The sequence below is a fragment of the Antechinus flavipes genome, chromosome 6 (genome assembly GCF_016432865.1).
Source record: "Antechinus flavipes isolate AdamAnt ecotype Samford, QLD, Australia chromosome 6, AdamAnt_v2, whole genome shotgun sequence".
NCBI classification, from domain to species: domain Eukaryota; kingdom Metazoa; phylum Chordata; class Mammalia; order Dasyuromorphia; family Dasyuridae; genus Antechinus; species Antechinus flavipes.
The window spans coordinates 142,065,612-142,353,969 of NC_067403.1; the positions used below are offsets into that span (position 1 = coordinate 142,065,612).

A 288,358-nucleotide genomic window follows, 5' to 3' on the forward strand; every position below is an offset into this window, starting at 1 on the left:
TTCACATAGATTTAATTATCTCATCTGTTTGTAAATAATTCGCAGATCTATATATAAATGAATGATATATATATATAAAGTATTTATTAATGCTTAAAATGTGGAAAGTATTTTGTTAAGTAATAAGGATTTGGAAAATAGAAAAGTAAGACAGTCCCTGTTCTTGGGAAGTTTGTATTCTTATGAGAGAAACAACAATATAGAAGATTTCAAATATGTCATATTGAAAAGTCCTTTGGTTCCTGGAGTTCTGAAACAAAACAGGTGGAACTACATCTATCTACATCATTTTTGTCTTCCTGTAAAGTATCTTTCTATATTATTATTAAGTAAATGTCCTTTTTTAAAAAATTAACAATTGGATTGACTACAATTGTCTTATTTTGTTCCAATGCTCAACTTGAACCACCAGAACATTCTGTGTTAGGCCTGACCCACAACAGAGATCAACAGGAAAGAACAATCCCTTTTGGTTTTAATATGTGATCCTATGAAACTGGAACAATTGACACTACAACAAGAAAAATAACTCTCAATTGTCAGAAGGCTTTTCATAAGACACATTGGTCAAGACATTTTCCCTTTCAGATCACTTCTGTGTAACTAGACAGTGTAGACATAGATCCAACATTCACTGAGTCTTCTATAGATTTAGAATATTCCTTAATGAGTAAAATGTGTGTGAAAGGCAATAAGAGGAAATCTATGTTAATGTACCAGGAGGGAGAAAGAGCAAGGAAATATTCACAATACACATACCAATTGAGTGCCATATACAAACTTTATCTGATTTGAATATAGCTGAACAATTCGCATATTTCAATAATTAAAAAAATTTAAATGAGAATAATACCAAGTTAGTTGAAAAAAGAAGGTATAAAATTGGAAGACTGATAAGATTATACAATGCTAGGATAGTCAGTGAAGCTCAGATACTGTATCAGTCAGTAAATATTTATTAAATACCTACTATGTGCTAGTCCCTGTGCTAAGCTTTGGGGAAATATAAGGAAAATAGTTCTTTTCCTCAAGGATCTCAAGAATATGGGACAGATAACATGCAAACCATTATGTACAAATGAGCTCTATACAACATAAATTGGAGGTATCAATAGAGGAATGTGCTGGAATAGAAAGTAGGTTTGGAATTGAAAAGGACCTTAAATGACAACTAGGCTGAAATATTTTTATTCTATCCTAGAAACAATAGAGGACCACTAGAGTAGGGAAGTGACATAGTCAAACACATGATTTAGGAAGATCATTCTGGCAGCTACAGGGAAGATAAATTGGAGTTTCAAGAGGCAGAGAGATCAATTAGAAGGCTACTGAAATAATCCAAGAAATTTATAAGGATAGTACCTGAGTGGTGAGAGAAAAAAAAGCCAGATATCAGAGGTATTATAAAGGTAGAAATGACAAGACATGACAACTGGCAACTGCTTAGAGATGGAAATGGGGATAATGATCAATTATATGTGGGAGAGCCCTCAGGACTTAAAGGAAAGTAGATTTATCACATGTCAGGACAGGGCATTGTGGCAGTCCTTCAGATAACTTTAAGTTAGCATATTGGGGATTTTTTGTGCGAAGTTTGAATTTAATAACTTGAAATAATCACATAATTGTTTTTGTCTCAGAAGAGTCTGTAAATGAAGGAAAATACAAAAATTTCTACTCCCATTTTACAGAATGAGCTTCAAAGAGATGCAGAGTGCCTTTCCATTCATTCAACAACTAAGAAAATCATAGAAACAGAATTTGAACTCTGAGCTTCCAATATCAAAATCAGAGTTCTTTCTACTCTACCACACTGTCTGTCAGGGTAGTATAGTCCAAAGCAGGCTGGATCACAGAACCTTTGTCCACTTCCTGCCCTACACAACCTTGTGATATCACTGAATTTAGCTGTAAGTGGTTGGACTTAACAGCATCCAAACCCCCTTTCAGCTCTAAATCTAAGACTACCTAATTCTATGATCATATGTGCCTCTGATGCAAGTTTTATTGAAAAAGAAAATATGGAAAAAAGGGAAATTCTTGTAATCATTCTCTTCGTGAACAAGTTAAGCAAATACTCAAAAAATGAAAGAGGTTACAAGATACCTAAAGAGAATGATACTATAGTAAAAGTGTCAATCTAAAAAAAAAATTTTAAATTTTATTTTTTTAACAATGACAATTCTTGAGTAGAATTTAACAGATCTTAAGAATTTTATCCATTTAATACAACAAAACCTGAGGAAATTGTACTGAATTGAGCATGAGGGTGGAGAAGGAGGACATGGAAGCTAGTGTACCTTCCATGCTATTATTAAGTAAATTTATTTTGTATTAAGAGGTTGGATGGACTATAATTGTCTCAATTTGTTCTAATCCTGGAATACATCACAGGGTTGCTGGGAGAAGAGTCCTTTATGAGGTCAGTGTGATTCTCACACATAAGTAAGAGTGAGGAGAGTAGGAGATTCTGGACGAGAAGACAGAGGGATCAGGAGAAAAGCACAGCTGAGGGAACTTCAGCAAAGCATAACTCAGCACAGGGAGGCACAGCATGCTCTGCATGGTCACATCCTTACCACTACAGGTGGTTGGGTAGTGCTGGTCCCCAGGAAGGTGGTTGATACTTTCCATTCTACATGATGTTCTTCTGTCACCCCAGCTTCTGTTTCTATTTCCTATTCTTCTTCCTGAGGATCTCTTTTGAGAAGAACCAGGACTTCTCAGAGTCACAAGTTCCACTGATAGGCCCACTTCCCCATGTGCAACAGTATGAAGTGGTTGAACCCCTCCAGTTACCCATTTTAGGGATTCTGAGAAAACTGTCTTCAGATACAGCTATGTATCCTGAGACCATCCGCTACTACTTAGGCAATAGAGATAATAACATCACCCTCCACCTCTTTAGAAACAGGTACCAGGTGGGGTCAGACTACACAGAAACCTACACCTTGGCTAATGGCACAGAGGTGACTGAGCAGCCAAAGGAAGAGAATCACTGTTTCTATCAGGGCTATGTGGAGGGGCAACAGGATTCCTCTGTCAGCATCAGCACTTGTAATGGTATCCGGGGCTTTTTCCAGATTGGGCCTACCTTCCATCTGATTGCGCCACTAGTCCAGGGTAGATATGGCAGCATTCAGGAAAGACATGGCAATGCCCAAGGGAAACACGCTGTCTATAGGGAAAAGTATTTCAAGAAGAAACAAAGATCTTGTGGTGTCTGTAGGGCCTCCCTACGAGGAGAACTGGAGACAAAGATGGCTACAATCTATATACCCCAGAGCTGGGTACCTGGATCCATTTCAAAAGAAACCCACTATGTAGAGCTCTATGTGGTGGTGGAGTACACAGAGTTCAAGAAATATGGAAATCTATGGAATATACGCAATAGGGTGAAGGAGGTCGTGAACCAAATAGATAAGTTTTATCAACTGCTTAATTTCCGTGTGGTTCTAATTGGCCTGGAAATATGGGACAAAGGTAATAAGGCTGCAATTACCAATGACATACAGTCTTCCCTGAACAACTTCCTTAAATGGAGGGAAAATAATATAATCAAGAAGAAACAACATGATAATGCCCAGCTGATCACAGCATTGGATTTTGGAGAAGGTGTTGTGGGACTAGCCAGATTGGGTTCCATGGCACATTAGGTTCTGGGGGTGTGAACCAGGACTATGAATCACATCCATTTGGACTAGCAACCACCATAATTCATGAAATGGGCCACAACCTTGGCATGGACCATGATGAAAATATCAAGGGCTTCCACTGTGAGGTCAGCAAGATGCAAGGTGGGTGTATCATGCAATCCATGGGGGTTGATAATGTCTATCCCAAGCAGTTTAGCAGCTGTAGCAAGGACAATCTGCAGAAGTTTTTTAGGGGGACTATCTTCCAGGTGAAGTGCCTGACCAACTTCCCAGACCTGAAGCAGATTGAGGGAGGGCCTGTATGTGGGAACAGGTTTGTGGAACAAGGGGAGGAGTGTGATTGTGGCCCTCCAGAGGAAAATGTGAACCAGTGCTATAACCCTGTGAACTGCAGGAGGGCCCCAGGAGCTGATTGTGTAGAAGGGGAATGCTGCCAGGCATGTCGTCTTACAGCAGCTGGAGAACTATGTCGGAATTCTCAGGACATTTGTGATCTGGCTGAGTACTGCAATGGCCGACAGGCTAAATGTCCAGAAAATGTATACAAAGAGAATGGCACACCATGCTGGGAGGGCTATTGTTATAATGGGGCCTGCCCCACTTATAAGCAGCAGTGTGAGGCACTTTGGGGCACAGGATCACAAGTGTCCAATGACAAATGCTTCTGGCTTGGGCTACCTAGAAGATGTTCACTATCCAGTTATCTTGCCAAAAGGGGTTTCAACAAGTGTGGAAACTTGTACTGCTCCAGGGCAAGCACAGGTCCCATCTCCAGAGCTCTGTGCACCTTCATTTTGAAAGGTGAAAGATGTGATCTTGCTATAACCCATAGCAAAAGTCATAATCCTTTTGAAATTGTGGCCACTGGCACAAAATGTGGTAAGCAGATGGTATGCTACCACAAGGGTTGTCAGGGCCTCGACATCTATGGTTCTGAGAACTATTCCAATCAGTGCCATAATCATGGGGTCTGTAATCACAAAAGAGAATGCCACTGTGAACCAGACTGGGCTCTGTCATACTGTCAATCAAAGCTCTCTGACCTCAACTCAGAAATATTAAGCCCTAGATGACTAATATGGGAGAGAGTTTTGGAATATTCTGGAAAAGCAAAAGGCAAAAGATTAAGAAATAATTGGTTACAACAAGTGTTCTAGGTGCTTTTTGTTGTTCTGCTTAGGAACAAAGATGTTTTCCCCATAAAAATGAAATTTCTCATGGTCCCTAATGGATAGCCTGCCCCTGATGTTTGGTAATAATGTGAAGCTATCTCAAAGAACAACAAAATACAACTATCTGAAAGCCCTGATTTTGCATCTAGGATCTTTCTTTATGTCACTGACATCTTTGGAGCATATGCCCAACATTATAATACTGGTTCAAAGAATCTGAATTAAGTAATCTTTTTCATATAGTAACATACTGTTTTCCAGAATTGTTGAAACAACTCACAACTCTACTAAGGATGAAAAAGTGTGCTTATCTTCCCATAATTCCTCCAAAATTGATTACTTCAATTTTTCATCATTTTCATCACCTATTTTAAGGGTATTAGTTGAAACTGAATTATATTAATGTCATTAATGATTTAGAATGCTTTTTCATAGTCATTGATGATTTGTCATTCTGTGGCAAAACCATATCCATTTTCTTTTCTTTTAAGAAAATTTAAATGCTATTTTTGTGTTTTCACAAATATACACAAATTTTATCTTATTTCCATTTTATTATAGGAAACAGACCCAGAGAAGTTAAATGACTTTCCCACAATCTATTAGTGAGGTTAGTTGAGGTAGTTCAAAACCTTCTCTACTTCTTTATGCTAAAAAAAAAATTAAAACTCTCCCTTAAGAACCAAAAGGGCAGGAAAGAAACATCAGGAAAGGTTCTGAAAAAGAGTCCAGGGAGATTCCTAGAGGTGAGAATGTCATTGGTAGCATGGCCCCATCCATGGACAATGTGTAGTTGTAACAAGATTGGGAAATAGCATAGGGCTCAGTCCTTACTAGCCTAGGGCCACATTAGTATTGGAAAATGTCCACTTTACCTGTGGTGATCTAGTTCAGATGGATCTGAATCAGTCCCTGTTCGGGCGCCAAAATGTGGTGAGCTTTTTCTTCTCAAAACGCAGCCAGGTGATGAAAGTTCAGATCTTTTATTATCTCCAATATAGCCCGGTTAGCTTAGAGGCCTATCTCTCTGCTTGGTTCCAAGAGCTCTTGCCGCTTTGTCCTTTGCTTCTGCCTCTGCTTTCTTCAGCCTCCAGAGCCAGCACCAAGATGAATCTGTCTTGCCTTGAAGAGAGGGCTTCTGGTGTAATTCTGCTGAAATCCCAACTTGTAGCGTCTTCACTCTGAAGAACTTCCTTGACTGGCCCATTGAAGCTCTATTTATGCTCCCAAAGAGCTTCAAGGGAGGTGTGAACTCATTGAACTCCAATGAGTAAAGGTGTGAACACAAGCCTTGTATTAATTAGTTCTACTTAGTACCTTGTTTCAGATTCTGCCCAAAACATCTTCTTGTAAGATTAGATCAACTCTAATTAGTTAGCAGTTAGTAAGGATTCCAACATTTACCTATTCCACAGAGGGCAGGAGCAAGACGGGAAGGATGAGAGGGAAGAAGCATCAGTCCCTGGGGTAGATTCAGTTGTTGATATTTCAAGTACAGGGAAGATGATCTGATTGAGAGAAGTTTTAGAATACAAATTGCATGTAAGGATGGTAGACCATTTGCCTTTAGTCATGTTAGCCTGCTATTTTGAGCCAGTGAAAATCAGTTCTTGGCATTTGAACTGTGTAAGAGTAGGGCTGCTCTCCTTTATGGATCATAAAATAGGCCTTGAGTTTGGAGCTCTGGCTTTATGATTCCCACCAATTGAGACCTCCTTCTCAAGTTTGGTCTAGCAACTACACTTATGTCTCTTGTCCAACAATCAAACCACTCTGAGTCATTATTTCACCTAAGATCATCAGAAAATGGAGTACTGCTAGCTCCTTTGAAAACTTTATCTGCATTCTCTTCAGGAAAAGGTGTCCAGAATATATGTCCAGGTGAGCAAGTGAAAATTAATTAAATAGAATCATTACAAATGATAGTTGACATGATCATACTCTATAATAGTAACCTCCAAACTTTTAAAATAATCCATCCTTCACAGTGAGACATTTTTGAACTCTCAATATATTTACTGTGTATTAACTTATTTCTAAATTATGTTTGTTCATTAATAGTTATGTATATTATAAAACTTTTAAAATTGAAATTTACAAGAGTGAGCTAAAGATGAACTATTTGTTTCTAGAACCAAAAAGGAGTTTACTGAGTAAAAGAGAAACAGAGTAAGTAACCTTCATTTTAGGACAATCACTTTGATAGCTGTATGGAGGACAAATTGGAGAAGAAAAAACTTAGGGGTATCAATTAGAAAGACAGTGCAAGAGGCCAAGTGAGCAGTGATTGATAAAGACCTAACCTAGGGTGGTGCTTGATATGTGATAGAAGGGAACAGATACAAAAAATATTTTGGATGTAAAAACAAGAGCTGGCATATACATCCATGATTGGATATGGGGAGTGAATGGGAATAAGGAGTTGAAGATTCCACCAAGGTTGTCAACTCAACTGGATACTCCCAGCTCATAATAGTGTAGTTTGCATAGTGGAGAGAAAGGGCAGGATGAGAGAATGTAATTAGAGTAGGCGAGTTTGCATTAGATATGACCTCACTTCTGATTAGTTGATCACAATCCCTTGGAATTGGACTATAAAATGATAGCATTTTAGAAAGGACTGCTTTATAAGGGGAAATATATATAACTGACTGTAAAGAACTTAATACCCTGTTATACTTAGAATTGAGTGGCACATACTAAGTACTTATTAACTTAAAATCCTTAGTTTGACATTTAAAACTCTCCACAATTTGGATCCCACCTACCTTTTTTTCCTTATTTAGTATTACCCTTCCAATTAAACAGATTCACAATTCTACATACACAACCCAAATCAATTATTTTGCACAGCTGAGTCCCATAGTATCTGGAGTATATTCTCTCTATACTTTTATCTCCTAGAATTCCTAGCCTCCTGCAAAGCACCTCCTAAAGAAAGCCTTTCCTGAATTAAAATCAACCCCAGGATACTTATTAGCTGTGTGACTCTGGGCAAATTACTTAAATGCTATCTACCTCAGTTTCCTTAACAGCAAAATTGGAATAATACCAACACAACTCTCAGAATGATTGTGAGGATCAAGTGAAATAAAATTTGGAAAGTGCTTGGAAGTTCTGGTATATAGTAGGCAGTTAAGAAATGTTTCCTTCCTGATCTCCTTAGTTAATATTTCTTCCTTTTTTCCTTTATATTCCCTTGCATATATTTTATGTTTACTTATTATGCAGATATAAAAGAATGCAAGGTTTATCTTTGGTCTGAAAATCACTTTTGAATTATATTCAACTATATAGAATCTTCAACTGTAAGACATTGCCACTTACTGTATTACTTGTGATGACATATTGGCATCTTATGCTTAACATATCTAAAGTTGTGCTTATCATCTTTCTCCAATACTTGATTCTCCTTTTGACTTTACTGTTTCTGTTTTCATATATTCATTGTTTTGGAGTTGTTTTTGAAATACTCATCTCTTTCTATTACCAAGTCCTTTCATTATTTGATTATTGATTCATTTTTTCATATCTCCTTCTCTAGTCCTGGTAATACCATTGTATTTGAGTACCTCATTATCACCTTCCTGGACTTCTACAATAAATTTTGTATAGTTATTCCTATCTCTATTCTCTGTTCTAAACCAACTAATTCTTACAGAATCATTTTTCTTATGCCATCTGGAATAAGTGTGTCCATCTAAGATAAATAGCATAGATAGATATCTCTAAAATCTAACCTATCCCTTGTCTAAAAAAAGGATAGACATGTTTCTGCTTTGAGAAGAGCAAGAAAAAGACTATGACGGGGCTTCTTCCCTAACTTATCTCCAAGAAGGGTACAGGCTAGAGGTATATCTTTATGCCCTGTCAAACATCTCTTATCTAGAGGCATGAAGTGTTGAGTCACTCAGGCTCAACTCCACTTTATGTAACCATTTGTAAAATGAAGAATGACCCTTAGTTTATACTTATCAATTTAGATTCTTAGATTAGAATATGCCAAAGAATGTTCAAGAATGAGCTTGCTCTTTAACTGGAAGAGACTTGAGCTCCCAGATCAAAACAAAAGAGCGAGCCTAATCTCACCCAAAAGATCCATTCCGAGCATCTAATAAGGCAAGCTAGACATAGGGACATGTGCAGGAGGAGCTGGCTTTTCCTCTAGGTCTGCAGCATCTTTGTCAATGAATGTCTCAACTGAAGAATCTTTAGAACCACCCATGTCTCTCCCAGAAAAAAGTTATAGATCCAGTTCCACAAATCTGTCAAGAACTTAGTGTAGGGATCAGTATCCTTTCTATCATTTAGAGCAAAATACTCCAGACTGAGCTAGAAGGGAAGCATTTATTAAGTTCTTACTATGAGTTACCTAGGCAGTTAGGATAGGCACAGATCTGGGAGTCAGGAATACCTGAATTCAAATCCCTTTCCAGGAAGCCTTCCCTAATTATTCTTGTTTTTTATTTAACTCTCTAATATACAATTTACATGAAAAGTTGTCAGTGTTAGGCTGTCTCTCTAAGATCTATGATTTGGTAGATAAATCCTAGGAAGTTCCTTAAGGTTCAGTGAAGTTAAAGTGACAATCACAGAGTCATGGATTTAATAAGTGTCAGAAAATTAATTGAACCCAGTTCTTGCTAGCATCTAAATTGAGTTGCCTCTACCTAATATATTTATTTTACAACAAGTATATTTAGTTCTCTGCCTCATTAAACTCCTTAACTTGGGGCTGCTTTATTAATGTTCACATTTTCTTCATTGTCTAGTGATTTGTTATGCATATTTTGTTGGCTTGTTTTTTTTTTTTTGATCAATTAACCAATTAGGATTTATTGTTTACTTTGTATCAGATACTGCTAAGCACTGAGAATACAAAGAAAAACAAAAACATAGTCCCTGTGCTCAAAAAAAAAAAAAAAAAAACAATTCATCCAAATGAGGGAAACAACATGCAAACCACCAAATACATACAAGATCTATACAATATACATAAGAGGGAATTTCAGAGGGAAGACACTAGCGGTGGGAGAAGAAGGTAGGAATGGATCACCTTTCGCAGAAGGTCAGATTTGAACTGAATTTGAAGAAAGTCTTCAGAAGACAGAGATAAGGAGGGAGAACATTCTGCATCTTCCTGACTCTAGGACTAGCACACCATCTATTCAGCACCATCCAGCTGCTCCAAGAGTATTCCAGACATGGGGGATAATCAGTAAAAAGATATCCACTCATCAAGTCAGAAGATGAACAATCTGTCAAGTGAAAAGAATATTAAGGAGGCTAGTGTTGCTGGAATATGGAGTATACCAAAGGAAATAAAAGTATAAAAGACTGGAAAGGCAGGAAAGGGACTAGGATATAAAAGGCTTTAAAAGCTAAACTGTGATTTTCATTTTTAATACTGAAGATAATAGGAAGCCACTGGAGTTTACTGAGTAGGGGAGTGACCTGGTCAGATCTGCTCTTTAGGAAGATCAGTTCAGTAGCTGAGTGGAAGATGAATTGGAATGGGGAAAGATAGAGATACCAACCACAAGGCTACTACAATAATCTACACAGGAGGACCTGAACCAGGATGGGATCTGTGAGATACATATGAGATATGTTATGAAGTTAGAAACAACAGAACTTGACTATAGATTGGATATGTGTAGTGAGTGCAAATAAAATGTCTGGAATGACATGAAAGTTGTGAGACCATAAGGCTGGGAGGATGGTGGTGCCCTTGACAACAGTAACAGAGAAGTTGGTAAAAGGGGAGGGATTGTATGTGGGAGATGAGATAATAAGTTTTGTTTGGGATGTTGAGATGTCTATGAGGCATTAGAGATGGAAGGCTAAAGGACAGAAGAGAGACTAAGACTGGATAGATAATAAGAATCATCTGAAGAGAGATAATCAAACCCATGGGAACAGATGGCATAACCAAGGAAAATTATGTAAATGGAGCAAGGGAAGAAGGTCCAGAACAGACCCATGGGGAAAATCATGGTTAGTGGAAATGAACTGGTGGATGAAAATCCAGCAAAAGAAATGGAGGCATGGTAAGAAAAGTTAAGAAGAGTACCAGGAGAGAATAGTGCTACTAAAACCTAAAACAGTATTAAGAAGAAAAATGTAATCAAAATTGACAAAGACTGCAGGAAAGTAAAGAAAGATGAGGACTGAGAAAAAACCATTAGGTTGGGAAATTAACAGATTAGTCTGAAGAAAATAGTTTCAATTGAATGATGAGTTTGGAAGACAAAAAGAAGAGAGTTAAAAGGGAGCAATAGGAAAGGAAATGTAAGCATTGATTGTGTATTTTTTTTCCCCTGAGGCAATTGGGGTTAAGTGACTTGCCCAGGGTCACACAGCTAGGAAGTATTAAGTGTGAGGTCAAATTTGAATTCAGTTCTTCCTGACTTGAGGGCTGAGTACTTTATCCACTTACACCACTCAGCTGCCCTATGTATATAGCTTTCTCAAAGCTACAAAAAAGTAACAGGGCTGTGAAGAGAGCTAGTAAAAAGTTCAGATCAAGTGAGAATTTTTTAAAATAGAAGATTTAGATGTTCTTACAAGCACTTGGGAAGGAAACAGTAATTAGGGAAATGATTAAAAAGTAGGGAAAACAGAGGACTTGATATGCTGGAGAAGATGGGATGGAATGGGAATATGTAGAAAGGTTTGCTTTCTGTTGTGGGCTCTGCTCCAACCTTAGCACCCTCTTAGTTCAGGTTGAATGCTGGGATAAAATGAGGCACTTATGAGTCATTGAACTTAAGAGGTTTCTTTTGCCCAAACAGAACAAGATCTACAACAAGGTTACAGGAGCATTAGCTTCTCTGCACTTTGTCTCCCTTATCTCCATCTGATGCATCTGATTAGTATGTCATCAGAGTTCTGTGACTTGGTTGGATTCAGACACTCATCTTTTTTGTCCTCAGTCTAGGAAGCTATGTCAGAGAAGTTTTCTTCTGAAAACTGCTTGTTCATATCCTTTGACTGGAAGCAACTTATTAAATCTAGACCAGACATTCCAGAGAACACAGTAGGAGTAGGTAGATCTTGCATGGGACATATATCTGAAATAGGAAGATAAGGTAATGGATATAAGAATAAGAAAGTGGGCACAGGGTTTGGGGAACTAGTGGCTTAGAATCACTGAGATGGGGAAAATAAAATAGAATGGGAGCATACAAATCATTGAGAACTAAATTCAAACTGAGTATAAGTCTAATCTATTAGAATCCAGAATCCTTTAGGGCAGAGACATGTTTTTGTCTTTCTTTTAGCGTTTAGCTGAATAACACAGCACAGTGCTTTGAACATTGTAAGTACATAATAAATAATTCACTGACTGCCTGGCCAAAAAGAGATTCATTGAAGAAAAAAAAACATGATTAAATTATTCGTGGTCAGTCCTCAAAATCCAGTTTCAGATATTAAATCATCTTTCAAGAAATTATTTGGGAAAATTGTCCCAATGCCCTAGAACCAGAGGATAAAATAGAAATTGAAAGAATTCACCAATCACTTCATAAAAGAAATTCCAAAATAAAACCTACCAGTAATATTATAGCCAAATTCCAGAGCTTCCAGGTCAAGAAGAAAAAAATGTATATAGCCAGAAAGAAACAACCCAAATATTGTGGAGTCACAATCAGGATAACATAATATTTAGCAGCATCTACATCAAATGATTGGAGGGAGAATAATATGAAATTCTGGAAGGTAAAGAAGGTAGGATTATAACCAAGAATCACCTATCCAGCAAAGCTGAATATAATCCTTTGGGGGAAAGGGAAAGTGAGGGAATAGATATTTAATGAAACAGAAGATTTTCAAGTATTCCTGTTGAAAAGATCAGAATTGAACAAAAAATATGACTTTCAAATACAAGAAAGGGAAATGCAAAAAAGTAAATCTGAAAGAAAAATTATAAGGGAATCGGCAATAAATGATACATTATTATTATTATTAGGGCAGTTAGACATAAAGGGCACAGATATAAGTTGACTATAACAGGATGATTTAAAAAACTTAAGGAGTGAGAAAGAGGGATGCACTGGGAGAAGGAGAGAGAGAGAGAAAGAATGGAAAAAAATTATCTCACATAAAAGTACAAAAGGAAGCGCTTTTACAATAAGGACTATGGGAGTATGTGGATAATGGACAATGCTTGAATTTCATTCTCTTCAGAATTGTCTCAAAGAAGGAACAGTATATACATTCAGTTCAATATAAAAATATATCTTAATCTTCATGGAAGTAAAAGGAAAAGAAGATGACAGAAAGGGGCGGGGAGCTGAAAATGGAAGGCAGATTAAAAGTTGTGGTCTGATACAAAACAAACTTTTGAGGAGACACAGGGTAAAGAGAGAGGAGGATAGTGTGTTTGAGGAAATAAGATGCAGAGAAATATACAATAATCATAACTGTGAATGTGAATGGCTTAAATTCATCCATAAAACAGAAATGGATAGCAGAGTGGATTAAAAACCATAATCTGCCAGTATGTTGTTTACCACAAACACATTTGAAACATAAATACACACACACACACACACACACACACACACACACACACACACAGAGTAAAAACAAAGGGCTCAAAAATAGTTTTTTTAATAGTATGTTATTTTTTCAAATATATGTAAAGACAATTTTTAACATCTTTAATTTTTTTATTAAATTTTCATTTTATTTATTGAAAATTTCATTTTCAAAATATATGCATGGATAATTTTTCAATAATGACCTTTGCAAAACTTTGTGTTCCAAATTTTCCTCTCCTTCCCCCAACTCCTCCCCTAGATCTCAAGTATTCAAACATATGTTAAACATGTTAAAAATATATGTTAAATCCAATATATGTATATATATTTATACAGTTATCTTGCAGCACAAGAAAAATTAGATCAAAAAGGAAAAAATAAGAAACAAAAAAAGCAAACAACAGAAAGTGAAAATGCTATGTTGTGATACACATCAGTTCCCATAGCCCTCTGAGTGTAGATGGCTCTTGTCATTACAAGATCATTGGACTTGGCCTCTATCATCTCATTGTTGAAAAGAGCCACATCCATCAGAATTGATCATCATATAATTTTGTTGTCTTATACAATGATCTCCTGTTCATTTCACTCAGCATCAGTTCATAAAAGTCTCTTCATATCTCTTTGAAATCATCCTGCTAATCATTTCTTATAGAACAATAATATTCCATAATATTCATATATCATAACATTCAGCCATTCTCCAACTGATGAACATCCACTCACTTTCCCATTGTTTGCCACTACAAAGAGGGCTGCCACAAACATTTTTGCACATATGGATCCCTTTCCCTTCTTTAATATTTCCTTGGGATATAAGCCCCATAGTAACACGCTGGATCAAAGGGTATGCACAATTTGATAACTTTTTGAGCATAGTTCCAAATTGCTCTCCAGAATGATTGGATCAGTTCACAGCTCCACCAATAATATATTAGTATCTCAGTTTTCCCACCTCCCCGCTAACATTCATCATCTTTTCCTGTCATCTTAGCCAATCTGAGAAGTGTGTAGTGGTACCTCAGAGTAGTCTTAATTTGCATTTCTCTAGTCAATAGTGATTTACAGCCCTTTTCATATGGTTAGAAATGGTTTCAATTTCTTCATCTGAAAACTGTTCATATCATATGACCATTTATTAATTTGGAAATGAGACCTTATCAGAACTCTTGAAACATTTATTTTTAAATAAAATTTTGAGTTCCAAATTTTCTTCTTTCTCTCCTTCCTTCTTAAGATGGTATGCAATTTGATATAGGTTATAGAGGTGCAAAAATGTAAACATTTTTCCATATTAGTCATGTTATGAAAGAAGAAACAGCCTGCAAAATAATTAATTTGCAAAAGAAAAAACCATGAAAAAATAAAATGAAAATAGTATGCTTCAATCTGCATTCAGACTCCATCAGTTTTTTCCCCCCCTCTGGATGTGGATAGCATTTTCTATCATAAGTGGAAGTGTCTTGGATCACTGTATTGCTGAGAAGAACGAGATTCAGCTGATCATCACACAGTGTTTCTGTTATTGTGTACAATGTTCTCCTGGGCTTGCTCATGTCAGTTTGCATCAATTTATGTTAAATCTTTCCAGGTTATTCTAAAATCTGTCTGCTCATTTCTTATAGCACAATAGTATTTCATTACATTCATATACTAAAATTTGTTTAGTCATTCCCCAATAGATAAGAACCCCCTCAATTTCCAATTTTTTGCCACCACAAAAAGATGCAAATATTTTTGTATGTCTTTTAAAAAAATCTTTTTTTAAATGATATTTTAATGATCTCTTTGGCATACAGAGCTAGTGATGGTATTGCTAGAGCAAATGTATGCAGAGTTTGGTTTCTCTTTGGGCATAGTTCCAAATTGTTCTTCAGAATGATTGGATCAGTTCACAGCTCCACCAACAATGCATTAGTGTGCTAATTTTCCCATATCTCTCCAACATTTATCATTCTTTTTTGTAATATTGGTGTGAAGTGGTACCTGAAGATTGTTTTAATTTGTATTTTCTCTAATCAAAAGTGATTCAGAGTTACATCAAGTTTTCTGCCTAGTTTCCTACCTTAAGGGAATGGTAGTAACACTATTCCTTCGGATCCAAACACTCATCTCCTTTGCCTGAACTACCAAAGATCCTGTTCTAACTACAGTTCATTTCCTTCCCCATCTTTGCCCTTTCATAAACCAGTCCAACTCTACAATGTCCTCTTGAATCTTTGGCTCTCATCCTATTCTGATCTTCCTATGGCATGTCTCAGCTGTAGACCATTCCCATAATCTGCAGGCTTCACTCCTACACATATGCTACTGAAAGAACCTATAAAAAATCGCACTCTTTTCTGAACTGGGTACACTATAAATTAATGTATAAAATCAGTTGGACTCTCATTATAGCAAGGCAATTCTTTACCACCTTAACTCACTATCCTACATAATACAGCAGCTCTTCCAAACCTTTTCATCCTTTTGTAAATCTCCCATGGCTTCATCTGTCCCCATTCCCTAATCTGAGATCTTTGTCACATATTTTACAGAAGAAACTGAAGTGGTCCTTCTCTCTTCATCTCTTATCAACAATGTGTCTTTTATAGCTCTCAACTTTTGTCTCACATAATGTGGTGGCTTTTTCCCATACTAATTAAACTCCCTTCATGCACAAGTGATTCTATGCCATACCATCTTCTCCAACAGATCGCCCCCTCTATTGTTCATACTCCCTCACTTGTCTTCAATCTTTCCCGGACTACTAGTTGCTTGCCTACAATCATGCCTGTTTTGCAAAACCTAAAAAAAAAAAAAAAACCAAACAAAAAAACAAACCCACCCAAAAAATTCATTTGACCATTTATCCTCATTATTGTCCTGCACCTTTCCTCTCTTTTATGGCTAAACTGAAAAGGCTGTGTGTAACAGGTGATTGCTTCCTTTTCTCTTCTTAATTCTTTACAATCTGACTTGAGTAGGGGATGACTACATGTTGGATAGAAAAGCTTATAATTCTCTTGCCAATTCTTGCATGTAAGTTCTCATGATAATATGATTCATCCATTTTGGGCATATCATGTCTCTCCTTGACCTTTAGAAATTATTGTCCTATGATTTGCAGATATAAAGTTTTACAGGAAAACCATCAATGATAAAAAGATGCATTTGTTTTTTTTAGGGAGAATCTTGGGGGTTTTGAAAGCAATGTGTTATTTCTCAAATACAATCTTTTTCTTTTCTTCTGTTTAATTTTGGGCCTAGCTCATTGTTCAGTATCTGTCCAAATACTTGTATGACAGCTCAATAGGCCAGCCATCAAACAATATGATTGCCTTATTTATCAGCATTCTTCATCCACTGGGTTTTTCCCATGTGGATAGTTAGGCCATTTTTAAAAATGGTATTTTATTTTTCCAAATACATACAAAGATAGCTTTCATTCATTCATTCATTCATTTATTTATTTATTTATTTATTTAATTTAATAATAACTTTATATTGACAGAATCCATGCCAGGGTAATTTTTTTTTTACAACATTATTCCTTGCACTCGTTTCTGTTCCGCTTTTTCCCCTCCCTCCACCCCCTCCCCTAGATGGCAAGCAGTCCTATATATGTTAGATATGCTGCAGTATATCCTAGATACAATATATGTTTGCAGAACCAAACAGTTCTCTTGTTGCACAAGGTGAATTGGATTCAGAAGGTAAAAATAACCCGGGAAGAAAAACAAAGATACAGATAGTTCACATTCGTTTCCCAGTGTTCTTTCTTTGGGTGTAGCTGCTTCTGTCCATCATTTATCAATTGAAACTCAGATCTCTTTGTCAAAGAAGTCCACTTCCATCAGAATACATCCTCATACAATAACGTTGTCGAAGTGTATAATGATCTCCTGGTTCTGCTCATTTCACTTAGCATCAGTTCATGTAAGTCTCGCCAAGCCTCTCTGTATTCATCCTGCTGGTCATTTCTTACAGAACAATAATATTCCATAACATTCATATACCACCATTTACTGAACCATTCTCCAATTGATGGGCATCCATTCAATTTCCAGTTTCTAGCCACTACAAACAGGGCTGCCACAAACATTTTGGCACATACAGGTCCTTTTCCCTTCTTTAGTATTTCTTTGGGATATAAGCCCAATAGAAACACTGCTGGATCAAAGGGTATGCACAATTTGATAACTTTTTGGGCATAATTCCAGATTGCTCTCCAGAATGGTTGGATTCGTTCACAACTCCACCAACAATGCATCAGTGTCCCAGTTTTCCTGCATCCCCTCCAACACTCATCATTATTTTTTCCTGTCATCTTAGCCAATCTGACAGGTGTGTAGTGGTATCTCAGAATTGTCTTAATTTGCATTTCTCTGATCAATAATGATTTGGAACACTCAAAGATAGCTTTCAATATCTACACTTACAAACCTTGTGTTCCAGATTTTTCTTCTTTTCCTCCTTCCCTCTTATTCCCCAAGACAGCAAGCAATCTGATATAGGTTAAACGTGTGTAATTCTTCTAAACATTTACATATCCATCATGCTGAGTGGGAAAAAAAGGAAAAAAAAAACCCACAGGGAATGTAATGTTCTGACTAGCTCTCTGGAAGCCCTTTGAATGGGCCTTGATTTCAACAGAATATCACAACGAGAATAATCAGGAATAAAGTCCAAAGTCTTTATCATCTCCTTCACAGTTTGTCTCCTTTGTCTGGGGCTGGGCTAGCTTCTTTCTGGGGGACCTTCAGATAGATTTAGTCTCAGTGGAGAAGTGAAGGAGGACAGGCTAGTCACCATGAGGGTCTCTGTCTTCAAGTCTCTTCAAGTCCTCCTCTAGATCTGACTCTGACTTCTTAAATACTCTATTACAATTAAATCCATTCATCATACTGAGTATAAGCCAATCATATCACTAGGAAACCATTATTTGTTGTAAGATTAAATCAATCATACTGAACTAGAGAACTATTAATCACCATGCTAAACTAGATAACCATTGTCTTATCAATTCTACTGAGTTAACACCTTATTGTAAGAATCCTTGCCTCAAGTATATTTTTCCAGAGTTCTGGCCCATTACAAAAAAAGGAAAAAAAAAAAAAAGGCAAACAAATGACAATAAAAATAAAGGTGAAACTACTATTCCTCTACCCACATTCAGTTTTCACAGTTCTCTTTCTGGATGCGGATACAGGCCAATGTTTTTTAAATGGATATGTATTTTCTTTAGAAAGTTTAGTTTATCTTTAGGCAAAGGATAGTTTATATAATCTGCTTAAGATATGATAATATAACAGATTTTGGCATTTATATGTTGACATATATTCTTAAATTTCTAAAGCTAAAAGTTTGAGGGGAAGGGGAGTAGATGGGAGGTTGGAAGAATGAAGAAGAGCTGCTGTAGACAATTTTTATATGGCATAGTGAGGGAGTTGTAGAAAGATTGCATGGTAGCAATGAAGGTCCAGTTGAGGTTGCATAATATGCATAACTACATAAAAACATGTAGGGGACCCAGTCAGAATAGTTACATAATTTTTCTCTTCTTTCATTCAGAGGCATGTGAGAAAACTGTATGTTGAAATAGTATGAATGCAAGAGTAGGATGGAAGAAGAAGAGTGTAAGCCAGATATTTAACACACTGAAGAGGAAAAGTGGGTGGCTTGGTGGTCTTTAGACAACAGCTATGGGAATTTTAATTGAATGGAAGAGTTGGATTGTACAGACTTTATCAGATGAGACAGCTCCTTAGAGATGAAGGTAGAGGGGAACTTGGAATATTCTAACTTCCCTGACACCACAATTCAGCTAGCGGAAAGAGTGAAAGTGCAGCCTGTACTGGAAAGTGTGCCCAGAGATACTATGTCATCCCTAAGGAGTCAGTTCTTAGCAACTGACAGAAGATGGAGGTAGGAGGAAGGAAAAAGATATAAGAGGAAGGCAAGTTTGTTGCCTATGGAACAGGCATTCCAGAGAGCACAGTAAAAGGGGGGAGTAAATTGTTGGAGAAGAAGGGTTAAAGGGGGTTATAATAAGGAATATGGTAGAAAGGAATGGGGAATGTCATTTGGATGATGATCAGTAGAGGGTAAGAATCACAGTGAAATGAAAAATATGGCCAGGTGTGAGTATGTCAGTCTTTAAGTGGAAGGTGCCTCTCTTCTTCCAGATGACTCTGGAGATAAGTTTGGAGATGAGCAACACAAAATGGAATTATAGAGAACATAAAAAACTGAACTGATAAAAAGTAATGTAAGCAGAGCCAGGAAAAGAATATAAACAGGGATCATCACCATGTAAATAGAAAGAACATCAACTACAGAACAAATGAAAATGAATGTTGTAAAATTATAACAAATTTGGCTTTAAAGAAGATAGGAGAAAACATTCTCCCCCACTACTTTGTAGGTGTTGTGGGTACAGGTGTGAAAAATTTGTGTCAGGTTTTAACCTTTCTGAATTTTATATATATGTATGTGTGTGTATATATATATATATGTTTATAAGAAATAGTTTGGAGGGCAGGGTAGAAGGGAGTATTAAATGAAGAAAGAAAAGATATTGATAAATATTAAAATATTAACACAGAAAATCTTAATTATAATGAACAATATCCATCCTAGAGAATTGCTGAGGAAAAACACATTTTGACACAAAATTATAAAGTGAAGATAAAAATAACTCTGGATTTATAATATAAATGATAAGGAAAATTATTCTTTGCATGAAAATTCAATTTATACACAGTTTTTCAGATACATCTCTATTTCATAAAATGAAATATCTTCACTTCAAAGAATCTTAGGCAGAGGAATTTAAAATCACATGGTTTTTCCCTCTTTATTTCCCAGACAGGTTTACTCAGTTTCTTAGTGACAAGTTTTTACTTATTCCACTCTTCTTTATCTCCTTGGGATCTCTTAGACTTCCTAGAGAATATTACTTGTTCATTTTAAGATAATTCACATTGTGACAAAAGAGTTTTCTATCTCTAAAGAGTATACTTATACTATTTTTGTCTATTCAAGTATCTGGAGTGATGCGGTGGCACTATGGCTGCAATGCTGGGGAAAGCAGACTGACTCATTTTCATGAGTTCAAATCTGGCCTCAGATACTTACTAGCTGTCACTTAACCTATTTGCCTCATTTTTATCATCTGTCAAATGAGCTGAAGAAGAAAATGGCAAACCACTCTAGTATCTTTGCCAAGAAAGACCCAAATGGGGTTACAAGGAGTTGGACACAAGTGAACAACAAAAATTCAAACATCATCGCTCCTGGAACCAAGCCAATGCAAAAAACCTTCTGTGTCACTGCTTCTGAATTACCTGGCTTAGACCTGAAAGATCCCTAGCTTACTTAGCATAGTCACTTCTAAAAAAACCTTAAATGATAACTTGAATGACATTCACATTATTTTGTTATTAAATTTTTTTTGGTAAGATAAAGTACAAAATATACTCCTGAAAACAGTTAAAACAGAAGAAAAAAGAGTAATTAGAATTTATGAATGGGTGTTCATGCAATTTTGTTTTCATTGTTTAAATAAAGCACAACAGATCTAACCTCTTTTGTTGTTTCATTTTTTTGTATAGTTGCAGTTAGTTTCTTTGGTTCTGCTTTTTTCACTCAGCATCATACCATACAAGTCTCTATTTCTTTGAATTCTTCATACTGAACATACGTTTCTAGCTCAATATTCCATTAGCTTTATATATCAAAAAACTCCTAGTAAATCAGTCAACAAATGTTTATTAAAAATTTTTAATAAAATTGTGGTTAATCAATGAAGATAGAAAGAAAAGAAAATCCTAAGGAATGGCCTAAGATACATATTCAGTGATTTGCTCACGTCATACAATTATTAAAAGTCATAGAAAGAATTTGGTATAAACCCTGTACATAGCAGGATTACTGGGTCAGAAGATAAAACTTACAAAATTGTTGGCCGTTTTTAAATTCCATATTGCTTTCCCAAATGATCAATCCACTTTATAGCTTTACCTAAAGTACCATTTTTCCCTCAGTTTCAATAACACTGAGTTTTCCCACATTTAAGAGTATATAAGGAATATGGCTTCCTCAAGAAGCTTCTGAGATTTAAGGAGTCATCAAGTTTGTTTTTAGCAAAGGAAAGCTCTGAGTGATTCATTGTACCAGATGAGTTCTTTTCAGGAAAGAGAAATAAGGCAGAAGGAGCAATGAAAGAGAGGATGCTGTGATCTGAGTAATTTCAGAATTCTGGACCATGGAGGTAGAACACTTGTGAGTGATTATGAGATCAAGGGTATGACCAGTCCTGTGTGTTAGCTGAAGGAGAGTGAAGGTACAGGTCAGGTTGAGGAGGTTAACCTGAGATTATGGGGTATTGATTTTATGTTGAAGTTTCAAGTATGAGGGCACAGATTAGGGTGAAGAAGACGACAACAGGCCAGGTACCAAACTAAGAAGGGAGGGAAAATTACCTGGGGCTAGGTAAGATGACTGTATAAATGATGGAAAAAGGGTATTGGATATACAATGAATAAACTTTGAAAGAGAAGTTGCTTAATGATGATGGCATAGAGGTTCTGGAAACAGCAGGGAGGGTTAAGAATCTGACTACTTTTTCAGGTCTTATCAGGGGACATGAGAGAAGGTACTACTCATCCAATTTTGGAAAGGATGACTAGCAATGATGTCTCCTAGAAGAAAGGAAGTTTATTAACAATAGAGTAGCATTCAAGAAGTCACACTGAAATCTGGGGATACGGTAAGATTTGAGGAGAGTAGGACTGATATGGATGAGAAAGAGATGGGAGTGATAGTAAGTAAAGGTGATTTTTGTCTAGGGAGCTACCAACTCAAGGATTAGGAGAGTGCTATTTGGGAGTCTGCTAGCCATTGAGCAGTATCATTTACTTGGGGATCCTACTCTTAAAAATCCAGTAATCCTGAAGGGATCTATAAGTGTTCTCTTTCAAACACCAGAAAAGAAATCAAATTGAATACTTAAGTTAATACCTCGATTGTATCCTCAGAGGTCTGATTAAACTTACAATCAACACCAGTTCCTTTGCCTTTTTCCAAGACAGCAGGAGATGATGCAAAATCAGAAAATAACCCACATCTGGGGAAATCTCTTGGCTTCTGGATAAATTTGGTGTCTGAGGCCTGACTCCTGGATGAGAATCTGGCTTGGTGACCTGGTGTCCGAGGTTCTGGTTCCACACCAAGTTGAAAGTGGTAAGCAAAACAATCCTGGACCTAGAGAGTAACATAATACCTGCCTTTCAGTTTACAATCTGGAAAGATAAAGGATAGTTCCTGCTCTTGAGGAGCTCACAATCATTTAATGTAGAAGACAAAATGCAAATAACTGTAGAAACAAGATAAACTGGAATAATCAATAGAGGAAAGGCATTAGAATTAAGAGGGATTAGAAAAAGACTGCAAAATTTGATTTTTAGCTGGGACTTGAAGAAAACTAGAGAAGTCAGAAAGCTTACAAAGGCTTTCCCCAACCTAAAAATAAAAAAAGAAAAAGAAAACTAGCATTCCTATCTTAGAAGAAGACAATAATTTAGGTCAACTTTAAAGTTTAAAAAAATATATTTATGAGCTATCAGTGAATTCTAGGTGAATTACTTAAGCAATGGAATTTCAGGGATGCAAAATCATACTGCTAATATTAACTACAATGTGTGACTAAGTAGTTGGGTAAAGTTTGAACAAATTAGTATACATACTTCAGATAATTAAGAGTTATCATAGAGAAACTGCTCTGGTTTATCAGAAAATACAATAGAAAACAGGCTAACTGCAGTATATATATATTTTTTTAAGTTTTTTTTTTTTTTTTTTAAAACTAGATCCCTGGGAAAACAGGATATCTAAGAATGAGATTCTCAGATGAAGTCTCTCCAGAGAGTACTTGAAAATGTGAAAAGCTCCCCCAAATTATTCTAACTCCCACAGTGCAGTACCCACTCTGAGATGACTCTCCCAATTCCTATGCAAACAGGATAGGTCCTCAAAAGGAGGGAATACTATTACTGATATTCTCATTGTTCTAGCAATAGGTAATACTTAAGCACTACATGGGACATTCAGGAAAGACTTCTGGTGTGAAGGCTTACTAGCCATTTTCAAAACTGCTTGTCTACCTTTGTTGTCCATCTCAATCTCATGATGACTTCAAGAAGCACATGCAGAGGTTACAACCTGGTAAAATTATATAGGCAGACTAATCAGGCGTAAGGAAACTGACAGGCCTCAAACCCCTCCATAAGTTAGGAGGAATGTCTAGCCCAAGCAACTAAAGATTTCTCCCAGTGCAATGGGTAAATGAGAACAATTTGTTCTATTAGCCATGAAGGCCATCAAAGCAGTTAGATCTTAGTCAGGCAGCAAGGTTCATACACTGTATCCTAGGCCATCTCCGAGCCTTCCCCTGATTTTTGTCTTACCATTGAATTTGGATAACTCTGGGAGAGTGAAGCTGATTTTGTGCAACTCTGCCTCATTTAAATCCACCCCATGATGTCATTAGTCCGCTTCAAAAATGAAGTATGAACCCAACCACAAAAATAACAGAAAAAGAAATTAAGATTAGTCACTCAGGAGAGTAGAAAAAGAAAGTATCCAGAGGAAGTGTAGTCTATAGATCATGCAACACTGAACTCCCAACATTTCCAACTGATAATTAGCCCAGATCTTTAAAAACTACCTTTTTATTTAAGAATTTGCTAAAATGGTATATCAAGTGCAGATAGTATATACAATATCTACAGTTTAGAATATTAAATAAATACAAGGTAATTAGGAAGGGGGAGAGAGCAGTTGTAAGGATCAGGAGGGGCTCTGTCTAGAAGAGTGGTTGAGATCCATCTTTCAGGAGGTTGAGATGCTGAGGGAGGCAGAGCTAAAGAGCAAATACATTCGTGTAACATTGGTGGGCATTGCTATGTTGGGTAGAGTTGCAGACTGGTTATTGGATCCCTTGTGCTCCCTTTTCTCATCCAGAAAGGGGCAGAACTGAATCTTTTCCAGGGTTCTCAGGAAAGATGGTTTCAAGTATGACCTTTTCATTGTCTTCTCCCTGTACTCTGCCTCTCTAGAGATTTAATCAGCTACAGTCTATAAAACAATTACCTTGCTTTTAGGCTATGGACAATATATAATGACCTTCTGGTTCATATGCTTGATTGTCACTGTTCCCCCCATATTTTACAAGGCAAAGTTTTAATTATAGCTTTAATAATAAGTTTAGTCTCAAGTTAAGAAAACTATATTCATATATAAATTATCATTTTAAAATTTTGTGTATTTTCAGATAATTCTTGATTTCTTTAAAGGACTAGCATTGCCTTCCTTAAAGGACTAGAAACCATTTATTAAGTCCTTCCTTAGTCCCTTTCTGGAATAACAGCATAGTGTTCAAGTTTAGTTTCTGACACCTATGATTTTGTCTCACTGAACAAACTAAATTACTTTTGCTGTTGACAACTCTCAGACTAAGTTATAGAACTACATTAGTAGAAAGTTTCTTCATCCAGGAATTACTTATATATATGAAAATATAGTTGCACTCTCTATTACTATTCCAATAAACTTGGAATATTCACACTTAGTGGTATGAATACAAGCAAGACTCTCAAGGAGCTAACATTTCAATAGGGAATTCATAAAGGGGAGCCAAAACTGGAAATCAAAGGAGAGGAGAAAGAGGAGACATGAGTATGCTTCCATGGTTTGGAAATTATCCAGTAGTGTGGTTGTCAAGTAAGCCAATAAAAGCTCATCAAGCAGAGTTCAGGGTACCAGGAGCAGAGTCTGAATTTGCAAGAGAACCAGAGTATAGGTGGCATGATAGTTGGGCAAGATTAAGATGAAAGCTCAGATAAGAGTCTAGAGTCCCAGGAGCAAAATCAGGATAGAGGTAATGTTTAGGTAAAAGAATACATCTAGTACATTCCAGTGCCAGTTATTGGATAGACAGGATATGGAGAATATCTGGGAAATAAAAGCCTTTTTCTAATCTCAGCCTGTGAAGTAGGGATTACAACTAATAGATCAGTCTTAAGTTCTTTTCAAGATGCCTGCAGGAACATTCAGGACTAATTCAATCTCTCCCTTCAGTTTCTTCTTTCATCTATTGCCTTCATGTTAGATTCTTTATAGTCTCAGGGAGGACTGAAGATGCCATCTCCTCCACTGTTCCTGCTACTCTTTTTGTAGTACCCTCTCCCTTCCTCTCAAAAGACTATATATTTTAAAACTTCTAGTTATGACTCAATTTACCTTCTGGCTTAAGATTTTAAGAATCCAAATTGTTTCCAGAACTGAAAAGGAATGCTTGTTCCTCTGGACTACATTCAAATTTCAGAGACTCATCAGTTCTCAAACTCTTATTTCATGGTTGCCAGGCAGCTAGTGGAAAAGCTTGGGAGCTGGTGGGTTATATGTGAGGAAGAGTCAGTTTCTATGAACCACAGAGTTCATGGGGCCACATTGTAAAGGACTTTAAAAGTCTCATGGAAGTGTTTAAACACAACAGGAAGGAATCAAAGTTGACTGAATAGGTGAGTGACATGGCACGATCTTTGCTTAAGAAAAATCACTTTGGCATCTTTGTAAAGGATAGATCAGAGTGGATGAAAAGTTAGGCAGAAAAATGAGACCATGGAATTATTCCAGCAAGAAGTAGAATCATGATATATTAGTAGGAGATAGGTTTAGAATTCAAGAGTGTAGTAGAGATAAAAATGGCAATTTTGAGGAATTTATTAAATAGATGGCTCAATAGGAATTAATGAAGAAAAACATTACTAACCTAGGAGAGCTGAAGGATGGTGGTACTCTTAACAGAAACAAGGAAGTCAGTACTCTGGTTGTTTTGGAAGGATGAATCATGAGTTTTGATTTGGACTTGTTGAAAGTTGGCGATGATTGGAACCAGAAAATTTATATTTAGCTATATATCTATGTATCTATATTTAAGACCTCGTGCAAGCTGATTAGATTATCAAGCCAGGATAGAGCCTTAGAGTATACCCACAGCTGGAGCCATCATATAATTAAGTCTTCTAAGGATTTCAAAGAGAAACTGAACAAGTAGGAAAAGAATCAAGTAAGTATGATGTCACAAAAACATAATATTCAGAAGAGAATGGTTAGTTTGTTTTTTTTTTTTTAGATGCAGCAGAGAAATCAAAGATGAGAAAAAAACTTGTATTTAGTAGTTGAAGGAACTTTGGAGAGAACTTGGAGAATATAGGAGATAATGTTAGAAAATAAGATTTCACCGTGTTATACATAGCTTAAGAGTTCATATTTGTACAATGGCAAGGAGGCACCAGTTTTGTTTTGTTTTTTGGCGGAAAGTGATATCCTTATAAATGAGTAAGTTTATTGTAGTAATGGCATGAATATGGTCATAGTAGGTGTTCAGTGAGAAATAATAGGAGCCTGAACTGGGGTGGCAACATTGGAAATAAAAAGGGGTGTAAAAATAAATTCACCCAGTAGTATAAACTGTTCCAAGCATCTAAGCATATTACCTTGGAAATGGTAGGATCTTGTTAAATGGAATTATAGAAAAAAAGTTTTGTTATAAGGAATTTTTAATGGATGCTATCCATATATTCAAGGGAACGATGCTATCAATAGAAATGTTAGGAAAGAGTGATTGAGTTAGAATATTGCTCTGGTATAGAAAATGATTCTGAAAAATATGGAAAGACTTGCACTTATGAAGATGCTATCTGCTTTCAGAGAACAGATGGCAAGTGGAAATAAACATAGTATGGCCTTACCTATATGTGTATTAAGTGTATATGTGGGCATATTTATAAATATCTATGTCTATGTATGTGTTTATATATGTATATATGATATATATGTATGTATATCTCCACATTTATCTGTAACCTTGGGGTGAAGCAGAGGAAGGAGAAAAAAAGTAAAAAGTACACAGCAGTTCTCTGCTGTATATGTGAGGAGGCAAAGACACACAGCTTTGAAAACAATATGTAGTACTAAGTAGATTTTCTTGAAATGTAAATTTATTCCTTTATATTGAATCCTCTTTATTTGCTGCTGTATACAAAGTTTTTTCTCTTATTTTTATTTCAGTTTAAAACAAATTAGGAACCTTAAAAAAGTAATAAAGTCAGTACAGATGAGTTCTAATGTAGCTCTCACATTTAGCTCATATTTAGAAACAAAAAGTAGAATTAGAAGGAAATTGGAAAAAACATGTTGTTTTGAATTTATAGAACTTGAGGGATTGTAAGACAAGAGAAAGAAAATCAAGAGGAAATGTTCCACAAGTAGTTGAAAATACAAGATGAAATTCAGGAAAGTGCATGGTCTAATGATATATATTTAGGAATCATCTGCATAGAGCTAATAATAGGAGTATATGGAACTTGCTGAGAGTATATATATATATATATATATATATATATCAAGAGTATTTTTTTTTTTTTGAACCGTCAATCTGGTGAAACTAATTAACCCTTTCTCAGAATAATGTTTTTAAATAATTGAGGAAATATTAAATTTCAAGTAGAAGTTAGTGAAAGTTAAAAAATAATCTTTCTACATCTAAGTTCAAGGATTCTGTAAAATTTATCAGCACACTCTTTTGTCATCCATAAATCCTAATTAAGCAGCCTTGGAGAAAGGGGAAATAGAACAGAACCTAGTGATACCCACATTTTAGGGAAAAACAAAATACAAGAAATTCATAGCAATCCATGAATGAGACCCTTTTATCATGCAGAGGCAGTTTTTGAAAAAGGAAGTCTATTAAATATACAAATTATTAGTCAGATTTCAGAAAGCATACAAAAATGAAGTGCAAAAAGTTGGCAACTCCTAAAAATTTTGGAGCAAAGATAGTCAAACTAAGATGTATTCCCCTCTTTCCAATAACTCATGCCATAGCTATGAAAATTAGTTTCAAAGAAACAAAAATATGAAATTAAAAAAATTTTATTCAAGAATTTCCATTGTATAGAATAATAAGAACTGATGAAAATATCGTCAATGCGTCAATACTTCATAATAAGTAGTCATAATAAATTGCTTATGTCAGTCTCAAATTATAATTTTGTCTATATATTTTTAATGTAAATTTTGACAATCTTAGCAGTTTTCAACATTTCTGGTATCAGATGATTTTTATCATATGCATTTGAAATTTTTTACTATAAACTTCTAGTCTGATTTTTATCAAATCTTCAATTTTTCTCCAGGCTGTTACTTCACTTAATGTTTATTTTTAAGTAATAGTTTTTTATTTTCAAAATATATACAAAAATAGTTTTCAACACTGACCCTTGTAAAACCTTGTTTAAAATTTTTCTCCCTTTCTTACCTATCCCCTTTTCCTACACAGCAAGTGATCTATCATTTAAAGTTTAAACTCATGTTCTAAACACAAAGTTTGCCTTCAGTTTAATCGTCATAATTTGTCCTCCAGTCCACGTTCATCAAGATTTGCTATAGGAACAGTTTTGTTTTCTTGTATGCATTTAAAATTGGCAAAAAAAAAAATTCTAGGTTATTTTAAATGCATATGTTTTTACACATAATATTCCAAAGAATAATGTGTGAATAAGCAGCACACACACACACACACACACACACACATATTGTTTATTTAAAAGTTATAAAAATTATGTCCTTTGTATTATTTTCAATGTTGCCCAAAGCTAAAAAACAAATGACAAAGTTATAAGGTCTAAAATAAAAATTGTCAAGTATATATACTGATCCATGTTAACTGTTTGTTCACATGTGGATACCCACAAGGAAATTAAAAAGGTTTCCCGTTAGTCTCCATAGTCACATCATTAGCAAATACAATTCTTTTTTTTTTTTTTTTTTTTTTTGGGGGGGGGGGGAAGTGCCGTAAATGTAAACAAACTATAACTCACACTTCATAGTTTGGTTTAGGTGCGGAGTGTCCTGGATTTAGAATCAGAAAGACTTTTTAACTCAGAAACTTTAATTTCACTTGGCTCTAAGTTGTTCATTGGTCAAGTTTAGACGATGTTCTGAGAGCCTACCAACTCTAAATATAGGATTATGTGATTTTGAGGAATGGCTTAAGGCAGAGAGATTTAATAACAGGATAAGATTAAAACCCGTGTAAAGTGGTTGTGCTTCCATTACCTATTAGATGGGTACTGATTGCCTCAAACTAAGGCCTAGCAAAAACCTTGATTTAGAAAGGCCAAGGTCATCTACTGCATTCTAAGCCATTATCAGCTGCCTTGACTTTTGTCTTGTCACTAGACTTTGATGACCGAAGAAGAGTGATGCCGATGACTTTGTAAAACTCTGCCTTACTTAAATCCAATTCAGGCACAAGTCAATCATCCTCATAATGCTATTGATCTTCTCTAATTACAAAGGACAAACAAGATCAAGACTAATAGATTTCAGAGGTGTCAAGCACCCGAGTTCGTGTTTGGCTAAACCAGGTTAAAATGTAATTGAGAAATGTTAAACAAAATGGAATACAACATATTAATTTGAGGTTTTCTAAGTCAATATTGTGTCCTGCAGAGATTTGTATCTATTTGAATTTGACACTACTGTAACAGACAACCACTTTCAGTATAATAATTTGTGTCTTAAGGAATTAATAAGTTTTTTTTGGGAAAAAATGCTGTTCAGTCTCCAGCAAATGATATTGTGAAAAAAGCACTACCCTGGAACTGGAAGACATAGATTTGAGTCTCACTCCAAAATTCAATACTTATTAACCATATCAATCAGTTTCTTTCTGTAAGAGGAATAATATGTATACCTATTTCACAGAGTTGTTGTAAGGAAGGTACTCAGTTATTATTAGAGCAGCCATAGCTTTTGAGCCATCTGTAACATCCTTGCTATGTAAACATAAGCAAGTCATTTACCTCCAGAGCAGGTATCTCCTTATACTTGTAGTGGGAGTTCTTTAAGAGTTACCTCAAACGATGACATCACAGATCCAGCCCCTATTGATATTTATTGAGTCATTCTGAATAGCAGAGTTTTATGGATAGTTTTATGGATATAAACAACAAAACTTTTTAAAAAATTAGCCATTTTTGAAGTGAAACCTTTTTAAATTCTTCTTTTTTAAGGTATCCCAATTTTGAGTCTTTTTTTTTTTTTTTCTGAGACAACTGGGGTTAAACGACTTGCCCAGGATCACACATCTAGGAAGTGAAGTGTTTGAGGCGAGATTTAAACTCAGGTTCTCCTGACTTCAGGGCTGTGCTCTATTCTGCACCATCTAGCTACCCCCAATTCTTTTGACTCTTTAAATAGAACATAATTTAATTTTTCCATGATGATCAGCCATCATATGAACATCATTTACTGTAATTTAAGAGTATTGCCATCAGGGCCTAATGAAATGTATGGTGTATTTGCTCCATTCTAAATGGCCCAGAGTGGTTTTTTGTTTGTTTGTTTGTTTTAATTTCTTGTTTATAATTTAGTTTTTCTCATTTCTTGATACTTGTCAGCAGCTTTCCTATGCAGTATGCCTTCAGAAGCCTGTAGCTAGCTTCTTCTAGTCTGACAGTACATTAGAAACTAGTTTATTAAACTCATTAGGCTGCAAAATAAGAGTTATTAGGTTCTGAGTGAAATCCCCACAGCCTTTCCTTTAAGTAAGGTTAGTGAAAGAATTTTAAGCTTGGATTTTATGACATCTATTCTGGCTACTCAGATATTTTTTGTCAGTGTCCCAGATAGATGAGATTGCTGGATAGGTAACAGATAAGTAAAGTTATTATTATAATATCATCTCTGTGTTATGTAAGTGAAGGTTTTGTGAAACATTTTTGAAAAATGTCTGTTTTTTAAGGTTAGGTGTCATGACTTAAAAGTGCTAATGTACCTGAAAAGTGAATTCTTATCATAATATAGTTTACTCATATGACACAATCTTATTCAGTGTATTGAATTTTATACACTTCTCATTCTGATTTTGTCAAACTATTAGGTTATAATTAACATGTCATTGCCTCTCAATTCCTATTTTTAAGTTAGAACAATGAAACAGCGATATCTACTTACATCAGAATTGAGCTATGAGAAGTGCAAAGTTCTTTGGGGACAAAAATGCCCATATTTCTAATAATAGTAATGCTGTTACTTTAAAGCTAAGATGCCCCAGTAGTAACAATGCCCCAGTGATCTCACAATTAAAACTGAGTGTGGTTCATTCAGAAAAATTCAACTTGCTAATATGTAACAAGCCATTGCAATATGAAAAAATATTTTGGACCAAATATAGCCTATGTTAGGAATAAAGAACCGCTGTCGCTGGTTCTAGTTTTTACAGGCTACTGCCAGGAAAAAAAAAAAAAATTATCAGTTAAAAATTATCTCATTTACCAAATTAACAGGAAATATAAAATTAAACTGAATAATCCTCAAAATTTTAATTATTAGTTGAGACAAAAATAGGTTTACGAAGAATAGAGGAAGAGGCAAAGGGAAGAATGAAGAGTAGTTCTGTAGTCTTAGAGATGAGTAAATGTGCTAAAAGCTATTGTGTTACCCTGTTTATCTAGGTTTTACCCTAAAAGAGAATATTACAACATTTTCAGGATCTGTCTTTTGAAATTGTTTAAAAATACCTCCTGCATTGAAGAATTTGTCCAACTTTCTTTTGCAATCTTTATAAATATATCCTTTTAATATTTCATTAAGAGCAAGGGACTATTTTGCTTACTTTAAAGCTCAATTCAAAATACCAAGTACAAAACCTTAAAAATTAGGGATGGAGAGAAAACTTTATTCAAAAATATACTTACATAACCATGGTATCAATCAACTTGACCATCAATTTTGAGTTCCTCTGACATTCAAAAGCTTGTAAGGTTGCTTTCTCCCAGAGCTGGGAGATGGGGTTGCCTATGTCTTTATAATACAGTTTACAACAAAATTATTACTGCCTGCTTTACGTGGGCAGGAAACCACTGGGAAATAAATGATTCTTCAACTCAATTTACATCATACTTTAGGAGCAGCACTAGTATTTTCATCAACACGATTACCAAAATGCCTACTTCTGGGTTTCGCTTTGTCCGACTCCGTGCATTTAAATAGAAAAACGAGGAACAGACCGTTTCAGGGTTGTCGAATCCTACTTTTAACCCTGGCCGGGCCTCAATCAATATTCAGGCGCCCTGCTCCGAGATCACCCGGGAATCCCGGAACAACCGATCCAAGAGCTCCTCCAGGACGATCCTAATGGGATCTCTCAAGCGCACCTCGCTACCGGCTAATAACTGGAGGGTCCATAGCACTACCTTCCCGAATAGTGAAAGGCAACACCCAACAGTCTAAGTATTGACGAGGAAGGTGCCGTCTAATTGCGCAACGTCCTAAAACATCCCCACCCCTCCCTCCGACTCTCTCCGATTGGACGCAAGGGAAGAGCTCTCAACATCTCCCAGAGATGGGCACGCGCCCCGGGGAATTCCACTTCCTTTCTAGGCCCTCCGCGTAATCCTTCCGGCTACTTCCCGGCACGGGCTTCATCTCGGTTACCCCACTAAACTCTCGCGAGAGTTAGGGTACGGGGCAGTGGAGGGGTTGAGAAGGAACCAAGAGTATCCATCACGAAAACGATCCCTAATCTCCCCCCACCCCGTAAATGCCAAGCCTCCAGTCAGCAACAAGATTCTCGCGAGATTCGGTTCTCCCACAACCAAACGAGAAGGGGCGTGGGGACCCTGTCGCTGCCGCCTTCACTACCTCCCCCCCATGGTCTCCTTCCGGTTCTCGATGCTTCTCTCCGCCTGAGTTTCCCCGCCTCCAGCTTGCTCTCCTCCCACCTCAGCTCATGACCCGCCTCCGGCCCCCGCCCTGTCTGCCCGACCTCCGATCCGTTTAGTAAGAATTCCGCCTTTTGGGGTAGAGGAAGGGAGAGCACCCCCAACTGCGGCCCCCAGCCTAGGAAGAGTAGGAAGTGAACCATTCCCCTCCGTCCTTCTCGTCCTCGTCCTGTCCTCGCGACGGCGGCGTTGGCGGACTGATACGCGGCGGCGGTGAAGGGGCACGGCGGGGGAGGGGCGGAGCGTGGCAGCTGGCAGTAGTTCCGTCAGAGCGGACATCTTGTGGCTGTGTCGTGCGCGTGAGCCCCGTAGGGCCGGGGAGGCACCAGCTGCCGCGCGGGGAGGAGGCCGAGGCCGCAGCTTGAGGGAGGCCCCGGCCCCTCTGTACGCGTGGGTGTGGATGACTAGGGGAAGGGGAGGCCGGCCGACTTGGGCTGGCCGGGTAAGCGGGGAGGTCGGGTGGGTCTGAGCGGCCAGCTAGTTGGGTGGGGTGAGAAAAAGAGGGGAGGGGAGGCCGGGGGAGCTGGGTCCGTTCGCGCGGGAGGCTGGGGGGCGGGGGCGGGGGGGTGCTGCGCGCGCCGGGGTCTTGGCCGGCGCGGGCGCGTAGTGCTGATGGTGATGGTGATGGTGGTGGAGGTGACGGTGGTGGCCGCGGCGGAGGCAGCAGCCGGGAGGGAGCGCGCGTGCACGCGCCTGGAAGGCGGAGAGTGCGGCGGTGTCTGGGGCGGCACGGATAGCCACGGCCAGCCACTGCCTTATCTCCTCCAGATCCCACTCGAACCCCCTGGCTTCTCGCCTTCCCCTGCCAACTCTCCTGGGAGCGGAGACGAGCGGCTCTGGGTCCCCCGGGCCGTCCGTCTGTCCCCTCCCCCACTCGCCTCCCTCGGCACCGGTGACGCCGGCGCGGCGCGGCCTAGGCCCCGGCTCCTCCCCGGAGCCGACCCCGACCCCCACCCCTATCCCCACCCAGCCCTCTCTCGGCTCCTGGGAGGTCGGACTCGTGGCCTCCCCTGGCGAGGCACCCCTCGGGGCTGGAGGACGGCTTCGTGGCCTCCCCCGGACCCCGGATCGCGTCAGTTTGGGCGGGGGGGGCGTCCCTGGGTCCGGGCGAGTGCTGATCTGGTCCGTTTTTGCACAAGGCGCCTGTGTCGGGCGGAGCCGGTGTGAGAAGAGAGATCCCCTCCCCCCAACCCCTCCCCGCCGCCCGGGATAATCAGAGTTTTTGGCCGGACCCTTCTGCCCACCGAGAGAGTGCGGAGTCAGGCGGAAAGAAGCACACACCATGGCGCTGAAACGGATTAATAAGGTAATTAACAGCCGCGGCTGGAGGGCGGGGGCCGTGCTGGCGGCGGGCCGGGAGAACCTGGGTTCTTAGGGGCCTCCTAGAACCCCCCGGACTGGGTGCCAGCTCCCGCATGGGAATCATTTCTTGGAAGGGGGGACCTGATTTTCCTAGGGATATCCTTTGCCCCCCTAAATTGAGCAGCCCAAGAAGCGCCATACGGAGCTGTGTCGTAGTGTGGAAGCCTAGACCCGGCCCTCTGAGGGCAGAAAGATGCGCCTGTATGACCTTGGGGGGCGCCCGACTGCTCCAGACCATATTTATGCCCCAGTAATCGAGGCCTCCCCTTCCTCCATTGAGGGAGGGGACGTGCCAAGTGAGTAATTCTGGTCGTCTTTTGGGCTCTGGAAGGTGGCCGCCAGTGCGCTCCACTGAGGGGGCAGTATTCCCTCGACCCTTGTTCAGGGACCCGGGAAGACACTGACACAATGGGGTCGATTTCCGAGGGAGTGCGATCTGAGCTTTGCCGGGAGTGGGGGTGGGGGTGAGGGTGGGGGTGGGGTAATCCCAGCCTTCCTCAGCCGCATTTTTTCCGGGGAGAGTGTGGTTTTACCAGTTGATGCGGGAATGATAGTAAATAACTAATCCAAGTTGCCGAAAATCTCTGATTTTCCAAAGCGGGACGGATGGCGGAAGCCTCAAATGGGATGGTTGAGGATTTTTCTTGCTCTAACTTCTATCCTGCATTTAAGATGGCGGCTGCTTTGCCTAGTTCTCTGTTATCAATCTCTGGGCTCTTATGTGACAGACCTGCATTCGTTGATGATTTGTTTCAAGTTGCCTTGGGCATAGGAGGCTGCAAGGTTAGGCTACCGGTTTAAAAATTTAATAAGGCCAAGGGAAATGACATACTGATTTTTTTTAAGTTTTTGGCTCTTTCGTGTATTTAGGGTTTGGCTCTTACACCATCCAGGCGGGTGGAGTATTTACAACAAACTTGAAAGAAAAAAAAAGTCGGGCTGTGAATTCAGCCTTCTCAGAAACTAGGAATGGAAAGAAGTTATTGTGAAAAATTTAAAACTGAAAAGAAGCTTTGTTTGGAGACCTATATGAAACAAAAAACTAAAAGTAGTTGTTTAAATCTATATCAGATGTCCACTTATTAGCAAGAATATATTTTTAAAAACCTGAATTGGATGTGCTAGTATTTTAATATTGCTTTGTTTGGTAAGACCCAAATTATTTTTAAAATGGAGGATATATATATATGTATTCATATATATGGATTAATAAATGTACGTTTCTTTAGTGCAAAGGAGAATACTTCTTTCCCATTAAAATCTTGATATTTGTTTTTAGATCTTGATCCTGCTACTTAACTAGTTGTCTTGAAACTTAAGGCAAATTACTTGACCTTAGTTTTCTCATTTGCAAATTCAGGGAGTTGACCTAGATGATTTCTAGGTTAAGTTCTAGCTCTAACAATCTATAAATCTTAGAAGATTTTATTTTAAATAATTACTACTCTAAAATCCTTAAAAGTTTTATGGATCTGCAGGACTCATTAAACAAGTAGGACTCAGGTGGTTGACTAAGGGAAAAGAATTGATTCACAATTCCCCACCTTCTACCTGAAAACTTTCTTGATTTCCTTGATCTTTTGCTCTTAGCTTGTATTTGCATTTTGTTTTGTTTTTATGCATATATATAACGTTTTCCCCCCAGTGAAAGGTAAGATTGGAATTAGAGTAAAAATGTTTGATTTTAGTACATCCTTAGCACATATGGCACAGAGGAAATGCATGTCAATTGATGTAGTTTAGCTATTTCTGAATATTCATTAAACCTAGAGTTTCACATATAGTTCTATTCACAAGGAGTTGAACTTGGAATTGATGGGACTTTACATGTCATCTACTCCAGGTGTCAAAACTGTGACCCAAGTGAAACCCAAAGGAGATTAAAATGTTATTGGGAAATATTTAACAAACAAAAAAAATCTTTAAAGGCAATAAAACACAGTAATGTCTTCTGAGTTCACTTGTAAACCTTAGGGAATCTGTTTCTATTTGAGCGAGTACACACACACACACACACACACACACACACACATATATATATATATATATATATATATCCCCAATTTAACCCCATGAATCTTGATTTATGACAAAGGAAATTCTAAAACCTTAAGATATCCAAGTCTACACTGTATGAACAATTTTATTTAGGAAATTTAAATATATCTTAACATGTATAATATATGTATATATATTACATGTATAATATGAAAGAACTAAAGTCAAGACATCCAGTTACTTACCTAGTAATAGCTTTGCAGAGATTGAGCATAAATATATAGTGAAAAAGGACTGGATTTAAAGTTAGAATTGTCTTGATTCAATATCTGGCTTTGCCACTTAATCTTTACTTTTTACTAATACTTCTTGTCTTCTTACACAAGTAACTTTTTTGTGGCCTGTTTGTTTATGTGTAAAATGAAGCTAGTTCTTTCCAACTCTGATGTCTCAGTCTGTAAACATCTTTGGAACAAATTACAAAGGAACATTTAAAGAACATGTAGCAATTTACAAGTCAGGAAATGGAAACTCAAAGGGCGTTAGATGACTTACCCAAGATGACACAACTAGTCATTAGCAGAGATAGGACTTGGTATTCTAAGTGTTCTTTACAGACATATTACACATTGCCTTAGTCTGGTAGTTTTTCATGGACTTATACTTTAGATTGGTAGTGTATACTACTACAAAATTTGACTATTGATGAAATTTGTTCTGTTAGAGGAATACAATTTTAAATGAATTCTGTTTTTAAAGTCAACAAGCATTTAATTGCCTGCTATCTACCAGATATTATGCTTATGTTTTTATTTACACTGTCCAAATAAAGATTTGAGCCAGAGAACCAACTCCAAAGCTAGGAAGAGTTCTAGTTCCTTCTCTTACAAATATTTAGTTGTATCAAATCTATATAGTGATTACCTTGTAGTACTTCAGGCAGCTATCTCCAAACTTCATTTTATTTTCTATCTAGTGGTCCAATTCATCTTCTAAAAGCAAAAGTCTGACCCATATTACTCCCCCTGAATTTCATAATAAACTAAAGGCTCCCTGTTACTTTCTGAATCAAATAGAAGAGAATGGGAAAGAAATGAATATTTAGTGCCTAATATTTTCTAGATACACTTAAACACTTTTATCTGATCTTCACTGCCACCCCTGTGGTAAGTGCTTGTTATTATTCCTATTTACTATGGAAACTGAGGCCAGGGCCTTAATTGCAAGGGTCACATAGTAAGTAAGTGTTTAAAGGCTGAATTTGAATTCTGATATTGATTCCATGTTGACTCTTAGGGACTGGGCCTTCCTCATCCCCAAATCTCTTTCTCCCTCTATCAGCCATTTTTGAAAAAAATCCCAATTATACCTAGTAAACTCATTACTTAACTGTTGCTTGAGACTATGGAGTGCTAAAACTTATATGTGAGTTATTAGAAGCAACCATAGCATAGTTTGTAGATCTCAGAGCCCTTAAGAATTGGTTTTTAGTCATACAGTAACATTGGCCTTCTTACCCCCACAATTCCGTAATATTAGTAATCATTTCTACTATAAAGATAAAAGGCTTACAATGTAAATAACTTTGGCTCTTTGTGGCCTACAAAATTATTTTAGTTTTGCATTCAGATCACTAGCAGATAACTCCAACCAAATGGATTACTATTACATTCCAGAAGGACTACTTCCTCAAATAATTCCTCGTTCTTTTATGTTTTAACTCATGCTGTCTGGACTGACCCTTACCCTTTTTTCTGTCTGTGGACATCTTATTCATTAAATGCTATAAAATGTATTAAATGATAGACCTGCTTCTATCTCAGATGTAAATTTCTTTCTCTTTTGAATTCTTGTTTTCTTAAATGTCTGTCTCTAAAAGAGTCTTTCCATTATAACATTCAGTTCAATACATTTAATTGCCCACTATGTACTAGACTAAGCACTGGGGATACAAAAAGGGGCAATAGACAACATGAAATATATATACAAAGCAAGCTATATACAGGATAAAGAGGAAATAATTAGAAGAGGGAAAGCATTTGGAATTGAGTTAGGAAGGTATAATTTCAGTTGAGATTTAAAGGAAGCCAGATTTCAGTAAGGAAAGAAGAGGGGAGAGTATTAGAATGCCTAGAGCTGAGATAGATTGTCTTGTTCAGGAAACAGGAAGGAGGCTAGTGTCCCTAGATCAAAGTCTTTTAAGTGTCAGGCAATAAGGTGTAAGAAAATTGGGGACATCAAGGCTGGAAGAGGAGAATGATACTAGATTATAAAAGCCTTTGAATGTCAAACAGAACATCCTGTATTTGCTTCTGGAGTTGAGAAGTTACTGGAGAGTTTATTGTGGGATTAGAGGTGACATGATCAAATCTCTGTGTTAGGAAAATCACTTTAGGGGCTGAGTAAGAAAGACATTATGCAGGACTAAATTCCAACACTCTACCTTCCTGATATAGTAATTACAGTGGGAAGTGATGAGGACCTGAACCTAAGTAATGACAGAATCAGGTATAGCATTAGAGATGTTGCAAAGATGAAATAGTCTTGGCAACAGCTTGAAATGGGGAATTGGGGCAGTATATGCCACTTCAAGACTATAAATTCGCTGAAAGGCAGTGATTAATATTCTTTGAATTTAGCAAGAAGAATTAACTAAGAATGAATTGGACTTTCTTTGTACAGGTTACTATAATAGTGTAAATGAGTTTTAGTTAAGGGGGTTGGCTAGTCTAGGCTCAAAACCAACCTTGAAGAAAGTGATATTTTAGTGTCACTGTGACTGAACTGAGCATAAATTGTTTTTTCAAACTCTCTTCTAGCAGTTCTGGAAACTACACTACCCATGTATAAATTGGGTGGATAAACTGGATAGAGAATGGCATTTCTTAAATTTACAAATGAATGTTATTTTCCTTCACTGCATTTTAAATTTGATAACTTCTTTATCTTTGTCCAGATAATGTTGTAATGTACGAATTCAATAAGCTTTTTGTCTGTCACTTAAACTATTATTGTATTAAAAATTCATGGAGCTTCCTTAAAGTGTTCATATGAATTTGTTTTGGCTATAACTCTTCTAAGGCTCACTTTTTTCACCTTCTGATGAATACAGAACTTTTCCTTTTTCAGTGATCTTGATGCAAATTAAATTTTTCTCTCATTTTTTTACTTCTCCAAATTTACCTTTTGTTCAGTTGTTTTTCATTCCATTTGTACTGGTGCTCTTAAAAAAAAAAAAAAAAACAAAACCCTTCATTTAAATTAAGCAATATGGTTTTTGGTATGTGATTTCCTTGGAATGAAAATGTTAAATTGAAGTTTTTGAGTTTAACCTTGGCTGTCAAATTTAGAACCTATATATCAAGTTTCTTACTTTAATACTCGGTTTTTCTATACTTGAAAGTTGATTGCTAGTAAAAAATGTAAAAGAAATGAATCAGATATCTACATATAAAATAAATGCTTCACAACTTCTCTGCTAATCTTTAAGACCGTCATAAAGTTGTTTTCCCTTTTGTGTTTTGGATTTTCTTTTGTAGGTCAGTTACTGAGTACTTTAAATAGTAGCTTTCTAAGAATAACTAGTAGATATAATTAAGTATAAAATACAATTTTAATTCTTCACTTTATTAATGTTTGTATCCTCCAACTGAATTTGAACTTCACTCAAAGTATTCCTGTATACCTATGGCTTTCTTCTGTTTTTATTTGGGGGAGTGGATAATTTCTTTTTTCTTTTTTTTTTTTTTTTTTTTCAAAACTGTCAACAAGATTTGAGGTTAGTTGAATTTGAAGGTGAATTTGATTTTTAGATTGGTGGTATTCTGGTTATCACTGAAAACAGTGGGCTTAGGGCCATAAACTATGTAATTTAGAGCTGAAAGAAATTTAGTCCAATCCCCTTGTTTTAAGGAAGAAGTGAACTGTGACTTGTAATCTCAAATCACCCAGGTAGCAGAACCTGGATATAATCCCAGGTACACTGACTCCAAAGGTAACCTGCTTTTTTTCATTCACTTTGATAATTTTCAGCTCTTATTATTGTCTCTGTGATCTTGAAACTATACTAGCCTGTATTCCTCTAGCTCTTCTTCCCTTGAAGGTAGCATTTCCCTTCTAGGTTTTTTGCCCTATCCCAGTTTTTTTTTTTTTTTTTTAAACATGAGTGAAAAATCTCAATGTTTAGTTGTCATATCCTACCAAACCAGGGAAAGTTTTAGATGTCTTACCTATAATTATAATTTATGTTTCCGTTTGTCTTTTTAGCCATATGAAATAAAGAAATATGTGTTTCTTTGAGTCTTGAAAATAAATATTTTCAAGCTTGAGTTAAAAAAATTTATTAATAAATTTCTTTGTATAATGACCAAAGAATAAATATAAACCTTAGTACTTAAGGTTCTTGATTTTCTCGATGTTTTGAAGTACTGATTTATCAGTTTATCAATTAGTACTTCAAACTAGAGTTTAAAAAGGGAATTAATTAAAACTTCAGAACTAGATAGTGTCATTTCAAATTATAATGGAGCTCTACAATTTTTTATTATAATTTTTTAAATTAAGGACTTTGTCTTCTCTTTAAAGATTTAATTATGTAGATCACAGGGATTTGTTTCTATTTGAATTTGACTCCAGTGATTTAGAAAAAGGCCCACAGATTGGAGACAAAACTTGACAGTGGAAGTTACCTGGTTTATCTAGGAATCAAATCAGTTTCATTAGCAGTCTTACCAGTTTGTGGGGAAGTGTTATGATTTTTGAAATGCTAAGCCAGAAGCTTTTAATGGTCTGACAACTCCAGAAATCATTTTTGATATTTATCTTGAAATCAGCTTTATCAGTTTATGTCTGACTTTCTAATTTTTCTTGCCCCTAAAGTCTGTCTCTTTTTTTAAAAACTGTTAATTCTTTAGAATTAATAGAAATTTAGCTGAAACTAATTACTTTTTATGATGTTGGTCATATTGGATTTTTATAATGATCAGTGAAGAGATATTTAAATGTTTTTTCCTAATCTTGTAGGTGTTGTTTCCATATTTAATTATTTACAAAATGACTTGAGTTTTTTATTTAACATTCTATTTTCCCTCAGTTCGTGTAAAAGCAATTTTTAACATTTGTTTTTTAAGTTTTGAGTTCCAATTTTTTTCCAAACTTCTTCCTTACCTCCTCTTACCTCAACTTAAGATTTTACATGTGTAGTCATGAAAAACATTTCCATATTAGTCATATTGTAAAATAAAATACTCTCTTCCCAACTCCCACCCTTAGCTCCCCCCCAAAAAATAAAGCCTTGAGAAAAAAGTTTTTAAAAAAAAAAATATGCTTCATTCAGTAATCAGATACCATCAATTCTTTGTCTAGGGATGTGTCTAGCATTTTTTATCTGTAGGTTCTTTAGACTTGTCTTGGATCATTGTATTGCTGAGAATAGCTGTCATTGTTGTTACTTTGTACCCAATACATTTTACTTTGCATCAAAGTCTTTTCAGGTTTTTCTTAAGAGTATCCTGTTTATCATTTCTTTCTTTCTTTCTTTCTTTTTAAATAGCCTTTTATTTTTCTCAAATACATGCAAAGATAGTTTCCAGCATTCATCTTTGCAAAATCTTATGTTTCAGTTTTTTCTCCCCCTTTCCCTAAACAGTAAGCAATCCAGTATAGCTTAAACATGTGCAATTCTAAACATATTTCCATATTTGTTGTACTGTGAAAGAAGTTAGATCAAAAGAAAAAAACAAAAAAGAAAAAAAACCCCAGCAAACCTCACCACCACCCAAAAAAGTGAAAATATTATGTTTTGATCCACATTTAGTCTCCATAGTTCTCCTGGATGCCTTTGGTTCTTTCAATCACGAATCTATTGGAACTGCCTTGAATCACCTGCTGATCATCATTTTTTATAACACAATAGTATTATTCCATCATAATCACATACCCCAATTTGTTCAGCCATTCCCCATTTGATGGACATCCCCTCAATGATCAATTCTTTTGCAGGAGAAAAAAAAATCTGCTTATAAAATATATAGGCTGTTTTTTGTTGTTGTTGTTGTTTGTTTGTTTTTTGATCTCTTTGGGGGATACAGATCTAATAGTGATTTTTCTAGGTTAAAAGTTATGCACGGTTTCATAGCCCTTTCACAACTCCATCAATAGTGTATTAATGTCTCATTTTTCTTTTTCTGTTCTATTGGCCAACGTAGTAGGTATTAGGTAGTTCAGAATTGTTTTAATTTGCATTTCTTCAATCAATACTAAGTGTATTTTCCATGTGGCTGTAGATGGTAGATGAAAACAGCTCATATTTTTTGATCTATCATTGGACTTTCATTTTTCAAATTTAAATGTTTTCTTTGTGTTTGAGAAATGAAACCTTTATCAGAGATACTTAATTAAATTTTTTTCTCAGTTACTATGCCATATCCTTCCATTCCCCTTCCCCCAGTCCTGTTTATTCTATTCTCTCTCCTTTCACCCATTGCTTCTGATCCCTTTTCCTCAACCCTCTCCCTTCTTTCACCTCCTCCTCACTCCCCATATGTCTCACTTCTTTTTATCCCTTCCCCTCCTTCTTTTCCTGTGGAGTAAGATAAATTTATCCAGTTGAGTGTGTATGTTATTCCTTTTGAGCCAATTCTGATGAGAACAAAGTTCATTAATTGTCCTTTACCTCCCCTGCCTCTCTTCCCCCTCCACTCTAAAAGCTATTTCTTGTTTCTTATGTGAGATATTTACTCAATTCTTTCCTTTCCCTTTTTCCCTGTACATTCCTCTAACCTTTATTTTTTTAGGTATCATTCCTTTATATTCAAGTCATCTGTGCCCTTTATATATATTCCTATTAACTATCCTAATGAGAGAGTTTCTGTGAATTAAAAGTATCATCTTTCCATGTTGGAATGTAAACAGTTTTAACATTAAGTTCCCTATGATTTTCTTTCCTATTAACATTTTTATGCTTTTCTTGAATTACATATTACTTATGTGTAAGTCAGATTTTTTTATTTAGCTCTGGATCAAGAATGTTTGAAAATCCTTCATTTGAATTAACATTTTTCTCCTGAAGGATTATACTCAGAGCTCTTTTACTCTGATTCTTTAATGTAGAAGCTCCTAAATCTTGTGTTATTATGATGATGGCTCCCAGATAATTAAATTGTTTCTTTCTGATTGCTTGCAATATGTTCTCTTCACCTGGGAACTCTTTATTTGGCAATAATATTACTGGGAGTTTTCATATCGGTGAATTTTTTTCAATTTCTATTTTACCCCCTTGGTTACCCTCAGGGCAGTTTCTCTTGATAATTTCTTGAAATATAATGTCTAGGCTCTGATTGATATTGGCTTTCCCATAGTCCACTAATTTTTAAATTATTCCTCCTGGATCATTTAATTTCCAGGTCATTTGTTTTTTCAATAAGATATTTCACATTGTGTAGAAGTTTTTTTCATTCTTTTATTCTTGATTTCTCATTAAGCTATTAGCTTCCATTTGCTTAGATCTAATTTTTAAGGAATTTTCTTCAGAGTGAGCTTTTTAACCTTTTCCACTTGTCTAATTTCTACTTTTAAGTGAGTTTTCTTCAGTGGATTGTTTTTTCCAGTTTGGCCAATTCTGCATTTTAAAGGAAGTATTCTCCTCATTGGCTTTTTGAATTTCCTTTACTATTTGACCTGGGCTGTTTTTTAAAGTGTTATTTTCTTCAGGTACAGTGAGAGAGAGGAGAGAGAAAATGTGTGTGTGTGTCTGTCTTTTACCAAGTCATTGACTCATTTTTCATGATTTTCTTGTATTCTCATTTCTCTTCCCAATATTCCTCTCCCTTTCTTTCTTGATTTTCAAAACCCTTCCTATTTGAGCTCTCTCTCCCATGGTCTGTCACCAATTCATATTTTTCTTGCAAGCCTTGGATGTAGGAGCTTTGGCTTCGTTATATTTTCTGAGTGTTTTCATCTTCCTTTTACAATAGTAGCTTTCAGTAGTCAAACTTTTTTTTCTGTTTTCCCATTTTCCCAGGTGGTTTCTTGACTTTTAACTCATAAAGAAGAGTTTTGCTTCCAGGTTGGATGGCACAGATACTTTTAGGGACTTGTGAGTGACCAGAAGCATCCTTTTTTGCCTTGGAACTATGATAAGGGTCCCCACTCCAATGAAGCTTACAAGCCCTGGTAGCAGTAGTGTTTAGTGTTCTTCCTCACCCTGGGATTGCCACCCAGGACTGTGACTTGGATCTGAGTATGGGCAAAGCAAAAGAATTCTGGACTGCAAATTCTAGAAGTAGTGGTTGCTTTTGCTGATTTTAATGGGGGCTCCCAGGATCTGTTTCTGATTTGCTGGAGCTGAGTGAGGTTGTGTTGCCTAGGCTTAAACTGGACTGTGCCTGCCAGAAAATTATTTCATTTCTTTCTTTTGTGGGTTCTGCTGCTGCAGGAATGATTTTATGGCATTATTTAAATCTATAGGGAGTGATTTGGGAAGAGCTCAGGCAAGTTGTTGCAAAGAAATTTGCTATTTTGGCTGTGGCCCCCCCCCCCCATTTTTTTTTTTAACTTTTAACATAAACTTTAAACAATTTTGTAATCCCCCTTTACATTATTTTTGTATGTGGTTAGCTCTGCTCTATCACCTGTATCTTTCCTGTCCATGTCTGTTTTAATGAACCCACCTCATTAATTGAGGAGGGGAAAGAGCATAGGAAAATAAAACATCAACAAAAATTAGTTATTCTTTCAAGTGGCACATGTACCTAAAATATAAAAATAAGTTTTTCATCGACATTTTATATTTAATTCATAATTATCCTGTTTTTTTCATTGTGATTTTTAATTTTTGGTTGTCCTTTGCTATTCCTCAATAGAAATATGAGCCTCTTTTTTTCTTCTCCATTTTTCTATATGCCCTTATCACAGTGTTAAACTTTATTATTGTTATTGATAGGCAAAAGGAAACATGTAGGCATTAACATCTTGGTGGTCTTCAGAAGTAGAAAAAATTACTGATGTAGGTAAATAGGGTGATCATAAAACGGAAGGAAAAAGGTGAATTTATAATATTAGAAATATGAGAAATTGTCAACAGGCATTGACGTTATATTATAATTTTGTTTAGAATGTTTTAGCATTGCTCTTTGGATTTAAGATATCCTTTCAAAAATAGAAATTTATGTAAAGCTAATTTTAAATTTGGGGCAGTCATGTGGTCTGGTAATAAAGTGGATCAAGAGCTGGTTTTGTGAGTGAGAAAAATCTGACTTCCTTGTCTTTTTTATATAGGCACATCTTTCTTTCCTATGTAATGCTACACAAAATCATCATTTAGTGTCTACCTCTGACAATTCTTTAATAGTATGTTTTAGAGAAAGTGAAATTGCTTTGTTGATGATTGTATTTTTTTTTTAATGATGTGATATACTTATAAGGTCTTTTAAAATTTAAGTTTTATTTTATTTTTGAGGGAAGATCAGTTTGCTTGCAAAATTTCAAATCACTTTCTCTCCCCTTTTCTCTCTTCTCGCTGTGCATTGAGAAATCAAGAAAAATGAAACCCCTATTACAAACGTACAATCAAGCAAAACATTTTTACATTGATCATGTCTAAAAAAATTGGGAGGGTAGGGAGGGAGAAAGCAATATGTGAGAGCCAGGTGAATTGAGTAGTTGAATTAACGTGTATCTAGCCTTCCTTTTAGGGGAAAATGTTAATTAAAGGGTTCCTTGTTTGGACCATTTTTATAAATCAAAACAAATGTCATTTTTAAAAGTAAATTATATTCTTCATTGCTAAGTAATTAAAATCCTTAAGTTTGACCTCAAAGAAGAGATAAGACTTAGATTTTTTCCCTTGGGAAGATGGGGTCCTGCAAGTAATCCGTGTGCTGTCAAACTTGGTATCTTATTTTTGCTGAACTTTTTTAGTTACAGTAGGAGATAGCTTTCTAAAGAGAGGCAGGAGGAATATATATGGAAATAAAGCATAATATGAACACTAAATATAACAATAAAAAATTAACATATTTTAATTCTCTTGTTTTTACATCATCTATATTTCTTTTGAATTTATTCCTCTATAATTCAAAAAATTAGAGTCTGGCTTAATATGTTGCTTTTTTTTAATACTCATTATTCCTGCCTTTGTAAAACTAGGGAGGGAAAGGATAATAGGTTTCATTTTTAGCTGTTACATATGTAGCTTTTAAAAGTAGTGACAAGTTAACTATAGATTCTTCAGAGAATTAAATTATTTTAAAATTTTGTTTAATAGTAATAATCAGTATAGGTATATGACTATCAAGCGGTAATGCATTTAAATGCTTTGTGTTTGGGGCAGAATATAGGTTTTTAAATTTTTAGTAATTTTTGTTAATATATGATTTCTAAATTTAGGCCTACTTAAGCTAGTCACTGATGTCTTAAAATGTAACTACAAAACATGCCTTTGGATGATTGGCTTTTATTTGTGTTGGTATTATGGAATAATGACTATATTTGGAAGTTGAACTTTGTACTAAATTTTATGGATTTTGGGAAGAAAAATATTCAATTTACTTAATGACCTTTTTATTATATGGTATATTTATAATAGCAGTTCACATATCTTAAAGTTATCCCAATTCTATAACAAGTTTTTACTTTCTTTTAAATAGTCAAGGATATATTTCATATTTTTTAAACTATAGAATTTTTTGAAAAATCATTAAAATTTTCCCCTTAAATCCAATTTCTATGTTATAGAAAGTGGATCATAGGTCATAATATAAAGTTGATATAAAAGTCAAATTTATTGTTTTAACATTTTATTTCTATCTTTGTTTTTACATCCTTTGTATTTCCCATTCAATCTATCTCTCCAAACACATCTTCCAAGAGAGTTGGTTTGAGACTTGGAGGTCAATCTAGTCCAATCCCTTTTATTGTATTTTTCTAAGGTTACACTGAGAAGCTTTTAAATGTCAGGTAGGTTGTGAAGAAAGTTACCTTTTGCATTTAACCAGTCCTTTAAAAACTAATATTTTGTACTTTAGCATTGTTATATGTAGCTTTTTGAGAGTATTTTGATATCATTTTAAAAGTGAAATTGCCTGAAATCCCTCTGCCACTTAACTATTTTGCTTTAGCCCAGAACTTTAGACATTGCCTTTCTTGTTTTGCACATCTGAAGGTTGGGACAGAATATAAATTAATGATATATAATTCAGTAGTTTTGTATGAGTTTTGTTGCTATAAAAGAATTGAGAAATCCTGGGGTGTTTTTCTGTTAGCTACAATAATTATGTTAATGCTGAACTTTTGATTTTCTAGTGATTTTTCTTCACTGGCTTCAGGCATCGATAGAAAATAGAAAATAACTTGGTTACATCTTCATTAGAAAAAAGCTTCATCACTTTTTGGTGTTTAGAATTTGTAAAATCTAGGCTAACACTTTCTAATGTGTAAATTGCTAGTGTTACCTGACTCTTTTAATTTTAATTTCAATATCCCTTCTCCTTACCATTTAAAAAAAATGGACAAATCTCTTTCAAGAAATAGTATACAATTTTCATAAAGTCAGTCATTTAATAAATCTACCCTTCCTACAACACTTAAAATAGGAATCCTGATTCTACTAGTTGCTTTCTCAAGTACCTATCCATATTTATTCATTATATGCAGCTCATATCCATGCCCTATAATCAGGAACTTATGTTCCTCTTGATATAAGGATAACAGTGGAATACAGGCTCTTCATTTATTTTCTCTTAACTTTTATGAGCTCATTTTTTGTGATTCTATATTTCTCTTACACTTGTGTACAGTTCTTCATTGGTTGTATGTTACACCCAATTTATGCCTATTGTGGCTAATCTACAAATTTGAATTCTAATGGCATAGCATTGATTAGCAAAAGGATATTGGTGTTTAAAAAGATGGGTCTTTGTTTTAGGGAGAAGCTTGGAGATGTAAAGATGTAGGGAGAAGCACTGAACCAAGGACAATCATGTGTGGTCAACTTAATCTACACCCCTTCCCTCCCCTCTCCCCCAATAGGTAGGTGTTCCAGCTGATTGTGTATATCAAAGTCTGAATGTTGGGTACACCTTTGGGAATATTTAGGCTTGATTTTGGAGTGATTATGGATCTAATTTAGTAGACTATGATGTTTCAGGACTTGATAGATTGATAGAATTAGTACTATGTTATCTAGACTCAAGAGCACATGAGGGATATGATAAGATAATCCCCTTCACTCCTTGGCAGAGTTGACAAGTCCTGGGGTGGTGTGGAACACTGCTTGTATATATTGGTTGGTTCTTTTCACCTCCTCTCCCCCCCACCCCCCCTTTTTTTTAATCTTTGTCATACTGGTTGTCTGCAAAGAGGATTGGAAGGAGGATACTGAGGCAAGTTTTGATAAGAACTCAAAAACTAAAATATTTTTAAAGAATGTCTCAAAGCCCACACCACATAAAGGGAATCCTTCCAGTAGAATTCAAAGTTATTTTTTGGTACTATATTTTTGTGCTTTGGTACAAAATCCTTAGGATTTTGACATTTAAAATCCTCGTTTTAGTCTTTCTAAAGTTCTAAATTTACTATCCCAAATGTGTGCAAGAGATAATATCCAAAATCATATTGGAAAAAAATGAAAAATAACATGGCAATTTCAACTTAACCTGATTAAAAAAAAAATGCTGCCAAATAACGGGAAGAAGATAAAAGAACAAAGACTACAACTATTTTCTAAGTAAATTAAATCAATATTAATCATTCATCCCCAAAAGCAGTCTCAGGTAGCTCCTTTTACAAGCTGAGAGATGTGGCAGCCTAGATCTAGTTCGTTTATAAAATCTTACCAGTCTTCAGCTGGCTTATGGGGCAGCTAGATGGAGAAGTGCATGGAGCACCAGCCATGGAGTCAGGCGGGACCTGAGTACTCAACACTTATTAGCTTTGTAACTCTAGGCAAGACAGCTCTTCTTACTTTTCTTATATCCTATAGCACACATATATATATATATATATAGCACACATTTCTTATACACACACACCTGTTTTATTTTACCTTTATTATTATTAGTCCTTGTGTGAACATGAATTTATTTTTCAATGTCTGGAGAGTTTATTTTATAAGTCTTCATAGATATTTCCCATTTTTTAATCATCTTTTGTTTTATCCTTGAAGTGTGATGAAGATGATCTCTTGCCAAACTTATGGAAAATTATTTCATCTTCTCACTGTTTTATGAGGCAGTGCCACTTAAAATTTTTCATTATCTTACCTTGTAAGATTTTATAAACGAACTAGATCTAGGCTGCCACATCTCTCAGCTTGTAAAAGGAGCTACCTGAGACTGCTTTTGGGGATGAATGATTAATATTGATTTAATTTACTTAGAAAATAGTTGTAGTCTTTGTTCTTTTATCTTCTTCCCGTTATTTGGCAGCATTTTTTTTTAAAACAGGTTAAGTTGAAATTGCCATGTTATTTTTCATTTTTTCCAATATGATTTTGGATATTATCTCTTGCACACATTTGGGATAGTCAATTTAGAAATGACAATTTACTTCACACCAAAATTTTTCTTAATGTTCTCATACTTCATATCTAGTAACCAGTTATAATAAATAAATCTCTCACTATAAACAAAAGGAGAAACATAGAATTTTCAACTATAATAATGTTTCATGATACCCCAATATGGTTTTTATTCCCAGGCAGTAGGGATTACTACATTAGCAATGTATGAGATTATTAAATTGTAAGTAGCACCTTCTTGATGACCATAATCCTACCTGGGAAGAAAGGAAAATTTGTTCTGACATTGGGTATTGGATTTTTTTCAGATCATTAGAGAGATTTAATTCTTTTAAAAAGTAATTATTTCCTCATTTTAATTTACAAGATATTTTTAGGTTCCTGTCATTGATATGGTCCTATCAGAATAGGGACATTTTGAGTACAATTGAGCCTAATAGATTGCACTTGTCTGTCTCAGAACCAAAAGTAGCCAAAATATTAACAGGTTTGGCCCTTACATCAGATGATCCCAGGGGAAGTAAAAGAAAAGAGTGTGATTTTCATTAGCTGAGATAATACCTGTCCTAAATGAAGTAACAAGTCTTTAAAAGTATTTGAAGTAAGGAGTCAAAAGAAAGTCATATATTTAGATTTGTATCTAGATTTTATATATGTGTGCATAGATATACACATTTAAATTATTTTATAATTTCTCTTATTTGCCTATTTTGAGAGTGCCTAGATAGTGTTAGACTTTTGACCCACTTGTCCAGGATCCTGGAATGAAGCTTTAAAAAAAATTCCCTTGACTAACGTTAGAATCATTGTAACTTATTTGCATAAGAAACAACCCATTTAAAGTATTTGTATATTTTTTTAAATATAGTCTTTGAAAAACTGTTAACTTACATGGTAGGCTACTGTTTTTATGAAAGTCTAGTCCCCAATGTTTCAAGGAAAGGTGGAATTTGAGAGAAGCACCGAAAATTTTCTTTTGTGTAATAACCTTCACTGATAGCTCTCAGTGCATGTGGGATTTCCCCCCTACTTTAACCTCTCCTTTGGTAAACTTCTGATAACAAGGTGCTCTAGTGAGGGTGATGTATTTGAAATCCAAATTTCAAGTTTAACACTCTCGGGCCCATTAGAGTTATTCTAGTCCACCTAGCTGCCCCATCAATATTTAGACACATAGTTTATACACTATTTGGACTTAGTTTTAGATATCTATGATTACTTACAGGTCTCTAAATCCCATGATTTCAGCTACTACTTTTGAAATAAGATAACCTTATATTCCAATATGTCTTGCATATAAGTGGGAACCCAGTAAATATGTATTGATTGATAATAACTCGATGATAAACTGGTATTTATTTTCTAACTGTCATGAGAGTAATCAATAGCTTTTATTTTCTCTTAATTTTTCTTTTTTCTTTTGCTTTCTTTCTCTCTTCCTTTTTTTTTTTTTTTTTTTTCCTGAGGCATTTGGAGTTAAGTGACTTGCCCAGGGTCACACAGCTAGGACGTGTTAGGTGTCTGAGGCCAGATTTCCACTCAGGTCCTTCTGATTTCAGGGCTGGTGCTAAACACTGTACCACCTAGCTGCCCCATCAATATCTTTTAAATATGAGAAGTATATTTCTCAAACAGCTTTATTTAAATTTAAAAAAAAAAACATTTAATTGAATTGAATTTAAAAAATGTGGAAATCTCAAATAATAAACTTTTTTTTAAAAGTAATCTTAGCAGCATTTTATTTGATCTAGATCACCTAATATAGCATTTGTGAGCTTATTAAAAAATCTTTTCTCTTTTAAAAGTAGTTGTAATCAAAATCAGTGTGCTAATAATAAGTCTCTAATTCCTGGTTTGGGGATTTCTTAATTACTTGGTATAAATTTTTCCAAATCACAAATTCTTCATAACATTTTATTACATTCATTTGATAGATTAGTTTATTTAGGCTGTTCCTCAATAATTGTAAAATCAATATATTTATATGTACAGGTCCTAGGTCAAAAAGTATTGGCAGTTTTGTTGCTCCTCCTACAGTATGTTGCCATGTTGTCCAAAAGTGGATATTCACCTGCATCTCAAGAATGAGTTCATATAAAGTAAATCATTTCTTCTTATCCTGTGATATATAGGAGGTAAGGATTAGCTGACCATTCAGGGTCTTGATTTTTCTTGAAACTACAGACAGAATCCAATGGACACTTTTAGGCATTTTTGCCTGTTATTGTATTACAGTTATTGGGAAAGGCATTTGTCTATACTTCATTTCTGGTGAAATGTAAGTTGCTCGGTAACTTTTTTGTATGTTTTTAAAAATAAAGATTTTGTTACTATTCTGAAAGCAAATCCATTTTAATTTGTTATTGCTTAGTATTTTCTTTTAGCTAGCTTGTCACTAAGTAGTCATTTTGATAATTAAAGCAAATAAATTTATGTAATCTCTATCTTTCAGGCACAAATTTAAGTTAAAAAAATTTTGAGAGGAGGTTTTAGTTGTCACCTCTTAAGTAGTAGCAGCAGGTGTCTCCAAATTTATTTCAACTTTGAGAACCTACATTGAGAAGTCACATCAGTGGCTACTCACTTAATCTAAATCTTTTGTTTGGAAAGTCTTCATTCATATCTTGTTTTTTTCTAGTATGTGAAGTAATTTATTTTTGTTGAATTAAAAGGATGTTTGTAATTAGCCTTGGAGAATAAACAAGACAATGTAGCTTTCTGGGGTTCTGAAAGATTGTAATGCCAGCAAGAGTGGTCAAATGTTAGAAGAGGCAGAGGCAACAAGGAAATTTTGATGTGAGAGAGAGAATTTAAGCTTGAGGAAAGATTAAAAAAAAATAAAAAAAGATGTGTAGGCAAAATGGGCTTGAGAATTAATGGGAGACAGAAGAGTTCATTTCAGGTATGGTATGAGCAAACTCATAGAAGATAGGAAAAGGAAATTGTATAAAATAAGTGAAAGGAATTTGAAATACTTTAATTCACTAATTTTCTTGGAAGTTTATACCCATTGCCTTTGTTCCCTGACCACTTATATTGTCTTTGACACTTTACAATCTGATTTCTGCTGCTTACCATTTTCCTCCAGTTTATCTCTAAAAAAGTCTCCATGTGATCTTATTGCCAGTTCAAATGTATTTTTAGTTCTTGCTGTAAAATTTGATACTTATGAGTAGTCCCTATTGGCTGTTCATTCCCTTCTATCTGTATGTGCTTATTTTTGATTTCATCGTTGGTCTTTTTTCATCATTCCTTGTCCTTTTTCTAACCAAGTATGGTGACTTTTGCCTAAAATTTTTTTTCCTTTAATTCCTCTTTGGAGCTTAGGATCATAGCTGATGCAAGAAACCACAGAGAATAATAAGAAAATCATAGGAATAAACTGATTTGGGTCTTTGAATCTGAGCTCATTCTTACTAAAAAAAATCTCATGACCTATTTTTAACATCTCTTCTCTTGATAATGTCATGTCACTCCCTTATTTTTCAACTCTGCCCATTATGTAGACCCTTAGACAAACATCTTCAACTGTGTTTGTCTAGGTGTTATTCCTGTTTAGCATCCTCAATCATGTGTTAATAAAAATCAAACCTTTAAATATCTCTTACTCTCATAATTTTCCTGACTGATTTTCAGTCAGAGGCATCACTATTTCACTGTTCATATGCAAAATCATAGTGTTGGCTTGCATTCTTCTCTCTCACACATGTCATTCTTAGAGAAATTTTTTTTTTTTAAAGAGAGTATTTTTTTACATCCTATTTTCCCAGTACCATCATTGAATTTTCATTATCAGCTGTCTCTACTTCTTTATTTTACTTAGCTAATTTTCATTATAGGTAGAATTGGTCGTGCTAGTGTACTACACAAAAATTACTAAAGGATTTCCCATGCTTATCTCAAATAACACTCTTTAAGCATTTGATACTTCAATGAAATTGAATTCCTGTGTCAAATGTTGAATACATTCCCTGCAGATACTTGAACCACTTTTCCTTAAATGCTTTTCATCTTTTGTTTGGTTTTCTATCCTTTTGTAGATTTAGAGATTCTAAAGCCAATAAACTCTTTCCACACCATCTTTTTATAACTTTCTGATATAGTGATGTTATTCTTATATATTAATTGTGTATGTATTATCTTAATTTCCTCCTTCTCTCAACTAAATTTAGTCCTTAATTGTTTTTTAAGATCATTGCTTTGAAGGTTGATGACTACCTCACACAATGAAGACTCATCTTCCCCTGTTCAAGTCTAGCCCCTGACATTTACTTGCTATGTGATCCCTGGGCAAGTCACTTAAGTTTTTGATTGTATTGATCTCAGTTTTCTCTATTATAAAACAAACTGAAGGTGGAAGTGGCAAACCATTCTAGTATCTCTGCCTAGAAAACCCCAAATGGGGTTCTGAAGAGTTGTACACAACTGAACACCACCACCACTTAAAATTTTTAGTAGTTTGAGGTAGTAGAAAGTTTAGAGCTTTCTTGTGTGGTGTGCATTGGAATGTCAAATTTTTCCTAGGTATCATCTGTTTGATATATTGTGGAAGAAATTCTTAAATGTGGTAGATAAAATATTTGACTTCATGATCTCTTCTAATTCCTTTTAATTTTTTTTTTTTTTTTTTTGCAGGGTGAAGGGTTAGGTGGATGGGGGGGCGGGGTGGGGAAGGGAGGGGACCTTGAGGTGGTTGGATTAAGAAATTTGTCCAATATCACACAGCTAGGAAGCATTAAGTGTCTGAGTTGGATTGTATCAAGTTAGGTCCTTGAAACTTTTTAAAGGTTTAAGGATTTTTAAGGGTTGGTGCTCTAGTCATTGTGCTGCTCCCTAATCTTCTAATTTTTAAGGTTCTGGAAGAAAGAAGCTTATCTTTGCCTTAAATTGGTTTGTTTGGTATAAAAATTCTGTGCTACAAACTTTGTTCATAAAGGATGGAGTTTGAATTAAACTGTTTAACATCTAATTAGACAGGCTATAACAGTTATATTCCCTAATCACTGATTTGGGGTTGATTATTCTCTTAACAAAATCGCTCTTAATTTAGTATCTCACTTTTTCTCTTCTTTAAAAACTTTTTTTAAAGACTGATGAGTGAACATGATGATCTTTTATAAACATGTTTTTGGAAAAGTGAATTCTACTTTTGTTTATGAATGGTTTTTAAATAACGTAACAGTCTTTTTATTGATTCTGGATATAAATGATCTATAGAGAATTGGCCTGAAAGTCAGGATGCCTGAGCAAGTCATTTAAACTTTTGAAACTAAAAATTCTGGAGACGGTTCCCATTTTTTTGGTAGAGAATGTTAAGAACTCCTATACTGATGAAAACACAGAGCTTGTCCCCCCAAAATTTTGTTTCCTTGTGAATTCTAGACATTTGATTCCATTGTATTTCTTCAAGAGCACAAGGAATTCTTTTCCACATAACTTTAAGTCATCTAAGTATACATGTCTGTAATTAAAAAAAAAAAAAAAACCGGAAAAGTAAGCTAAGATCCAGAAACTTAAAATTATTTTTCTGTTGATTTGGTGGAAACTAGGATAACAGAGTTAAGAAAATGATCATATGACAGAAGAAAAATGGGGTTTATACTCTGATAAAGATTATTGGAAGAGAATTACCATTTTGGAAATTGAGTTTATAAGAGCACAAAAATGTAAAATTATTTAGTTGTGTTAAAGCTGCTTTATGTCCTAGTAGTTAAGTTTTGTAAAAGTAACTTGTGGGAAATTATTTGTGTCATTCATGAAAGGACATGGAAGTGAATGTTTCTATGTAACTTAATATATTATATATCAACCATAGAAAGTTGAGCAGTCTGCCTCAACACAAGATTTTTTTTTGTATTTTGTTTTCCATAGATCTATTTATTCTCAGTGTCACAGATGTAAAATCAGCTTCCTAATAAGATCCTGACCATAACTTATTATTATTACTACTACATACAGAAGGCACTTAACTTTTCACAAGTTAAGTTTTCACAAGCATTACTTTTTGTGTGCCTTCTGGTAAATAAAAAGTTATTGTTTAATGAAAGTATTTCATACTCTTTATTTTAGAGAATTTCCAAAATTATAAGTTAGACATTGGCATTTTATTTTCTGAACGTGTAATCCGTACCTGGAAAAGTTTGACCTTTAGCCAAATTGACATACAAGAGCATTCCTTCAATAAGGAGAGGTACATGTAGGATTAAGCCTAATGACATATTATAGGACCCTTTCAAAAGTATTGTATTAATAACTCAAGTTTGAGAACTTTAGTTATATAAGGAAGCAGTAATGGCAAGCTGACTTTGAAATATGGTGGATAGAAAAGGGCAGCTACTGCCCAAGGTTCAGATATTTCTATAGAGTCTATCATTATGAAAAATCTGTAGTAGCCACTCATCTCCTTGTATGTAGTACAACTATTGGGAAAGTTAAAATTGCCCTCATTTAAACCTGCTATTTCTGTAGGTATTCTGTACTGTCTCTTCATTTTCACCTGTAAAATTATTGTAATAGATGGTATTTTTATTTTTATGTCTACATATTGTCTTGACCTATAATTTTCTTTCTATATAGGAACTTAGCGATTTGGCCCGTGACCCTCCAGCACAGTGTTCTGCAGGTCCAGTTGGGGATGATAGTAAGTGTTTTCCAAAACTTTGCCATTTAATTTGAAAATAGCATATACAATTTTTTAGATGATAACAAGAGTTTTTCTTTTTCTAGTGTTTCATTGGCAAGCCACAATTATGGGACCTGTGAGTATTGTGAAACTTTTTAAATGATGATTTTAATTGAAAATTCAGTATTAATCTGGTTAGAATTTTAAATTACCTCTTTGCTTAATGAGGGTAGTAGTCATAAAAGTTTGTTTTTAAACAATAGCAATATTGCCTCTGAAGGAAATATCAGGTAATTTAAAAGACTTAATTCACAAGTTTTAAATTCCATATTTGTGACCCATCTTCTTCTTAAGGTGTGGCACCTGTATGAAATGTCAAAACTTCTTTGACCTCAATACAGATGACCTTTATAGATACAAAGCACTCTCATAGGCTTTCCTGGTATTTCTATGACAAATTATTTAAATAATTCTGACTTAGCAATGAGTCAGGCATTATTCAAAGGTGTTAATGCTAATTAAAATTTATGATAATTAAATTTAAGTGTAGTGGTGGACATTTAACTACATAATTCTGTTTAATAGTGTTACAGAAATGCAAAAAAAAATTAGTCAACTGCTTTTTTAATCTAGCTAAAATAAAGATATATAATACAGATTAAACACTTGAAAGGAGTGTCAGTGTACATTATACTAAAATATGTTGTAGATAGCAATCTTTTGAATCAAGGTATTTCAGGATTTTATAGTGTCTTTATATTTGAACAGTGATTTTTCTATATTAAAGAATTAGTGTTACAGTAATTCTGGATTTTGAATGTCACTTCCATTGATACTGTTCTTTATTATATTGATAGCTATTTTAAATAAATAGATTTCCAGTCAGAAGTATCAGGAACTCGTTATAGTTATGTAGTCCTTTCCAAGTGAAACATACTGAATATCTGTAAGATATGTCAGAATCTTTATTTGGAGGATTTGAGCTACATGTCATGTTAGCCAAAAGTTATTTCTATTCCCCTTATCAGAAAAGATTCTTGTACAGTGTTGACATTCTGGGGTGACAGAAAAAAAAAATTAGCTTTTTATGTTGGGTACATATTTGATTATTCTAAACAGTTTTTAGAAATGTAAATGTAAGCCTAAATTTGTTACCTTCAGCTTCTTCTTCCCCCCCTTAAATAGGATAGTGGGATTTTGGAGTATTGCATAAAACTTAAATGGTAATTTTCAATAGTATTTTACTTTTCCAAATACATGAAAATATGTTTTCAATATTCACTTTCTAAAATTTTCTCCCTGCTTCCCTTATCTCTTACTTCCCCAAGACAACAAGCAATCTTATATAAGTTAAATATGGCAATTCTTTTAAACATTTTCATATTTGTCATGTTGGGTAAGAAAAATCAGACCAAAAGGAAAAAGGAAAAAACCATGAGAGGGGAAAAAAGTCCCCCCAAAAGGGTGAAAATACAATATTGATCCACATTCCGTCTCCATAGTTTTCTCTCTGGATGTAGATAGTATTTTACCTCCCAAGTCTAATGGAATTGCCTTGAATCACTGCATTGTTGAGAAGATGGACTTGAGTTCGTCACCATTGATTGTCACATAGTTTTGTTGTTACTGTGTACAATGTTCTGGTTCTGCTCACTTTCACTCAGCATCAGTTCATTGTAAATCTTTTCAGGCTTTTCTGAAATCAGTCTGATTATTATAATTTTTATAGAATAATAATATTCCATTAGATTTATATATCTTAACTTATCCATCCATTCCCTAACAGATGAATTTCCACTTCTTTGCCACTACACAATGAGATGTTACAATATTTTTGCACATGTGGGTCCTTTTTCCTCTTTTATTGTCTTTTTTGGATAGAGACCCAGTAGTGACACTGCTGGATCAGATCAAAGGATATGCACAATTAAATGTAATTTTAAAAAAATATTTTGGGGATACTAAATGTTAAATATACTATTATTTAAAATATATAAACATGCACCCTCTATATAATAGCTTCCTGGCAGTTTTTTTCATGTAAGAAGAATTTTGTGAAAAGCTAAAATTAAAAGTAAAATTAATTTAAAATATGCTCAGTAAATATATTCATTAATGTGGTAAAGAGATGGTTTAAATAATTCTTAATGTTTTATATTAGCTTTCAAAAAATTGGAATTTTGTAAAAACATAACATCTTGAAACAAGTCAGGTCATAGAAATTTTACTCTGTAAAATACAAACTTTTGATTGATCTTTACAGTATCCAAAAGTTTAAATTCCAACTTGAAGTCAGTTCCCAGTTCCCTTAGAGACATAATAATTGTGTGTGTGTGTGTGTGTGTGTAACAAAATGCAGCTTGTATTCTCTGATTTTGAGAAATGGAGACATTGCCTTGAAGCATTATGGATGGTTGAAATGGATAACTCAAGATGAATTCTATGTACTGAAGAGTGGACTTGTATGTATGTCTGTCTGCTTCTGTACTGAAATATTTATCAAATATATAGTGACATTAATACTAGGCTATTAATTTGATTTTTTTGTAGTAGTATAAGTGGATAATTGATGAAATAGTATTAGAAGTAAAGTCAGCTTTTATTAGGATAACTATATTTACTTGGCCATTATTTTTGTGTGGTCTAACCAATTCAACAAGTACATATTACTAGCTATGTGTAGGTGCTAAATAATACAAAGTTGTTATTTTTAAACATTCTAGCCTGCTGTTTACTTCCTATTTGAGGAAGAGATACACTTAGGGAACAAAGGTGTGTTTATAGAGAAGTCCATACAAAATACCGACATGATCAATTTAAATCATTTATGAGGTTTGGGGAAGACTTCTGGGTGAAATCAGGAAAAGCCTCATAAAGAAAGATTGGTATTTAAACTGAAGTTTGAAGGGAGATAGATGTTTTAAGAGGTAGAAATGAGAAAATGCTGCATTCTAGATGTGAAAGGTAGTCTAAGGCAAAGTCTAAAATAGGAAATTGAGTTGTTGAAATGTAGACTGGGAGTAGAGAAGAGTAATTATAACAAAGATGGAGAAAATTGGAGCCAGATTATGAAGAATTATATATATCAAATACAGGCACTTTTATATTTTACCCTGAAAACAGTAAAGAATCATTGAAGCTTCTTCCAACACAATAGTGTAACATTAAAACTTAAACTTTAAGGAATATCAGTTTAACTGTTGAGTGGAAGATGAGATTATTGAGAAACTATGCAGAGCAATCAATTAATAGACTACTATAGTGGTAATCTAGGCCAAAATTATTGAGGGGCCTAGTCTAGGGTAGTTGTGGTATATTAGAAATGGGGCTGGTTATAAAGTAGATTGTAGTAGTAGAATTGGCAAGATTTTGTAACTGATGAAAGAAAAGGAGTAAATGATACGAAGGGTTTGATTGTGAACCTGGAGGACTGGGAAAAAACAAAACTCAACACAAAAGGGAAGATGAGAAAGCAAAGAGGTAGGTTTATGGAGAAAGAAAATGAGTTTTCATTTGTCCATCTAGATTTTCAGATATCTGTGGAACATGGAGCAGGAACTTTGTGTGACTTCTCAGATCAGTTGATTGGAATAAAAGGATTTAAAATTAAATAATACTTAAAAAGGCATGGTGCAAGTATATAGTAGAAAACTTTTTAAGTGCTAGATTGAGAAGTTTGTATTTTGTCCTAGATGCAGTAGTAAAAGGCTATGAAAGATTTGTGAGTGTGGGTGTGTAAAAAATAGATTGAAGAAGAGACTCTGTTGGAAATATGAGGCAAGGGATGATGATGAGGGCATGAACTTAGTCTCTGTATTAGTTGAGAGTGGAATGAATATTGTGGTTTGTTGTTAATCTTGAGTTCTTTGGAATTATTATGCACCATTAATAAAGTTGCTAGGATTTTCACAGTTGATTATTACTGTGTTTTTTTAATTGTATACATAGCTCTCCTGTTTTTGCTCATTTTACTTTGTATTAATTCATATGTTTTCCCACGTTTTCTTAAACTCAGGCTAGATATCATTAGAGTAGTAATGCCAAAAGATTCAAAAATACTTAAAAAAACAATTTTTAACATTATTTTAAATTGTTTTTGAGTTCCAAATATCCTTTTCTCCTTTACTTCCTCCCTAGGACTGTAAGCATTTTAATGAGTTATATGTGCAGTCGTGTGTACATTTACATGTTAAATCATGTTTTGAAAGAGGAAATGGACCAAAAGGAAAATACATGAAAAAAATGTGACAAATAGTACTTTGATCTGCATTCAGAGTCTATAAGTTTTTTTTCTGGATGTATGGATAGCATTACAGAGAATAGCTACAATACTGCTATAACTGTACAGTATTTTTCTAGTTCTGCTCACTTTGCATTAGTTCCTGTAAGTTTCTAGGTTTTTCTGAAATCATCCTGCTTGTCATTTCTTTACAGCACAGTAGGATTCATTACAATCACATACTACAACTTGTTTGGATATTTCCCGATTTTCAATTTCAGAAGTTGGTTTACTCTTTATGAATATAAGGATTCAAGGAACCAACAAGAGTAACTTTTTAAAATTAGACATCTTGGTACCCCAAAGATGGTGGTGCCGTCAAATGGGTATTTTGGAAGAGTGATGTGTTTTGTACTTATTGAATTTGTCAGCTCTCCAGATGGTAGTTGGGACTCATCATGGATCTCATCAAAGGTATCTACAAAGGTGATGATCATTGAACTCCCTGAGAACTTATTAACCAAGGGAAAAAGTGTAGAGTGAAAAGAGGGCCAGGGATAATATTTTAGAAGATGTTCAGTGAGCTGGGAAAGTTTTTTTTAAGGATTGTTCAAGGGTAAAAGGATTAAATTTAATCTGTTCAGTTCCAGAGGCAACATGTTGAACAAATAGAAGAAATTTTAAAGTACAAGTTAAACTTCCTGACAACTAGAAAAAGAGATCTTAGTGGAGCATTAGAACCAGAAGAGACTCATCTTGCCTCATACTTAAAAAACATTAACATTTTTGAATTTAAAAGCATTGACAAAGTTAACTTCTCAAAAGTTCCTGTTCCCTCCTCTTCAAAATGGGACAATAACCATTGCACTATATAATTCTTGGGGCTGTTGGGAAGGGACACTTTACAAACCTAAAATTCTAAACATGAGTTGTTACTTTTGACATTAACGAAAGAGAAATGGCTACATGACTCAAGGTCTCTTCCACTCTGAAAATCTATAGTTTTATAAGTAGAGTGCACAACTATTAAAACTTGCAACAAATCACATCTTGATAGGCCTAAGTTTTTCCCATCCATGAAATATAGTTAGTTAAGTAATGTTAGGCAAGATGGCCTCCAAAGTCCCTGCTACCTCTGCAGAGTAAGGATTCTAAACCTTTTTCTTTTTTAAAAATATGCATGGAGGAACTTTTTTGTTAGTCTAGTGAAGCCTATAAATCTTACCTTTAATTGCACAAAATACATAAGATTACTTCTCCCCACCAAAAAAAATACACGATGTCCTCTTGGTGTTCTGCTCATTTCGCTTTATATTTCACAAAAGTATTTCCATGTGTTTTTAAGATCATTGTCTTCATCATTTCTCTATAACATAGTATATAACATATACCATGACTTATTTGGTCTTTACCCAATTGATAAGCATCCCTGCGATTTTCAATTCTTTACTACCATAAGGAGAGCTGCTATGAATATCTTAAAACATACAGGTGATTTCCCTTTTTCATTAATCATCTTTGGAAATAGATCTAGGAATGGTATTGTTGGGCCAAAGGGTATGTAAATAGTTTAATAACTGTGGTCATAATTTCAGATTGTTCTCCAAAATGGCTGGATCATTTTTACACCTCCACCAACAATAAGTGTCCAATTTTCTGCGTCCCCTCCAACATTTGTTGCTTTCCCCTTCAGTCATTTTAGCCAGTCTGGTAGGTATAAAATTGTGTCTCATTATTATATAACTTGCAAGCATAGCCCAATATCAATACAGATAAAGTAAAAAATGGATAAAGGACTTGGATAATAAAAAGAAATATTAAAAGAACATGGAATGTATTACGAAACTTGTGGACTAGGTGAACAATTTATAAATAATAATAAAGCAAATTTAGGTGTAAAATTGAAAACTTTAATAATAAAATTGAAAAGATTTTGTACAAATACAGCAAATTTAGCCAAGATTAGAAGGAAAGCAGAAAATTGAGGGGAGGATTTATAGATAGTTATCAGAAAACTCTCAAAAAATAGCTTTGTCAAATCTATAAGAATATGAGACATTCTCCAATTGATAAATGGTCAAAATATATAAAGTTTTCCATGAAGAAATCAAAACAATTTTTATAGTCATGAAAAAAGTTATAAATCAATATCAATTAGAAAAATTCCTATTGAAACAACCTTGAATATTCCAGCTTTTTAAGATCTTATTGTAGCAAAGGAGAGCCCATTTCTTTAGGTACACCTGTTCCATCTTTGAATAGTTGAGAAAGTGCTCTATAAAGAGACTATATCCTGACCTTTTGTTTTCTAAAACATTTTTACTCTTTGATTCATGGATTTTACCATTCTTTTAAAAAAAATTTTTTTGAATTCCAAGTTTTTTCCTCCCTTTCAACTATTCCCCTATTTATTGAGAAGGCAACTGTTAACGATATCAAGTGTGTGCATGTAAATGCAAAATATTTTATTAGCTTTTTCTCTCTGGAATTATAGCACTTTTTCAGGAAGTTTGGACTCATCAAAGTTTTTGAAGTGAATGTGGTATTACTAGGAAGTTTTTCATCAAACCTGTCTTAGCAAAACTTGTAACTTCCGTCCATTGATGGATCAGAACAATTCTAATCCTCATTTGTGATAGATGTTTTAATTATACAGGCAGTTTTATTTTCCTTCAATTAATTAACTTTTCTAAGCTAAATATTCCCTATTAAAGTAATTCTAATATGGAATGACTTGGGTTCCATGTTTGAATGTCCTTTTCTCCAAATGTTCTTCAGGGCAGAATCCTGGGGCTACATAACTTTATTCCTTTCTTACTGAAGCCTAACATGTGCTTTTTGGGGACTATTCCTCTGAACTTTTCTCTCTTTGTAGTTATGGTTGACCAAAACTTACAGGGTTTTTGTGTGTATGTGTGTGTTTTTTTTTTTTTTTTAATAAGTATTTTTTGACATCTAGACTATGAAAAAATAAGGCAGTCCCTGCATTCAAGGAATTTATATTCTCCTAAAGGAATGCACATATCTATTCATATAAACAAATAGCTACTATACAAAATCCAGTTTTGATTTGTGGGGTAGGGATAGCACTAATAGTTGTACATATTATGAAAAGCCCATTCAAATACTTGGCACTTAATCTGAGCCTTCAAAGGATACAGGGTTTCCAACGAATAAAGGAGAGGAGGAAAATGTATTCCCAGCATGGTAGACAGCTTGTGCAAAGGCCTGGAAGTGGGAGATGCTACTACAGCTTGATTTGGCTTCAATGTAGAGGGAATAGAATGGGAGAGAGGGGTGTACAAATATTCAGCATACAATAAGTAGAAAATATGCTGAACCTAGATTTTGAAGGTCTTGAAATACCAAGTGGTGAAGTTGGCATTTAATCTTAAATAGGGAGAAATTTCTTGCAGTAGAATTATACATGTAGGATCTTTATTTTTAGGGATATTATTTTGGCTTCTGTTGTAGATCAGAGAGGTGAGACAGTAGATCATCAACTTGTGTCATTCACTACATGCATTCAATTCTGTCATTCACTATATGTACTCAATTTCCAAATCTTAAATTTTTCTGCTTTTACCACAGGTTTTCCATCTAATTTCTTCCCTTTGTTCTCACAATTAGCAGCATTAGTTCGGGCCCTCATCTTTCATCTAGACTGTTGGTTTTCTTGTCTAGTCTGTCACTTTTCCTATGTGATCAACTGCAGTGACTCTTGGATCTCTAGGATCAAATATAAACTCTTAAGATTAACTTTTAAAACCTTTCATATCTTCCCCCCAGTGTAGCTTTCCAACCTCTCTATATAAATTGTTTTTTATGTAAGGATTTTTTTGTATATATACCTCCCACATTTTTGCAGTCTTGCCAAAGTGGCTCCATTCTACTCCTAATGCAGAAGCTCCAAAGCTTTGCTTTGGTTATCCCAAGTGGAGGAAGTGTTCTTTTGCTCCTTAGGAGAAAAAAAAAAAATTAATGAAAAGTCCAGTTTAGACTCAGACCTTTACATGAAACTTTTTCTGTTTTCCCTCTGGCCAATGTCTGTGTTAGCTCTATGTGCTTATTGCTTGTTTCTTCCATTAGAATGTAATACGAATAAAACAATGTTTGTAATACAAATAACAGTGAAATTATTCCTATTCCCAAAGAGCATTTGGGAATAGGAATTATTTATTTCATTGTTATTTGTATACCAAAGGATCAGAGTGCCTAGTATATGTAGTATGTCTTTAATTATACCAATTTGAAAGCTATTGAAATCGTTCATAGGAGAGACCTTGAACTAAAGTAGTTGTGATGGGTAGAGCGAAGGTAGAATTAGAAGGTGTGTTGTGGGAATAGAACACCACAAGACATTGGGTGAGTGAGAATGATGAGATGAGTATAATTCCTAGGTTTGAACTTTTGTGACTAGAAAAAAAAAATGGTAATTAACAAAGTAAAGGCAAGCTTTAAGAGAAAGAAAATTATTTATTTTTGTAAATAAAGAATTTGAAGTGCATGTGTGACTTGTAGGTAGTGATTACAGAATTATTGATGTATAACTGGAAAGAGTCTTGAAGCCATCTATTACAAACCTCATTTGACAGATGGGGCCCATCAAGGTGATGTGAATTTCCCCCAGGTTGTAAAAGAAGTTAGACTGAGGTGAGACATGAGTCCAGGTCTTTGAGCTTCAGGTAGTTCTATTTCCATTGTGCCAATATGTCTCAAAGGCAGTTGATGTGGGGTTTGAGCTGTTGCCTGATTTTGAGGGGGGGAAAGGGAGAATGCACTTGTTAAATTTTAGGAACCTAATATTTGTTGGTGGTAGTGATGGTGTTTATTCATTCATGGCCTACTCTGTGTGACCCTGTGGACTTTTTGTCTGCTGGATTTTCTTGGCAAAGATACTGGAGTGGTATGCCTTTTTTCTTCTCCTGTTCCTGCTTTATGGATGAAAAGTGAGACAAGTAAGGGTTTAAGACTTGCCCAAGGCCACACAGTAATGTGTTTGAGGCCAGATTTAAACTCCAGTCATATTAATTCTAAGTCCAGTGCTCTATCCCTTATACCACCTAGCTGCTCTAGGAGTTTAAATATAGCATTTTACATTTATACATGTTATATTTTTCTTGGATTCTGCCTATTGTGGATTTTTTGGGGTCCTAATTCTTTGAGCACAGTTAGCTATCTCTTTTTGTCTTTGAACAAACATTTAGTGCTTTTTCACTGTTGAAGATGGAAATTTTAGATAAAAGTTGGATTTCGTTTTTAAGGGTTTTTTTTTTGTTTGTTTGTTTGTTTTGTTTTGTCTGTGTTGTCTATTCATTAGTTTGTAAGGTCCTAAGACTTAGTCAGGAATTGTTATTTTACTTTTGTATCCCTAGGTCTTAACATAGAGTGCTTTGGATTTGGTAAATGGCTACCAAATTAAAGTTTAAGAAAGAACTCTACAATTAAACACATAACTTTTCTCTATCAAAAAAGAAAAAAATTATTTCCGTGAATGATCAGATTAAGACTCTTATGAAAAGACTTTGTGATAGATATATGCTTTTTATTTCTGTAGCTTGTGTTGGGGACAAAAAAAATTTAATAGCTTTGGAATTTTACTTTCTAGTTATTATAGCTAAAGGCAGATCCTGATGCATTAATAATTAGTTCATAGATTTCCCCTAATTTATCTGTATTCAAATTTTCAAAGAATATTTTACTTTTCATATTTTTTTCCTCAGTATTTTCTTATCTACTCCCTACTTTTTTCCTTGGTTATTGATGTATGTGTAAGTTTTTTTTAAAAAGTGACAGCAATTTGTTTCTCTTATAGTAAAGAACAGGGGAAATGTTAGAACAACTAATGGGGCACATTAGAGATAATTTTGTTCTTTAGCAGCAAAACAACAAAAACCTATGTTTTAGATGTTAATATTTATCTCAGATAATCAAGTTGGTATTTTAAAAATACATCCTTTTGAGGTTGCTATTTATTGTTCATTGACTGAAAACATTCTTTTGACTTAAACGTTAGACATTTTAAAGTAATTTCAATCTTAAATCTTAGCAACTGGTTTGTAGTTTAGTTAACTACAGATTTGTCTTAGCTGCCTTCTAGTATATAGCTTTAGTATGTTTAGCATGAAAACTGCTTAACTAGTCTGTCTTATTTTTTAATACTGTCTAGCAGAGATGTCAAACTCCCAACTATTCTCATTTTGAAGGCATCAAAATAAAATATAATTGGAAAATGTTTAATAAAATAAATAAAATACAGATAATATTAATTTGTGATTTTCTAAGTCAATATGCAGCTGTAGGAATTTTTGAAAGTGATATCTCTTGTAGGGCATGGAATATTCCAAATTCTTGGAATAGATAATTTTAGATTGATATTTAGTTGGACATTTCACAAAAATTAACTTTGACTTAATAGTGTACTGTTTTCTGATTTTGCTTCATGAACAAAAATGCTGAAAATAAAATTGTGCATTTTAATTCAATATTTAAGTGATGCCATGGACTTAAAATTAAATAGTTTTTTTTTTGACAGAATGACAGCCCATATCAAGGCGGTGTATTCTTTTTGACAATTCATTTCCCTACAGACTACCCCTTCAAACCACCTAAGGCAAGTATTTCTCAAAATAATTGATATACGGTGATATATTACTTAAGAAATATATTTGCACAAGTGTCCTAATTCTTACCTCCTCTGTTAACTTTTAATGATAATTAACAAATGTCTTAATTCGTATTTATAAGCTCTTCAAACTAAGATTTTCACCTTTTTTTTTGTCAGAAAAACTGTTACATAAATAAAAGTTTGAGTCTTGAATAAAACTGAAACATTTATATAGTCCTTAAGAATGACTTGATCTTATAACACCTTATATAAGGATGTTATAGTATCATTGGAACAATTAGGTCTATATACAAATGAATGTGAGCAATTCAGATACGAATACTTTACTTTTTGAAGTGAATGTTTTATGGTATTTTGGTAATTTTGGACACACATTTTTAGTAGGATCCAAAAAGCGTTGATCTTACACTTTCTACCAAATTTTCTCTCTATTCAAAATTCTCATATTGCAATTGAAACTACCTGTCTTCAGAAGATAACATTGGATCTTTTTATAGTTATTGCTGATTTGTGAGCACTAAATGTTTTGTTTGCTTGAACTCATTAAGGTATAAGACTAATTTGGTTTTGTTCCTTTATATCTTCATGATTGAATTAGATGCCAATTTTAAAAGTACTTATTTTTAAGCTTATTTTAAAATTATTTTTTTCTCTTGGAAAAGCCCTTAAATATTTTATTCTTTATTTTAGGTTGCATTTACAACAAGAATTTATCATCCAAACATTAACAGTAATGGCAGCATTTGTCTCGATATTCTAAGATCACAGTGGTCTCCTGCTTTAACTATTTCTAAAGGTAAAAGAAAAAGAAATGAAGATTATGGATTTGTTGATAGTACTTTTTATTCAAGTATCAGTTAAAAGTTAATTATGCTTACTACATGTTCACATTTTCATCTGTTTATTGCTTCCATGAAAGTTTGTTGCTACTTTAGAAGACCTTTGTTAAAAGTTTCCTTTGGTTCAAAAAGTATATTTTAAAAATAATCTGTTGTCCAAGGAAACATATTCTGTATTGTCTTTTAAACAAAATGTTCTTTTGACAAATATTTGTTACTTAACATACAGAATGAAGGGATCTTGACACTGACATAACATGCTGGTAACAAAAAAATACCTTTTAAATAATTTTTTTTTTTACATTTAGTTTTGCTCTTTCTCCATTAGCCAGTTTGATTTAACCATCTTCTTGGAACCAGGTACTTGAAACATTGAAACACAGAATGTATTTCAACAGCATCTACATATGAGCCTGTAAAATGATTGAATTTATAAAACTTCAGCTTCAAAACTCTTTAAGTTATATACTAAGAAATTAAAGTTACACATAATATGCCAGTTTACATAATATATCACAAATTTAGCCTCAGTTCTCCACATAGACATTTGGTTTATTGAACCTGAGGCTAAATTCCTATGCTAGGCACAGTGAGAGATTAAAAAGTTTATATAAACCATTGGCAACACATCATACCTTCAATAAATATATAAATATTTTTCCATCAAAGTTTTCTACAGGTTAGATTGCTATAATTTTCTTATTTTTGGTCACCTTTGTGAAGATGGGAATAGAAGAAAGAGTATCTTGGAATTTGTTTCATGAACCGTATTTGGGACTGTGGTTTTAGAATTCATGTAGTAGCTTGTAATGGACATTTTCACAAATCTTTTCCATTTTGTTCTTTCCATTTCATTCTAAATAGTTCCTTAGTATTATCTGACCTGTTCAGTCATTTTAGTTGTGTCCCATTCTTTGTGCCCCATTTGGAGTTTTCTTGACAAAGATATAAGAGTGGTTTGACATTTTCTTCTCTAGCTCATTTGACAGATTGAGGAAACTGAGGCAAACAGGATTAAGTGACTCTCCCCCTCCCGGATCACTCAGCTGATGAGTGTCTGAGGCTAAATTTGAACTCAGGAAAGTGAGTCTTCTGGACTCCAGGCCTGGCATTCTTTCCATTGTGCCACCTAAGCTGTCCCATTATCTGGCTTTACTTGAGATTTGAGATATGTGATCGATCAAGCTTTCTGTAAACTTTTTTCCCTTCTGCTTTTCTGCTGTTTTTGAAGTAATTTTAAACAAGTTTCTCTCACTTTTCTGTCTTAATGATCTTATGAAACATTTATATTCCTAACTGGTATTATCCTTACTTGTCATAGCTCTCTACTTGGCAAGGAGATCAAGTGTTTGTGGTTTCTGTGATTTCTAGGCAGTTTTATGAATAGCAGTGATTTGTAATGGTGCTCATTTCCCAGTTTCAACAGATGTTTAAATCAGGTTGGAGTTGACTTGATTCAATGCCATTACTTTTATTTAGTCTACTAATTTGTTATCAGTTTTATGCTTTGCTTGAAAAAAGTCTATGGTGTGAATTTCTAGTCAGTGTTTTTTTGTTTCTCCTTACTTTCATTAAGAACCAAAAGAAAGGGGTAGAATGGAGCTTGGTAATGAAATGACCCCACAGCTGGGTATATTCCAAAATGTCTATCTCTTTCTGTACTTTGGGTCCATCACAACTTTGTTGGGAAGCAGATAGCTTATTTATCTTATATCTTCTGGAGACATGGTTGAGGTTGCTTTTATCAAGAGTGTTCTGAGTTTGTGATTTTCTTTGTAATTTTGTTTTTCTCCTGGTAATATACTATAATTCAATCTAAAGAATACTTCTTTAGATTTCCCTTCCCTTCCCTTTCCTTCCCTTCCCCTCTTTTCTCCTTCCCACCTCTCCCCTTCATAGAATTAAGAAGTTTATTTTGCTTTCTAGGACAAATGTTACCTAACCAATTGATCCCACTTGTTTCTTAGCTCTACTTGGTTCCCATTTGACATTGATATATTTCTAAGCCAAACTTCCATGTATGTTGAATCCTTTTTTCTCCAATTTAAGTAATAGGGAAGTATCTGATGTTGTGTACTCCTCTCAGATCTCCATTGTAAGAAAGAAACAGGGTTTGTGTCCCTCTCTTTTTCTTTTTTTGCCCTTTTCCTCTTCAAGATGTCATTCAATTTCTATCTTCTATGAGAAGATAGGGTTCCATCTCTGCTGATCATCCCTTTATTCTGCAAATAATGCAATTTATTTGTGTTTTCTATATAAGCTTAATATATATTATAAGATTTTCGTTAAGATTCTCTATAGAGAATCATTAAGATTCTCTAATGCCTCTCACATAGGTATTTAATATTTGTTGACTAGATTTACAGCTGCTTCAGAAATTTTTTATCATCAGTTACCAGTTGGTTTTTGTTGGTGTTGTTGGTGTTATTTATTGCCTATAAGTTCTAGTTATTCCCAACCTTTTTGAAGAATTTTTCCCATTTGTATTTGAAGTCATTGAGGTTGTTAGGTATGCAGAAATGAAAAGAATCTCTGTTTCCCTCCATTGGACTGAGGTGAAGTGACTCCTCTTATAAGTGGTTCTTAAATCCATGTGCTCCCAACCAAAACCAGCTCTCTACAGAGTATTCTGAAAATCTTAGTACAGTTTTAAATTTTAGAAGTTTAAAATAATTCGCTGACAATTTTGGAACAGCCTATATTCTAGCATTAAATTATATGTTGATCTTTTGGAATTTACCTTCATTTTCACCCACTTCATCAAATATTTGAAAAAAGCTGCAGTTTGTGGAGGATTTTGCAAATGTTTACATTTACTCCCAAATAACGTAATGAAGTGTTTTACTATAGATATGATCAAACCAGTTCTTTTTAAGTCTTTCCAAGGAGAAATTGAGTTTACTTATAATTTACTTATAATTTCTTTTTTTTTGTTGATGTTTCATTTTAGCAAGAGTATCATGAATGCAAAATTCAGGTCCCTCAGTAATATGATCAGTAGCATTAATTACTTGTTAAGCATGATATGTTAAAGTATAAAAACCATGTTCGTGTCAAGATGCCCCTTCCCTTTTTTTACCCACACCTGCTATCATTATTGCAAAAGCAAAAGAACCCAGAAAGGATTAAATTAAAGATAATTATATTTCTTTGTTTTATGGGTATTTATAGCTGAAAACTTCATTACTCAATTGTTAGTCTTGTTGCTAAGAGATAATTTGAATCCTTGCCAACATCCTAGGATTTATATTACCTGTTGGCTTGCTTAACATTCAAGAAGCCAGAGGAGCCTACACCACAAGAAAGGATTAAACTAGGATTTTGCATCATAAATGAACTAGACTAGTATTACAAAATGTATTTTTATTATTATTGCATTACTACTATTACAGTGATTAAAATGGGGTCAGCATTATATTTACATCTTTTTATTTACTTTGGTAGTCACTGTCAGGCTTTCATTATGAAGAGCTCTATAGAGAGTAAGACCATGGTTCCCAAGATTATCTTTATATCATTTCTTTAGCTTGTTGCTACCTTATGATTGAAATTGTAAGACTCTTAAATGTTTTAAAGAATTAAATTAAGAAAGCCCTAGTGCATATTTTAAAAGTTATTTGTTGTTAAGTATTTATACAGATTAATTTGATGTTTTTGAATCAAACTGTTCTCTTTCAGTTCTTTTATCCATTTGTTCACTGCTATGTGATCCAAACCCAGATGACCCCTTAGTGCCAGAGATTGCACGGATCTATAAAACAGACAGAGACAAGTAAGTAAAAAGCAATTTAAGGAGAAAAACACTTTGCACAATGGAAAATTGGTTTTACTTACTGGACTTGTTATATTTATACCGTGTATGATTGTTTTTAGGAAACCTCAAGAGTTAAGATGTAGAAATACAATATTAAAATGGGTTGTAAACGTATATTCTTATGAGGGAAGATGAACCTTTGAAACCTTTTTAAAAGGTTTTAAAATTTTTGTTAATAGGTTTTAGATAAAAGTAGTGAAAAATCAAGCCATGATTTTTACCTTTCATCTTTTTTTTTCCTATGAGAAAAGCAGTCATCTTTCATTAATCAGTGTTTACATAATTTTCATAAATATTTACTCTTTGTGACTTTGAATATGTAGAATTCATCACCAACATGATTAGTTTTATATTTGTGACGATTAATCCTAACTTGTTTAATTAGGTACAATAGGTTAGCCAGAGAGTGGACAGAGAAATACGCTATGTTGTAGGGTAAGGAGACCTGTACTTTATAGTGCATTTAATCATAAGTATTGCCAGCACTTGAGTGCTGCATGCTTTAAAGCACTGAATAACTAACAAAAGGTAATGGATGCAATAGTGAACGGAATCTGTATATTTTAACAGTTTGATATCTGATTAGTGTGAAAATATAATCGAGTAGTCTATTGCTTGATACGTATGCATGGCAGAGTAATTGTAGTAATAATTTGAGATTTGAATTAAATAGCCTGTTTCTTGAACTGGTAAGTAAGACAGATTCAACTAACAGCTTTGGTAGAAATGGAATGTAGTAGGTTATATAAAGGCCTAACCAAATTTCACTTAGGTATAGAAGTTATCAAATTTATTTTAGGAAAAAATACTGTTAAGCCTGTTCAGTTAACCATAATTTCTACTACTGACAAGCATGCATGTGTATCTCTGGCACTTTGTTGTATATCCCAATATATATTGTTTTAAAGTATACGGTTTTTGAAGGAAATATTTAAAGAATAAAGCCACAAATGTAGGTTGAAAAAATTTTAAGAATTGAATGTACACGAAAGCACAGGATGAGTTGCTTTTGTCTCAAAAGAAAAACATCTCATATACCATAGCCAAATATATGTACACTTAAAATGATCACTATATTTTAAATTAAGGTCGTTTCTGGTAACATTGATGTCCTTTTGACATTTAAAAAAGTGATTGATGGCATTTACTTCTGTCATTAGGTATTTCATTTCTACACCATTTCTTCTCTAGTCCTTTTCTACCTATGTCATAGGCTTGTGGGTTGTCCAGAAAAGCATTAGTCTTTCTAATGGTAATGGGGGCTAGGTAACTTGTTATTTCAAAGAATGAAATGAGGTGGAAGGCAGGACATGGTGTGAGAATGGATCAGGCTGAAAAAACAATTCATACATAAGATTTAATCCCAGTAATGATCAGTGTTCATTTTTTTTAACCTTAACTAGTTTTTCCCCTTTGACTTGATTGGCTTTAGCAGTGCAGAATTTGCAAAGTGATCCATCAGCCTCCCCAGCAGCAAAGGACAATAGGCAGGAGACTTCTGGTTCCACTTCTGGTATAAACAAATACTTAACAAGATTTAGATAACACCTTTTCTTGATTGTGTGCAGTACTTTAGGTATTTTTCCCCCAAACTTACACATAATGAGAAGGGCTTTTTAAAAAATCTTTTTAAAAAAGTTTGAGCTTTTCCACAATATAAGTTATTTTCAAATGTGTGGGAATGAATGTAATAGTTGTAATTAATTTTAATGTATTTTAATTCTAATTGAAACAATAATTGGCGGCTTTCCAAATAAAAATTTTATTTGCCTCCATTTTGGTGAAACAACAGGAGGACCAAAAGCTCTTTTGTCTTTGAAAAGGGTATCCTCTAGATTAATTCCATGATTAAGTAGCTGTCCTTAAGTGTTTTAAAGAATTGTATAAGTTTTAAAGCTTTATTGGTTTAGAACTTCTCAAAATCTTTCCCATTATTTACAGGTACAACAGAATATCTCGAGAATGGACTCAGAAGTATGCCATGTGATGCTACCTTAAAGTCAGAATAACCTGCATTATAGCTGGAATAAACTTTAAATTACTGTTCCTTTTTTGATTTTCTTATCCGGCTGCTCCCCTATCAGACCTCATCTTTTTTAATTTTATTTTTTGTTTACCTCCCTCCATTCATGCACATGCTCGCCTGAGAAGACTTAAGTTCTTCCAGCTTTGGACAATAACTGCTTTTAGAAACTGTAAAGTAGTTACAAGAGAACAATTGCCCAAGATTCAGAATTAAAAAAAAAAAATGGAGCATGTGTATTATGTGGCCAATGTCTTCACTCTAACTTGGTTATGAGACTAAACCCATTCCTCACAGCTCTAACAGATGCTGAAGATACCTTCTGAGGGGGAGGGAGATGGATGCTCAATTGTCATAACAAAGGAAGCAACTTTACTGTAGCAGCATCCATCTGGTTTAAGCCTTCCATTGTTAGAGATTTGAGGTTTCATGATATACTTTATGCTCATAACTGATGTGGTTGGAGAATTGGTACTGAATTTATAGCATCAGCAGAACAGAAAACGTGATGTATTTTATGCATGTCAATAAAGGAATGACCTGTTCTTGTTCTACAGAGAATGGAAATTGGAAGTCAAACACCCCTTGTATTCCAAAATAGGGTCTTGAACTTTTTGTAATTTTCATTTAAATTTTGTTAGGAGGCTTGGAGCTATTAGTTAATCTATCTTCCAATACACTGTTTAATATAGCACTGAATAAATGATGCAAGTTGTCAATGGATGAGTGATCAACTAATAGCTCTGCTAGTAATTGATTTATTTTTCTTCAATAAAGTTGCATAAACCAATGAGTTAGCTGCCTGGATTAATCAATATGGGAAACAAAATCTTTTGTAAATGCAAAGCTGTTTTTTGTATATACTGTTTGGATTTGCCTCATTGTTTGACATCAAATGATGATGTAAAGTTCAATAGAGTGACTATTTTGCCATGTTCAGTTAAAGTACACAGTCTGTTTCAGGTTAACACATTGATCAGCCCGATGTGTGCAAAAGTTATAAGCTAATCTGGTAACAGTGTAGCTGGACTGCTGCACTTTACTGTAGCCCAGAGTTTGAATGGACTTGGCACCTAGCAGTTTTGAAAAAGTTTATATGGGGGCAAACTGTCTCTAGGTGCCACCCCTTCTTGCTGACTTTCTTCACCATGTACATTTGAAAACAGCTTAAAAATCCTAATATGGGAGTAATAATGGGACAAATTTACAAAATAAAGTACTGTTTGGTGTGGGAGTTGTCAAGAGGCTGTGTCAGTGACTTTATGTGAAATTTTCATAACCATTGAAAAGAATTTGTTCAGCCATATACGTTAAGCATTCTGAAGTCAACAGGTATACTTCAGGAGACTTAAAATGAATGAGTTAAAAGTTACTGATGCTGCAAAGCTTTTTGGGGGGGCTCATTCAATAACTATACCAATTAGTTTAACTTTAGCTGCAAGGGCATTATTTAGTGATTTATTTTCCCATCCACTTCATTTCTGAAGTTTTTGCTTATTTTCCCTAGTTGTCCATTGCTTATTATTTTTTATGGTCCTGTACTCTGAATTTTTAGTGCATTTGTGACTTATCCAGCACTCTCTTTTTGCACTATTTACAGTTATGTGCAATCTTATTCCTTGTCTGAACAAAGACGTGGAAAACTAGATGTAAAATAAATGTGAAATCTTAATTTTTATAGAAATTTGAATATGTAGTTTGGCTATGATTTATTGACTTAAAAGGAATTTTTTGTTCTTTAAAATAAAAGGGACATGCATGCTTTCAGAAATAGGTTTTTTTTTCCTTTTAAATAAGAAGGACATTAGAAATTCATCTTCACCCAGTTATTTAGGAAAGGTCTCTTATTGTCATTCTAAATTTAACGTTAGACTTAGTTTACAAATTATAGAATGATGATAAGTAGATAAGATGGTTTGGTGAAATTGGGGGGGAGGAGGCAGTGAATGATCAAACTTAAAAGTCTTTTCTACCCACCTGATTATGAAGATTTACTTTGGTTTGCCTCCTAAGATAACTTTTTTTCAATGTAATTAAAAAATAACTTCCCTATTCAGCAATTTAGTCGATTAGTTACTGGGACCAAAAATTTGAAATTGTAGAATAAGACTTAAAATTTAAACATTCACCGCAAAACTGATTCCTTAACTAGTCTCTTCAATTTGACTTTTTCAACATTAGACATGGAAAGCCATTACACTTAATAAGTTTTCATAAGTGTAAAAATAAGCAGGGTTAGGACCTTGAGCTGATCAAAGAAGGTAATTTAAGATAACACCTTCTTTGTGAACCTGAGTCCCCCAGCTTTTCACAAGACAATCATTGACTTCTTGGAGAAACCATCCAGAAAGTGTTCGCTGGCTCTCAGAGAACAATTATAATGAAGCTGGAGAAACTAGTGTACTGTTGTGAATTCTTATATGGATACTTGATATCAAGTTCACTAAAATCATAAGCTATAGCAGATTAAAAAATACTTGCAAAGGGCCAGAAAGGGAAAAGAAAAATAGGTTGGCCATATGACCACTAATTATTGATTTTACATAGTGCAGCAGAAAATTTAGGTGAATTTGAGGTACTAGAAAGTAATTTAGTGGTGTGTTGAGTTCTGGATTTGGAATTGAGGGTTCAAATCTTACCTCTCACTTATTACCTGTGTGATTTTTTTTTTTTTTTAAATGAAGTCAGCCTCTCAGGGTGTCAATTCATTTATAAAATGATATGGTTAAAATAAATGACCTCTGAGGTCTCTTCTAGTTCTAACTCTATGATCCTATGAACTTAATAGCCAAAATGGATCATAAGCAATTTAGTATCTGAAACTATCATACGTTTTTAATGCAAATAGTCTGTTTAGGAAAAATCCAGATGGCCTTTTAGTGTAGTACTCAAGAGCTTTGTCTAAGTGTCTTTCTGTCTTTAATCTTTCAGGTAATGTTCCTGAATGCATTTGCAATATTTTTGTTTTCAAAATAGTCTTTTTCATTTGAAAATGAGCTTTCACACATAATATATTATCTTTAAGGGTTTTAAAGATAGTGACATTAGGGGTTAAAGGACTTTATTAGTTCCAAGAAAGTTTCACTGTGCTATATTGACTCTCCTACCTTATTTGTGATGTCACAAAAGTTTCTCACAAAGGAACCTGCAGAAGGCTTTTGACAGGATGAATTAAGCTTTAAAAAACTATACTATTTATTTTTAAGAAGCCTATTTCAGATTTCTTTAGTTTAAAAAAAAAAAAGCAAGGCTTCTAAAGAAAATCAGTAAATACTTGTGTTGACAACTACCCCCATCAGAGGATAATAGTTTCTCTTAAGTTGTAGTAAATTAGTGGTCTTCAAGTTGATAAAATATATTAATTACCACATGATGACCATTACTCAATTAAGGTAGATCCTTGAACAAAAGAGCTTATGGGGCTATGAAGTTTTTTTATCTTGAGCAAGAACTTCCGGTAAGGGCTTCTAATCTTTGCTGGAAGTCTTAAAGAATTCATATTCATCTTTCCATTTTGATAAGATATAATTAAAGCAGTACTTTGATATAGAAGTAGGATTCTTGGTCCACCTCATTTGTTTCATTACCTTCAAATTCTTTTCATATTTTTTCTCTTATTTTGTGGAATAACACGTGAGTATTTATATTTCAATACCACTTTTGACACATGAATAGTTTTTGTTACATAGTGTTAGCACCACAAACTTTTGAATATTTGAAGTTGCTTTGAATGTGATAATTTTTGTAGCTCTTCCAATAATTGGTTTTTAATTGAGGCCTTTAAAAAAGTTGAGTTAGTTAAACTTAAACTTGAATAATTTGTCTATTTGCCCAAAGAGGTTTTAAGTTTATTAAACATAAAGTTTGAAAATGTTCATTTTCAGAAATTTGATTGTTTTCTGGAGGGAGGAAGAACCCCCCTAAATTTAGCAGTCACTATAAATATAGTCTTCATGTCCATAGATTTTTGAGAAAATGTGATCCCTTTAGTTTGGGGCTTAGTTTTTAGTCACAAAACAACTAATTTTCTATTTTTTTTAACCGACCTTTGATTTTGTCTATTTAGGGAGCTCATCCTGAGGAACTACCAATGCAGTGTATTGGCACTTGTGCAACTTGGAGAGTTGCCTGGGGCACTAAGAGTTCAAGGGACAGACTGGACTTGAACCCATCTCTTCCTGACTAAGGTCAGCGCTATTGAATTGGCCAGGCTGCCTTAGATTTTAATTGGGTGAAATCCAACCAGATCTACTAGATTTTAAAGTTATGTGGAACTTTGTAACCACAGTTTAAGAAGGTTTATTTTGCAAATAAGTGGTGACTTGCCCAAAGGTCAGAGGGGCAGAACTGGAACTAAACCCTAATCCAGTTCTCTTTTATCCTGTTCTGTTTCCCCTCATGTATTCACTATCACAAACTAATAGTAAAACATCGCTACAAAGAAACTCTTTAATTACAATTGTACATTGCAAGCCCTCTCCTATTTGTAGCTGTTACATATCTCTTTTACAGCTGAATTCTGAATTGATGACATTTGCAAGCAAGTATAATTGGAATTTGAAGATAATGTGAGTTCAAATCCTGCCTGTGATACTAGCTCTGTGACTCCTGGGCATGTCACCTAACTTTTTTCTTTCATTTGTAAAAAAGGAATAATAGCACCTACCTCACAAGAGTTATTATGAGGACCAAATGAGATGGACCAAAGCACTTTGCAAACCCTCAAGTGCTATATAAATGCTAGCTAATATTTTGTTTTTTTTTTAAAAAGGGGTTTTCAAACTTAGACTATTAGTTTTTGGAGTCTACAAAGTGTGCTTTTCTACTTAGTAGTTTGAACCTTCTTTAAGATACTTCTGTTAAATAACATTCCATTAAAAGAATTTTCATTTATAAATGGAAATATGTTCAAGAAACAAGATTGATTAAATTCTTGAGGATAATTACAAAAATATCTTTTTTGCAGGGGAAGGAATAAAATTCACGTTCTTAGTATTTTTTGCTAGACTTGACTAGATTTGGAACCGGAATAGACTTTATAGAGATAACTGGAGTGGAGTTGCTTTCTAAATTACTGATCCATCCCAATGTGAAAAACAGGGAAGGAAAACTGATAATGCAGTTAAAAGTATGCCAGCATTGTTAAAAAGCTATTGTTTTGCATCATCCTACCTTTTTTAAATTCTCTGTGTAATTGATGTTTTGTGAAATGTCAATGCTTACAAATAGATTTGAAAATAGTTTGAAAAGCTTAAGGGAGGAGAAAATTTGATACTCAGCTTCTCAATGAGTCTAGCAATGTTCAAAATTTTGCACTTAAGATTTTGATTTTATTTAAAAGTTAGCTCTTTAATATTTCAATTAAAGAATATTAAAAAAATAAATAACAATAAATACATACAATAGTTTTTAGGATTTGGATCCATAAGCCAAAATTTAGTCCCTAAAAGCCTATTTTGGAATAATTCCTGGAATGACAAATACAAAAGGGCTTACTCCTTTTTCTGTTCTAAAAAGTGATAGTGAATGAGTAAAGATGCAAGCAATAAGCCATGTTTTCATTTTAAAATAAGTATTAATCGCTGATAGATTTCTCTCCTGAATTTCCATATCAGTTAATGTCCACTACTTATCAAATGAACAGTACTTTCCATATCTGATCATAGATCAGAAAGCCAAGCTTAATATCATGAAAAATATTTTAGGATTATAAGCATTTGCTTTTCTAGATTTTACTTTTCAATATACTTATGTTCAAGCTACATTCATCCTTTTAATTTCTACTCTTGGAATACAAATTATTGTACTTAAATGCATAAAGCAACAGTTGTTACCACTTGTGATATTTTTCATTTTGCAGTAGCAAGCGAAGGAGAAGGCCATGATGATGTCCAATTCCTTAGCTTGTTTTTCCTTTAGCCTACCTGCCAATGTACATAAAACACTGTTATAAAGAACTGGCTCTGTGAAGTAATTATTTTCCTTGTCATCTAGTATCTAATTGTAATTTTTGGAAGGAAAAATAGAGAGACCAAAAAAGTTGGATCTTTCAATTACAAGGAAATAAGAATTTTTACATTGCCAAATTCCTTTTGAGATCCTACTGGACTATGATTTGTGGCTATGTATATTCTGAGGCCCTTTTAGTTCTAAATCTTTTATGCTTCTTAAAGATCTTTTCATACAATCTACTTATTTTAGAGATAAGGAAAAGCCCCATGCCAAATAAAAATTACTTGCCCAAGGTCAAATAGACTTTGTTGGTCCAGACAGATTTCTATGTGGCAAAGCTGAAAGTTTTTTAATCTAGTGCTTTTTCCCTCCAATATTCTCTATATTTGCTACCTCTTATGTTAGATTCCTGGTACTGTTTCTCAGAATGAACAAGCAGCTCATTGAATGAATGGTAAGGTTTCCACATTGGATAGACTCACAGTGGATAATGAACTCTAGGCCTCATCTCTAAAATAAGTAGATTATACTAAATGATCCTTAAGGAGCATAACAGATTTAGAGCTGAAAGGACCTTAATTTATCTAGTCCAGTACCCTTATTTTATAATAAGGTTCTGGAAACTTAAAAATTAAATGTCTTGGTCAGGGTCACACAGGAAATAAATGACAAAGCTGGAATTCAAACCCAGGTTCCCTGATAGCAAATCCAGTACTCATTCCACTATACCATATTGTCTCCCAATTCTGTTCTGTCAACCTAATAAAATGCCATAGAAATCTGGGAGTAGCAATTGCTTAATTTGTCAAAGCCAGTGACAGACAGTTCAGGGTATCTTTGACTTATGGTGTTGTGGACTAGTTGACTGGTTCTGTTATTCAAAGTTCATTTTCATAGTTGCATACACACATTGATATCTATCCATTTTTCAGTACTTCTATAGGTGATATGTATGGAATGCTGAACTGGTGATGCCATTGATCAACTATTTGAATGGTTAATGACATCACAAAATATAGAATGGTACCAGGTACAGTTGGGAATCAGGAAGCTGGTTCCTGAGACATATGCACATTTCATGTGCAACAAACACATCACCTTGTTTTTTTGCAGTCTTCTTCCACTGATCCTTCTATATTTCTTGCTAGAAAATCACCACCCAAGCCAAATATCTTAGGATTCATTTTTGGAATTGAAGAATCAGTGGCTGCATAAAATTCATTGTTATCCCTTCTATCTTCCTGTAAATATCTGTAGGTTGCATGTACCATCAAAGTGTGAAGATACTGGGTCCTAACTTATTGCCTTCAGTATTCTAAACAGACTGGAATTGATTTGAGTCTCAGATGTAGACATAATTTTTGGATCTCCATAAACCTTGGCCAAAGTATCCATTTTCCTATTGACCCTAAAAACCTTATCAGATTCTAGGTTCACTCTGATGTAGTCTAGCCATGAATAATAGTCACTTAGTCCTCTTAAGTCCAAGCCTTTGTTTAAAAAAATACTAATGATAGTATTTTTCTTAAACATTTTAATAAAATAACTGGGAAATAAGGGTCATTTGTACTCCCGTTAAAAGAGGCAGTTTATTCTTCTTTATCTTACCATCACCTCTTTTCACTGGTCCTGTGTGTTTCAATGGAATAGACTCGAACAACCACCTAATGAAATACACTCTAGTGATCTAATGATCCCGGGAGATGTAATTTTTTCTCCCTGTCCTAGTCTCAGCTTCTGCAGCACCAAAGATGCATTGTTTTTATAAGTACACTTTTGTGTGGTAATTTTTCTCTGCAGTTTTAATAGAAAGTTGATCTGCCCTTCTAAGTTTTTTTTGGGGAGGAGGGTTCTATTTTTATACCTTGTTTTCATGATATCTATTCATTTTTAAAAAGGAAAGTTTTTTTTTTTCTTCAGTTAACAAGTGTTTGTTTCCTTTAATCCTCCCAAGCCTTTGGGGGAAAAAAAAGGCACTTAAAACTCTTGTAACTGACCCACAGAGCTGAAGAAAATGACCATGTTGTACTATTAACCTTCCTATCTAGAGTAGTTTTATGAATGATACTTTCTCACCATTTTCTGTGGTTTTAAAACTTTGACTATTTGCATTATGGTTTATTTTTGTTTCCAAATCCTAATGTTATACCTTATGGTAGATGAACTGCAGCTTTCTTCCTAGGTGTGACTTACAGCTTTCTCTAGCTTTTGGGACAAAGTGTCTATTTTCACATTAAGCTTCCCTGGTCAATTATATGTGCTGAATTCATAATGCTGCTAATCATCTCTGGCAGACTGCATCTAAATTAGCACTGGTTGAGCCAACTCTCTTACACTAAGGTATTTACATGATGATAGTTTGAAAATAGAATTTTAAGTTTTGAGTAAATAATAGTGTTTTTAATATTAAAAATTTCAGTTTACAGGATGACAGAAGGCTCTTTTAATACCCGAAGTAGACTCACTTTTAATGTTGTTCTTTCCATAAGCAGCTCATTCTAAAAATATGTACTTGTTAAGTACAAAACCATAAACTGAAAACTGAAAGTTTACCTGTAAATTCTTTCAGTTTGTTATCTTCCAAAAAAGCTGAAAGAAAATAAAGAATATAAAATTACACTGCAATTATGATTCCTTCTAGCCTTGAAGAATACCATAATATTTAAACCTATCTCAAAATTTGTAGCTCATTGGGTAGAACTCTCCACTATATGATAGCCATATTTTCATGGCAACATAAATTACTCTTTGTTAAAATATTTCCATATACCTTAATTTGTATGATTTCATAGTAAATAAGATTTAGTTGATGAATGGTACTTACCATCAAATATCTAGTATACTTAGACTTTATGCTATAAAATCAATTTTCAAGAAACCTTCATAAATTCTAAATATCTTGGTCAAATCAAAGGACATTCACTTTTCATCATATGCTTTTATTTAACACCTTATAAAAGCATCCCCGCAATTTGTTGCAAACTTAATTATGAAGCATTAACAGTTTTTTCCACTAGTGTTAATTAAATTCAGAATTAAATTAGATCACTATAAAGTAGACGGTCTTATTCTGAAAATCATAATGTGTTTTTGTGTGTAAGAGACATTGCTCCTCAAGATAGAGATAGAGTCTTAGGTTCTTTTATTTGAATTAGATTTCGTCGGTCAGTGTAAATCCTGATCTTATTGGGAAGTCGTCTTATCCAAATTTTGTTTTGTTTTCCAAATTTAGAATTTTGATTATAGCAAATTATTGATAAAAGCAGATGGGTATAGTATTAAACCTAAAGGACTCTGAATAAGAAAAATATTTTTAAAAAATATATAACACTTTTATTAAAATATAGCTTTCATTTTTGTTATTTATATATTTTTTTTACTACATTTCCATCAGGAATTGTTTCCATCTTCTCCGTTCCCATCTAGAGTGACCTTGATAATGATAACTGATAAATATTTATTGTCTGTATTCTAGTCTGGTGAGAGTGAGTCAAAGAGGATACTAGATGGTAGCTAGGTAGACATTTATGTATGTATGTATGTCTATTGAATTTGTTTATTTGCCTAACTCAACTGTCTCTTTCATTTGTTTTGTCAACAAAGTTGGTACATTTGCCTATTTTTTCCACTTAATTTAAGGAAAGCAGTATGGTATAATGGATAGAGGGCTGCCTTGAGACACAAGAAAGCCTAGATTCCTGCTTCTGATTTATATTGGCTATTGGCAGCTTTTGAAAATTCTGTTAATTGCAGTGTTTTCAGCTCTGAATTGGTAGCTGTTCTATTGGAAGTGGTCTACTCTAAAGAAATCACCGGTCTGAACCAAATATACTTCCCTGAAGTCAACTACCCTGAAAGGCTACTATGCTTTCACTTCTCTCCCTGCACAAAAGCTCAAAAACTTTCTAGTGTCGAGTTGGTAAATTCAGCACTTTAGTATTAAACTCACAACAGTGTGTGCATTGGGGGAGGGGGGAAGAATAAGTTAAGTTGTTCTTGAAATGTTCCCTCTCTTGAAAAAAATGTTTTATTAATGCCTTTTAAAAGATTCATTTCAAAATTTTAAAAGATTAATTCCTTTCCTTCTTAAAAATCTACACATTCTTGGTTTTCTCCTTTCCTTTTCCCTCCCCCAGTTTTTCCTTTTAAGGATTGTAGATTGTAATCCATTTGATATGGCTTTGTTTTTATGAAAAATCATTACCATGTGTATTGTTGCCCTTAAGCCTCACCAGCAGAAATCTTCCTTAATCAAAAACAATAAAATAGAGTATTTCATTGTCTTGCTCAGGACCAAGATTCTACTTGCCTATTCCCATATATTTTCCCATTGAGTTCCAGGTTATGAGTATGAACTTCACTAGCTCTAAAACACACTATCCTCCTTTTATTAATATTTGACACATCTAAAGTCAATCAGAATTTAATATGTCTAAATGTTGTTTTGCTCATCAATTGAAAATGTTAACTGCTGGAGTTCACATACTGACACTTGATAAGTCAAAAGATCCAATAAAGCTGTAATTGGAAGTTGGGGAGGGAGACATCAGAAAAGTCCTATTCAATTCTGATGTTCTCTCCTTTATGGAGAAACATGCTCTTTATTACTGTCTTTGAAATTGAAAAGCATTATCTTTTCTAATTTGAATCCCTTCCAATTCCAGTTCTCAGAAATAGTTAATTATAAATGAAATAGGGTACAATTAATTTTAACTTTCCATTACCTGGCCTTTTTTTTTTTGTTAGTTTGTTTTGTTTTGTTTTTGAGCTTTCCATTTTTAGGGGAAGGAAAACATCAGAAAACAAGGAAGGTTTGAAAAAAGCACTTTGCAGAGCATATCTTGAAATTAGGATAGAATCAACTCAGTCTATACCTTTTAGAAGATTACAATGATAAATGAGAATTTTAATTGAAATTCAAGGTAGTTGTTCTGAATCAAGGATTAATTTATATTCTGCAGGTGATATTTAGGAAAGTGCAAATTATTTTAGTTTTTTCTTTATTATAAATAATTTGCATCTTTATTATGCTTTAAAGTTTTCAAAATATAAATCATCTCATTTTATGCTTACAACAACTTTGAGAGATAGGTGCTATTATCTCCATTTTACAGTGAGGAATCAAGTGGACATATTGAATAATTTGCCTAGGGTGACAATTATTAGTAGGTTAAGCTTGGTTTGAACTTGGGTCTCTCCAACTCTCAAGTCTAGTGCTCAATCCACTGTGCCACATAGCTGCCTCTTAATCATAAGCATCTCAGTATGCCAAAAACAAAAGAAAAGAGAGGATTGTATATGAACTTGTGAACTTCTGTTATGTACAATTTAAAAAGTATATTAAATTTAACAAGATGATAAATAAATTGTCCTAAATAAATTGTCCTGTTTGTGTCCCCATTTGAATTTTTGGTTTTCTTGTATTTGGAATGTTTTTTGATGCTCCTTTCCTTTCTTCTTATATCCTTTCCTTTCTTCTTACATCCTTTCTTTCCTCTTCATTCTTCTTTCATCCTTCCTTTCTCTCATCTTTCTCTCCTTCCTTCTCTTCTTTTCTTTCCTAGGTTTCTCTTCCCTTCTTTTTTCCCTTCTACTGACTTACCCTCAATCCTATCCAGTAACTTTTCAGAAACATTTAATGATTTCACTAGATGTACCCATTTTGAGATCTCACTGTGGTATGAAAATGACTCACATTCTCTATATGGCTATGCCAACTTGGTCTGACCAATCTGAAAAAGCTTCAGGCCCAGAGTCAGGAGTAGATCAGCCTTACAAAATTTAAAGGAGCTAAGTTAGTCACAGAGTGATGAGTTGTTTAGTTTTTTTTAGTTCTTGAATTATTCCTTTTTTGAATTTGAAGTTTTGAAATTCATTTACTAAATCATGGAGAAGTTGGTATCTGGGTCAGACAAATTATAAATCTTTGAAGTTTCAAAGTATTTTGCTAAATATATAGTTGAAACCTAAAGGATAAAAGTAACATCCCTAAAACTTAAAATCTAAGAACTTAAGCTGTTTCCTTTTATCATTTCATTTTTTCTTTTGCTTTATATATAACCCATATTCCTGTTCTTTGTCTTTATTATGATTTTCATTCCTACATTCTTCAGTTCTTTTCCAGATCATTATACCTCTAATTTTACTCCCTTCTTTCCCTGTCTTTCACACTTTTGAAGAAACAGTTCATCTGCATATTATGCTCTTTGTAGTCCTTACCTTATTTTCATACAAGCCCTAGGTTTGGATTACTCCATCCACTGCCTTTATGTCTGTTTTTTATGCCTGTTTGAATGATGTTAGACTGAATTGGAGAGAGAACCCCCCCTGAAAACTGTACTGACAGAGTTCACTACAAATCTGTTACTTAATCAATTGCCCCCACAGATCCAAAGTCTTTTTTTGTCTTTTTGAGTCGTTCTCTCACCATGGAGGTTTTTCCAAATTTTTTTCTCTCTTTTCAAAACTACCTATATCTCACCTTCCCTTCCCCCCACCTCTCCCCTTGGCTGTCTCATTTCACTGGAAAAATTGGAGCCATTCAGTGGGAGCTCTCCACCCTCTTATTACCCAGATACCTTCTGCCACTTTTTTTTTTTTTCTTTACCCATTTCATGTGATGGAAGGCCCCTACAAAGAAAAATAAAGTCCTATGTACATGGTCCCCCTCCATTTCATCATCTTCAACAGACTGCCCTCTCTACTCTCTTAATAATGTTTCCCTATCTACTTGTCTGCTTCTTACAAACATCCCATGTCTCTTTGATCCTCAAAAACCCAAGCCTCACTTGATTTATCCATCCACATGATAGCATCCTATATTCCCTATATCCTGTCCCTTATTGTGACTGAGAAGTCACAAGATTTGAGAAGACCATCTATATATGTTCATTGCCTTTATTTTTTCCCCACTGTTCTAGATCCTCTATAGTCTGGCTTCTGACCTCATAATTTACCTGAAATTCCTCCTGTCAAAGATATCAATGATTTTTAATTGTTAAATCTAATAGTGTTTTTTTTAGCCCTCCACACCAACCCTTTCCCCCCCCCCCCTCCCCCCCTTTAGCTTTTGATGCTGTTAAGTGATTCCCTTCTCATCTGTAAAATGGATAACAGCTTCCTGGGGTTGTTTTTTTTTTTTTTTCCTGAGGCAATTGGGATTAAGTGACTTGCCCAGGGTCATACAGCTAGGAAAATATTAAGTGTTTGAGGTCAGATTTGAACTCAGGTCTTCCTGATTTCAGGGCTGGTGCTCTACTCACTGCTTTACTCACTGCACCAACTAGCTGCCCCTCCTGGAGCTGTTTTAGGGTAAAATAATTTTGGGGGGAATTGGTTTGTACAAACTATTATATAAATACTAGCTATTGTCCTTTGATTTATCTAGGTTTTCATGACATAATTCCGATTCTACCTCTCTGAATTTCCTTGTTCTCCTTTGTAAAATAGTCATTTTGGTCATACTTTCTAATGTGGAGGTTCCCTGAAGCTCTTGGACCTTTTTGCTTGGCAACCTCTTCCACTCCTTTCTGTTCTTATTATCTCCATGATTCTCAAATATCTTTTTCCAGCCCTAATCTCTCCTAAATACTTATTAAATATCTCGTACAAACTTAGTTTTCAGTATTGAATTTATGATTTTTCCTGACACACCTTACTCTTTACCCAACTTCTTCCCCATTACTGTCAGAGGAATCACAATCTTCCCTAGTCAACCAGACTTGCTGGATATCATCTTTGACTACTTTGTTCTAAGTCCTATTTATTCTATCCAGTATATTTTAAGACGCTTCTCTTCTTTAACACTGCCACCACTCTGGTATAGGCCCTCCTTGCCCCCAACATCTAGCCTGCTGGTGAGTCTGCCTGTATCAAGAATCTATACTCCAGTCTTCTACTTAGTTATTAAAGTGATTTTTTTCTTAAATTCAGGTGTGACCAGATCACATCCCTATTCAATAATCCAATGGCTTTCTTTTATCTCTAGGGTTAGATAGAAATCTTCTGGCTCTTAAACTCCTTTGGAATCTTGTCTCTTCCTGCCCTTCCACTTTTTCAAACCTTCCTTCCCTCCAGTAAGACTCTTGATGTCTTGCAACATTGGCACTGCAGCTCCTCACACAAAACACTACATCTCCTAGCTCTTCACATTTTACTGGCTTTCCCTCATTTTTGAAATGTTCTCCCTCCTTGTCTCTAGTTTTCCTGGCTTCCTTCAAGTCTCAGGTAAAATCCCAACTTCTGCAAGAAGCCTTTCCTAGTCCCCCCTTCATGCAAGTGCCTTCTTTCTGAAATTATCTTCATAATTTGTTCTGCATTATGTCTTATGTTCATAGTGGTTTACATATTGTTTCCACTACATTGCAGGCCCTTGTGAGTTGGGTCTGTTTTTTTGCTTTGCATAGGGCTTTGCCACATAGCAGGCAGTTAATAAATGCTATTTGACTTACTATTGGAAGTTTAGTCCCCAGTTGCCCCTACAGAATTGAGTATTTTTCATGTGGAATCATAAGCCAAAAGCACATTAATGAATGGTTGGACAAATAGATGTGTGAGTGAATGAATAAGGATAAAAAATTTTTGTAGGATTTTTGAACCTTCATTTGGGCTATTCTGGTGCTAGCCAGTTAATTGGTATTTATGCCATAACAATCACTCTCCCTTGCTTAAGGTTACCTACTCTTTCCCCAGTAATAATTCTGTAGTAAATGTCTTCTTGGGCCCTGATAACCAATAGCACCTAGCATCATAGGTGACTATCCCTCTACCAAAGTTTGGACAAATCATGAAGCATTCCAGTTCCATACTTTCATTCCCCTCATCTAATTACACTTAAAAGATCAAAGATCCCATAATTCAGATTTGAATGAAGGAGTAATAAATAGATAAAATCTTGCTCTATAAATTAACATGTTGGGAAACCCTCAAAAGGAGGGAACATCTCCTAATATCAGAAATAGAACTTTGCTTGTGCCAAAAGAGGTTCCTAAATAATCCCAGACTATACTGTTGCTATAGAAGATAGATTTCCTGGATAACATCAGTCTTGAGAATTTCCTCCTAAGCAACCGCAAATTAAAAACCTCAAGTTTAAGAGTCTGAAGGCCTTTCTTGTCCTGAGAAAAGGAAGGTTTCCTGAAGATGCTAATTTGAGAAATTAAGAATCCCTTCTAGCAAAAGAAATAGTAGCTTGGGGAAGCAAGGGTCATGAATCTTGCCATCCTCTCCCCTCTTCACTGTGATAGTAACTGATTATGACAATGTGGGTCTAATAAAGATCTATGATTTACCCGACAATACTAAAATATGAGTGATTTATAAGGGAAATTTATGGGGTTTGGGGGTACCTTTTGTTTTTCTGTGTAGTTTTCTCTTTCCCTAACTGAAACTGTTCCATGGTGGGGTAGCTTCCCAAGTTCAAGGGTCTAACAATATAACTCAACAGTTTCTACTTGTATATTTGCTTTTACTAGACAGCCAGAAGAAACAATTAGTTAAAGCAAATACATTTGCAAAAATGACATAGCAATATTAGAAGCTTCAAACCATTCCCCCCATAAACTTGGTTTTTTTGTTTTGTTTTGTTTTGTTTAGTCATATGTCAGTCATGTCCAAATCTTCATGACCTTATTTGGGGTTTTCTTGGCAAAGATACTGGAATGGTTTGCCATTTCCTTCTCCAGCTCATTTGACAGATGAGAAAATCGAGGTAGACAGGGCTAATTGACATATCCAGAGTCACACAATAAGTATCCGAGATTGGATTTGGACTCAGGAAGACAAATCAGCCTAACTTCAGATTCAGTATTCTTCAAGTACTCACAAAAAAGAGCATTGGGGGAAGAATAGGCACATAGCATCTACTGGTTGTGAGAGATACTACATAGGAAATGCTTAAGATCAAAGCAGTACATGATAGCAACAATGCAAAGCTTAATTGTCTTCTCTTTGTGGTATCTTCATGATTCAGTGCAGGAAAACAATTCACATCATGGTTGTGATCATATAAGATAAAATTACACTGAAAGTCTTTAGAAAACTGAGTAATGCACTCCTACCTCTCAGAGAGTAGTATAGATTTTGAAATGAAGCATCACATTTTTGAACATAGCTGCTGTGATAATTTGTTTATTTTACAATTCTTATTTGTTACAAGGGAGGGTTCTTTTGAACTGGAAAGTAGAGGGGGAAATCAAAGGGCAATTATAGTAATGTTTTCCTAAAAAGAGCATTAATCGTTTAAAAAAAATTTTTTTTAAGTTTTATTTTTTGCTGAGGCATTTGGGATTAACCCACTTGCCCAGGGTCACACAGCTAGGAAGTGTTAAGTGTCTGAGGCCAAATTTGAACTCAGGCCCTCTGGACTTCAGGGCTGGTTCTTTATCCAGTGTACCACCTAGTTGCCCCTAATAGTTCATTTAAAAAGGGATGGAAGAGAAATGTTTTCCTGGATAAAACTCCAGGTGAAATTGGGACATGAGACAAAGTTACGATTGGTTTTGAAATATATGTGGATAGTTGTGCATTTTTAAAACCCTTGGCTGCATTTATAGATCTGCACCAAGGTAATGATGAATATTTCCACATCAGAATGGAGGAAAAAAGCTTCAGATCTTTATGTGTAGGTACAAGTACAATATCCTCCCAGTCTCCTACAGTAGAGAGACACCAGTATTCACCACTGGACATACAATATCCAAATACCTCACTTATTAGAGCCATGGGTTAGAAGGATCAGAGGGTCAGTATGTTTGTCGTTTGCTTCTGTAATCAGGGCCGCAGATATTCCCAATTTTGGGGCTTGAAAACTCCATTCTCAGGATCTCTATTCAGGCCATGTCGGCCAAGCTCATTCAATCTCCATGAGTTTGTGCCCCAAGGAAACAATGACCAATTCCTGTATGGAAGAGGCCACTTAATACTCTCACTCCTCATTTCCTTTCCTATCTTGGTCTGTCTGCAGAAAGGCTGAGATGTATCTTCCTTTTTACTGACCAGTGCATGAAGGCTGCTCCTAGGACAAATTTGCCTGAGACCCAGCCATACAACTGTCTGTGGAGTACTTCAGTTCTTAGAACTCAATCAATTGTCAATTATCTAACCATTATAGATATCATATGGGCAGTGAGATATACTCAAGTTGATAGAGAGGAAAGAAGATGCCCAGTCCATCTCCTTTACATTAGCATATATTAGAAACTTTTATTTTGTAGAAAATTTTATTTTATTATTTGATTCTTCCTAATTTATCAATAATTTAGTTATTTGTGGCTTACGCAAAAAAGCCCAAATACTTTGAGTATACTTAGACATATTGAAGTTTCAAATCTCTAAAAGAAAAAATTGAACTCAAGTTCATTTAATTACAGTACTTAGGTCTACATGGCACTTATAAATGTATACTGCCTTTCCCCCTTTTCAATATTGTCATCATATTTTTCCTTAAATATTTCAATAGTTTGGAAAGGGTCAAAAGTATGCTTTATGTAAAATTTCAGATCTTTTATAAAAATTTTATGTTTTTTAAAATCCCATTTGTGTTTTTCTATTTTCTCTATGAGATAAAGTTTTCACTTTATTCTAAGTAAATCGGCAAATGTTGCAAATGATGGAAATAATATTATAAGGATATTGAAAGACTAGGATACTAGTACACTGTTGCTGGAACTATATATTTATTCTGGAAAATAATTTAGAATTACAATAAAGTGACTAAAATGGCCATTCCTTTTGAGAGCTGATTGCTAGTGCATACGGTACCTGAAAGGAGTCATTGATTAAAAGGAAGGTCTCCTGTACACCAAAATGTTTATTTCAGAATTTTTTGTACTAGTAAAGAATTAGAAACAAAGCAGATGCCCTTTGATCAGGGAATGATTAAACAAATTGTTGTATGTAAATGTAAATGGAATACTATTGTGCTGTAAGAAATGATGAATATGAAAAATATGATTGAAGAATATTGAGAAGTATGGGAAGACTTACATGATTATGCAAAGTGAAGTAAGATGGACCGGGAAAATAATTTTGCCTACAAAATGTAAATATCAACAACAAAAAACGAAACTAAATACTGTGTTAAATATCAAACTTGGCCCCAAAGAAGAGATATGAGAATGTACCTTTTTTCCTTCTTTGTAGAATCAGGAGGGTCCAGAACATTGTATATAATGTCATTCTTGATGTACTGGTTGGTTTTGTTGAGTTTTTTTTTTTCTTTGTTATTTTTGTTATAAAGGCTCTCTGATAAAAGGGGAAAGGAAGGAATATACTGGAAATGTAGTTAATATAAAAATAAAAACTATCAATAAAATTTTTTATTCACAAAACAAAGTTAATAGTTCATTTAATAGAAATCTAATAGCATTTTAAGTTTAGATTCTCCTAATGTCCCCTGCCCTTAACTGCAAAATAAATATATCAAATGGAAAGGATCCTACATCAACTACAGACTGGGAGTGGAGTGGGAATGTGCCTTACACATTTATGTTTAATATACACTATTTAGCTATTATTTGATGTGAATGATGCAGACACCAATGGTAGGCAACAAAAATTGGGGTTCAGTCATATGAAGAATTCACAATGGCCATTCTCTTTGACAAAAGGTAGATTTATTTACTGACAATTATTACTATTATTGGCAAAATGAAGGAATACAGCAGATAGCATGAATGGTAAATATGAAATAGATTGGGAGAGCTTATGAAAGACAAGTTCTTCAGCAGAACTCACAATTACCCAGGAGAAAAGGGAGCAACCCCATGAGATTAAGGCATGTCCTTAGCTGGCAGGTTAAATCCTGAAAGGGACTCAAGGAGTTAGCTAGTTGTAAGGAGGACAAGTGGGGTTGAGAAGAGGAGTTAGGAGAGACTCCACATGGCATGGGGGAGGTATGACTAGAAGGAAGGTTAACCCAAAGGAAGACAGCAGCAAAGGCATGATTTTATAGGGGAAATTTAACCTCAGGGACATGAGTAGGATTTTTGACACAAGATGGCAAAGTGAGATTGCTGGAAACCCCTACAGAGGATGAGCCTCAGGAGTTTGACAAAACCTAGATTTCTGACTGGATGATCTCCCCAGAGGATGGGACCAAGAAACTAAACTGATCTATATCACAATCTTCTCCTTGCTTGCCTCAGGGAATTTTTCTCAGTCCAACATAACCATTCGGGACCTTATTATTCTCCATTGCTTTTACAAGTCTAGATCAAAATGATACGTTTTGATTTATAAGGTTTGCCAATTTCTCAGGTGTGAAAGTTCAGACAAAATTTAACAATTGGCCCTAGTGAACTTGCTGGCTCCAATTGTACAAAACAAAACAGTTGTATAAGATGTAATTTGAAAAATAAAAACATTCCAATCTCTTTTCCAGCTTTCTGAAATGCTGGGTCTACCCTGTTACATTTGGATGCGTGAAATTGGGGGCTGGAAAGGAAGAGAGAAGCAGATTGGGGAACATATGGTTGGGAAGCAGTTTAATGACATTTTCTCTAGGAAGCCTTTTCTGATCATCTCAACTTCTATTGCCTTTACTTCCCAACCACTTTAACCACTTTAGATTTAACTATCTTTATTATCTCTTCCTTCTTATTCTGCATATATTTATATATGGCCACTGGTCTCCCCCTTTAGAATGTAAGCACAATAGGGATTATTTCATTCTTTGTGTTTGGCAAATAGTGGGTTTTTAATAAATGATTGGGGCCACTATCTTGGGATCAAGCCTGAGTTCAAATCTGGCTTCACTCACTCACTAGATATGTGACCCTGGGCAAGTCACTTAATCTTTTTTGCTTCAGTTTCCTTATCTGTCAAATGAGCTAGAGAAGGAAATGGTAAACTACTCCAGCAAATTGTCAAGAAAATGCAGAGTAACAGGCAACTGAAAATAACTGATTAACAACAATAAACTGATCAACTGATGTAACCCAGTGACCCTTACTACTCCCCCCACACCCTGTTCTAGGTCTATTTGGTTGTATTTTTTTCTTTCCCTGAAATCACTTTCCTCCATGCCATCTTTTTCTCTCCCTGCTGTCTTCATTCACCTCTAGTTCCCTAAGTGAACAAACCCAGTCCTTCAAATTGTTCACACCAGCCCAGAAGCATTTGGGCCATCTTCAGTCTTACTGATATCTTGCCTTTGATTCCAGATGACTCCAGAGAGTGTGAAGCTGGTGACTTGGCCTTGCTCTCACTTAAATCCATTCACTTTCAAGTCAGGACATTTCCTTCCTGATAATGTGTTTCTCGTCTAGAAAGAAAGACAATCAACAAACCTGCCAGGATATTTCCAACATTAGAAAGAGCAAACTGCATCAACTGACAATTCATTTTTTTAAAGTTCATAGACAATAGTAGGATGAAAACATTTACTTGAATGTAAAAAGTTTTGCCTAAATTGACACTTCGGGCATTTGCCTAGTAGCTCAGCATCACTCTTCAGGAGTTTTTTGACTATTTTGAATAGTCTACACACTTAGTGCCAGGCTTTTACGTCAGGAACACTCATCTTCCTGAGTTCAAATGTGTCTTTAGAAAACTAGCTGTGTTGTCGGAGCAAGTCACTCAACTCTGCCGCAGTTGCCGCATCTGTCAAACGAACTGGAGCAGGAAATGGCAAGCCACTCCCTTAATCTTAAACACAACAGACAGAACTGATTTCAAAATATTGTATGCATTTAAGAGTATTATTTTGGGAAGGACCTTGGGCTTCTTCATACTGGGAAAGAAGTCCAGGCCATAAAGGCCAGGCTGAGGGAGTGGGCAACTTCTCTGAGATAATTGGCCCAGCAAAGCGCATGCGCCTTTACTCAAATGTGTCTCAGGCTTCCTTCTGAGTTGCGCAAAAAAACTTTGAAAGGCGGTTATGTAGCCTCAGTTCAGCTGACCTCGGGCCTGGCCGGGAGGGTCAGTAGAGTTCTCGTTGGCTTCTGACTGTCCACTCGCTTCTCCAGCTTGCTGCGCAAGTGTCTGGGATGCTGTCCGGGCCACAGTGCCCGAAATGCCAGTGCCGCCTCCTGCTATTGCTGCTGCTGGCGGTAGCTGCGCCCGGGAACAGCCGGCCGTACTCCGCCAGCTTCAGTTTGGCTGGCAGCTGGTTTCTGCGAAGCCAGGACGGCTCCTTAGAGGTGGAGGGGCAGGTCCCGGGCTGCGTGCACAGCGCCCTCTTCCAGCACGGCGTGATTCAGGTACGCGGCAGCGCGCGCGCCCCCGAGCCTGGGCCTAGGCCGGGGCCACGCCCGGGTTTCCCAGCCTCTGTCTCTTCTTTCTTTCCGCCCCTCGAAGGAGAAAGAAGGGCGGAAACGTTTGCTTTACCGCCGGGGGGGGCGTCCGAGTCCGTTCAGTCCTGCTCCCGGACGTTCCATAGGGAACCGAGGGAACGCTGACGGATTCTGAAGGAGGTAGGGAGGAGGGAGGAAGGTGAATGGGGCTTGTAAGTAGGAGCTGAAAATGACCGTGTCAATTTCTGGCCATTTAAAGAGAAAAAAGCGGATATTGACAACTATAAACTGTGCTGTACTTGACGGTGGGAGTGATGGAAGAAAAAGACAGGTTATAATGGGGCCCTTATCAAAGTGAAAATTAATTACTTGTGTAATTATAAGATGTGTCTGTTTTTTTTAATAACTATCACCAGATTTGCACTTTAACCCCTCTCTCCCCCCTCCCCCTAATCTAGACATCCCAAGTGAAGATAGTTTTGGTTTAGAAGTCAACAGTATAATTTATAATTTACTATGCTCTAGTATATTTTGTATATGTGTGTGTATGATATAATTTAGTGTGACCAGTATAATTTAGACTTTTTAGGGGTGGTGGTGATAGTTTGTTAGGAACAGAAACAATATTACCAAGAAAATGATTGTAAAAACACTTTGCTAGTTTTTTTTTCCACTTTGAAAATGTAAAGTGATAAAAGATAGGCAGGAAAAAGACATTTACATTCTTTACTGGGTTTTAAGAGGCTTTTTTTTGTTGTTTAAATTTCTTTTGATACCAAAGCGAAGGTGAATTATTTTGATATACATATGAAGAACAGAAAACATCGTCTGTATGAGAACAGGAAGGAATGAAAGTAATCATTGGTGGGAGTGATAGAAAGCTGAGGTTAGCCTAGCCAAGATCTACAGCAGGATAAGGGAAAAGAGGCAAGGTGCTGTAGAGAAAAGGACAGTGTAAAATTGAACTAGTTCACCAAGTGATCAAGATGGGGCAGAGAGGAGAGAGTATATAGCAGGTGCAGGTATGGAAATTCACTAATAGGTAGAAGGAATGGAGATGACTGTGATGACAACAGGCTTAAAGGTTAACTGACTTGTTTCAAGATATCATACCAAGATCAAAAATAAAGGAGTTAAAATTTGAACTCAGGTTCTTTGATTCCATGTTCAACACTATTACCCTGTATCACACTGCATCCCCTTTATCACAAAAGACCTCAACCTGTGTCTAGATTATTCTATTATAGATTTTGTAGAGTTGGGAAAGTAGGTAAAATGGGCAATAGTGAACTGACATTAATTTGAGCACCTTTTAATTTTATCAGTTATGATATGTTTTGTAGTTTTTTTCCACAAGTACTTGCTATCCTTTTTTCTTTTAGATATTTTGGGAATCAAGTTATCTAATTTGGTGTTGATTTTTGAATTTCACTTGAAACAAACCTGTGACTTGAATAAAAACAATTGATTTCATAAATGACTCAGCAGTCATCTGTTACTACTTTAAAAATATGACACATTTCTTTTTCTTTTTTTCTTTTCTTTTTTTGTAGTTCTTTTTGGTATTTGGAATGAATATATAGTATCTTTCAACTTTTTTTCCTTGAGGGAAGGGATTTGTGATATATACGTGTAAAGCTTTTTTATGAGGTATAAACCTTTGGACTCTTACTCCCATTTTTTTAATGATGTATTAACATTTTTCCTATCCTCTCTTTTGCATATAAAGTCACCAAATATAGTGTCTGTTATAACATATATATATATATATATGTCTGTGTCTGTTTATATGTCTCTTTAATTTAGCAAAGTCAAGTATATGGACATGGAAAGGGTTGGTTAAAAGACCTCAGAGACAGAAAGAATTTTAAGTAATCTAGAATCCTTTCCCAGGATACCACTCAGTGAGTATCTGCCCTTGCTAGCTTTTCTGATAAGTCAAGTTTGTGCTGAACTCCCTCTGACCACCTTATACTTTTTGTTGCTTCTCAGTGAAGCAAGAGTGTAATATTGTGTATTGTAATATTTTCTTACTGTAATCATACGGTGTGAAGCCAGTTCAGAATTCATGTAGGTAGTTGCTGTTCAGTTATTTTAATTTGTGTCTGATTCTTCATGACCCATTTGGAATTTTCTTGGAAAAGACACTTATTTGGTTTGCCATTTCCTTCAGCTCATTCCATCATTCCAGATGAGGAAATTGAGGAAATAGGTTTAAATGAATTGCCCAGGGTAATACAACTACTAAGTGTCTTTAAGGTCAGATTTGAACTCAAGAAAATGAGATTTCCTTATTCCAGGCTTGATGTTCTATCCACTGTATCACCTGTCTCTGTCATTTCTTATACTGTTATAATATATTTTATATTTTTATACCACAGTTTATTTTATCAGTCATTACTTGACTATTGAGTGGAGTAGGGAATAGCTGAATAAGTTACAGTATATGAATGTAAAGAAATGTTATTGTTCTATAAGAAATAATAAGCAGGTTGATTTCAGAAAAGCCTGGAGAGACTTAAATGAATTGATGCTGAATGAAGTGAGCAGAGCCAAGAGAACATTGTACACAATAACAGCAATAATCTATCAACTGTGATGAACCTGGCTCTTCACAGCAATTTGATGATTGAAAACAATTACTTGGGATGGAAAATACCATCTTCATCCAGAGAGATAATTATGGAGACTCATGTGGATTGAAGCATAGTATTTTTACCTTTTTTTGTTTTTTTTTTTCTTTTTTGTAATTCTTCCTCTCCATCCTCCCCCCACTCCCCTTTGTCTGATTTTTCTTGTACAACATGACAATCAGGGAAGTACATTTGAAGTGATTGTACATATATAACCTAAATCAGATTGCTTGCTGTCTTGGGGAGAAGGGGGTGTAAGAGAGGAAGGCAGAAAAAAAAATTAGAACACAAAATCTTACAATAATGACTGTTGGAAACTTTAAAAAATGTTAAAAATATATAAAGGCATAATATTTCTATTAAAAATTTGTTTCATAGTTGTATGACCACAAATCTTGTGGTGTGTGCCTTAATTGATATGGCTGCCTATTGAATATCTGACCATTTAATACATTTTATCATTTTCATAAATGATATTTATTTTTTATTTTTTTCTCCTGGTTTTTGTGGTATACAGAAAATGTAATGGCTTTTGTGGGTTTATTTTACTTTGTGGTATCTTGCTAAAGCAATTTATCATCTGATTTTTAAAAAATAAATATAGCACATTGGACTGAAATATGTAAGCATGAAATGCATTTTTGAATACCCAATGTGGGAAAATTTTTTTTTAGCTATGTTTGTTGAAAAGGTTTTCTTTTTTTCTTTCTTTTTTTTTTTTTTTTATGTAAGGGGGAAAATGGGACAAAGGACAAAATGCTTAATTTAAAAAATTCTTTTAAAAATGAATATTGCATAACACATTTAGAGTGATATTTAACCCTTTATTTTCTCAATTCTTTTTCTTATGTCAAATGATAACAAATCAGAGTCTCGTCAGTTGATCATTGAAGTGGGCAAGCTCAAGATTTCTGAGAGAAAAAAATAAGCAGGGAATGCATTCCAGGTATGGAAAGATAAAGACATGCAGGATCAAAAGTTGAGTTTGAGGCCATAGTTAATAGTAGTGTGTCTAGAAAATAAAAGTTGTGAAATAGCTTTGTGAAATAAATCTGGATGGACAAACTGTAAATTTATATTTTTGTCATATTTTAATATTTTTTCCTCCATTTTTTACATTTAATAAACTTGCTTTCTCTATTGCCTCTTTATTGTTTTGAAATCAGCCTCTTGTAACAAATGTGCATAGTTAGTAAAAATCAAAATTGGTCATGTCTAATATGTCTCATTCTATGTCTTGAGCTTATCTCCTCCCTATCAGGAGGTGGGTAGGTAGCATCCATCATTTCAAGTCTCTTTAGACCTGATCAGAGTTCTTATATCTTTCAATGTTGTTTTCCCTTTAGATTGTTATTTTTAAGTTGCTGTCTGATTCTGCTTATTTTACTGAATCAGTTCATACAAGTCTCCCCAGATTTCTCATGACTGCCTCTTTCATAATTTCTTATATCTTAATCTATTACATCCCAAATCCACAATGTATTTAACCTTTCCCCAAATTATGGGGCATCCCCTTCATTTCCATTTCTTTTTCCCCACAAGAAAAGATACTGGATAATTCTGTGAGTCCTTGTCTTGTTTTTCTTGATGGGTTTAGAAACTAGGCCTAGTAATGGCATTATTGTATTCAGTAGCTTTTTGGGATATTACTTGAAATTGCTGGAAAGGATTTCTTGTTAATATAATTTTGTATAGTTTATATGGAAGAGCCAGCATATATAGTGAGTCAAGTACTAGACTTGAAATTAGGTGGATGAAGTTTTTAAATCATACTTTTGACACTTACTAGGGATACAAGTCACTTAGTTAATACTTTCTTAGGCATATCTCTGAAATTTGTCTACTAAAGCCTATGTAGGTTGTCACCTGTATTGATGGAGAGAGTTTCTATATTGGGAGTTCTTCACATTAATTGTTATTTAAAAGTATTAGAACTGTTTGAGCCTGTTGGATGGGAAACAGCCTTTGGAATTTGGGGATCTATTGTTTTCAAAGAAATCTAGTGAGAATGGTCAAAAGAGACTGAAGATCAGTGTGATGCTGTTATGGAAAGAGTCCCAAACTGGAATTAGCCAATCTTTGTTCTAGTTCTGTTATGATCTTATGACCTTGGGGAAACAATTTTAATTTCTTTGGGTCTTTAGTCTCTTCATCTGGAAAATGACAGAATTGTACCTGGTGGTCTTAAAGATCCATTCCATTTCTAAAATTCAATGATTTAAAAAAGGCGGTTGAACTCAACTCATATCCCTTAAATATTTCTCCTAGAAAAGGAAAATAAAAGCATTATCTTTGAGACAAGCACTGGTTGGAAATAGATGCCTAATGGAGAATGTTATCTGGGCAAGACAATAATTTGCCTACATAATTTTTAGTAGGATAAAGTAGGTGATGGATAAGATTCCATTCCTTTGTTGTCTCTTAAGCCCTACATCCTCTTCTTTTTTTTTTTTTTTTACTATGTTGTTCTCTTAATAACACTAGATATTGGCTTAATAAGCCACCCTCTATGACTCTTGGCTTCATATAACTTTTTAATCATAATCTTGCAAACTTTCTCTTAAGAGTGTATTAGAATTTTTCTGTTATCAGGTAGTTTGGGCTGCTAAAAGTAGTGGTTCCATATTCTGCATATTGTGGTCTTTGGTTACTAAGAAGGTGGGTTACAAGAATGAAGGGGAGGATTCCAAAGTGATGAGTGAAGGATTCATATAGAGAATGGGCAAACAATAGGAATTGCTGTCGGGACAGATACTTGGAAATTTTGTTTTACAAATCTGATTTCATGCTTTTTAGACTGCTACAAACCAAGATTTTCAAAATAATACTCTGTGATAATATATGGGGTGTCCCAAATGTGTTCATGTACTTAGAAGCTGTACTGTCCTGGAAATGTTATGATATAGTGTGGAAAAATTGCAGGGTTTGGATGGAGTAGTTGTTTATGATGAAAATGATGATGATAATAAGAATATTGGTATTTTTAGTTGTGAGAGAATTCACTTCATGGATCTTAATGGTGACATTCAACATGACTTGGATCCAGTAAGATATAAGTTCAAATCTTGCCTTACGGCAATGTGACCTAAGACAAATCATTTAATCCTTTCCTAACTTCAATTTCTGCATTTGTAAAAATGGGGACAATAGGAGCATTTAATTCCCAGGGTAGTTATGTGAATCAAATGACATAACATGTCAAATTCTGTGCAAAACTTAAAAGTGCCACATATAAATGCTGCTGCTGCTGCTGCTGCTGCTGCTACTGCTGTTAAAGTGTTGTGTCAATCAAGTCTTTTGGGAAACTATACTTTGTTATAAGGAGCAGAGTCAGGACTAGAAAAAAGGTTTTCTAAATTCCAGTTTGGGGCTCTTTCCATAACACCATCACACTGATCTTCAGTCTCTTCTGACCATTCTCACTAGATTTCTTTGAACACAATAGGCCCCCAAATTCCAAAGGTTATTTCCTATCCAATAAGCTCAAATAGTTCTAACATTTTTATAACAGAACTCCCATGTGGAAACTCCCTCCAGCAACACAGATCACAACATATATAGACTTTAGTAGACAAATTCCAAGGAGATGTATCTAAGCAGATATTAGTTAAGTAACTAGTCTCCCAGCACATAGCTAGTAAATGTCAAAATAAAGGGAACAATTTGCACAACTTGAAGTACTAGGCACCCTATGGTTTTAATTTCAAATTATACTCTAGTGTTGCAAATTTATTTATGGGTTTTTCTACAGGTGTATTTTTAGTTTCAAATTACAGTCAAGGTATCTTTCTTATGCTTTTGGTAAAATAAAATGATAGTGAAACTGATTAAGAAAGCTTAATTTAAATACTTTTAACTATATGTTGTTAGTACATATTTGTCTATGATTGTATTTATTATTAAAAATTTAAGTAGCTGTTTCAAAAATTATTTCCTTTTTCCTCAAACTACTTAAATGATAACCTTTTTGAAGACAGAAAATTCCTTTTTTTAAATATCTCTAGCTCTTGAGAAGCACAGTTCATTGTTAATTTTTAAAAAAATGCCTGGAGGGCTTTAGTGCTAGCAAACTTGCTAGCTAGAGTGAATTATAGGGCAGCTAAATTGTACACTGGATAGAATGCCAGATCTTAAGACTAAGAAGACTCATCTTTCTGATTTCACATCTGTCCTCATCAGATACTTACTAACTATATGACCCTGGGCAAGTTACTTACCCCTGTTTGTTTCAATTCCTAATCTATAAAATGAACTGGGGAAGGAAATGGCAAACCTCTCTGGAATCTTTGCTAAGAAAATCCCAAATGGAATCATGAAAAGTCAGACACAACTGAACAATAGGCTGAATTATGCTTTTTTTTTTTTTTTTTTTTTTGGAACATGATCACTTTGTTAGCAAAGGTAATACCTTGCCAATAAAAAGAGATTAATGATTCTTCAATAAGCAAAGATGCATCTGATATTCACAACAGTATTTTAATGCAATTGGTTACATAAGGTGCAATGATGCAAACTAAACAAGGACTGTGATTGGTTTAAAGCAGATTTGGAGGGTGGGTTTACATTTTGCTAAATCGTGCTGGCTTGCAATATCTTGGGGTTCCCCAGGATTTTTAGCAATTGGGGAAAATGAGTTAAGTAACATCCTTTAAAATTGACCATATATATTACAATCACTCTTTTTTCCTGTGAATGTATTGTTCATATTTATTTTTTAGTTGTTTGCCAGTTATTAGGGATTTTGAACCTTTTTTATATATGTTTGTCATGGAACCCTTCAGCAGGCTAGTGAAGCCCATGGACTTCCTCTTAGAAATATAAAGTATACAGGATTCCAATGTCTAGTAAACATGCATTTCAACAATAACTAGCACTTAGGTATCACTAGAAGATTTGTAAAGAAATACACTTCATATGTATTATTTCATTATTTTAACAACCCTGGGAAATAGGTGCTGTTATCTTTCCCATGTAACATATGGGGAAACTGAGGTAGCTGGAAGATAAATGTCTTGCCTTACTCCACATAGCTAGGATGTATCTGAAGATGAATTCAAATGTATTTTATTGACTTCAAATCAAACATTTTATTCATTAGGCCATCTGACCACTGCATCATGCACTGGGATAAACCCTGGGGATACAAAAAATGGCGCAAAACAAAACAAAACAGTTCATGCTCTCAAATGGAGTATTCTTCTCTAAAATATAATGTTCTCTGGAGCAGGTTTCTTGGGGAGCTTCTGAGAGCAGCTTTAGTTTCACTTCAGTAAATACCCCAGATGCAGCCAGAAGTCCAAATCCTTTATTTTCTCTTTCAAGTATTGTCTCCTTATTTGGGCCTGATTAGCTTTCTTAGAAGTCTATCTCTCTCCTGGGTTCTGAGAGCTCTTGCCGCTAGTCCTTTGCCTCTCCAGCTTCATCCTCTAGCTCCCTCTGAATTTCTAGCCAACACAAAGGTGGAATATGGAATGAATCTGACTCGGCCTCCAAGAGTGGGCTTGTGTCTTCTGACTTGTGAATCTCCTGGATTCAATCCTGGTTGAGGCTCCTATCTTATATATGCTCTCTTAAAGGTGTGTGTAATGTTCTTCTTTAAAATATAATATGATGGTTCTCTGTGGGATCAGGTTTCTTGGGGAGGTTTTCTGGAAGCAGTCTTAGTTTCAATTCAAAGTAATAATCACTTCAAATGTAGCCAGCTGATAAAATTCAAATGTTTATTTTCTCCTTCCAAGTCTTATCTCTCTCCTTGGGCCTGGTTAGCTTTCTTATAGGCCTCTCTCCCTCCTTGCTTCCAAGAGCTCTTGCAAGTTGTCTTTTGTTGCCTCCAGCTCCCTCTGAAGACTCTCCCCCTTCAATCTTTTCAACTGACTGACTGACTGACTGAGCTCAGCTGTTTTTATGCTCTTTTAAAGGTGTAAACTCAAAGATTGACTCTTCCTCTGAGAGTGTGGGATTATGGGTTTCTGACTTGTGAATCTCCTGAACTTGTGAACTCCAATGTGTGAGCTAATTGGGAACTCTCAAAGGTGTTAATTTAAGCATTGTTTCTATCAATATTAGTGACTTAACACCTTGTAAGTATTTGCTCTAATGTGTGAACCAATGTTGTATCAATTCCATTGAGTTAACACTAGGATTCTAACAGTGTGAATCTTGAAGGTGTGAAAGATGTGAACTCTAATAAGTACTAAGTATGTTAGTGAACTAGAGAACTGTTAAAGTACCATGCTAAATTAGATATTATCTCTATCGTAGCTTAGCCCCTTGTAAGAATTCTAATACTTAAGAAAGTCAAGTTTTAATGGAAAAAATAACTATGCAAACAACTAGGAAACTAGTTGTAAACTAAATAAAAAGGAAACTAATTATGTTGAAATGTAGCTAACCAAGTATTTTTTTTTTTTTTTAAGTTTACTGACCAGAGTCAGAATGTCCAATTTAGAAATAGAATTACTGAGTAGGGAGGATATCCAGGAAATGTCTAACAGACAGTGAAAATAAAAGTTATTAAAAAGTATAAAAAACAAACAACTCTTGATCAGTTCTATTAACTTTGAGGTTGAAAGCAAATGAGGTCTCACAAAATTAGGAATGGGAAGGCTATGGGATCAAGGATTCTACAGATTCAGCTGGGCTAACTCGTTGTAGGTCAGGAGCATGCAGTACCTTTTAGATGGAATCTTTGAAATTCTTTCTTGTTCTCTTTCCCAGCTATTTCATTTTTTTTTTTTTTTTTACCCTTTCATTTCATTTCTTCCAGGCATTTATTTAGTCTTGTGGGGGTTGTGGGATGGCTCTCTTCCTCAGGCTTTACCCCAAGGTATCTTTTAAGTCTAAGTATTTGATGTTTTCCTTGGTTTGCTCATTTCAATAACTTCATTGTGTAAGTTGGGGGGGTTAGAGTGGGGGTGGGGCTTATGCTTGGGTCAAGCTCCAGAATGATGTGCAGTTTTTGATCTGGCAATGAAGACTAGACCCCACTTCTTTGTGCTTCTTTCTAAATTTCCTTATGTTCCTTCTCTGCTTTTAAGAAAAGTTTCAATGGTCATGTGTGGGATGGAGTACTAGATCCCTCCCCCCCCCAGCTCTTTCCCAAATTGACTACTGGGAGGCATCTCTAGGTACAAACAGAAAGCCTTAGGTTCTTGCAAGAAGCAGGCCAGCATATTCACTAAGCAGTCCAGTAGGGCGTGGCACAGTACAGAATCAGAAGCTGGGTTATATAGCCGAAAAAGTATGGGCCCGTCTCTTATCCTATTTTTTAAATTCATTGAATGGACTAACTTCTTCAGGAACATGGAAGAGGCTGTTGACCAATGTACAGCATTGTTTCCTTCTTTGGCAAGAGCATTGCTCATGTGCCATGCAGATTCTGTTTCACAGGAATTAAGGGACTTCCAGAAACTTAGGCCTAAGGTCTGCTCTACTTTACCCTACAGTCTTCTGATAAATCTTCATTTATTCCATTCAATCCCTCCTCTTATTGATATTCTCCTGAAGATTTCTCATACCAATCTTGATACATCTATTCTGCTAAGGCCTCCATGTTATCCCCATTCTCCAGTTTCTTCAGTATCTATAGGAATCCACCCTTGTCTATTCAAGACTAGCATCCTTATGTTGGCAGAAGCCTTTATTGAGACTATTTTAGCTAAAGAATTTTGAACTGGAGGCAGCTAATTGGTGTAGTAGTATCATCAGCCCTGAAGTCAGGAGGACCTGAGTTCAAATGTGATCTCAGACACTTAACACTTCCTAGCTGTGTGACTCTGGGTAAGTCACTTAACCCCAATTGCCTCAGCAAAAAAAAAAAAAAAAAAGAATTTTGAACTGTCCTCATGATTAGTTATATCATATGAGGCAAACAAGTGGGTAGAACTATAACAACAGAACAATAAACAAAAACCAAAGGATTTGCTTCCATCGATTCCCACCAAACCTGGACCACCAGAATGCATTAAAGAGTGATGGGGGAAAACAAGTCTGTACAAAGACATGAGCTAATTTCCTAATATTTTTGATGTCATTGATTTTCATACAGTAAGTTGACATTTAATTTCCCACAGACCTACCTTCCCCAACTAGGAGGTAATCTAACATTAGGCTGTGCTGTAATACAGCTTCTCTAGTTTGAGTCATTTGGTCTGCTAATAGATCCAAGGTTTTGGCAGTTTGATTAGTGATATTCTATAACCCCAACTTCCATCCTGTAACTAAATGGCTGGCCCATGTGTCTGGATTATCCTTTCGGGAGACCAAGATATCTCCCCATCCATTTGTATCTCTCATGTTGGTGAGAAATGTGTGCGTGTATGTGTGTGTATGTCTCTCTCTCTCTCTCTCTCTGTATACATATTATAAGGAGACATATATGTGTATATAGATAGATGGGTAGATAGATATGTATATCTCTCTACATATACTTCTTTTAAGGAGATCCCAAAAGATTGGAGATCACAAACCAGCATCGTGAAGTATCTTAAAAAGAATTTGCAGGCCTGAACCCATTTCTGAGTCTAAGGGGCAAAGCTTGTTGCAATTGTAATATCAATTGAAACAAGCTATGATCCAAAAGGATTTAGAAAAAGAAAAAACAAACAAACCAGGAGAAACAAATTTATAGGAAAAGGGCAGAGAAATATGTGCCTCATGTCACCGATATGCCAATTTTTTTATTTCCCTGAATATTGAATTTTATGGTCAAGAAGTGGAAACAGAAGAGTGACACACCATTTGTCTTAGGAACCACGCCATCACAAACCAACAGATTAGTATCTAACAGCAGCATTATTTGTGGAACTACAGTACTGTCAAGACCCAATGATCTCCATTATATACCTCACTAACGATACTGTTTGAGGATATATTCTGATGGAAGTGGATCTCTTCAATAAAGAGAGTTAATTCAGATCAAAGATGGACAGAAGCAGCTACACCCAAAGAAAGAACACTGGGAAATGAATATAAACTGCTTGCATTTTTGTTTTTCTTCCCGGGTTATTTCTACCTTCTGAATTCAATTCTCCCTGTGCAACAAGAAAACTGTTCAGTTCTGCACACATATATTGTATCTAGGATATACTGTAACCTATTCAACATGTAAAGGACTGCTTGCCATTTAGGGGAGGGGATAGAGGGAGGGAGGAGAAAAATCGGAACAGGAGTGAATGCAAGGGATAATGTTGTAAAAAAAAAAAATTACCCTGGCATGGGTTCTATCAATAAAAAGTTATAAAAAAAAAAAAAGAAAAGAAAATAGGGTAAATTAAAATATTGTCATTGTCTTAGAGATATCAATGACTCAAAGCAGGATATATTTGTTTGAACACACAGATGATTACCTTGAAGGCACCATAATAAATTAACATAAATTATGGCTTAAAAAAAAAAAAAAGACCCAATGATCTCAGGGCCACTGCCACATCTCCCCTAGAAGCTGAATCCCATCATTCCCACCTCAAGCAGCCGAGACCCAAATTCATTTGGGATAAAGGAATGAAAGTCTCATCTTCTTGAGCTGTTTCAGGCTGTAAGGAGTGTAGAGCTGATAAGGGGTCCAGACTGAGGAGGGGAGACATGTGATTTGAAGGTGGTGGCAGCAGCAACATCCAGGAGATGCTGAGTGTCAGAATGAGTTATCAAGTGATATTTGGGTTGACCAAGTCATTGAAATTTCATGGTTTGAAATCTGGAAGAAACAACTCTCACAAGTAAGTGAAAAAGAAAAAAAAAATAAAGTGGAATTAGTATGGGGGCTACTGGGAACCCCTCCAGAGGAAAACTTAGGGGGAGGTACATGAGGCTATCATGAATATTTCACATCCAGACAGCTTTTCCTAGGGTAAATACCAAAGAACATTTCCCTCAAATCCCTGTTTTTGTCTGTCTCTTCAAACGAGTAGGGGCAATGGATAGAGCGGCATTATACACAGTGAAAGGAGTGCTTAGGTGGTCTAGGATGAAAGCACCATAATGTTTAAAAGGCATTAAGAATTGGGTAGAGAGGATGACAGACAGAGTGGAAATTATAAGTGGATATGAATTCCTTTAGCAAAAACTCCTAGCCTTTTCAGTCCTGCAAGAGAAGGCTTTTACCCAGTTAATAAAGTTGTCAACAAAAACCATAAGCAGTTTGAAGTCCCTTCAAGGGGACATGTGTAAAATCTATCTGCCAGTCTTGCCCTGAGTATGAAACCCTCCTCCAGATGGGCTTCAGGATTTGGGGGGTTAGTTTAAAAGCCCTTTCAGGATTTATTTGGACACAAACTTGACAGGCTTGACAGATCTATTTGATTGTTTCTCCTAGTTTGTGACCAGTGAATATAGGTTTTACAAGGGATTGGAGAACATATTTTTTTACTCCAAGTGAGTAGCTTAGTGTAGCCCAAAGAGAATCCACTGACTAGCTTCTGGGATTAAAAGTTGGCCTGAAGGTGTTTGAAACCACCCAGAAGGAGAAAGGGTGAACCCCCTTTCTTTAGCAAGAGTAGCAAGTTTCTGAGGCTATATCAAGAGTATAGAAGTTGGGGAGTTGAGGAATTAAAGGTGACATGGTCAGGGGCAAACAGGCAGCAACATAGGCAGCTGAATCTGCAAACCTGTTTCCTTAGGTCTAAAATGAATCCCTCTTCTGATATCCTTTACAAAACACAACAGAATCCTTTCTAGGTCCATGGACAGCTTGTAATAATTGTAGAATTTCCCCTGCATGTTTAATGGGGGATTTATTTATTTTTGCTGTCAAAATCACCTTTCTTTTCATATAGCCCCATGATCATGCAAAACATGAAAGGCATATTTGGAGTCAGTGTAGATGTTCACTCTAATTCCTTAATCCATTTTTAAAGCTCTGGTGAGAACAAAAATGCTCTGAACCTGATAGGGAGTTAGAACTTCCAATGGCTGATTGAGGGTGAGCTTAGAGGCTTCCTCAATTAAGAGAGCTATGGTAGCCACTGCTCTCCAGCAGAAGGGTCACCCCAAAGATACTAAATTTCTTTGAGAAGTCTACAATCTAGCCATGACCAGAAAAGTTCACAGTTGTTTCTTTGAGGCAGGTTCAGGGAATGATAAGATTACAGGAGGTGGGAGTTAATGAATGGATTGATCAGCAATGTGACAAAGAAATCATCATCCCAGGAGATCAGAAAGTTAAGGATTTTTATGGCTGCAGCCAAAGAAGCCTCTTGAGTTGGGCTGCAGACCCAGATATCATTTATATATTGGACAGCCAATGCCTGTCCAAATATGTAGGGCTGTTACATAAGCCCTAAGCTACCTCCATGTTATGAACATGACCGTTCAAGTTAATACATTCCCCTGGATTTGCTCCCTCAAAGGCAAAAAGAAAATATGAGTCTTTATGCTGTGGTATGTAAAAGAAAGCATCTTTTAAGATCTAAGGTAGAAAACCTTTTTGTGTTTCCTGGGATACTTGTATTGAACTCATGGATTCTTCTGATCACTTGCTCTGATTAACAAAATTTACTTTATAAGAGGAAAAAACAGGGACATGATTATAATAGTGTCAAAGGTTCTTAAAACTTCAGTCTGAGAGCATATATATGACAGGATAAAGCATAGCTCTTTGACAACCAGTAATGCAGTAACAGTTGTACCTCATAGCCAAATTCAGGAATAATCAGGTGGGAACTGAGAAACTGAGTCAGAAGGATCCAACCTTGAGCAATGAGCTTAGTCAGATAAGACATCCACCTAGGGATAGCTCAGGAAGGCTTCCTCTGAGTAATTTACAGCATTTTTCTCGAATAGTGAGTTACTGACTTAATGATCAGGCAATTAAATTCAAAACTCAAAATAATATCAGTTATAGAAGAGATTTTATCTCTAATAACAAATTCAAATGCAACTTAGGGCTAGATACATTATTTTTAAAAGTTTCCTAGGACTTGCACACATAGATCTTATTTAACATGTTTTTACATGTTTAAACTCATCCTGTTGGTAAAGGATCCATTGTTAAACAAACTTAAAGATTTTTCAGTAAAAAACATTCCTTGTTTAGGAATTATACATCCTAATAGGCTCATTTTTCAGTGCTGATGACCTTGATGGTTTCAAGAAAACTGGCAAGCTTACAAATTAAGGGGAGTTGATGCTGAGGAAAACCCAGGAAAGGGCTGAGCTTGCTTGTTGCCTTCCCTAATCATTCTTAGTGTTTTTATGGGCTGGGCTGTTTGATACCTCTTCCCACTCTGTGAAAAGGGGGAAAAGTGCTGTATACCATCATATTTGAAGGCTTTCATTTCATATCTCTTGTTCCAGTAATTGCCACAGTAATTGTCAATTTTAGATTTAACATGATGACAATAACTCCAAATAACTTGGTTAACAATTTTAGAATCTTCCTAATAACCAAATAGCTGAAATTTTCCTCTTAATTTTCTAGCAAAGGTGAAAATACCTAATTTCCTAAATTACATTTATAAAATATTATAAAAGGGAATTAGGAAGCTAAATAAACATTACTTCATCTTTTAGTTGTTCAATTTATTCCGTCTCTAAGATATTGCAGCTTTGTAAGTTCTTAGAGAGGATTTTTATTCCTTTAAATAAGTTTCCCCTTTGTTGTAGGGGAAAAAAACAAGACAATTTTTAAAAATAGCTTTTTATTTACAAGATATATGCACGAGTAATTTTTCAGCATTGACAATTGCAAAACTTTTTGTTCCAATTTTTCTCTTACCTCCATCACCTCCCCCAGATGGCAGATAGAATAATACATATTAAATATGTTAAAGTATATGTTAAATACAATATATGTATACATACCCATACTGTTATTTTGATGCACAAGAAGAATCAGACTTTGAAATAATGTACAATTAACCTGTGAAGGAAATGAAAAATGCAAGGAGACAAAAACAGAGGGATTGGAAATGCTATGTAGTGGTCACACTCATTCCCCAGAGTTCTTTCACTGGGTGTAGCTGGTTCTATTCATTATTGAACAAATGGTACTGATTTGGTTCATCTTATTGTTGAAGAGAGCCACGTTCGTCAGAATTGATCATCATATAGTATTGTTGTTCAAGTATATAATGATCTCCTGATCCTGCTCATTTTACTCAGCCTCAGTTCATGTAAGTCTCTCCAGGCCTTTCTGAAATCATCCTGCTGGTCATTTCTTACACAACAATAATATTCCATAACATTCATATACCATAATTTATTCAACCATTCTCCAGTTGATGGGCATCCACTCAGTTTCCAGTTTTAGCCACTACAAAGAGGGCTACCACAAACATTCTTGCACATACAGGTCTCTTTCCTTTCTTTAAGATCTCTTTGGGATATAATCCCAGTACTAACACTGCTGGATCAAAGGGTATGCACAGTTTGATAATTTTTTGAGCATAGTTCCAAATCACTCTCTAGAATGACCTGATATATTCACAATTCCACCAACAATGTATCAGTGTCCCCAAAACAAGACAATTCTTAAAATTGATATAGCACAGATATTAAAATTTACTTAATTTTAGTTCATGAGATTCCTAAATTCTAATTAAATGTCCCAAACTGAATTGCCATTTGGTTATTTTCTAATTCACACAAACCATTTCTCTTGTGAGCCGGGAAAGGTTAAGGTGTCAGCTTTTTGGCAGACAGGGCCCTCAAAAGTCTGATTCTAGATAACTCAAAAGCCGGCTGTTTGTTGCCAGAGTTTTTAAAGTAGCAGGGAACTGCTTTTCTGTTATTCTAAAGTTCCTAAACTCTTAAATCTTCTGTTAACACAGTCAGGGCAAAGAGATTACAATTTATATATCCATTTTAAGTGGGCCTTGATTAGAGCTCCTTTAAAACTGCTTTTACTGTCCTATCTCAAAAAACAAATTTTATTGAACTAAATATTTTTTCTTTCTCTCCCTCTTATCCCATGTATCCCTTCTGCAGTTAGGGAAGGGGTGGGGAGAAGGGAGGGGGAGAAAGACTCTCTTTCCTCTATGCACTATCCTCCTAGTCTTGTGTCAAGGATATTTTTGCAATATCCCTTCTACTTAAGAAAATTTCTTTTTTCCTTCATTGATAAGGTAACTTAGTATTTTACTTCTCTTTCCACAAATTGTAATTTTTCTTTAGACACTCTCAGTATTGCTAAGGGGTTTATTAACAAACCCTAACTCCCCCGCCCTTGTTTGAGTTAAGGGCACCCGTTTTAGTGGGTACATATGAGCCCCAGGTATAGATGCATCAGGGATCGGGAAATTTACTAGATCCTTTTTGAGTTGTTCTATTTCCATCCTCAGAGGTATATGGGAAGAGGTGGAGGGAGTTAACAAGTCCTCTGGTGGGATTGCTTGGAAGGGGTTGAGGGTGGAGCAGTAGAGGAGGAGAAGCAGAGTCTATGGGTGTGGTGGACCTATTCCTCTTCTGCCTTCCCCTTTCTTTATGAAAGGAAGAGAGGAGCCTCGGGTAACCAGAGGTTTTCATAAACTACTTCCTCTGGATTTAGAAGATCTTTTCTATTTATAAACAAGTTTAGCTTCTGACATACCCAATCTTCAGAAGACCTGTATTTTGGCCAAATCGTCCCTCTTCCCAAAAGATAGCAATATTTTCATCATTTTATTTTTATCTTTACCTTCATATTTTGGTAATTTATTCCAATTTTGTAGCTGGCTACCTGGTGGTATTTTAGATTTTTGCTCAGAAAATTTGGGCTTGGACTGCTCCTTCCCCATTCTGCTAAAAGCTTCCTTTCTATGGAGAGCAGCTCCAATTTAATAATGATCCTGTAAAACTCAGAACCAACTTCTCCACTCTGATCAACAAGTCTGGTGAGATTGCCCCCATCAAGTAGTCACTAAGAGCGCTCCTCCTCTGTGCCATTCATCAGGACTTCCTTTTAGCTTCCTAGACACCCTTTCTTTGGATCACTAAACCTTAGCAGGACTCTGGCAATCCCTGGGTTCCCCCTTTAGCCTACGGACAGTCCAAGAGTAGGGCTCACATTTAGTGCTTACTTCTGGGTTATGTGCGGATTAATTGCCTGACCTCTTGTGGACCACTGGGCTTTTTTGGAGATTTTTCACTTTCTGTTTTTACTGAGTTCCATCTCCTTGGGTTGATACTTCACAGAGAGGGAGGTTGGAAGTCCAATCCTGTGAACTATTGGAGAAAAATCTCTCAACAAGCGCCTGTCCCTTTATCAGAACCCTAATCATATCTTTGAAAAAAAACCATAGGATCCCAGATGAGTCCCCACAAAACTGTGTGGGACAGAGTACCCCTCTTATCCAAATTGACTCCTCAGAGGCTTCTCTAGCTACAAACAGAAAGCCTTTATTAGGTTCTTGCAAGAAACGGCCCAATACATTCATTAGGCAGTCTAGTAGGCGCAGTACAGAAGCAGAAGTTGGGTTAAATAGCTGAAAAAACCGTGGGTCTGTCCCTTATCCTGTTTGATTTTTAAATTCATTGGATGGACTGAATTCTTCAGGAACACGGAAGGGGTTATTGACCAATGTATAGCAACATCTCCCTATTTGGCATGAGCATCGCTGATATGCCATTGAAGATTCTGCTTCATAGGAATTGTTTGACTTACAGAAACTTAGGCCTAGGGTCTGCTCTACTTTACTCTACAGTTATCTGTGAAATCTTCATTTATTCCATTTAGCCATTTTTTTTTGTCAACTGTTGTGTTTAAAAAAAATTTTTTTTTGGGGGGGTGTTGTTTTGTTGTGAGAGAGGATTAATATTTTAAACTTTTTATCTCTAGGCTAAGAGTTCAATTACTGTTAGATTTGACATAGCTTTTTTTTAAGTTTTGAATATAACATTGTTAAGTAAATACTACGATTTTTATTTGCATCTACAGGACCCTTATTATAGATTTAATGATCTGAATTACAGTTGGATCTCCTTGGATAACTGGACCTATAGCAAGGAATTTAGGATTCCCTTTGACTTCAGGTATGTAGTTTTTTTTTTTTTAACTTCTAAAAAAATCTTTATAGGTTGAATATTCAAATAAAGTATGATTCAATATTTACTTCTTAAGTAGCAATCATTTTATAAAGTGTGCTGCTTACCCTTCCCCATCTCCCCATGCCTGTTCATCTTATATTCAGAAGTTTAGAATTAGTCTTTTGAAATACTGATTTTTATCATGTGTTCTCTGACCTTAATTGAAACAAGACTAAGACTAACTGGATTTCAAGATATTTCATAATATGTTCCCTTTCTACATTAAGATCTTTTCTGTCCAGCTTTGGTTTCAGCAAAATAATCACCACTGAGAAAGATCAGGAATAAAGTCCAAAGCTTCTATTGTTTCCTTCACAGTCTGTCTCCTTCCCTAAGGCTGGGCTAGCTTTCTGGAGGCCCCTCAGTGGGGAAAGCAGGAGAGCCACTACGAGGCTGAAGAAGATGCAATGTCTCTCCGAGTCTGAGAGCTTGAGCTCCAGCTTATATACTCTATTACATCAGTAAAGAATACTGAGTATAAACCAATCATTATATCACTAGGGAACTATTATTGTTGTAAGATTGAATCAGTCATACTGAACTAGAGAACTCACATGCTAAACTAGATAATCATTGTCTTATCAATTTCATTGAGTTAACACCTTGTTCAAATCAATCATATTGAGGCTTAAGTATATTTCTCCAAATTTCTTGGCCTTTACACTTTTCCATTATTCTTGAATACAAACCTTTCATGTCAGTTAATCCTATCACCTTAATGTTGCCATAAATGCCATACTGATTCCCCTTTCCTTGATTTTGCTTATTCTATTTTCCTGCCTCCATTTTCTTCTTCCATTATTCAACCATACTAGGTTTTAGGCCAAATTTAGGTCAAACTTTATTAGGAAACCTCCCTGAATAGTACATTTTGACTACTCTAATTCATTTTCCTTCTGCAAACTTCTACAGTACAATGCTGTATACCTCTAAATTATATTCTACTTGGTATTGTTATTTCTTTGGTTCTTGTATATTCTTCTTAACTGCTCAATTAAATTTTTTAATTAAAAATTTTTTTTGGATTAATAAACGTTTAACTTCTCTTCCTCCCATTAAGTAGAGGAAAACAAAACTCTTATAGCAGAATATTTGACTGGACAAACAGAAACAAATTCCTACCTTGTCCATGGCCAAAAATAAATGTCTTGCCCTGAATTTCCTAATTAGATTATAGATTCTTCTGGTGTAAGAATTGTGTCCTCAAGAGGGCTTATAGAATTCTCAGGGGTTCAGTGATTCAAAGCAGTCCAAATAGACTTTGAAGAGAAAATGCCATCTGCATCCAGAAAAAGAACTGAGACTAAATATAAATCAACACATTCTATGTTCACTTATTTTTTTCTGTTTTTTAATTTCTCCCATGGATTTTCCTTTTTGCTCTGATTTTTCTTTCCCTACATGATTCATAAAGCAATGTGTGTTAAAAAATAATAAAATAAGAATCATCTTTTTTATTAAAACAAAAAACCCAGAAATTCTCCTTGAGAGAGTACTTTCTTAGGCATATGTCTGACCTATAAAGTGATCATATACCTTAATTTCCATTAGCTAGTAAGTATTTAAAGTAAAGAAAGTTTTCTTAAAATATTACTTTGAGTATTAAATGACTTGTTATTTAAAAATCTTTTTCTTTTTTTTTCTTAGCAAATTGCAAAAAATAAGCTTGATTTTTGAGGGAGTTGATACAGTCGTAGAAGTGCTGCTCAATAATGTTACTATTGGGAAAACAGACAACATGTTCACTAGATATGTAAGTAAATAGTGTCCAGAAATGTTAAAAGCTTGAAAAAACTTAATTTTTAAATATTTAGAAATGGTAAAAGCATGAAAAAAAGTTAATTTAAAAATATATGAGTATTATTTATATTGTTAAACTCCCGGAGGGCAATTATCATCTCGCTAGATAAATTGTGCCTATAGTTCTGTATTAAGGAAATATGTACCTTTCAGGAGTCTTGATAAGTTTGAATTTTTGGTTTTGAAAATATCTCCATGTTTTCAGAGTTTTTACATGGAAACAGATTGATTGTTTTTTGGTTTTGCATGGAATTTGTTCTTTTATTGTGCTTCTTTTTACATTGTCATTTTAGGATTGCCTATAATCATAGTGCCATTACTTTTTTTGTTGTTGTTATTTTGTTATTATTACACAGAGCCTAAGGCAATGCAAGAATGGCCAGTGTTTAGGAAATACTAAAGATAGTCATTTTCTGAAGGAACAGAAAGTTGATTTTTATCTAGTATTATTCTTGTTTTTTATCTAGTAGTATTCTTAGTATTTATTCATAGTGTAGTGTTATTAGTTATTTTAATTATTTATATTAGTGTATATAGTAATTATACTAATTATTATTAGCATGGTATTATAGTATTTTTGTGTGATATTATTATAGTATCTTACCTAGTATTATCTAAATTATCCTAGTAATCTATGCAATCTTCCACCTAATTTAGGGCTGTTTTCTGTAATAAAATGTTTATTTTATTAGGTAGATCACAAGTACAAATCTACTTTTATAATATTGTATCCAGACATCCTTAGATGCATTTTAATTCTTTCTTCATAACTTTTGGGAAGTCTAAAATAGAAAGGAGGAGCACTCAGTAAGTGTCAGCATGTCTTTTGATCAATTATATCAGTTCCCTTGACATACTTGCTAGAAAAAGTATCATAAAAGAAATTTTCTTCATGAGGGCATAGTGAACAGCAGCTTCTTGTAAAAAAAGATTTAAGGATACTATGACATGTATGGTGGAAATGATGGACAACAAGGAATAACCATTGCAGACCAGCGGTCAGGAGCCAGTGAAGTGCATCAGCTGTCATCTGCCAATCACATAAGCATTCACAAACCATTTGTACAAAACAAAAATGTTTAGGGAAAAGCCAAAGATTTGAAAAACAATTTTTTAAAGTATTTCTAGATGCAAAGTAGAAACAAAAAAAAGAGGATTGTATATGAAATTGCAGATTTTTATGTTCTTTAGTTTGTTTTCCCTTTTAAATACACAAGAAATTTGACTGGTAACTTTCAAAGCTTAACTGGTACTTGTTTGGATTCCTTTCTCTACATTTAAAAAGAATGCTTCAGTGACATCCTTGTTCCATTGCAAGAAAAAGGAATAAAATACATTGCATAAGATATGCAGAGTGAAACAAAACAAATTTCCACATTGCTCAGGTCCAAAAGATGGCCTTGTACCTTGAGTTAGTTGTCTCTCTCCTGAGAGATATGTTTCATTGGTATCACCATTATCTCTGGAGTAGTTCAGCTTTAAAACATAAATTGTTCTCTTAGTTCTGCTCATTTCATTATATCTCACTTATAGTCTAAAGTTTCTTTGAATCCATCCATTTCATTCTTTCATTATGCCACTTCATTATACCATCATACTATAACTTGTTCACTTATTCTCCAGTTGATGGTTACCACCCTCCCCTTAGTTTCCAGGTTGCCATTACGGAAAGGACTATAAATATTTCTCTTTTCGTGTGTGTGTCTTTAAAGTCTGGGATTAGTAGTGTATCGTTGGATGAAAGGGCATGCATGGTTTCAAGGTACTTTCTAGAAGAGTTGAATAAATTCACAACTTCTCTACTATTGAATTAATGGTTCTCTTTTCCCACAGCCCTTCCAATAGTTTTACTTTTCCTTTTTTTTTTGGCTGATCCTGTGGGCATGAGATTAGAATGTTAATTGTTTTAATTTACATTTTACTAATTTTTAGTGATTTTGAGCATTTTTTCATAGACCTTTTTGTAGCTTGAATTTCTTCCCTTGGGAACCAAATGTTCATGTAAAAAAGTGGAGTATTATAGGGAATTGATTTATTTTTTTAAATTTTGAGATGTAGATCCTTTTTAAACAAATAAATTTATGTTCTGGCTTATATGCCTATTCCAGACATTAGAATATGGAAATACATATGTAAGACTTTTCTGTCTTTTTTTTTTTTTTTAAAGAAGTAACTGACTTTGAAAGATTAAATCTTCAAACAGAATGAAAAATCTCAGACAGCCTAACAGGAGAAAGACACAATTTATAAACTTTATTTGGGAGGAGAGTTAATTTAGGATAGAAATATAGAACCAAATTGCATTATGGGTGAATTTTTCTACAGAACACTTGAATGATTTTTCTTTTTTCTTTTTCACAGATTTCTGGATTCATTTAAATTTTGCAAACCAGTCTCAGTTGCGCTGTAGTCATGTATTTCTTTTTTTCCCTTTAACTCAGACCTTTGATATTACTAAAGAAATCAGAGAGCTCAACATCATCAAGCTTCATTTCCAGTCAGCAGTTTTATATGCTGCTCAGCAAAGCCAGGCTCATAGAGAATACCGGATACTACCTGAATGCCCTGAGCCTGTCCAGAAAGGAGTGTGCCATGTTAACTTTATTCGAAAGGTATAGCGTCCTAGTCTTTGGAATTGGGGTTTGGGGGTAAAAGTGAACAGAAACTAATTTAAATATACAATGATGCTGTGAAATGATTCCATTTCAGCTAATGCTGTTATTTTTCTCCCAGTTATGGAAAGCCAAACAGTAACTATTTAAAGGAGAAGAGAGTCAAATTCCCATACCCATTGTTAACAACTATATAATTCAGCTAGTGTTTTCTATTTTCTGCTATAATCTATGAAATTCATTTTTTAAGGTGAAAAAAATAAATTTTATTTTTAAATTTTAATTTATTATTTATTTTGCTGGGGCAATTGGGGTTAAGTGACTTGCCCAGGGTCACACAACTCGGAAGTATTAAGTGTCTGAGGTAAGATTTGAACTCAGGTTCTCCTGACTTAAAGGCTGGTGCTCTAGACTGTGCCACCTAGTTGCTCCCCAAAATTTTTTTCTTTACTTTTCCTCCCTACATTTTTTTGAGGGGGCCCTAAGTTGGAAGTGCAGTAGCTATTCATAGGTCACATTCTACCAATGGTTGGCATGGAAGGTTTGATCTTCTCTGTTTTTGACCTACACTAGTTCAACTCTCTCTAAGCAATAAGATAGAATTGAGAAAACTTCACCAGGTTGATGCCAGTCTTAGCACTGATACCAGTTGACGTTAGCCTTACTGTGTTCAAGTGATAAGCCCTAGCTTTATCTGTAGCAGGAACCACAGATGTGCATCACCACACCTGGTGTACCCAGCATGGAAAATTCTTTTTTTAAATTATTCTTAAAAGTGTTTGAACTTTAAATATGAACCAGTATTGATCCTGATTGAAACCTTATAGGTAAATTGATTTCTATAAAGAGAAGGATAGGGGAGCTAAGCAGAATTAGATTGATCAAAATCGGTTTGCAATAGACACTGATCCTGTTAAGGGTCTTGGTGGAATGCTTTAATCAGCACACTTCTATTTGGGGGAAGAGCTAAATAGGAGTTGATAAGTACAATTGACTTAATTCCATTAAGAATCATCACATTTAAAAATTAATCTTAGAGATTCATATTTTGTTTCCCTGTTCTTTGTGATTACATTTAAACTCAGATAATTGGGAGCATTTAGTGGCTAACAGGTAGCTAACTAATCCTAAGTATTAGCTAAGAGAAAAAGAAATGCAAATTAATCCAATGGGATTTTATTGAAACATTTCTGACAACTTTTTATGGTGATGCTTCAGTCATGATACTCTATATTGAATTTTTAAAAATTTGTCTGAAATGGATGATTTTCATTAGTTGATAATCAAAATATTTGTTGTTTCTTGGGTTTACAGGAACAGTGTTCATTTAGCTGGGACTGGGGTCCTTCCTTTCCTACTCAAGGAATATGGAAAGATGTTAGAATTGTGGCCTATGATATTTGCCACTTGGATGACTTCACCTTTACTCCTACTTATGGTAAAAGAGGATAATTTTTTTAAAACTTTTTTTAATACTTTTAATCAACAGAATGGCAGTGTACAAATTAAATAGAAAATCAGTTGCATATATGAGTGAGATTTCTTCCTAATATTAAAGTTCTAATACCTGACAAGGTGATAGAGAACACAGGGAGATAAGGAAGGAAGTGTCTGAGCCACTTGGGGAGTATAGGTGGTTATGGAATGAGAGAGGGAAGGATAAGAGTTTGGGAAAGGAATCCCTCATTAAAGAGGCCCTCAGAAGATGACTTCATTCAAGAGGATAAATTTTTTATAAAGTAAGTTTTTATTGATATTTTTGGCTTTTATAAATTTCTCATGGTATCATTCTCCCATCTAATCTCAGAGTTATTTTAAATGAAAAATATTTTTTTAAAAAAGAAGAGTAAATTAAAGTCAGCAAAACTAATTCATACCTTGAAAATATATGCAGTGCTCTCCATCCCTGGACCTTCTGAAACCTTTGCAGAGAATTGTGTCTGGATATCTTCTCCTATTTCTTCTTTAAGTCATTGCTTGTTCTTTGTAATTTTGTAGCATTTGCTTTTGATTGTTTTGTGATTAATCTTTCCATTTATGTTATAGTTATTGGATATATTCTTTTTCTGGGTTTATTCATTGTGAAACAGTTCACATAAAACTTTATATGCTTCTTTGTTTTCTTTATAATCTCTATTTCTTTCAGCATTTATTTTTGTCATTGATGTTAGTTGAACTTCTGGGCTATAAAAAGTTGCTATGTTTATAGTTAGAGGAATTCAGAGCATGTTTTTCTAATTTTAGAATTTATAATATAATTTTTAAAAATTGTGGAAATGATACCTACATTGTATTTAAGTGGAAAAAATTAATGCGATAAAGCAGGAGAAAAATTAAGACTATGTATATAGGTCTGGGAGTCACCTATTTAGAGATGATAATTGAATTTATGACAGCTATTGGGGTTTGTTAGAGAGTGTAGAGAAAGAAGGGGGCATGGGATTTGTTTTAAGATATATTTATATAACTGGCTAAAGTTCAGCATTTATTTAACAAATACTGGCTGCTATAATAGTCTGAATAAAGATTTTTCCCATATAGGTTCCTGCTAAAATAAGATTTTTGGAGGAAAATTGTATCTAGATATAGATTTATTTTATGGATATTGTACATATATAATTTATATATTTATTATATAGAGATCTATAGCTATATAGATCTATATAATAAATTTTTATATTTCTACATCTTGCACATATATGTAGCTATATAGACATAGATTTCTTAGTTCTATAGTTATAGTATATATTTTTGTTATATATCTATATAAGAAATCTCCCTTTAGCTACATGTATGCACTTAGAAATCTCTATATTATCTACATATATACACATATATGTAGATATATAAATTACATGTGGATACATAAGCACACATTTATTCTGTCACTCTATAAATATAATTTTATATTTATAGATTTAGAGATATAAAGATCTTTATAAGAAATTTATATGTACATCCATACATCCACATGTCTATAGATTATATATAGATATACATACAGATTTCTATAGATGCAATATTTTATATATAGATCTATTCTGTAGATCTATATTTATTAAATAGATGTATAGATACAAGATTTATATATGTATAGATCTTTATAATACATTTATAATTATATTTATACATATGTATAGGTTATATGCAGAACTGTAGATATAAAATAATCTATAGATATACAGATATAGTCTATATTCATATAGACTTCTTTTACAGACACACTTATATAGACACATATATCTATACATATATAGAGCTATATAATATAGACTTATAAGTATATTATAAATCTTGATATTTGTAATAACATATAGCTGTATAGATTATATGTAGATATTTAGGTATAGATTTATTATACAGATCTATAGATAGATATACATTTATTATATAGATCTATAGATGTACTATATAGATGTATATAATACATATATCTACACATAATATACATAGCTTTATACTTTTTGTGTAGATGTGCACTGAAAAGTAGTTATGGAAAACTTTAATAAAAATCCAATTTAATAAACATTCATTAAATTTTCCTACAACTTGTGAGGTACTGTGCTAAACATGGGGATACAATTAATAAATAGAAAGACAGCCTCTGCCTTCCAGGAACTTATAATCTAAAAGGGGGAGATAGCATATGGGAGGTAGAAAACAAAGAGAACCTAGTGGTTATGTGGGTACCCTAAACCTAAATACCCTGACCTATTTGGGAAATACTAGGTTTTCTTTTTTATTGGACATACAAGAAACTATTAACTCTATATGCAATTATTTTGAAATTGTGTATTAAATTCAATACATTAATCATGTCTTTGTGTCCTTTTCTTAACTTTCTTTTCTTCTGTGTATTTAAATTCTGTGTATTTTCTTCTATGTAAAAAATAAAAGAATTAAAATTCTGTATATTCTTCTGTGTTTTATTGTTGCTCCTATTTTTGCAACTCTGTCATTACCAAATATTTCATTTTTTTGCCCCTCTTTGCCTTCCTCCCCACAAATAGAAACTCTTTTTTGTAACACATGTTGGCACGCCCAACAAAATAATATACTGGTCATTCTTCTCCTAGAACTCTATTCTGTCCCCTCTCTGCATGAGCTATGCTTTATAATTAGTCTTCTAGAGCAATAATTGTTCACTGAATTTATCAGAGTTTAGCAGTTTTTTAAAGTTGTTTTTCTTTATATCATTGTGTAACTTTTTTCCTGATTCTTAATCAGTTAAAGTTTCTTCAAATTGGTTGTAGTCATCATTTCTTATGGCACAGCATTATCTCATTTCATCTATATGTTATAATTTATTCTGTTTTCCAATTCTTGATTTCCAATCAAATTCCAATTGATGATCCAATTCATCAAAATTGATGAGCATCTACTTTTTTACTTACTACTTTCCTTCAAAGTAAATGTAGCAGAAAGTATCAGGAGATGCATATAAGGGAATTTCAGGAAAGTGGGGAAATTTGAAAGTAGCAAACAGCTGTGAGAAGTTGGGGTTTTCATGCATGAATAAAATAGATATCTCATTTTCACTTCCCTTCCCCATCACCCACTCTCCTGTTCACTCTGCTCTTTGGATAACTAGGATCAATGAGACTGTCCCTATCATGTAGGGGCATATATTCTATTGGGGAAACAGTGGACCTAGAGTCATTATTTAAAGGTCCTTGGAGGGGTTTGGAGGAGAGCTAGGGGCTAATCCCTGCCTATACTATGCCATCTTGGCTCCACCTCCTGAAACAACATGTCTGCAATAAGTAGTATATATGAAATATATATGTGGTAAGGAGGAGCACTAGTAGCTTTGGGGATTGGAAAAGGTTTCATGCAAGATTTAACATTTGAGCTGAACTTTGAGGGAAACTAGGGACTCTAAGGACAGTGAGATAGAACAGTAGATAGAGCTCCAAACCTGGAGTTAGCAAGATCTGAGGTCAAAGCTTGTGACTTTGAGCAAGTCACTTAATCCTGATTGTCGCAGTTTTATCCTTTGCAAAAATGGCAGAGAAGCAAACAGCTAATCACTTTAGTATCTTTGCCCAGAAAACCACAAATGGGTCAGAAAGAGTTAGATAGATCTGAGATGATTGAACAACCACCAAAGGTATTTTGAGAGATGGAAATAAGAAAAGGGGATCTTGTAGATTTTGGGGATGGGTTGGGCAAGTGTCTAGAAGGGACATAAAATGTGGTCTGGGAAGATCAGCAAGAGTGTTAGTTGAGCTGAACCATAGGGAGTGTCAGAAGCCATAAGATCTGGTTTGTGACCACAGGAAGAACTTTAAATTCCACACAGAGGACTGTATATTAGTTCTTAGCAGGAATAGTACTTATGCACAACATATGCTTAATAAATGTTAGAACTTTAAATTCCACACAGAGGACTGTATATTAGTTCTTAGCAGGAATAGTACTTATGCACAACATATGCTTAATAAATGTTTACTGATTAATTCATTGACCAGGGAATCCCTGGAATTTGTGGAAGAAGACAGTGCAATCAAAATTTGGTATTATTTGTTATATCACTTTAGCCTTAAAAAAATTTTTTTTCTGTCTCTCTTTTGAGGTTTTGGATATTTATATAGATTTCATTACCTGTTTACATTCTGATGCTGGACAAATTTTGCACAAAGAATGTTATCTGGCCAAATAGCTATCATGGCTTCAGTAATTAAAATAAATTCCTTCTATTTTGCATTTTTAGGTTTGTTAGTTGTATTGAAGATGACTACTTTGATGTTGCAAGAGTTTTAATCAGTTTTTTCTTGATCTAGAGATAGTCTTAGGTAAAAATGGAGCCGTTCCTGTGTTTTTACATGACTGCACGTGTATACATAATTTTTAATAGGAAAAAAAAGTAAAAACCAATATCTGTTTCACAAAAAAGTCAATCCCTCTTTCCCTCCTTCCCTTCTTCCCTTCTTTCCTTCCTTCTTTTCTTTCTTCCTTCCTTCCTTCCTTTCTTCTTTCCTCTCTCTTTCTCTTTTAAAAATACATGTACATTCATTTTAAATATATTTCCATATGAATCATGCTGAGAAAGAAAAATCAGAACAAAGGGAAAAACCATGAGAAAGAAAAATAAAGGAAAAAAAGGTGAAGTAGTATGTTTTAATCTACATGCAGTCTCTGAGATTTTCTCTCTGAATGTGGATGGCATTTATCATCCATAGTTTACTGTAATTGCCTTGGATCACTGAATTGCTGAGAAGCTCTAAGTCTTTCATAGTTGATTATCACAGAGTCCTGCTTTTGCTGTGTACAGTGTTTCCTGATTTTGCTTGCTTTAACTCAGCATCAGCTCATGTAAGCCTTTCCAGGCTTTTCTGAAATCGGGCTGCTCGTCATTTCTTATAACAATAATATTTCATTACATTCAGCCATTCCTCAACTGATGGGTATCCACTCATTTTCCAGTTATTGGCTGCTACAAAAAGAGCTGCTACAAACATTTTTGCACATGTAGATCCTTTTCCCTCTTTTATGATCTTTTTGGGATGCAGACCTAGTTGTGGAAGCCATTCAATTTCACAAGTATTTATTGAATCCTAAATTATAGTTCACATTTATATAGTTTTTGAAATTTTGCAGAGTAATTCCTTCATACTTTTGTGATATAATTAGTAACACTTAGGGAAATAAATTTCATTTATTTGTTATAGTTTATTTAATATCTACTTTATTATATTTCTGAAGCAGGATTCTAGTTTAGGTTTTCTCATTTCAAAATAGATACTGCAGTCACTATACTAAATTGCCTCATTCAAAAATAATGATTGGACAATGGAAAGACATAATTATGACTAATGTACAATCCTTGTGTCTTTTATAGAATGAGTAAAACCTGAATATAAATCACTCTAGTACAAAGTGTTAAGACATGATAACCCATAGGATTGAAGGAAAAGGTCTCTTTCAACTCTGAAGATGTTTAGTTTCTGTAACTTTGGATTGTAGAATTACAAGAGACCTTAGAATCATTGGGATTGGGGAAAGACAGAATTGAATATTAAGTTAGAGAATTTAGACTATTTTGTAGTCCTCCAAGGAGCAAGGGAACAATATTTAAAAATTAAACAGTGACCCAAACATCTGAAAAATATTTCTAACTATACCCAATATTCACTAAAATGGTCTAATGAGACTATTGTTAGATGTATACTCCAAAGAGATCAAAGTCAGGGGAAATGGATCAATATGTGAAAAAATATTTAGAGCATTTTTTTTTATAATAGCTTTTTATTTACAGATATATGCATAGGTAATTTTTCAGCATTGACAGTTGCAAATCCTTTTTTCCAACTTTTTCCCTCCTTCCCCCGATGGCAGATTGACCAATACATGTTAAATATGTTAAAGTATAAGTTAAATACTCTCTCTCTCTCTCTCTCTCTCTCTCTCTCTCTGATCTTCTGGTCCTGCTCATTTCACTCAACATCAGTTCATATAAGTCTCTCTAGGCCTTTCCGAAATCATCCTGCTGGTCATTTCTTACAGAGCAATAATATTCCATAATATTCATATACCACAATTTATTCAACCATTCTCCATTTGATGGGCATCCACTAACTTTCTAGTTTCTGGCCACTACAAAGAGGCTTCCACAAACAGTCTTGCATATACAGGTCCCTTTCCCTTCTTTAAGATCTTTTTGGGATATAAGCCCAGTAGTAACACTGCTGGGTCAAAGGGTAGAGCATTAGTTTTTGTAGCAAAGAACTGGAAATGCTTATAATGTGGATGCTTATAAATTAGGAACTATCTGATCAAAAACAGTGTATGTAAGTATAATATTGGCTTTATTTTCTTGTGAAGTAGATAAGGTTTTTATATTTTATTTTTTCCTATTACGAGTTATACGTACAGATTTTACATACATGTAAAATCATGCAAAACACATTAGACTGTCAGAAGTGACAAAAAGGATAGATTCAGGAAAACCTTGGTAGACTTGTCAACTGATACAGAGTAAACCTAAAAGAAACAGGAAAACAATATATTCAATGACAACAAAATGGTAAAGGAAGCACGTTTAAAAGACTTAGAATATATGACAAACCTAGTAGCTAGTCACAATTCCATAAGACTGATACTGAATCATGCTTTTTGGCAGTGAGGTTATGGATGGAGGTACATAATAAGGCATACATTTTCAAACATTGGTAATGAGTAGATTTGCTTTTTTCTTCATTGTTACAAGGGAGTATTTTTTTTATCTCTTTCCCTTTTTTTTGTCTTTCTCTTTCCTTCTCTCTCCTTTTTTCTCTACCTCTTCTTCCCTCTCCCTCCCCCCAAATAGGAAGGCTATTAATCCCATTTTGTCAGGCAATAGCCATGCATTACTTAATAAATCAAAATAATAAAAACCCCAAATTTATTTATTTTCTCATTCATTTTATCTTTCATCCATCATAGTTTTTTTCATCTGTCCAGGTGTGAAGTTGTTTCTCAGAGTTATTTTAATTTGCATTTCTTTAATTAATAGTGATTTAAAACATTTTTTCATTTGCCTTTAGATAGCTTTGATGTCTTCATTTGACCACTGCCCCTTCGTTATCCTTTGGCCATTTATCAGTTGAGAAATGACTGATTCTTATAAATTTGATTCAGTTCTGTCTGTATTTTGAGAAATGAGGCTTTATCAAAGAAAATTCCATCACTCCTTTCTCTCTCTCTCCCCCACCCCCCAGTGTCCTGCTTTCCTCCTGATCTTGGTTGCATTGGTGATTGTTTATGGAAACTTTTTAAAATTTAATGTAATAAAAGTTATCCATTTTACATCCCATTATACTATTTCTTGTTTGGTCATAAAATTCTTCCTTTATCCATAGATTTGACAGGTAAACTTTTCCCTGCTTCCCTAATTTGTTTATGATATCACACTTTATTTCTAAATCATGTACTCATTTTGACAACTATCTTGTTATATAGTGTGAGATGTTGTCTACCAAACATTTTAAAAATAAGTCAACCCACCGGCCATGTCTAGTTGTGCATCATCTCATCCTACTTATATTGTTTTATAACTCTTTGCTGTGTAGTGAGAAACCAGCATTTTATTTCCACTTTTAAGTCATATCTGGTAGTGAGAAAAAAACAGAAAATGAGAACTCTGTATGAAATTGTGATTCAGCCATCATGTACTGCTGTTTTATATTTCAAATTTATTATGTAGCTCAGTACTTCCCTTCTTGTCTTTGTTGTCTTCTTTTTCTTCAGCTCCTCTGTTTAATGATCCATTAATTTTTTTTTTTTTTTTTTTTTTTAGTATCTGCCATTCCTCTTCTCACTAACAATCTCAACCACTCCCCCACCCAAAAAAAGCCCTTCCTTTTAAATACATGAGCAAGTATTGACAAGCATAACAAACCCATACATTGGCTCACTTTGTACTTGTAGCTCATTACCTTGGTGCCAAGAAGCATAATATCTTGAGTCATAATTGGCCATTGTGTTGATCATGATTCTTGAGTCTTTCACTTTTGTTTTTCTTTACAGTGTGGTATTCCTATCCTTGTATAAATTGTTTTTCTGGCTCTGCTTACTTGATTCTTTATCATTTGGTACAAGTCTTTCTGGGGTTCTCTGAATCTATCCCTTTTGTCATTTCTTGGAGTGCAATAATACTCTTATATTTATTTATCTTTTTTTTAGCCTTTCCCCAATTGATTGGCACCCTTGTAATTTCTACTTTTGTTTTTTCTACAACAAAACATTTTCTCTTAATTTTTTTTTTAACATGTGAGTCCTTTCCTTAATGTTTTAAAAAATCTCTTTAGTATAAATCTTGTAGAGATATACTGGATTAAAAGATATGTCATGCACAATTTAATGACTTTTTGGTCATCATTCCCGATTGTTCTCCATAAGGGCTGCAGAAGTTGAAGCTCCATTAATTCATATTAATGTGCTTGTTTTCCCATACTATCTCAATATCCTTCCTTCCTTCCTTCCTTCCTTCCTTCCTTCCTTCCTTCCTTCCTTCCTTCCTTCCTTCCTTCCTTCCTTCCTTCCTTCCTTCCTTCCTTCCTTCCTTCCTTCCTTCCTTCTTTCCCTATTTAATGTATCTGAGGTAGAATCTCAGAGCTGTTTTAATTTGCCTTTTTTAAATAATGATTTGGGGAATTGTTTCGTGTGGTTGTTGATAACTTGAGTTTATTGCTTTGAGAAGTGCTTTATTCTTATCCTTTGACCATTTATTATTGGAAGATGACCGTAATTAAAGCATATAATTATGTGATTAAAGCATCTTGGTGAACTATATTTATTTATTTAGGTATATTTTGGTGTAATAACTTTTCAACTTTGTATATGCATATTTTCCATTTTGTCTGATTCTTTCCATTCCTTTTGTTTTATTTTGGTCAGAAATACTTTTCCTAAACACAGGTGTGATAGGTATTTCTTAGTTCATTTATTTATTTGCTGAGACAATTGGGGTTAAGTGACTTACCTAGGGTCACAAAGCTGGGAAGTATTAAGTGTCTGAGGTTAGATTTGAACTCAGGTTCTACTGACTTCAAGGCTAGCACTCCTCTATCCAATGTGTCATCTAGCTGCCCCTGTCTTGGTTCATTTAAATTGTTTTTGATTTGAACTTTTATTTCTGAGTTAGAATTTGGAACTTAACTGAGTATATATTGTGAGATGTTGGGATGACTGAGATCTTAAAGGTCTTTTCCAACTCTGATATTCTGTGGTTCATTTTCCTTTACATCTTTTTCCTCTAAAGTAAAAGTTAAAAAATCATTACTTATGGTAAAACCTGGATTTTCTTGAAACTCAGGATGATTAATTGATTTTCAGCATTGATTGAGTCAAAATAACAGTCCAAGATCGAATAGTGCAAAGACTGTCTTCCACAAAGTACAGTTTGAGTGAATTACTTGTTAAGAAAAAAAAGCAAGTTTTTTTTTTTTTTTTTTTTGGTTAGTAGACAGTAAATTAAGTTATCCCAGATTGTTGTTTGGATCTCCTCTTTCCTTTCCTTTACCTCTTACTCCCCCCAAACCATGAAGAAGCTGTGGTGTGTTTTTTTCCTTTTTTCACCTCTTCAAATGAAAAAATGCACTGTTTTATTTAATATTTGGAGGATAAAAAAGGCAGCCAGCACCCCCTAGAGTACTCTGAGGTTTCCAATAATAATAGCTAATTTCCAAAAATAAAGCTAATTTAGCTGAAGTTTCCATGGAAAATCTTTATAGGATGACAGCAGATTTGCTCATTCCAGGTTAATTGCTTCTTGGCTGTCTTTTCTATCTGAATCACTACCTGGTCACAACAACCTGGATATACTTATCTGTGCCCTTTTTGGGGGAACTACTTTTAGTTTGAGTAGAGATTAAACATTTGGATGATAAGTCAGGAAACCTGCCCTCCATCCATCTTCGACATCATAGTCAGAACATTAAATATCAGGTTATCTGTACATATTTTGCAGTGGGCTTTGTCATTTTCAAAATGCATACATTTTACCCTCCCCAAAACCTTATATTGGATATAGTAGGATCAGGACTAGAACCCAGATCAGTGCTTTTCCCTCCATCCCAGGCTTAGCCTCTTTGTGGGATGATCTGTCCCAGTCAGTTGATACATAAACTTTATTAGCCCGTATTATATGCAAGGTACTTTGCTAAATGATGGGAACAGAAAGCTGAAAACTGAGACAGTCTCTCCTTGTGGGACTTCACTATGTAAGCTAGGTTAGTTTTTTCCTAAAGGGGTAATAAAACCAGTTTAAAATTTAATTGGCCAGGGGATTAAGTTTTAAACCTTTGACTTGACCTGATATTGGTATTCAGGAGGGTTAGATGAGTGCTATCATTATCCCCATTTTACAGAGTGATTCTTGTTCAGGATTCCATAAGCAAGTGCTCAAGATAGCATTTGAACCAAGATTCAGTATTTTTTTTTTCTGTCTTCCAAGTATGCAACACTGCTGACAAAGCCAACTAAATTATTAAGACTAAATTGGGAGTTCATTGCCAGTGCTGGCCAACATAACTATATAGATGGACTGCTAAAGTCTGTAGTTTTTATAAATGTGGCAAGTCACATCATGGATGAATTTTTTTTTTTTTAACTTTTCAGGAGTATTTGATTTTTCCAATTCCATGCAAAGATAGTTTTCAACATGTACTTTTGTAAGATTTTGAGTTCCAATTTTTTTTCTTTCCTAGACAGCAAGCAATCTGATATAGGCTATACATGTACAATTATTTAAAATACATTTCTTTATTAGTCATGTTGTGAAAGAAAAATCAGAAAAAAGGAAAAATGAGGGAAAAAAAGCAAACAAACAAACAAAAAAGGTAAAAAAGTATGCTTTGATCTACATTCAGTCATAGTTCTCTCTCTGGATGCAGATGGCATTTTCCATCCCAAGTCTATTGAAAGTGGCTTGGATCATTGTTTTGCTGAGGAGATAAGTCTGTTATTGCTGATCATCACATAATCTTGCTGTTAACTGTGTACAGTGTTCTCCTGGCTCTCACTTCACTCAACATCAATTCTTTCCAGGTTTTTCTGAAATTAGTATGGCTGATATTTAATGTAGACGTGCAATTCTTTTTTTAAGGTGAAATAACAACTTTTTAATTTTCCAAATTCATACAGAGATAAGTTTTCAACATTCATCTTTGCAAAATCTTGTATTCCAAATTTTTCTCCCTCTCTTCTTCTTCCTCCTCCCCAAGACAGCAAGCAATCCAATATAGATCAAACATGTCAAGTTATTTTAAACATATTTCCATATTTGTCTTGCTGTAGGAGAATGGGGAGGAAAAATCAGATCAAAAAAGAAAAAATAAATAAAAGAAGGGAAAAACAAACAAACAAAAACAACCAAAAAAAAAAAAAAAGGTAAAAATACTATGCTTTGATCTACATTTAGTTTCCACAATTCTCTCTGTGGATATGGATGGCACTTTCCATTACAAGTCTATTGGAATTGCCTTGAATTACTTCATTGTTGAAAAGAGCCAAATCTTTCATAATTGATCATCACATAATCTTGTTGCTGTGTACAATGTTCTTTTGGTTCTGCTCACTTCACTTATCAGTTTATGTAAGTCTTTTCAGGCTTTTCTGAAATCAGCCTGCTCGTCACTTCTTCCAGAACAATAATAGTCCATTACATTCACATATCATAATTTATTGAACTATTCCCAAACTGATGGGTATCCAAACAATTTCCATTTAAAAATTTGCCACCCCAAAAAGAACTGCTACAAATATTTTTACACATGTAGATCCTTTTCCTTCTTTTATGATATCTTTGGGATACAGACCAAATTGTGACACTGCTGGATCAAAGGGTATGTATCATTTGATAATCTTTTGGGCATAGTGCATAGATGAAATTCTACATTCTTGAATTATTCAAATATTTCTGTGTAATATCATTTAAATTTTTTTTCAGTTAACAAATTTTTTTTTACCACTCATTAAAAATGAAAGCAAAGTTCTTTTAATAAATATTCATAAAATATTTAACTTATATCAGATTGCTTGTTGTCTTGGGTGGGGAGAGGAGGAAAATTTAGAACACAAAGTTTTAGAAAAATGTTGAAAACTATCTTTACATGATTTGGAAAAATAAAATACACATAATCATAAAATACACAAAATAAAAACACATAATCAAACATAAATAAATTCCCATCATAGACATGTATAAAAAAAGTGTGTCATTCTGTATTCTAAGCCCATCACATCTCTGACAGACAGGAAGTGAGTATCATGCTTCATCATCAATCCCCTGGAATTATGCTTTGTCATTCCACTAATCATAGTTAAGAAAGTATTTATGGATATCTGGGGAATCACAAACAGTTCTGCCTTCTCAGTGAGTCTAGGGATAATACTAACTCTTTTCTTAATACATACTTTCTTTTCTTTCTCTCTTCTTATTTCAGTCAACAGTTCCAGAGAGTGGAATCTTAAAATAGAAGCTTATTTTGATGTGGTTAGCTCAAAACCATTTGGTGGTCAAGTAACTGTGAGCATTCCAGGTTTGCAAACCCACCAGATATATGACATTGAACTTTATCCTGGGAAAAGCATGATTTCATTGCTTCTGAACATCAACAAGGTAAGAGGCTGATACTTGGTAAGAAGCATATGGGATGAAAATTTGTTCCTTTTCGTTTTCAAAAATGAGACAAAAGGTTCTTCTTCCTTTGGATGCTGTTAGTATAGCACAATCCTATAACAAAAAAAGGAGGGGCTAGCACTAGAGAACCAAGAGATGGCTCAGAGCTACTTTGTAGGTGAGAGAAGTCTGCTTGAACTGAATTCTGGTAAAAGGCAAGCAGGAAAGGGGGAAGCCACTTAGTTTATTATCTTCCTTGTAATAGGAAACGTCTAATAAATATTCAGGTCTGATTGAATTGAATTGAACAGAAAATCTTGAGGCTCCAAATAAATCCTTGGGAATACATGCCTCTATTAATTTACCATCAGTCAGCATGAACTAATTTGTTTTCTTACTCACTGAGGATGATTAATACTTGCAAGTTAAATTCAAAATTCTAAAATCAGTTTAGCCACATAGCTTAGTAATACATTTTCTGTTAAGGTAAATTAGAAACTTTAGACTGATTATACTACCTGATTAGAAATATGAGTGCTAAATGATAAAGATGATAGAAGACTAGGAAAAATGCAGAGCATCAGAGCCATGAAGCATCAGTGGGGTATTCTGAATTTCTTTGCCACCACGTTTTTCTTTTCTTATCCTTTATTTGCTATTTAGTCTCTCTTGTTTTCTTCTTTCCTATAGAAATTTTGGCACATTGATTGAAATGTTTTTAAGCTTAATTTGTATTTTCTAATCTTGCTAGTGATATGTACTGCCTTGGGGAGGAGGAGGAAGAAGAGAGGGAGAATTCGAATTCGTGGTGCATTTTCTTTTCCTCTAACTTTTGGTAGTGTTGGCTGTGATGCAGTGAATGAAGAAAGCCAGACACATATGACAATGGTTTTTATGTGCAGGACTTGTGTTACAATTAACTTTATCTGTTTCTTAAGAACACTACAGTGGAGACATGGTGGCCTAATGGACATGGAAATCAGACTGGATATAATATGGCAGTAACTTTTAAACTGGAAGGAGGCTATCATATTAAAAAATTAGCTAAGGTGAGTAAGCACTTTTGAAAGTCTTGTTGTTGTTGTTAATTTTTAAATTTATAAATCAGTGAAATAACATGTTAAGTGCTTATACTGCTACTCTACCACCATCATTATTGCTGTAGCTGATATATATATTATAATATTATATCATTTAGGTAAATTTTGGAAGCAGGCGAATGATCTAGTCCCTTTGGGATATGGGAGGCTCTTTTCATAGTATTTGCCCCATTTCCGCTGAAAAATGAAAGTGACTAATTTAGCCCTTACCAAAGTTTCTTGCTTGTCTATTTTTGTACTCACCCCATTTCTAGGTCACAAGGACTTCTCCACTGAGCTTAGTTGAACTGCTGAGTATAGGTCCTTACATCCACAGCTTCACATCTAGAGCCCCACGTTTAGTGCCCCAAGTTTGGGTGCCAAAATGTAATGTCTGGACTAGCTCTCTGGAGGCTCTCTGGACAAGCCATGGTCTTAGGTGGAGGAGGGATGAAGGCAGGAGAGCCACCAGGAGGATCTCTGTTTCTGCCTCTGTCTTCTGTGTCTCTTTTGTGTCTGAGTCCTCATCTGTGTTTCCTTTGTGTCTGAGTCTGAGTTCAAGCTTGAGAGCTCTTGTCTCCAGTCCTCTCAGCCTTTAAATACCTCAGTCTGATTATATCATTATGTCACACTAAGTATGTGTCAACTAGAGTGATAATATCATTATATCAAGCTAGAATGATTACATCATTATATCACACTAAGTATATGTGAACTAGAGAACCATTATCTCATCAATCACACTGAATAAACACCCTGCTATAAGTACCCTTGCTTCAAGTATACCTTTCCCAGAGTTCCCCACTATCTGCGGCCCTCTATATCTCCTGCTTTCTTTTATTTTAGAACACAGATGGTCATGTCCTCTCTGACTTCTCAGGAAGGAAGGCACCAAAGGGAAATGAGAAGCCAAACCAGATATTATTAGCAGGTTTCCTCTGGGCTGAAGGTTCTTAATTGAAACAGGTATAAATAAATCCATCAGCATGGAAGGTTTTACACAAGCACATAGTAATATAACACAGGCTAGTAGTGATATAACAATATGAATCAACATGAGGAATTCTACATGTCCATAAACCTTGAAGGAGGGTATATAAATAGCAATCACACATACACTTCCTTCAGTAGCCAATAGATAATCCAAAACCAATCTATTGTCCATTACTTCATGTGTCTGAGAATCCAATGATTCCTGCAGGTTTTGAAATCCTGCAGCAGTCTCATTAACAATTTTTAATGTTCATGAGTCAATTTCAGGCACATTGGGTTAACAGCCATGCTTTTTCAGTGGCACATGTAGTCAGAGATGGAACCACCCTATGTTTCTTGGGTCTTCTCCTTCATTTCAAGAGTCTTCTCTGTCTCTCTCCGATGGACAAGGCGAATATGGCTTGTTGGCACCTATCTGATTCCTTCTCTATCTGTAGAAATATAAGCAAACCCTCTCCCCTAAGCAGTTAATCTATCTGGTCCCTTCCCTTCACCATTTTCTGGATCTCTCCACATTACCTGGCGATTATCTAAAAATAGTAGAGCTGCCCTTCAGCTGGGCACTCCCTTCTGGTGGGCAATAAAACCTATTTGCCGGAGCCAGTGCATCTTTATCAAAAAATAAAAAAATTAATAGTATAAAGAGCTAAATTTAAATGTTCTCTAGGGCTCCCCCTTTCTTTTGTTTTTTTAGGAGTGTTTTGATGTCTCTGTTTCTTCTCTCTACTATTGCCTGTCCTTGAGGATTAAACAGTATGCCAGTGGTGTGTAAAATCTGATACTGTGCACAAAAGTGTGCAAAATGTTTAGAAGTATATGCAGGTCCATTATCTGTTTTTATTGCTTGTGGCACACCCATAATTGCTAAAGCTTGTATAAGGAATTCGGTGACCATTCAGGCTGTCTCTTTTGCGGCTGGTATTGCAAAAGTAAATCCTGACAAGGTGTCTACTATAACATGGATAAAAGACAGATGACCAAAAGGTTTATAATAGGTCACATCCAAATTTCACTGGGTCTGAAACCATGAGGGTTTTTCACTGGAGGGAGTGTAGGAGTGTGGAAAGGAAGGCAAGCTATACAGGCTTTTACTATGCTCCTAGCTTCCTCTCTAATTATTCCAAATTGTAAACATAAAGCTCAAGCAGCCTGATGATATTTAGAATGAGATTCTTGGGCTGTCTGAAAAAAAGGAGCATTGGCTAACATGGTTAGAAGGTGATCTGCCTTTGAATTTCCATAAAAAATAGGACCTGGAAGTCCACTATGAGAGTAGAGATGCAAGATATAAATCTTACCTAGATGCTTTCTCACTTGCTCTTGAAGTTTCTTAAAGAGCTGATATGTATTAGAAGCTACAAATTTTATTTGGGCTATGGCAAATCTTTGTACTACACATACTGAATAAGCTGAATCTGATATGGTATTAATATCTCCTGGATAATAAGCAAGAGCTAGAATGATTGCATGCAATTCTGCTGAGTGAACTGAAAAGGTGTTCTGACTACTTTCTTTATAATTAAGTCATGAAAGTATACAGCACAAATGTTATGTTTGGATGCATCTGTAAAGATAGTTGGTCCTTTAAGAGGAACCTTAGAAAGCTTTTTTTTTCAAAAATCCATGGCCAATTATGCAAGAGCTAGATTATCTTTAATGGAGACCTGTGTGTAAAATTTGGAGCTGTGGCCAAAAAATTTGCCACTCTGGGATGTTTTCATAGCATACATTAATTTGTGCATTGGTATAAAAGGTGTATATCTGGTCAGATCTTATCCCAGATAATTGTACTAATGAAATTCTAGCCATAAGCACTGGATAAGGAGTAAGACTTTGGTCTCATTGTGCTGGGAGGGTCACCCACTCTATCGCACTGTCTCCTTGATGGGCTGCTGTGGGTGCCTCTTTTGTAGCAAAAACTGATATTTCCAAGAGTTTTTGAGTAACCCTTTCAAACACATTGGTTAAAGCCAGTTCAACTTCTCTCAAAGCCTCTTGAGCTTCTTTTGTAAGGTGGCATAGTGAGTTTCAAGCAGTGTCTCCCCTTAAAATGTCATATAATGGTTGCAATTGATAGATAATTAAGCCTAACACTAGATACATCCACTGGATATCTCCTATCAATTTCTGAAAGTCATTTAAGGTGTTCAACTTCTCTGTTCTTAAGGAAACTTTTTGTACTATAAGCACCTTAGGGTATACCTCATATACTAAATATTGAAAAGGAGCATGTCTTTGAATTTTTTCTGGAGCTATGTGCAATTTGTAGTGTCTTAGTGTTTCCATGGTCTTTTGTAGACATGCTTCTAACATTTGCTCCTCAGGTGCACATCCCAATATATCATCCATGTAATGTAATAACATTGCTTTTGGAAATGCTTTTTTTGCTGGAGTAAGAGCAGCAGCAAGATACATTTGACACATAGTAGGGCTGTTTTTCATTCCCTGTGGCAAAACTGTCCATTCATATCTTTTATAAGGCTCAAATAAATTAACATTGGGTAATGAAAAGGCAAATATTTTCATATCCTCCTTATCTCAAAGGATAGAATAAAAACAATCCTTAATGTCTATAACCCAAAGAGGCCATTCTCTAGCCAATTGAGTAGGAGCTGGAAATCCAGTTCCCATAGTTTCTATCTGTTCATTTACTTTTCTTAAATCAGTCAACACTGATTTTTCCTCCATTTTCCAGATTTCTATTTTTTACAACAAATACAGGGGAATTCCAGGAACTTAGAGAAGGTTGTAAACTTCCTTGGTCAAATTGCTCTTGTATTATATCTAATAAGGCCTGAATTTTTTCACTTGTTAAAGGCCACCGTTCTACCCACATTGGTGTATCAGTTTTCCATTGAATGGGAACAGGTGAGAGTGCTGCCAGGTCTTCAACAGCAGTCCTGCCTAAAAAACCGAAGTATTCAATTATAATCTTAACTGTTGTAAGATGTCTCTTCCCCATAGATTGATGGGGATTTTTCCTTAACTACAAAAGGAGTAAAAACGCCTGTGTTATTTTCAAATTTTTATCTCAAAGGGGTAGCACTAATTTCAGCTGCTATAGATCCTCCTATGCCAGACATATGGGTGTCTGCTATAATCTTTGGCAAATGACTGGGCCAACTGGCACCTCTAATGACTGTACGATCTGCCCCCTTGGCTACTAACCCTTTCAATGACATGCTATTTACATAGATATTGAGTATAAGATGGTCAACTGTAATAATTGTGAGTCAAAATCTGGATAAATATCACCAAATTGCCTATTAGGAGTGTGTATCAGTAAACCTGATGCTACTAATTCTCCTGGGTGATGTCACACATTGTCTACCTGTATTAGGACTAGGATATTAACTACACATTTCCCAAGTCAGTGTATCCATAAACACTGTTTTATAATCACTCTTAGGAAGTGAAATGGTCAAGCCTACTGTATGTGGAGGCAAGGGATCCATAGGCTGGATGGGGACAGATTTCACTTCTTCAGGCATGTCTCAGTAGTTCCAACTACATACTACTGCATACAACTCTCCCCAATTGTAATCCCTTTCTCCCATCAGGTTGCTTCCTGGCTGATTGGTCATGTCTGGGTACTAAATTTCTAGGCACTCTCTGGGTGTAACATCAGCTGCCATCATGTCCTAAGTGTTTTTTGTCTGGGGACCTGGAGCTGAGCCCTGCTTCCTGTTTCCCTGAGTCAATCTACATTCTGATGCCCAAAGGAAGCCTTTGTTGCATTTTGGACATGGATTTTTGGGTCTTGTTCTCCCATCTTTATGCCAATATTGAGCTTTGAAATGCCCTACTTTACCACACTGAAAGCATTGACGAGTCTCTCTGGGAGTCCTTTGTCATGTTGGGATCTTGAAAGTCTGCATCATAACCTGGGTATAAAAGGTATTTGTGCCCACTGTAGCACAGCGTCTTATGATCTTCTCTAAAGGAGTATCCTTGTGTATACCCCATATAATTCTTCTACAAACCTCATTAGTATTTTCTTTAGCAAGTTGTCTTATCATTATTTCTGTTGCTACATTTTCACCAATAGTTTGCATGACAGCTGTCTGCAGATATTCCAAGAAATCAGCAAAGGGTTCGTTTGGATCTTGCACTATTTTTGTGAAGACCTCTCCTTCATCCTATCTACCTGGGATAAAACCCCATGGTTTGATAGCAACAGAAGCAGTTTGCTCATATGCTGCTATAGGATATTAATCTTTGCTAAAGTGTCTTCATAAGGGCCTATTCCTGCTTGTTGATCAAAGGTGAACAGTATCTTAACTCCAGTTTGCCTATTTCGTTGGGCTTGTATTCTACAGGATTCACTATACTCAGAAAGCTACAACTTTTGTCCAAGTTCTGAACATGTCTTTGCTATAGATTTCCAATCACTAGGGGTTAAAATTTCATAAGCCAAATTCTCTAATACCATCTTAACATAAGATGATGTAGCCCTATAAAGAGTGCAAGCCTTTTTCAGATCTTTGATAATTTCCAGATTAAAAGGAGTGTATCTTCTCCTGGCTTGACCTGAAGAATCAAACTCTTCAATCACAGTGTGCACTTCTATTCTTAAATCAGATGTATCCTGTCCTTCTTCTTCAGCTTTGACTAATGCCTTTTGTAATCATGTCATAGGGGGTGCACAAAACTGCTGCATATGTGGTGCTGATGGTATCACTACCTTTCCCACTCCTCCTCCTCTCTCTGCCCATGAAGACAAAATTGAGGGAGGAAGATCAGGAGATGGGGAATGCCCTAAGTGTGCCTGCTAGGGTGTAGGCGGGAGTGAAACTGAGCTGTGAAAGTGAGAAGCACCACACTCTTTAATCTCATTAACACTGTTCTTAAGATACTTAACTCCTTTCTTATCCAACTCTCCATTCCTTTCAGCTGCTTTGTCAATACCATCCTTTTCCTGCTCTTTCTTCTCACACACATTAAAATTCCAATCCCCCCCCCCCCTTTTTTTTTTTTAAAGAACTTGTGGGCTTCTTTAGAGCCAATTGTATTATATTGTACATAAGGAATATTTCCTTAGGAATTGAATCAGGACCCATAGCTTTGTATTATTCAATTAGTTGCTCTCCCTCTGTTTTCCACATATCTGGCTCTAATTTTTCTTCCTTAGGCCAAGGAGACGTGCACTCTAATGTATTTAAGAGTCCAGTGGTCTGCTTCCAAGTTACCAACAAACCCTGCTTCTTTATTAACTTAACTATGTTTGCTACACAGTCTCCTCAGGGTGTGGGAGGCTCTTTTCTTAGTATTTGCCCCATTTCAGCTGAGAAATGAAAGTGACTAATTTAGCCCTTACCAAAGTTTCCTGCTTGTCTATTTTTTTGTACTCACCCTATTTCTGGATCACAAGGACTTCTCCACTGAGCTTAGGATGCATCAGTTGAATTGCTGAGTGTAGGTCCTTATGTCTAGAACCTCACGTCTGGAGCCCCACATTTAGTACCCCATGTTTGGGCACCAAAATGTAATGTCCAGACTAGCCCTCTGGAGGATCTTTGGATGAGTCTTGATCTTAGGTGGAGGAATGATGAAGGCAGGAGAGACACCAGGAGGATCTCTTTTCCGTCTCTGTCTTTGATGTCTCCTTTGTGTCTGAGTCCTTGTCTGTGTCCAAGTCTGAGTCTCTTCTGTGTCTGTGTCTGAGTCTGAGTTGGAGCTTGAGAGCTTTTGTCTCCAGTCCTCTCAGCCCTTAAATATCTCAGTCTGATTACATCATTACATCACACTAAGTATATGTCAACCACAATGATTATATCATTATATCACACTAAGTATATGTAAACTAGAGGACTATTATCTCATTAATCACATTGAGTAAACACCCTGTTGTAAGTATCCTTGCTTCAAGTATACCTTTTCCAGAATTCCCCACTATCTGTGGCCCTCTACGAAATACTATTGATGTAAAGCTTTCTGTTATTTGATTTGGTTTGTAAGTTCCTTCTTTAGTTTTTTGTGTGTGTTTTGTTTTTTTTTTTACATAAAAAAAGTAAACATGGAAAATGCTCAAGGTACTTAAAGCTGGGGAAACTTGAAATTTTAAATTCTTCCCATAAAGGTTTTCTTGTCAAGTTCCTATCACTCTGATATGGTGGCGAAGAACTCAGAACAACGTGACTCATGACATCATTTCAAATAAACTACTTCTCTAAGACAAATACAGTGAAAGTCAAACTTAATAGAGTTAGGCCCCTACCAATCCCAGTAATACTTTCTATTATGAGTACTGAGAAGTAGAGCCAATTATTTCAAATAATACCTGCATGTTTCATGCATGTTTTTATTTGTCAAAGCATTTAAATCTAACAATCATATTTAAAAAATATTTGAATATTTGATTCTGCCAAATGAAGACTTATTGCGTCCTCTACAATACTTGCATTTTTTTTCTCCTGTGGTCCTAGGTATGTTAAGTATATTTTCTCTAATCTCTACCTTATTTAGTTTATTGTATAGGTGTGTTGGTTAAGCAAAACTATGTTACTCAGTTTTCACATATTCCATTGCTGCTATGATTTTGTCACATTCTGATATTTCTTGTGGCTAATAGAAGAATCTCATATAAGTATTTTATTCTCCACTGGCTGTGGCTTAGTCACCAGGAATTCAGAGTTAGAGTCAGTAAATATTTAATGCCTACTATGTGCCAACCATTATGCTAAGTGCTGAGAGTATAAAGAAGGTTCTTGCCCTCAGATCTTACAATCCAAAAAAGATTAGACACAAGAAGAAACTAAAAAGGAGTTGGACAAGAGAGTATCTTGCTTGAGGGCATGATGAAGTCCTGCAGCCAGGGTGGGAAATGATCTGAATAAGTATAAGTTACTGAGTTGATTTCATCTTGCAGGATAGTGAGTTTCTGAACATTGTGTAGTCCAGGCTAGAGCATTTGGATAGGAAATGATGAGATGAATGATTTGGGCACTCTCCTTATATGTAGAGGATCAAGGAGGAGCTTTTCAATATCCACCCTTCACTTTCTACAACCACAGTAAAGGGAATGGCCTCACAGGCAAGAGGTGCTGAGAAGGTATGAGTTTCAGAGTTGATTTCATTTTGTGGAATGATGGGTTTCTGGATCTCATGAAGTCATGATCATGAGTAATGTTGTGGAAAATGAAGTTGATTGACCTTTGTTGCCATAAAATAGATATTTCACAGGCATAGTACAGACTATATAAAATGACAACACATGATGTTTGAAAAAGCCATTTGAGAGTTTGCCAGTTTTGGGGAGAATCATAAGAATTCAGCTCTTCAGCAATGCAGAAAGACCTTTCATCTACCCCTGGGTAATACCTAGCTTGAAGTCCCAAGTAGTATAAAAACTATCTCCAGAGACAATGAACTAGAATATGCAGGGATTCTTAACTGAGGACTATTTGAGAGAAAAATAATCAGTTTAGAATAAAAACACTCATTTTCTGGTGCTTTTTAATCAGCATCTTTCCAACACTGCATGGATAGTGATTACCTTTTATGCAATTATAATCCCATCTTTTTAGTAATGATAGCTTCCCAACATGAAATTGGGACATTTTTATTTTATTCTTTTCGAAGGCTAAAAGTTCTCTCTTTGCCTTATTTCTTTTTATTGATCTCTATTAGATAATGAATGACTTTTTAAATTCCACATATAACACAAAAAAGAGGATTGTCTTTGAAGCTTCCATTTCATGTGATTTGTTTTTTAATAAAAATGTATAATAAATTTGGTGTTATTTTCAAAACTGTCCTGCTTGTCTCTGTGCTTACTTCTGATATTCTTTTGTTTATTTGAAAATATTTCCAAGACCCATCTTTGTTTTTTTTTTTTTTTTTGGTGTCACTATTGCTAAGGAAATAAATCCAAACCATGGTACTTATACCTTCAAGCAAAATGATTCCTTTACCTGGGAATGCCTGAAAATGTATATCTCTTTTTTTGTACCTTGTGTCTATCATCTCTGTGTCAGGATATGGATAACATGCTTTATCCTAGGCCTGGAGTTTCTAAAGTCTTTTAAAGTTCTTATTTATAATATTGCTATTATACAAATTGTTCTCCTGATTCTGCTGATCTCTGTGTCAAGTTATAAGGTCCAGGAATCTGAAATTTGCTCTTTTGTTTCTTATGGTACAATAATATTCCTTTACATCCACACCTTGTGGTTTTTGTGTATTTCCTGTGACTAAAAACCCTTCTAAGGCCTCTTGTAGAGTTTTTGATTTTCTTTCTTTTTTCCTCCTCCCTCTTACTTTCCCTTACAAGATCAAGACTTTTCCTTCCCTCTCTGATATATTTTTCCTCTTAACCTTCCTAGTACACCAACTTTTGCTTTTTATCTTGATATGTTTTCTACATCAGATTGTGTTCGTTTCATATGAGTAAGATTTATTTGATACCTATGCCTCCCACTCCCTCTTCCATGTTGTATACTCTTGTTCTCATATACTCTAATTATGATAAATAAATTTTACTCCTTTCTTCCTCCTGTCTATGATGATGGGTTTTTCCTTATTTTTCACTTCTTAAAATTTAGAAAAAGAATCATTTCTCTCCCAGATCCTGTTTTTTTTTTTTAATTGTCTCAATACCCTTTAAAGACTTACTTTCTCTCTTTTTGAGTCCCTAATAATTGTTTTTGGGGTTGCTTTGAAGATGAAGCCACTGTTTGATTTAGAAAATTATGATAATTAATGCTAATGAAGTGAGACAACTTTATTGTTGTTCTTTAGTCATTCTATTATGTCTGACTCTTCATACCCTACTGATTATCATAACATATCAGATCCTTCTATCATCTACCATTCCTACTGTCCAAGTTCTTGTTCTTCCATGACATTATTTAACCATCTCATCCTCTGTTGTTCTCTTTTCCTTTTGCCTTCAGTTTTTTCCAACATTCTCTTTTTGAATGATACTTGTCTTCTCATTATGTAGTCAGAGCATTTAAGCTTCAGCTTCAGTATCCAACCTTCCAGGGAATAATTACCTGAATTAATTTTTTTAAGTATTGACTGATTTGATTTCCTTGCTCTTCAAGAGACTCTCAAATGTCTTTTCCATCACCATAACTTAAAAGCATCAATTTCTGTATCACTCAGTTTTCCTTATTGTTCAGCTCTCATAGCCATACATTGTTACTAGAAAATCTCCAGTTTTAATTATATTGATCTTTGTTGACAAGATGGTGCTTCTGCTTTTTAGTATGTTATTTACATTTGCCATAGCTTTCTGTCCAAGACACAGATTTTAAAAAAAAGTTTTTTGTATTTTAATTTTATGCTTATAGTTGCCCTCTGCAGTCATCTTTGATCCCAAGAATAGAAAAATCTGACATTGCTTCCTTTTCTTCTTTCTCCCTCTGTTTGCCAGTAAGTGATTGGAAAAGTTGAGAAGATCTTAGTTTTTTGATGCTTGACTTCATGCAAGCTCCTTCACGCTTTTTGAGGCTTTTTGAGGAATTCTCTTAACTTTCTGTCATTAGAGGGTCATTGTCTGCATATCTGAGATTGTTGAGATTTCTCCCAGCAACTTTAGTTCTAGTTTTTGATTCATCTAGTTTGGCATTTCTTATTATGTATCTGCATATAAGTTATATAAAATGATAGCCTTTTCATACTCCTTTTCCAATATTGAACCAATCAATTTTTCCATGTTTAGTTTTAACATTTGTGTCTTGCTCCACATATAAGTTCTTCAGGATACAAGTAAGATGGTCTGGCATTCCCATCTGTTTCAGGGCTTGCTGCATTTTGTAGTGATCCTTACAAGACAAAGGTTTTAAGTAGTGTGAATTAGAAGTAGATATTTTTTGTTTTTATTGTTTGTTTTTTCTATAACTCCCTTGCTTTCTCCATAATCTAGTGAATGTTGGCAATTTGGCCTCTAGTTTCTCTACCTCTTTCAAAACCAGCCTGCTCTTCTCATAATTTTCAATTTGTGTATTATTGAAATCTAGTTGGCAGATTTTTTTCCCTTTTTTTATTAAAGCTTTTTATTTTCAAAACATATTCATGGATGATTTTTTCAACATTAACTCTTGCAAAACCTTGTATTCCAATTTTCCTTCCTTTCTCCCATCCCCTCCCTTATATGTCAAGTAATCCAATATATGTTAAACATGGCAAAAATATATATTAAATCCAACATATGTATGCATATTTATATAATTATTTTGTTGTATAAGAAAAATCAAATTAAAAAGGGAAAAAATGAGAAGAAAATAAAATACAAGCTACAACAAAAAATTGAAAATAGATCCATATTCAATTCCCACAGTCCTTTCTGTGGGTGTAAATGGCTCTCTTTATCACAAGATCCTTGAAACAGGCCTGGATCATCTCATTGTTGAAAAGAGCCACATCCATCAGAATTGATTATCGTATAATCTTGTTGTTGCAGTATACAATGATCTCCTGGTTCTTCTTATTTCACTTGGCATCAGTTCATGTATATCTCTCCAGACTTCTCTGAAATCATCCTGCTGATCGTTTCTTATAGAACAATAATATTTCATAACATTCATATACCATAAGTTATTCAGCCATTCTCCAACTGATAGTCATCCACTCATTTTCCAGTTTCTTGCCACTACAAAAGGGCTGCCACATAGTTTTCAGAATTTTAAACATAACCTTGTTGGCTTGGAAAAGGAACACAGTGATTCTGATATTTTGGAATATTCTTTGGCATTGCCTTTCTTTAGAATTGTGCCATAAACTGATTTTTTCCAATCCATTGGCCACTTATTGAATTTTTCAAATTTATTGGTATATTGAGTGTATCACTCAATCATATTTTAGGGTTTTAAATAGATTGTCTGGAATTCCTTCACCTCTACTAGCCTTATTGTTAGCAAAACTTCCTGTGGTCTACTTGGCTGCATTCTCCATGATGTCTGGTTCTAAATCAGTAATCACACCATTATGGTTATTGTAATGGTAAGATTTTTTTTTTTGTATAATTTTTTTTAATAGTCTTGCTACCTGTTCTTAATCTCTTCTACTTTTGTTAAATCTTTACTGTTGTGGTCTTTTATTGTACTCATTTTTGAATAAGACTTCGATATCTCTGATTTTTTTTGAAGAAGTCTCTTGTCTTTCCCATTCTCGTTTTCTTCTATTTCTTTGTATTGATCTTTTAAGAAAACTTTATCTCTCTTTGTTTTTCTCTGGAATTCTGAATTTAGTTGGGCATATCTTTCCCTTTCCCCTTTATCTTTCCATTGAAACAATAAGTCTCAATATCCAATTCCTTCTGTAAGCAATAATATGTTGCAAAATTCTGTAAGCAAAAAAAAGCAAAAAAACCCAAAAAACATGTGTGCATGAATATATATCTATGCAATACAAATATATCCATACATAAACATATATTTATATCTATATATCCTAGGGGTATACCACATATTTGAATATGTGTATCTGTATATACATATATGTGTGTGTGTGTGTGTGCCCGTGTGCATCTGTGTGCATACATATTTATATATTATTTAACCTATATTGAATTACTTGCTGTCTAGAGAAGGGGATTACGGGAAGGTAGGGAGAAAATTAGAACACAAGGTTTTGCAAAGATGAATGTTGAAAGTTATCTTTGCATGTATTTTGAAAATAATAAGCTATTATGAAAGAAAAAATGTGGCAATATAATGTAACTTTCTTAATCCAGAAGTGATAAAATGATGTTCATAGATGTTAAGAAAAGAAAATTTCTGTTTTCTTTTTGATACGTGTGTGTTTGTGTGTGTGTGTGTGTGAGTGTGTTTGACCTGGGATCAGGAAGACCTGAATTTAAATCTAGCCTCAGGTGCTAACTGTGGGAAAGTTAATTAATTGCTGTTTGTTTGAGTTTCCTCTATTATGGAGTGTACGTTTTTCTCTTGGGTAGAGTTTATTGCATTCATTGTGAATTCTCAGCACAGTGACAGTGACCTCATAGGAGGTGCTTAGGAAATGCATGCTGATTGATTTATTGCTATTTGGGAATGAATTTAGAAGGTGGGATTGTAGACAAAAATCTATGGTAATATTCAGCAGGAGATTTTTTTTGATGTTTGAAGTTGAAATGAGGAGAGCATTCAATGTTGGTCATAAAGGCGAGTTTTCAAATAAAAAACAACTCTTTTGAGAAACCATAATCACATGGCCTTGCTTTTTAAAATATCTGATTACAGACAGCTGAGAAACAGCCTTTAGTTGATGAATCAGGATTCATTGCATCCTGATTTTACATCATCCATCTGGTCTGATGAAGTGAGTGGTACAAGAGAGAGAAATCTGAGGCATATGGTGAATTTACTTGGCCAGGCAAGATTCCTCTTATTAAGCCCTTCTGTAAAGACACTTGTAACTCCTTCCTGAAAGACAGTATTAAGCTGACCAGATCTGCACTTTTTACTAAGCAATTCCGTTTAAATAAATAAATAAAACTTTAATGAAGCCTGACTTAATGAATCTTAAAATGCCTTCTCCAAAGAAGAAAACAACAATATTGGAGAAGGTAAAACATCAAAGTTGGCATTCCTGTGTATTATGCCCTTTATCAGCTCATCTGGCAACCAGTCTCTGTATTTCATTATCTGTAGGCTCTAACTTGAAGGTTTTGTTTGGATTATTTAAAGAAAAACAACTTTGGCCTCATAGAAAAACACACTATTTTCAGTATGGAGCCTGCTTTGGCCTTGCTCCTGACTCTTTGCTAAGCTCCTTTCACAGCACATTATTTTATGCCAAGTAAAGTACCTGTTGTAGCAGATGACTTTGATGTTATCTTTTGTAAATATCAGGGGAGACTAGGAGGGCCACATGCTAATCAAGGCTCACCAGCTTTAGCCCCATGTGCCCAGAGGGCAGAAATGGGTAACTGGAATAACTTTTTCCACGAAGTCCTGTTGAAGGGCCTCTTAATGCTTCTTAGGGATTTAGACTAGTAAGATAAAATTCTTGTTGCAGGACACAGTCATTGGCTCCTTTTCCTAAAAACTTTTAAAACTAAAAGTTATTTTTTTGGGTGTGTGTGTGTGTGTGTGTGTGTGTGTGTAAGTCTGTGTTTTACATGTGATGTTTTACTCATGCAAGTTCTCAGAATCAGCTGAATTCTCTTTTATTTGCTCCATTTTTCCAGAACTAGCAGACAAGTTTGGAGTTGGGGCTTTCTAGTTAGTCATTTAGTCAGATGCCAAATATATGCCAAACAATGTGCAAAGTACAGGGAGATATAAAAGAAAGGCAAAAATAGCTCTTATCCTTACTTTCTAATGGGGAACAGCACATTCAGATAAATAGATAATCTGAAAAACTTCTTACAAAAAAATGATGTTGATGCTAGGGGAAAAGGTAAGAGAAGGGGGGAAGGGGTGATAGAAGATAAGATAGTGGGTGGGATGGGTTAAAAAATACTAAGAGAGAGGGGGGAGAGGTGATAGGAGATATAGTTGGGGGTGGGTAAAAAAACACTACCAAGGACAGGGTGGAAAAGGAAATAAAAATATATACAGGTGCAAAAATAGGCTGGAGGATAATAGACAGCTGGTAATCATAACTGTGAATATGAATATGAATGGGATGAACTCTCCTATAAAATGAAAACAAAAAGCAGAGTACATTAAAAAAAAAAAAAAGAATTTATTCCAATAGTAGTCACTTAAACAGATAAAATTGATCTTCTGCTAGAAACCTTTGGGTTCAAGTCCTGGTTCTCATAGATATTACTGGTTGTCATGGGGTAAGTCTATTGTGACCTCTGGTCCTCAGTTTTTTTATTTGTGAAATGGGGAGAGAAGGTAGATGAGATGAAATCTAAAGGCTCTTCCAGCTGAAAACACTATTGTCCCATGATCCTTTCAAAGGCTTGCCCAAATCACATTGATCTCTCTTTAATCTGTTTCTCTTAAGATACCCCACTTTCAAAAGCATTAGAAGAATCTCATAAAGGTGAAATTACATAGTAGATTGCAAAAAAGAGAAAACATACATCTATATAAACAGAAATAGTTAACAATAATTTATAATTACATAGTGCTTTTGACTTTTTTATATCTTTAGCATTTAGCACAGTGTACGACAAAATAGGCATTAAATAAATGCTTATTGATTAATAATTTATTTCTTGAAATTAATTATTAAATGCTTCAGTAATAACAAATGATAGCATTTTTCTCCATCTTTCCATTATTCTATGTGTTTGTTTCTGTTTTCTCTGTTAATGATTATGATCTTCAGACCTGAAAAGACAGAATAGAAATGACTAATAATGGGGAGTTGAAACCCACAATAAACAGCAGACAGGAAGAGAATTTCTGTATACCTTTGATGAGTTTCAGTCAGCTGACCCATAAGAACTCCATTCCTTTAGTACTGAAAGGATTGGTGGGTATCATTGCTGAGCCCATTATGAGTGATCTTAAAAAGATAATGGGGGCCATGGGTACTAGAAAAGGACAAATGCCTCAGTTTTTAGTAAATGTATGTGTATCAGGAAAAAAAATGATCTTTGAGCCAAATCTTGTGGGAAATCAGAAAAGCTTCGAAGCTAAGGCACTCTGAGTTGGAGGGTAGATTGTTGCCCATAAGTAGATGATTATAAAATGCAGAGAATTTGGGAAGGGGGAGGAATAGAGCTTAGGATAAATAAGAAGCACTTTAAATGCCCCAAAGGGCATTTTTTTTGGAAAGTAATATATTTGATTTTTATATTTGATTGAGAAGTTTATTGAGTTAGGAGAATGATATGCCTTAAACATGCATGTTGAGAAGTTCTCTTTGGCAGTGGAGTAGAAGAGGATTGAAGTAGGAATTGAATTGAAGCAGGGAGACTAATTAGAAGAATCTTATAATAGTGTAGATGAAGTGATGAAGGCCTTTGAGAGAGTGGCATTTGTGTGTGGAGAAAAGGGCATGTGTGGTGTTCTCTTCTCTAAATTATAATCATTCTCCACGAGCAGGTTTCTTGGGAAGCGTCTGGAGGCAGGTTTAGTTTCAGTTCTGTTCAATAATCACCTCAAATGCAGCCAGCTGTTAAAGTCTAGATCCTTTATTTTCTCTTTCCTTCTCATGGGCTAGTTTTCTGGAGGCCTTCCGGATCTTGGTTTCAGTGTTCTCCACAAGACAATCTGCTACCTCTTCTCTGTCTTCCTTCGTTCAGCCCAACTGGATCCTGGCTTCTCAATCTCCCAGAGTGCTCTTTGGCCCTGAGAGCTTCTTGCTTATATGCTTCACGCTCAGTATACTCCAATCATTACACCACTAGGAAATCATTATTATTATTAGGATTAAATCAATGCTAAATTAGATTTAAACACTGTCTCCTAAATTCCATTTAGTACCTTGTTTCAAGTTCTGGCCTATAACATCTCTTTGTAGGATCGGATCAATTCTACTGTCTTAGTACTTTGTAAGAATCATAACAGGCATGTATATTAAAGGAACAGTAAAGCTCAAATTAGAAGTCAAGAAGGACAAATGTTACAGTCTTTACATACCTTGAGTAACAGTAGAAGGGAGAGGGTTTGGGGAATAGATTTTATTCTGTATTTGAAATTTTATTTTATTTTGAATTTAATTCAAAACATTAACTTTCTCTACTTTTCATCTCTTCAGTTAAGAAAATAGATGAGAGAGAGAGAGAGAGAGAGAGAGAGAGAGAGAGAGAGAGAGAGAGAGAGAGAGAGAAAGAGAGAGAGAGAGAGAGAAACAGAAGGAGAAACAGAGAATGAGAACAAAACTTTTCTAACAAATATACATAATTGAACTAAAATAATTCCATCTTTGTCAGGAGTTTATTGGTATAGATTATCAGTCTCTGAAATCATGTTTGATCGTTGCATGATCATAATTCTTAGATCTTTAAAAATAATTTGTCTTTATAGTGTTGTATAAATTATTCTCTTGATTCTGTTCACTATATCAGTTCATTCAGTTCCCCATGAGTTTCTCTGAAATGTTGAATAATTTCATACAGAATAATCACATTCTATAACATTTATATACCACAATTTTATTAGTCATTCCCAAATTGATGAATATCCCCTTGGTTTTTCCTTCTTTGCAACTACAAAAAGGACTACTTAGAGATCTTTTTGAATCCTTTCCCTCTGATCTCTTTCAGCTATAGGCCTAGTATTGACATTACTGGGTCAAAGACTGCACAGTTGAGTGGCTTTGGGGATATGGTTTCTAAATTTTGAGAATGATGAGGCCAATTCATAGTTCCATTAATGTGTTCAATTTCGCATAGCTTTTCTAACATTGATAATTTTTCATTTTTGTTATCTTTGACAATCTGATAAGTATGATAATAGTATATCAAGAGTTTTTCCAATTTGCATTTCTCTAATTATTAATGATTCAGACAGAACATTTTTTCATGTGGCTATTGGTAATATGGATTTTTTACTTTGAAAACTTATGTTGATCTGTTTTCTACTATGGAATCACTCTTATTAGAAACTTGACAGTTCATTATGTATCTATGTCATCTTTTATATCTAAATCACATATCTATTTGGAATTGATCTTGGTATATGGGCATGAATTCTGTTTTAGATTGGTTGAATTTGAAGCATTTTATGGGACATTTAGTTCAAAATGCGCAAAATAAATCTGTGACTTTGAAACTGGAATTCAAGGTAGAGAAAGGTTGAATAAATAATAGGTCTGGAATTTGTTGGCATAGTGATGATAATTGAACCCATGAGCACTGATGAGATAGATAGGAAAAAGAGAAGGTAACCCAAGCCTTATACTCCTAGTGAGTGAGTTTGACAAAGATGAAGATTCTTCAGAGTCTTGAGAAGGAATAGTCAGACACATAGGAGGAAAGGCAGGAGTATCATGATAGTGAAGACAGACTGTCCAGGAGGAAGAGTGGTTGAAGATAATATATAAGACTAAGGGTCAGAGAGCCTTGTCCAAGACTACAAAGTCCTATCCTGATTTCTCCCTATGGAAAACGTATCTTGAGTGTGAGATGTTTTTCATCATCAAGAATAATATAAAGATTAGTTGAAATTAAATCTTTAAACAAATAATCTTGAGGCCTAAACATTACAAGTGAGAAGATGTGTGTGTGTGTGAATATATATAGATATTGATATATAGATTAGATATAGATATAAAGATAGCTTTGCTTTTCATTATAAAAATTTCATTCAAACATATCTGAATATAACTGCTTACTCAAATCTATGATATAAAAGGTAGCATAGAAATATCTCTCCATTGTTATAGTATCCATGTAGTCCAACCTCCTCATTTTACATGAAGAAACTAAAGCCTGTGTAGAGAGGGGTAGAAAAGTAATGACTGGTCCAGGGTTACTCAGAGGGTCATTATCAAAGGTAGGAATCGAACCCAAGTCTTCGAGCTCTCTTTCTACTGCCTTCTAAAGAGAGAACTCATGGGTTATATCAAGAGTTTGAATTTTTTTAATTTTTAAGTATTTCAAGATAAATACTTTCAAATAATTATTAATTTAGAGCTTTTCAGCTCAAATTTAAGCTCTGGTCCTTAGAAGTTATCGAAATTATCTCATTTTACAAATGAGAAACTGAGGCATCTCTAAGCCTTGTCCAAGATCGCACAGATTCTAATCCTCAGTATTAGTTTGAGCCTGTACTGCTGAGTCTTGCCACGGTCCATGACCATAGCCTCCCTGCCTGATCAGCCAGTGTTTATGGGGAAGGGATGTTCAGGCAGAAATGCCCCAAGTGAGCAGCAGGAATGTGAAAATGGACTCATGTGTGTTAATTATTGAATGTTGAAGTGGAATGGGATTTTTTTTGCTTGTAAGCAGTGATTCCATTAATTTTCTCTCTCTTTTTTCTTTCCACAATAGGTTTATTTCCGGACAGTAGAACTTATAGAGGCTCCAATAGCTGGGTCCTCTGGCTTAAGTTTCTACTTCAAAATTAATGGACTTCCCATATTTATCAAAGGATCTAACTGGATTCCAGCAGATTCCTTCCAGGATAGAGTAACCTCAGACTTGTAAGTTAGAATTCATTGTCTATTGTTCGTTTTTCAATGTGATATAAATTGTCTTTAAGAGTCCATCATTTATTCATACTACTATGCTAGGATAACAGTACAAGGAACTGATACTTTGAAACATAATAAACCTTGTCTTTAGGCACACATTTAAACCATCCCAGTGAGGTGAATCATAGCAATTTTCTTTCTAGAGAAAATTCCATAATTTCTTTAGCCATTTGCTTATATATTTAGCTATTTTAGAGAACATTGCCCTCTGTGCTAATCCACAATTTGAAAAACTGGTTTCTAAATAGTCAAAAATTCTCTGTGCATTTTGTTATTTTTAAAATGATTTAAAAATTAGTTTTGGAATAAATCTTCCCTCTATTTTCTGAATGAGGCTTGTCTTGTACTTTGACCTTGAAAATGGAAATTAAATTATTTTTTTAAATTGATGAAAAAAACTTGTAGGTAAATTACATTGAGTTCATTAGCTTTAAAAAAAAAATATGGAGTTAGAAACATTTGTTGTAGGGGCAGCTAGATGGTGAGATATATAGAGCACTAGTCTTGAAGTTAGGAGGACCTGAGTTCAAATCTGGCCTCAGATACTTAACTACTTACTAGATGTGTTATTCTGGTCAAGTCACTTAACCCCAATTGCCTCACCAAAAATAAATGAGAAAGAGAGAGAGAAAGAGAGAGAGAGAGAGAGAGAGAGAGAGAGAGAGAGAGAGAGAGAGAGACACATTTAGTTGAAATTATGGAACAGGTTCTCTCCAAAGTTTCTGTTACATTAAAATGAATATGCTCATTATAATATTGAGATATTTTTTCTTAGTCAAACATGACTTTGAAATGCAACATATCATTTGGTTAGTATCCTTGTGGTTGGTATTTATCAGATGCTTCACAGTAACTTCCTCTATTGTTATTAAAATATATTTCTATTTTATCATTTCCATAATAGATCAAGCTCTTAAGGCGTCATGGTCAGGAAGCTTTTTTTCTTCTTTTGATAGATTTTCATGAATGGAAATAGTTACCTGTGCAAAGAAGAGCATATGAGTTTCTGTCCCAGTTCAGCTTTCCTCATTTTCTCTCCTGTCCTGAACCTTTATTTATTTATTTATTTATTTTTAATTTTTTTGACAAACTTCAACTAGAGTACATGGTTTCTTATACCATATAGAATAGAAAGGGTTGTATGTGAAATTGGGAATTTCTGTTATATGTGACTTGCCTTCCTTTTAAAATGTATAATAAATTCAGTATGTTACTTTCAAAAATGTCCTGCTTGTTATGTGTTATTTCTTCTGGCATTCTTTCTGTGTATTTCAAAAACAAGTTTAATGACCATTTTTTCTTTTTGTTTTTTTTTCTCTTTAGGTGACAGCCATATCCCTAGCTTCTCTCTTCCTTCCCATCCCCCAGATTGAGAAAAAGAGAAAAATAAAATCTTTGTAATAATTTTATGTAGTCAAGTAAAACAAGTTTCCATATTGGCTGTGTCCAAAAATGAGTGTCTCACTCAGTAACATGGGTCCATTCCTTTTTTGTTAGGAGGTGGGTAGCATGTTTCATCATCATTCCCTTGGAATCTTACTTGGTTATTACATTGGTCAATTTCTTAGTCTTCTATAGTTATTTATCTTTATAATATTGTCAGTCAAATAATTCTCTCGATTCTGCTCACTTTGCTATGAACCAATTCACATAAGTCTTCCCATGATCCCTTTTATTATTTCTTAGAGTACAGTAATATTTCAATTGGCATATCTTGTTCATCCAGTCCTCAGCTGATAGAAACCCCTTGGTTTCTAGGTCTTTCTATAACAAAAATAGCTGTTATGAATTGAATGAGTGAAGCATTTGTTAAGCACTTTTTATATGCAAAGCACTGGAGGTATAAATAGAAAAGACTTCTCTTGTCATGGTTCTCATACTTAATGAATTATATATATATTTTTGAATTAAAGAGACCTTTTCTTCTTTTGATTTCTTTGGGATATAGGTTTAGTAGTGGTTGGTATTGCTGAGTGAAAACCTATGTATAGTTTAGTGACTTTTTGTGTATGACATTGCTTTTCAGAATGACTGGGACAGTTCATAGCTTTATCAGCAGTACTAAAGTATACTTGTTTTTGTTGCCCCTTTGTCCTTTTTTGGATTATTTTTGCCAATCATATGTATTCCTGAAATGGAACCTGAATTTTTAAAATTTAACTTTCAACATTGAATGATTTAAAATATGTTTTCATTTATATTTTTTCTTTGGAAAACCACTTATTTATATCTTTTCACCATTTATTTGTTAGAGAGAGGCTTTTGTACTTAAAAATTTGGAATTAGTTCCTTATATGTCATATGTATGAGATTTTTGTCAGAGAAACTTTCTACAAAGATTACTTAATTTTTTTCTTCCTCAATAATTGTTTCTCCCCAGATCAGCTTTCCAACAAGGTGTCTAGATCCATTCCTGAGCTATCTCTTGTAGATTTATGGGAGATATTCCCAAATTAACTGGATGGGCCTCTTTCTTGGTATGATTGGTTATGTGGTAGGTTGAAAGAAGACAAGATAGAGTAGAAACTCATTAAAGACAGATACTTTAGGAAGGCTAATAAAGAGATAAGTCCTCATGTCAGAGTTTTGGATTTATCTGCTAACTTATACTATGTTTCCTTTCAATTGATATTTCAGCACATTGGGAATATATTCTATAGCCAGGTTCCTCCCTGCAATGGTCCACCCAGAATCCATCTGAGTTGCTTGACTGATCACAAGACTTAGATGATATGGGAGTTACTAATTATTTTCCATCCAATGAGATAAAGGATCCCCAGGCCCATGATATTTCTTGCTTCTATTCCTTAGAGATCCCTGGCACTGTCATCTAACCTACTGATGCAGTTAAGGACTCTTGGACCCTGCCATCCACTTCACTGCTGTACTCTTAGGACTTCCCAGTTCTTTTTATAAACCCTGTAGCTAAGCTTTCTTTTATGTGTTGCCTCCTCTAATTAATGTATAATTTCCTGGAGAACAGAGATCACCTCTCTTTTTCTTTTTCCATCCATAACACCTAGCACAGTGCCTGGCATGTAGTAAACTTTTAATAACTACTTTTTATTCATGCATTATAAGTGTAAGACTTCTTTGTAGTGCAGGCATAAATGTATTATATGCCTCTGCCAAGATTTGAATTTTTGTTTTTATTTTTTATTTGGAAGGTTACTTGAAGTCTAGTTATTCATTCATTCTACAGTGTTCTCATTTTCATATCAGAAGATATTTACTTTTTACTCCGGTCTTCCACAGGATAAATTATGTCCATCAGTGGAATACCTAGTTATTCTTTTATTTCTTTTCTTTTACAAGTTATTAAACTTGTTATTAAACAAGTGCTTAAAAAACCCATTTCTGTCACTTCCTAATGAAATCATAGAAAGTATAGTTAAACCTCAGAATAGCAAAACATTGGCTCTGTCAGTGTTTGCCTCATTTTCCACATAAATTATACTAACTCTTTAAGAGTTAGTGTTTCTCTGAAGTCATTCCTGGAACCTGCACTGATAAAAATTTTCATTTACCTTATTGTGATCATCATGTAAACTGCTTTCTTGTTACTTTCTCTTTATTTTGCTCAACATCAGATTACACAGATATTCCCCTGTTTCTCTGAATTATTCATGTTCATTTTTTTATGGTATAGTAATGTTACATTAGATTCATATATCATATTTTGGTTTACATAACTCTTTAATCAGAAGGTACCCAATATGTTTGCAGTTATTTTGCTATTTTGAAAAGTACTACTGTCAATATTTTGGCTTACTGAGATTTTTCCCACTGTCTTTGACCCTCTTAGGATATATGACTTAAATCATTATATCTAGATCAAAGGTCAGGTACGTTTTTGTGACTTTTCTACTATACTTCCATATTTTGCAAAATTCCATGAACAGCTCCACCATTGATGTGAAGTGTTTCTCTCTTCTTACAACCCCTCCAAGATGCAACATTTTTTTTCTGTATTAATCTGATGAGTTCTAGGTAAAATCTCAGAGTTGTTTTAATTTCATCCCTTATTATTAGTTTTTTTTTGTTCTCATTTTTTTTTTTTTACAGATTAACTTTTGAATAATTATAGGACTTACTTAATTTGTTGTGCTTTTTCAATTTTTTCATATTGTATATTTATTATGTTTCATATTTGTAGGTTTCAGAATTACTTATATTTAATTTTCTGTTTTGCCATAGATTACGACTTCTTTTGCAATCTGTTGTGGATGCTAACATGAATACTCTACGAGTTTGGGGAGGGGGTGTTTATGAGCAAGATGAATTCTATGAAATCTGTGATGAACTGGGACTAATGGTACATATATATATATATTTTGTGTTTGTCCTTTTGTGTTTTTCAATTCTATACAAATTTCTATTGTGATTTTATTAGTCATTTTTGTAAAGTTCTTATTTTAAAATGTGTTCAGAAAAAGATTTTTGCTATTAGAAATGAACTTCAGAAATCTCTCAATCCCAAAGTATTTGTTGAATATCTACTTTGTAACTAGGACAGGCCATAGATAGAAAATAAATAGGCATAAGACATAATACCTAACTATAATACAAAGAATTTACAATCTAGTTAGAATGGCAAGGTACATATACCCAAGCCCATAAGCAAATGGTTTTGCTTTAGGCTTTTAGATCAACCACCAATGAACTTGAACAAATGTTCTCTATAAGAACGACTTCTGGGTACCCAGAATTAAACTGGAAAATTTCTTCTCTCCTTTCTTTCTCCTTTACTAATTTGTTATTATAATAGAGGATAAAAATCTAAGTTCTATTTAGCTAGTTGATGTCAATATTTCTGAAATATGTCTGTTTGAATATTCTATAATTCAGTACTTTATCGTTGCTGTATCACTTGTCCAGCTCCTTTACTGGTTGTTCATATGTTTGGGGATATTATTATGCCACATCTCCTACAATCTACATTGATTTACAGTCTACTTTAAATTTACAACACAATTGTTCATTGCTATTTTGGTCACTTGCAAAATATCTAAAAAAATAAAATTAGGGAATAGGATAGGATAAATTAAAATACAGCTGGAGTGGTACATGAGGGATTTGAGAGGAAAGAGACCACTGTGGCCTGGAGTTCTTAGAGGAAAAACTCCTGTAAAGAGGATATAACACAGAGATAGGCCCCGGGAAGAGTACAAGTTTCAACCAAAATCACAAAAGTAATGTTTGAGGTGGTATTGGAGCAGGTGGTATTGGAGCTCTGGTCCCCTGAGTTAGAACTAAGCCCAGGCAACCTGGGCCAACCAAATATTTATTTAACTCTAGTCCTCTATAAGTCAATTCAGTGGTAGTAGATTATGAATAGAGAACTGGCAGAGTCATTCAAATGCTGCCTTAGACATCTACTGGCTGTATGATCCACTTCCTTACTGGAGAGTTCTTTAAGACTTTAGGGAATCAGAGAACAGCCATTAATCTGTATTAATAAAGAGTTGCATCAACAGCATGTAATACTATACCAAAGAAATGATGACTCAGCCCTTGCAAGAGCAAGTGAAAGGAAGGAAGAAAGAAAAAGAGAAAGAGAGACGGACAGACAGAAAAAACATCCAGAGATAGAGAGAAACAGAGACAGAGAAACAGAAAGAGAGAGAGAGACAGACAGACAGACACAGAAAGAAAGAGGGTAGGAGAGGGAAGGAAGGAAGAGAGAATTAAAAAAAAAAGAAAAGAAAAACAATACTAGTGGATGTGAAAACACAACAATAGAAAATGATACCAGCCTTTACAGAGACTACAATCAAATAAAAAGTCCATGACATGTCCAGATATAAGGATAAGCTAAACTAGAATGTGACTAAACATAGGAGGTCCAGAATGCGATAAAAAAATCTGGGAGTTCACTTTGAGTTGAGGAAGTCAGGAAAGCTTTTTTAAGCCTCTATTTTAAAAAATAAATGTTTATTGATGTATTTTGTTTGCATTGTCTCTATTTCCTCCTTTATCCTTCTCTTTCTCTTTTGTCTTTCCTTTCTCAGAGAGCTATTATGTAACAAAGTTTCTTTTTTTGAAGAAAAAGGCAGGAGAGGGGGAAATAAGCAAAATCAGTTAAAACATCAAAAAAAAACCTATCATCATATTCAGTATTTTATAACTATGGATCTTCCCAGAAGAATTGGAAGAAGTGTCTTCTCATATCTTTTATTTTTAAGGAAGCCCTTTATAGAGAAAGTATTATCTGAGCTGGACCTTAATTAAAGGGAAGGGTTGTAACAAGTGAAATTGAGGAAGAAATATGTTTTATGCATAGAAGACATACTTAAATGAGTGTATGGGGTAGGGGTGAGTACAATTCAGGGTTGGTGACCATCTACTAGGCAGAGGGATGCTAACACTTTTTTTTAAAAATTGTAATATAACATATTTAAATGTATGTATTTGGTAGCTTTCTGAAGGACAGCTTGACAAGGTAAGATATTGGAAGTTAGTGGACTATTGGAATCCATTCATTTTTTCAGTAGACATGTTATATACTTGATTCTATGGAGTGGCTTAGGTTACAAAGAAATCAAAAAAAATCCCAGTCCTTGCCCTCCAAGTGTTTACATTCTGTCAAGGAAAATAACAGATTCACTTAAGTAAATGCAAAGTAATTAAAAGGAAATTTAAGAAAATAAGGAGGCATAGGAAAAATCAAGAAAAATTTATACAGGAAGTAGTTAGAACATAATTTAAGCTTTGAAGGAAGTAAGACATTTTAACATCAGAGAGAGAGAGGTACTGCATGTCTGGTGTGGGGGAGATTGTGCACAGAGATCTTGGGAGATGAAATGTCATGGATGAAGAACAGAAGACCAATTTAGATGGAATGTGAGGTTTGTGAAGGGGAGTAATTATGTCACAGGTCTGGAAAGGTAGGTTGGCACTAGATTACGAGAGACTGTAAACATTAAATGGAAATGCCAATAGACAGTTGTTAACACAGACTAACAGTGAGAGGATGTGCCAAATTTGGAGTTATATATCTGTGTATCAACTGCATGAAAGTGTTATAGGAATTGATGATTTGACAGCCTGAACTACTGTGTGAATGGAGTGAAGGGGATGATATGAGGGCGATTAGGGCAGCAGAATCCATTGAATTTGGCAACTAATCACTATGGGAAACTGGGAGGAGAGGCAGCTTTAGGGGTTAAGACTGATTTGAGTTTCTTGAGTTCCAGGTGTAGATGTGCACAGGTATTTGGAAATGTAGGGTCTTTGGCTCTTGGGAGAAACTGGGTTTAAAATCATCAACATGAGTGATAACTGAAATTGTGAGAGTAGTTAAGATTGTCAAGGCAGAAGAGGAAAATGGAATACAATTTAGCATTTAGGGCAGGAGGTCTTTACCTAGCATCTGTGAACTTGTTTTGATAACTGTACTCTCCTTTGTCATCCTTTACATTTTATTTTTTGTATTTAAAAACATCATTCTGACAAGGGGTGCATAGATTTCACTGGATTGCAAAGGGATCCATGACATAAAAAACGGTTAGGATGTTCTGGTATTGTACATCCTTGTGGGTAAAGGAGAAAAAATACCAAATTACACATTAGTGTTTAAATGTGTTAAATTGTATATTCCACAGGAATATATACTAAGTTTATTCTTGAATTAAAGAGCTTGAGAAAGATCTTTATTTTTTCTTAAAAAATGATGAAAGATAAAAGGTATTTATCTCAGTTAATTCAAGAAACAAAAATTATCCATTGAGTTCCTGGCACAAAATAAGCACTGGAAATACAAAGACAAAATGAAATTTTCTCCTCCCTTAGGGAGCTTATATTTCCTTTAATTATACCTATAGGAGACATAGTTGTTCAGATCTTTCATAAGCCATAATCAAGGATTCTTTCATTGTTTACACAGTAGTGGCAAATATGTTAACTGAAAGCAATATATCCATCAGTGAAAAAATTGCTTGAGTGTCGGCTTTGCAAATCAAACCTATAAAATGTTAGCAAATATAAGGCATTGACATTGAAGAGCAGAAGGAAAATCATCAACTTGAACATTGTTTAGGATTGTTGCTTTTGAGCCAATTTAGCAAATCATTGGGTTAAGTGTGCTTGGGGATGTAGTGGGAAAATATCTAGTAGTTGGGGGACTAGAGGTCACAGGAAGGACCAAGACTAAATCTGATATGAATGAGGCAGATAAGAAGTGGAGGTTTGGACAAAAACTGAAATTTCAGAATTCCAGATCTTAGAGAAAATCTAAGTGTCACAGTTGGTGAGATCTGAGATGTGATTGTACCAGTGTGTAAATTAATGAATGATGAAAAAAGAGTTTGTTGGAACACAGGATATTAGGTAATTTGTCTGGTGAAGTTGTGAAAGGAATATTTTGAAGTACTGAAACTCATTGGCAAAGCATGTGGTAGAAAAAACATTGACCAGGTATTAAAGGTATTGGAAAAGATATGAGATTGATGATATTGGTAGATGACATCATCTAGCTTAGAGAGAGGTGGTATATGCCAAGTTGCATAGGGTTTGAAACATAAAATGTCACTGAGGGGTGATGGTGAAGAAATAGCAGGAAATAAGGAAGATATTTACCCTTCCTCTCTTGATGCTTTGAGTGAGAAGGAGAAATGAGGAAATGATGGTTTTTTCTTTTTTTTAAATTTGTTTTTATCATATTAGTTTATAAATCATTGTTGGGAGAGAAAAAGAGCAAAAGGGAAAAACCATGGGAGAGATAAAAAAAAAAAAACATAAAAAAGAAGTGAACATAGCATGTATTGATTTACATTCAGTCTCCTTAACTCTTTTTCTGGATGCAGATGACATTTTCTGTCTAGAGTGTATTGGGAGTGCTTTAGTTCACTGAACCACTGAGAAAAACAAAATCATTTATAGTTGATCATCACATATTCTTGCTATTACTGTGTACTGTGTATTACTGTGTATTCCTGGTTCTGCATCAATTTATTTTAGTTTAGTTCAGCATCAGTTCATCTAAATCTTTCCAGGCCTTTCTATAATCAGCTTATTCATCAGTTTTTATAGAACAATGATATGCCATTATCTTCATATACCACAACTTGTTCAGCCATTCCCCAATTGATAGGCATTTGCTCATTTTCCAATTCTTTACTACCACAAAAAGAACTGTTACCAACATTTTTGCACATGTGGGTCCTTTTCCCTCCTTTATGATTTTCTTGGAATACTGACTCAGTAATGACACTGTTGGGTCAAAGGGTGTGCACAGTTTTATAGCCCTTTGGGCATAGTTCTAGATTGCTCTCCAGAATGGTTGGATCATTTTATAATTCTACCATTAATGCACTAGTGTCCCAATTTTCCCATATCTCTCCAAAATTTATTATTATCTTTTCCTGTCATCTTAGCCAATAGGAGAGGTGTGAAATGGTACCTCAAAGTTGTTTTAATTTGTAGGAAATAATGGTCTTCTCAGAGGGGGTTATGAAAGATTTGTTAAACTCAAGGGAGAGCAAATGAAATGACTTTTCTTATATGTCAAATTTAAAAGTATTCAGAAGGATAGAATTAATGAAGAGCTAGAAACTAGTAAAATTTGATATTGTTAAATTTGTTGGACCAGATTTAATTATTGGGATTTTTTAAATCTCTGAAGTCATTTTCCATTTGTGTGGGACTTGACTAAGCCTGAGTTAGCTTGAGTTGAATAATGATAAAAATATAAAATGTTAAAGTAGACAAGGATTTGCGTATTTTGAATTTTGTAGGTTTTGTGTCATAAAATCTTTTCCCAATTTAAACAAAGAAATGAATAACTTTTGTTTCTGCAAGATCTTGGCCTTTAATATCTCAGAGAAGCCACATAGTTCTCCATCTCAGCTTCATCATGAAAATAGAAGATGAGGAAATAAAGAAAATTAGATAAAATGGAGGAAGATTTCTTCTTTTCCATCTGGTGTTTCCATTCTGAAGCCTTCTTTTTCTTTTTTTTTTTTTCCTTGCTAAGGCAATTGTGGTTAAGTGACTTGTCCAGGGTCACACACGAAGGAAATATTAAGTCCAGATTTGAACTTAGGTTCTTCTGACTTCAGGGCTGATGCTCTATCCACTACATCACCTAGCTGCTCCTTTCTTGTTCTTTTTAATCTCTTCCATCTTCTTTTTTAACTTCTATTTTTGGGATTCCTGCTTCAGTTTCAAATAATTACAGATTGAGCTTTTAACCATTAGATTGGTCCTTAATGAGTTCTTTGCAGGCGAGAACTATAATTGATTTCTTTTTTAATTCATAAAATAATGTTTTCCATAAAATCCTACTTACTGTGCTAGAGGGAGAGGGTAAGAGAAAACAAATCAGGAAATACCAGGCAGAGTAGTATGCAGAATAATGGTACTCTATATTTTGGGACCTGCCATGGTAGCAGTGAAAGCCTGGTCCTGAAATGCTAGCCAGTTGAACTCTAGTAATGCTACAGTGATACCTCTATAGTAAGATGAAATTCCTTCCATGAATTTAGGAAATATTATAGGCAGGGCACCATAGGATAGTAGGCTGGTCTTAACCATGCTGGTCAGCTTATAAAGGACAGCAGAGTGAATAGTTATCTTTTGTGTTCTGATACCACAAGAAGAGAAGATATAGATACATCAGAATGAATCAGAAATGACAGCTTCACTTGCTGGGCAATGATGAAAAATAATAATAACTTTATCTTTATGCCTGGAAATAAGAGCTGAAATCATAGTAAATTTTGAAGAGAGAAACTTGTAGATTCTGAAGTGTTTGGAAATCTTCTCTTGATATAGACTCTAGGAATTATATCTTAAAATGAAAGGGACGCTAAACAGCATCTGTTTATCTCAACATTGATATCTCAAATGATTTGAGAAAGAAGATGGGCTTACCTTAAGACTAGAATTCTATAAATCTCTTTTAAAATTTGCCAGGATGAATTAGACTAGTAGAATATGAACACTAGAACAGTAACAAAAGATAATGGCCATAGCCATCATAATTGAATATCATCCTCAGCATTTTTGATAGAATATGTAAAAACATTTCAGGACCCCTACACTGCCATCTACATGGCAGCCATTACCATGGCAAGAACCATTGAAGTAAAGTTAAACTCATGAAAGAAAGAATACCATAAAGATAGCTTTTGCAGAAAACTATATCAGAAGAGATACCAGAGAGTATTGGAAATGTGTGGGAAACCATATTACTGTTAGTACACTCATCAAAAAACTTGAATACCAAGAAACAAGAAACATGGAAAAATGCATAAAATAAAAATATATCAGGAATTCTAGTTTCCTTTCATTAGCCCAGAAAGTAGAGGAAAAGGAGTCAGAGCAGTGCAAAGAACAAAATAAAACATTCAACATCAATCAAAAACTTTACTAATGAGATTTGAGACGTAAAAAAGACAGTAGTAAGAGAGAACCCCCAAACAAGCACATTGGGGATTTCTGGTTATATATATTTGAAAGAAGCCCCCTCAGACAAAAATTCAAGTTGGATAAGACAATAAGAAAAATAAAGACAGGGCTTCTATATTATCAGGAAATATCCCTAGTGAAGGAAATATCCTTCAAATATGTTTTTGTACTTTATATAAATTAGTCACATCTTATCATTTAAAAATAATAAAAGCTCCATAAACATTTACAAAAAGAAACAGTATACTAATAGAAGGATAATAAAAACGTATGTTGAAAGGAGCTTTTGGGAAATTTGAACAAGCTGCTTGTGAAAGCACTATAACATTTATATCTTTGTTGATTATTACGTAGCCTTTGATGTAGTTCCTCATTAATGTTTTATTTTTGTACTACAATATAGAAGACAGAGTGAAATATAGTGGAAATGTTAAGAGTATTTATTATTGACATGGGAAATCATTGTCTATTTATATCCATATATCAAGTCAATAATATAAAGACTAATTGATATAAAATATGAAATTTCTTAGAAAGACAGTTTCATCCCTTTTTGATTCTACCTAGACTTCATCTCCTCTGAGTAGAACTAAGTATGGCTCATAAATTCAAGAAAGAATCAAAATAAAACATTTAATTAATTACTTCACGTCCATGGATGATAGAAAATTATATTGTTCCAAGAAAAATTAGATTAAACAGCTCTTTTATGTCATGGAATCTTTATTGAATGAAATCTAAATAATATATGGATTTGATAAGTATAATATTCTTATTATGTATCTCAAGGAAAGCTTTGAACTGAATCCAGCAAACACAATTAACTAATGGATAAAAGTTATACTTACAAAAACCTTAATCAGCTCCAGGCAAATATATCAAATATAAATCTATAAAGTTTAAAGAGGAGACTGTGGCGAAATATATTAAAAAAAAAAAACCCAAAACCAACCCTTTAAATCTAAGCTGTTTAAACATGTTTAAACAAGTTAACATCTATGCAACACCATTCTCAATATACAGTGTAAAATGGATGATAACAGATTCAGAAAGTTTCGTAACAAAAACTTGTATGGACAATGTCAATAAAACAGTTCAAGGTGGCTGTAGAAAGATTCATATTTCCTTGACATAAAGGAAGATTAGTAGAGATTTTTAGTATACTTATTAAGACCCCAAACTACAGATTTTGAAACAAGTAGCTCTTCCTTCAGAAAGCAATGGTAAAAACTTATATGAGGTAGATTCCATTGGATTTGCTAAATGTAACTGAGAGTGGTTTACTTCCCAGGAAAAACCTGTGAAACATAAAGTGGTTGACCAGAAGCTGTCCGAGGAGTGTTGGGGTGGCCTGAAAGAGATTGAAATGGAGTTCATTTTTCCTGGTGGAGAAGTTGGAAATAATGGTCAGACTAAATATAAAAAATTAGTTGGCTAGCTAACAAACTTTCCTCAGGCTATTCTAACTAAGCATCAGGAAAAAAAAAAAAAAAAGATGAGAAGAATTGAAGAAAAATAAATAATTCACAATTGTATAATATTAACAATTTACTAAACATTTTACATTTTATTTGATCTTCATAAGTATGCAGCATGTGCTTATTGTATCCATTTTACTAATGAGGAGATTAAGGTTCAGAGAAATTAATTGACTTGTACCCTAGTTAACACAGTTTATAAATGTTTGAGGCTGGATTTGAACCCAGGTCTTATTGACTCTCAAGACTGGCTTGCTTATCATTATGCTCCAGTAAGTGCTCAATAAATTTTTTACTAATTTGACTTATTTTTATATGTATAAGATACAGACATATCAAGTTAATCCCTACGTATCTCAAAGTATTAAAATAATATAATATTTTTGTAATAATATTATGTTGTATTATGCATACAGTATTATACCATATATATTATATTTTGGAACCAGCAGATCTCACTCTATATCTTGTGAAGTATTTTTTGGTAAATATTGTAAAATATGCAATTATATTTAATTGTAAAATGTAATTTATAAGTTTTATTTTATGATTTGTAAAATATACTGTTATTGTAAATATTTTAAATTGCATATACTGTAAAAGTATACAATATTATAAAATATACTATTATTGTATTGTAAAATATACAATTATACAATATATACCATATACAATATATATTGTAATATAACATAGCAATATATTTGTATTATATTTATAATAATATTATTAACAATGATTTTTTTTTAAGACACTATTTACCAACTCTCATTTTTTGCCTTGTAGATATGGCAGGACTTTATGTTTGCCTGTGCTCTTTATCCTACTGACCAGGCTTTTGTTGATTCAGTGAGAGCAGAAGTTGTTCATCAGGTATGAATGCCAAGTGAAATACAAGTTTTTTATGTGTGTCTTCATCTTCCTTTAAAAATTCTTTTAAAGAGTTTTATTGATGCCTTTCTTATATACCACAGTTATTTTCTAATATAACCTGTTTTTCCACTGAAGCCACTGTTGTAATGGAGAAAAACAAATAAAACCAACATACAAATAATTTGTGTCTAATAGCACATACAACATTTCTAACCCACAAAACCACCTCTCTGTCAAGAATAACAAAGTGTATTTCATCACCTATTCTCTGGGACTAAGAAAAAAATAATGTAGAGTTGCTGTTAATTTAAGGATTTTTATGGGATGGAATGGATTGCAGATAGCCTTTTTGTTTTTTTGTTTTTTATTTTTAATTTGTACTCCTCCATATAGAGAATCCCTTTTGAGAAAACTCCTTTTTCATGTCAGTTTATGTCAGTAAGTGCTTTATTTAATTAATAATCTTGAGTGTGGCCTAGACACTGAAGAACTAAGTTATTTCCCCAAATCCGATAATGCTTATGTGTCAGAGGTAACTTGTAAATTTCCTGACTCTGAGATTAGTTATTTACCCACTTTTTCAATTGTTCAGTAATTTTTCAGTCATTTCCCAACTTTTTGTAATTTTTCAGTCATTTCCCAACTTTTTGTGATTCCATTTAGGGTTCTTTTGGTAAAAATACTGAAGTGGTTTGCTGTTTCCTTCTCTAGCTTGTTTTATAGATGAGGAAGCTGAGACAAAGTTAAGTGATTTGCCCAGAATCACACAGCTGTAAATGTCTGAAGTCAGATTTGAACTCAGGAAGAGGAGTCTTCCTTCCCCAAGCCCTGGTTTCTATTATACCACCTAGCTGCCCCCCATTATGGCATGGTGCTCCTCATATCTCAGTTTATTACATAATTATGTCTTTCACAGAATTACCAAAGTGTTAGCTAATTGTTTTACTTTTTAAAAATTGGGCTTTTAAAATATCCCTGCAAAAACTGACACATAATGAACAAAATTGGTGCATAAATATAATGAATAGTCCACTTATGCACAGATAATCAAATGAAAAGGCCCTTTTTTTTTTAAGATACAAAAAGATTAAAAAAGTTTTTTTTTAAATAGGAATAATATCCACAAGTAACCTTTAAGGTAGAGCTATTGCATATGTCAACTTGCTTATTACTTTTTTGAATGGAGACTATAGGGAATCCATCTGAATTTGTGACATTACCAAAGATTTCTTCTTTTAACTTATAGCTTAAGAATTTTAAAATGAATGTAATAATCACTTTAACAAAATATTTTTCAATATCTTCTTCTTTTTTCTTGACTGTTATTACTCATCTTTATATTATCTGTAAAATTCATTAGAACTCTTGAAATAAATTCAGCCACTTTTCCTGTCTCCAATCTCTCTCTCTTCTCCAATCCATTCTTCACATTGCTGTAACAATAACTTTTCTGTCATAGCACTCACATCACTTAACTCATACTAAAAATCCTTTAGTTTTAGTGATTCCCTGTTAGAATCCTTACAAGATGTTAAGTCACTGGAATTGATAGAAACAATGCTTGTGTTTACACCTTTGAGAGTTCACACATTAGCTCACACGTTAGTTCACAAGTTTGGGAGATTTCAGGATTCAGTATGAGATTCACAAGTTTATACCTCCCACAATCCCACTCTCTCAGAGGAAGAGTCAACCTTTGGGTTCACACCTTTAAGAGATCATATATAAGAAGCTCTTAGAGCTTCAGTCAAGAGAGTTGGGGAGATTGAGAAGCCAGAAGTTGGAGTTGAGCTAGAGGCAGAAGCTGGAAGAGCTCTTGGAACCAAGGAGGGAGATAGACCTCTCCAAAAACTAACTGGGCTATTTTGGAAGAGACAATAAAGGACAGTACTTTACTGGCTGCATTTGAGAGAAAAGAAGAACACCACAATTCCCAATTATTAAATGAAAAAGAAGAGTAGATTCCTGATCCTAGCATTTAAGGCCTACTACATGACTCTAACCGTTATTTCACGCTACTTCTGTCCAGCCAGTTCGATTATATTATGTTCTGTGTTCTATTTCTGCTCTCTCATTTCTTTATATTTGCTCAAACTGTTTTCTCTATCTTAAGTGGATTCTCTCTCCACCACTCCCAATCACTTTCTTCCTCTTCCCTTAACTGTTGGGAGTTTATTTCTTTGCTTTCATGATTTCATTCAGATGCTGCCTCAAGAATGAAGTCTTATTTGGTCACTCCTTTCCTTCCCAACTGAAAATGTTCTTTACATTTCTTATAACCTTTTTTTTCCCTCAGAGTAGTTTTATCCCACTTTCCTTTGTATCATAGGTATTTGTGTATGTAGGTCTTTTTCTCAATTAGATTGCAAATACCTTGAGAGAAGAATCTGTGTTATACTTGTTTTTGCAGTGCTGTTGTCTAGAAAGTCTATGGTGAATTTAAAAATATAAAAACTGTTTTTAGACCCTGGATAGTTCAAAAACAGGCAGCTGACCGGACCCTGCTTTGGATCACTGTCATGTATATATTTTAGGTATTTAACATCTAAATCAAAATGAACAAACATTCATCAAGCAGTTAATATATAATACCACATTAAGTAATAAAGAGAGAAAACTTACATAATACATTCTTCCTGTTCTCTCATCTTATAATTTAATGGGAAATATCCACCCACATATATAACTGCAATGCAATGACATGTGCTTAAGAAAGGTATTAGGAAAAGGTGTGAGGTTTAGTTACAAAAAAAAAAAAAGTTATTATTGATGTGGGGCCCAGGGAAGTCTTCCTAGAAGCCTAGCAGTGGGCTTTAAAGAATGAATTCATATTCATTATTTGGAGAGAAGATATGGCATGAATAGGAAATTATATGAATGGAGAGATAAAGTACTTTCTATATACAGAGTATAATGAATAGTCTAATTTGAATGGAAGGAGGAGAATAAGACTCTGAATGCCAGGTCAAGAAATTTTGAAATTTGTTGGGCTATTCCTAACTGAGCGGTACTTTTCCTTACCTAGTCGCCTCTACAACTCTTGGGATGTCTCCGATTACACAAGACGAGATAGTCACCACACCCAATGAAGGTTGCAGCAGCCACCCTTTATTTGGTACAGCTCATGATGTCTCTCATGATTTCTTTGTTTCTCCCTCGTCCCTTGTCCCTTATATCTTCCCCGCAACAATCCTCCATTTCCCCCAGGTCACATGCCTTGGCAACAGTCCTTCCAATGGAGGGAAGTGCTTGCCCCATTCTTGGCATGTACTCGATGCATAACTGTGCCTTATTTCTCTTGCTGGAATACCTAGAGCACACCTGTCAGCAGAATACATGCTCGGGTGCCTCAACTCAATTCTAGTTTGTACTGTTAACCAAGGCACTGTGTCATAGGGGTCATGGAAACTGGGTGGGGTAGAAGGTTTCAGGGCCCAACAGAAATTTACTTAGTGGCAGTAACCATCCCTGCCTTCAAAATGGGGGAGACAACAGGTATTTAAATAGGTACATTAAATAGGTACAAATTACATATGCAGAATGAATGGAAGTTAATCTCAGATGAGAAGGTATTAGTAGCTGGAGAGGACATTGAAAAATCTTTTTAGAAAGTGGTCTCTGACCTGAGTTCTGAAAAAAAAAAGTCAGGATTCTTAAGATGTTGAAGAGTGTGCTTAAGGAAGAGGGGACAAAAATGCAAAGGTTAACACAATAGTCAGAGGGATTGTTGTGTTGAGGGAATTATATAAATAGACTTGATCTTAGAGTAATACATAAGAAGGTAAGAAAGAGACTAGATTGTAAAGAGCCTTTAACACCAAATGGAGCAATTTATTTTTACTTTATATTCACTCCTAGAGGTAATAGGGAATCCCTGGAACTTACTGAGTAGGGGGAGTGATGTGAGTAGAAATGTACATTAGGAAAATTCCTTTGGCAGTTACATATGTGATAAAAAAATTGGAGGGAGGAAAGTTTGAGGCAGGAAAACTAGATGGCTCTTATAATAGGTCTAGGCAAGGTGATGAGCACCTGATGTAGAGTGATTAGCAACCAGATTAGATATGTGGGAAAGTGAAAGAGATGAGTCAAATATAATGTTCAATAATAGGTAAAATGGTGGTGACCTCAATAGTAAATAAGAAGATTGGGAAATACAAAGAGTTTGAGGGGAAAGATCATGAGTTTTGTATTATACTGAGTTTGTGATGCGCATTGAACACTCAATCCTAAATATCCAGCAGGTGTTTGATAATTTAAGATCAAAACTTAGTGAAAATTAGGGGATTATCAGAAGTGATAATTGAACCCATAAGAGGTGATAAGATCACCTAATAAGATGCTAGAGAGTCATCATAAGTAAATTTGAAGAGCAAGGAAAAAATTATTAGATATACCTATGGGGAAAGAGTTCATACCTAGACAAGGCTAGGTAGAAAGGATCACATAAAGTAAAATAATTTTTTAAAAAATTAAGAAGATTCTTCTACAAAGCTAATACAGATAAAATTTAAAAGAGAAACAAGAAAATGGCAAAAAAATTCTTTATGACAACTTGATAAAAGTCTCATTTCTAATACACACACGTATGTTAGATATGAACGTTATTCAAATTTGTAACATAATAAGCCAGTCCTTATTTTATCAAATGGTCAGTACATATGTGCAGGCAGTTTTGAAAATATGCTTTCAGTCACTAATAGAGAAATGTAAATGAAAACTGAGATTCTATCTTATGCTTATTGAGCTGATTGGCAAAAAACCACAATGTTCTCATACTGTTTGTAGGACTATAAATTGGCAGCCATTCTGGAAAGCAATTTTGAAATATGCCAGAAAAGTTATTAAACATACCTTTGACTCAGTGATACCACTACTAGACCTAGACCCCAAAGAGATTAAAGAGGAAAAAGACTCATATGTACAAAAATATTTATAGCAGTTCTTTTCCATGGTGGCAAAAACTTAGAAAATAAGAGAATGCTCATCAACTGGGAAATAATTAAACATCAGGGTTATTTGAATGTGATGCTCTATTGTGTTCTAAGAAATTATGAAGGGGACAATTTCAGAAAAGTCTGGAAAGACTTCGATCATATATGAACTGATGCACAGTAAAGTGAGTATACCCAGGAGAAAAAAATTACATAATGACAGAAATTGTAAAGGCAAACAATTTTGAAAGATTTAACTCTGGTAATGATCCACTGTGATGCCAGTGGGCTAATGATGATTGATTCATATATATTTTTTGGACTTGCCCAGTGTGAAAATTTGTTTTGCTTGAGTTTACATGCCATATATATCTATCATAATTATATATGTTTGTAACAGATGTTTTGTCTTTCTCATTGATGGAGGTTTGAGGAGAGGTAAAATGGAGAGAAGACAGATTTTCTTTAAATAAAGTATAATTTAAAAAATTAAGACTTTTTAAAAAAAAAAGAAATTTAGTCGAAAGAGTGATGTAGGATAATAGTTAGCAAGAGACTAGTGAGACTTTTTTTTTTTTTAAATAGGGGAGGTACAGAAATATTTATGCTATAGAAAGAACAGTACATTTGAAGATTAGACAGATGAGATCATGGTGAAAACAGTTGGAGAAGATAGAAAGGAATACAGTTGAATGCATTGTAGAGAGATTGCCTATGGCAAGGAGAAGGGCCACTTTGTCATCAGGGAGGGAGGGAGGAGGTAGTGTGAGATGGTATCAAAAGACTGAATTGAATAAGTGAAAAGAAGAGGAAGCTCTAAGCTAATGTCCCAATTTTTTTCCATAAAGTGTGAGACAAGGTCTGTGAGATTGGGGATAGGGACTGCTGTGAAAGGTTTGATGAGGCAAGAAGAGGTTTGGAATAGAAGCTGTTAGAAATGAGATCTAGTTGCCCTACACACTGGGTTGTAGAAGAAAACTACGTTGAGGGTCCCTTTGAGATTGATAATACAGATTTGTAGAGGACTCACCATCATGGTTTCTTGACTCCTTCCAGTTCTTTTCAGCAATACAGTCTGTCACCAAGTCCATTCTTGTGGTTTTTGCAGCTTGAGCTTGCACTCCCCAGGATCACCTTAATAGTGGTGTCTGAAGTGTGTAGTCTAGTCAATTATATGAATTTTAATGGGCAGCCCATTGTGTAGTCCATCAGGACACAGACCTGGATTAGGGACTGCATAAAAATAGTGACATTGGGCCAAGAATTTTATGGGAATAGAAGAGCAGAGGCTGGATTGTATTTGGAAGGTTGGATAGTGCTTTCAAGGATCCCAAACTCCTCTGAAACATAACCTACCTTTTAAACAGCAACATTTTTCTGATGATACTATATGGCTGCAAATTCATGATTGCTAAAGAACCATTATTTCAAGCTATTACCCAGAGCTGTTCAAAGAAGGAAGCTTCATATTTCTTTGTCTTACGTGTGTGAAATAAAGTAGTCTCTCTCCTTCTTTTTTAAAATTTCAGATCAGAAGATTGAAATCTCACCCATCCATCATCATATGGAGTGGTAACAATGAAAATGAAGCTGCTTTGGCAGAGAATTGGTTTTCTGTGCCATCCAGTAAACGTCAAATCTACTTCAGAGACTATGTGACATTGTATGTGAAAAATATCAGAGAAATTGTCCTGGCAGTAAGTACCATTTCAGTGAATTTAGGAATGAATTTCTAAATAATATGGATAATGTCCCTTAGGATGACAACTTTTAGGATATTTTTCCCCCAGCACTTTGCTTTGTCTTCACTGTTGGGTTTGCTGCCTTATCTTATATACATTTACAAAGTATAGGACTTTAGGGGGATCAATGCAGAATCGGGCTGTTATTGTGGGGAGGAGAGAGAGAAGTGACTTATTAATGTTAACTAGTTCTGATTAACTTGGCTAAATCACAACTTTTGATGGCCTCTGTATCTAATATGTTTCTAAGGCCTGACAATTTCACCTTTCTTGGTCCTCTGACTTTGCCACCACTGGTGCAGGCTTTGGTCAACTCACGCCTGGATTAAGTAGCCTGCTAGTGCTTACCTCAAGTATTTTCCCATTTGAATCCACCATTCATCTTCTAAAGTGATTTTCCTCAAATTCATGTCTGATCCTTCTTCTAATCCTGCTCCCCCCACACGCACTTTCTGTGGTTCTTATCACCTATTGTATCTACTATAAAATGCTCTGGCATTCAAAGCCCTTCATAATCTAGTCCCCTCCTACTTTTCCAGTTTTATACCCTTATTCCTCCACACCTACTCTTCATCCCATGACATTAGCCTTCTGACCATTCAATAAACAAGACCATTGCTTGATTTCTCCATTCCAGACAATTTCTCTGGAGTTCCCCCATTTTTGGAATGTCTTTCCTCCACTGGGATTACTGACCTTCCTAGTTTCTCTTAACAAAAGGAACTAGATTAAACTAAAATCATAACTAAAATCTGTGGCCACCCAGGTCACTGGTCGCCAATCTTAACCTTATCCCAGGTTTTCAGATGTCCCTGGCTACCGCCTCGTTGAGCAGTAGTTCTTTGTTCAACAGAACACCTGGACACGGGAGCTTGTGAGCACAAGTCTATTGTACATGATCACATCCTGTGCTCCCACTATTTCTCCTGCACTCTGCACTATCTCTTGGTCCCATTAGTTATATCAGGTCTAAGAGGTCACACATACAGCCAATAAAAGAAGGAGTCGCCTCCTGTTAATGATGCCTCCTCAATGCAGTCAGTTTCGGCACTTGTGGCAGTTCCTGCTAGCTACAGAGATCACATCCGAGTGCCTCAGGCATTAAAGCCTTTTTACTTCCTTGTTGCACCATGTGAGGTTTCTCCCCTGACCCTTAAAAAAATCCTAGATTATAAAGAAATATTTCTCCAACTCCTCTTTATTCCAGTGCCTTCCTGCTGTTAATTATTTTCTATTTATCCTGTATATAGCTTTATTGTAGACACCTTGAGAGCAGGTATTAGCCTCTATTTGTATCCCCAGCACTTAGCAAAGTACTTAATGAATGTTTATTGATTAATTATTGATTGAAAAAAAAATTTGGACAAGTAGGACAGCTTTGAAACTGTGTGTTGAATTTATGATGTTTTTTAAAAGAAAAAACATATGATAGAAATCACCAATTTAATATTAAGTTCTCTTTTCCTTTTCTACTTTATATAAGATCTTGTTTGCTGGCGTTTGTCAAGTTCAGAATTTTTTTTAAAAAGCTATTAAAAACTAAAGAGAACAAATCAATAAATGCAACCAAAAATTTAGAAAACAGCAAATCAGAAAACTTCAGCTAAACATGGAAATAGGATTTCTAAATTAAATAGAAACATAATTCAAAGCAAACAAACAAAAGACCTAGTTTTTAAAAATATATTAATGAAATTAATCTGACTTAAATCTAATTAACTTGACTAATCTGATTTTAAGACAGAAAAACAAGTTGCTAATATAAAAAATGGAAAGTGAGAATTGACTCCACATGAACAGTATATAAAAGAAATTAATAGAAATTATTTTACCCAGTTCAAAAGCAATAAGTGAAGTAGATTAATATTCACAAAAATATGAAATATTCAGATTAATGGAATAAAAGTGGAGATTTTAAAATAAATCAATCTCAGATAAGTTGAACAAAGAACTCTCAAAGAAAAAAACCCGGGATATGATAGCTTTACAAATGAATTCTAACAAACATTCAACAAAATAAATTCTAATGTTACATAAATTATGTAGGACAAAAATGATAAAAAGAGATTTGTAGAAAGAGCAATAATTTGTTTTATATAGGCTGGATTTTTTTTTATATATAGAATAGTGAGGCCACATGGCTTCCTTGCCTCCAAAGACATAAAAAAATTCAGAGTATGAGGAATTGCTGTCCAGGATTTTATAAAGTATTCCTCTTGCTCTATGAGAAATGCCTTTTTTTTGATGTAATATGGCTGGTTGTCATGGTGAATGCAGAGGATTATGGGAATAGCTATCTTATCTGAATTACTATCTTTATTTTTCACACATATTATCCCTTTTTATTAATGAGGTTTTTTAAAATTGCATTTTATTGTAATGCTTGGGCTAGCTTTCTGGAGGTCCTCCAGAAGGGCCTTGGTCTCAGCAGGATAGTCACCAACACGAGGATGGACAAGAATAGAGTCTAAAGTCTTTATTGTCTCCTTCACAGTCTGTGTCTGCCATAGTCTGACCCTGTCTCAGTCTGACCCAGTCTCCTCCAATATAGTCTGCCAGTCTCAAACAGTTTCAGTCTCCCTTTGTCCCTATTTCTCTCAGCCCTTAAATATCCTATTACAATTACATCATTACAGTATACTAAGTATATCATTATATCAAACTAGGGTGATTATATCATTATATCAAACTAGAGTGATTATATCATTATATCATACTAGATATATGTAAACTAGAGAACCATTATTTCATCAATTCCACTGAGTTAACACCTTGTTTCAAGTATACTTCTCCAGAGTTCCGGCCCTCTACATTTTATGATTTACAAGTATCTCATTACATTCTAATATAAAGCCTGAATTCTCAGACTGGCCTATCTTTGGCCCATAATATTTGGTATGGTGGACATTGTAAGGTTTTAATGGTTCTATGGCAAATTTATTGTTCAAGTGAAAAAAGGGTTTTGCTGAAAAATAGGAGCCTCTGGTGGTTGGATAACCAGAGAAAGGACATTGCTGCAGTGTTATTTAGTGTGTATAGGAAACCCTCTTATTGGGGTAAGAAAGAGAAATCTCCTATTTACTTTGTAGGGTTAACTCCTTGCTTGTTTACTTTGAAAAGAAAATAGAAAAAGTCAAGTACTCATGACATTTATTGATGGCTTTAAAAAGAATGAAGATAAATCATCCCTGTATATTACCACTTAGGACATTTAGGTGGTGCATTGCATAGAATATCAGGTTTGGAATCAGGAATACTTATCTTCCTGAGTTCAAATCTGTTTTCAAATGCTTAATAGCTGTATGACACTTGGGCAAGTCACTTCATTCTGTTTACCTCCATTTCTTCATCTGTGAAATGAGCTGGCGAAGGAAATAGCAAATCAGTATCTTTGCCAAGAAAACCCCAAATGGGATTACAAAGATTCAGACAGGACTAAAACAAATAACAATCAGGCAATTAGAGGAAGAAATGAATGGGCAATTTTAGTCTTGTTTTTAAAAAAAGCATCATGTTTTAAAGTCGGGTATAGCTTATAGATCTAGAATAGCACAGGTGGAAAGGGCTAAAGAAAGGCCAAAGAACCATCTTTTGTCTCCCTGTCCTTGTGGGAATTTAATGTATGATCTCTGACTTGAGTTTCCTTGGAGAATGTGAGATTATGACTGGAAGGAAAGCAAATAGGAGCAGGAAGAATAAATATTAGGAAACTGTTTCAGTAGTAAGAAATTCCCAATTTTCTCATCAATATCACCATCATACTAGAATCATAGAAGTGCTTTTGTTCATCAGGTTGTTGGAGGGTGAACAAATTTTTGCAGGAATACTTGCAGGAGAAATGTTAACAGCAAACTAATGTGTCATTTGAAACAGTGGCTACTAAAGTTGTCTAATAGGAGTAACTTTGACAGTTTCAAAGTTCCATTTGCACAGATAGTTAGCAGAGAATTTGCTCTTGAAAAATTGACTAAATCAGTAAGGAAATCTAATTAGAGAACCCCTTTTTCAGGGATTTCTATAAAGGAGAGTTTACATTCTTGGCCCCATAGCCATTACTTGATCAGTTTCCTACCTAGCAGATTCCCTGTAGGTAGGAGGGCAGCAAGGGAAAAGTATGAAATTGAACTGGATTAAAGAACTCTCTACTCCCCATGCTTACTTTGAATACTATTGGATCCTACCTTTGGGGCAGAGAATCAGTCTTTAGGTGTGGGCTTGACTCTTCAAACTACTATAAAAGTGTGGGCAGCTGAAACTTCTGAAGTTTGTTCACTAGGTTGGGTCAATCCAACCAGCACTCTGAGTAAATATAGTCGGGTGCAGAAACAGATGCTTCTGGGGATGATGAAAAGAAGACTGTTGCTGGGTTCAAGGGTGGTAATACTCATTCCTTTAAGAAGCTATAGATGTGTATTTTGAACATGAGGTAGGTGTGATTAATGGTAGTGTATAGGAATTATAATATGGGAATTATATTGTGATATCTGTGACAAAGGAAGTAATGGTGCTTTTGTCCTGCCATTTCCTTACCCTTGTTCTTTAAAATCATCCTGGTATCCACATTTGAGAGAATCTTGGGATGAATCCCCTCTGGGGCTTGCCCAGAGGTTTCTGCAAGGCTCAGGCTGTTCTAATTGCCAGAGAGCAGATATTCTGTTGCCTTTAGGCTAAGTTGACTGTAGTTTGGAAGACCACTGAGGAGAGCAGTATGGGTCTCATTTGTATTAGATAAGCAAAAGGAATGTATTGTGGACATGGATATTGTAAATTATAGGTAATAAGCACCTATATACTTTGTGGTGTGCTCTCTACCATTTAATTAAATAGGGCTAAATGGAAACTCTTCCCATATGGCTAAACAATATTGGTTCCTGGACATATGTGTGAAAGCTATTTCCTTCCTAATAATAGAAATGAAAGAGTCTGGAGCAGCATAAATTTTCTTTATAATAACTGTGTGTGGCTAATGAAGATGGCAGAGCATACCTAGTGATTTAGAGCAAATTATAGGAACTGAATAAAGTTGTGGTGATGATTTGTCTATTCCTTTCCTTAATAAAATGCTAAATTAGGTACCCCAAACTCTGGTCTGATGTTATGGGATTTTTTTATTTTAGTAATCCATTTTTCTCTCTTTTTATGGTCAATCTAGTTAGGAATAGTTTAGTTTTACCTGGGAAGAAACTCAGTACACATTCACCATCCTTTCTAAGAGATATTTGCATTCTCTTTCATATTGCCATAGTTGGTGGGGAGTAACCTGAAAGAGGTCCTATTTCCTAAGAGCACTGATTACATAAATTATATAATGTTGATTTGACCAACTGAGACCATAGAGGCAGAGGAGCTAGATCACTTGATGGTTCATTTGAGAGACAAAGGATGGAAGATGGACCCTATGAAGAGTCATGTTCTTCTGTTCTTTTTCTGGGAATTGTGGGAAAATGGTGGCATGTTTAGGACCTAGAAGAGCTCAAATTCCATAAGGACATTCCAGGAAAAATTCTTAAAATGTACCAGCAGGAATAATTATAAAGAAAACAAAAGAGAAACTGTTATAACATCTCCATTCAGGGTAGAACTGTACAAAAAGACTATTGGATAAATATAGACAAATCTGGTCAGGCAGAAACCAAAGCATGGTGTAAAAATGTATTAATTTCAAAAAGAAAATACTATGGTGGTGAGGAAAGTTCAGGAAGAGAGAAGTGAGGGGGAAGGTTTAAGATGGAAGATAGGATAGGTGAAATAGTTTATAAGCAAAACAAACTCCACATTGGAGGGTTGGAAGGTCATTAAAAGGAAAGAGAATAAAAACCTATGATAGATGCAGGCAGGGGGAAAAGAAGAGAGGAAAGTGAATGGAAATAAATGGTTTTGGTTATATATCACTCTTTATGCATACCCCCCTTTTACCACCTTCTTCTTTATTAAGGAGAGGATTGGGGAAAAGAGGAAAAAATACAAGAGGACAAGGTAGAGGAAAATATGTAATTAACTTTAATAAATACAAAAACAAATGGGATGAGTTCATCTATAAAATGGAAAAAATTAGATGAATAGATTAGAAAGCAGAATTCAGTAGTGTATTGTTTACACAAAACATACTTGAAACAGAAAGACTGACACAGTTAAAATTAGGGGTGAAAATAAAATCTCAGGTAAACTAAAAAAAAAAGGAAAATAATCATAATTTCAGAAAAAGAATTAACAAAAGTAGACAATAGTCATAATTTCAGAAAAAGAATGAGTAAAAATAGACAATAAAATAGATAAATAGGGACATTATGTTATATTTAAGAACTTCATAGATAATGGACCACTATCATTCTTTAATATATATGCCCTGAATATCATAGCATCTAAATATTTAATTCAATTATAGGGAGAAATAGAAAAAGTATTAGAGACTTCAATGTACCCCTTTCAGACCTAGGCAAAGCTAACAAAAGATAAACAAAAAACAATTTGGGAACCTGAGTAGAAAGTTAGAAAAATTAGAAATAGATCTCTGATAATTACTCAGTAGAATCAGAAAGTTTACATATTTACATCTGTTATGGTACCTTTACCAAGATTGATATTGAGTCTCTCTCTCTCTCTCTCTCTCACATACACATACACACACTGCAATCAAGTACAGGAAAACAAAACTATTAAATATGTCTATTACTGACCCCAGTATAATAATTTTTTTTTAATCAATAAAGAGCCTTTGAAGAAAGGAATAAAAATTCATTGGAGAATAAATAATTTAGTTATAAAGATCTGTGGGTCACAGAGCATATAATAGAAATAGTGGAAAGTTTCAACAAAGAATTAATAAAACAGTGTATCACAACTTAAGGAATGCAGCTAAAGTCCTTATGGGAAAATTTATATTTCTACATGCTTCCATCATCAAAAGAGATAAAGAACAGATCCAGGAGCTTGAAATGTAATTACAAAAAAAAAAAAAGGAAAGCAACAAATCAGAAAAACCCTGACAAAACACCAGCGTAGAAGTGCTAAAAAGGCAAAGAAGAGATGAACAAAATTAAATGCAAAATAACCCATTAATTGATAAGTAAAACTGAGAACTGTTTTCTTGGAGGAGGTAAATAAAACAGATACATAATTATTTAGAAGTTAAAAAATAAAATTGTATCAAAGAATCAAAAGAATTCATGTAAGAATTTATAGAAATGAAGAACAAATGAAAATAAACTATCAGAAATTATTTTTATTATATGCCAAGAAAACTGATAAGTGAAATAGATGAATATTTACAAAAATAATAATAAAATTCCCAGATTAACAGAAGAACTAAATTATTTAAATGACTAGTTTAGAAAAAAGAAATGAATAATTTCTGTAGTAAAAAATATGTTCTTAATATCTAAATCAAGAAAAAGAGTAGAGAAAGGCAGCTTCTTAAAATCTTTTTGTCATTATCTTTTTTTTTTCGGTCATTGACTTTTGATGATTTGATTAAACCTGTGAACCTTTTCTCAGGGGAAAATTTTTTTAAATCGAAGAGTTAAATGATAAATTTCAATTAGAGGTTTTTGAAAAGGAAGATTTTTCTAATCCAAGTTCATAAACCCCCTTGAAATCTTTCTATGGACCCAGTCTGTGGCCCCCAGGTTAAGAACAATGAATATCAATGTAAAAATATTGAAGCATTAGTAGAGTGGTGCAATGATGTATTTTAAAGATTGTATAACATGAGCATGTATAACCATGATGCATGGTTAGTTTTTTATGTGCATCACTCTAAAATAATTGAACTTATTAATAGAAAATGTAATAAAATCATATGATTATATCAGTGCTGAGAGAGCCTTTGACAAATAGTAATATCCATTTCTATTAAAAACAAACAAGTTAGTCAGCAGGAATAAATGTACCTTCCTTAATATAATATATCTGTCTAAAACCCACAGCAAACATTTTATGTAAAACAGAAAAACTAGCACTCTTTTCAATTAGATTAGAGACAAATCAACAATGTCCATTATCATCACTACTGTTTCTCTTATTAGCAATTTGGAACATTTTTTTCATATGCTTATTTGATAGCCTGCCTTTCTTCATTTGGCAACTTCCTCTTCATATCTTGTAATCACCTATCAATAGCAAATGGCTATTGTTCTTATAAATTCAACTATTCAGATTTTCCCAAAAATCTTAGTAGTTTTTATTAAATTTTTAGAGGAGATTCCTTTTTCGGGCATTCCTTTTTCCTTTCAGGTATTCCTTTTATTTTTTTGGTCTCTTGAATCCCTTCCAACTTTGAAGAGAGTGTGTGTGTGTGTGTGTGTGTGTGTGTGTGTGTGTGTGTGTATGTGTGTGGTTGTGAAATAAGATAGCAAAGGTATTTTGGGATTAGAATTTAGAAAATCTTGAATACCAGGCTAAAGTGTCTCTATTTTCTTTAGTAGACCATTTGAGTGTTTTCTGGTATTAAATGTATAATATTTCCATTTAATGTGAATATTACTCCTTTTCTCTATAGGGCAATATGAAGGCTAATTAATGATTATGTAATTTTAAAAAACTATTGTAAATATAAATGTGACTTCCCTCTCGTAGTCACAATTTTGATACCAGTGTACAAGAATAAATTGACTTCCGTTTATTGCCTTTCATGTTGTAAAATGATTATCTCACAAAGACTTATTGGCCTCCTTTGGATATTATGAGCAATAATTAGTGTTTGTAAGAGTGCTTGTCATTTGTAGAGTGCTTTGAAGACACATGGTACTAAATAAAATACTACATGGGTGGTTTAAAAGTAAAAAGACATACTCATTTGAACAGTTCTTTTAGTTATCAATTCTTAGTTAATTTCCTGTTGCATAACATTTCTTTTGTGTAATCTTTCTCAGGACTGTATCATATTGTCATCCCAGATCATCCATTATAACTTTATTAGATAGAACGTTACATGATATTTTGTCCTGAAGAGCTACTAAAACTTCTTGGACAGGGGAGTGCCTGTGCTTAGGAACAGCAGTTTACCAGCTCTGTAAACACTGGGTTGTAGAAAATGGAGCCAGGGAGACCAAGTAAAAGATTATTGTACAAGTTTAGAGAGAAGTGATGAACTTTAGAAATAAAGTAATGACAACATGAGTGGCAGGAAAGAAGGAGGATGATTTTGAGAGATTTGCAGGTAGAACTGTCATGTCTTGGCAACTAATTATATATGAGGAATAGAGACAAGAAAGAGTGAAGAACTTGCTGTAACTCCAGTGTTATAAACCTGGATCACTAGAAGTATGGTGATATTTGCAATGGAAATAGGTAACCTAGGTAACTCAGGAAAAATTTGATTTTGTCCAAACCATTCGCCAGCTTATCAACCATTTGATAAATAGTCAAAGGATATGAATAGACAATTTTCAGATGAAGAAATTACAACTATTTCTAGTCATATGAAAAGGTGCTCCAAATCACTATTGTTCAGAGAAATGCAAATTAAGATAACTCTGAGATTGGCTTTCAGATTGACTAAGATGACAGGAAAAGATAATGACGAATGTTGGAGGGGATGTGGGAAAACTGGGACATTGATATATTATTGGTGGAACTGTGAATGAATCCAACCACTCTGGAGAGCAGTTTGAAACTATGCTCAAAAAGTTATCAAACTGTGCATACCCTTTGGTCCAGCAGTGTTCCTACTGGGATTAAATCCCAAAGAGATCTTAAAGAAGGGAAAGGGACCTGTATGTGCAAAAATGTTTGTGGCAGCCCTTTTTGGAGTAGCTAGAGACTGGAAACTGAGTGGATGCTCATCAATTGGAGAATGGCTGAATAAATTATGGTATATGAATGTTATGGAATATTATTGTTCTATAAGAAATGACCAATAGGATGATTTTAGAGAGGCCTGGAGAAACTTACATGAACTGACGTTAAGTGAAAGAAGAACCAGAAGATCATTGTACATGGTAACAAGAAGATTATACGATGATCAATTCTGATGGACATAGCTTTCTTCAACAATGAATTGATTCAGACCAGATCCAATTGTTCAGTAAAGAAGAGAGCCATCTACACCCAAAGAGAGGACTGTGGGAACTGAGTGCGGAGCACAACATAACATTTTCACTCTTTCTGTTGTTATGTGCTTGCATTTTTGTTTTTGTTTGCAGGGTTTTTTTTTCTTTTTATATCCGATTTTTCTTATGTAACAAGACAACTATATGTATATGTATATATATATATAGGATTTAACATATATTTTAACATGTATTGGAATATCTGCTATTTAGGGAAGGGGATGGGGGAAAAGGGGGGGGAAATTTGGAACAGAAGGTATTGCAAGGTTCAGTGTTGAAAAATTATCCATGCATATGTTTTACAAATAAAAAGCTATAATAAATAAAGGACAGCAATAAAAATTAAATTTAAAAAAAATTAAAAAGGAAGAATTTGATTTTGATTCCATTTTGGGCTTCTTATTTCAAATGACTAAAGAATGCCCTTTTGGAAATATTGCATAGACAGTAGGAGATATTGACCTGGAGCTTAAGAGGTAGTTAAGGATCTGGGAGTCATTTATATGGAGATAACTGAATCTCTAGGGTATATCTGATTATGTATTTCAAAGAATTATGGTAAATGAACAAGTTTATGGGCATTGCTGTGTTTTTTAATATTAAATGAAAAAAATTGATCAATAAAGTGTCAGGGAAGATTTGCTAAAGGTCAGAGAGGCAAAGACAAAGTTAGTCCCTGCCCTTTAGATACTTATATTTTACTTTGGTGAAGAGAAGGGATATATAAATAAGATTACAACAGGAAACTTGTCTTATTTATAAAATCAATTTCTTGTCATCCTAGATGGAAAACACTTTAATTTGAGGCAGAAAACTTATTTGAGGTTTTCGTTTTCTAAATGAAAGTTTTAATTCTTAAACTCTTATTTGATTTATTTTAATATAGGAGGACCAGACTCGTCCTTATATCACATCTAGCCCCACAAATGGAGCAGAATCCATTTCAGAAGGCTGGATTTCCCGTAAACCCTATGACACCCATTTTGGTGATGTACATTTTTATGACTATGAAAGTGACTGCTGGAATTGGAAGGTATTTCCTAAAGCTCGATTTGTTTCTGAATATGGCTATCAGTCCTGGCCTTCCTTCAGTACATTGGAAAAGGTAAACCTGTATTTCATTTTTCTCTTGCATTAGGGAATCAGAATAGTAGGACATAACATCTGACTTCTAGACAGTGCTCAATGAGTGATAATATATTCCCTTCCCTATTTAGAGTAAATTTTAGGGAAAGAAATCAGTGAAGAGATAATTTTTTTATATTATCTAAGGTAAGTCTCCTTTAAATAGTATTGGAATTCATTCAACAAACATTTATTAAATGCTGTGATAGGCTTTATTTTTGCTATCAATTATGCACTTTCAAATTGTTTTCTTCAATATTATTTCCTTTTACTTATCTATGGAAACATGATTATTTCCTTTTTATTATTTTCTTATTTTGGTATCTGAAGAGTCAGTTGATTATTTAAGTCAGATTTACCATATTATAAGAATTATTCAGATTAACCACTTACTATAAATGTTTTGTTATATTTGGCTGTGCCAATATAATCAATATAAAGATCTAGATGGCTTAGCTTAGTAAAAAGGGTATGTAGACTTTAAGTGAACATTTCTTATATTTTTATTTCAAATTGTCAAACTTTTTTAGGTCTGTTTTTAGGCATTGTGATTAGTTGGCACCTCATATTTTTCTCTATAAATTTAACAATCCAAGGATTGTTTCAGAATTGTAAGATCATAGTTTTAAAGTTAGAAGGAAACTTAAAGGCAATCTAGTCCATCCCCCTTCATTTTACAGATGGGAAATCTGAAGTCTACTCCAAGGTCACACTAATATAAAGTATCAAGGTAGAGTTTGAATATAGGTTCTCAAACTCCAGAACTAGTGTTCTTCCCTTTTGTACCACCATGTACCACATGGTATTCTGTACCACAGAATGAACATATATATTCTGTTTATATAAAAGTGAAAGGGATAGGGATGAACACTGCTACAAAGTAAAATTATATCTATTTGTAATTATTTGTATTTAAAGTATATTTACTTAGATAAGAGGAATTAAAACAAATTACAAAATAACCTTTTGCATCAAAAGAAGCAGCTGTCCAGGTTCTTTTCCGATTAATCTGACCATTCATTGAAAGAATCTATCTCTTACCATCTTATTGTGGGTCTTATCCAGGACTTTATCTATATGTATTATCCTGGGGATCTCATCAACTCCAATGGGTTAAAAAATCATTATTGTGTAAATCTGCCCAATAAAGAACCCCTATTTCTGTTGCAAACTCCAGTCATGTTTTATTAACTACCTGCCAGATATTTCTTCCTTGATATTATTTATGCATTCCTCATTCAACATGTGCAAAGTAGAATTCATTATCTTTTACTTTAAACTGGTAAACTTCAAACCAACATCTTTCTATTGAAGATTACACCTCTGTCACTTGTTTGTAACTTCAAGAGTGAATTTTTAAAAATTTGGTGAAAAGAGAATATGTGGAACAGATGAGCAAATTCATCTATTGATGAGTGACATTTACCGCTGTGATAGTGAATGAGTGACTTTTACCATTTTGAAAGTGAAATTTTATCTTTGTTCCAGATTATGTAACCAATTTCACCTGTGTCTTTATATCTGCTCATTATTATCATAATGAACTTTTATTCATTATGAAACTTTTTTGGCCTAAATAAAGAAAAATAATATATTGAAAAGTACAGAAAATTATTAAATAGCAGGGAGTTTAAGCAGGCTTTGACAAAACATTGTTTTGTACAGAAGCACTTTTTCAGAATCCTGCAAAGAAAGATTTGAGCACACAAACCTGATTTCACTAATACTGATTTTTCAGTATTCCAAATGACAACTAACTTTAGGCTTGTCCATTACCAATAAGGATGTGGGGTGGAAAATTGAAAGCATTTGTAGAAATGTTAGTACAGAGAACATATAAACATCTTTTGTAGTGTCTAGGATGTTTTCTAAAGTCATTATCCTCAATCTGGACAAGAATATTTTTTATTGCCATAGTTTGATTTTTATCTCTTCTTTTGCTTCTAAAAAGGTTTCCTCTGCTGAAGATTGGTCTTACAATAGCAGTTTTTCATTGCATCGACAGCATCATAAAAATGGTAATACTGAGATGCTTAACCAAGCTGCCATACATTTCAAACTTCCTCAAAACTCGGATCCATTGATTATGTTCAAAAACACACTGTACCTTACACAGGTGAGACTTTCTAATTCTCTTGTAAATTTGACTGCTAATCTCTTTTGGTTTATGGTAAAATATATTCACTTCAATTCAGATAATTAGGGATTCTTTAGGATAATTGGGGAATAGCAAAATATTTGAATTCTACAGTTAGAATTTTTTCTAGAACCTTTTGCCTTTTTATATAGGGAGTATTGACTGTAGCAACCTGATAGGTTTGGAAGAATATTTTAGCCAGTTTTCTGTATCTGAGGTGAAAACTCAGAGTGTTTTTTATTTTTATTTTATTTATTTATTTGGTGTCTTGGATCAGTCTTTCCTCTGGTGGTTAATAGCTTCCAGTTCTTCCTTTTTTGGCAGTCATTTTTATGTGTTTGCATTAATTCCCTTCATTTCTTGCAAATCAGACACTTATCAAAGATATATTACACAAAGATATTTTTCCCAATGTCTACTTGCTTTTTTCTTAATTATATTAATTTTATTAATATAAAAACTTTTCAATTTTATATAATGGAAATGATCTGCTTTTTCTTTTGTGCTTATTGCTGTCCTTTATTTTAATTCCATATTTCCCCCTTGCCATAGTTGTGGAAGGGAAGAGATCTGATTGTGTTGTTGTTTTACTCCTTTGTCCCATACCATATTCTATGATATACTACCTAAACAAAAGAGCAGAGCTCCTTCAATTCAATTTCAATGTTCTGACCGTTAAATATATTACCTTATCCTCCTTTTATTTTTTTCCTGTTTCATCTCATATAGAGACAACATTTCAGAGGAGAAGCAATGTCAGAAGGAAGCATCATGACCTAATAGGAATTACCTGTTGCCCAAATCACATGGCCTGGTTCTTTCCCTTTAACTTATTTTTCTGTTTGATCAGTCTTTGTCCCAGAGGCCATGCTTCTGTATTGGCACTGTACTAGACTTTGGATGCTGCCCCTAGAAATTCACTATACTTTTTCCAGGGGATTGGAATCTGCCCAATGTAACAGTTTCATCTAGAAGGCAGCCTCCCACTGCACAACTTTTTGCCAAACTAAGCTCATTCTGGTGCCCATCATTCAGCTTAAACTCATACCTTCTCTTTTATAAGAATGTTCTTTAAGCCATTGCCCAATTGATAAATGATAAAGTGTTATAAACAGGCAGTAGTTTTCAAAGCTATCAATAGTCATATGAAAAAAATTTCTAATTCACTATATATTAGAGATATACAAATTAAAATAACTCAAAGTTCTCACTTGGCTAATGTGACAGAAAAGGACAATGACAAATGCTGGAGGCGATATGAAAAAATTGAGACACTAATGCCTTGCTGGTGAAGTTGTGAACTAATCTAACCATTATGGAAAACAACTTGGAACTTTGCCCTAAATTAATACTGCATACCCTTTGACTTAGGAATACCACTACTAGATTTGTATCCCAAAGAGATCAATGAAAAGGGAAAAGGATATATATGTGCAAAAATATTCACAGCAGCTCTTTTTGAACCAAGGTTCATTAACTAGGAAATGGCTTAACAAGTTGTTTTTATATGATTGTGATAGAATACTATTGTGCTATAAGAAATGATAAGGAACATGGTTTCAGAAAAACCTGGAAAGGACTATATGAACTGATCCAAAGTGAAGTGAGCAGAACTAGGAGATTCATGTGTATTGTAACAGCAACTTATAATGAGGATCAGTTGTGAATCACAGACCTATTCTGATTAATATAATGATTTTGAAGGACTCATGATGAAAAATGTTGTCTATCTCCAGAGAACTGATAAATTCTGAGTACAGTTTGAAATATAATTTTTTCACTTTCACACTCAAAATTCCTACCCAGATATTCCCTCCAGTAAAAAAACAAAACAAAAATAAAACAAAAACATCAATTTACTGGGATGGAGTACATGGGGGAGTGTAGAAGATATAGTTTATGTTATCTCACTTCAGCTATCCATCTTTGCTTCTCCTAATTTAATTCCCCTGAAATCATTATATCCCCAAGTCCTTTTTATACCATAATGGTTCCTCTTTGTTCCTCTTTTGGTCTAAACAGTAGTCTGTTTTTCTCCTCTTAACCTTTAAACATGAGCTAATTAATTTCATTACTTCCTCTTATATTATTATATTTTCCTTTGTTTGATTTTGAGGTATTTGCAAATTAAATAACAAAGTGCTTTTTTGTATCAATTTTCTTTGGTGTTTGTATGTAGTCCTTGACAGGGAAATATCTATTTTTTACAATTGTTCTTTCTTGGTGTGAGCCTTTTTAGATGTTTTTATGACTATTTTCCTCCCATCATTTCACAGAACTCTTAGAACTATGTCGTTACTTTATTCCAGTATAGCAATCTCACACAGGAGTCAGTTTTTTTTTTTTTTTTAGGGAGGGAAAGAAGAGAAAGACTTATACCATGTGATCTAATCCTATTAGGGGATAACTGCTTCCTTCTGACTGCTTCCCTCATTCTCCAGGAAATAATGTTTCTATTGGAGGTAGAACAGGAAAAAATAAAAAATAAAAGGAAGAAAAAGGTAAAATCTTTAAAAGTCATAACACTGAATTGATAGAAGGAGCTTAATATAAATTATCCACTATGACCAGTCAAGGTTTGACAGGATCACTTGTTCTTTTCCGAATTTATTAGCATTAGTTCCAACATAATTAGAAACCTGATTTACAAATAGAATTATTTACAATGGTTATTGGGTGACAGTTCCAGAAAATTGTCAATATGATAATAATAGATGTTGGTTATGAATTAGAATCAATAGTAATACCTTGGAATTTTTATAGTTCTAGGTTTGCTCTGAACTATCTGGGATGAAAAAAAAAATATTACAATGACTTAAAAATTACTGTTTCATTTGGTTCCATTTCTATTTCCATAAAATAGAAGTTAATCCTTTTCTCTGTACAAATGAGGAGCCCAGACAATTTAAGAACAAGTAGAAAGTGGCAGAGCTGTGAATGAAACCCAGGTTAATTCCAAATCCAGCATTTTTCCCACTGTACCATCCTCTTTCACAGAATTGTTGGGGAAAAAAATAAGAGGCATTTTGCAATCGTTAAAAAACGATTAGAAATATGAATTGTTACTTGGTACATTTGTCTTTCTGTGATGAAGACTATAGGCAGCTTGGTACAGTGGTAAATGTGCTGGTTTTGGGATCTGAGGCCCTGAGTTTTAATCACAGCTATAACTACCTTCTGTGTGACCTTGGATAAATGTAATTTCTTTGCATCTCAGCTTCTTCATTTGTAAAACAGGAGTATTAGCTTTCATGGCCAGGGTCCCTTCTATCTCTTACTTATGCCCCAATAAAGCTAATTTGTTTCTCTGATATACTTACAGGCATCCCCCGACTGCAAAAACCTTTCCTATACTAAGTTCATCTCAGAGTATATCTCAAATCTCATGCTCATCCTTCCTCTTTTAAGAATGTTCTTCAGGGGAAAAAAAAAAGAATGCTCTTCAGGGGCACATCAACCCTTTCCTATTTTATAAGTCTTTCTTTGCTGGAGAGTACCATGGTCTCTCCCACTTGTATTTCATTTTTTTCTCCTAGCCATTAACTTCTTCCTAGGCTCATGGATGATGAAATATCTTTCCATATCTACATTCTAACAGATTCCATGTTATAATATCTTTCAGCCTGAACTTTGAGAATAATATAATTCAGTTCTTGTGTCAAAGTGGAGTCTTTAATCTTCACAAAGAGAGCCTTTAACCACTCTTCACTTCAAGGGTCATGCTTCTATCACTATCAACTTATTTACAAAAAGAAACATCAAGAACATAAAATTATATAGAACTATAAAACTTAAAACTTAAGAAGGTCATGTAGTAACAGCCTTCTCCAAACCATCAGTAGTGCTTATGTTGCCAACAAACAAATTATTGAATCCTTAAGTTATATGTAAAACCTTTATTTTTTTGTAATTTATGTTGTCTATTTTATATGATTCTATCTCTTGTTTAGTCATGAAATCTTCCCCTATCCAGAGATCCAAAAGATAACTCTTTCCTCCTCCAATTTATTTGTGATGTGACCTTTTATATTTAGGTCATTTATACATTTGTATTTTATTTCAGCATATAGTATAAGGTGTTATTCAAAACTTAATTTTTGCCAGAATCCTGTCCAGTTTTCCCAATATTTTTTTGTCAGACAGTGAATCCTTGATTGGGGTCTTTGGGTTTATTGAGTTCTAGACTGCCAAGTTCTTTTGCTTCTGTCATTTGTATATATAATTTATTCTCCTGATTAACTTCTCTGGTTTTTAACTATTACCAGATTATTTTGCTTGTTACTTTTGTGTAGTATAGTTTAAGGTCTGGTACTTCTAGAGCCCCTTTCTTTTCCCAATTCCCTTCTCCCTCTCTGATATATATATATATTTTTTTTTCTTGAGTTTCTTGACCTTTTTTCCCCTGCAGAAGAATTTTCATTATTTTTTTCTATTTCCATAAAGTAATCCATTGTTAGTTTGGCTGATGTGACACTACGTTAATTAATTTAGATAGTATTGTCATTTTTATTATATTGATTTGGCTCATCCATGAGCAATGACTATTTCTGCAGTTCTTTATCCTACAATTATTAATTCTAGTTATGGGAAATTAACTGTCTTTCACCAAAGTATCCTCTTCTACTGTTGTTAGTTTTGATTGTTAGCAAGTTTTTCCTGAGGTTGAGCACCAATGTGTTTCACTGTAATCTCCACTATGGACAAGGAACATACATATAACATATATTTAAAGATTGACTGTATGCTATGTCTTCTCATCAACTAAACACCCCTAACTTTCTTTAGTTGATTGAATTAAAAAATATTTATTAAGTGTAAATTGTTATTTTTTAGATCATTTTTTCTAATCCATCAATATTTTAATCTCTGTTCTCTGCACAGCATTATTTACAGGTCCCTTCTAATATAGACTTGTTATGATTTGGATTTGCCTAAGAAAGATTGTTACTTTCTTTGCTCTGAACATGTGACTCCTCATCTAAATCTGTTCCAGGATTTCCTTCACTTTGTGACTGCCATAATACTCCATGATGACAATTGTGCTTACCTGTATACTCAGTCATGTTCATGTAATTTGCCTTCTGATTGTCTTATCTTGTCCTTCTGTATCTGATTTTGTTTAATTAAAATCTGGGACTTTTCATTTATCTGTCTTAAATTTCATTTTACTTGCACCACCTAATTTCTTTGGGATAGACAAAAGAAAATATCATGTAAAATTTAAAATATTTAAAAAATTTAGTTTGGTTTCTTCAACTTCTCTGTCACTGTATCATAGTTTTCCTCACCTTCACCTTCACTCTTCAGCCTGTTAAAGAAGGGGAATTAAGAGATTGGGGTACCTTGAAGCTCTCACTAAATGTATCAAGTCTCTATACCCCTGAGCCTGTTAGCTGTATCCAGGCAGTACCCTTTGGTGATCTCAATTATTTGTAGAGAGATCTCTGTTTTAAGCATTTATTGTCTAACTTTTACCCAAAGGTTACCTTTCCCATTATAATGGCTATAGTGATAGCAATTGGCCTTTGAATTGTTTAAACATACTTTTTGTTTTTCCCACAGAATCAATATATGTGAAGTATTATGCCTATGAAGAATTTATCCACTGGTGTTCATGGGTGCAAATTATTTAATATTATCCTATTGCTCCTATAACCAGAATAGTATCCTTCAATGTGAGGAACTAGGAATGTTATCTTTTATCTCTGAGCTATGTAAAGATTTGCTGTTCTTCCCAAACATTCCTTCTACACAGCTTAATCACACCTGAGTTTCTTGCAATAACTAGGATAGATTAATTTAAATATTTTTGTAGCATAGTGTCTGGATTAACTGAGATTTTCTCTCTTTCTCCCTCCTCCCTTCCTTCCCTCCCTTTCTCTCTCCCTTCCTTTATTCTCTCTCCCTCACCCCACTATAATGTATTTAACTCAGAATTCTAGATTTTATCTCTTTCTACTTTATGAGTAAATTTAGATGCTAGGAAAGTTTGAGACCCAGCCTGGCCTTGACTCTTGACTTGGTTAATATACTTTGACAATGAGTATTTTACTGCTGACATAGGCCTGAGGCATAGGATCCAACTTTTTAGAGTGTAAAGTATGGTGTTCAATTCAAGAAGCAATTATTAATCTTCTTTGTGCAAGCATGCATTTTGCTATCCTAGATGTGTAGGCATATCTTAAACATATTGATTCTTTTGGAGAAAAAAAGTGTGTTGAAACAATCCACCTAGGTGAAACAATCTCTTACCTCAGGCACCTTACATTCTACTGGAGGGCTTAATTCTTGATGACTCCTAGGATCATAAATTTAGGGCCAAGGGTACTTTTCACTGTAAAACAAGTTGCTAGAAAGCTCTCCTTCATGTACTCTCCTCTGTCCCTGTAGAAACCTGGCAATTATGAACTACCTGAGTATTATCACAAAGTGTAGTGTAGTATAGGGATAAAATGATATGGAATCAAGTGAATTCAGATCCTGCTTTTGATAATAGTATGTAAATTATTTTACCTTTCTTACCCTTAGTTTCCTTACCTGTAAAATAGATAATAGGTAATACCTAAAAATGTTACTCTATTGCATAAACTCCAACAACTCCCTATTACCTCTAGAAACAAATAAATCTTTTAGGCATTTGAAACATTTTACCTCCTGTCTGAAACATTTTACTTTCTGTCCCCACCTTTCCTGCCTTATTACACATTATTCCCCTCCACAAAGACCAGCCAATCTGGTCTTGTTAGTCTTCCACATATATGCTCTTTCTTATTATATGGTTTGTCTCTATGTCTTTGTATTAAGTTGTTTGCCAAGTCTGAATACAGTCTCTCCTCTCCTTTGCCTCTAAGGCCCAGCTCAAGCATCTATGTGAGACATTTCCTATGCCTATACAGATACTCTTCCCCCTACTCAAGTTATTTTGTATCTAAATTGTATTTCTATGTCTATATTTGTGCATTTTGTTTCCCTCGGCAAGATTATCAACTTTGTATCCCCGGTAATTGCCACATAAATTACTAATATATAAGTGCTTAATAAATATATCTTGTAGTACCTTTCAGGGTAATATATTGTTTGAATCAAATGAGATGTTTTATTTAAAGCACTGTGTGAGTTATAAAGTATCATATAAATAGCAGCAATTTTTTTAAATGATTTATTTCCCTAATGATATCTGAGAGTTCGCTTTTTAAAATATGCTTTTTTCAATTAACAAAAATTTTTTTCTTTTCTTATCTTCCTCACACTCCTCTCTCCAATCAGGCAGAAAAAAGAAAGACAAATGTTAAAATGATAACGAATATGCATAGTCAGCAAAAAAAGTTTCATATTAGGCAAGAATTTGCTTTTCATAATTCTTTCAAGGTTAAACACGTGACTATGAGATTGGCATAATTACATGGCGCCTCTTACATAGGAACTAAATTTAGTGCTGTCTTTCATTGCTTTGGTAGTCTTCTCTTAGGGTTTCTTAACCAAAAGTGGATAAATAGGAATGAATATCTTTTGTTGCTTCTCTTAAATCAGGTGATGCAGGCCCAGTGTGTAAAGACAGAAACAGAGTTTTATCGACGAAGCCAGAGTGAAGTAATAGATGGTGAGGGCCACACCATGGGGGCCCTTTATTGGCAGTTGAATGACATCTGGCAGGCCCCTTCCTGGGCTTCTCTAGGTGAGTCTCACAGTTATAAGAAATCTTGTGGCTATATGAATGTGATAAAAATGATATAGAAGAGGTGAGATGGAGACTCATTGCCTTTCACCTGCACTACTGCAGTAGCCTCCTCATTTGTCACCTTGCCTCCTGATTCTATTTCTTCCAATTTGTCTTCCGCATAGCTAACAGACTGATGTCCTTAAAGGTAAGTCTGTCTGTTTTTAGCAAGAGGCTTCAGTAGACTCTTCTCAGCAACACAGTCATCCAAGACAAGTACAAAGGCTTCCCAGAGGAAAATTCTGTTCATATCCAGATAAAGAACTGATAGACTCTGAATGCAAATCAAAGCATACCTTTTTCACTTACATTATCCTTTTTCATGTTTTTTTTTTTTTCTTTTGATCTGTTTCTTTTTTCACAACTGTGACTAAAATGGAAATATCTTTTATATGATAGCCTATATTAAATGGTCTACCATTTTTGGAAGGAGGGGATAGGTAGAAGGGAGAAAAATTTGGAATTCAAAATCTTGTAAAAATGAATACTAAAAATTGTCTTGACATGTAATCGGAGGAAAAAAATACTATTTTTTTTTTTTTTAAAGGATGACTCTTTAAGTAAAGACTCCTCCTCTGGCTCTCTCCTAGCCTTGGATTATTATAATGATCTCTTTTAAGACACATAAATAGAAATTTATTGAAATTAAAGTTTTCAATAGCAAAAACAATAGTAACTATATAATTTTTAAAATTATAAGATTACACATTTACACAAAATACTTTCTAGTACATTTGGCAGAATAATTTTATTCTTCTGTAGCCTTTTACCATGAAAACCTCTTGCAATTATACCTCTCAATACACCACTATCAAGAAAAATATAATTCAGTTTTATCTTTGAGAGGACAGCAGGTCCCCCCACTTGACTTTGCAAAAAAAAAAAAAAAAAAAAAAGGAGGGAGAAGTGGGTTTGGAGAAATTATTAAATGCAGATTGCGAACTATCTAAGAGATCTTTCTCTGTCTTTCTTACTACTTTCTCTGAATCAATTTAAATATAAGTAAAGGAAGAAAAGTAACAAATCAAAGATTTCAAATAAAATGACAAGCCTATTATTAAATAGCTTCATTTTAAAATTATTTTATTCCATTGGGGAAAGAACTTGAAAGGAGTATGTTTTACAAGCAAATTTACTTTAATTAGCTTTACATTTCCTTAAAAAATCTCACTCTACCATGAGATTATATATTAACACTGGTTGTATAGTGTTATTTACTTGTCTCTATATTTGATCATTTATAAAACTTAACAGATTCTTGAAAATATCCCAAATCTTCCTGGTGGCAAATTTCTGTAAGGCAAACTGGGGAAAATAATGAAAGGCCATCCATGAATTTGTGGAATCAAATATTGAATTAATTAGGAAACTTACCAAAACTTAGGGGTCATAAATTGTCACTTCAGTCAAGAAAAGAGTGCTGAAAGAAGGTTGCTAATGCCAATTTACTTCATTAAAAGGTAGTATTTTATCTTATCAAGTTTCTTTCGTTATTCATCATCTTTAGAACAAGTTTGGTTTAAATACTCAACTATATCAACCCCCTTCCAATCTTGTGGAAGTTTCTTTTTGTCATCTGTTTTGTCTCCTAACTTCCATTCTGGCTTTTTGAAAGCTTTTTTTTTTTTTTTTTTTTTTTTTTTTTTTTTAACCTCAGGGAAGAGTTGTAATAGGTGTTTCTATTGAGATAATACTATTTGTTGATGGGTCTACAGCAACTGGTCTTTGAAGTCTTTTTACACATTATTTTCTTCCATGTAACCTCCCTCCACAAACTTTGCACTCCAATCAGATTGCTATATCATGTTTCCTAACATATGGTGCCTGCCTTATGTTCTATCCATACTCTTGTATACTCTTTTCCATACCTGAATTTCTTTCTCAATTCAGCTCCTACTTTCTTTTATGATCCAATTCATACCTTTCCTTTTCTCAACTTTCTTTGAGATGATCCTCTTCCTTATTACTTACATTACAGGAGTATTCTATTTTATATATATTATAATTTGTTAAGCCATTTGCCAATTGATGAGTATCCCTTTATTTTCTAATTCTTTTTTACTTTCATAAAAAGATATGTTATATTTTTGAACATGTGAGTTCTTTTGCCTCATTCTTTGTGTTCTTTAGGGAACATGTCTAGTAGTGACATTGCTAGGTCAAAAAATATACACAGTTTAATAAATTTTGAGGCATAGTTCCAATTAGCCATACCAATTCACAGCCCCACAATAGTGGTGCTGTTTTTCCAAAGCCTTTCCACATTTGTCATGTTGTTTTTTAGCCAGGTTATTAATCACCACTCTCCTCAAACTATCTTCACTTTGTGTGTGTTTATATTTCTGTGTGTTTGTGTTGTTTCTATTTACTTCTTGAAGGCAAAGACAGTTTGATTTTTGTCTTTATCTTTAATGCTCTGCAGAATGCGTAGCATAAAATAGGTGCACAATAGATCCTTGTTTAATTGTTTTAAGTAGGAATTAGGAAATACTTCATATGAAGGAGGAAGAGGCAGTGGAGAGATATTATCATCCAGTTCATGAGATATCCTAAGAAGAAATGACTGGGTGATAATGAGTTGAAATATTATCAGTGGCCTGCAACTTGCAGTCTTCTGTTCTCACATTCTATGTGTCCCTTTTGCTTAACAGAGTGCCTGGCAAATAGTAAATACTTTAATAAATACTTTTTGACTGACTGATCCCCAGTTCCATGTTGGGGAGGGATTGAGGGGAATCACACTGGTCCCAAGGGGAGATATTTTCTTGGTATCTCAAATTGGAATTCTGAATTTTCGAATACTCTTTTGTCCAGAATTGTCTTTACAGGAAGGAAAGGTGATTGAAAGTGTTGTTACTCCTTGTGTAATCTTCCATTTCTGGGCTTCATTTCAGATTGTATGATCTCCATGATCCCTTCCAGAGTCTCAATTGCATAATTCCATTGATATAGAATTGTAATTCTGGCCTTAAGTGAATTAAATATCAGCCTGGGAATATAACCATCACATGGACAATCAATTGCCATCGGAAATTGTATTATAAGTTCTAAACATTTAACTTAGAAAGAATCTTCAGTTAAGTGGAACATTGATTCTACTTCTAATTTGGTACCATGTAAAAAATATAATGAAAATCTAAAAAAAATCTTCCTTTTGCTTTGAGCTTCTCATTTTTGTTGCTTCTCATTTGTTTGAGCAGATCCCCTAGGCTTTTTGCAATCTCTTTTTTCTTACTCCTTTTTCTTTTCTTTTCTTTTTTTTCCAGAATATGGAGGCAAATGGAAAATGCTTCATTACTTTGCTCAGCAATTTTTTTCTCCTCTGTTGCCAGTTGGCTTTGAAGATGATGGCATATTTTATATCTATGGTGTCTCAGACCTCCACTTGGACTACATGATGACACTTACAGTGAGTTCCTTAGCTTCTTGGTTAAAGAAGGCAGAAAGACAGAAGGAACAAGAAGTAAATGTCTGTTTTATTGACTTAGAACCTTGTCCAGTTTGTGTTCTAACAAAAGATTTCAGAGGCTTTTTTCAGTAGTGTTTTGGTCCGGCCAGAGAGTGGAGAAGCAAATGGCACAGCACTGCAGTTTCTTTGCCAAGAAAACCCCAAATGGGATCACAAAGAGTTGGAAACAACTAAACAGCAACAATGGCAGTGTCTGAAATACCTCTTTTGATTATCTATATTTCTTGCACTGATGGGGTGGAAGAAATTGAGCTTTAATTTTTATTTCTTTTTTTTTAATTCTAAAGCTTAATGTGAGAAAAAAAATCAAAATTGGAAGGAATACATACCTACATTTTTGGGTGAAACTTAACTGGGACAAATGTTAAAATCTTACACGTGGAGCCAAAAAAATCAAATTCATTTGTATGAGATTAAGAGGGGATGTAAGTTAGACGTCAGTTCATCTAAGAAAGATCTAAGCTTTTTAATGGTCTTGGTATAAAATGATATAGCAGCCAAGAAATTGAATTTATTTCTAAGCCACAAAAAGAACAGTGTATTGTCTGGCACTAGGCAGGTGAGGTGCATCAGATTATATTGAGTTTAGTTGTGGGCACTACATTTTAGGAAAGACATTTAGCAGCTGCAAAGTGGATCCAGAGAATAGGAATAAAGTAAAGAGTTTTGAGTTTATCTGTAGGAGGATCTAAAGAAGGAACTGGAAAAGATAGTTCTTTTTTTATTATTATTATAGCTTTTTATTTACAAAGCATATGCATGGGTAATTTTTCAACATCGACCCTTGCAAAACCTTCTGTTCCAACTTTTCCCCTCCTTTCCCCCACCCCCTCCCCTAGATGGCAGATAGTCCAATACATGTTAAATGTTAACGTATATGTTAAATACAATATTTGTGTACAGATTTTTATACAGTTATCTTGCTGCACAAGAAAAATCAGATTTAGAAGTGGAAAAAAAAACTTGATAGGGAAAACAAAAATGCAAGCAAACAACAGAAAGAGTGGAAATGCTATATTGTGGTCCACACTCATTTCCCATAGTTCTCTCTCTGGGTGTAGCTAATTCTATTCATTACTGAACAGTTAGAACTGGGTTTGAATCATCTCATTGTTGAAGAGAGCCACACCTATCAGAATTGATTATCATATATTATTGTTGTTGAAGTATATAATGATCTCCTGGTCTTGCTCATTTCACTTAACATCAGTTCATGTAAGTCTCTCCAGGCCGCTCTGAAATCATCCTGCTGGTCATTTCTTACAGAACAATATTATTCCATAACATTCATGTACCACAATTTGTTCAGCCATTCTCCAATTGATGGGCATCCATTCAGTTTCCAGTTTCTAGCTACTACAAAAAGGATTGCCACAAACATTTTTGCACAAGAGTCCCTTTCCCTTCAAAAAGATAATTCTCAGTGAAGGAATTGTAGCTACTTTCAAGTATTATCACAGGGAAACACTTACTCTATTTGACTTCTAAAGGAAGAACCAGAAACAATGGGTGACAGAGGCAGACTTAGGAAAGATTTCCTAACACATTAGAGCAGGGATTCTTCATTTGGAATTTACAGGAACTTAAAAAAAAAAAAAGATAATTGCATTTCCTTATAACTGGTATAATCATATACATTTTTAAAAATGTCAAAACATGATTCTGAGAAGGGATCCATAGATGTCACTAGATTGCCCAAGGTTGTCCAAGAAATCATAAAAGGGAAGAAATAAGAGAATAGACATTTTTATGTAGTATCTACTCTGTGCCAGGTATTTTGTTTCTTTTACAAATATCTTCTTATAAAACTCTTGCAAGACAGCTATTTTTATTCCTGTTTTATACTTGAGAAAACAGGAAGACAAAAATCAATATCTTGTCCAGGGCCACACAACTAGTAACATTAGGAAAATTAACTGTCTTGAAAGACATGAACTTTAATCATTGAAATGATTAATACTCCAGAGAACCACTGATGAAGGATGCTTCCCACTTTCAGACAGAGAAGAAATGTCACACAGTCATCTTTGTCTGGTAGCTGTTTGCCTCAATTCTCCACTCACTGGAGGTCTTCAAGCAAGAGTTGGAAATTGTTACATAAATGCTAGATAGAATTCTTGTTTAAGTACAGGCTGGACTAAAGGGTCCTGGGATCCCTTTTAACTCTCACATTCTAGTTATCTACACTTGTGTGTTTTTTACCTTTGCCAAACCTAATCCGTGGACATTTGAGGCAGATCTATCTCACCCTCTACCAGAGGTTGGGAAATCCCTACCCTGACATCTTAGAGCATTTTCTTCTCTAAGTTTATTCTCTACCCCCTAGATTATATGCAGATTTATTCAAGATATTTTCATAAACAGTTATGGTAATTTAGGCAATACAGGAGTTTCCACTGGCAACCAAATAAAAGAGCTTTCAAACTCTCTTCCTCAGTATATAAACTACCCAAAACAAAGTATCTATAAACCCATTGAAGAGGCTTCATTTTGTTTAAAAACAGGAAAAGTTTAGTGAGGGTGGGCACTCATACATTGAGCATAAGTTGTTTAACATTTTTTCACAAACCTATCATGACTTTGAAGAAAGTAAAAGAAAACTCCAGAATTTTTATTGAAAAAAGATCACCAACATAAAAGGAACTTTGGGGAAGTCTGTCTCAGAGTTATTACTGAACATCAGGTTGTTTTGGGAGGTGGGGAAGTGTTTGGAGAAGTCAAGTCAATGCTAATGGCAGACAGGGAAGGAGAAGTACACATTTTTGACTCCTGGCAAACAGACTGGCAATATAAGTGTTCATACCACTATAAGTGCATATGCATCTCTCAAAAACCAGAAGGGGAAGAAATCCCTACTCATTTTAACCTCTGTGACATTTATTCCATCCTCAAAAAGAAACACAGCTTTGTTTGCTAACAACATATTTTTAAGTATCAAAATATTTTTATTATTATAACTTTTTATTGATAGAACATATGCATGGGTAATTTTTCAACATTGACTATTGCAATTACTTCTGTTCCAACTTTTCCCTTCCTTCCCTCTACCCCCTCCCCTAGATGGCAGGCAGTCTCATACATGTTAAACATGTTAAAGTATATCTTAAATACAGTTCTCTTGTTGCACAAGAAAAATCAGATTTAAAAAGGTAAAAATAACCTGGGAAGAAAAACAAAAATGTAAGCAGTCCACACTAATTTCCCAGTGTTTTTTTCGCTGAGTGTAGCTGGTTCTGTTCATCACTGATCAATTGGAACTAAATTGCATCCTCTCATTGTTGAACAGAGCCACTTCCATCAGAATTGATCCCATGTAGTATCGTTGAGGTATATAATGATCTCCTGGTTCTGCTCATTTCACTTAGCATCAGTCCATGTCTCTCCAAGCATCTCTGTATTCATCCTGATGGTCATTTCTTATAGAATAATAATATTCCATAACATTCATATACCACATTTTATTCAGCCATTCTCTAACCAATGGGCATTCATTCAATTTCCAGTTTCTATCCACTACGAAAAGGGCTGCCCAAACATTTTGGCACATATAGGTCCCTTTCCCTCCTTTAAGATTTCTTTGGGATATAAACCCAGTAGAAACACTGCTGGATCAAAGGGTATGCACAGTTTGATAACTTTTTGAGCATAGTTCCAAATTGCTCTCCAGAATGGTTGGATCTTTTCACAACTCCACCAATAATGCATCAGTGTCCCAGTTTTCCCACATCTCCTCCAACTTTCATCTTTATCTTTTCCTGTCATTTTAGCCAATCTGAGAGGTATATAGTGGTATCTCAGAGTTGTCTTAATTTGCATTTCTCTGATCAATAATGATTTAGAACCCTTTTCATATGGTTAGAAATAGTTTCAATTTCTTCATCTGAAAATTGTCTTTCATATCCTTTGACCATTTATCAATTGGAGAATGGCTTGATTTCTTATAAATTAGAGTTAATTCTCTATATAATTTGGAAATGAGGCCTTTATCAGAACCTTAAACTATAAAAATGTTTTTCCAATTTATTGCTTCCCTTCTAATATTGTCTACATTAGTTTTGTTTGTACAAAAGCTTTTTAACTTGATGTAATCAAAGCATTCTATTTTGTGATCAATCTTTACTTCTTCTTTGCTTACAAATTCCTTCCTCCTCCACAAGTTTGAGAGGTAAACTATCCTATGTTCTTCTAATTTATTTATAATCTCATTCTTTATGCCTAAGTCATGAATCCATTTTGATCTTATCTTGATGTACAGTGTTAAGTGTGGGTCCATGCCTAGTTTCTGCCATATTAATTTCCAATTTTCCCAGCAGTTTTTGTCAAATAATGAATTCTTATCCCAAAAGTTTGGGGTCTTTGGGTTTGTTAAACACTAGATTGCTATAGTTATTGACTATTTTGTCCTGTGACAAACCTAACCTATTCCACTGATCACCTAGTCTATTTCTTAGCCAGTTTCTCAATGAGTACATTATTAGTGTCCAGTCCTTTGCCACAAAGAGAAGCTATATATTTTTGTTTATATTTTTTTTACATAAGATTGCTAATTCTTCATGTATGTTGTTCTGACTTAGCACCTAAGTCAGAAGAGGGTAAGCTCTTTGAAGACAGTACTGTTTCATTTTTGCCTTTGTGTCTTTGATACCAACACAGGGTCTAGTACATAATAAATGATTAATTGAATTGAATTGTCAAAGAACTTGTAGGCCTTATGCCTAGTGCTACCTTTGTACAGGTCTTTACATTGTCACCTTGCAAGTGCTAGAAATGAATTCTTTGTCTTCAACATTTGCTCTTTATTTGGGGTTGCCTATAATAATGTCACTGTTCCCTTTGAAGGGACTTCTTCAGTTCTTGATTCAATTTGAGAAGAAACATTAGTAACACAGTCTAAACCCACACATGTCATGGTTCAAAATTTCCAATTCTGATCTCTTCCCCAGATTTTCTTTGACTAATCTCTTCAGTATTCCAGGGGTTCCTTATAGAGCCTGTTTACCCTGACTTCAGACTGTTAAAATGACTTAGCATATTACCCATTTCCTGATCAAGAGATGATGGCTTCAAGGCATAGATTGAGACATAATTTTTTTTTGACATGGCCAGTGAAACAATTTGCTTTGCTTAACTATACATATATATGTAGATATATATATGTACAAGGGTTTTTTTTTTCCCCCCTCAATGGAGGTGGAAAGAATGGAAGAAATTGGAGGGAAAGAATGAGTATCTTAAAAATAAAAAACAATTATTTAACATATTCAGTAATCTCAAGGGAACAAGAGTCATTGCTTAACAGTTTGTTCCAAATTAGATGGGGGATGGATGAATGGATGGAGAGGTGGGAAAGTGGCAAGTTCTTGCTATTTCAGCTTTGGTTCTGAGATAATCATCATTAACTTTCAGTTATTTCAGGTCTGATTTTCCAGTCTGAACCTTGTCCAAGCTCTTTGTCATCTTGTTCTTTTGTATTGCTCCTTGCTTTTTGGACATTTCATCAGTTACAGAAGAGAGGGAGCAAGGAAAAGGCAGCATCAGTCTTTTCTGCTTTAATAGCTCTGACCCACTATCAGGCTGGAGAAGTTAAAACTTGTAGCTAAAAATAAAGGCAGTTTGTTTCATCTGCCTAAGTAATTCTTGTGTCTCTTTTAACATGGCTAATTAGCAGTTTACAGTATTGTAAAAGTCAGTGAGAAGAGGCTATTGAGTATGAGCAACTGCTTGGGGTTTCTGCCCTTTTAGCAAGAGTGCTATGGTCTTTGGGGCCATAGGTATCGACTGAGCTGCTTATTGGCACAGCACCTTTGCTGGGACTTTTTATTTGGTGGAGTTGTGGTTTTCTTCAGTAGACCTGTTCTCATTACTCTCACTCTTAATTTAGAGATGTATTGGTGGTGTGATTAACTTTCATTATATCCTGAGTTTTCCCTCATCTCTTGAATAGCCAAAGTGTTCCACAGGGCAAGACATAGATGCTATCAGAAATTCAATTTATTTTAAATATTAAATGTTTGTAGTGTTCTGGTTGGTTTTCTGGAAAGCCTTCCTTTCAGCAGATTAATCACCGTGAGAATAGCCAAGTGTTAATTCCAGAAGTCTTTATTATCTCCTTGCCTGGGGCTAGGCAGCTTTCTGGAGGCCCTTCAGACTGGCTTTGGTCTCAGTGGGGGAAGCAGGAGGACAGGTCAGCCAGCACGGTCGTGTGAGATGGAGTGAATGAATCTGTCTGGCTGAGTTTGTCCCAGATTATATGCTCTATTCTAATTACATTATCATAGGTGTGAATCTTGTGGAACTATATTAAGTACTAAGTACATATACTGAACTAGAGAACTATTAATCACCATGCTAAACTATATAACCACTGTCTTATCAATTCCACTGAGTTAGCACCTTGTAAGAATCCTTGTTTTCAAGTACAGATGTAATTTCTAGCCCATAACAAATGTTAAAAGAAGCAGCAGGGGATAATGGATGGAGAGCTGGCCGGGAGTCAGGATGTTCAAACTCATCTTTAACATTTTCTACTTGTGTGATACTGGGCAAATTTGCTTATCTGTCACCCTGTTCCCTCATTTTTAAAATGAAGGCATTAGATACCCGTGAGATTCCTTTTAGCTTTGCCCATGCTAGTTTTGTGTTACCTGGGAATCACTTAATTTCTCAGTGCTCTAAGGTAACTCTCTTAAGAACCCACCATTGGTAGAGCATTTTCTTGCTCTTGGGATCTCCTTTCTCAAGAAGATCATCGTTCTGTATCCTGCAAAACCAACCAAACAAAAACCCAATAAAAATGGTATTCAGAGTCATTTTATCCCTCTTTTTTCTTTTTACTTAAGTGGGTCAAGGGCTGTAAAGTTATATGTTTCTCTACTAAGAACCTTAGGAAGGCTATCACTGTATTTGTTTGACATTTGAATATTCTTACATAGACCTATTAGTTTATTTTTTGAGCAATATCACAATTAAAATTCTACAATTGTTACCCTCATGGCAACTGCTTATGGATTAAAAAAAAAAATTCAATTTGGTCCCAGTCCTCATTCCAAAAATGAACCACACAGAAAGGAGAAACTCCACAGAATGAAGAGACAGGATTTGGGAGGACCCCCAAAAATTTTGGTTGGAGCAAAATTTGAAAAATATAGACTTAAGGGCACTGACTAGTTCTGTAGATATGTGATAATTGGAATATTTCTGAGTCATCCAACTCCATGTTATAAACTGTGTCATAAATGATGTCATGAAGAGACTTTTCAACTTCACAGTGATACTAATATTCTTTTGTATTGATGATGTAATTATGAAACATAACTTGTGGGTAGGATACCAGGATAGCCTTGCATCAGAGTATGAGGCAACATGGAACAATGATAAGATTGTTGACCTTAGTGTCAGGAAAAATTTTGGTTTCATCCTACTTCTTAGATGTGACAATAAGTAAGTCTTCTGAGCCTCAGTTTCTCTTCCTGTAAAATGAGGATGGTTATGCTTACCTCACAGAGTCTGTGTAAAATTTCTTAATCTAAAGAAACTAAAGAAATGTTTTTCATTCTTATCATTTAACCTCTGGTGGTCCTAGATATGATTAATGACTGAAAGTATCTTTTTCAGGTGAGAGTACACCAGTGGAGCTCTCTGGAGCCTGTGTGCTCTCGTAGAACTGAATTTTTGGTGGTCAAGGCAGGACAGGCAACCCCCCTCTACAAGGAGCCGGTGATGGAACTACTGAAAAGGTGTGGCCAGTGCATGAGACAAAGCTGTGTCATCTCCTTTGACCTGACAGCTGGTAGTGAGTTTTCAAGCCCCACCAACCATCACTTCCTATCCTCCTTGAAGGATGCTGTAGGGCTAGAGAAGGCACAGATCACTGTGAGTACCTATTATGTTAAAGCTCCTGAAATGATATTGAGGTTACCTCGGAAGAAAGTTAGTCCCTCCTCAGCCATAATGAAGGAGTAACAAGTAGGGCTTCTTTGGCCCAGGGTAAAAGAAGAGAGGAAAACTAAATCTCTTGTGGGTCAACTTGGGAATAAGAAACAGGAAGGGACCGATGAAAGATGCTATTCTTGGAGAACCTGGGAATGAAGGCATGGGAACTCTTGGATCACTTTTTGCCACTGAGACAGAGATTTTCAGGGACCCTTTTAGGTGGGTAGGCAGCACAGTGGATAGACAAACCTGATTCTCAATTTGTTCCCCAATGCTTATTAATGTGACCTTAGACAAATCATTTAACTTCTGTTTGCCTCCATTTCTTGATCTATAAAATGGGGATAACTTTAGCACCTACCTCCTAGGGTTGTTATAAGGACCAAGTGAGATAAGAATTATAAAACATTTAGCACAGTGCTTGGCATATAATAAGCTCTATGTAAATGTTAGATATTATTATTATGATGATTATTATTATTAGCACAAGAGGAGATGTCATTCTTTGGACCTCATTTTTCCTGGGAGAAAGGCATGTAAGAGACATCACAACTTGTTCTTCCCTCAGAAAGTTAATAGTAGGGAATTGGGATGCATACAAAGAAGGGACATTCCTAGTATTATAAGAAAGGGAACTTGCTACTACGTAGAGTGGGGAGTGCTTTCCTAAATGAAGGATTACTCAGGAAGATAAACATTAGAGTTCATCTGTATATGTAACAAGAGAATAAATGTTTTTGGTTGATTCCAATTTATTAATTATGTACATATAGAGGGGACAGGTGGGCTTTGCTTGTTTGTCTCCCTAATTTTTTATTTCAACAGTGGCTTAATCATAAAACTATGGGATGGTTTGTGTATTTTAAATATCTCAATGACAGTGAAATCTTTCTGCTTATCTTGACTCAGAAAATAGTCATCTTATTACCTTGTATATAGAGACCCATTAATTAATTGGTTGATTTTTATTACTTTTATAGCAAATTTTATCATTCAGATTTTTCAATTGATATATATATATATAAATTTCTGACATTCTCTATGCAGAGATCTTAAACTGATAATCATGGTAGACAGCAAGCACTTAATAAATGTTTGATGCTTGATTTATAGGGATTAATTCTTGCTTCTTTTTGAAGGAGGAATCATTACCTTTGGAATAGACTTCATCTTTACTTACAGCTCACAATAAAGCTTATCTACCTAAAATAATCTGCCCTTTCCACATCAGAACTAAGAGATAAAGTAAAGATAGGGAGTGACATGTACTTGGATCCTATCCAAAAGGGCAAAACGATTGTGAAGTCAGACAAATATCCTCAGATCTTTGGATCCTGGAGAGAGTAAAGGATTTTTTAAAACTGGTTTTGTTTTTTTCCTTTCTCATTTAGACTTATACCAACCTTTATCCTTCTCATCACTAAACTATGATGCTTATTAAATTAAGTCCTTTTAAGGGGGAGACATTTTTTTGTTTTTCCTAAACCCACTGATCTTTCTTCCTGTTGAGGAAAGCCAAGTAGAAAGACAAGTATTCTCCAAAGAGGCAACAAATGTTTTTTACAGCATCATGAAGATACAGGCAAACTGTGGAACCCAGATTCTTTGTGTCTAATCCTCCCTTCAGTACCCTCAAGTCATAAGTCTTAGAGAAAAAGAGAATACAAAACCACTAATTTGAACTGCTGTCACCCTACAGCAGGGGAGAGTGGACTATTTGCTGAAAACACTGGCAATGCCTGAGAGGGAGAGAGATTCAGATGAGAGCCGATGGCTAGCTGGTAATTTTACTCAGGTGTATTCTATAGTTCATAATAGTGAAAAGCAAAACATTGTTTAATAAAGAAGTCTATTTGAGTCTTCAGTCTTCCAAAGTCTTGTTTGTCATGTGACCTTATTACAAGTCATTTAAAGTTCCCTGGCTCTCTTTTCCCTAATGCAAAATACCATACCTCCTGATTGTATAATGTTGCAATAACCTGTTGATGAAGGTTTTAGGAGTCCTTACAAAACAATTTCCATTTGAAGGACATCCAGCTTAATTTTTTGTTTTAAGCCTAACTAGCATTTTCTTCAACCCTCAATGAATGATATCATGTGTTTTTCTTAAGTGTCTGAAGCAAAAAGTACATGAATGTGTGACTAGTGATTATCTAAACGTAATTACCCAGAAATCCTTTAATTTTGCCCTGTATTGAACTGTATTACAATAATTACAAATCATTATTGTAATAATGATCACACTATAGGTAGGCACATGCATAGTCCAGGGTATCTCATTCCATTTATGTTCTTTCTTTCAGGCCAAGATAACCCAGCAAGGAGATGTGTATAGTTTTGAACTCAAAACCACGGCTGTTGCTCCTTTTGTGTGGCTGGATGTAGGAAATATAGCAGGAAGATTTAGTGACAATGGTTTCCTCTTGACAGAGAAGAGGAAAACAATATTATTCTACCCTTGGAAGTCCACCAGCATTACCAAACTTGAAAAATCTCTTCACTTGATTTCATTGGCAGACATTTACTGAAGAAATTTCAGTTTTTTCGGTGATCAAAAGAAAAAAGAAAAAATCAAACCCCAAAATCATATGATTATATATGTGCTAGAAAAACTTTTGAAAAATATAACACTCCTATTTATATTAATGGCACTGGTAAGCATGGGAATAAATGGATTTTTCTTTAATATAATTGTGATAAGAATAGTACTTCCTACAGCCCTATCATATAGCCTGGACTATTTTTCCCCCTAAGATCCTACCTCATGAAGGCATTGAAATCATCCTTAATTGCCTAGCACATGGAACAGAAGAACTTTAGAACTTCCTAATCAACAAGGTACCATGACTTCCTTGACAAGGTCAAGGAATTCCAACTATTCACCTGAGTGGGCTTCTCTTATTGAGAATTATAATAGATAATGCAGAAGCAGGAAAGTTAGGCTTAGCTGAATCCATGCAGGAGATGAAACTGTCTACTCAGTCCCTGAATATGAAGGAGGGAAGACTGATTGTGGGGTTGGAAAATCTCAGCCTGTGAGCTAGGAAACACTAGGTTTCCTGGTTATAAGATTTTTTTTTTTTTTGGTATCAACCCTTATATTGGACCTGGCTGCATTGGAGAGAGCAAAGACTTTTTGTTACCTTACTCCTTGACCCTTGTTGAAGATTTATGACTATAAGAAATGTCACCTTGTAGCCCTGATATTTTGCTTCTCTTCATCATTACTTATTCACTATTGGGGTAGTTTACTTAGAGAATTCAGGAGCTTGAATTGAAAAAGAACTGAAATAATCACTTCACAAAGTATGTTGCAATTTAAATTTAACAAAAAGGTAAAGTCAGGCATGTTTCTTGAAGCAAGTGTCATTGAACAGAGACATGCTATTTGTCAGCAAAAGGGTCAATGGCTATTTCAGTTTCTAGCCAAAGACCCAGACTGAAGCTACAACTCATAAGCATAGAACAAAAAAAAAAAAAAAAAAAAAAAAAAAAAAAAAAAAAAAACTATACCTGTAGGTAGATGATGTCTTGGAATTGAGGACAAGATGATTGGTTATATAGGTGATGTATAGAGAATGACATGATTAGTTAGAAATTTGATGAGAGGCTAACAACAATCTCCCTCTTTCCCTCTACTGACTAAGAAGTGTTATTTATTTGAGTCTAACTGCAAGGTTTAGAGATAATAGACCAAACTTTTTAGAAAGCAAACTATATTCTTGAAAGATAGCTTGTGTGTGAAAAAATACTAGATCAGAATCCCTTAGCCACATCCGCCAAGGTTAGCTAAATTCCTTGAGGCAAAAAAATAGAACAGTAATTAGCTGGAAAACCCAATTTCTAAACTTATTCTATTACAATGGCTGACTTCTGAACTAAGTTCAGAGGCAGAGACTTATGACTTAAGCAACTACTGGCAAAAGCAATCAACTGTAAATGGGATCAAACAGAAATTAAATGTAAACCAACATCTTTCATCATATATCACAATAAGCTAGAAATGGATACATGGCCTATTTTGGAAAAGGTCATACAAACAAATTAAGAGAAGAATTGTGTTGGGTCAATTTTCTGGACTTGTGCATTATGGCATTGGAATTAAGTTACCAGGAAGTCATTCTGAGCTCACAATGATTAGCATAGTTGATAGAATGGCCTTAGTACTTTTTAAAGAAAAGAACTAGCCCATCCCATATGACAGAATTATGGGTAATGGAGGAGAATTCTTGACTAAACAAAGGACAGAGATGATCATTGAAAATAAAAAGGATAATTTTGATTATATAAAATTGAAAAGCTATTGCACAAATAAAATCAAAGCAGTCAGAATTAGAAGGGTCAATTATTTTGGAAAATACTTATAGCAAATGTCTGATAAAATAGTTGTTTCAAACTAATTTTTTTAAAATTCTAAGCATTTAAATAGTATTTTATTTTTTCAAATCTTATACAAAGACAATTTTAACATTTGGGTTTTTTTTTGTCATTGATATTGTTTATTTAGTTCTTTAAAAAAATTTTTTTCAATAGAATTTTATTTTTCCAAATACATGTGAAGATAATTTTCAAAATTCGTTTTTGTAAGACTTAGTGTTCCAGATTTTTCTCCTTTTATTCCTTATCTCCTCTTAAGGTTCAATATATACAATTCTCTTAAACATATTTCCATATTTTTCATGTTGTACAAGAAAAATCAGACCAAAAAGGAAAAAAAAAAAAACCAAGGTAGGAATACTATGTTTTGATCTATATTCAGTCTCCATAGTTCTCTCTTTGGATATGGATGCCATTTTCCATCCCAAATCTATCCTTGAATCATCATATTATTGAGAAGAGTTAAGTCCATCACTTTTAATCATCATTTAATCTTATTATTGTGGGCAAATACTGTGGGTTCTCTTGGTCCTGCTCAATTTACTCAGCATCAATCTATGTAAGTCTTCCAGGCTTTTCTGAAATCAGCCTGCTCATTATTTCTTATGGAACAATAATATTCTATTCATATAACTTATTCAGCCATTTCTCAGTTGATGGGCATCTATTTATTTTCCACCACACCACAAAAAGGGCTGGTACAAATATTTTTGTACGGGTCTTTTTCCCCTCTTTTATGAAATCTTTGGGATCTAGACCCAGTAGTGCCACTGCTGATCAAAGGGAATTAGCATTTGTTTTTATTATTATTATTATTACATTTTAAAAATAATTATAACTTTTTATTGACAGAATCCATGCCTGGGTAATTTTTTATAACATTATTCCTTGCACTCACTTCTGTTCCCACTTTCCCCCTCCCTCCCTCTACCCCCTCCCCGAGATGGCAAGCAGTCCTATATATGTTAAATATAGCATTTGTTTTTACAAAATTTTTGAGTTCCAAAATTTTCTTCTTTTTTCCTTCCTTTCCTCTTTCCTAAAATGTAAAACAATTTGATATAGGTTATATATGTGCAATCATGTAAAACATTTCCATATTAGTCATAGTTGTGAAAGAAGAAACAGACTAATGGTGATGGGGAGGGGGGAGAGACACAGTATCCTTTGATCTGTATTCAGAGACCAGGTTTTTCCATTGAGTCCTTTGTAATTGTTTTGGATCATTGTCTTGCTGAAAAGAGACTATTTATTGTTGATCGTCAAACAATGTCATGTTATTGTAAATAACCGATTTCACTTTGTATCAGTTCATATAAATCTAAGTTGTTCTGCTTGCCTACTTTTGCACAATAGTATTCCATTACTTTCCATTAATAATACATCCATTATATGCACTACAGCTTGTTCAGCTATTCCCCAGTTGATGGACATCCTTTCAAAATCCCTTTGCCACAAAAAAATAGCTAATATTAATATTTTTGTAAATGTAAGTATTTTTCTTTCTTTTATTATGATCTCTTTGAAATACAGACCTCGTAGTAGTATTGCTGAATCATTTCTTATAGCACAATAGTATTCTGTTACCAAATCATTCATATACAATAATTTGTGCATTTCCCTATTGAGAAATACTCTCCTTAGTTTTAGTTTAATTGCCCTTTTGGCATAGTCCCAAATTGTTTTGTAGAATGGTTGGATCAGTTCACAATTCACTGACAGTGCATTAGTATCCCAATTTTCCCAAATTCTCTCCAGCATTTAATATTTTCCTTTTTTGTCATGTTAACCAATCTAATAGGTGAGGTTTTTGCCTCAGAATTGTTTTAATTTGCATTTCTCCACTCAGTAGTGATTTGGAGCATTCTTTATATGACTAGATAGCCTTGATTTTTTTCATTTTTAAACTACCTACTCATATATTCTTTCCATTTAGCAATTGGGGAATGGCTTGATTATAAATTTGATTATGTATTTGTGAAATGAGGCCTTTACCTAACTTTTATTGGAAAACATTTTTTCCTATTGCCCAATTCTTTTTCTCAATTCCTTCTTCCAAGGAAAAAGAAAAAAGAAAAAATCCCTTATAATAACAGCAACAACAAAAAGCTTAGTCAAACAAACAAAATCCCCCATTGGCCATGTTAAAAATTCATTTCTCATCCTTTATCTCTGTCAGAAAAGTAGATTGCATTCCTCCCTACTTTTCTGGAATATTGGTTGACCATTGCATTTTTATTAGATTTCATAAGTTTTAAAATTGTTTATTTTTTAAATACTGTTTTATAATTGAATTATTTTTTGGGTCTGCTTACTTCATTCTGTATCAGTTCAGATAAGTCTTTCCCAGTAATCTCTGAAATATAGTATCCTATTCATCATTTCTTTATAGTACAGTAGTATTGTGTTACTAAATCGTTCATATACAATAATTTGTGCATTTCCCTATTGATAGATACCCTTCTTAGTTTTAGTTTTTGAGTTTTTTTTAAATATCATAAAACTCTTACAAATATTGTAGTACATTTAAAATTTTTTTCCTCTTTTTTTTTTTTTTGCTCTTTTTGGGGTATGATCTAGTAATGTTTTCTCTAGATCAAAGGATAAGCACAATTTAGCAGAATTTGAGGCATAGTTCTAAATTGCTTTCAAGAATAACTAGACCACAAGTCTGTTTTGCTTCAGTACCTCCACCATTTGTCATCTTCCTTTTTATCAACCTTGCCAGTCTTAAAGTTGTGAAGTAGAGACTAAGAATTGCTTTAATTTGCATTTCTAATTTTTTAGTAATTTGAAGCATTTTTTCCCAGATGGTTATTTCAATATAACATTGAAGAAGAGAATGACACTCTTGGTATCTTTGCCCAGAAAACCCCAGAAGAGTTCATGAAGATTCAAACATAACTGAAACAACTAAACAAGAATACAGCTTGGATTTATTTCTTGAGAACTGTGAAGACCAAGTTAGCACCCTGGATACCTTAGAATCAGCCAGAGTCAGGATAAGCAAAAGTCCTTGGTCTTTATTCTTGGTCTTTAAAGGTAGGAGTGAATTGGATGGATGCAGAATCACCACAACCTCTCCTTTTTATCTTCCTGGCCAGTCTTACTCCACCCTTAGTCCCTCCTACAATTCTCTGTATACACCAATCATCAAGCCAGCACAAAATAATGGGAAGGGCCATTTTCCAAGCATATGCCCATAGAGTATTGTCCAATCGGTAATTAGCTTACTTAAGTGCTCGGTTGTCCGACCTCAGTGCATTAACTCAAGAGTTTCAGCCCTTTACATCTCCTGCTTTCTTTTTTGTTAGAACACAGGTGGTCATATCATCCCTGACTTCTCAGGAAAGGAGGTGAAAACACTGAAAAGGAGGTGATCACGACTCCCCTGACTTTTCAGGAAGGGAGATGAAAAGCACCAAAGGGAAGTGGGGGTTGCTAGCGGGTTTCTGGGCTGAAGGGTCTTATTAGAAACAGGTATGCACAAACCCATTGGCATGGGAGGTATTACACAAGCACATAGCAATAACGCACAGGCTATTAGTGACAACTCTCCCCACAGCCGATGCAGGCTCAATGTGACGTAACAAACATGAATTGTACATGCAAGTAGCGGTATAACAAACAATATGAATCAACATGTGTTGTAAAAGATTTCCAGAAGTCCCAGAAGGAGGGTAAGTAAACAACAGTCACACAAATACCTTCTTCAGCAGCCAAGAGAGTCCAAAACAATCTATTGTCCATTGCTTCATGTGTCAGGGAATCCAATGATCCCCACAAGTTTTTGAAGTCCTGCAACAGTCTTTTTATGTGTTAGGGAATCCAATGATTCCAACAGATTTTGAAGTCCTGCAACAGTCTTATCATTTCTCAGAAAATCCAATAATTCCTGAGTGTTTTCAAGTCCCACAACAGTCTTATCATGTCTCAGAGAATCCAATGATTCCCAAGTGTTTTGAGGTCCCATAATTTTTGATGTCCATGAGTCAATCGCCTTAACTGCCATGCTCTTTCAGTGGTGGGCACAGTCAGAAACATCCGATGTTTCTTGGATCTCCTTTGTTTTAAAGGTCTTCTCTGTTTCTCTCCAATGGATAAGGCGAATATGGCTCGTTGGCACCCATCTGATTCCTTCTCCCTCTGTGGAGATACAAGCAAACCCTCTCCCCCAAACAGTTAGCCTATCTGGTCCCTTCCATTCACCACTATCTGGGTCTCTCCACATTACCTGATGATTATCTAAAGATAGTGGAGCCGCTCGCACACTGCCCTTCTGGTGGGTTATAAAATCTGTCTTCCAGAGCCAGTGCATCTTTGTCAAAAATCAAGAAGTTAATAGTATAAAGGGCTAGATTTAGAAGTTCTTTAGGGTTACCTGTGGCTCCCCCTTTCTTTTGTTTTTGGAGGAGCATCTTAATGTCTTTCTCCTTTCTACTATTGCCTGTCCTTGGCATACCATAAAAGGTATGCCAGTGGTGTGTAAAATCTGATACTGTGCACAAAAGTGTGCAAAATGTTTGGAGGTGTATGCAGGTCCATTATCTGTTTTTATTGCTTGTGGCATACCCATAATTGCAAATGCCTATATACGGAATTCAATGACCACTCGGGCTGTCTCTTTTGCTGCTGGTATTGTAAAAGTGAATCCTGAAAAGGTGTCTACCACAACATGGATAAAAGACAGACGACCAAAAGATTTATTAATGGCTCACATCCATTTGCCAAATTTCAATGGGTCTCAAACTACAAGGGTTTTTCCCTGGAAGCAGTGGAAAGAAAGACAAGCTGTACAGGCTTTTACTATGCTCCTAGCTTCCTCTCTTGTTATTCCAAATTATAAACATAAAACTCAAGCAGCCTGATGATATTTAGAATGAGACTCTTGGGCTTCCTGAAATAAAGGAGTATTGGCCAATATGGTTAGAAGGCTATCTGCCTTTGAATTACCATTAAAAATAGGATGTGGAAGTCCACTATGAGAGTGGGCATGCAAGCTATAAATTGTAGCTGGATGTTTTCTCACTTGCTCTTGAAGTTCCTCAAAGAACTGATATATATTAGAGGCTACAAATTTTATTTGGGCTATGGCAATTCTTTGTACCACACCTATTGAATAGACAGAATCAGATATTAAGAGCTAAAATGATTGCATACTATTCATTCTGCTGAGTGGGCTGAGAAGGAGTTCTGACTACTTTCTTTATAGTTAAGTCACGAGAGTATACAGCACAAATATGTTTGGATGCATCTGTAAAGATAGTTGGTCCTTTAAGAGGAACTTTAGAAACCTTTTCTTCAAGAACCCATTGCCAATTATGTATTGGTTGTATCTGGTTATCTTTAATGGAGACCCATGTGTAAAATTTGGAGCTTTGGCTAATAAAATTTGCCACTCTGGGATGGTTCCACAGCATGCATTAATTTATGCATTAGTATAAAAGGTGTATATCTTATCAGGTCTTATCCCAGATAATTGTACTACTAGCTCAATGGCCTTTAATAAAATTCTAGGCACAAGCACTGGGTAAGGAGTAAGGCTTTGTTCTGGTTGTGCTGGGAGGTTCACCCACTCTATCACACTGTCTCCTTGATGAAGGACTGCTGTGGGTGCCTCTTGTGTAGCAAAAACTGTTATTTCCAAGGGTTTTTGAGTGACTCTTTCAACCACATAAAGCCAGTTCAATTTCTCTCAAAGCCTCTTGAGCTTCTTTTGTAAGCTGGCATAGTGAGTTTAAAGCACTGTCTCCCCTTTAAATGTCATATAATGGTTGTAACTGATAGGTAGTCAAGATTAACATTGGACTCCTATCAATTTCTGAAAGTCATTTAAGGTGTTTAGCTTTTCTGTTCTTAAGGAAACTTTTTGTACTGTAAGCACCTTAGGGTATACCTCATATCCTAAATATTGAAAAGGAGCATATCTTTGAATTTTTTCTGGAGCTATGTGCAATTTGTAGTATCTTAGTGTTTCCATGGTCTTTTGTACACATGCTTCTAACATTTTTTCCTCAGGTGCACATCCCAATATATCATCTATGTAATGTAATAGCATAACTTTTGGAAATGCTTTTCTTACTGGAATTAAGAGCAGCAGCAATAAACATTTGACACATAATAGGGCTGTTTTTCATTCCCTGTAGCAAAATTGTCCATATCTTTTATAAGGCTCAGCTAAGTTAACACTGGGCACTGAAAAGACAAATCTTTTCATATCCTCCTTATCCAACGGGATAGAATAGAAACAATCCTTAATGTCTATAACCCAAAGAGGCCATTCTCTAGGCAATTGAGTAGGAGATGGAAGCCCAGGCTGAAGAGTTCCCATAGTTTTCATCTGTTCATTTACCTTTCTTAAATCAGTCAACATCCTCCATTTTCCAGATTTCTTTCTTACAATAAATACAGGGGAATTCTACAGGGGAATTCCAAGGACTTAGAGAAGGTTGTAAGTGTCCTTGGTCAAGTTGCTCCTCTACTAGATCTAATAAGCTCTGAATTTTATCGCTACCTCAGGACCACTGTTCTATCCACACTGGTGTATCAGTTTTCCATCGGATAGGAACAGGTGAAAGTGTTGACAGGCCTTCAACAGCAGCCCTGCCTAAAAAACCGAGGTACTCATTTTTAATCCTAATTGTTGTAAAATGTCTCTTCCCCACAGTTTGAGGGGATTTTTTTCAACTATAAAAGGAGTAAAAACTCCTGTTTCACCTTCAAAAGTCCATCTCAAAGGGGGTAGCACTAACTTCAGCTACTATTGATCCTCCTATGCCATACATATAGGTGCCTGCCTTAATCTTTGGCCAGTGACTGGGCCAGTTGGCACCTCTAATGACTGTATGATCTTCACCTGTGTCTACCAATCCTTCCAATGGTAGGCTGTGAGCATAGGTCGGTCAGCTGTTACAGCTGCTGTCCAGTATATTCCTGGATTTTGTGGCCTGGAGTCAGAATCTGGGTGACTATCACCAGGTTGCTTATTAGGATTCTGTATCAGTAAACCTGATGCCACTACTTCTCCTGGGCGATAAATCACACATTGACTACCTGTATTAGTGACTGGGGATATTATCTACACATTCCCTAGTTTCCCACATCAGTGTGTGGATGGACACTGTTCTGTACATACAAAAAGGAGGTGAAATGGTCAAGACTACTGTGCCTATTTAGTGGTGTGTGTGTGTCTGTGTGTCTGTGTGTGTAATATTAGCATTGTCAACCAGAAAAGAGAAGGTTTCCTGGAAAAGATCCTTTTAAAGTACTTTTCTGAGTTTGGGGAGCCCATTGGATTGGGTTGGTGGAGAAAATGGGTAAAGCTGTATTTGAATTAAGTTCAGTAGGATATGAGTTAAGGAAAATGGTAGAATAGAATGAACATCAAACAGAGTATTCTATTCCTGCCTGTATCTTTAATTCACATAGTGCCTCTGATCACATCATTAAATCTCACTTGTTTTGTTTGTCCATATCTAAAATATTGACTCTCCCAATGGTCCCTTCCATCTCATTAATTCTATGTGTCTAAAAATAATTCTTCGTGTAGCACTTTAAAAGTTTACAATGTGTTACACTGATTTAACTGTTTTACAGAATAATTTGAAACTAATCCCCCAAATTATAAAACCATGTGTACTTTTTGACCAAGCAGTACTACTACTAGGTCTATAATCTCCAAAAAGATAAACAACAAAAAGGAACAGGACCCATATGTACAAAAATATTTATAATAGCTCTTTTAGTAGTGGCAAAGAATTGAAAATTGAGGGGATTGTCCATCAATTGGGGAATGACTGAACAAGATACTGTTCATGATTATGATAAGATACTATTGTGCTATAAGAAATAATGAGAAGATTACAAGAAAAGATAATGACAAATGCTAGAGGGAATGTGGGAAAACTGGGATACTAGTTGGTTGAGTTGAAAACTGATGCAATCATTCTGGAGAGCCGTTGGGAACTATGTCCAAAGACTATCAAACTGCACTTTTTAATCCAACAGTGTCTCTACTGGGTCTGTATCCCAAAGAGATCATTAAAAAGGAAAAGGACCCACATGTGCAAAAATGTTTGTAGCAACCTTTTTTTTTTTTTTTTTTTTCCCCCTAATGGCAAGGGATTAGAAACTGAGTGGTTGCTCATCAGTTAGAGAATGGCTGAAAAAGTTATGGTATATGAATGCTATGGAATATTATTGTTCTATAGGAAATGATCAGCAGGATGATTTCAGAAAGGCCCAAGAGACTTCTATGATCTGATGCTAAGTGAAATGAGTAGAACCAAAAAGAAAATTGTACACAGCCACAACAAAATTATGTGATGATCAACTGTGATGGATATGGCTCTTTTCAACAATGAGGTAATTCAGGCCAATATCAATAGACTTGTGATGGAGAGAGCCATCTGCATTCAGAAAGAACTCTATGGGGATTGAATGTGGAGCATAACATAGTATTTTCACTTTTTTGGTTATTATTTGCTTGCTTTTTTTTCTTTCTCATTTTTTTGATGTGATTTTTCTTGTGCAGTATGATAAATGTGGAAATATATTTACAAGAATTGTACATGTTTAACATTGGATTACTTCCTGTCTACTGGAAGGAGATAAGGGAAAGGGAGGGAGGAAATTTTGGAACACAAGGTTTTGCAAGGGTGAATGTTGAAAGCTATCTTTGCATATATTTTGCAAATAAAAAGCTATTGTTAAAAAAAGAAATGATAAGCAGAAATGCATGGAAAGATTTACATGAACTGATACAGAATGAAGTGAGCAGAAAAACAAGAGAACATTTTACATAGTATCAACAAGATTATGTGATAATCAGTTGTGATGGAAGTGGCTCTTCTCAACAATATGATGGTTTGAGACAATTCCAATAGACTTGGGGTGGAAAATGCCATTCACATCCAGAGAGGGAATATGGAAACAGAATGTTGATTAAAATGTCTGGCATTTTCACCTTTTTATTTTGTTTGTTTGCTTTTTCTTTCTCATGGTTTTCTCCTTTTGTCCTGATTTTTCTTGCACAGCAAATATGGAACTATGTTTAAAAGAATTGCACATATTTAACATATTGTTTGCTGTCTTGGGGAAGAAAGATAAGGGAGAGAGGGAGAGAAATTTGGAACACAAAATCTTACAAAAATGAATGTTGAAAATTGTATGTATTTGGGAAAATAAAATACTATTGAGAAAATAATTGTTTTTAAATATAATTGGGGAAAAACAAAATATTAAATTAAAAAGCAAAAGTTTACAAAAAGTTTCCCTTTAAAGTTTACAAAATCTAATTCTAAGGAGAAAATAGTGCCAGTATTAGGGACTAAGTACTAGACCTCTGATTTTATTGGTGAAGGAGCTTCCAGAGTAGAATTCTCTCTCCCAATGAAGATAGGCACCTTTTCTACAACTTTTAGTCTTAGAGAATTGCCTAAAGTAATAAGAAGTTAAGGGCCTTGCCCAGGGCCACACAGCCAATGTATGTTAGGTAGTTTTGAACAAAGTTCAGTTGATAGGATTGTTGGCCTCTTTGTCCAGATTAAATAAATTAAGTCTCAGAGGTTGAGAACTGCATGGAATCTTATGACTAGCAAATGGTAATATGGGTAATATGAATTTAGGTTGAGTTATAACTATGAAGCCCCTAAAGTAGGTCTGTTTTTTAGTTCCAATTTCTTTTTAATGTTCAGTGCTCACAAAGATTTTGCCTCAGCAAACTGGAACACAAGGTTTGCCAGAGAGAAACTTTTTCTTATCTCTGCTTTTTGACCTACTTCCTTCTAATCCATCATTGCTGCCTTTGCAAAAAGGATGCCATTTGAAGGTTTTATAATTAGATTTAATTACCATGAATCTATGAAAGTTGTCATAAGGCAGGCTGAGCATATGACTAGAGAAAGGAAGTAGATGAAAAAATTTAAAAAAACAGTGTAGAGCAGTGGTCTCCAAAATTTTAAATTGTGCATTCTTACCAGTAAAAGCATTTTGTGCATATATATCCAGTATGTATTTGTTTACATGTTAACATGCTACTGTACTAATTGTTATTTACATTATAAAATCTGAAAATGGATATTTATTTTTTATAATAGCTTTTTATTTTAAAAATGTTCAACATTCATCCTTGTAAAATCTTGTGTTCCATTTTTTTCCTCCCTCCCTTTTTACTCAGTCCTCTGCCCTAGACAGCAAATAATCCAAAATATGATGTGTACAATTCTTCTATATATATATATTTTTTCACAATTTTCATTCTGCACAAGAAAAATCAGATCAAAAAGAAAAAAAAAAAGAAAGAAAACCAAAGCAAGCAAGCAAACAACAACAAAAAAGGTAAAAATACTATGTTGTGATCCACATTCAGTTCCCACAGTCCTTCTCTAAGTGTAGATAGCTGTCCCCATCACATCTATTGGAATTGGCCTAATTCACCTCATTGTTGAAAAGAGCCATGTCCATCAGAATTGATCATCACATATTCTTATTGTTGCTGTGTACAATGAACTCCTGCTTCTACTCACTTCACTTCCAAATTCCTCTCCAAAATGATTGGATAAGTTCACAACTCTACCAACATTGTAGTAAATATCCCAGTTTTCCCACATCCTCTCCAACATTTATCATTATCTTTTCTTGTCATCTTAGCCAATCTAAGAGTGGTGCCTCAGAGTTGTCTTAATTTGCATTTCTCTGACTAATAGTGATTTAGAGCTTTTTTTCATATGACTAGAAATGGTTTTAATTTCTTCATCTGAAAATTGCTGTTCATATCCTTTGATCATTTACCAATTGGAGAATGGCTTTTATTCTTACAAATTTGAGTCAATTCTCTATATTTTTTAGAAATGAGGCCTTTATCAGAACCCTTGGAAGCAAAATTTTTTCCCCAATGAAAATGGAAATTTAAAAATGATAAGATAAAAAAAAATAGCACTTGATCCTAGAGTCCATAGGCAGCCACTGGAATTTTTTTGAGTAGGAAATCATTTAGGCAGCCACTGCGGTAGTTCCAGAGAAATGGAATAGGAGTCTCAAGCTGAATATTGCCTATATGAGAAAAGAGAAGGTAACAAATACAAGATATGTTGTAGAAACAGAAACAAGAAGATTTGGCCCTTGATTAGATAAATGTGGAATTAGGGAAGGTAGAAATCTAGAGTAATAGCAAAGTTGAGAACATACATGACTAATAAAGTTGGTACTCTCAATATGTAATATTAATTTCAAACCTGAATTGTTTTGCATGCTACTACTTAGAAGTAGTTCTGGAGTCATAGAGGCAATGATGACAAGATGCCACCTGAAAAGTAGTCTGAAATAATTTAGAAAGAAGATATAATCTCTATTCCTGTTTTGAGAGAGGACATGCATGGTTTCAGACTCACTTATGAATCAATTCCAGACATCTGGAGAGAGGGAAACATTTTGAGATTTTCAGGTTTTTTTTTTTTTTTTTTTAGACATTTTGAGGAATTTCCTTTGAGTGAAATCAGGTTTTTTTTCTCTTGTTGAGCGGGGTTATCTGGTTACCAGTGGGAAAGCTAATTCACTCTGCATTTTCTGGAATATTCTAATCTGGGTTTACTCACTGTTTACCATTTGTGTAACCAGCATTTGGTGGGAATGCCTGAAATCTATTGATGTCAGCTTGAGAGCACCTTCCCCTTTTTCTTTAAGGAATAACAATCATCAAAGCTAGAAGATTTATTTCTTTGCATAAAATAAAATGAAATAAGCAAACAGAAAAAACAAAACAAAACTCAACATGTTCCTCGATCAGAAATATTTAGTGTAGCAGATGATTGTCAGAACTCCTCTTTCTCAGAACAGAGAGAGAATCCTCATGGCAACCACTCTATTACACTGTCTCTTTGATAAGGATTGCTGTGGGTGCCTCTTTTGAAGAAAAAACTGATATTTCCAAGGATTTTTGAGTGACTCTTTCAACTACATTGGATAAAGCCATTTCAACTTCTCTCAAAGCCTCTTCAGCTTCTTTTGTTAAGTTGGCATGGTGAGTTTCAAGTACCGTCTCCCCTTAAAATGTCGTATAATGGTTGCAATTGATAGGTGGTTAAGCCTAACACTGGACACATCCACTGGATATCTCCTATCAATTTCTGAAAGTCATTTAAGGTGTTCAACTTTTCTGTTCTTAAGGAAAGTTTTTGTATTGAAAGCACCTTAGAATATTCGTCATATCCTAAATATTGAAAAGGAGCATGTCTTTGAATTTTTTCTGGAGCTATATGCAATTTGTAGTTCCTTACTGTTTCTATGGTCTTTTATAGACATGATTCTAACATTTGCTCCTCAGGATTACACCCCAAGATATGTAATGACATAACTTTTGGAAATACTTTTCTTACTGGAGTAAGAGCAGCAGCAACATACATTTGACACATAGTAGGGCTGTTTTTCATTCCCTGTGGCAAAACTGTCCATATCTTTTATAAGGTTCAGCTAAATTAATGCTGGGTACTGAAAAGGCAAATCTTTTCATTTCTTTCTTATCCAGAGGGATAGAATAGAAACAATCCTTAATGTCTATAACCCAAAGAGACCATTCTCTAGGCAACTGAGTAGGAGATGGAAGTCCAGGCTGAAGAGTTCCCCTAGTTTCCATCTGTTCATTTACTTTTCTTAAATCAGTCAACGTCCTCCATTTTCCAGATTTCTTTTTTAGAACAAATGCAAGGGAATTCCAAGAACTTAGAGAAGGTTGTAAATGTCCTTGGTCAAATTGCTCCTGTATTATATCTAATAAGGCCTGAATTTTTTCACTTGTTAAGGGCCACTGTTCTACCCACACTAGTATATCAGTTTTCCATTGAATGGGAACAGGTGAGAGTGCAGCAAGGCCTTCAATAGCAGCCCTGCCTAAAAAGCCAAAGTACTCAATTGTAATCCTAACTGTTGTAAGATGTCTCTTCCCCATAGATTAATGGGGATTTTTTCAACTATAAAAGGAGCAAAAACTCCTGTTTCACCTTCAAAAGTCCATCTCAAAGGGTTAGCACTAATTTCAGCTGCTATTGATCTTCCTATGCCAGACATGTAGGTGTCTGCCTTAATCTTTGGGTCAATGACTGGGCCAGTTGGCGCTTCTAATGACTATATGATCTGCACCCATGTTTACCATCCCTGTCAATAGTATGCCATTTACATTGATAGTGAACATAGGATGGTCAGCTGTAACAACTTTAGTCCAGAATAATCCTGGATTCTGTTGTTGGGAGTCAAAATCTGGGTAAATTCACCAAATTGACTATCAGGAGTCTGTATCAGTAAACCTGATGCTACTAATTCTCCTGGGTGATGTCACATTGTCTACATGTATTAGTAACTGGGATATTAGCCACATGTTCCCCAATTTCCCAAATCAGTGTATGGATAGACACTGTTTTGTAAGCATTCTCAGGAGGTGAAATGGTCAAGCCTACTGTGCTTGAAGGCAAAGGATCCATAGGCTGGATAGAGATAAATTTACCTCTCCAGGGGATATTTTAGTAGTGCCATTTGCATAAAACTCTATTTTCCCCAATTGTAATCCCTTTCTCCCATCGGATTGCTTCTCGGATGATTGTTCATGTTGGAGTACTGAACTTCTAGAGACTGTCTGGGTGTAAAATTGGCTGCCATCATGCCCCAAGTATTTTTTACCTGGAGCCCCAGAGCTGAGCCCTGCCTCTCATTTCCCTGAGTCAGTCTACAGCCAGGGTATAAAAGGTCTTTGTGCCCATTGTGGCACAGCGTCTTATGATCTCCTCTAAAGGAGCAGCCATATGTAACCCTAATATAATTCTTCTACAAACCTCATTAGCATTTTTTAGCAAGTCATTTTATCATAATTTCTGTTGCTCCATTTTCTTCAATAGTTCATATGACAGCTGTCTGCAGACATCCCATGAAATCAGCAAGGGTTCATTTGGACCTTGTGCATGTTTTCTTGTGCTCTATATTGTCTTCCTGGCAGGGTACCCTTGCTTTGATAGCAGCAGCAGCAGTTTGCTCATATGCTACCGTAGGGTAATTAATCTGTCCTAAAATGTCTGCATAAAGACCTAAATCTGCTAGTTGATCAAAGGTGAATGGTATATTAACTCCAAGTTGCCTATTTCATTGGGCTTGTATTCTACAGAGTTCATTATACTCTGAAAGTCACAGCAAGTTTTGTCTAGGTTCTAAACATGTCCTTCCTATATGTCCTTCCAGTCATTAGGAGTTAAAACTTCAAAAGCCAAATTCTCTAATAACATCTTAACATAAGGTGATGTAGACCCATAAAGAGTGCAAGCCTTTTTCAGATCTTTGATGATTTCTAAATTAAATGGAGTGTATTTTCTTTTTTTTGATCTGAAGAATAAAATTCTTCAATCATAGGATATGTTTCTGTTTTTAAATCAGATATATCCTGTCTTTCATTTTTAGCTTTAATTAATACCTTTTGTAATAGTGTCATAGGGGATGGACAGAACTGCTGCATGAGTGGTGCTGACTGAGAAGGACCACACTCCTTAATTTCATCAGCACTATATTTAAATCCTTTCTTGTCCAATTATTCATGAATTTCAGCCACTTTGTCAGTACCATCCCCCTCCTGCTCTTTCTCCTTTTTCTTTATTTTAGAATTTATGTAATTCCTTAGAGCCAGTTGTATTACGTTGTGTGTGTGTGTGTGTATAGAAAGAGAGACAGAAACAGAGAGACAGAGACAGAGAGAGAATGTTTCCTCAGGAATTGAATCAGGACCATTATCACTGTAATATTCAATTAGTTGTTTTCCCACTAGTTTCCACTTAGCTGGCTCTAATTTTTCTTCCTTAGAGAACCAAGAAGACATGTATTCTAATGTATCTAAGAGTCCAATGATCTGCTCCCAAGTTACAATCAAACCTTGCCACTTTATTAACCTAAATATGCTTTCTACCCACTTCTCTTGAGGTGGGGAAGGTTCTTTTCTTAGTATTTGCCCCATTTCAGTTGAAAAAACAAAAGTCATTAGTTTACTCACCCTATTTCCTGGTCACAGGGACTTCTCCACTGAACTCATGATCTTCTCGATCGAGCTGCTGAGTGTAGGTCCTTATATCCACCTTTGAGTGCCAAAATGTAATGTTTGTGCTAGCTTTCTGGAGGATCTTGGGACTAACCTTGGTCTTAGTGGAGGAGTGAAAGAAGTAGGAGAGCCACCAGGAGGATGGTCAAAAATAGAATCTCTCATTTCCAGTCCTTCTCAACCATTATATACCTTAGTACAATTACAGCATACTGAATATGTGTGAACTAGAGAACATATACTAAGTATATATGTAAACTAGAGAACCATCATCTCATCAATTCCACTGAGTTAATACCTTGTTTCAAATATACTTCTCTAGAGTTCTGGCCCTCTACAATTGTCCATAACAGAAACATTTTCAAAAGGATAAAGACAAAAATTCTTTATTATTATTAAAGAATAATAGTATTTATTATTCTTAATGTCCCTTTAAATAATGGTGCAACTTTAAGATGAGTCAATATAGTCAATTAAAACTCATACAGAATATCCTATTTCCACATAAAAGAATCTGAAAAGTTCTTTAAAAAATATCAATTAAACTTTTGGAAATAACACTCCCAAATTATAGATCATACTTATGATTATATTCCTTAAACAAGGAGACCATTATGCATCTAAAGAAACATTCAGTCAATTAACTTACTGCAGTAAAAGTGGATTGTCCCTTTAAAGAATAAGCTGCTCTCTGCAGCAGATAGCCAGCTAAATTTATCTCCATTGCTAAAGCAGCAGAAAGCAGCGGGGTGGTTAAGGTGAGTTAAATTTTCACCTTTGAAGCCAAAAGATCTTTCTTATTTCTCCCTCTCCCACTCAACTTCTCTTTATAATTAATCTTTAGGGTGTCAAATCCTTCTCAGGGTTTAGCCAGCCAGTGTGTTTTCTTTCTCAAAACAAATATTCCTTCCATGAAAAGACGTTTTCGTTTTCTTCCTCCCTCCTTCCCTCTCTCCCTCCCTCCCTTCTTTCCTTCTCTTCCTCCTTTCTTTCCTTCCTTCCTTTTTCTTTCTTTCTTCTTTTTTTTACATCCTTCATTCCTTTTTGTGACCTGCTTTTTCCTTCTTATCTTTCTTCTCCCCTAGTTCAGATGGATCTGAATCGGTCCCTGTTCGGGCGCCAAAATGTGGTGAGCTTTTTCTTCTCAAAGCGCAGCCAAGTGATAAAAGTTCAGATCTTTTATTATCTCCAATATAACCCGGTTAGCTTAGAGCCCTATCTCTCTGCTTGGTTCCAAGAGCTCTCTCCGAATGTCGCCAAATCCAAAGGTTCTGTCCTTCAGCCTCTGCCTCTGCTTTCTTCAGTCTCCAGCCAGCTCCACTCTTCATGTCATTCCGGTGAAATCTCTCAAAGTGCTCTGTGTCTGTTTCTTTTATACAAGAGGGAGGAATTGTGGGATACGAGAGAGAGGGATTATGGGTTTTCTCCCATAGTGCTCTCTGGCCCAAAGAGCTTCAAGGGAGGTGTGAACTCATTGAACTCCAATGAGTAAAGGTGTGAACACAAGCCTTGTATTAATTAGTTCTACTTAGTACCTTGTTTCAGGTTCTGGCCAAAATCTTCTTGTAAGATTAGATCAACTGTAATTAGTTAGCAGTTAGTAAGGATTCCAACATCCCCAATACTTTCTTGATACTGCCTCTTCTTTTCTCTCTCCTTCTTCCTGAAAACCTTCAATTGTCCCTACAGATCAATCCTTATTCCATTCCTTCACAATCACTTTTTTTTCTCCTTTCCTTTCCTCTTCCTTTGAGACTTTTTAAGATTCACAATATAGTGAATAGCTAAATAATTCCATAAAACCCATACATATGTTCAACAGAGCTGACAAAATTTAAAGCATAACTTATAATGTTTACAAATTACCCAAGATGTTTCAGAAGGTAACATACTTTATCTAATTAGGGGCATGTGACCGCTTCAGGCAAGTTATCACAACTTTGTTTTAACAAGCTATTGTTAAACTGAATCAAATCAAATACAGCTTTAAAAAAAAAAAAAAAAAAAGGTTTGTTTTTGTTTTTGTTTTCTTTTTTCAGTAATAAAAGTTAAATATTCAAACAAATTCCTAAGATCTTATACTCAGAATAAATAAACCTAACATATGCAAGAAACAGTTTCAGAAATCACAGTACCGCATTTAAATGCCCAGCTAAGCTTTTAAACACATTTGCAATACTGAAATCTATCATGTACATCCTAAGGGCTACCACCAGAGATTCCTGTGGAACTAAACTGATGGAGAATTTTCCCTTCCAAGGAGATTTGCCCCAGCTTCTGGAACCAAAAGAAAACATTCCTGTGTTTACACTCTGATATTCTAATTATACCCCTTCAATTACTGGATTCTCTTCTTACCCAAGCAATAGTCAAATTCTTTGAGGAGAGCTCATTCCTCCTGCCAAGTGAGTCATGGGGGTATGGGCTGCTCCTGAATGTACCAGTAATATCATCACCTCACGTTGTGGCCCCACGTGTGGCCCCACCCTCAAATTTATCAAGGGCTCTGGGTGGGATTTTTCAATTGACTTCCTCAATCCTCTAATTCCATGAGAGAGCAAATTTGCTTATCTTCTCTTCCCCAGGGACAATTCCTAGAAATGTGCCAGTCTTCCCACAGGTTCAACAGGTCAGAGGGCCCTGTGTCTGGCCACTCACTTGCCTACTTCTATCCCTTGCAGGTCCTGTCACTTCTTGCTTCTGAAATTTCTTATTCCACCCTTTTCCCTGTCTTTGGGTCGCTTGTAAAATCTGAACTAGTATTTGGATTTGTTGATTCTCTTTCTTTTCTTTTTCCTCATTTCTCCTCACATTTATCTTTGTTGCTTCTTTCAACAATTCCCCAAGTGACTTATTACTCTATCCTTCCAATTTCTGCAATTTCTTATTTATGTCTGGCCATGAATTGGAGACAAAAATGAAGCTTTAGCACACTTTCCATCACTGGATCTTCTAAGTTCATTCCTGAATATTTTTGGATACCTTCTTTTGTTAAGGGACAGGTTAATTACCTGAGAGCCTCCACAGCTGTGGATCCTAACATTGGAAGGGTTTACAAGGCAGCTTTTGCTGACACAGGTGTTGTGGACTAGGAATGAGATAAATTGGAGGCAGAGGGAAGAGGAGCGGGTTCAGACAATGCAATTGCCTCTCAGTCTCCTTGTATCATCCTCTCACAAGAGAAGATCCATTCTGGGTTGGATCTTCAGCAGTCACTATCAGGTGGCTCCCATGTATTTCAGCAGCTCTCCCATGTATTCCAACATTCTTTGAGGCATTCTAGAAATCTGAAAGGTGATTCATCCTTTTCCTATCTAACCTCTAAGGCCTTATTAATATTCTGTCTTTTGGGAAAGGAATTTTTGATCTCAATAATAATTAAGTCCTTTAAATCTTGCATATTCTGCCTGTATGCTTGATTACTATTATTATCCCATCCTGGATTTACTAGCGGGTATTTTCATTTCTCAGTCATCACTCCTTCTGCAAGGGGATGATGTCTCTCTCACTCTTCCATATCTGCCTTTCTAATAGCTGATTTTTCTTCTGGAATGAAGATAGTGGCTGAGATATACATTAATTCTCTCCTCATTTGTTCTAATTCTCTTTCTAAATGTCTATATATGCTGGTTTCTTGCAGGATCCCGCTGCCCCTTGGTTTTCCAGTTTAATCAAGGGACGCTGTTCTATTGGTTCTGCCTCCTCAGTCAGGGGTGCCTGTGGGATCACTGGCTGAGTAATGGGCACATAAGGTGGAAGAACTGCAATTAAAGGATCCCAGGGGTGAGATGGGATTTTCTCAGTCTCAGGTTCTTTTTCCACCTTTTTCTCCACCTTTTTTGATTGGCTTCTTTTGTCCCTGGAAGCCAGAGGTTTGCATACGCTGATTCCTCTGGATTAAAGGGACTTTTCCCATTAACATACAAATTTAGTTGTTGACATGTCTAATTATTGGAGGAACTGTGTTTTGGCCAAATTATTTCTCTTCCCAAATTTTGTCCACCCCAAACAAAACAGCAATACTCTATCAGCTTTTTCTTTTTCCTTATGTACTTTGGCAATTCACCCCAATTGTGCAGCTGATATCCTAACAGACTATCAGCTGGTGTTCCCTGACCTGGTTCCTGGCTTGGGGACTTTGCATTTTCTTCATGATTGGGGAGAACTGTATTCCTAGCCCAATCTTTTGGCAAAGATCAGTCTTTACCAGCAGTCAACCAAGAGCTAGAGCTTTCCCTTGGGTCTGTAGCCTGACAACACACACACACCTCATTTTAGTGAGAGCTAATTTCTAGGGTCTCCCTTGACCTAACCAATTAACCCCCAGACTCCTGAAGGCTTACCTTGGGCTACACGTGTAGGTCTTCTAGACTGTGAGCTCATACGTACAAAAGAGCTTCTATCTTCACTGAATCTCTCTGCCTCAGATGCTCTGCCCAGCAAGGTGGAGAATGCCGCCAAACCCCAGCGACTTGGGGACAAAAGGTCCCTAGGCATCTTTTTGGTCTCCGAAGCCAAGCAAGACTCATTCCCTTACCAAGCATTCATTACAGAAAAGCCCCTAAAACTGTGTGGGACAGTGTGACCCCTAACTCAAAATGACTACTCAAAGATTTTTCAAAGTGACAATTTGAAGTTTTATTAGAATCTTGCAAGAAGCGGGTAGTCTGCTTGATGAGCTCTTCAGAGAGAGGAAGCCAATTTTACAGAGGTTAATAGGCAGCTTAAATAGTCAAGAAAAAAAAAGATTACAGAAACTATTCACCCACTCATCTCCTATTAATCCTCCTAAAATCATTGGCAAACTCGACCTTTATTCCTTTATTTGTTTTTGGAATAGAGATGGTCTTTTGTGGTACTAGGATCTTGGGTTAAGCAATAAATGCTTCAAAGGGGGTCTTGTTCTGTTTCAAAGGTTAATAATCAATTTTTAGGGAAATGTATTTAGAGGTAAGTAATCGATTAAGCTAGAGGAGTTAAAGGTTTCTAAAATAACTAAGGAGACTTGGTTTCATTCAGAGTCAAGACACAGCCCCCTTGGTCCCATTCCATGGCCCTCACTTCGGTCTAATGATTGAAAATGAATACTTAAAAACTGACTTTGATAAGGCAAGAATCAAATTAGGATGGACTTCAGAATAACAAAGGAAAGGAATCATTTCCCAAGAGAGAAAGAGAAGGCTCTAGTTCCTAAATAGTTTCTGATTTGGATACTAAAGCATACAAAGTTCCTCCCCGCACTTTTAGAAATATTAAGGAAGCATTTAAGATTATTCTAGTCTGAAGCCTTTGATCTGATCTGAAAGAGAGATCTAATCTGTATTTAGCTCTCAATTCTAACCTGTTCTCTCAGAGCTGAGCAGTAAGAACTTTCCCATTGAAGTAATTAATGGCAGAGAGAGGGCAAAGGCCAATGATTCCCTTGATTACTTAGTCTAAGTCATACTCCTCTTCAAGGTATTAAGTTAATAATGAAATCAGGAAGTGTCTAGAGTTTACTCTTGACCAGCTTGAAAAGAAAGAACTTTTAGAGGAAGTAATTAAAGAAGAATTGAATGGCTTTAGGAAAATAATTCTCTAAGAGGCTGAAAGTTTAATGAACCATTGTTCTGTTATTAAAACTAAATGTTAGGTGACTTATTAGCTAACTCTATACCCTTGCTCAATCTTGGCTGCAAATTATTCTTTGTTCAAGAATGCTGTAAACTGGGATTTCAAAATGTGTGTTGGAGTGATAACAGACTATGCAGGTTTTGGACATTTTTTCTCTCAAGCAGAATAATGCTTGGACTTAAAGTAATGATAAATTCACAAAAACATGTTTTTGGCAGACTTATGCCTATAACATAAAATATGGAATTTTTTCTTTTTAATATAAAGAAACAAAGTCTGACTCTTTTCTCTTTGGATTAGAAGAGTGATGAATGATATTAGAATATAAGCTCCTTGAGGGCAGGAACTGTTTTGTTTTGCTTTTACCTTTGTATGTCTAATACCTAGCCCAGAGTAAATGCTAACTAAAAGTTATTGACTGATTAATTGATGAATAATTCTCTACTATGGATTCATTCTGAGAAGGTGTATATGTATGTATTGGTGTAATGGGCTGAGGCTTGAGTTGATGCACTGAGGTCCCAAGCACGTGAGGTTAAATAGTAATTGGACCATACTCTATTAATATATAAGCTTGGAGAAAGAATGGCCCCACCCACTCTTTGTGCAAGTCCTGATGTGTTGTATAGGAAATGACGTTTTTGGTTGGTGGAAGCAAGGGAGTGGAAAGGGAAGCAGAAGGAGAGACTGCTGGCTAATGTCTTGTCACAGCTGCTCGCATTGCTATCGTGGCAGCCTTTCATCTCCAATCCCCCTCTGCTAGCTGGCTTCCTGTCGCAGCTGCCCATATTGCTATCACAATCCTTCTTGCCCATATTGCTATCGCAATCCTTTTTCACCTCTTCACTTGAATAAAGATTGAAGATTTTCCCCTTAACCTGAATTCCTGACTCTGGCTGATTTTAAATACGCGGTCATCACATATTGGAAGGAGAGGGAGAAAGATATAAGAAATGAGGATAAAAGAATAAGCAAATAACCCTGGTCTATGTGCTTTGGTTTAGAGATAGGACGCTAGAACCTGAAGGAAAGACTTACTCCTGCCTTGTATTTACTACACAAGTACAATTTTTTTTGTCATTCAAGCTCAGTGTATGGCTAAGCATGAAAAAAGGCTCCCTTAAAAAAACAAAAAAAAAACAAAAAAAACCTTATTTTTGTTCTTATCTTTGTAATATTTATAGTACCCTCTTGTAATGAATACAAGGGTATTGTATAGTGCCCACACTATACACAAGCCATTGTAATTTAGGGAATTACAGGTTTTCTCCCACTGTGGGATCCTTTTGCTCACTTCTGGGCTCCTATGGAAACCAGACCAGATTCCTACATTCCCCATGGGTAACTTATCACTCCTTCCTTCTCTCCAGTCCATTGTTGGGAAAAAAGAGGAAAAAAAAATTCTTGTAACAAATATGCATTGTCAATAAAAACAAATTCTCTCATTGGTTGTATGCAAATATTATAAAGAAGTTCACTTATGTTAATGTTAATAGATTAATATATATAGCCCAATGCAGTCTAGAATTCTTGATCATATCTGAGAGACTCAACTTCCTCAGACTTCCATGAGTCCTTATTGGTGGTTTTTCTTGATCTCTCATCTCAAGTGTTTCTACACCTCTAAGTTATTTGCATTTACTCTGAGTTTGTGTGTATATTGTATGTATGTATATATACACATATACATGTGTACATGTTGTTTCTCTTAATAGAAAGTGAGCTCCTTGAGATCAAGAACTGTTTCATTTTTGCATACCCATTACCTAGCTCAGTGCCTAGGAGATAGTTGGCATATAATAAATACTTATAGATAAAATGATTGTTCCTTGATGTAGGATGACATGGTGGAACATAAAAAAATGAATGATGTGGTTCCTAGTTTCTAAGAATAATGATAATACCAAATCTTATATGAAAATGCCATAAAAGCCATTCAGAGAAAAGAAACTTTTCCTTTTTGGAAGTTACTGTTAAAAAAACAAAAACAAAAAATCCAAAAAATATCATGAAAGGACACAACTGGGTTAGATTGAATTTCTATGGAGTGCTGATTTCAATAAATCATAAAATAAATTTTCTGTTGGTTACTCTTTCCTGAAGCCATACTCAGTTCTCCATCAGTAAGAATTAGGGTTCTTGTAAACCATCCTGGGAAGTTTCAATTTTGTTTGTTGGGGAGAAAAAACAGAATTAGCAAAACAGGGCAGGAAAGTAAGGAAAAGATTGACAAGGGGACAAATGCAGAAAAGGGAGAGGAGGTATAAAGAGGGAATTTGGGGAAGATAGGAATAGTTCCTTCAAGGTAAAACATATCCTTTGCCTAAATATTTTCGCCTTGCTCTGGTCATGCAGGGCCTAGGGTAGTGCTTCCATAGGTAAGTATAGGAATTGATAGGAATCAGTAAAGAATAACTAATTATTGTTTGACTTAACAATAACATTGATTACACTATATCTTGATAACTAAAGGTGTGCAAAGGGCTTGTACGTGTGATCTCATTTAATCCTTGACTTGATTTGCTAATAGAACTGATTCTCACTGGTGGTCAGCTGTAGGAAGAGATCCCTGGTGTCTGGATGAGGCAGGGTCCTTTTTCCTTTCCTGGCTGCAGCTGTTTATACTCTAATCTAAGAGTATATTTTCCATTTCCATAACAAGGTCTAGAATATCATTTTATTTTTCTTTTAAAGAAATTCTTTTGAAATGTAAAAGAATTCAAAGAGATAGCCTAATAGAAGAAGCATGGGCTGGGCTTGCATCTCAGGCTCCACCACTGTGGCCTATATGACTTTGGGCAAATTACTTAAGCTCTGAAAGACTCAATTCCTTATCTGCAAAGTGGGAATGCTAATATTTGCTCTGCTTTTCTCCCAAGGTTGTTATGAAGAAAGTGATTATAAATTAGAAAGCATTCCCAAAGTGGATACTCTTGACATTCAGCTTTATATACCAGGGAGCAGAACCTGAATCTTTGGTTTCTACTCTCACCCTGACCCCCTTAGCAACATATTGATTTTCCCATGTAGATAATATTTCTGTAGACTCTAATGCATTGTTAGTGGAATTGTAAATTGATCCAGCCATATTGGAGAACACTTTGGAACTATGACCCAATGGCTATAAAACTGTGTGTACCCTTTGATCCAGTAGTATCATTACTGGGTCTATATACCAAAAGGATAATGAAAGAGGGAAAAGGACCCACATGTACAAAAATATTTGTAGCAACTCTTTTGTGGTGGCAAGGAATTGGCAATTGAGTGGATGCTCATCAGTTGAGGAATGGCTGAATAAATTGTGGTATTTGAATGTAATGGAATACTATTGTTCTATAAGAAATAATTTCAGAAAATTCAGAAATACATGAACTGACTTAGTTCCTCTCAGCAATACAGTAATTTAAGACAAATCTAAGACAGATAATAGATAGAAATAGAAAATGCCATCCATATCCAGAGAAAGAACTAAGAAGATTGAATGCAAATCAAAGCATTTTTTCTGTCTTGCAGTTTTTTCATTTTGTTTTGATTTTTCTTTTATAACAGGAATAACATGGAATTATGTTTAAAATTATTGTATATGTATACTCTGTACACATATATCAGATTGCTTGTTGTCTTGATGAGGGGGATGGTAACAGAGAGGGAAAAAATATTTGGAACTCAAAATCTTACAAAACTGAATGTTGAAAAATATCTTTAAGTGTAATTGGGGGGGGGGGGGGAGAAACTATTAAGTGATAATAGTCCATATAGGCCAAACTCCCAGAATCACAGAATGTGAGAATTGGAAGGGACCTCAAGATATCATCTCATTTATATCCTCCCTCCTTCCCTTAATTGAAAGGAATTCTTCCTATAACAAACCATATATATGCTCACTTAAAGATAAACTTTCAAGTAGGAGAATCCCATACTTCCTGAGGAAGTACATTCCACTTTGGGAGAGCTCTAATTATCATTAGATTATTCTAATTACTTATTAAATCATTAAAATTTAATGACTGATATCAAACAACATTTCTGATGTCCATTATTCCTTGTTGTGCTCTTTAGGGCCAAACAGTTTATATCCTTATTCACATGACAATTCTTCAAATACTTGAAACCAATGATTATATTTTTCTATTCTCTAGACTAAACATTTCTGGTACTTTCAACCTAATTACATATGCCATGGACTTAAGCCTTTCTGGTTGCTCTCCTCTGGACACTCCCCAGCTTATCAACACCTTTCTTAAACTCTGATGCCTAGAACTGAACACAACACACCAATAAGGGCTGATGAGGGCAGACTATAGTGGGACAATCTCCTCTCTATTCTTAGGAAATTGCTGTTCTTCAGTGATATTCAGTCATGTCCAACTCTTTCTGAGCACATTTTCTTGGCAATGATACTGGAGTGATTTACCATTTCCTTCTTCACTTATTTTTTAGATAGGAAAATTGAGGCAAACAGGGTAATTGATGTGCCTAGGGTCATACAGCTCCTAAGTGTTGGAGGCCGGATTTAAATTCAGGAAGGTGAGATTTACTGACTTTACACCTAGAATTCTATCTACTACACCATCTGGCTGGCCTCCTAGAAAGTTATGGCCCTCCTAAGGTGGTTCAAGATCATGTTAGCTTTTTTGGCTGCTGCATCACACTGCTAATTCATATTTTGAGTGCAATTCATCGAACCCTTCCAATTGGGGGAGAACAACTGCTATCTATCTCCCCTTGTGAAGTTGATTCTTGTGTATCTTAATGCAAGACTTTCCATTTATCCCTTTTGAATTTCAGCTATGTGGCATAAGTGCAGAGTGTCATATTCTGATGCCAGAAAGATCTGAATGCAAATCTTGTCTGATACTAGCCACTGTGCAAATTTTTTTAAATCTCTCTCTGTAAAATGGAGATAATAACAGACCTTTCTCACAAAATGGTGAGAATCAAATGAGATATTTAACAATACATTGCAGACCTTAAAGAACAATATAAATGCTAGGTATTGTTATTGTTTTTTATTATTATATTCAGATCAATTCTCTAAACTGTCAAGACTATTTTAGATTTACTGTGAATAATTATTCTATCCATCTTTGTGTCATGTGCAAATTTGATGAACATAACATTTATCTAAGTCACTGATAAAAATGTTTTCAGAGCCAAGCACAAATACTTGGAGTATTTGACTAGAGACTTCCCATTGTGCTGACATTGAGCTATTAATTACTATTAATTTCCGAATTAGCCAACCATTTCTGAATCTTTCTGACTTTAATCATGTAATTATATTGCTCCATCTTCTTCACAAAAATACATTGAAATACTTTATTAGAAGCTTTGCAAAAATCTAGATGAACTTTATCCATAGTAAATCCTTCATTTATTGCTATAGTAATCCTGTTGTAAAAGGAAACAAGGATGGTCTGGCATGACATCCTCTTGATGAAATCATAGTTTCCTTTTGTAATGACTATTTCTTTAATAACTAGCTATTCATATGTCTCTAACGATTCAGTCTAGAAATTCCTCAGGAATTGAAGTCAAACTCATTGGCCTATAGTTTGTAGACCTTTCCTCCTTGCCCCCATATTTGAACATTGGGACATTTGTCCTTTTATCTTGCAGAACTTCTCATTTTTCACGATTTGTAAGTGTTATCAGGGCTCCCAACTTTGATGTCCCAAATATTAGACTGGAGGTCAGAAAATCTGGGTTCTAGTCCTAACTCTATCACTAATTCCCCTTATAACAGTATAACTAAGTCCCCTAGATAAACAGTAATTATTTACTCTCCATGATCTTCAGTTTCCCCACCTGTTCATTGGAGGTTGGACTAGGAGACATGTAGATTCTTTCTAGTTCTATCATGCTAAAACTGATTTTTCTGGAACTTAGTTACTTCTACTCAGCTTGTGGGATACCAGGGAGATTGTTTTCATCCTTCTACCCCTTCTCTGCCTCCTGCCAAGAACTGGAGAAGGGAATCTAGCTAGTAGGTTCTGAGCATTTTCATTTTCCAGCATTGGGCCAAGACTCTGGCTGTTCTTGAGGTGTGATATACCTTCCTTCCTATTCAAGGGACTTTATGTGTATTCATAGTATTGTGGACAGATAAGGAACTTGGAGAATGTGTAGGCTGTATGAGGCTATACAGTAAAAGCCAGGGTAAACAGAAAGATGGATTTCTGCTCCAACCATTAAATCCTCTTGTTTTTTTTTTTTTTTTTTTTTTTACCATAGACCTTGGTCTGAAGACTCTGTTAAAAATAATTTTAATTTTCCATTCCTTTATATCTCCTAACTTTAATTTCAAATCCTGAAAAATTTCTTTGGGTTTACTATGGTCTGGTGTTCATAATAATAGGAGAATATTTCAAAGTAGAGAGAAACATCAGAATGCCAGACAGAAAGACCAAAGTCTAGGTCCTGTCTCCTGATAAATCTCTCTGGCCAAGGGTTAAGCCATTTAACCTTTCTTATTCAGAGCAGGGGTGAACAGGTGATCCTCATTAGAAGAGAAAATTTCCACATTGGCAGTTACCTATGCCAATAAAATCACAGGTTTAAGCCAATATTGTAGCAAAAGAAAGGGCATATATGGTAGTGTTGTCATGTGTTAAGTAGGTCCTGATGGAACTTTTTTCGTTTGGCTAAAATATGATTATTTTAAGCATCAACAAGCCTAATATAATGGAGGTATTAAAGCAAAAAAGATGCCTCCAAAACATACAATAGGAAAAAAATGGAGCAGCAAGACTTCTGTGTAGTCCAAAAACTGGGCTACACACACACACACACACACACACACACACATAGTTGTGTGTGTACACAACTGAAAGGCACTGTAGCCAGTTCTCTTCCAGGTGAGAATTTAACCCTCTTCTATCCAAATAGACTATCTTTTTTCTACAAATTTCATTTTGTATGAACAATGGTTCTAGTACAAAAATCTTTATGTTTTTCTTCTCCTTTTTGAAGAACTATAAACAGCCTAATTCTAAAAAGTAAAGGTATATAATGCTGATAGATGACGAAGGAATTGGGGTTAGGGTACCTAGGTGTTTAAAACATCTGTATGAACTGACTTGAATTAAGGCAACCAGATACCTCTCGGCCAAAATGGGACTGCATTTCAATGTAATTAATTTGTTTGTTTTGTAACCCTATGTATTTTATTTTAAATATTTAAAAACAGGATTTTAAGGAGGTTCTGTCCAGAAATGTCTATAAGCTCTTATCCATAAGACTGCTTAAGGAAACAAGAGGGCCATTATTCCCCTTCCCCCAAAAAAGGTGAAGAATTCAAGGCTTAAAAATTTTTTTGATTCAGATAAGACTGAAAAAAGCTGACTTGACATATAGGCTTATACCTATAAGGGAAGAAACAACAAAAAGTAACCAAAGTCCTGGGAAATGATTTTACAATTTTTTTTTTTTTCCTTACAACTATTTAAACTTTCAGGAAATGCCAAAGCAGTACCTTCCCTGAATGACATGCATTCATTGTGCCTTTACCTCCATCTGCTGGTGCCATATGAAAATGACTTCATCCCATAGAAATGCAGAAGAGATTGGTAAAATTAATAACCTAACTCTTAGTTTTAGAAACTCTAATCAGGGTAGAGATTAGAGTTAAGTAAAACAATGAAGGAGTTTCTGGAACAGAGGGAAAGAGTTTTAAATTAGGATCTTCTGAAGATAAGGGAATATGGTCTTGAGTTTCATTCTTAGAACTTCTGCTGTTAATGCCAGATCTTCCTTTAAGTTTAGAGCCTTCCAAAATGGAAACATAGATGATGGAGGTGGTGGGGGATGAAAAACAATAACTAAAATTATCAGATGTTTTAGTAAAACTCCATAAATAAATTTCCCATTTAAAATTAAAATGTTCAAATCAAAAATAACACTAAAAAAATAATTTGGACCAGCTGAATTTATCATAGAAATTGTTTAATATGGCACATTAAAAATAAAATTTTCAGATTAATCTTATTATTTTAAAGTGTCACAATAGCTATTATATTTCTCAGTGGCATTGCTTTCAATAAGCTAGTTTCCCCCTAAACATCTTAATACCAAAAATCCTTGCAACTCTTTGGTAATTTTTAGCAATTAAAACCTAACATATTTTCTGAAATTTTTGTCTTTTTTTTTTTAAGTGAAATAATAGTGACCCATGGCAAGTCACTTAACCTCAATTGCCTCAGCAAAAAAAATAAAAGTGAAATAATATTCTTTCTTGATGGATAAAGGCACAGCCAGCTTATAGAGAAAATCTACTAGGCAAGCTGAACTTAATACAGGTACAAACAAAACCAATGCAGTCAAGATTGGAAGGGAAGTAAAAAACTGGGAAGTAGAACAAGGGTTCTGATAAAGGCCTCATTTCTAAAATATATAGAAAATTACTTCAAATTTATAAGCATACAAGCCATTCTCCAATTGATAAATGGTGAAAGGATATGAACAGACAATTTTCAGATAAGAAATTAGTCATTTCTAGTTTGATTAGAGAAATTAAAATGAAAACAACTCTCAGATACCATATTATCTCTTAGATTGGCTAAGATGACAGGAAAAATGATAGATGCTGGAGGGGATGTGGGAAAACTGGGACACTAAACTTAGAGTTGTAAACTATCTAATCATTCTGGAGAACAATTTGGAGCTATGCCTAAAGGACTATCAAACTATGCATACTCTTTGATCCAGCAGTGTCTCTGTTGAGCCTGTATCTCGAAAAGATCATTTGGGAAAAGAACCCATATGTGCAAAAATGTTTGTAGTGGCCATTTTTGTAGTGGTAAGGGACTGGAAGTTATGGTATATGAATGTTATATAATATTATTGTTCCATAAGAAGTGATCAAAGGATGGTTTCAGAGAGGCCTAGAGAGACTTACATGAATTGATGCTAAGTGTAGTAAGCAGAACCAAAAGAACATTGTACACAGCAACAACAAGATTATGTGATAATTAACTGTGATAGACTTGATTCTTTTCAACAATGAAGTGATTCAGGCCAATTCCAATAGACTTCTGATGGGGAGAGCCATCTGCATCCAGAGAGGATTATGGGGACTGTTTTTATTGTTGTTTGCTTGCTTTTTTTTCCCTCTTGGTTTTTTTCTCTTTTTTGATCTGGTTTTTCTTGTGCAGCATGATAAATGTGGAAATATGTTTAGAAGAATTGCACATATTTAATCTATATTGGATTGTTTGTTGTTTAGAAGGAGGAAAGGAGAAAAATTTGGAACACAAGGTTTTGCAAGGGTGAATATTGAAACTATCTTTGCATATATTTTGAAAAATAAAAAACCATTATAAAAATAAAAGAAAGAGTATAATTACAGGGAAAAAAAAGAAATTGGTATAAGCAAAGACAGTTTAAGTAATGGAGAAATTAAAATCTTCCAAATTTACATTACAAATGAGTTAAGCAACAGATATAATTTTAGGAGCTAATTTGATATATATATATATATATATATATATATATATATATATATATATATATATATATAACAAGTTGTTGAAACCGATAGGGAAGATTTGGTCATTTGCAACCCTACTGACAGAAATGTCACATCAGGAGAAATTTTCAATAGAATTGATAGATTTTTGGAAATGTAAATGACATAATAGGGAAATTATATTGGAATCATCACCTATGGAGCCCAGTGTTCAAACAAATCTACAAATACTAGTTTGAAATACTCCTTGTGTAATTTAGACACATTGCATTAAACACAATCACCTGTATCCAAGAATAAGAGCTACATCCAATTTTTTAAGTTGTTAAAAAAGAAATTGACTTTTAAAGACAGTGATTCTTTTTCCTTGAGAAAATTGCATGCTTTTAATAAGCAGAAACAAATTTTTGAAAAAAAATCTTTACTAGCTAGATAAAAATGTGATGATATGAAGGCAATTTTGTTAGCATTATAAAACTTATTGACTTTCTCATGTCAAAATGCTTTAAAGAGTATTTGAGTTAAGAAACCATCAACACCATTTTTTCATGATTATTATAATAAAAATAAAACAAACTAACTTCATAACAAATTTCCTCCTGAATCTTGCATATTTAGCAGACTTTTTTGGTAAAATGCATATTCTCAATAGATCAATGAATGCAGTATTCTCAAAGTTATACTTGATTAATGATAAAGTGACTATGAGAGAGTCAGAGTTTATGGATAGTGAATTTATAAAACAGCATTTTTATGTATTTCCTATTTTTAAAAAATCTGACTTGAAAATATAAAAAAGCAAAACTGTTTTAATTACTTCAATTAATCATTTGATCATTCTACAAGAATAGATCTCATTTTAAAGAATTGGTTATTTCTGAATATTAATTTATTAGGAACCTTTTAGCCATGGATACAAGACACATTAAAAACAGTTAATAGATTTGGTCTCGTTGACAGATATTTAAACCTAAAAATCTTAATTTGTTGGGATTACAGATGAGTAATGTGATGATTAAAAAGTTTCAAGAGATATAGTTTTCTAGGCAATTTAATCATTTTTATTAATAAGACTTATAATTAATAAGAGGATGATCATTTGGCCATCTCTCATAGACCAAAAACATTCATGATGAGGACTGGCAATCATCTCTGATTGTTTAACATAATAGGAGATAGGCTATATTAAAAATGAGTGACATCTTGTCACTCTTGGTCAGAGAAGCTATTTCTATACCTACACCACTTTCAGCTTTGAACTCTCTTTTAAAAAATGAATGCCCCCCACAAGCTCAAGTAGCACATATTGGCTGACTTAGCAGGTGGGGTTCTAGTTCATTCTCATCTTTTTTTTTATTTCCAGAGACTGAACTTTTAAAATCAGGACTTTATAAAAAGAGGGGGAGGACTCTGAATCTCTCTACATCATTGGTTATTGTATAATCATTTCTCTTATTAAAGTGTTCTACATTTTATTAAAGTAATACTTTCTTAAATTGTGGGTTGAGACTAACTGAATAGGCTTGTGAAATTATGATTTATTATTAGTAAATGTTTGATTTTTATACCAATTTTGTATACCTATATCCCCAGGGGTCACAGGTGAAAAGAGGTTACAAGTGGAAAAGTTTAAGAAGCTCTGCCCTAAATCTTTTATTGAATATTCTACATACCAAGCATTCAGTACTATTTTCTGTCTTTAAACTATTTTGGTATAATATTTTGTTGTTCTTCAGTCATTTCAGTTATGTCCAACTCTTTGTGAATTTACTTAGAGTTTTGTTAGCAAAGATACTGGAATAGTTAATAGAATTAATAGTTAAACAAAATTAAGTGACTGGCCCCAGGATCTTACAATTACTACATGTATGAGGCCAGATTTGAACTCAGGAAGATGAGTGTTCCTTACTTGAGACCTTGCTTTATATCCACTGTACTAACTAGCTGCTCATTTGATAAAATATATGTTAATTTTTAAAATTATTATTTTAATAAGATCCTTCTGGATAAATTAAACTGAATTTCTCCTTAGTGGGAGACCTCTTTAGGAATTTGAACAACAACCTTGAATTATTGATATTCTAAAGAAATCTAGGAATTAGGTGACCAAATATATTCAAATTCTAATCAAATGGTATTGTTAGATTTGTGAAAATTCTGGTGGCATGTCTGATATTTATTTCAGGAAATAACCTTAAATAAATAAAGCTCATTATGCACTTCACCCATTATATAGAATTTCCTTACTTTTTTTTAGAATACATCAACACAGTGTGCAGTATATCAGCACATAGTCAAAGAAAATTGGCTCTCACTCTTTAAAAGGGGCACAGATCCAATTGGCCTACTTTCGATATCTGAATAGAAAACTAAGTGGATGATAGATGCTAGTAGATGCTAGTTTTGTCTGTTAATGCATAAAATTACTTTTATTGTTGTGATTACTACTAAACCAGATTAAATTTAAAGTACCCCAGAAGTACAAGGAACTCATTTCATTCTCAAACCTCCTTGGGACTTCTATTATTAAAACTCTTCCTGATTTGGACAGGAAAATGGGCAGCCATTTTATCTGGAGATGCAAGTCTGTAGGTGAGTGGGACCCAGCTCTGGAAACCTGGTATTGAAATGCAATCTTGCATTTACTGAGAGTCTACAGACAAACATGGATAGATTTCAAGGTGGAAGGGGGAGGTATGAGCTTGAATGAGAAAAAGAATTATACCTTTATCACAATAAAATTGGTTTGATTTATAATCCCATTAATCTATTTTATATACTTAAAAATATTATTCTGAGAAGGGGGAAAAGGGATTGTTAAAGGTGTCAAGGACATAGCTAGGCTCTCTATCTATTCTTACTATTAGAATTTCACTGGTTCAAACAGCTGCTTCTTCATTCATCTGCTTTTGGAGGCATTCAGGCTGGCTGCCCCTGAAGTTCCTGGTTCCAGAGGCTAAAGATCTTTTGTCTGCCAGCTCTACTAGTAACAGCAATGGGTAGAAGTCAACATTTGCAACCTATCCAGTGTACATCAAGGTATAGAAAAAGAACTGAGCCAGGAGCCAGAGAATTAGATCTTTGATCTTGGTCTTAACCAAGATTTTATTTCCTTCTTCTATAAAATGAAATGGATTAGCTGAACTCCCAAGTCTCTGAACTTCATAATTCTGTGTCTCTGAGGTGGCAATAGGGCAGTTAGGTAGCACAGTAGATTGGCCCTGGAATCAGAAAGACCTGAGTTCAAATGTGGCTTCAGCCACTTACTAGCTGTGTGATCCTGGGCAAATTACTTAACTCTGTTTGACTCAAATAAGTGGGAGAAGGAAATGGCTAACTACTCTGGTATCTTTGCCAAGAAAACCCAAATGTGGTTACAAAGTGTTGGACACAAATAATTGACTAAACAGCAACAACAGTGGGCTGTGACACTCAAGGTTAAGAATGACTAATTTAGGAAGTCCCTACACAAGGAGTAGGGAAGGTGCCTGCCTCCTGTTCACACAGGAAATATGTAGACTGTGTGTCATGTCCCTCATCCTCCTAAGACTCAGCACTTTAAGCATAAGCTGCTGTCTTACAAGGAGGGTAATAAAAGTCTCAAATATATTTGCTTTACGGTTACTCTGATTTCAGACAAACTTACAGAACATTGAAAACTTTTTGAATGATTGTTTTGGTTTAGCCCCAATGTGTCAGGGCATCTACCTTTTCATTTTCCCAGAGACCTGTGAGAAAGGAAAAAATAAATTTGTGAGAACACTGAAATTCAATTTAACAAAAATAACAAAGTGCAGGTCTTCCCCATTCAGCTGCAGCCTTCTTTTCCCTCTCTTGCTACTGCCACCTTATACATAGAAGGAACAGAACCACTATTATTAGTCAGATGCAAATCATCAGAATAGAGTGATGAAGAAAATGTATAATTCAGTTTCCTGTTTCATCTCTCTCTCTCACTCTTTTTAAAATAACTTTTTATTGACAGAACCCATGCCAGGGTAATTTTTTACAATATTATCCCTTGCATTCACTTCTGTTCTGATTTTTTCCCTCCCTCCCGCCACCCCCTCCCCCAGATGGGAAGCAGTCCTTTACATGTTGAATAGGTTACAGTATATCCTAGATACAATATATGTTTGCAGAACCGAACAGTTCTCTTGTTGCATAGGGAGAATTGGATTCAGAAGGTATAAATAACCCGGGAAGAAAAACAAAAATGCAAGCAGTTTATATTCATTTCCCAGTGTTCTTTCTTTGGATGTAGCTGCTTCTGTCCATCCTTGATCAATTGAAACTGAATTAGCTCTCTTTATCAAAGAGATCCACTTCCATCAGAATACATCCTCAAACAGTATCGTTGTTGAGGTATATAATGATCTCCTGGTTCTGCTCATTTTACTTAGCATCAGTTTATGTTAAGTCTTGCCAGTCCTCTCTGTATTCATCCTGCTCGTCATTTCTTACAGAACAATAATATTTCATAATGTTCATATACCACAATTTACTCAACCATTCTCCAATTGATGGGCATCCATTCATTTTCCAGCTTCTAGCCACTACAAACAGGGCTGCCACAAACATTTTGGCACATACAGGTCCCTTTCCCTTCTTTAGTATCTCTTTGGGGTATAAGCCCAGTAGAAACATTGCTGGATCAAAGGGTATGCACAGTTTGAAAACTTTTTGAGCATAGTTCCAAATTGCTCTCCAGAATGGCTGGATGGGTTCACAATTCCACTAACAATGTATCAGTGTCCCTGTTTTCCCACAATCCCTCCAACATTCCGCATTATCTTTCCCTGTCACTCTAGCCAATCTGACAGGTGTGTAGTGGTATCTCAGAGTTGTCTTAATTTGCATTTCTCTGATTAATAATGATTTGGAGCATATTTTCATATGGCTATAAATAGTTTTAATTTCTTTGTCTGAGAATTGTCTTTTCATATCCTTTGACCATTTATCAATTGGAGAATGGCTTGATTTCTTACAAATTTGAGTCAATTCTCTATATATTTTAGAAATGAGGCCTTTATCAGAACCTTTGACTGTAAAAATGTTTTCCCAGTTTATTGTTTCTCTTCTAATCTTGTCTGCATTAGTTTTGTTTGTACAAAAACTTTTGAATTTGATATAATCAAAATTTTCTATTTTGTGCTCAATAGTGATCTCTAGTTCTTCTTTGGTCATAAATTCCTCCCTCTTCCACAGGTCTGAGAGGTAAACTATCCTATGTTCTTCCAATTTATTTATAATTTCATTCTTTATGCTGAGGTCATTTTGACCTTAACTTGGTGTATGGTATTAAGTGTGGGTCAATGCCTAGTTTCTGCCATACTAATTTCCAATTTTCCCAGCAATTTTTGTCAAATAATGCATTCTTATCCCAAAAACTGGGGTCTTTGGGTTTGTCGAACACTAGATTATTAAAGTTATTGGCTGTTTTGTCCTTTGAACCTAACCTATTCCATTGATCAACTAGTCTATTTCTTAGCCAATACCAGATGGTTTTAATAACTGCTGCTTTATAATATAATTTTAGATCTGGTACAGCTAGGCCACCTTCATTTGATTTTTTTTTTCATTAATTCCCTTGCAATTCTTGATCTTTTGTTTTTCCATATGAACTTTGTTGTTATTTTTTCTAGATCATCAAAATAGTTTTTTGGGAGTCTGATTGGTATAGCGCTAAATAAATAGATTAGTTTGAGTAGTATTGTTATCTTTATTATATTTGCTCACCCAATCCAAGAGCATTGAATATTTTTCTAGTTGGTTAGATCAGACTTAATTTGTGTGGAAAGTGTTTTGTAGTTTTGCTCATAAAGTTTCTGATTTTCCCTTGGCAGATAGATTCCTAAATATTTTATATAATCAGTAGTTACTTTAAATAGAATTTCTCTTTGTAACTCAAACTGTTGGGTTTTGTTAGTGATACATAAGAATGCTGATGACTTATGTGGGTTTATTTTGTATCCTGCAACTTTGCTAAAGGTGTGGATTGTTTCTAATAACTTTTTAGTAGAATCTCTGGCGTTCTCTAAGTATACCATCATATCATCAATAAAGAGTGATAATTTGGTTTCCTCATTGCCTATTCTTATTCCTTTAATCTCTTTCTCAGCTCTTATTGCCAAAGCTAGCATTTCTAATACAACATTAAATAGTAACGGTGATAGTGGGTAACCTTGTTTCACTCCTGATCTTATTGGGAATGGTTGCAGTTTGTCCCCATTACATATAATGCTTACTGCTGGTTTTAAATAGATGCTACTGATTATTTTAAGGAAAAGTCAATTTATTCCTATACTCTCAAGAGTTTTTAATAGGAATGGATATTGGATTTTATCAAATGCTTTTTTTGCATCTATTGAGATGATCATATGATTTTTGTTAATTTGATTATTAATATGGCCAATTATACTGATAGTTTTCCTAATATTGAACCAGCTCTGCATTCCTGGTATAAATCCTACTTGATTGTGGTGTATTATCCTGGGGATGATTTTCTGTAGTCTTTTTGCTAATATCTTATTTAAGATTTTAGCATCAATATTCATTAGGGAGATTGGTCTATAATTTTCTTTCGCTGTTTTCAACCTACCTGGTTTAGGTATCAGTACCATGTCTGTGTCATAAAAGGAATTTGGTAGGACTTCCTGTTTCATCTCTTGAAGACCACTCAGGGGATCACTCTTTATAGTATGTAGAGAGAAATGCTAAGATAGTTAAAACCTACACATAGAGTAGAGCTTTGAGGGTTTTCCTTCATAAGTAAGTGAAGGCTACAATTCCTGAAAAACTGCATCTGGGAATTAATTTTCCAAAAAAAAAAAAAAAAAGAAAAGAAAAATGACTTCATTTCCAGGCTGTTTATATAATCTGTATCAAGTCACACTCTGAATTCTTAGAAACAGTCATCATCAGTAGGATTATGAAATTCATCAGAACCTCAGTCTAGACTGTAGTCAGAAGGTAACACTGGCTAAAAAGTTGGTTAATTAGTTGTTGGGATGCTAATGTTGGGAGCTAATCCTTCAGTTTATCATAACCCAATGGAGACACATTTGAGTCACATGGCTAAAATAAGTCTAGCAACATCTAAGAGGTAATCAAAGGAGAAGGAATCTCATCTAGCCAAAGCCAGCCCTGGGTTTTCACGGAATAGAAATATTTTCATTTTGTGTGTTCTCCTTTTTAGCCCATCTCTAAGACTGCAAAGACTCAAAAGAAACAGGGTAAAGGCTGACATTGGGCTAGACTACAATCAAATAAAGACTGAATGACAATATGGAGAATCTCTTCCTGATTGAACAGTTGCACTAAGGCTTTATAACTTTTGATTTCTAAATAAATGTTATTACAATAATACAGATCCTTGCCAACCTCCAAACAAACAAACAAACAAAATCTTTCTAGAGAACACTTGGGTAGTTTATCAATTTTTCATTTAGAGAAAATTAGCTAGAAAAACAGCAGATAAGGCCTTGAATCTTAGACTCAGAAGATAAATGCTAACTGTGAAAGCTATCATTATGCTCTTCTTTTAAATATTCTTTTTCTAGAGGTCTTAGAAAACCTCAATATGCTTCTCAGAGGAGGTAACTTCACTATTCCCAATTAGGATCACTAGAGCATGAAGGGATCTTGGGTCCAGGATTGCTTTTCTTCCTCCAAGTTATGGAGATGAGGGAGAATGGAGGGAGTTCTGCTTCTGAATAATGATGGCTGAATATAGCTCAGGCCAAATGCAAATAAGCAAATGCTTAAAACTGGACCTCACTGTTCCAAATCACTATTGATCAGAGAAGTGCAAATTAAGGCAACTCTGAGATACTACTGCACACCTGTCAGATTGGCTAAGATGACAGGAAAAGATAATGACGAATGTTGGAGGGGATGCGGGAAAACTGGGACACTGATGCATTGTTGGTGGAGTTGGGAAAAGATCCAACTATTCTGGAAAGCAATTTGGAACTGTGCTCAAAAAGTTATCAAACTGTGCATATCCTTTGATCCAATAGTGTTATTATTGGGCTTGTATCCCAAAGAGATCTTAAGGAAGGGAAAAATGCAAAAATGTTTGTGGCAGCCCTTTTCATAGTGGCTAGAAACTGGAAATTGAATGGATGCCATCAATTGAAGAATGGCTGGGTAAATTATGGTATATGAATGTCATGGAATATTATTGTTCTATAAGAAATGACCAGCAGGATGATTACAGAGAAGCTTGGAGAGACTTACATGAACTGATGCTAAGTGAAATGAGCAGAACCAGGAGGTCATTATACATTTCAACAACAATACTATATGATGATCAATTTTGATGTGTTGGAATCTTTACAAACTGCTAACTCATTAGAGTTGATAGATTATTGATCTTATCTTACAAGAAGATGTTTTGGGCCAGAACCTGAAACAAGGTACTAAGTAGAACTAATTAATACAATGCTTGTGTTTACACCTTTACTCATTGGAATTCACAAGTATGTGAGATTCACAAAGTTAGCTTAAGATTGAGAAGGCTCTCTTAGAGGCACAACCAGATTCATCTTCATCTCATACCACTGTGGTGGCTGGGCTGCTGTACTTCCCCCACTGAGACCAAGCTAGTCTGAAAGACTCTCCAGAAACCTAGCCGAGCCCCAAGTGAAGGAGACAAGAGATTCATTTCATCTTTGTGCTGGCTGGAAGCTGAAGAAAGCAGAGGCAGAGGCTGAAGGACAAAACCTTTGGATTTGGAGACATTCGGAGGGAGCTCTTGGAACCAAGCAGAGATATAGGCCTCTAAGCTCACCGGGCTATATTAGAGACAATAAAAGATCTGAACTTTTGTCACCTGGCTGCGTTTTGGGTGATTATTTACTTTTAATTGAAACTAAGGCTGGAGAGAACCTTTATATTATTTTAAAGAAGAAAAAGAATACCACATTTTGGCACCCCACATTGGGCGCCAAAATGTGGTGATTCATGTTTTTCTTTAAAATAATAATAATAAGATGGTTCTTTTGCGGGGAAGTGCAGGTTTCTTGAAGGAGGTTTTCTGGAGGCAGCCTTAGTTTCAGTTCAGATCAATAATTACCCCAAATGCAGCCAGTTGGTAAAAATACAAATGTTTATTTCTCCTTCCAAGTCTTGTCTCTTTCCTTGGGCCTGGATAGCTAGATTCTTAGAGGGCTATCTCTCTGCTTGGTTCCAAGAGCTCCCTCCAAATCCAAACGTTTGTCCTTCAGCCTCTGCCTCTTCTTTCTTCAGCCTCCAGCCAGCACAAAGATGAATCTGTCTCTCTTGCCTTCCGAAGTAATTCTCTCCTGGCTCTGGCTCAACTCCGACTCATGGCTTCTTCTGACTTGACGCTCTTCTCTTCATGTAATTTGGCTGAATTCTGTCTGAGATCCTCTGTCTGTATCTTATATATGAGAAAGAGAAATTGTGGGATACGAAAGAGAGGGATTATGGGTTTCTCCCATAGTGCTCTCTGGCCCCAAGAGCTTCAAGGGAGGTGTGAATTCACAAAATTACAAAGTTTACTTTGTCAATCTTCCATACTTATGAATTCCAATGAGTAAAGGTGTAAACACAAGCATTGTATTAATTAGTTCTACTTAGTACCTTTTTTTCAGGTTCTGGCCCAAAACATCTTCTTTTAAGATCAGATCAATATATCAACTCTAAGGAGTTAGCAGTTTGTAAAGATTCCAACACTGATGGACGTGGCTCTCTTCAACAATAAGAGGATCCAAATCAGTTCCAATTGCTCTGTAATGAACAGAACCAACTACACTCAGAGAATACTGGGACATGAGTGTGGACCACAACATAACATTTCCACTCTTTCTGTTATTGTTTGTTTGCATTTTTGTTTTTTCTTCTCAGGTTATTTTTACCTTCTTTCTAAATCTGATCTTTCTTGTACAGCAAGATAACTTTATAAATATGTATACATATATTGTATTTAACTTATATTTTAACATATTTAACATGTATGGATTACCTGCCATCTAGGGGAGGGAATGTAGGGAAGGAAGGGAAAAGTTGAAACAGAAGTTTTTGCAAGGGTCAATGTTAAAAAAATACCCATGGATATGTTTTGTTTATAAAAAGCTATAATAATAATAAAAAAAACCTGGCCCTCACCTCATAGTTGTACATTAGAGTTTTGGAAGGAGGAATCAGCCAGAGGTTTGTTAAATATCCTCCCGTATAATTTCTGCACCAGGATGGACCAGTTTTTTGTCTGAATCAGGCATTTTTAATAACTTATAAAGCTGCAACTTGCATCCTCATTCAACTGTTTCATATCTCCTGAAGAGATTGAAGCCACAAGAAAGAGATAGAATGAATTAATGGTTCATTACAGTATTGTTTGAGGATCAGGTGTCCTGTTAGAGCAAAATTAATATTCATTTCAGTAGGTTAAAACTGGATATTCTCCCTCCTCATGCTGGTACAATGTTCAAACCATATGAAGCATTCCCCCCCCCCCCCCTAAAAACATGATTTGCATTTTAAATCATTAAAAGAAGAGTTTTTTATTCCATCACAACTTACTTTGTGTCAGTAAGTGATTACTGGATGTTGACTTTTGTTGATATTGCATTCCACTTAATATGTTATGCACTTGGAAGGAAGAGGAGGAAGTATTACATATTAATGAGAGTGTCTGGGAAAAATCTCTTCCCAATATCTCAAGCTCACAGAGTTCTGGGCTTTTCTCACCTTCTCTATTAAAGGTAGCTCTTAGGAGAGGATTTGTGATGGGATGAATGCTAGATTTTCTGTGTGTCTCCCAGTTGGTGTGAAGACCTCTAACTGATCTGCAGGGACTGCAAAATGGACCAACATCTACTATCATGAAAGCAGTGTCTTTGCTTGCTCAGGGATTGAAGCAACAGCAGCGTTTGGGCATGCTGATAGCGAGGGATTCTTAGTCTCAGAAAGTGTGCTAATGTGAGGATAGGGGTTACTTGGGCTCTGCTTGTAAATGCCTAAACTTGAAAGCCTAGTCAGAGTAGACTGATTAAATATCTGCATATGGGCCAGAGGAATCTTACTACTTCCTCTCCAGGAGGCAACTGGAAATCTGTTTCACACTGTGAACCAAGGAGGGGTCTCTCCCTCAACCTTTAGGGGTCCTTCTAGAGTGCTTGGGCTTTCTGAACTTTTAAAACTTGCTATAATAGAATAAATTGAATTCAGGATGTCCTGATTCCAAGGTCGGCTCTCCATCCTCAATGCTAAAGTTGCCTCTTAAACTTGTAGTTTAAATTAATGTTATCATATTAGGAAAAATGGGAAAAGCCAAAGTTTGTTTGTTTGTTGTTTTTTAAAGCATAATGGTGGAATTTCAGGCAGCTGTCAGACATTGAGGGTGATGTCTGAAGTTCAGATTGAAAGATTGTTTTTGGTGCTCACCTGAAATCACAGGACATAAGCAGCTGCTTTTTTTTATAAGGTCAGTTAAGGAAATATGTAGAAATATTTAGAAAATAATTGTGGATCATTCATTTTAATGTTGTAATGTGGGTCACATAATAACACAACTAATTTGATGATAGGATTCAGGAAGGAGTTCTGGGCATCTCCAAATAGGGCAATGTTCTAGTGTGGTCCTGGCCTTGAGGCTGGTCCTGCTGTGCCCTGTTTACTGGTAGATAGAAATGGGACACTGAATTAGGTCACTTTCTCAGAAGACTTCACCACTAGCCTAGAGCTATGAGAAGTATGGCTTTAAAGGAAAAATATGTCATGTCTCTGCTAGGGATCATGCAAGATATCAAGAAGAAGAATGTTGGTGAGATTCTTTTACTTTGTGTATATTTAGGGGTGTGTGTGTGTGTGTGTGTGTGTGTGTGTGTGCTCCAGTATCCCCATGTAAGCTCCATAAAGTACTATGCATACAAAGTTGAATTGCATTCAGAAATCGGATCACAGAGCTTTTGCAAAGATGGAAGGGCCCCATTCCTCTTCCTGGCTTCTCTCACTGGGTGAGATCAGGAAACCTAAAACTTCTCCCTACTGACTTCACTTCTCCAGAACCATAAGCAAAGCCTCCAACTTCTATAATTCTATTTATACTTGCAGCAATCCTAAAAGTATTACATTTTGTTGTTTAATACTTAGCTAAACAAACCATAAGCTTCATGCCAGATTGCAAAGTTGAGATCCCAGTGGTGGTTTATACTTGGTGGATTCTCCCTTTATACTGTATTTTTCTTCCTTCAGATCCTTTCTGCTCTCTCAATTCTTATAGTAACACCTTTAATATCCAGAATCTAAATGGTTTGAGTTGAGGCAACAAAGGCTTTTAAAGGTTATAAAGTATCTTTAAAAGCAAGATTTCTCAGAAAAAAAGATAGCACTGTGTTCAAAGAATAAGGGCTTGATTCCCACCCATTATTGGGAGACAGGAATTGGAAAGAGAAAAAATTCTGTTAATTTAAAAATATATAATTTAATTTTAAATAAAATCTTGAGGTTTCTTACATATTGGTGACTCTTAAATTTTTTTCTCCTTTCTTTCCTGAACACAGAGAAAACAGTAAGAAATATATAAAGAATAGATGCTAAGTAACTATTTTACCTAAAGGTTTTAATATATAGAATATTTTCTGATCTTATTAAAGTTGTGACACAGATATGTAAGACCTATCATAATTTAATATATTTCCCTTTTGAATTTTCCAAAAAAAACCCAAAACACCCAAACATGAATTTTTTGGTTTAGCCTTTCATTGTTGTCATTGTTCAATCTTTTTTTTTTTTTTTTTTCATTTGTGGCTATCTTTTTGTGACCCCATTAGAGTTTTTCTTGGCAAAGATACTGCAGTGGTTTGCCATTTTCTTCTCCAGCTCATTTGATAGATGAGGAAACTGAGACAAACAGGGTGAAGAAAGTAGTAAATATTTGAAGCTAGATTTGAACTGAGGAAGATAAGCCTTCCTGACTCCTAAATTGGAACTCTATTTGCTATGCTATCTGGCTATTCATATCCTTTCAGACCATTATGCTAAAAGTTAATAGTGTCACAATTAACACAAGCATAATACTCACCCAGAAATTTTTTAAAAAATTTCTTTTTTATGATATGGAGGATTTTGAAGATATCAGCACTAAAAACTTTTCAATACTATACCACATTTTAAAATTGATATATAAGGATAAGTGGAAGGAATACATATTTAATCAATAATTTGTTGGATGAAATTTATTCAAAGGATTAATAAGGCCCATGTCCCACAGGCTGGAAGTTCCTATATTACCTTGCATTTTGAGAAGTTTCTTTGTATAATTATGGAGATTATGGTTGTTGGTGGAATATTTATCGTCAGAATGAAGCTGGCAAAGACACTTCCCAGAGATAGGCATATAACTGGATTAATTAAGTGTGGTTTATTTTCATTTAGAGAGGACATAGACAACTTTAAATAAAAATTTTTTTTCCTGAGGCAATTGGGGTTAAGTGACCTGCCCAAGATCACACAGGTAGGAAGTGTTAAGTATCTGAGGCCAGACTTGAACTCAGGTCTTCCTGATTTCAGGGCTGGTGCTCTATCTGCTGTGTCACCTAGTTGCCTCAAATAAATTTTTCTTTTTTTAGATAAAAAAATGACATCTCTTTACTGGTAGAGGTCCTTTCTAAAGTTAGTCATCAGAAATCAGTCTTCTAGAAGGTTCCATACCAATTCAGCATGAAGGTAGATGATTGCTAAGTATAAGGAGCTAGAATATAAAAATACTGACAATAATCAGTTAGAGGGAGGAAATCAGTTAATGAATTAATATGTTTATAATTAATGGTCTATAAACCAGAGATTTTCTAAGAGAAAGTTGATGTTTGTACCTGGTGGCCTTTTTTGAGAGTCCATTTTATGCTGATCTAAATAACATTCAATGATAATGACCTAGTCACTGTTGTGGGATAAGAAGATGGAGGAAGAAGAAAAGAATAGACAAAGAAATACATCAGACTATATATTAACTAGGTCCTCAGTGATGCTAAATATTAATTTTTCTGGAGGAAAAATGTTAAAGTACAAGATTTATTAAATTAATGTTGTTACCCTGACTGTGGCTCCATTATGCTTGAATTGTTCCTTTCTGGATGCTTGCAATATTTTCTCCTTAACCTGGAGATATCAGAATTTGGTTATAATATTGGGAGGCAATTGGTAGATTCTTTCAATTTCTGTTTTACCCTCTGGTTTTAGAATACCAGAACAGATTTTTTTTTTGATAATTTCTTGAAAGATGATTTCTAGGTCTTTTTCTGATCATGGTTTTCAAGTAGATCAATAATTTGAAAATTATCTCTCCTAGATCCATTTTCTGCATCAGTTATTTTTCCAGTGAGATATTTCACATTGCTTTTCTATTTTTTCATTCTTTTGGTTTTGTTTTATTTTATCTTAATTTCTCATAAAGTCATTAGTATCCATTTGGTCAATTCTAATTTTCAAGGCATAGTTTCCTCAGTGAGCTTTTGTACCTCTTTCCCATTTGATCATTTTTTCTTTTTAACACATTCTTCTTTTTTTTTTTTTAAATTTTAATAGCTTTTTGTTTACAAGTTATATGCATGGGTAATTTTACTGCATTGACAATTGCCAAACCTTTTGTTCCAATTTTTCCCCTCCTTCCCCCAACCCCTTCCGCTAGATGGCAGGATGACCAATACATGTTAAATATATTAAAGTATAAATTAAATACAAAATAAGTATACATGACCAAACCATTATTTTGCTGTACAAAAAGAAGTGCACTCTGAAATATTGTACAATAGCCTGTGAAGGAAATAAAAAATGCAGACAGGCAAAAATATAGGGATTGGGAATTCAATGAAAAGGTTCTTAGTCATCTCCCAAAGTTTTTTCACTGGGTGTAGCTGGTTCAGTTCATTACTGCTCTATTGGAACTGATTTGGTTCATCTCATTGCTGAAGATGGCCAGGTCCATCAGAATTAATTGTCATATAGTATTGTTGTTGAAGTATATAATGATCTCCTGGCCTTAACGACCATGTTTGCATCCAGGACACCCCAGAATCAGCTTGAGTCAGGATAAATAAAAGTCCTCAATCTTTATTCTTGGTCCCCAGACTCAGGATTGAACAGGATGGAAGCAGAATCTCCCCGACCACCTTCCCTAGTCTACTGCCGAGAGTGTGTTTCTGGATAGCTTTACTCCACCCCCTAGTCCTTCCTACAATCTATACACCAATCATTGAGCCAGTACGGATAGTGGAAAGGACAATTTTCCAAGCATATGCCCATAGAGTATCATCCAATCAGAAGTTAGCCTCAAATGCTCGCAGTCCTGGCAGTCCTGATCTCAGTGCATAGTTCCAACCCTCTACACTGGCCCTGCTCATTTCACTCAGCATCAGTTCTTGTAAGTCTCTACAAGCCTTTCTGAAATCATCCTGCTGGTCATTTCTTACCAAACAATAATATTCTATAATATTCATATACCACAATTTATTCAGCCATTCTCCAATTGATGGGCATCCACTCAGTTTCCAGTTTCTGGCACTACAAAGAGGGCTGCCACAAACATTCTTGCACATACAGGTCTCTTTCTCTTCTTTAATTTCTCTTTGGATTAACACATTCTTCTAATTAACTTTTTGTATTTTCTTTTGTACCACTATCAATTCTTTTCCCAATGTTTCCTTTATCTCTTTTACTCAATTTTCAAAATTCCTTTTAAACTTTTTCATGGCCTGAGACCAATTTTTGGAGGCTTTGGATATAGGAGCTTTGGCTTTATTATCTTCTTCTGAGTGTGTGCTTTGATCTTCCTCGTCACCATAGTAACTTTCTATGGTTAATTTTTCTGTTGTTTGCTCATTTTCCCAGCCTATTACTTTGCTTTTAACTTTTTGTTAAAGTAGGGCTCCATTTCCAGGGTAGAGAGTACACTGTCCCAAGCCTCAGGGTTTTGTGTGCCTGTTTTCAGAGATCCTTTTAGAAACCTAACCACAAGCATTCTTTTTTTCCTTGAAACTTAAAGGTGTATCCTCAATCCTTGTGAGTTTCAGTGTGCTAAAGCAACAAAGTCCTCCCTCAGTGCTAGAAACCTCCTGTGAGTTGAGCCTCTGAAAGCTGCCACTATCATCCTTTTCTCCTCTCCCCAACATCTAGGGTTTTATTAGTTGTCTTCATTTATATCTTGCTATTGAACTCCAATGACTTTGGAGGAGAGAGTGAGACTGGTGGACTTTGCACAACTCTGTCTCCCTTAAATCCAATTCATTTGCAAGTCATCACCCTCTTGATTTCATTGGTTTTCCTTCTAGAATGAAAGACAAATAGCAATATAATTTAATAATTGTTTCCTGATAATAAAAAAAGGGGAAGAGTGAAAAGAGGAGTAGTTTTGGGGTGGAGACCCTGGCATTTCCTCCTTTTGGCAAGTGTAAGGACCCCTTCCAAAGCCTTTAGCATGGGTAGACAACTTCTTGCAATAGAGCTTATGAAAAAGGCAATGCAGAAAAGGACTCCCAACCTGTCCTTAGCAAAGGGACTAATTGGGTTGATTGGGGACATCAGAGATGAGGAGAAGGTGACATTCCACTAAGAAAATCTCAGGACAGCTATCTCATTGCGATGTTGGCCCCCTCTAAGTCTGTATCAGATGAACCTTGAAGTCCTTGGAATGTTCTGTCATCCACTTAAGGAGCAAGAATTTTCTTCAGATGGGAGAGATGGATCCAGTTTTCCAGCCATGCAGGGTTATATTAAAAAAATACAATAAGGGTTGTTCTCCCAATTCTTACAACTGAATAAAGTTTTCTCATAAGATAGAGAAGTTGGATGAGACCCATGACTGAATAGAAACTAAATTAAGGCTCACAATGGACTAGTTTTGAGAAGAGACTTCCAAGTGTCACCAAGGTAATCAAGAAAACTTAAATATAAATATCATGAAACCAAAGACCAAAGCAATGCAATAATTATCATCCATATTTATTAACATCAAGCCCCTTTGCTTCCTAGGAATCCATTCTCAATGTCAATTTAATCAAAACATTTAGGAATCCCCATGCCAAAACAACTCCTTTCTTTCCCAGGTCAAGGAAGGGCTCACAATGGTGACTGTAAAGTACAAGCCATATACCATTTATTTTTCTCTTCCCTTTGGGATTACTTCTAAACTCACTGCTTTCTTTCATTGTCCTAAAAAATGAGACTATCAATTTTTAGGGAGGAAATGATCCAAATATACTTTACTTTTACAGAATTTGATTTTTCTTTTTTCTTAAGACAAATTCTACAGCAGCCCAGAAAGGTCTGTTTTCCAAAAACAAATCATAAAAGAAGGAAAAAGATCCACAAGTACAAAAATGTTTGTAGCAGCTCTTTTTATGGTGGCTAAAATTTAAAAAATGAGTAGATAGCCATCAATTGAGGAATGGCTGAATAAGTTATAGTATGTGAAAGTTATAGAATATTATTGTTTTATAAAAATGAACAAGCCAATTTTACAGAGGCCTGGAATACATTATATACAGTAAAAGTAAGATTATGCAAAGCTCAAATATGAAAGACTTGATTCTTCTCAGTGTTTCAGTGATCCAAGGCAATCCCAATAAACTTTGGATAGAAAACACCATCTGCATCCCCAAGAGAGCACTATGGAGACTGAATGTAAATCAACACATGCTATGTTCACTTTTTTCTTTTTCTGTTTTTTCCCTCTTATTCTGATTTTTCTCCCCAACATGATTGATAAAGAAATATTTTTTTTAAAAAATGAATATATAACCTGAAAAAAAATCTCAGAAGGGAGTTCCTAGAATTACCGAAAGTTCCAGTTTTCTTTTTGCAGTCTTAAAATAATTAATCTCCATATCTCTTTATGCTACTAAGATTGTTTTAGCAGTTCTGCAAACTTTGATTATTTGACTTCATTTATATAATTCCAATACAGTTAAAGCTGAAATGACAAGAAAAAAAACAGGATCTTTCAGGATTTTTTCTCTTTTCTTATAATCTAATTTCTTGCTACCAACAATACAAACACTATGCAAGACAAAGATTTTTACAAAGACACAAACATGGACAAATGACAAGATAAACACTTAGGATAATTCTATCTTTCGTATAAAAAGCTTCTCACTTGGTGGTTTTAAGTAGTCACTTATAAAAAACATCTTATTCAGGATATTTAATTATTTTTGTTGACTTCATCAAGACATTTTAAAGGTAATTTATATTATCCTGATTAACCCACCCTCCCACAAAACCCCTCAAAACAGAACCCACCCCAAGTTGGTCAAAAATGTCACATTATGCCAATTAAGAAATTTGCAAGTATTTGGTTCGGGGACTAAATGCATATACCTTGCAGTGAAGTTCTTTGTTGGTTCATTCTTAATTCCCAAGTTTATCTATTACAGTTAAAAAGGAAACAAAAATAAAGAAGTTTGAAAAAAACCAAGAGACTTGTCAAGGCAATAGAGTTATCCCTTCACCTAGGTAGAAACATTTGTCATTGTTAGTTTCATGGGCTTCTAAGACCAAAGGATGATGAGTCTCACGGTAGAAAATGAAATAGATAAAAGGATAATTATATATTCAAAATAAAATTTCCAGATTAGCTACTTATTTTTCAAATTAGTTGCTTTGTTTCACTGTATATGGTGGGATATAGCTTAAATGTAAATTAGGGTTGAAATCTGCTATCCTAATCTTTATTTTATTGGCTTATTTATTAGGCTCTAATTTTTCTAACAGGAAGCTTCAATAAATATAGAAGGATACAAATACCAAAATAAACTCACCATAGAATTTCGAAGCTTCCTTAAAATTATCTTTGAGAACAAAGGAAGAAACAGTGGCAGGAGGCATTTTATCTGAAATGAGGTAAGGGGAGAAGAGAGGACTTGGCAATTGGCCTCATTTTTTTCAGTAAAATGAAGTGAATTTCTCAGTTCTCAGACAAGGCATAAGAGTAGTATGAGATAAATCAATACTAAAAGATATGTTTGAGATCTGATTAATCTTAACAAAGTGTATTTCTACATGTCATACATTTCTTTATAACCTGCACTACCATATTATAATGCTTTTTATTTTTATTTATTTATTTTTTTAATTTAATAATTTTTTATTGACAGAACCCATGCCAGGATAATTTTTTTTTACAACATGATCCCTTGCACTCACTTCTGTTCTGATTTTTCCCCTCCTTCTCTCCACCCCCCCCCAGATGGCAAGCAGTCCTTTACATGTTAAATAGGTTACAGTATATCCTAAATACAATATATGTGTGCAAAACTGAACAGTTCTCTTGTTGCACAGGGAGAATTGGATTCAGAAGGTATAAATAACCCAGGAAGAAAATCAAAAATGCAAGCAGTTTATATTCATTTCCCAGTGTTCTTTCTTTGGGTGTAGCTGCTTCTATCCATCCTTGATCAATTGAAACTGAATTCGATCTCTTTAGCGAAGAGATCCATTTCCATCAGAATACATCCTCATATAGTATTGTTGTTGAGGTATATAATGATCTCCTGGTTCTGCTCATTTCACTTAACATTAGTTCATGTAAGTCTCACCACAGACTTAACTTTTTTAAAAGAATAATTCTTTTTTAAAAGCAGTTTTTTTTTTTGGGTATATATTCACATATCTATCTCCTTCCCAAAATAGTAACAGAAGTAAAATAAGTAGAAATGACCACAAAAAGTTCATGGAAGCTAAGTGTAAGTATTTCATAATGTTAAGAATTAATCAACTTTTTCTCTACATGTATCTCAAAATCTTTTTACTATATATAAATATTTCAGTTTCTTTAAGTCCCACCATGTCTTAAATTTCTAGCATGGAAACAAAAACAAGAATAAGGGCCAGGCTGCTTATAAGAATATTTTGAAAAATATGTCAATATAGAATTTGCAATTCTGGAAAGGGATTTTAGAGGAGAAAAAAATTCAGAGAACATGCTGCTTCTGGAGTCAATAACTACCCCCAAGCTCTATCTCTTTCTGCAGTTTTATTTTCTCCTTCCACATAAAGCACATATATTTCTGAAATTCATATCCCTAATCTCTAACAGCAAAAACCTAAAAGCTCATATTTCTTCAGATGCCTTCTCTGAAGACCTTTTAAACCTTTTGCAACCATTTTGTAGTAATAATGATGATAATCATAAATCAGAATCTGTTAGTGCTCATTTGTTGATAAAGCCTCAATTTTCCCAGAATTTTCTTCACACTTAAACATACACACACACACACACACACACACACACACACACACACACACATGCTTCTGGCTGTGTATTTTTTGTTTTATAATATTTTTAAGAGCTTTATAAAAATCCGTCTCCAAAGAACATTTTGCAGCATATATATATATATATTATATATATATATATATATATATATATTAATTAAAGCTTTTTATTCACAAAGCATGGGTAATTTTTACAACACTGACCCCTGCTTAATCCCCTCCTTCTTCTCCCGTCCCTTCCCCAACCTGGCAGGCAGTTCAATACATGCCAAGTATGCTGAAATACATGCCAGATCCAATATGTGTATACATATTTACACAGCCATCTGATTATACAAGAAAAATCAGATCAAGAAGGAAGAAAAAGAAAAACTGAGAAAAAAGAAACAAAATGCAAGCAAATAATAACAGAGAGTGAGAATGCTATGCTGTGATCCAGCCTCTGTTCCCATGATTCTCTCTCTGGGTGTAGATGGTTCTTTTCATCACTGCACAAGTAGAACTGGTCCAAATCATCTCAATGTTGAAGAGAGCCATGTCCGTCAGAATTGATCATCATATAATCTTCTTGTAGCCGTGTATAATGATCTCCTGGTTCTGCTCATTTCACTCAGCATCAATTCATGTAAGTCTCTCCAAGCCTCTCTGAAATCATTCTGCTGATCATTTCTTACAGAACAATAATATTCCATAACATTCATATACCATAATTTATTCAGCCATTCTCCAATTGATGGGCATCCACTCAGTTTCCATTTTTTTGCCACTATGAAAAGGGCTGCCACAAACATTTTTGCAGCATATATTTAACACTTTGATTTAATGTTTCCAAAGTTTATCTATAATACAGTTTTACAATCTTCCCCAAATATATAATTTCCCTAGACTCAGGGGAAAAAACACATGGAATCTCAATTTGCTTTTAAAGGAGGAAAAACCTCATTAGTCACATGCACTTTTGCATGCACACTTGCAACTCTTTATAGATGCTGGACTCACTTTGTCTATGTTTCTGTCTCGTTTCCCTCTCTGTCTCTCTGTCTGTCTCCTGCCTCTGTCTCTGTCTCTGTCTCTGTCTCTGTCTCTGTTTCTGTCTCTCTCTCTCTCTCTGTCTCTCTCTCTCTCTCTCTCACACACACACACACACACACACACACAATTTGTGTACATTGTGTAAATACATTTCCTCCAAGCACAAAAGGGAGGAAACATTCCCTCTTTCTTACCTTCAAAGCAGTAATAAGGCAGGGTATTCACCTTGCAGTACAATTTATGCCCTGGGAGCAGCAACCTAGTGGTTGCTACTCCTTGTCCTTGGGTGTTGAGCAGAATGGAATAAATGTAACCTTCAAGATATCACAGAGTAAAATGCAAAGCCCAATATGAGCCCCATTAATAAGGGAGAGGAGAAATAACATAGAACCACGGGTCCCAGGACGGGGGAAAGCTGCCCTCTTGTAGCTTGTAAGGAGCTGTTACTCTATTGGCAGGAAAACTCATTATGGCTTGCACTTGCTGATTTGGGAGTATGTGTATGGAGAAGTTCCCATCAGCTGTGAGAGGTTGGCACGCAGGGACTGCCACAATAACGGTTGAACCTGCTACTACTCCTAGTTCCCTTTCTGTCCTTGTGCCTTTCCCTGGAGAACCAAAGTAGAGGTGGATTTTCCCCGTCCCCTGCAGAACAATCTGCAGCAACCTAGTCTCCCAACTCCTAACTGGCCCAGTGAGTATTCGGAGCGTTTGCGGGACACTGAGGTGAAGGCAGCGGATATTAGGCTCTGCCACTCAGAAAAACCCTTTCACAGATTGTCCTGCTTTCTTCTCCAGAAATCATCCCTGATATTCCAACGCTGGGAAAACAGCAACTCTTAGTGGATGTGGTCTCTGATCAAGGATTCGGCAGGGATTCCGTCATTTTCTATTTCCTATCTGTCTGTCTCCAGGTTCTACATCTGAGATTTTACAGCCGACAGCATACTTCTCATGTGTATCACCCTGTACATAGAAACTCCAAAGAAGTAGCAGATTGGGGGGAAGCAGTGTTGGATCTGGAGTCCTAGACAGACCGAGAAATTACTGCTAATCTATCCAAGCTTCAGTTTTCTCATGTTATTTAAAAAAAAAAAAAAGCAAAAAAAGAAAGGTTAAGATCTCACAGGGTTGTTGCGAAGAATGAGTTTAAATAATTAAATAAATATGAATTATTACCAACATTGTAATGATGAATTTAGATGACTTTGATAACAATATCATAATCACTCCTGTGTGAAAGGATTTCTGGAAGATCTAGATGTCTGAAAATCTGGTTCTTTTGAAGATATATAATATGTTTTCTGTAACCTGTTTTTATTCACTACAAATTTATGTAATATCATATATATCAACTGGACCCTTATTTCAGCAAGGCAATATTTTTATACCCAAATAACTTTTCCAAACTTTTTCATCCCTCCCCAGATCTGCCATGTGTCAAATCCAAAATCAGGTAATAGGTTGGAAGAATGAACAAACAAAAAAAGAATTCAACCATAAAGAGCTTAAGACACAAAACACAGAAGAAGAAAATGATTTGAAAAAATTGAAAATAAGAACATTGAAGAAAAAAATGCAGGTTGGACACAAGTTTACTAAGAATTCCTGGAAGAGTTAAAGAAGAACTTAAAAATCATTTTTAAAACTGAGAACAGTAGAGAAAAGCATGAGAATTGAAGCAAGAGGTAGGAAAGATAGCTATTAAAAGAAAATTAACAGTTTGGTAAAAGGGATGCAAAGCCATACTAAAGAAAAAATTCCTTGAAAATTAAAGATAGTCAAATAGAATCATTCAAGAGACATAAAAAATAATAAAATAAAATAAAAAATTGAAAAAATAGCCATGAAATTCTTCATAGAGAAACAACTGATCTGGAAAACAGATTGAGGAGAAATAGTTTAAGATAATAAAAGCAATGATGTTAAAGCAGCTACAGTATAAATGTATATATGGCATGGTGCATAAAATGCTAAGCCTGAATCAGGAAGACTTCCTTAGTTCAAATTGGACCTCAGATACTTACTAGCTGTGTGACCCTGGGCAAGTTGTTTAAACCTGTTTGATTTAGTTTCCTCATTTGTTAAATCAGTTAAATCCTCACCTGTTGGAGAAAGAAATGCAATCACAAAGTCAGACACATTTAAAAACAACTGGAAAAAACTATGAATTAAAAAGAACTTAGATATATTTCAAGGAAATCAAAAAAAGAAAACTATCCATTTATCTTAGAGACAGAAGACAAAGTAGAAATTGAAAGAATCTCAGTCACTCCTTGGAAGAAACTTCAAAAGAAACCTTGCAAGGAATATTATAGCCAAAATTTAGATATTTAAAATTCAGGTCAAGGAAAACATGTTGCAAGTATCTAGAAAGAAAGAATTCTAGGACTGAAGAGCCTCAATCAGGTTCACACAAGATTTGGTCATCACATACTATAAAGAAGTAAAGATCAATGAAATGACATTCTAGAAGGTAAAGCTTGTTTACAAACAAGAATAGCCTAAAAATTTGACCTGTAAACACAGGAATAAATAAAGCATAAAAATAAACATGAAGGAGAAATCATAAGGGATTGAATAAGGTTAAAATGTTAACAGTATTATATAGGGCGATGATACATGGGAATATTCTTCTGTACCTGTCAGTAGGGTGTGATGGCTTCCTTGCTGGTCACCAGAGGTGCTTCCCAGAACCTCCTGAAAGAACATAATGATGAAGAGGGCATGAACAGAAACAGGAATAGGCAGTCCAGAAACTAGGGGGGAAGGGAAAAATATAAGGGAGTCTGAAAATTACCTACATATTTGGGAGCACATACAATTCACAGCATCCTAGTGTTATTACATAAGCATTTTGAGCACACATAGTCTACCTCCATTTTTTCAATCACTTCAAAAATTATTTTTCAACTTGTACAGTTGTTCTGTTGGTGATTGGGCTATTGCTATAAACCTTATTGATGAATGGTCAAAAATTCACAGGCAGAGGATTTCAAAACTTCTTATTGTCCCCATTTTCCCAGAGGAGAACAAAATGAATAAATCTATGATTTAGTTAACAGCGGTGAGGGAAATGTTTTACTCATTTTCCCAGTGGCTATATACCTTGAGTGGTTTCTTAGCCTTATGGAATGAATCCACCAGCATATAGAAGGTTCACGTTCCAGGACATAGACTTCTCAATAGGAAAGCAGAAAGTCCAGGGCACTATGATGGTTCACAACCATGGTGTCCGGGTTGTGGACAGTGTCTAATTTGGGCTGATAGCAAGCATGGCCTTCTTGAGATGAATATTTGAAGTGTATTGCTCTAATCTTATGCCTATGACTACAGTGATCACACTGGTACTTGATACTACTGCTACAAAACCTCATTAGAGCTGCTGAAGCAGGGAGGGAACATAAGTGAAGGGTAGTGAGATGGAAAGCAAGGACCAAATTCAATTCAATTAACACAAATTAACATCACTTAAATGTGGCATTGTAGAGTACTTGTTCAACTTTGGCAGGGTTCACACTGCTATACTAGGTTCAGATATTCAAATCAGCTTGTGAGTGTCTGTAGAAGAAATAAATCTTTTTTCTCCGTGCCAAGTAGCAGAGATGGTTTTGAATTGAGCTCTAATTGGCTGAGGATTAGATTCCCATAAGGTGGTGGTCAATTTTCTCTTGGCTTCCTTTTGAAGGATTCTTTTTGAAGGATTTCTTTACTGAGCATTAATTAATTATTTAGCAAATGTCTCTTTTGTTGCTAATCTCATACTTATTCTTCATCTTTCACCTCAATGGTGGCACCAGCTATGGGCCTTGGGAGAAGTAACTGAAGCAGCAGCAACATGAGCATTCAGCAGTCAGCCCAGGATAACAAGGAGATTGAACATCTGGTCAGAAAGAGATAATGAGAACCCCTATGTTAATGGTTGCAGAACTAGGTACCATCTGGCAACTTCTTTGCTCATTATCTATTTCCAGGAAAGAGAGAAATGCTGATAGTTTTAAGGGAGCAGGTCACAGATGAGTATAGGTATCTTCCAAAGGAGACAGGAGTTCCAGTAATGGGGAAGCAGAGGCCCTGCTTGGTTAAAAGGATATACAAATCAGAAGAAGAGGACAGACATCCCCAACAATCCCACAGGAAAACAGAGTCCAATCAAACATAAAATCCACAGTCAAGAAATGGGGGAAAAATAAATGGGGAAGGAACACAGTTAGATGGCACAGACAATAGAGCACCAACCCCTGGCATCAGGAGGACTTGACTTCAAATCTGGCTTCAGACACTTACTTACAGTGATTGTGGGCAAGTCACTTAATCTTGATTGCTTTTTAGGGGGAAAAAAGAGGCCTTAAAAGTGAGAAAATAAGAAAGAAATTGATCATAAAAAACTAATATGGTAATAAGAAAGCTCAGGGCATAAACTCAGAAGAAAACAATGACTTGAAAATATCTATAAGTAAAACCTAAAGAAAAAAATGCAGATTGGACAAAAACCTGACAATAATTCTTGGAAGAGTTAAAGAAGAATTTTTGAAAGAGAGTAAAAATGGTTTAAAAAAATAAAAGTGGTGGAAGAAAAAATGGAAGCAATGAGAAGAAATGAGAGCAATGAAAGAAAAGCATAAAAAGAAAATTAATATTTTGTTAAAAGAAAAATACCAAACATGAAAGGCATAAAAATACTGAAGAAAAAAAGTCTTAAAAAACAGGATTGTCTTAATAATGAGAGAAGAAAAATATTTTTAATAAAAATAGTAATTTCTTACTAAAAATTTCTTTAAAAATAGAATTAGTCAAATTTAAGCTAATGATTCTGTGAGATATCAAGAAACAATAAAACAATGCCAGAAGAATGAAAAAATAGAATAAAATATGAAATAACTCATAGGAGAAACAATTGGCCTGGAAAATAGAAAGGCAATTTAAGTATTATCAGACTACCTGAAAGCCACAATTGAAAAAAATGTCAAATTTCAAGAACTCTCACAGGAAAACTGCCTGGGTATCAAGAATTAGAGGACAAAATAGAAATGAAGAGAATTCATAGATCACCTCCTGAAAGAGATACCAAAATTAAAACCCCAGGAATAACAGCAAAATCCCAGAAGTCCTAGATCCAAGAAGAAATACTGAAAGTAGTCAGAAGGAAAGAATTCAAATATGATAAAATCACAATCAGTATCACACAAAATTTAGTAGCTACCACTGATAAATTTCAAGACTTCTTGATAGAAAGACCAAAGATGATTATAAAATGTGACATTCAAACACAAGACTTGACATAAGCAAAAAAAAGTTAAAAAAGTAGTGAGTGAAAAATCATAAGGAACTCAATAAGCTTGAATTATTTATATTTCCAAAAGAAAAATGTGACATATACATAATATGCATATCTATCTATCTATCCATTTACTTATCGATATTCCCTAAGAATAGTATTATCATTAGGCAGATAGAAAGAGTCTATTTATAGTAAATAGATATTTTTATTATGTTACGATGATCTCAAAAGAAAGTGAGTGAGAAAGAGAGTTAGGTATACAGGGAAAAGGGGAAAGGGAGAAAGAATGGGATGAATTATTTCCCATTAAAAAAGGCATTTGACAAAGATTTTTTACAATAGAGTAAACTTGTTGGTTCAAAGTTTGCAATATACATATATTTATGGTGTGTGTGTGTATGTGTGTATTGTGTGTGTGTGTATTGTGTGTATGTGTGTATAATATTTATATTTCTCTAATCCAATTGGGAAGTAAAAGGGAAAGAGTTAAGAAAAGACAGAAAGTGATGAGGGAGAGTAGATTAAAGGAGACAGAAGCAAAATAGACTTTGTTAGAAGCAAAATAGATTTTGAGGAAGGGATGTTTATAAAAAAGCTTCTCTTCTCTCTTGGAGAATATAATGGAGGGAAATAGCAATCATAACTATAACTCTGAGTGGAATGAACTCAATAATAAAAATGGAAGAGGATGACAGAATGGATTAGAAATCAGAATCAAGCAATATGCTTTTTTACACGAGACACAACTGAAACAGAAAGAAACAGTTAATATATAAGGGAGTGGAGCAGAATCTATTCTCCTTTGGCTAAAATTAAATACAGAGATGATAATCATGATCAAAGACAAGACAAAAAACAATGAATAAATATCAATACAAAACCAAATGATATATCATCTTTTTTATTTACCCACACATGTAAATGTGTACCCAAATGTAAATATGCATCTAAAACAATATTAGCATGACTGGCATATAATGTAGATTTCTCTCTTGATTGAGTCTTTAAGTTGTCTAAGTTGTTTAAGACCAATGATTGCTAGCCAAATTTATTTTCTAATAAATGCCACTCCTGATCTTTGTTGTAGTGTTTGTCTATATCTTGTTCTTACCTATTCTGCTAAATTCTCTGCTTTAATTCAGCTCTTTAACTTGCCTTGCTATTATTTAACTTTCCTGTACCCATTGGTCCCTCCCTTGTCTTCTTCCCCCATTTTTTGCTTCCCCTTCTGCCTATCCCTCTCCCTTTATTTCTTTATATATTTTGGAAGGTGCTCTGCCCTTCATGGCATATATGTATAGTGTTAGCCTATTTAACCCATTCCTGATGTGAGTAGGTTTTCAGAACTATGAGCCCTGATCCCCCATCTAATATTGCCTGTGTCTATCCTTCCTCTGCATCTCATTTGTATAACATAATTACTATTTTTACCTTTTCTTAGGCAGTTTTGATTTTTAGAGCCAGATCATGCTCAACTTTGTCCCGATTTTTCTTTTGAGCTACCCAGTTGCTGATATCAGTCTTAAACAGATGATATACATCTCCATGTAAAAAACATAAACAATTTGTCCATGTTAAGTTTTTAAAAATTATCTTTTTTGTTGGCTCTCATATGTTAAATTTTCTATTGAGTTTGGATTTAGTTGAAAGAAAGTCCTGAAAGTCTGCAAGTTCATTGAATATCCATTTTTTTTTTCATTCAATATGATGTATAATTTTGCTGGATATGCTATTTTTGGCCACAGGCCTTGTCTTTTGATTGCCAATATAAATGATTCCAAAACTGCAGAATTTTATTATAGATATTAAGTCCTTTACAATTCTGATCATAGCTCCAGCTACTAAATTGTTAATTTTTCCTTGTTTTTTTTTCAAAAATTTCTTTTTGATCTGAGGTTTTTTAGATTTGGAAATAATATTCTTTTGTGTTTTCCACAAAGAATCTCTTTGAGGTGGTGATCAATGAATTTTTTTCTTTCTACTTTCCTCTCATGTTCTATTATTCCAGGATAATGTTCTTGGATTATTTCTTTGTGATGACCATGCATTGAAAATTAGCCGGAGTCAGGAATTCAGGTTAAGGGAAAAATCTTCAATCTTTATTCTCAGTAGAGGTGGAGAAGGATTGAGATAGCAAATATGGGCAGCTGCAACAGGAAGCCAGCCAGCAGAGGTGAAGGGGGAATTGCAGGTGAAAAAGGGGATCGGAGGTGAAAAGGGGATCAGAGGTTAAGGGCAGTCGCAATAGCAATGTGAGCAGCTGTGTCAAGATGCGAGCCAGCAGTCTCTCTTTCCACTTCCTTTTTCCACTCCCCTGCCTCCACCCACCAAAAACATCATTTCCTATACAACACATCAGGACTTGCACAAAGAGTGGGCGGGGGCCATTCTTTCTCCAAGCATATATATTAATAGAGTATGGTCTAATTACTATTTAGCCTCATGTGCTTGGGACCTCAGTACATCAACTCAAACCTCAGCCCATTACATTTCTTTGTAGTTGTATTAAAGTTATTATTATTATTTTTTTTGGTCACAGCTTGCAGGTAGCTCAATTATTCTTATATTTCCTCTCTCTTGATCTGTGACTGAAAGAATCCAGTGATCACCTCCAGAAAGAAATCCTACAAGAAAAAACCCCCAAAAACATTATTGCAAAACTCCAGAATAAAATGTCAAGGAAAAAAATATTGCAAGCTGCCAGACAAAAGCAATTCAGGTATCAAGGAGAAACAGTGAGGATTATCCAGGATCTGGCAGCTTCCACAATAAAGTATCAGACAGTCTGGAATACCATATTCTGAAGGCAAAAGGCCTGGGGTTATAACCAAGAATTAACTATTGAAGTACCCATGCAAGAGAAAAACAGGGCAGCCAAAATAATGAAGTTTTAAGAGTGTTTAATACTGGCCAGGACTGATCCCCCAACACCAAGACTGGAGGGGTCAGTAATGAGTGGCCTCAGGGCCATATATTTATTGAAAGAAGAGAGAGACATCAAAATGTTTCTTGATACATTAGTCATAATAAAAGAATTTCTATTCTAAATAGGATGCAAAAAGTTATTACTCTAAGGGGGTTATTCCCAGACAGCAAAAGCAGTATTTCTTTAAGCTTATCAGGTTGTCAAAGTCTCAGGTTTTTCAAGACAGTACATCTGGGATTGTTAAAAATACCATCTGCATTAGGGAGTGAAGAACTAGTAATAAACTTCTAACTATAAAGGTTCAAGATTATGTTTCTCACGGTCCCATTTGAGGTGCTTTTCCACTTCACTATCCAGATAGACTGAGCATCATTTTTCAGGAGAGAAAATGGATCTTCAATGAAGTAAGAGACTTTCAATGAACTCTACCAAACATTTAAAGAATGATTAATTCCAATATTAATTCCAAATATGTAAACTATTTGGAAAAATAGGTAAAGGAATTCTGCCAGATTCCTTTTATGACACAAATATGGTGCTGATACCTAAACCAAAAAGAGTCAAAACAGAGAAAGAAAGTTACAGACTAATCTCTCTAATGAATTATTGATGCAAAAATTTTAAATAAAATATTAGCAAAGAGATCCCAGTAACTTATCAGCAGGATTATACACTATGACCAAGTGGGATTTATATCAGGAATGTAGAGAAAAGCTATTGACATAATTGACTAGATTAGTAACAAAACTAACAGAAATCATATGACAATCTCAATAAATGCAGAAAAAGCTTTTGACAAAATACAGCACCCAAGGTGAAGCCAAGATTACAGAGAGTGGATAGGACTTTGTCTGAACTTTTCCTGGATTCCCTCAGACGCAATACTAGATCAAGCCTCTGAATTTAATTTGGAGTGAGAGGACCCACAGATATTTGGAGTGTAACAAATTTCCAGCAGAAGATATCTTGGAGGGGGCAGAACCAAGATGATGGAGAGGACACACACTTCTTTCTGAGCTCCCCTATTACCCTCAAACTACTTATGAAATTCAGCCTCTGAATTAGTTCTAGATTATCAGAACCCATGAATATTTGGAGTACAACACATTACCAAAAGAAGATAATCTCGAAGATCACCAGAAAAGGTGATCTTTTGATCATGCACAGGTATGGGAGGAGGCCAGGCCAGGCACAGGCACAAGCAGCACATGCTAAGCAGACCAGAATTGGGATATGTTCTTGTGGGAGAAAAATCTGAGGGGAAATTCTACCACAGTATTGGCTACTCTGCTCTGGTTACAAGCCAGTAGATCAGGAGGGAAGTTATAAAACTTCCAACATAAACACAGAGGGTAAAGAGTGTAGCCCAAAGTGCTGGAGTCCCACAAGACTTCACCACACCCACCCAATGCCAGGAGTGACTCAGCTTGATCCAAGTGCAGCTGTTGATCCCTGCGCAGCCTCTGATCCCAGCCTGCTGACCTTCCGCTGCTGATTCATTGCCACTTCTAGTTGTCTGTTGAGGTAGCTTGGAAAGCCCTCATTGCCCCCAAAGCAAAGCCCAGCCCCCTTTTTTTATGAGTAAAAAGGCAAAGTGGGCTCTAACTATAGACAAGTTCTATAATGAAAGAAAGCAGATTTCAAATCTTGAGGAGAGTAAAAGCAGATTGTCTCCAAAAGAGGGGTATGATCTGGTCCCCACCACACAAGGCTCTCAGAGAAGAAATTAAAAAGAATCTCAAAAGAAAGCTAGAAGAAGAATGGGGAAAGAAAATGAAAACCTTGCAAGAAGGCCTGGATAAGGCATATAACTCATTAAAAGATAGAGTGGAAAGTGAAAACAGCTCCCTGAAAAACAGAATTTGTGAATTGGAAAAGAGAAATAACTCCCAGGAAAACAGAATTTGTGAATTGGAAAAAGAAAATAATTCCTTAAAAAATTGGTGAAATGGAAAAAAATTCCATAGGACAGAACAACTCATTTAAAAATTCAATTGGATAAATACAAAAAGAAATAAAGAAAAATGAAGAAAATAATTCATTAAAAATCACAACTGAACAAATGGAAATGAATGACTTCAGGAGACATCAAGAATCAGTCAAGCAACCCCCTCCCCCCCAAAAAAAATAAAAAATAGAAAAAAAATATTAACTATCTACTTGAGAAAATAACAGACCTAGAAAATAGATCTAGGAGAGATAATCTAAGGATTATCAGACTCCTTGAAAATCATGTTGAAAAAAAGAGCCTAGACCAAATCATTAAAGGGAACTGCCCAGATGTCATATAATTGGAAGGTAATATAGCCATTGAAAGAATTCATCAAACATCTGCTGAAAGAGACCCCCAAATTAAAACTCCAAGGAATATTGTGGCTAAATTCTAGAACTATCAGACCAAGGAAAAATATTACAAGCAGCAAAAAACAATTCAAATACTGAGGAGTCATAATAAGGATTACTCAGGATCTAGTAGCATCCACTTTAAAGGATTGGAGGGCCTGCAATCGAATATTCCCAAAAGCAAAGGAACTTGGAATGCAGCCAAGAAAAAATTACCCAGCTAAACTGAGCATTTTCTTCCAGGGAAGATGGACATTCAATTAAACAGGTGAATTCCATCAATTTCTGATAAAAAATTGACCTCCAAATATAGGACTCAAGAGAAGCATAAAAAGGTAAAAAGAACTCTTGAGAACTCTATTTCTGTTATAGGTATACATAAAGAGTACATTTATAATTTAATTTTATTGTTATAATATAAAAAAGGAACTAGAGGTGCAAAGGAGATTGTACCAGAAAAAGGGAAAAGTGGAAGTAAAAAGAGGGAAACTACATCTCACAAAGAGGCAAAGGAAACCTATTATATCTGAGGGAAAGAAGGGAGGGGGATGAACACTGTATGACTCTTATCAGATTTGGCTCAAAGAGAAAATATTAGACATATTTGGTTTACACAGAAACTTCTCCCACCTCATTGAAAAGTGGAAGGGAAAAAGGAGTAGGCTAAATAGAAGAGAATAGAGAACTAGTAGGGGAAAGGTTTAAGAAAGGGGGAGGGACTCTAAGGGGGAGAGAGGGATTCTAAAGAGGGAGGGCTGAGTGAGGCAAGTGGTGCCCATAAGTTTAATACTGGGGAGGAGAGTAAGGGGTAAAGGAAAGAGAAAAGCATAATCTGGGGATAATAAGATGGTAGGAAATACAGAATTAATAGTTTTAACCATAAATGTGAATGGGGTGAATTCTCCCATAAAGTGGAGGCAGATAGCAGACTGGATTAAAAGCCAGAATCCTACAATATGTTTACAGGAAACATATTTAGAACAGGGAGATACATACAGAGTAAAGTTAAAAGGCTGGAGCAGAATCTATATGCTTCAGGTGAAGTCAAAAAAGCAGGGGTAGCCATCCTGATCTCAGATCAAGCAAAAGCAAAAATTGATCTAATTAAAAGAGATAAGGAAGGAAACTATATTTGCTAAAGGGTACCATAGATAATGAAGCAATATCAGTACTAAATACATATGCACCAATTGGTATAGCATCTAAATTCCTAAAGGAGAACTTAAGAGAGCTGCAAGAAGAAATAGACAGCAAACTATAATAGTGGGAGGTCTCAACCTTGCACTCTCAGAACTAGATAAATCAAACCACAAGTTAAAGAGGTAAATAGAATATTAGAAAAGTTAGGGATGATAAATCTTTGGAGAAAACTGAATGGAGACAGAAAGAAGTACCCTTTTTTTTTTTTTTTTTGCAGTTCATGGAACCTATACAAAAATTTACCATATGTTAGGACATAAAAACCTCAAATTCAAATGCAGAAAGGCAGATATAGTAAATGCATCCTTTTCAGATCATAATGCAGTAAAAGCTACATTCAATAAAAAGCTAGGGGAAAAGAGACCAAAAAGTAATTGGAAACTAAATAATCTCATCCTAAAGAATGAGTGAGTGAAACAGCAAATCATAGACACAATTAATAATTTCACCCAAGAAAATGACAATAATGAGACAACATACCAAAATTTGTGGGATGCAGCCAAAGATAAATTTTATAAGGGGACATAAAGGGAAATTGTATATCTCTAGAGGCTTACTTGTATAAAATAGAGAAAGAGAAGATCAGTGAATTAGGCTTTCATCTAAAAAAGCTAGAAAAAGAGCAAATTAACTCCCCCAATCAAACACTAAACTCGAAAATTTAAAAATAAAAGGAGAGATTAATAAAATTGAAAGTAAAAAAAAACTATTGAATTAATAAATAAAACTAAGAGTTAGTTTTATGAAAAAAATCAACAAAATAGATAAACCTTTGGTAAAATTAATTAGAAAAAGGAAAGAGGAAAATCAAATTGTTAGTCTTAAAAATGAAAAGGGAGAACTTTTCGCTAATGAAGAGGAAATCAGAGCAATAATTAGGAGTTACTTTGCCCAACTTTATGCCAACAAATTTGATAACCTAAGTGAAATGGATGAATACCTTCAAAAATATAGGCTGTCCAGATTAACAGAGGAAGAAGTAAATTGCTTAAACAATCCCATTTTAGAAAGAGAAATAGAACAAGCTATTAATCAACTCCCTAAGAAAAAATCTCCAGGACTAGATGGATTTACATGTAAATTCTACCAAATATTTGAAGAATAATTAACTCCAAATGCTATATAAATCATTTTAAAAAATAGGGAATGAAGGAGTACTACCAAGTTCCTTTTATGACACAGACATGGTACTAATACCAGGTAGGGTTGAAAACAGAGAAAGAAAATTATAGACCAATCTCCCTAATGAATATTGATGCAAAAATTTTTTTGAACTGCTATTTTATTTTATTTTATTTTTTATTATAGCTTTTTATTGACAAAACACATGCATGGGTAATTTTTCAACATTGACCCTTGTAAAAAACTTTTATTCCAACTTTTCCCCTCCTTCCTTTCATCCCTCCCTTAGATGTCAGGTAATCCCATATATGTAAATACGTTAAAGTATATGGTAAATGCAACATATGTATACATATTTATACAGTTGTCTTGCTGCAAAAAAAAAAATCAGATTTAGAAAGAAGGTAAAAATAACCTGGGAAGAAAAACAAAAAATACAAGCAAACAATAAGAAAGAATGTAAATGTTATGCTGTGGTCCACACTTATTTCCCAGTGTTCTTTCACTGGATGTAGAAGAGATAACAAGAGATACAAAGAGAAATTCCATTTAAAATAACTTGTTGATAGTATAAAATATTTGGGAATCCATCTGCCAAGGGAAAGTTAGGAACTATATGAGCAAAACTATAAAACACTTTCCACACAAATAAAATCAGATCTAAACAATTGGAAAAATATTAAGTGATCTTGGATAGGTCGAGCGAATATAATAAAGATGGCAATACCACCTAAACTAATGCATTTATTTAGTACTATACCAATAAAACTCCCAAGAAACTATTTTACTGACTTAGAAAAAAATAACAACAAAATTCATCTGGAAGAACAAAAGGTTAAGAATTTCAAGGGAACTAATGAAAAAAAAAATCAAATGAAGGTGGCCTAGATGTACCAAATCTAAAACTATATTATAAAGGCAGCAATCACCAAAACCATTTGATATTGGCTAAGAAATAGACTAGGTGATCAGTGGAATAGGTTAGGTTCACAGGACAAAATAGTCAATAACAATAGCAATCTAGTGTTTGAAAAACCCAAAGATCCCAGCTTTTGGGATAAGAATTCACTATTTGACAAAAACTGTTTGGAAAATTGGAAACTAGTATGGCAGAACCTAGGCATTGACCCACACTTAACACCATACACCAAGATAAGATCAAAATGGGTTCATGATCTAGGAATAAAGAACACAATTATAAATAAATTAGAAGAACATAGACTAGCTTGTCTCTCAGACCTGTGAAGGAAGGAAGACATTTGTGACCAAAAAAGATTTTTTGATCTTTATTGATCACAAAATAGAAAATTTTGATTATATTAAGTTAAAAAAATTTTGTACCAAAAAAAACTAATATAGACAATATTAGAAGGGAAGTAATAAATTGGGAAAACATTTTTACATCCAAAGAATCTGATAAAAGCCTCATTTTCACAATATTTAGAAAATTGACTCTAATTTATAAGAAATCAAGCCATTTTCCAATTAATAAATGGTCAAAGGACACAAAAAGACAATTTTCGGCTGAAGAAATTGAAAGTATTTCTAGTTGTATGAAAAGGTACTGATCAGAGAAATGAAAAGGTACTGATCAAAGAAATGCAAATTAAGATTACACACTTCTCAGACTGGCTAAGATGACAGGAAAAGATAATGATGAATGTTGGAGGGTGTGTGGGAAAACTGGGATACATAGTTAGTGGAATTGCAAATGGATCCAAACATTTTTTAAAGCAATTTGGAACTATGTGCTCAAAAAGTTATCAAACTGTGCATACCCTTTGATCTAGCAGTGTTACTACTGGGCTTATACCACAAAGAGATACTAAAGAAAGGAAAGGGACCTATATATGTAAAAATGTTTGTGGCAGTCCTTTTTGTAGTGACTAGAAATTGGAAATTGAATGAATGCCTATCAATTGGAGAATGGCTGAATAAATTATGATTTATGAATGTTATAGAAAATTATTATTCTGTAAGAAATGATCAGCAGAATAGCTAAGTGAAATGAGCAAAACTGAGAGAACATTATACACTTCAACAACAATAGTATATGATGATCAATTCTGATGGATGTGGCTCTCTTCAACAATGAGATGATTCAAACCAGTTCTAATTGTTCAGTAATGAAGAGAATCAGCTACACCCAGAGAAAGAACTATGGGAAATGAGTGTGGACCTCAACATAGTATTTCCATTTCTGTTATTATTTGCTTGCATTTTTGTTTTCCTTTTCAGGTTTTTTTTTACCTTCTTTCTAGATCTGATCTTTCTTGAACAGCAAAATAACTGCATATATATATATGTATATATATATAGTATTTAATATAAATTTTAACATATTTAACATGTATTGGACTACCTACCATCTAGGGGAGAGAGTGAGGGAAAGGAAGGGAAAAGTTGGAACAGAAGGTTTTGCAAGGGTCAATGTTGAAAAAGTACCCATGCATATGTTTTGTAAATAAAAAGCTATAAATTAAAAAAAAAAAAAAACAACAACAGAAAAAGAAGATATCTTGGAGAGACTTCAGTAAAAGTTTGTCTCAGTTGGGCAGGGGAGGATGAGGCCTAGTTACAGGTGCAGTGCAGGGAGGCCCAGGGCATTGAGAAGCTCCTTTTGCCCTGTAGGGGAAGCTCAGAACAATCTCCCTTGTGCCCTAGGAGCAGACCTCAACCTCTAAAAATTAGCAAAGGAAGAGAAAAGAGCTCTGACCATAGATAGCTGTTATGAAGACAGGGAAGAACAGAATCCAAACCCTGAATTACACAGCATTTCTTTATATTACTAATTTCTAATTTCTACATATTACTAACAAAGACCAACAGCTGTGCATAAAATAAAATATTTGGGTGTCTACTGGTCAAGACAAACCTAGGAACTATATGAACACAATTACAGAAAACTTATCACACAAATAAACTCAGATCTAAACAATTTTAAAAGTATCAATTGCTCATTGGTAGTCTAAGCTAATATAATAAAAATGACAATTCTACCTAAATTGGTCCATTTGTTCAGTGCCATACCAATCAAACTGCCAAAAATTATTTTATAGAGCTAGAAAAAATAATAAATCATCTGCAAGGACAAAAGGTCAAGAATATCCAGGGAATTAATGAAAAAAAAAATACAAAAGATAGTGGCCTAGCAGTACCAGATCTAAAACTAAAGCAGCAGTCATCAAAACTATTTGGTACTGGCTAAGAAATCCAACTAGTGTTAGATCAGTGGATGATACACATGATACAATAATCAATGGCTATATAGATTCAAAAAAAATACCAGCAAGGAGATTATGGCAATATATTACAAAAATCATACAGTATAATATAACCAGGTGGGATGTATTTCACAGATGCAAGGCTGGTTCAACATTAGGAAAACTACAGCTTACCACATCAATAACAAACACAAATCATGATTCTATCAATATATACTAGAAACGTTTTTGACAAATTACAATACCCATTCCTATTAAAATCCAGAAAATAAAGTAATAAGTGGAACTTTTCTTTAAAACATATGGAACTTCTATTTTACTTTTTCTTCTGAATAGTCTATCTAAAATAACCATCATCTCCAAAATGAAGCAAGGATGTTCCCTATCACCACTATTATTCTATATTGTACTAGAAATGCTAGTTATAGAATTAGAAAAGAAAAGAAATTGAAGAAAAAGTATAGGCAATGAGGAATTAAAACTACCACTTTCAAATTCTTGCAGATGATTTGATGGTATGCTTAAAAAGTAATAAAAACAATAGCTTTAGCAAGGCTAAACAATAAACAATAAATCTACAGAACGTGTAAAAATGTAACTTCAGTATTTGTAAAGGGCAAGAACTCTGTATGATTGATTTAATCCTACAAAGTGCTAATTCAGTGGAATTGATAAGACAATGGTTATCTAGTTTAGCATGTGAATTCTCTAGTTCAGTATGATTGATTTAATCCTAAAACAAAGTTAACACCTGGGAGAGGGAGACAGACTTCAAGCTAGAGACCATCCTGGTGGCTCTCCCACCTCCTGAACTGAAACCAAGATGCATTCTGGAGGGCCTCCAGAAAGCTAGCCTGGGTCCCAGGTGAAGGATACAGACTATGAAGGAGATAACAAAGACTTTGGACTTGATTCCTGACTATTCTCATGGTGATTATTCTGCTGAAAACAAAGCTAGTCCTGAGACCTCCAGAAAGCTAACCAGAACATTACAAGTATAGACAATTCCAGATAAAATTTCATAATTGGGATATTAAAACTGAGTATCAGATTGCCATTTTAAAAATCTTTGGTAGTGGATTGGCTGGAAGTTACAATCCCCACAAAATGAAATGCTTGGAAATAAATAGCTGTGTGTAAAATATACTACTACATAATCAAAATGATAAATTGAAATATATTGTAATATTATTTGAAAATAGATCCAGGTATAATTGAATTTATTCTCATCTCATGTTAAATGAAATGTTTCTCCTAATAAGCTGCTTTTTAATAAATTAGAATTTATTTTTACTATTTGGCATTAAGAAAAAGTGTTAGGAAAATGCATTGATCAGGAAAATTGTTAGCTGTATGATCCTTAAGACATTACCTCAGCTTACCAATTTGTTAGCTGTATGAAAATAGTGTGTAATAGAAATGTGATAATTGATTTTATTAGCAATATTAGCAATTAGATTAGAAAAGTGAACTCTGATTTTTTTAGGGTTATAGAAGTAAATATTTAAAAAACCTTAGAAATATGGAAGATTCAGTTTGAAGTAATTTGATTTGAGACAATTTAAATTGATGGAGCCAGAATAAATTTAATTAATCAAATGGTATCAAGCAGTATCTCAATTTGTCATTCCAATTATTTAGTATTATATTTTACACAAGGGCTATTTATTCCAAACATTTCATATTGTAGTGTCTGCAACTTTCAGCCAACTTGCTATTAAAGATTTTAGAAGTGGCATTATGATATTTGGTTTTAACCTATTCCAATTATCTAATATAAGAGCACATTATAATTTAATTAAAATCTTGGTTTTATAACCTCAGGAAAAAACTCTCACTTGTTAATTGATTTCTAACTCTCTATAACTTTTCTTTATTGACCTTTTAGATCAAACTGTAATTTTTTTTTAACTTTGGTTTCCATAAAATCAACACATGGAGATCCATACGATCTTAAATAAACCTTAAATAAAACGAAAACTTACTCAAACATTATCAACAATGTTCTTTTTATTTTTATGAATGTTCTTTTCATTTTTATACATCTCTCTTGTGGTTTGAAAATGCAAACCTACTTTATTACTTTCTATACTCTTCCTTCAAAACTTCCTTATTTCTTTTCAAATTTTCAAAACTCATTACTCAGACTACACAATTTTCCTTTATTTGCTTAAAGAATGCATTTCTATCATATCACAGTCTATACTCTCTCTGTTGGATATTTCCTTTATAATTTTAGAATATACTGTTGTTGAACCCAACATCTTACTAAAAATCTTCTATGACTCTAAAGACAACTTATTTTTAATTTTTAAAGTTTTTGAAGTTTTCATATTTTTCAGAAGCACTTGATTCTTCTAATGGAAAGAAGTAAGAAGGCTAAGAATGAGTCAAGGATGCCCCCAACCTCTCCTGCTCCACCGCCTTCTTCCCCCAAAAGCTGGCTTGATTTGCTTCTTTTACCCCTGATTAACTTCTCAGACTAATGACTCAAGAGTGAGAGTCATAGAAACTACAGGACAGGTTGTAAATATATATATCAATATATCAATACAGGACAATCTATACCAGACTGATAAACTATTAGTGTAGCTGAGATCTTAGTAGATAAGTAGATCATACCATCTTCATGGGATAATATTTCCCATGGAAGAAGAAAAATCTGTTCACTCTTGCTCCATTTCCCTACTCCAACACTCCTGGTGAGGAGAATATGCCTTTATCCATCTCTTTGGGGAGGAAATTAGTCCTTTTCCCCTTCCCTATGCCTTCCTCTTTTTGCTAAAACTTAAATATCAAGACCCTACAATGTCAGATTCCTTTATATTCAGTATTAAGAGTTACAATATGCATGTTTCTTTTTTTCTTTCTCTTGGTAATAAACCATTTTTATTAATGACTTTTTTGGTTGAGATTTCTAGTTAAGAATAATTAGTGTTTGAAATGGGATTTTGATGAGAGAAGGTCATTTGAATTTTGACCAGAAGCTGATCTGATTTGGTATGTAACACTCTGCACAAATTCATTATTACAAGAGAAATTAGGTTATATGCAATCTAGGAGGGTGGACCTATATTTGAGAGAGCTTTCAGGTAAGTATGTGTGTGTGTGTGTGTGTGTGTGTGTGTGTGTGTGCACGCACATGTTTCACTAGGTGAGTATACTGAGATTTGAGTTGCTTTTGTTTTTTGAATGGATAGAGTATAGTTTAGTTGAGACAACCCAGGATAGGGCATCTCCAGGGTTTTGGTGGAAAGGAGTAAGTTCTGGTTTGAGTTCTGGTTTCCTTAGCTAGGAAGCAATAAAACAACAACAGCAAAGGTTTTTGGTTCATTATGAGTAAAGGAACACCTTAATTACTAAGAAGGATACCTCGAAGAGTCAGCCATAAGCCACATGTTACAATTACATGGCCCTGAAAGCTATAGATTGGAAAAAAAAATTATCTTAAGAAATGTGTTGATAATGCTGGTAGGAAGGTTAAATATCTGAAATGGGATGCCTTCCAAAAATATCTAATAGAAACTACCAAGAAGGAGGCTGAAAGTAATCTGACCTCAGTTAAAAAAAAAAAAAATTAGGTAAAATGAAAATAGAGAAGAAAGAAATAAAAAAGCAGCTTTGAGCCTTGCAAGATAATGTCCAGACTTTCTCACAATTAAAATTGCATTGATAATTTAAAACATGAAATAAGAGTTATGTGGACTAAATCCAGCCAGTCCCTCCCCCAAATATCTCTTTTCCTCTTTCTGATTCTAATTAGACATATGATGAAAAAACCAGGAGAGGGCACTCTGAGACCAATAATGAAAGATCTTTTGGCAATTCCCATTCACCAATTTTCTTTTAAACTGAAAAGGAATGCTTTGGCTCTAACACTACCATTTATTTATTTAGCCCATGAGCCAGAGGGCCGTTAAGAAGGAATCTTCCTCTGATCCTCTTGGGTTTGTTAAGGAATTTGAGATAATCCTGTCCACCTATAAACCTGGCCTGCCTAACCAGTATGAATTAATTCAGACTACAGAGGGACCTTGAGAGATTGATAATTGGCTAATGGTGACTGATTGGAAAAATCCATTAGAAGAAATTTCTAAGTCTTAGTCTTCACACTCATTTTCAAGGGCAGAAAAGGTTGGCAAAGTTCTCCTTGAAACTGTTTCTATTGCTTGCCCAAGGCCTGTTTATTGGGCCAAGATCAGAGTCTTTCAGCAAAAATCTAGGAGTTGTTCTATCAAATTTTTTTAAAAGCACTTTATTAAAGCTTTTGATTTGAAATGTGGCCTAAGTCACATTGAACCCATTAGCTGCCTTATTTTTAATTCTTTGCTTATTAATGGTTTTCAGAAAAACCTAATTAACTTGATGAAAAGAAGTATGTTGGAATGGCAAGATTCAGAGAAGAGTGGCTTTTTTTGGATGCAGTTTCTTGATATCAGGCTACCCTCATAAAGATAAATATAAAGTGAAAACTTAAGTTATAGACTTATCAGTTGCAAAAGACAGAATAAAAGAAAGAGGAGTTTTTAACCCCTCCCAAGGATTTCAACACTTAGCCCTCTCTTCACCACCCTCACCTTCATTCTCACCCCCTACCAGGGATTTGGCTTTTGGTGGCACATGACTTTGGGATGCTGTGGAATCATTGTGGTTATGGAATCTTCTGGGCAACATATAGGAAACTAAGCAGATGTTGCTCAGTTATTAAATTGTTTGCAGTTAAGATCCCTGGGCAGGGTAAACAAGACTGATCATAGCCATTGCAATGCCTTGGCTGACTGCCATGTTGCTGTACTTAGCTACTTGATTTCTATTGGAGTTTCACTGAACATTCTCATTGGAACTTCTTCCTTACCTGTGTTAATATCTGAAGAATTTATTCTTTCCCAAGCAACAATGTTGCAGTCAACTCTGATCCAGTTGGAAAAAGAAGGATGTCATAAAGACTCCATCATAGTGTTGTGGAGGGGATCAAATAGAACTTACACCCTGTCTCTTTACATCACGGAATGTTTATATCAATTAATTACTGGCTCCTAGACAAATTGATCTCCTTGGCCCACAAATGCTGGTGGGGAAGATTTTATTAAACTTTAACTTAATTTCTAGGCAATCTGCCTCATGTGTCCCAAACACAATGTATCCAAGCACCAGTTGGACATTTCCCTTTGCTCTCTGCATCTCTCAAAGTATGATTTTGACTTTAACTTAAAATTATGACTATATTGACTTAATTCACATGGCTATCAGTCCTCAAATGGATATCAGTTTGTTCTGTATGTATTCCTAGCCTGTAGAGGTATTTCTAGTTGGACAGGCTCTGACAGTGGCTATGGACAAATCCCACATTGAGAAGGCTGTTCCTATCTGAGGGCTTCCTCATAAATAAATAGTGATGGGCATCCATTTTACTAGCTTAATTAGATTTCATCTGCTAGTCTCCTGGTCTATAATCCAACACCTGTATTGTACATACCAGTCTCAGTCCTCAGGCTTCAATGAATGAATAAATGGCATTTTGAAGACCCAAAAGGTGAAAAGAGTTTCATTTGCTCTGGCTTTGTGAATCTGTCCTTTTGGTATTCCCACATGGAATATTTCTAGGCCATCCCAAGCCTCTGTTTCCTTGGGAGGACATGATTGCTGCCAAAAGTATTCTTCATTCATATTGTCAAGGCTTCATCAAGATCATCCAGAATATTCATCATTTTGTCTCTCAGTCTCAACCTCTATCATCTATCTACTGAATACCTCCTGCAGCCAGGTGACTGGTTCTATAGGAAACATCATTTGAAAAAGGATTTCTTGGAGCCCTGGCAGAAGGGACTGTACCAAGTCCTTCTCACAAACTTACAGTTACTAAACTTCTAGGGGTTGAGTTGTGGATTCTTCTCTCACATCTGAAGAATGCTTTTGCTCCTGATTGGACTGCCTGGAGAAGGACTCAAATTTCACTTTTAGTGGGCTCAGAGGCAGCCAACTTCCCAAGAAGACAGCTATTCCCCAAATCCTGAACTAAAGCTGAATCTATGGCTATTTTTACCATCTGCCCAAATTTTTTCTTTGCCTTCTCTCTTATGCTCATATTTTTAATCTTTATTGTTTGCCTTTTTATCTGAGTGTTAACTTCTCTGTCATGTCATATATGCTTTCATAAGCCTTATTTAATCATGATACTTAATTGGTGTGTGTGTGTGTGTGTGTGTGTGTGTGTGTGTGTGTACTAGGAACATTCCTGTTTATTGTCTTTTTGTTTTGGTATCCTTATTTCACTGCAGGTGTTTGACCATCAGACTAACCTATCTTCCATCTGGATCGAAACCTGAAACAACCATTTACTGGTAGAAGCTGGCCCTGAATTGCTAGGGGTACCTGCACCACTTTCAGTGTGGAAGACTTAACTATTCCATGATACTTTTAACCATTTTAATGCCAGAGTATGACAATGTTACTGGTGTGCTGGTGTCACTGATCCTTGGGTGAATACCTTCTCCTGGTGACAATTATATTTTGTTTAGTTTGTTCCTAAAATATCATCTAATATGATCTATCATCTAATAATATCTGATAATATCATCTAAAATCACTAATCCTTTTGCTCTGAAACTTCCCACTGCTCTTCCTTGCAGCCTGTGGGGACTGTTCCTCTGTCTGTGTGTAATTATACAAGATTGTTGGATCTACTTGGGCCATTTCCTTAATGCATGCAGTTGTTTCAATCCCATATTGCTGGGGAGCAAAGGGGTGGGAAACTGTGACCTTAGAACCTGTTGTCAATTACCTGGAACCCTATTTAATATTAATTAACATTAATATTAATATTTAATACTTCTATTTGGGAGCACTGCTAATTTTCTTGCAATTCCCTTTGGTAATTGCTCAAATAAGCTCTTTTTGTGCTACCCAGGGATTTCATGCTTCTTATCTGCACTTAAATCATTGCATAGAATGGGGTGAATCAGAAACTCACCTTTACATCTTTCTTTTCCTTCCTCAGATTGGATGGTCGGAGTTGCCACTTTGATGCCTGATATTCACCTCAGGCCCCACCTGAAAATACTTGTCTCCAATCTTGGCCTCCTAGAAACTGCCTGATTGTTATTATTCATGCAGAACCAATAATACTTTCATCATTCTCAATAATGGGTGGTAGACTTTGTTCTGTATCACTCTCCTGTGATTTGTCATGGTCTTTTGAGGCTGCCTTACAGGATTTTTCTGCACAGGTTGCTAAATCAATAAATGTCATTCAATTAATCTCAGTTGTTCATGTTCATTATTGTTTTAGGAATGGTCTTGTGAAACTGCTGTGTTTTCAATACCTTGACTGAGATGCAAAGAGCCTCTGCCTAGATGGGCAAACAATGTTTTTTTGTTAATCAGTCCATTGCAATCTAAGAAATACTCATTGCCCTGGAAGATAAGGTTTCCTACTTCTCTGCAATACGAAAATGGAATTTAGATCTATTCTATTGGGCTCTTTGACTCAGGCTATCTTTCAAAAATAGGGTCTCTTGCTAGCTTTTTATTAATCTTTATTTTTGTTAAAAGTCTCCTTACCTTTGCCTCCAAAGGGGCATCCAAATTAATGTTTATCCATGTATCCTCTCCCTGGTTATCTGTGTCTCCAGAGAGAAGTCAGGGATATGATCCTGATGACAACTTAAACTGTTTTCTTGAGTTGCCATATGTTCCAGAAACATTGGACTCTATTTGCAGGACACCCAGAACGAATCAAGGATGAATTGCCCCCATAACATCTCCCTACCCCCTCCCCTTCCACCTCTGCCCTGCCTGCCCATCCTGAGCTGGGTTGATTGGTAACTTTCCACACTGACTATACTCTCAGAGTGCCCCTGAGAGTTGTAGCAGCTACAGGACAGACCAGCCAGCCTGTACTAAATTGATAAATTGCTAGTGCAACTGGGACTTTGATAGATAAGGAAATCATCACATCATCATGGTCTAGCATTTTCCCCTTGGAGAAGTGACTATGGATTTATCCATCTCTTCACGGAGAGGATTAGTCCTTTCTGCCTCCCCTATGATTTCCTCTTTTTATACTATAACTTAAATACTCCAAACTTTCTCTTCATTATTGTACTCCTTTGTACTTAGTAAATGGAGTTCCAAAACAAGCATGTCTTTTTTTTTCTTTCTATTATAAGCTGGTTTTATTCATGACCTTTGTAGTTGTGATTTCTGATGAATAGTATTGGTATCAGAGAAAAAATGATTTGAACTGATCAGAAGCTTTCCAGAGATGGGGCTAGATAGCAGTACTGCTCATTAAATCCTTTCTGTCTCTAATCTCTAGTTTGGTGAATATGACTTCTGCTTAAATTCTGGACTCCCCATTTTTTTTTTTAGTTGAGGTCGTTATTATGAGAAAAATCAGGTTGTCTGTGGCTATGGGGAGGAAGAACTCTGATTTCAGAGAGCTCTCAGGTAAGATTGTGTGTGTGTGTGTTGTGTGTGTGTGTGTACATGCATGCACATACATGCATGTTTCACTAGTTGAGCAAATTTGCATTTGAACTGTTTTTGTCTTTTGAACAGATAGTGTATAATTTAACTAAGACCAGCTTCTATGGGTTTTTGGTGGCTAGAAGTAAGCTCTGGTTTGAATTCTGGTTTCCTTAAATAATAGAACAACAACAAAAATGGCTATTCATTTACCATGAGGGAAAGAACATCTAACAATTAAGAAGAATACCTCTCTCGAGCAAAACCCTCAGGGTTAGCAACAGGACACATATTATAACTACATGATCCTGCAAATTATAGGTATCTAGGTAAATGACAAAAAATAACCAAAGATGATCCATGCCATTGTTGGCCAATTTGGGAAACTTTTCATTAGGGCAAAATAAATTATCTTTAGAAATTGTTGATAATGCTGGTAGGAAGATTCAATGTCTCAAATGGGATGTCTTCCTAAAATATATAATAGAAATCACCAAGAGGGAGGCTGAAACTAATCTGGCCTTAGTAAAAGAAATATTAAGTAAAATGAAATTAGTGAAGAATAAAGCTAAAAGCTTGCTTTGAGCCTTGCAAGATAATATCCAAATTCTTTCTCAGAACAATCGAAATTGTATTGATAATTTAAAACACTTGTCAAATCCAACCAGTCCCTCTCCCAAATAATTATCCTCCTCTTCTTGACTCTAATGAGACATAGTGAAAAGGCCACGAGAGGGCATTCTGAGACTGATAATGAAAAAATCTTCTGGTAATTCCCATTCACCAATTTCCTTTTAAATTGAAAAAGGTGCCTTGGCTCTAACACTCCCATTTATTCATTTAGTCCATGAACCAGAAATGAACTCAGGGCCTTAAGGAAGGAATCTTCCTCTGATCCTTTTGGGTTTGCTAAGGAATTTGAGACAATCCTGTCTACCTATAAACCTGCCCTGCCTGACCTATATCAACTGGTTCAGACTTTAATGGGACCTTGGGAGGTTGATAATTGGCTCATTGGGACTGATTGGAAAAAACCCATTAAAAGAAAAATTTTAAATTTTAGTCCTCATGTTCAAGAGCAGAAAAGGTTGACATGGTTGTCTCCATTGCCTGCCCAAGTCCTATTTATTGGGCCAAGATCAGAACTTTTCAGCAAGAACCCAGGAGTTATTCTATCAATTTTTTGACCATTTTGTTCAAGCTTTTGATTTGAATTCTGGCCTGTCATGCTGAGCCCATTAGTCATCTTACTTTTAATTCCTTGCTCACTGATGGCTTTTAGAAAAACCTAAGTGACTTGATAAAAGGAAACATGTGAGATGGCAACTTCGAAGACAGAGATTCTTTTGGATGCAGCTTTTAGATATTGGGCTAATCTCATGGATGATAAATCTAAAATGAAAACTAGAATTATGGTTTTATACCTTAATCAGCAGCAAAAAAGGCAGAAGAGGGGGCATCTAGGTGGCACAATGGATAGAGCACTAGCCCTGAAGTCAGGAGGACCTGAGTTCAAATTTGACCCAGATACTTAACACCTCCTAGCTGTGTGACTCTGGGCAAGTCACTTCTTAACCCCAAGTGCCTCAGCAAAAAAAAAAGAGGCAGAAGAAAGGGATTAGAAGGAGTGTATCTCTTTCCCCTTCTTCTCCCCACCCCCTTTCCCCAATTTCAGTACTTAGCCCTATATTCCACTACTCACCCTTTGGGATTTTGGTTTTTGATGGTACTTGTTTTGGGGATGCTATGGAAGGCACAGAGGGATTCTGGCATCTTTGCAGCAATTTATAAGAAACCAAGCGGATGTTGCTTAGTTATAAAATTGTTTGCTTTTGTCAAAAGCCTTTGCTATTGTTAAAATCTCTGATCATGGCCATTGTAATGCATTAGCTGACTGCCATGCTAAGCAAGCTGCGCTTAGCTCTTTAGTTTCCATTGGAGTTTCATTAACATTCTTGCTGGAATTTCTTTTTACCTTTCTTAATGCTTGAAGAGATTACTCTTGCTGAAGAAACAATGTTGCAGTTAGCTCTAAGCCAGTTGGAAAAAGAAGGGCGTCATAAGGATTCTACCACAGGACTGAGGAGGGGATCAAACAAATTTATAATATCTGACTGTCTTTTTTCATGATTGAACATTTACATTCAATTAATTTCTAACCCTCAGATAAACTGATCTCCTTAGCCCACAAATACTGATGGGGAAGATTTCATTGAGCAACCCTAACCACTCACACAATATGTCCAAACTATTTAAGTCACTAGCTGGACACTTTTCCTGGCCCTCTTCACTGTTCAAAATTTGACAAATTGATTTCATTCAACTATCATCCTCAGGTTTGTCCTGGTTATGGTCTGTATGTGTTCCTGATGGATGGAGGCATTCTCAGTTTGATAGGATATACATGCAAACTTCTAGTCTCAGAATCACATTATAGACTCTGATCTCACTCTCATACACA

At 34.9% G+C, this 288,358-nt stretch overlaps 3 protein-coding genes across 13 annotated transcripts; all 3 read left to right on the top strand.

Moving 5' to 3' along the window:
• The first annotated feature begins 2,278 nt into the window (after nt 1-2,278).
• Nucleotides 2,279-5,039, top strand: LOC127540332 (disintegrin and metalloproteinase domain-containing protein 8-like). The gene is given in 2 exon segments (XM_051964974.1): nt 2,279-3,653; nt 3,656-5,039. Coding segments are annotated over 2 exon segments (2,085 nt in total). The 5' UTR covers nt 2,279-2,642; the 3' UTR covers nt 4,730-5,039.
• A 17,405-nt stretch (nt 5,040-22,444) lies between these two features.
• UBE2D3 (ubiquitin conjugating enzyme E2 D3) lies at nt 22,445-75,472 on the top strand. 9 transcript variants are annotated; one of them, XM_051964183.1, is made up of 9 exons: nt 22,468-22,599; nt 34,349-34,515; nt 56,662-56,725; nt 56,812-56,843; nt 67,462-67,539; nt 68,245-68,350; nt 72,072-72,165; nt 72,593-72,642; nt 74,149-75,472. In XM_051964183.1, exons 2-8 carry the CDS (start codon nt 34,492-34,494, stop codon nt 72,639-72,641), a joined length of 447 nt encoding a protein of 148 aa, XP_051820143.1. In that variant the 5' UTR covers nt 22,468-22,599; nt 34,349-34,491; the 3' UTR covers nt 72,642; nt 74,149-75,472. The 9 variants fall into 9 exon arrangements, with proteins under 9 accessions (XP_051820148.1, XP_051820147.1, XP_051820143.1 ...); XM_051964181.1 differs by lacking the exon at nt 22,468-22,599 and adding an exon at nt 33,113-33,267; XM_051964182.1 differs by lacking the exon at nt 22,468-22,599 and adding an exon at nt 33,332-33,651.
• A 17,159-nt stretch (nt 75,473-92,631) lies between these two features.
• On the top strand, nt 92,632-211,469 carry MANBA (mannosidase beta). 3 transcript variants are annotated; one of them, XM_051964179.1, is made up of 17 exons: nt 92,632-95,382; nt 113,899-113,993; nt 115,695-115,800; nt 118,289-118,459; nt 119,774-119,897; nt 132,385-132,560; nt 133,499-133,609; nt 152,478-152,629; nt 156,878-156,995; nt 166,354-166,440; nt 172,904-173,071; nt 184,052-184,270; nt 186,242-186,406; nt 193,958-194,102; nt 197,411-197,607; nt 205,228-205,349; nt 207,849-207,947. In XM_051964179.1, exons 1-17 carry the CDS (start codon nt 95,170-95,172, stop codon nt 207,856-207,858), a joined length of 2,379 nt encoding a protein of 792 aa, XP_051820139.1. In that variant the 5' UTR covers nt 92,632-95,169; the 3' UTR covers nt 207,859-207,947. The 3 variants fall into 3 exon arrangements, with proteins under 3 accessions (XP_051820139.1, XP_051820138.1, XP_051820137.1); XM_051964177.1 differs by having other exon boundaries at nt 92,780-95,382; nt 205,228-205,485; nt 207,849-211,469; XM_051964178.1 differs by lacking the exon at nt 205,228-205,349 and having other exon boundaries at nt 92,778-95,382; nt 197,411-197,553; nt 207,849-211,469.
• The last annotated feature ends 76,889 nt before the right edge of the window (nt 211,470-288,358 follow it).

Coding starts and splice junctions, on each gene's coding strand:
- UBE2D3 (XM_051964183.1), top strand. CDS start 34,492: ATGGCGCTGAAACGGATTAATAAG. Junction 56,844..67,461: donor AAGCCACAATTATGGGACCT/GTGAGTATTGTG, acceptor TTTTTTTGACAG/AATGACAGCCCATATCAAGG. Junction 72,166..72,592: donor TATAAAACAGACAGAGACAA/GTAAGTAAAAAG, acceptor TTGTTTAATTAG/GTACAATAGGTTAGCCAGAG.
- MANBA (XM_051964177.1), top strand. CDS start 95,170: ATGCTGTCCGGGCCACAGTGCCCGAAATGCCAGTGCCGCCTCCTGCTA. Junction 118,460..119,773: donor ATGTTAACTTTATTCGAAAG/GTATAGCGTCCT, acceptor TTGGGTTTACAG/GAACAGTGTTCATTTAGCTG. Junction 166,441..172,903: donor GAGCAGAAGTTGTTCATCAG/GTATGAATGCCA, acceptor TTAAAATTTCAG/ATCAGAAGATTGAAATCTCA.